Source organism: Equus caballus, chromosome 31 (genome assembly GCF_041296265.1).
Source record: "Equus caballus isolate H_3958 breed thoroughbred chromosome 31, TB-T2T, whole genome shotgun sequence".
NCBI classification, from domain to species: Eukaryota; Metazoa; Chordata; class Mammalia; order Perissodactyla; family Equidae; genus Equus; species Equus caballus.
The window spans coordinates 8,290,937-8,562,217 of record NC_091714.1 but is presented as its reverse complement, the minus strand read 5'-3'; the positions used below and the strand labels follow the sequence as shown (position 1 = coordinate 8,562,217).

Sequence of the window (271,281 nt, the reverse complement as noted above, 5' to 3'; positions counted from 1 at the left end):
GTCCTCCTGTGGATTTGGTACCTAAATCCCCTTTCTGCTTGCTCCGGGACGATGGCCATACTGAGTACCATTCTCTTCCTCTTCTTCTTCCCTCCACCTGACTCACTCCGCTCGCCTGGAATTCAGTTCACCTGGCCTCTCCTCCAGCTTCTGGATCGTCACTGCCCCCCGATGCCCCCAGCGGGGATCGGGCATCCTGCCCCTGTTAGAACACCAAGTGCTACATGGACTGGGGTTTGAATTCTTCGGTGCTGCTCACTGAGGCACCTGAAAGATGGGGCCAGTCTCATCATTTTGCGTGATTGGCGTGGTCCTGCCTCTGCAGCAGAGGGAAGGGACACGTGGCAGCTGGGAATCTCCCCACCCACGGTTCTTCCTGACCCTCTGGGTCCTGACCATCGAGAGGTGATGAGACTCCAGTCCTTGCTCTTAGAATTTTGAATGCTGCGTGTTTGTAGTTTAAACTATTTCCATGAGATTTTGAGGGTGAGAAAGAGGATGACTGGAAATAGCAATCTTAACATGGATCATCTTAAAATGAGCCGGCCTTTCCCTTGATATCCCCAACTACACTTCCTTTGCTGTACGAGAGATAAGAGTCATTCATTGGGTCTGTGAAGAGCTTTCATCTTTCTCCGTAGTCTTTATAGCACGTTAGGTAAGACAGCAATAGTAGTTTTCTTGAGCAAAATGTGGTGGAGATGATAAACTTTGAAATCCTTTCTGACAAGGGGAAAAATAAAGCCTGTTACTTTCTAACCATTAAGCATCCTTGGTGTAATTTTCCATAAGTTTGTCTGAAAATCCTGTACGATCTAATTAAAACCTCCAAGTGGTGGTGGGGGGGGGGGGTTGATGGTGATGACTCGCCAAATTAAAAAAATTCACTTGGAAAAAATAAACGGGTAATAATCCAGAAACTTCTGAGAAAGAATAATCACCAGGGTGACTTCCCCTCCCTGCCGTATTGGAGTGCGTTGATGGGAGCTGTGCCCTTTTTATCGTCTTCACGTTAAGATGGGGACACTCACAATCAATGGTGTGTCATCCTTTAACTGGCAGCGTTTTTCTTAATGTACACAAAGTGGTGCGTCTTGTAATTGCATGTCAGAGGTGATGGAACAACGGCATCGTAAAGCTATAATTCATGCGTAGCGGTACTGGCACAGTAGTAGACAGAAATTGGTACAGAGGTAGACTGAGTACACGTGGAAAACTTGCTACAATAATGGTGGCATATTAAATCTGGGGCGAAGATGAATTGGACAATTTGGGGGAGTTAGCCATTTAAAAATAAAGTCGATCCTCACTTTAGTCCTTGTATCAAAGTACGTTGAAGATATGCACTAGATTTTAAGGCTGAAAAAAGATAAACCATATAAATAATAGAAGGAAATGAAAGATATTTAGTCTGAAGATGAGGAAGGCCTTTCTAAGCATGAAACAAAAACTTAAAATTGTAAATTTAGAAGGTGATAGATTTCATGTAAGCTGTGTTTCGTGTCATCCGAAACTTGGTCTACTGGAAAATGATCAACTTTTACCAGAAACCCATCTGGAAAAATCTACATTTATGGAATATATTTTGAAGGCTGTCAGTCAGTCTGTTCTTGGATAATGTAGGTTTTATCCATGTTGCAACATAGACCTCTAAAAAGCTGCGTTCTTGTACTATAGTAGTTTTTTTTATTAAGATTATGATAGATTACAACCTTGTGAGATTTCAGTTGTACATTATTGTTAGTCATGTTGTGGGTACACCACTTCACCCTTTGTGCCCTCCTCCCAACCCCCCTTTTCCCTGGTAACCACCAATCGGTTCTCCATGTCTATATGTTAACTTCCACCTATAAGTGGGGTCATATAGAGTTCGTCTTTCTCTGTCTGGCTTATTTCGCTTAACATAATACCCTCAAGGTCCATCCATGTTGATGCAAGTGGAACAATTTGGTCCTTTTTTATGGCTGAGTAGTATTCCATTGTGTATATATACCATATCTTCTTTATCTAGTCGTCAGTTTCTGGGCATTTAGGTTGGTTCCATGTCTTGGCTATTGTAAATAATACTGCGATGAACATAGGGGTGCATGGGATTCTTGGGATTGCTGATTTCAGGTTCTTAGGATAGATACCCAGGAGTGGGATGGCTGGGTCATAGGGTATTTCTATTTTTAACTTTTTGAGAAATCTCCATACTGTTTTCCATAGTGGCCGCACCAGTTTGCATTCCCACCAACAGTGTATGAGGGTTCCTTTTTCTCCACAACCTCTCCAACATTTGTCACTTTTGGTTTTGGATATTTTTGCCAATCTAACAGGTGTAAGGTGATATCTTAGTGTAGTTTTGATTTGCATTTCCCAGATGATTAGTGATGATGAGCATCTTTTCATGTGTTTATTGGCCATACTTATATCTTCTTTGGAGAAATGTCTGTTCATGTCCTCTGCCCATTTTTTGATCGGGTTGTTTGTTTTTTTGTTGTTAAGCTGTGTGAGTTCTTTGTATATTATGGATATTAATCCTTTGTCGGATAAGTAGCTTGTAAATATGTACTATAGTATTTTTATGCTACAAAATCATTCATAACTTATTCCAAAGAAGACCGTGGGAGAAATTTTATTCAGATCCAAGTGCAAGGAGAACTAAGAAACATTACTATATTTTCTTTTGTAGAATGCAAATCATGTACCCTACCATATTTCCCTTTTTGCTTTGACCACCTGGAAGCTCAGATCAAAATATGTAAATATTAATTCATATTAATTTCTGTGGGACTACAGTCTGGATATCTACACTTTAATTTTTCCTTTCAACTAAATCTCTCATCTTACCTGAACTTATCTTTTTAAAAATTGAGATATAATTGATGTATATCATTTTATAAGTTTAAAGTGCATAAGATTGATTTCATACGCTTATATTGCACTATGATTGCCACTGTAGTGTTAGCTAACACATCTATTGCATCACATAATTATCATCTCTTCTAGTGTGAGAACAGTTCAGATCTAGTCTCTCATCAAGTTTAATGTTCACAGTACAGTTTTGTTGTTTGTAATCGGTGCCCTGTATGTTAGATCTCCAGGACTAATTTATCTCCTAGTTGCAAGCATGTCCCCTTAAACAATATGTCTCGATTCCACGCCCCCAGCCCCTGGTAACCACCATTCCACTCTCTGTTTTTTCCAGTTCAGTTTTTTTAGATTCCATATTTAAGAGATGTCACACAGTCTTTGTCTTCCTCTGTCTGGCTTATCTCACTCAGCATAATGTCCTCAGGCTCCATCCGTGTTGTTGCAAATGGCAGGATTTCATTTTTTCTCATGGCTGAATAGTATTCCATTGTATCCATATACCACATCTTCTTTATCCACTCATCCGTTGATGGACCCTTAACGTTGTCCATATGTTGGCTATCGTGAATAATGCTGCAATAAATATGGGAGTGTATATAACTCTTCAATAACCTGTTTTCATTTCCTTTGGATATATACCCAGAAGTAGAGTTGCTGGATCATAGGGTAGTTCCATTTTTAATTCTTTGGAGAACCTCCATGCTGGTTTCCATAGTGGCTGCACCAATTTACATTCCCATCAACAGTGCACAAGGGTTCCCTTTTCTCCACATCCTCGCCCACACTTGTTATCTCTTGTCTTTTTGATAATAGCCATTCTAACAGGCATGAGGTGATATCTCTTTGTGGTTTTGATTTGCATTTCCTGATGATTAGTGATATTGAGCATCTTTTCTTGTACCATTGGCCATTGTATGTCTTCTTTGGAAAAAATGTCTATTCCATTCCTCTGCCCATTTTTTAATCAATTGTTTGGGTTTTTGTTATTGAGTTATATCAGTTCTTTATATATTTTGAACATTAACCTCTTATTCGATACACAGTTTGCAAATATTTTCCCCCATTCCATAGGTTTCCTTTTCATTTTGTTGATTGTCTCTTTTGCGGTGCAGAAGCTTTTAAGATTGATATAGTCCCACTTGTTGATTTTTTTCTTTTGTTGTTTGTGCTTTCAGTGTCACATCCAAAAAATTGTTGCCAAGACCAATGTTGAGGAGCTTCTTCCCTATGTTTTTTTCTAGAAGTTTTATGGGTTCAGATCTTATGTTTAAGTCTTTGATCCATTTCAAGTTAATTTTTGTGAGTGGTATAAGATAGGGGTCCAATTTCATTGTTTTGCGTGTGTTTATCCGGTTTTCCCAGCACCATTTGTTGAAGAAACTCTCCGTTCCCCATTGGGTGTTCTTGGCTCCCTTATCAAATATTAGTTGACCACATTCTAAGATCTTAATTTCATCTACGTCATTTATTGTAAGCATTCCTTTAAGTCATCCCAAATGTCCTGTGTGATTAAGACGGATAAAAACAAGGTAGTAAACAAATATTTATGGAAGGACATTCCTTGCATGTCTTTAGGCTTGACTGGCTGCCCCTTTCTGTTGCTTGCAGTAATATAACTGTGATGGGAATGAAACTAAGATTCCTATGGGTCTGGGCCAAAGGGAGTCCCTGCGATGAGGGGGGAAGAGAAGGCAGGGGACTAATGGACATGCCCACCCAGGCCCCTGGGCTGGTTTGGCCATGTGGAGTCCTGACTGCCCCAGGCCCGAAGGCTCTGCCTCCCCACCCCTGGAAGAAACTGGGATGGTCTCCCCTTTCAGACTGCACTGTGGCTACTTTTGACCCAGATGCTCTGCTTTTGTGTTTTCTGCCTGAGAAATGCAATAAAGATAAATGTAAGAAGTTTGGTTTTTGGGTGTGAAAATTTTAATCAGGATCATTCTGAATTTTTCCGTCGCCCCGGATGTTCCAGGGACCCTGGACAGAAGCAGGCTGGGGCTTCATGGGCCACTGGACAGAACCTCCTCCTTGTTCTCTCCTCCGGGGAGAGCTGGGCCCAGCAAGGCCTGGGCTGTGCCGTACTCTGGAGGTCACCCTCGGGAGCTCTAATCACGAACCGGAACAAGAACGGAGCTCTTCTTCAGTCTTTAGAGCTTTCTCTGCGTCATGACAACTTCAGCGTGCATGCCATTTTGTCAGGTCTCTATCCATGCCGTACAACGAGCCCGCCTCTCAGTGCCCCACAAGGAGAGAGGGACGCTTGTAATTGGATGGCACTGTTGTCAGTCATCTTGGGGCATAAGAGAGGGAGACAGGTCACCTGGTGGGAGAGGAGCAGTGGCTGGGCTGGTCAGCCTTTGTCCACCCTTGTAAGCAGGGGCAGTGCACCCATCTCTACTTGGCTCTTTGGATCAGTTACAAGGAGAAACATCGATGAGAGAGGGCGAGGGAAGCAGTGTGGGTGATATCTGAATATCGTAATGTTGTCTTGAGCAGAAAATGAAGGGACTTCATTAAATCCCTTTTGAGGGCTGCCTCTTAGCAATTTGCAATATCTCCCTCACTATTTTTTTTTTTTTTTTTTTGGTGAGGATGATTGGCCCTGAGCTAACATCCATTGCCAATCTTCCTCTTTTTGCTTGAGAAGATTGTCACTGAACTAACATCTGTGCCAATCTTCCTCTATTTCGTATGTGGGGCACTGCCACAGCATGGCTTGATGAGTGGTGTGTAGGTCCGTACCTGGATCTGAACCTCTGAACCCCAGGCCACTGAAGTGGAGCACGTGAACTTAACCACTTTGCCACCAGGCCGGCCCCTCACTGACTTTTTAATAACTAATTTGGGGTCTGCTAAGGTAAAGGGATCTTCCCTTGTCCTTTGGGAAAAATGCCCCTTAAGTAACAATTCAAGAGATAAAAATCCAACTTCCTGCAGAAGCAGGGAAACAGAAGAGTAAAAGGAATCATTAGAATGATTTCCATTTTGTGAAAACCTAAATCACCACTTGATGGCACCAAAAAATAAGAAACGCAGAAGGGCTTCTCCCCGCCGTCTGGTGAAGTCATTTAAAACTCCATTTCCCCCCAAATGTGAGGGAGGGGTGTTATTTTGGAAATATGTTTTGCTGTATTTTTGTTCTCCAGAGAGCTTGTTGCCCCTGACTCCCTCTCCCGTGCCTGGGACAGACATCACTGCCCAGCCGGAGTTTAAGACCTGATTGCTGAGACAAACAAGGAGAGGTTCCCGGGGGATGTGAAGGCCAGGCTGTAAATGTCAGTGGGTCTGGCCTGGAGGACTGAAACCTGGAGCGTCTAATTTAAGACGGACCGTGGACATTCTGGGGCTGATGCCTGCCGTGAAGTCCCTCGCAGAGCTGGGTGTGGGGCCCGGGGAGGAGAGAGGCCTAGAATGTGGGACTCGACAGCAAGCTCCAACTTCTGTGGGCTTCCTGCCTGGGACCCTGGGTGGGGGGCCTGGGGCATCCTGCACGTAGCGGGGGGGGCCGTGGTGAGGAAGGCGGGTGGAGTGGCATGGCGCACAGCAGCCTGGATGACGGCCTGCCTCACTGTGGGGACTGAGAACAAGCACTTACATTAGTGCTGGGGATGGAGGTGGGATGGAGCAAGGAGATGTCCCAGAGCCAGGTGGAGGGTGCTGCACAGACTGGCAAATCAGGTGACAGCTTGGAGAGGGGGGCTGCATCAGTAGCATAGAATCCACCTCTGCCTGTGCCCCAGGCTGTGCTTCTCAGGGGCCGCTCCCAGCCAAGGCTGCCTACAGAATGCCGGAGCAAAGGGAACCCCACTGACAGCCACCTTGGGCTCCAGGGTGCCCCATCGGCCTTGCTGAACCTTCCTGCATCTCTCAGGCAGGCCGAGGCATGTCCACCAGCCATCCTTCCCTCCCCTTCCCGCATAGTCAGACTTGCACTGCAGTCTGGGAAGTCTCCTGGTCTGCTGCCCTCTTCCCATTTTCTCTCGCACAGCTGTTCCCCAAATATTGGCCTTGCACATTGCTCCCGCCTTGGGGTTTGCCTCTGGGAGGACCCGGCTCACACAACTCTTAATACCAGGAGGTCCCCTAGCTGTCCTTGCAGGCGGCTCTGCAAGCGGGAAGGGAGGGGACAACTCAGAGTGGGACTTCGAAATGACTGAATTGGAAATCTTACGGGGCCAGTCCTGTGGCCAAGTGGTTAAGTTTGCGCGCTCCGCTTCAGCGGCCTGGGGTTTCACTGGTTCAGACCCTGGGCACGGACATGGTACCACTCATCAGGCCGTGCTGAGGTGGTGTCCACCATGCCACAACTAAAAATATACTACTACGTACTGGGGGAGTTTGGGTAGAAAAAGCAGGGGAAAAAAAAAAAAGATTGGCAACAGTTGTTAGCTCAGGTGCCAATCTTAAAAAAAAAAAGAGAAACTCTTATTGCCTGCTCACCTGAAAGAAACCATTTAAACTAGAGGTGAGTAATATTGGGGTGCCAAGATTAAGGATGTTTCTAGAACAAAGTAGGTATAAGCTCAGATCTAGAAAATTAAAGATAGTGTTGTACACCATCTGAGTCAGAGTGAATCTTGCACATACACCTGTCTGGGCTGCTCTGACTTGTGGATCTGGTGCCACCTGAGCGACCTCTCACCTCTAGGGCACCAGAGCGGTGGGCTGGCTCTGTGTTGCTGGTGGAGTGGAGCGTGGGGAAGGGAATCACCTCTTGGCGTGGGTTGAATAGCATCCCCCTGCGAAGTTCACATCCACCCAGGACCTCAGAATGTGAACTTATTGGAAATAAGGTCTTTGTAGGTGTAATTGATGGTCAAGCCGAGATTGTACTGGATTAGGGATCTTAAATCCAATGAGACCGTCCCTATAAGAGACACAAAAGGACACACAGAGACATGGGGGAGGAGGCCATGAAGGCAGAGATTGGAGCGATGTGGTCACGAGCTGAGGGATGCCTGGAGCCACCAGAGGCTGGAAGAGGCAAGAAAGGATTCTCCCTTCAGAGGGAGCACAGCCCTGTTGACACCTTGGTTTCAGCCCTCTGGCCTCCAGAACTGTGGGAGAATAAACTTGGGCTATTTCAAGCCCCCCAGTTTGTAGTAATGTGTTCCCACAGCCCTAGGAAGCTTACACAGCTCTCTAACATAATGATGGTGATCAGAATGGGTCCGACCCTAGCAATTCCAGGGCTCAGAGAGGAGGCCCACATCCACTATGTCCAAATATTTAAATGTTATAAAACCAAGCTACCCTTTACACCCACTAGCATGGCTGTTATCAAACAGACACAAACAAGTGTTGGCAAGGATGTGGAGAAACTGGAACTCTCGTATGTTGCTGGCGGGAGTGTGAAATGGTGCCGTCGCTGTGGAAAACACTTCGGTGGTTCCTCAAATACTTAAACATGGGGTTACCGCTTGATCCAGCAATTCCACTGCTAGGTATACACCCAAAAGAATTGCAAGTGGGGACTCTATCCCCGTGTTCATAGCGGGGTTATTCACCCTAGCCAAAAGGGGGGATCAACAAAGTGTCTGTTAACTGATGAATGGATGAACAAAACGAGGTAGAAAAATACAGTGAATGTTATTTATTCAGCCTTAAAAAGGAAATTCAGACGCATGCTACAACATAGGTGGACCTTGAAAACATCCTGCTGAGTGAGATAAGCCGGACACAGAAGGAAAAATATTGTATGATTCCATGTACATGAGGTAGCTGAGTCGTCAGCCTCAGAGACAGAAGGCAGATGAGAGATTCCTAGAGGCCGGTGGAGGGAGGAACAGGGACTTCATGTTTAATGGGGACAGAGTTTCAGTTTGCAAAGATGACAAAGTTCTGGAAATGGATGGTGGGGATGGTTGGAATTGATGTCACTGAACTGTACATTTAAAAATGGCTAACATGGTAAATTTGATGTATGTTTTAAAAAACAAGCTACCAAACGTTAAAAATCTTCTCTCTTTCCACCTTGACAAATACACCTTTGTAACCGTTGGAAGGCCAGGTTCAAGTTTAGAAGTCCTGGACTCCTTGGAGTTCTGTGCTGGAACATCGCTGCATGGGGAGAGATGGCCCATGGCCCCTGTCCAGCCCGCTTGTGCTCCTGCATTTGGCCCTGTCCCTCACCATGGGGGGCTTCGCTCACACGTGTGGGTACCCTTCCAGCACATCCGAGTTCTGTGTACATCTGCTACAAACAGCCCAATTTGGCCACCCTTCGCCCCAGGGGAGTAGTTGACCCTCAGTGGGATGGACCCAGGGACAAGGCCTGTGCAGGCCCTGGAAGCAGGCCCAGTGCTGTTTGGCCCAGAATACCAGGGTCCAAATGTGCCATTGGCGCTGGGTCCCCGTGGTAGTGAGGGAGCGAGGGAAGCATCCGTGGCTTGGCGGGGGCAGCAGCAGCATCTTGCCGGAGCTAATTCTGCTGCACTATTTTAGCATCGTGCAATTGTTTTTGGCATCCCAGCTTAGCCTGGCTTTTTCTGTCCTCCTGGAGACTCTGTGAGCTAGCTGACATCCTTTTAATAAATTCCCTCCCTACACAAATTAGCTGGAGTCTATTTCTGTTGTCTGCGGTTAAGAACCCTGATTGATACCGGTCCCTTGGCACAAGTGGAGTTTAGAGCCAGAAGTACCTACAAAGGACCTTCTATGTAGTTTTAGGTGAAGTATACCAGACCATTGATTTCAATGGGGTTCCTGAAAACTAGATGGAAAGAAGGGCATTTGGGCATTGATCTGTGGCATGTCCCCCCAGGGCAGCATCTCAAAAAGGATGTCCTCCACCAACCCACATGTCCATCAATGGATGAAAGGATAAACAAAATGTGTTGCGTACACATCCCCTTCCATATTATTCAGCCTTCAGAGGAAGGGAGTTCTGACACGTGCTACAACATGGATGGCTCTGGAAGATATCATGCTGAGTGAAATAAGCCGGACACAGAAGGACAAATGAGGCATGATTCCACTTACACCAGGTGCCTGAGTGGTCAAAGTCATAGAGACAGAAGGCAGATGAGAGGTTCCCAGAGGCTGGTGGAGGGAGGAATGGGGAGTTAGCGTCTAATGGGGACCGAGTTCAGTTTGGAAAGATGAAAAATGTTCTGGAGATGGATGGTGGGGATGGTTGCAGAATGAATGTACTTAATACCCTGAATGGTACACTTAAAGTGGCTAAAACAGTAAAATTTTTATGTTATGTATATTTTAATATAAAAATTATTTTAAGAGATGTCCTCCAAAGAGGCTGTCTGACAGTGAGATTGAACCCTACATCAAATGAGATTTACTGGTCCTCAAGGCAGCCCCTATAAACTGGTTTCAGGAGTATGTGTGTGGGGCCATCTTTGTGGTAAGGATGGACAATGGCCCCCTCACAAAACTGCTCCCTGGGACCAAAACAGATGCCGGTGGTCTGAGGTGGGCAGCCATGTTTGCTAACCATTATTTCGGGATTCAGTGTGGATGGAGCCACAGCAATGAAGATCTGGATGCTCATTCCTGCAGGTCCCGTATGTGGGTCACTAAGTCTTCCCCGGGAAGGCTCAAGAGATTTGGCATTCCAAGATGTCAGCAGATATTCCTGTTGGAAGTCTGGCTGAGGACTCACGGCTGAGAGCCCACCTCCCAAAGCCCAGAACTCCATGGCACCTGGTAGCTCTGTGCCACTTCGGTTAGGGCAGGAAATGGAGGAGGACGCAGGCAGATGGTCCTGAGCTGAGGGAATTAGTACGTGGGAAGAGTAAAGCTTTTGTCTCCAAGGGCCTCAACGTTTTCCTGTTGAACTAGAGTGAAACTAGAGTGACCTGGGCACTTCAGAGCCGTGTCCAGCATGGTGGGTGGGAAACAGCAAGTCTTTCTTCCTGATCAATGTTCATGATTCTAGTGGCATCAAATGATGAGCATGGACTTCTGGGAAGGCACATTTTTGGTCCCAGATGGCAGGATGTGGCAACTCTATTTGAGTGCCTGGGGCCTGCTGTATCCAGAGGAGCACGATTGACCTCCAGGCTACTTGGCTGTAGACTCTTCAAAGCAACACATTATGGGCATTAATGTCCCCAAACCATTTGTCCTGGGAACTCGGGAGCGTGAGCCTGGTGTGTCTGCCAGGTCACCCATAGTGCGTGAGTGGAGGCCACCCTGGGCTGGAATTCCATCAATTCAGACAGGCATGGGCCCCCTGCTAGAATCCTCTCATGTCAGGATGATGCATACGGCATGTACCTTAGGTGGGGAAGGGCGGAAATCCAGAACTGTCCACCAGCCACTCCCAAGGAGGCCTCAGCTAGGGAGATTTAACTGAACTTGTAAAGATGTTGGACGTCAGCAGGTCCCTCATGTCTCTGGGAGGAATGCCACAGATTTCTCACATCGGGGAACATGAGGGGGAACCTAAGCTGCCCATGTCTCTCTGGGAAGAGTCGAGACACAGGAAACCTAATCCAGTGGCAGCTGCTTTCAGGCCCAAACCCAAGAACTGCCGTGAGGAGCCACTGACATGTCTTAGAGCACCTCAGACTGGAATAGGCAATGGCTGGATGCTGGAGCCAGAAGCTGCAGGACAGGGACAAAATGGCCGACTGCTGAAGCCCCTCTCCTTCTTGTCCCGAGACAGTTTAGGACCTTACTGTAATTGGCCATTGTTGTGGGCTGGACTGCGCTCCCCCAAATTCGTATGTCAAAGCCATAACCCCTAGTACCTCAGAATGTGACTGTATTTGGAGAGAGGGTCTTTAAAGAGGTGATTACGTTAAATGAGGCCATCTGGGTGGGCCCTCATCCAATATGACAGTTGTCCTTATAAGAAGAGGAGATGAGGACACAGACACACAGAGGGATGACCATGTGGACAGGGGAGAAGGTGGCCATCTACTCACCAAGGAGAGAGGGTCAGAAGGAACCAACCCTGCCAACACCTTGTGTCAGACTTCCAGCCTCCAGGACTGTGAGAAAGTAAATTTCTGTTGTTTGAGCCACCCAGTCTCTAGTATTTTGTTATGGCTGCCCTATCAAACCAATATACCCATGTGTAAAGTAGGGGAGGAGAATGAAATAAGGCAAGGTATCATAATCCACATGAAAAAGCCTATTGCCCATTAGGGAGCATCCCTAGTGCTTGCCAGTGTAGACAGGGTTGGCCAGACAGAGATCCTGACAGCTTTCCTGGGAGGTCAAGTCTTCTGCCCCTCCTTGGGGAGTCTGGATGGGAGACTGGGGGCAGTGGGGACAAAGCACGCCTAGGGGGGGTCTCACCCTTGCCTCAGGAAGTGGAGCCAGAGCCCATGCAGGCAAAGGGCAGGACTAAGAGTCCTTGGCCTCAGGGGTGGGCATGGGGCGCGGGGCACAGTTGAAGAGGTCATGCACACAGCCTGTTGCTGATTTGTGAGGGGGCCTAGAACAACACCTTGCTGGAGGAACAGGCTGGGGACAGACTCCCAGCTTCTCTCTGGTTGGGAGAAACCTGGGATAAGACGCGCAGATTTTCTGATATTCCTTCTCCCCATTGTCCCCTGAGGGCACCTCCCCAGCCTCAGGCTGCATTGCTCAGCATCGTCCTCTACTGTAGTTACAGGGGGAAAAAAAAAGAGGCTGCAGTTTGCCCAAGATGGAAAACTCAGGCACACATCTGCAGAGCAATATTCCCCCTGACATTGACAGGATAAATGTTGCCAGACTGGGAAGAAGGAGAACCCTGTGGACCAGAGAGGCGGGGGGCATGTGCTGGGGGGTGTCGGGGGCTGCTTGGGCAAGACTCCGCTCCGAGCCATCCTCTTGTCTTGTCTTGTCCCTGAGGTCAGCTTGTTGTCCATAGCACTGCGAGCCACTCATCTACCAGTGCCCAGGACACTGCCCAGCTCTGCCACCCGCTTGCTAAGTGGGTGGCTCTCTGCTCCACAGCCCTCCAGCACAGAGTGGGAAACTGGGACATCTTTGGACTAATAAAGGCAAGCAGGGAAAACTCCTAGCCCTGCTTGAGGGGGACAAAATAGTGCCTCTCTGTGACTGTTCAATTCAGATACCAATGACATGTTCGCTGTTTGCAAAGGCATCCACTGGAAATGCCCAAAGGGCAACATGAAGCCTAAGCTTTATATCTTCTCACGCTTTCTCTTTACAGCACATTTTGTTTGTGTGTTAGTTTCTTAAAAATCACTTTTATAGATATATAAATTACATACAAAAAATTAACATACTTTAAGTGTACAGGTTGATGACTATTGATAACTATACACACCTATATAACCATCACCCTCTTCAAGATACAGAAGCAGACATTTTTTACTGAGATATAATTGACATATAACATTCTATTAGTTTCAGGTGTACAACATAATGATTTGAAATATGTATACAATGTAAAATGATCACCACAATAAGTTTGGTTAACATCCATCACCTCACAAAGTTACAAACTTTTTTCTTGTGATGAGAACTTTTAAGATCTACTCTCTTAGCAACTTTCAAATATGCAATATAATATTGTTCACTATAGTCACCATGTTATATATCACATGCCCAGAACTTATTTATCTTATAACTGGAAGTTTGTACCTTTTGACAACCTTCACCCATTTCCACGACCCCCCGGCCTCTGAACCACCAATCTGTTCTCTGTATCTATGAGTTTGGGTTTTTTTTTGATTCCACAGGTAAGTGAGATCGTATGATATTTGTGTTTCTCTGATTTATTGCACTTAGATAATACCCTCAAGTTCCATCCATGTTGATGCAAATGGCATGATTTCCTTTTTTATGACTGAATAATATTCCATTGCATATATATAGACCACATTTTCTTTATCCATTCATCCATTAATGGGCACTTAGCTTGTTTCCATGGAAGCAGACAGTTTAAAAGGATGGCAGCAAAAGAAGCCTGTTTTCTTTCTTTCTTTACAAATCACTTTTCTCCCTAGTCACCACCCCTCAACAGACACATGAGATTTTTCATTAATGTTGAAATGCCTTTTTCCCCCTGAGCACATGCCAACAGAAGGCTGGGTTGGGGTTCAGAGGGCACACAGGACGCCCCACGCCACCCGTACGGGGGTGTTGCTCCCCTAGCGTTACCTGAGCAGTGGCTGAAGGACACTTTCCAGTATCATCCAGCACCTGGCAGAGCAATAAAATTCAACTTTGTAAAGCAGTTGTTATGAGCCGAGTTGCATCCCCCCAAAATACGTTAAAGTCCTAACCCCTGGAACCTCAGAATGTCACCTTATTTGGAAATAGGGTCAGTGTAGATGTAATTAGTTAAGATGAGGTCAGGTTGGACCAGAGTGAAGTCACGTTGGAGGAATGCTCTGTAACTGGCGTCTTAATAAGCAGGCGGCCACGTGAAGACAATGCCCTGTGACGGTGGAGGCGGAGACGGAGTCAGGCAGCTGCAAGCTGAGGAACGCCAAGAGTGGCCAGCCACCACCAGAGGCTAAGAGGAGGCGCAGAAGGACTCTACCCCAGAGTCTCAGAGCGCGGCCCTGCCGACACCTTGATTTTGACGTCTGGCCTCCAGAACCGTGAGAGAATCAGTCTCTGTTGTTTTAAGCCCCTCAGTTTGTGGTACTTTGTCACAGTGGCCGCGGGCAACCGATACGGTGCACACACCACGCCAGCCACCATGCTGTCCCACCCTGCTGTCTCCATCCACCAGCCAAGGAGACTTGGCTGAGACCTAGGTTTTACAGTTTGTATTTTATAAACAACGAACTGACTTATTGACAATTTAGATTGAATTTCAAATGACACGTTCCCTGGGCTACACTGGCGTACCCCACAACAGCAGCAGAAGCAACAGCAACAAAACAGGGGCGAAGATGTAGGAGCCGCTACTAAGGTCACTACGAGACCTTCCTTCGTCTCCCTCACACAGCCTCGGCAGCTCGGCGTTGGCCCCACTTCACCGAGGAAGGACCTGATGGAACTTGAGTAGCTCGCTCAAGGTCGACAGTGGGGAAATGGGATTGGTGTTGAAACCCTGGATGGTGTGAGCACATAGCCTGTGGTGTTATGTGGGCCCCTCGTCCCGCTAGCTGCCGTCTTTCCCTTACTCTGTGCAATGTTGACTGAGTCCTCACCTTGTCCACAGGAACTGATGCTGTTGAGGTCTGGTTGGAGGTGGATACAGGAAACGAGGCTTCCCTGTGCAAGTAATGGATTGTCTCTTGATGCAGGTATAAACAGCACGAACGAGTCAATTTCAGGAGTGCGGCATCTAAAGACCCACTTTCCAGTAATAGCAGGCAGTCAGGTGTCACCTGCTCCAAGGCTAATAGTGAAAACCCCTCAGATTTAGTCTGTGGCAAGGCAGCTACCGGGGAGGGGACACCTCTGCTGGGGAAGCAATGATGTGGATGACATGGTCTCTCGTGGAGACTGTGCATCCAGACGCAGGGAGAGGGCAGGGTGGGAGGATCCGTGCCTGTGGAGTTGGTCAGGAAAGGCTTCTGATCCTAGAACTTCCCTGTTCTAGAACTTTCTAGAACCTTCACCTCAGGTTATTCCTTTTGCAATTCCAGGGTATCAGAACTATTTGAGGGATTTGCATGTAACTCTGATCAATGATGACATTGCTTTAGGTTGGACTTGGCTTGACCTGTATCAATAGGTCTGCCCACTATCCCTGACCTCTCCCCATGGATTCCAGGAATTCCCTGAGGGGTGGAAGTGGACTTCCCAGGGGTCATTAATTTGTGCTTGTGTGTGGAGGCCTGCTTTCTTCATCATCCACTCCTTTCTTCTCAGCACTTAGGAACCTTCTGTACCACTCCCTCCCTCCATTCCTGCCTCAGGGCTTGGAGGACGTGTAAAGGCCAGCATCTTCTGACTCAGGGATGGTGACCTGAGGTGACCAGAACCATCCTCATCAGCAGAGCACAGGGAGAGAATGTTCCCTGGAAAATACTGAAAATCCCTTAATCTCTTTTTGGCCAATAGTACAACCTCCTTCTCTAGCACATTCTTATAAGAAGAACACGAGTGTGGAGGGCTTACCCCTATCTTGGTTCTCTGGCTCATCTTTACGTGGTGAGGGGTCTGCGGAAATGAGGAAAGAGCCAAGATTGACAGAAGGACTTGACCTTGACAGGTCACAGACTTGGAGAGCCACACCCCAAGTGGTCAAGTCTGAACCCCTGGAAGTTGACTGTACATTCCTCTTTACCCTGAGCGGTGACTAAAATTGGGACAAAATTAACAAGGTTGATTTTATTTATTTTGCCTAATTTACACTGTTGTAGGCTGGACATTTTTGCTTTTGTCTGACACAATTTTTTTTTTGAGGAAGATTAGCCCTGAGCTAACATCTGCTGCCAATCCTCGTCTTTTTGCTGAGGAAGACTGGCCCTGAGCTCACATCCGTGCCCATCTTCCTCTACTTTATATGTGGAACGCCCACCACAGCATGGCTTGCCAAGTGGTGCCGTGTCCTCACCTGGGATCTGAGCTGGTGAACCCCAGGCCGCCAAAGTGGAACGTGTGAACTTAACCGCTGTACCACCGGGTTGGCCCCTGATACAATTTTTGTATCTAAGCGTAGAGTAGGTGGGCAGCTCTAAAGGAGCTACAGTTGCCAGAAATATTTAACTATTATTTTCTTGCCTGCAGATCTGAGTGTCCCTCCTTAGGGCAACATATGGACATGGACTTACCAACAATGAGCCCCGTGAATGGTCTGGAATTTGGGTGTTGGACAAGCTGTTTTCAGACAACTGAAGCCAGCCGGGGCATACACTGTCCGCTTTGTAATCTGCCACCAAAATCGTCCAGTAAGTGCATGTGAGACCGTGATAAGGCACTCTGGTTTTACAAAAGAGAGTTAGCAAGGCCTTACCCTCTGAAACATGACAGGCAGTAACGACAGAGAGGTCCCCTAAACCAACACGAGTCACTAGTACAACGTGGTGTTACATTCAGACGAAGGGTTTTCTGGGTGCTGGTTACGATTGGTAGAGACAGGTTGGTTCAGCCGAATATCAGCCTTGGGCTCTCGCATGTTTCCTGTCAGTTACACGGAGCCACAGACTTGTCATCTATCTGTGTCCACCCCAACGTTCTCAGCACCATATGAGGCCACACAAGGAGGTGTAGGTGTGGTTCCTTCCCCAACGATTTTCAGTTTAATTGGGGAAATTAGACTTAACACTCTTGAAGCAATTATAAAACAACCAATATTTAAAACTGTGGTACCAGTTCTAAGCACAGTGGATTTATTCAACTTCCTCTTTTGCTCCTCCAGTGCTAAATGAGTAAGGCGTTTTTTTTTTTATGGGGAAAACAGACATATAAACAAGTAATTCTAATCATATGACTTAGTAGGTGCTTATCATAGAATTTCAAGACTCTTTTCCGCATGGATCCAGAGTGACTGCTATTTAAGTGAGCTATTTGAAGTAGCCCTCCTGTGTAAGTTGCTATCATTTGAAGGTGACTTATGTTTTTCAGTCTGCTTAAGGATATTGCAGGTGAAAAAATATTGTTTGCCAAAATCCACAGCTATTGGCAGAAAAAGGACAATGGATACAAGTTTAATGGTGTCCAGTTTGGACCTTTGACTAAATTAGTCCTTTCAAACATTTTTCTTTTAAGGAGCCATGCGGTCCATTTCCAAAGGCAGGTCAAGTACGTGTCTTCAGGCGTCCCAGCAGGAAAATAAAAAACCCCAGTTACACACTTTATGGTCTTCCATTGACATAGACAAATTGGCTGCCCCTCAGGAGAAACTGAGCTACTCCTGATGCAGAATTCTCCAAGAAGAGACTGTAGGTATAGTGGGAGGGTGCTAGCCATGCGACAGGAGCACAGTTTTGATATTTTTTATGTCTCTTTTTTTATAGAGCCTCTAAAGGCTAGCTGATGAATATCTCCAAAGGAAAATTTAGAAATTACAGTTTTGTGAAGGGCCAAGACAATGCTGGCCAAGTATGCAGGGCTGAGCACAGGGTAATATTTAGAACATCTAGAGGGACAGATAGACTCCATGTCCCAAGGCAACACTCCAAAAATAGTCTTTTCTCACAACTGGATTTTTTCACGATGTTTGGGCAAGGGAGAGCACATGGTTACAATCTAGGTAAAGAATCTGGAGGGCAGGGTGGCTGTAAAGCCGATCAGGTGCTTAATTGCAAGACAAGGAGACATTCTTATTAAAATTAAGGCACCTGCCCAATACTTGTGTCTATATGGACAGCCACCACACCACACGGTGAGTGTTCCCACTGCCCCTCGGGCACAGAGCTGTCTTTGCTCAAGGACTGCTCACCTTATTTTGTATCACTTCATATCCTCCTCATCACTCTACAAAGGCACTTGTGCTGGGCCGGAAAAGTCATCTTTCTGGCAGATTCCAAATGCAAGTTGGGGATGTGGGGAGGTCAGAGGAGACACGGGGCTGGGGACCTGGCCTCCCACAGCTGGGTCCAATCTGCAGCCTCATTCTGTTGGGACCCTTCCCAGGGTTTATTCAGGAGGGCTGCTTCCCTCACCCCGCTGTCGGTTTCCTTCCCCCTGTTGTACCTGCTACCGTTTCTGCCCCGCCATGTGGACCTGTCGAGCTGGAAGATAGCAAACCACAAGGGGGAGAAAATGCCGTTTCTCTTCAAGATTTAGTGTTTAAGAAATGTACCCGGCAAGTAAAGATCATTACTTGAGAGATCCTCAACCAATCCTGGGACAGGGTAGGCTGGGAGAAGCCTGAAGAAGATTCCCAGAGGCTGGCGGGATTCACATTAGCCTGGGAGAGTTCTGTTCTCAGGGTTTTATCTTGGACTTTTATCTGGCCAGTGAGATCTGAAATCCCTTTTGCAGGACTGGAGGGCAGAGGGCGGGGCCCACCCTGCTCCTAGACCCTGTCAATCAAATGGATGGGATAAAGAATCCATCATCACTCCAGTCGAGTTTGCAAGTCCAAATTTCCAGCAGACCTGAAGTCGTTCTGCTCCCAAATGATGAACCAAGACAGTTTGTACTAAATTAGTTGTCTGCCATTCTGAGGATCTGTAGCTTCCAGCCCTGACTCTGAGGCCTGTCCTCTTGCTATGAAAATGGGCACTCGGACCTGCCGCAGCCACCGCCATTCTCTGGGCATGAGCATCCCACCCCCTTGCCATTCCAGCCCTGGCATCTCTCTAATGTTGAGGGGGCTGCTGGGCTTTGGGGAAGCGCTTGATGGCTCTCTCTCCATACTCATGGGCTCAACAACTAGTAAAGCAGAATTCCTTCTAGATGAGGAATGCATTCTAGGATGCGACTGGAATTCACTGGGTGTCTCTGGGTTTAGCACTGAGCAAAGCCCCCATAGCATTCAGAAAGTTTGGAGCTTAAGAGTAAACTCCTGATAGGAGAAAGGAATTCTACCAGTTACAGGTCAACTTGTGGGATCTACCACCTGATGAGTCTCCCACTTATGGGTTCTACCACTCATAGTTTCTACCACTAATGGATCTACCACTTATGGGGTCTACCCCCTGACGGGTCTACCAGTAATGGGTCCTACCACTTATGGGGTCTACCCCCTGACGGGTCTACCACTAATGGGTCCACTCTTCGGCCTTCTGGTTTACTAAGCTTCCTCCTTCCTTGTTCCCCTCAAGCCCCTCCCCAGGCCCCCTCCACCATGCTTCCCTATTGTTTGGTGGGAGAAAGAGGATGTTGTTTCTCTGGGGAGCTTCGGAAGGTATTGACTTGACTCGTGGAGGTAAAAGCTAGCACTTCCTTCCGCACTGGACGTTGGGGACCACAGACTCTTCATCTCCCCAGCCTCCACTGACTCCGTTACCCATTCTCTCTACACCTCCCTCCCCCCAAAATCTCCCTACCTCTCAAGAGGAGGATGATTACTCACAAAGACAAGCCAGGCACCGAAATAGCCAACCTATTTGTGGCTTAAATGCAAGCAGTTTTATTTTTACAAAGAGTTGCTGTATTTTCTCTAAGTCTAAATCATTATCTACCACAAATGAAACTCCAGCTCCATCTGCAATAGTTCCTGCTTTGGTTAGTGGTGCCAATTAGTCACAAAACAATTGGCACCTTCTAGCACCCACTCAATCTGGGGGAGAGAGCGCCATCTCTTCCAGGCTCCCCCTGACTAGCCCCCAGCCCCCTGGGTCCTGTCTCCCTACCTATGTACCATCTGGCCCCTCCAGCTTCCTGGTGGCTTGCTCCTCATCCACCTTGTGACTGTTAGCAATTTCCAAATTGGGCAACCTGTTGTTCTCTGTCAGGATGGACAGACGTCTCTGTTCTGATAGGAGCCGGAAAAAGCGAACTGGTGAGGCTCTCTGTTCTGTTGACTTAAATAATGACGTTGGAGCCTTCCTTCCAGTTGGTCACTTTGCTCAGGGTTTCACAGCCCCCATAGGGACAGGGTGAAACGTTCATAAAATCTGGACAGTCCCTGAGCTTCTGGGAAGCAGCGAATGTGGAGCAGAGGAGCAGAGCAGACCCTTCCTTCCCACTGGTCCTCCTTCATTCCCCTTTTCCTTCGGGGGTCTCTTCCTGCCCGACCGTGACTCTGGATCCTTCCCGGGCAGCCTGTTACTTCTCTCCTAACTGGATTTGCTTCCGTGTGTCTGATCCCCTTGTATTCTGCCTTGCAGTTGGCCTTAGACAGTCCTGGTTTATTTTTCCGTTTCTGGTTATCATCCGGGAAATGTAAAGCTCTGCAGAAAGCTGGCCTTCTCTTCCGTTGGAACGTCAAAAACCAGGTAATGAAAACACACTTCCCACACGGCTTCTCAGGACTGAGTTCACCTCGACTCGCTGCTCAGCACCCACCCACCCGGTAGTTGCCCTGACCCTCACCTTATTTTGCCTGTGGCTTGAAGGTCTTTAGGAGAAGTCCCCTGGTCTCCCCTTTCTTCTCCCTACCGGAGGACAGAGCGCGGGTCCGGCTTCCCACAAGAGCAGCTGGGCTCGCCTTTGGTCTCGCTGCTTGTGAAAACAGTCTGAGGAAAGCTTCATATATGGTTTCCTAAGTCTGCTTTCCCACAGAATCTGCAACTGCCTTCTCGCCCCGTTTTGATCTAATCAGTCCCAGGGGTCCGTCACTGCTTTGACACAGTAACCGTGAGGGAAAACTTTCAAAAAAGAAGAAATACTGCCATGAATGGGGGGTGGGTCTTCACCGCAGGGCTTGGCTGCTCAAACCATCCAGAATTCTCCTGCGTGGCCTTGGTGCCTTTACAGTGGGTCTTTGAAAAGGGGCCCAGGGCTCAGGGGAAAAAGTAACCTGACTGCATTGGTGAGAATCTGCATGTAACAGAGACAGCTTCTCCCAGGAATGGTCTCCAAACCAGGCTGAGAAGCAATCTGAGCCTGGATGTCCTGGAACCCAGCTCCTGGGCTCTCTCTCCTCCAGTACATCGTACTCACACAGTCAAGTGGGCACGAGATTCTCTGAAGTTGGGTGGTAGGTAGGAAAGGAACGGATATATAATTGTCGAGCCATGTGGCCCGCCCTGTGCAAGTGTGTACATACGTCTCATTTAATCGTCGCAACCTTTTGTGGTAACACGATTAGCTCCATTTTACAGGTGAGAAAACTGAGTCTTAAGGAGCTTAGCGGAGATCACATGGCTAGTTACGGCTGACTCAGGAATTTGAGTTGGTCTATCTTTCACTACACTGGTGGATTTGCCCTTCCATGTAGCGTTTCTCGGGGTCGTCTTTCTCCTTAGTCCTGGCTGGCCCTAATGGTTCAAGGGGGTCAACCACCTCGCGTTATCATCAGCCTGTTCCCACTCTGGATCAGCGGGAAGATTTTCACTTGAGTGTGTCACCGAATGATGCCATTTGAAGCGCGGCTTCTGCTGATAAGCGTGGGACCATCTGCTTGGCACATCTCAAATATTCTCGGCAGTGGGAAAGCGGCTCTGATTTCTTCAGCAAAGGGAGGCTGCGGGCATCCTTGGAGGAGATGTTGGGACCGGAGACCCTGCAGGCTGGCGGGCCGGCGGTGCCGCGGGATGCGAAGGGGCTGCCTCCCCGCTGCCACCTCTGACCCTCCCTGAGCGCGTCGACCTAGTGAGTCTGCAGAGTTTTTCACTGTTCAGCCGTCCTTGACAATCAGAGTAAGATTTTCCCTCTTCAGAAAGCTATTCCCTGGGAACTCTTTCTGTGCTGGTTGTTTTCACGGTGTGTTCGATGTTTGGTGTGTGTTGGCAAAAAACTCGGTCTCCTCCTGCCTTCGTTTCGGAAAATTTGCTTCTCTGCTGGGTTAACTGTCTTCAAACACTGTTTTTCAACTTCGGGGTTGAAACTTCTGCGTTCGCTTTGTCTTTTTGACTCATGATACCGGGGCAAGAATCTTAGGATCAGTTCGTGGATCTGCTGGTGGACTCGGAGGTGTTCAAGGTTATTTAACTAGATGCTGCGAATGGTAAAGGAGTCAGGTTTGAAAAGATGTTACCATAGTTGAGTCCTCTGGGGAAGTCACTGGGCTGGAAGCAGCGGGACAGGGCCAGAGGTGAGCCGGATGGATTTTTCTGTGCCTTTTCTCAGTGGCAGCAACATTAGTACTGGCTCCTGTTGCCTATAAAGCCAGATGTGCCGCCCATGGGTGGCAAGGTGTCTGTTAAGAGGGCTCTCCTGCTCAGTCTTGATGTTTGATGTGAATATCTTGACAATATTTCCCAGGCAGGGTTGGGGGGGGGCAGTGTAAATCGGTGGGGGAAAGTATAGAATGTTGTTCGATTGCTCTGCAGACAGCAATCAGAAGGAGATAATGAGCCTGCCTCTGGAGTAGGGTTTCTCAACCTCGGGACCAGTGACATTTGGGGCCAGATAATTCTCTATAGTGGGGCTGTTTTGTGCATTATAGGCTGTTCGGCAGCATCCCTGGCCTCCACCCACTAGATGTCAATAGCCCCTTCCTTTCAGGTGTGACAACCAAAATCCCCAGACGTGCCAAATATCCCCTAGGGGCCAAAATCAGCCTCCCTTCCCCTTTTTGAGACCAGTGCTCTGAGCTGATGCTGCTGTACCCTTGGAAAGGCAGCGAGAAGTTTCCGCTTCTGCACGCAGATGACTCACATGTTAGGAAGCTGGGAACGAGGCGTGGAACACCGGGACAGGCGTCCTGGCCCTGCGCCTTCCCAGCAGGCCCCTACCTGCCGCGGAAATTCCATCTCACAGGTGGGCTTCCGTTTGTCCAGGCCACTGCACACATGCAGAGGGAAGGGTTTGTCCTTTTCTCCCGAGCTGCACACCTGGGTGGTCCAGCCCAGGGTCCGGGCTCTCTTTTGGGCAGCCTAGGAACAGGACAAGGCTTCAGATGGCCCACCCAGGAACGCTAGTTTTGTTGGCTTCTCTTCTCTTTTCTTTTCTTTCCTTTCCTCCTCCTTCCTTTCTTTCTTCCTCCTTCCTTCCTTTCTCCTTCTTTCCTTCCTTCCTCCCTCCTCCTTTCCTCTTTCCTGCTTCCTTCCTTCTTCCTCCTTTCCTCTTTCCTGCTTCCTTCCTTCCTGCTTCCTTCCTTCTTCCCTCCCTTCCTTCCTTCATTCCTTTCTTCTAAGACTGAGAACCCAGGACCGGGGGAGGACTGCGGCCAACTGAATGAGAACATGGCCGGGGCTGTCTGCTTCTTCGCTCTCCAGAGAAGACTTCAGCGAGCACAGCCTTACAGCTCTGGAAGCTCTGCCTGTACCTCAGTAAAGCTGAACACCCACAACTCTCTCTTTCTTTGATTCTCCTCGCTTTTTGGTCAGCCCCATCGTCCATCAGCTCCTCTCACTTTCATTGAGAGGTAAATACAGGGGGCAATTTCAAGTTGACCTGCCAGGACTCAGGCTCTGCAAAGCCCACCTCCTTGAACATCTGTGGAGACCCCCTGCTGGTGTTCCCCACTTGCCCACTCTTTAGCTCAGGTTGGCACTTCCAAGAGACTGGTATTGGCAAAGTGTTTTTCAATCTCTGGCTTTTCTTACACCCCAGCCTTCCTGAAATACATTAAACTGCCAACTGTGTGAAGGAGCTGAGGTTTAGAGGGGCTAAGCTGCTTTGCTGAGGACTCGCATCTCGTGGTCAGTTTGATTGAAAGCATGACTCAGAGGCAAAGCAGCCTTAGCCACAGGCCGAATAGGCAGTCACCTCTGCAATGAGATTTGAACAATGTCAAACCTCTCTTCTCAAAATCTCTCTGTCTTTTTTGTTGTTGTTGCTAAGGAAGATTTGCCCCGAGCTAACATCTGTTGCCAATCTTCCTCTTTTTTTTTTTGCTTAGGAAGATTTGCCCTGAGCTAACACCTGTGCCAATCTTCCTCTATTTTGTATGTGGGTCACCGCCACAGCATGGCTGACGAGTGGTGTAGGTCCATGCCTGGGATCCAAACTCGCAAATCCAGGCTGCCAAAGTGGTGCGTGCACAACTTAACACCATGGGGCCGGCCCCTCAAATATCTCTTTTGCATGCAGATGCCATACTGCCTACAATTCTTTTGATTTTTGTGGGAAGGTGGTGAGTGTCAAGTGTACCCTCCACTATAGTCAGCCTGGCTGGCCAGGGCTGGTGCGAGGCATTGGAGCCTGAGGAGGGAAGGAGCACCCACGTGGGGGCAGCCCAGCTGAGGGCTGGTGGTGGTGACATGGCAGGGCAAGGAGGGTGCCTGCCCTCTGCGAGGAGCGGGGCGGAGGGGACCTGGTACCTGGTTCAGAGCTTCTGCTGGGTGAGGAGTGTGTCCCAGGGCAGGGGAAAGGGGCAGTGATGGCCTCTCACAAGGCAAAAGACCCCAGCAAAGTGAGGAGGGCCTCTGTGCAGGGGCGAGGACAGGCATGGTGGACCAGAACATTGTTTATCTACAGGTGGATTGATCAAATAAGCAAATATATCACAGATAATGGGAGCCAGGTGTCTTACCATGAGAGAAGAGAATTACAAATACAGAGAGGAAGAAAACTAAACTGAACTCAGTGGTGTTGAATCAAAATTGGAAATGTTGGTGTGAATTATTGGTATTCAATATATACAGAAAGATATAGAAGTATAGATGTCAGTGTATGTATGTATGACTGTGCATGTGTATTCATACACAGATATTCCTCAGCTCTGCCCACTGAGAGGGCCTGGGAGCAGTGACACCCCAGTGGCAAGGGGTACCCCCATCACCCAGATCTTGGCTTCTAAATACCCTTCTCTACTTAAAGGAACCAGGGCTCCTTGGGGAGATGGTTGATTCTAGTGACTGGTGCAGGGAACATACAAGATGAGTAGCACCTGGGAAAATATCCAGTTGTTTGCCTGGAGAGGCTGGGAGTCCGGGAGGGAGCATGGAACAGCAGGGAAGGCCTGATTTCTGCTTCGGATCAGCTGAGGCTGCTGTGCCGCCATATGAGGCCCAGCTGGAGATATCAGGGCTGTTGGTTAGGGGTCTGATGTTCTGGGAGATGTCTGAGTTAGAGCCATGGGTCTGGATTTCATGTCCGTGTGGTGAGAGTTGAAATGAGGGGTTGGGTGAGGCCACTCAGGGAGAGTCTGTAGACTGAGAAGGGAGGAGGGCCAGGAATGGAGCCCTGAGGCCCAAAGGGCAGTGTAAGAAGAGATCCAGGAAAGGAGACAGAGAAGAAACTGCAGGAAGGCAGGGGGAGAGCCAAGGGAAGAAAGCACGTCTAGGCCATGGTGTCATCTCAGAGACCCCAGCAAGGAGACACGGAGCAGGACGCCATAGCACACCTTGTATGTGGTATGTGGGGAGATGAGAACAGGATCACATCTTACTCCCTTTCAGAGGACTTGTCCAAAAGCATGATGCTGATGAGTGGACCAACTCGCTTTAATTATGTTTCAATAGGAGTGTTTGCTGATAGTGGTGATGTCTATGGCTCACTCCATTTTACAGAAGAAAGTGGGATCAGAAGAAACTGATAAAACAATTCGTCCCTGTTGGTTTTTATTGTTGTTAGGGGTTTGGCCCTAGGTAGATGGGGCCTTCATAAGTCAAAATCCACTCTCTAATAAATAATATCCACCCTTTAATAAACAAAAAGCCCATCCTTTGAGGCTTTTAATAAAAATCATTACTGACAATCAAGTTGATTGTGGTGATCACTTCTGGTGACATTAAGGCCATTGTTAAATGTCCCAAAAGTTGTACTAGCCACATATCTGGGTGAGTGGACTTCACACGTAAATGAACTGTTAACAAAGGACTTATATGAGGGGTAGAAATAGTGCCCACTTGGACCTCATTAATCTAAGCTCTGACTCTGGCTTTGCTGCTAACTAAGTATCTTGGGCTCATCACGGATCAGCTTCCTCATTTGTAAAATAAAGGGTGGTTTGTGTTATCTGCATGATTCCTTCCACTTCTGAGCCTCAATGATCCACAGAGGACAGGCAGACTTGTGACAGTAAGGAAAGGTTTTTGAGAAAAGTCCAAGCGGCATCCCCTTACATCTTCTTTCACATACCCCAGTTTCTGGGCGAAAAGAATTTGTAGCATATATGACAAAATTGTTACATTTATGAAGAACTCTTGCAACTCAATAAAAGAAATGGGGAAAGAACGTGAAAACACAATCCATCAAAGAAGAAATACAAGTGACTGTTAATATGAAAGAATATCCAAACTCATGAGCAATCAAATAAATGCAAATTAAAACAAAGTACTTTTTAATCACCTATCAAATTTGGGAAAGTTTAAAAATGGAGTTGTCACAGGGGAAAAAAAGCATATATATGCTGTGAAAAAAAAGCATTCGTGTACTGTTGATGTCAGCATAAGTGGTACAGTTTTTTGGGAAGATTTTGTTAATATGCTTTAAAATCTTGAAAAATATTTATACCCTTTGATCCAGCAATTCCACTTATAGAAATATGTCCTAGGGAACTAATTAAAGATGCGCATAAAATTTGCATCCAAGAAAGTTCATTACAGTGCTTTATTTAAAAAAAAAATAATGGTAGAAAATCAAAAGCAACCAGTATGTCCAAGGTTGGAGGATTATTAAAAATAAATTATGGTCCGGGGCCAGCCCAGTGGCACAGTGGTTAAGTGCACACAGTGTGCTTCGGCAGCCTGGGGTTTGCTGGTTCGGATCCCGGGTGCAGACATGGCTGTGGTAGGTGTCCCACATATAAAGTAGAGGAAGATGGGCATGGATGTTAGCTCAGGGCCAGTCTTCCTCAAAAAAAAAAAAAAAATTATGGTCCATCCAAAGAGTGCTTATTAAAGTCATGTGATTTTTTACAAAACTTTTTTTTGGTGAGCTAGCATCAGGGCCCACCTTCCTCTAATTTGTATATGGGATGCTGCCACAGTGTGGCTTGATGAGCCATACATATGTCCCTGCCCAGGATCCAAACCTGTGAACCCAGGGCCACTGAAGAACAGCACACGAACTTAACCACTGTGCCACCGGGCTGGCCCCTAAAGTCACGTTTTTTTTTGTTTTTCCGCTTTTTCTCCCAAAACCCCCAGTACATAGTTGTATATTTTAGTTGTGGATCCTTCTATTTGTGGCATGTGGGACGCCACCTCAGCATGGCCTGACGAGGGGTGCCATGTCTGTGCCCAGGATTCGAACCGGTGAAACCCTGCACCACCGAAGCGAGGTGTGGGAACTTAGCCACTCAGCCATGGGGCTGGCCCCTAAAGTCATGTTTTTAAAGTGTATGCTGACAGAGAAAACATTTACAATATGATACTGAGTGAAAAAAAGCAGGATACCAAAGCAGATTATAAAACGCAATTTCAATTTTAAAAAAGAGCGTGTGTGAGACATGGAAAAAAAGGCTAAAAGGAAATATCCCCAAAATGTTAAGTCAGGTTAATTTTGAGTAGTGGTTTTTATGTGTGACTTTTTCCCACTGAATTTTCCAAATTTTCTACAATGAACACATCTTGTTCTGTAATTAGAAAAAAAGGCCTTGAAAAGGATTTAAAATCTCCCCACTTTGTGTCACGATGACACAGACTGTAAAATGAGCCAGTTGGGGTGAGCGAGCATCTTTTCGGGGGACGAGCCCTTATGCACAGCAGGGCCACTTCATCTGTATGCGGGGCGAGTTCCCATCGCAGCGGCATCTGAACGCGGAGAGCACACAGTGACCCTGGTCCTACATTGGCAAAGTCATAATTAGAAATTAAACAAGTCTTTGGGGGAAAAAACAATTCTCTATAATATCAGGGAATATGATGCCTTCAGCTCCTTACGTAGGAAGGCTTAGAGGCAGCCTAGATTGGAAACATGTTAACAGAAGGGCTATAAAAGGTAAGGTCTTAAAAATAGGATCAGGCCTCAGGGCAGAATGGGAAGCGCTCAGGAGGGCGAAACCAGAAGCTCCCAGCTGCACAGCTTCCTCAAATTAGCTATGAATGTGTGCATCTCTCAGTCGCTCCAGCTTCCATTTAGTGGGCTATAAAACGAGAGGGTTTGGTTAGACCAGTGGTTTCCAGACCTAAGTGGGAGGCTGGCTCAGCTTTGAGTTAGAAGTCAGGGCACCTGGATCCCTGCCCTGGCCGGCTCTGCCATCAGGATCCACGTGGGCATTCAGGGCCTGACGCCCTGCAGGGTCCAGGGAGCACCAGACGTGGTGAAGGGTGAGTGGTGGGGCTCTGTGTAGTGATGTGACACAGTGGCTCTGAACTTGGCCTGCTTATTAATCCTTAGTTTATCCCCCGAGAAAGTGGGGGCAATGTCTTCCTTCTCAGCCTCCCAAGGTGATGGAAGGATCCAAGGCCACTGTGAAGGGAAGGTGCTTTGGATCCTAAAGTCCCACACAGTGGCATGCACATGCTCCAACACACTGCTTTCTCCCTGGGGATTCTGGGGAAGAAGAGGGCAGACAGGGTGGGAAGATGCTTCTGCGATGCTGCCAGGAGCGCTTCCCAATAACGATGCCGGCACCCACTCGACTTTTTGTACTCCGTTCCCAACTGAGATTCCCCCTGCCGCCTGCTGTTACCAACCACAGTGGGGGCACAGAGGACTGTTAGGATGAGTTCTCCTTCCACCCTGGACAGTCACCGCCAGGTAACACGCGCATGCAATTGCTGTGTAAAAACAGAGCTGTATAAAAGAGATGGTATGCGTGTCTGGACAGAGAGCCCACAGTGCTAGAACGGGGTTGACAGGGAGACAAGTCGCTCACTGTGGTTAATCCTGCTTCCCCTTGTCTCCACTGCTTTCTGAGAACCCAACTATGTGCTGAGCCAAAACAGAATTATTCTGAGCCAGACTGTTTTGTCAGCTAGCAGCAATTACCCTTCTAGTCTCCTTACCCTCCCAACCTCATATATCATTGTCACCCACCGACCGAGAGGACTCATATACAAAATGACCAAGGAGCCTGGGTGTGGGGGTGGTGAGCGTGTAGGACCAGCTGTGTTCAAGGCTCTTCTTGCCATTGGCTCTGTCACTGGAGGAGCTGAAAGCCAGTCTGGTCTGGTAAGACTGGGAATGCGGTTTTTAGCAATGTGTTTGTTTAAATGAAACCCCACTAGAACAAAGCAGTTTGGAGAGTTGTTAATTTTTAACGAGAATTAGTCTGAATGGGAATTTTATTTACCGTATCGTGATCAAAATCTGCCTCCTATGCGATTTATGAGTTCCGCGCTAACCTTTGAGAACTATTTTCATTAACTGTGATGGCTTGAAGTAGTGGTTTTCTTTCGTGGGTAACCAGAGTGCCGTCTCAGGTCCGTTGTGACGGGCTTTGTTCTTCTAAATAATTCAATGAGTATTTATTGACTGCCTACAAGTGCTGGAGATTCAGACATGAACATGAATAAGATAAATTCCTGTCTTCGAGGAGTTTGCAGATTAGTGGGGGAGATATAATTTTAACTCTATAAGAAGGAATGTGATGGCTATGGAGATAACTAAAGAAGAACACCAGAGTGGGTGGACGGAGTATTGGAAAAGGAAGGGATGGCAGTGTGAGAGGCTGGGAAGGATGGATTGGTGCAGGGAACAAGGAGAACAGGAGATGAGGAGCCTCATCCCAAGAGTCTAGGCAACAGACATGGAAATAGAAGAGGAGCCTGCGGTCTAGGTGGCTTCTCCATTTGAAATTTACATTCAGGCAAAAGCAGAGTAATGAATAATATTCTAAAGATCTCATATGTGTGTGTTACTCTTTATTTTATGAAGTCCTGCTTATTAAAAAATGTAGGCCCTCAGGAACAGGGAATTCACAGACGAGAGCATCTGGAATCTGCCCAATGCCTGTCTCCCGATGCTTCATTCTCAATGGGCCACAAGCCGATTTCTTTGTTCTCCCACTCTCTCTATCACTGCCCCTCCTGTTCCTGATCTCAGTCATTAGTAGTTTATCTACACAGCCTCATCAGGTGGAAACCTCAGTCCACTGACTCCTCCCTCTTCCTTCTCCTTCTTGGGGCCTGAGGTCTGACCAGTCTTCTCTGAAATGCCTCTGGAATCCGTGCTCTCCTTTGGCCATTATCCTAGTTATTATTCCTCACCAGGACTATTTCAACAGCCCCCTACCAGCTTCTTTGCTCCATCCATTGTTCCCTTTCATCCAGCCTGTAGACTTCAACCAGGATAACGTTTCCAAAACACAGTTCAAGTCACATCCCAGCCCTGTGTGAAAAGCTTTAGTGGCTCCAGAGTGCAAATGGCAGTGCTTTGCAAACCGTGACCCAGGCCCCATCGGCATCAGAATCCCCTGGGCTATGAAAATTCAGATTCCAGGGCTTTCTGAAACTGTGGGGCCCTGGAATCTGCCTTTGGAATAAGCGACCCCAGGTAATGTTTAAGCACTAACGTTGGATGAGCACAGCCTGTAGAATAAGTGTGACATTTAAGGGCGTAATGTAACCTGGTGTTCATGCTGAATTCAGTCCAGCCCTTCATTTCTTTGCAAAGTCCTTCCTCCACCCAAGGTCCACCAGGCTCCTCAAACCCCACCGTGAACGTCCCGTGCCCTCCTGCCTCCATGCCTCTGTTCATCTGTTCTCTTTTCTTAAAATACTTTTCTTCCTCTCCTCAGCTAACAAACTCCTACTGACCCTTCAATGCCCAGCCCTGTAAAGCCTTCCTCGAAACCCTGAGACATCGTTTCCTGCTGTGTGCTATTCTGACTCGCGGTCAAGGTCTCCTTTATTCCATTTCCCATACTGAATTAGATTTAGTTCTCTCTTTCGCCCTGTGCAGAGAACTGGGTCTTATTTATTTCCTTAACCGTTAGCACGGTGCTGAAACCTAACGTTTGTTGGAAAATGGAAAGATGATCTATCTTCAGAAAGTGAACTTGGTTACTCGGTTTAACTTTAAAAGGAAAATACAATTTGATCTTGTGTGTTGAAACATCCCCCCCAACTGATTTTTATGAGGAGTACATGAGAGTTCTCTTGTGCACAATGAGAAGCTGAAAGCTGAAGGATGTTGTGGTTCAAGGATGTGGGCCGGGTCAGAAAGATGCTGTTGTCAATTTTCTTAAAAATTCTGATTAGGTCCTGATTTTACATTTCTGGTCTTTGATTTAGGTTTGTTATTAAAAGATGAAGACATCTGACTTCCTCGTAGAAGGGATTTTGGTTTTCTCATGGCTCTCAACCTGAGCCATCCAATATGGTGGCTGCTGCCCACATGGGGCTAGTAAGCACGGGAATGTGCTGGTCTGAAGGGAGAGGAACAGTAAGAGGAAAACTTGAGGTGAAAAAAAGAACGTAAAATAGCTCACAATATTTTTATATTGATTACATGTTGAAATGATATTTTGAACACATTGGGTTAAATAAAATATGTTATTAAAGTTCATTTCTGCTGTTTCTTTTTACTTTTCTATGTGTGGCTATTAGAAAACCTTAAATCATACCTGTGGCAAACATTATATTTCTATTGGACTGTACCAATCTAGTCGCCTCTTACCCTCTACCTTTTTGTACTCCAGATTATTCTTTTTTCTTCTTCTTTCCCTAAAACACCACCACCACCACCAGCGACAAGAAAAACCCAACTCGGAAGCACATGCCACCAAATTATGTCAACTACCACCCTCCTCGCTCTGACTATCTACAGACCCGTGGGTCGCTTTCTCTAATTCCTTGAAGATTTTGGCCCCTGGATCACAGTCAGTTTTTTCCAATGCTATTCCTCTACTCCAACACTATCTCCCAGCGATTTCAATGTCCATATAGATATTTCAATGTCCATATAGGGAACTCTTCCAGTGCCCTGGCTCCAGGTCCTTCTCCCCTCACATGACCTGTCCTTCACTCCCCCTCAGCCGCTCATTCCCATGGTCATGCTCTACACTTGTCAATACCAATAACCCCAAAACCACACCGCCACCATCCCACTTCCAAGCATCTCGTTCTCCAGCCCCAACCTCCCATTTGCCGATTCTCTACCTCTAGTACTGGGACCTCAGCAGTTCTTGGACACCACTGAGATCTACAATAGATGGCTCCTATCCCCTGCTCACTGTCCATCACCTCCCGCAAGACCTCACTTTTCTCCTAACCCCGTTGAATTCTGCAGTCCATCATCACAACCATTCCCTTCCATGTGGTCCAGTTCCTTTGCCCCCGACTCTACGTTGCACCAGGCTGGTAAAACCCCAACTCTGGTTAAATCCAGCTCTCCTCTTTCTCCTTGCTCACGTATGGACAGCTGACCCAGGGCTGGAGAAAAGCCCACATCGTGCTGGATTGTCTCTCTAAATTCATGAGCACCAGCCTAGACTTGCGCAAAGGTTGGCCTGGCCGTCCTGCTCTTTGCGTATTTCCCTAGTCCTTTCCCTCTTTCACTTGATTATTTCACAACTTGCCCTCTCTCCTTACACCCTCAACCTCTCCTCACTGCTAAGCTGATGACCTTGCTCCTTACTTTTCTGGAAAAAGAGATAGTGTATGTTCAGAAGGGAACTTCTAATTCTTTTTTTTTTTTTTTTAGGGGATTTATTTTATTTTATTTTTTAAAATTTTTTTTATTGTTTTCCTTTTTCTCCCCAAAGCCCCCCGTACATCGTTGTATGTTCTTAGTTGTGGGTCCTTCTAGTTGTGGCATGTGGGACGCTGCCTCAGCATGGCTTGATGGGCAGCGCCATGTCCACGCCCGGGATTCGAACCGACGGAACACTGGGCCACCTGCAGTGAGGCTCACAGACTTAACCACTCGGCCAAGGGGTCAGCCCCGAACTTCTAACTTCTAACACTCCTGCTATCACTCTACCCACCTGGCTGCATCTTTAACCAGATCCTCTGCTCCTACATAACACCAGCAACTCCCCTGAGCTCTAGACCCCTGCGCTTAGGGATGATCAGTTGTTTCCTCTCTACTGGATAATTCTTTTTAGCTTATCAACTCCCCTTTAGCCCCACAGCCCTCTCCAGTTACTGCTCCATTTCTGCTTGAATTTACTTTCAAGATCCTCAAGAAGGTTGTCCATACTCACTGTCTTCACCCATCCTCTCTGGAATTCACTTTGATTAATCGGGTTTTCATTTTCTCCACTCTACCAAAACTGCTCTCATCGAGGTCAGCAATGACTCTCCCGTAATGGTCAGTTTCCACGGCTCATCTGACTTGAACTGGCTGCGATGTTAGCACAGTTGATCACACTCCCTTCTCCTCGAAACACCTTCTCTGCTTCCTGGGTACCACTCTCCCTTAGTTGTCTCAGATGCTTCTTTCTCTTCATCTCCCCACCCTCGAAACTTTGAAATGCCCCAAGACTCCGTCCTTGGACCCCTTCTCCTCTTGACTACCCATATTTCATAGGTGATCTCGTTTGACCTCATGATTTTAAATTCCACCTGTTTGCATACCACATCCACATTTACACTCCCAGCCTACATCCGTCCCTTCACCTGCTGACACCCTACTAGACGTCTCCATTTGGCTGTCACTTAGGCTTCTCAAACTCCGTATATCCCTTTCTAACCTGCTCCACCTGTGCCTTGTCCATTCAGCAAATGGCTAAAAACAGATCCTCTCTTTGTACAATAGCATATGTCTCATCCATCAGCAAATCATGGGTGGACTCAGCCTCTTGAGCCCACCCTTGCCTTACTGCCTCCACCACCACAGTTGGTCCATGATGTGGTTCATGCTTTACTTTTCTCTCTGGCGCTTGTTATGGTCTGACACCTATTTCTTTGTTGTTGTTGTCATTGTCATTGGTTATTGACTGCCTCCTCCATGGCGTATAAATGCTAAGAGGTTGGTGCTTTGTCCGTTTCATCTATTGCTGTATCCCAACGCCTAGAATAGTGCCTGGTGTGGAGCTGGCTCTGATTAAATATTTGATGAGGGATTTGGGGGCACATGGCTGTCTTACCTACAAACTTACAACAAAGGCTGGTCTCTAGAGTAGATCTGTGGTCGGCCATGCCATGGTATTGTGAATTCTGGTTCTTGTGTTGGGCTCCTGGGGGTATTGGGGTCTATATCTTCTGTCTAATTGTGAAATGAAAGGAGAATTTTCCCCCGTGAAAATAATATCCAGTATCTCCTCAGAGCAGCTGAGGGAAGTATTAGTGGGAACAGTGGAGGCAAGGACCTCTGTGGGCTCCTGGATCACGCCACTGGGGAGGTAACTACCCTTTCCACCAGCCCGCCTGCTAGTCCAGGTTTCAGGCACAGCTGTACTGAGTAAAAACTCAGAGCCTGGCCGGTGCCGGCGATCTGCTGGCTCAATCCTAGAAATGTCTAACATCATCAGAGACATTCGAGCTGCACAAAATATCACATCGGCATATTGTGGTGCTTCAGATGAGCTTGTGAGGAAAAGGCAGGTATCTACTAATAAAATATTGTTTTGCGGTCGGGCCAGTGGGACAGCAGATATGTTCGCACATTCAGCTTTGGCAGCCCGGGGTTCGCTGGTTCGGATCCCGGGTGTGGACATGGCACTGCTTGGCATGCCATGCTGTAGTAGGCATCCCACATATAAAGTAGAGGAAGATGGGCATGGATGTTAGCTCAGGGCCAGTCTTCCTCAGCAAAAAGAGGAGGATTGGCAGCAGATGTTAGCTCAGGGCTAACCTTCCTCAAAAAAAAAAAAAAATACATGTATATATTGTTTTGGTCAACTTCCTAGAGGTTAATAATTTTTTGCACATGTTGGGGCCCTGGTCTGCAAGGACGAAGATCAAAAAGCAAAAAACAGGGCCAGCCCCAGTGACCTAGTGGTTAAGATCGATGTGCTCCCCTTCAGCAGCCCAGGTTCGGTTCCCAGGCACAGATCTACACCACTCTTGGCCATGCTGGGGTGGCAGCTCACATGAAAAAATAAGAAGATTGGCAGGGTGAATCTTCCTCAGCAAAACAAAAACAAAAACAATCAACAAACCTCCCACCCCGAAAAGTAAAAAACAGTATTTTACCACCACACATAAACACAACGTCTGAAAAAAAAGTGAAGGACAATTTAGCGTTCAGACGAGGGCGATGACCTCTGCCAGCTGCCTCCTTTTTCCTTTCTGCAGAGGCGGATGTGGCATATATATATTTGCTACATAACAGGAAGAGGGTGGGAGCTGGGCATGTATTTATTTTGCAGTTTGTAATGTGTAAGAGTTTCTGAGAATCTTTGCTTTGCAGTCTCAAACGTTTAGCACTTTTTTTGGGTTTCAGGTTAGCGCTTTGCTCAGTGTCTGTCAATAGTGTTTTCCTGCCTAGTCTGGTCTACGGTATGTGGATGTATAAACACATCTTATGGAGACTCACCATCTGGTACGGAGTCCTGGTTTGCACGGCACAGCTAGTCTGAGTAGGTGCCCAGCTTTGTCACAGATATTGAGACGACGTGAAACAAAGGTCTTCTAATTGTTCACACTTTCAAAAATATTGGTACACTATTGAACATAATTTTGCTAGCTACTCTCTCTCATTTACCCATCGCTTATGGCACTTTATGCATTGAAAAATGAGGGGCCGGCCCGGTGGCGTAGCAGTTAAGTTTGCGTGTTCTTCTTTGGCGGCCTGGGGTTCACAAGTTCGGATCCTGGGCATGGGACATGCACACTGCTCATCAAGCCATGCTGTGGCAGGCGTCCCACATATAAAGCAGAGGAAGATGGGCACTGATGTTAGCTCAGGGACAATCTTCTTTTTCTTCAAAAAAATGACAACATTGCCCAAACATCTATTTTGTCATCACATTTTAATGCGATTAACCTGGTTTTCAGGCCAGGAGATGAAGGCACAGAAGATGAAATGATTTTCAAAACCCCATTCTGAAAGCTTGGGCCACACCAGTAACGGACACCAGGAATTCAGACCCACTTACTTTTCCGGATCCCTTTTGGCGCTGAAACATAAGCAAATAATAATACAGAATTAGGGGCACTAAGGGATGTGCAAGTTATTAAGTCAGTTCTCTTTTCTGCTGAAATGTCTAATTTTATCATCATTAAAAAGAGAATTGTACAGTCTATTTAACATTTTTTTGTATAACATGAAGGTTATGATCCATCATGGACATGCTCCCTTTTCTTCCAATTCATCCATTTTCATGTTTTTTTTTAAACTTATTTACAGAAAATTCCCTGAAGAACCCCAGCTTGAGGCCTCCTCATGGATCAGTCAAACGCGACATCATTTGTGGAGGAGTCTACGAACACCTCAACTAGTAGGAACACCTCCGTCGGGGACCTGCGTCGGGAGATTCCCATCGTGCACTGGGTGATTATGAGCATCTCCCCAGTGGGCTTCGTTGAAAATGGAATTCTCCTCTGGTTCCTCTGCTTCCGGATGAGAAGAAACCCCTTCACAGTCTACATCACCCATTTGTCTATCGCGGACATCTCATTACTCTTCTGTATTTTTATTCTGTCTGTCGACTATGCTTTAGATTATGAGCTCTCTTCCGGCTATTACTACACGATTGTCACATTATCAGTGACATTTCTGTTTGGCTACAACACGGGTCTCTATCTGCTGACGGCCATTAGTGTGGAGAGGTGCCTGTCCGTCCTGTACCCCATCTGGTACCGATGTCATCGCCCCAAGCACCAGTCGGCCTTCGTCTGTGCCCTCCTGTGGGCGCTTTCTTGCTTAGTGACCACCATGGAATATGTCATGTGCATTGACAGTGAAGGCCAGAGACACTCCCGAAGTGACTGCAGGGCGGTGATTATCTTTATAGCCATTCTGAGCTTCTTGGTCTTCACTCCGCTCATGGTGGTTTCCAGCACCATCCTCGTAGTTAAGATCCGAAAGAACACGTGGACGTCCCATTCCTCGAAGCTGTTCATGGTCATCATGGTCACCATCATCATCTTCCTCATTTTCGCCATGCCCATGAGACTGCTTTACCTGCTGTACTATGAGTATTGGTCCACGTTCGGGAACTTGCACAACATTTCTCTCCTCTTCTCCACAATCAACAGCAGTGCCAACCCTTTTATTTACTTCTTTGTGGGCAGCAGTAAGAAGAAGCGATTCAAGGAGTCCTTAAAAGTGGTTCTGACCAGGGCTTTCAAAGACGAAATGCAACCCAGGCGCCAGGAGGACAATGGTAATACCGCCACAGTTGAGACTGTGATCTGAGGACGGTGGGGCGACATGGTGGACAAAAATTGTGGGACGCAGATAGTTTGTGGTTTGTGCTTGAAAGACAACTTAAGTATCCCCTAAACACGATTCAGAAGGACACCCACCCTATATGCATGAGACACTAATCAATGACGAGGTTGTATTGTATCTTTTGGAAACGCCTGAATACGTGTCGGACCTCCTTCATTTCCGTACCTATCAAAAAAATTCTTTCTTTTCCTCCTCTGATTTTCCGGCAGCATTTTCCCATGAACTATAAAAATTACCCCGGCAGGAAGGTTTAAGGCTGTGTACAGGAAAGGGTAACAAAAGTATTTACTGGGACTTGAGCAGGCAGAGAAACGTAGCGGGAAGAACATGGGTTTGGGAATCAGGCTGACTGTCGTTTGCTGCCCTTGTGACCTCAGGCAAATGGTTTACCCTCTTGGAGCCTCATTTCCTCACTTATAATATGGTGACAGTCCCAGTCCATCCCTCCTGGGTTTGTTGTGAAGATGAAATGGGAAGTTAAGAGATGCAAAGCGCCTGGCGCATGTCAGTGTTCAATAAACGTCGGTCTCTCTTCACTCCTTTAAGCAGAAGAAGAAATACATATTTTTGTTTTATAAAGCATACACACACACACACACACACACACACAGCTCTGTCACGTACAAAGAGTGTCATATGCTTTTAAGGGTGGAATGTAAATTTATGAAGGTCTTCTTTCTACCCGCAGCATGAAAGCTTTTCATGGCACGTCACCTCTATGGAAAACATCTGCAGGTGTTATGGCGTCCACCCAGCTGTGTGTAGAGCATTATTTCAGGTTGTGAAGAGAGACCACCAGTAAGCAGGTTCCCCCGGCTTCCTTCCCTCTGTGGGAATGCTTGATGCAATGAAAGTCTCTTTTGAAATCCTTTGCTTGATATACATTTTCATGAATGGAATTTAATTTGCAAGTTCATGAGAGTGATCGTGCTTCTGGAACCTCTTCCCCCGCCCCCATGATGTGATGGGTTATTTATAGCCACCAAGTTCTCACCTGCAGCCAGGGGAGTTTCTGGACCTCTGGGCCTCCTCTCCTCCTGAGCATTTCTTTGTGTCATTCCTGGAAGGAGGCTCAGCGGCATGGCTAGTGAGAGCGTGACCACATCTCAGAGGCAATCTGGATGTTTCTCCCCAGACAGACCTTTGCAGGACTTTCTGAGCATCTTAGCGCTCTGCTGCTCACCTGCCGTGACTTGTGTCCACATCTTTGAACAGCACGTCCTGGGTTTTAGCTGGGAAACCCATCATGGCCCACAGACTACATTACTATGTTTAGTTTCCCTCTGCCCCTTCTGGACACCCATAAAAATGGCAATGCTTCCTGTGGCACTATGGGGAGTAAAATGTTCTCACCCACAAATGAGCCCATTAGTGTTTATTTTAAGTGTCTCTGAAGGGTCAGAGGAACCGTGATGAAATGGTTCTCTGTTGTCGCCTGTTTCCTCTCCATCCTCCTCCTTTCAAAAGAAACAATCGCCTGCAGCCCGGAGGGCAGCTTCGCTGGGGGAGTGAGCGAGTGTCTCCCGCCCAGCCAAACTCGGATGCAGGCGGCTTTTTGGTGGGTGATGACATCTGATTCAGAAACAAGGCAGCTTGCTTTCAGGAGCCCAGATGGGTGTGGAGCAATGACATTTAGAACGATCTTGTTTTTGCTTGAAAACAGAGCATCATCATTGGGAAAGAACAGAATACGGAGATCAGAACGTCTCTCCTCTGTTTACCGTCAACTCCCCCGGTGCCTCGCTGGCCTCCGGGTTAGTGAAAGAGGGATCAACCTCATCTCGTCTCAAAGGGATCTTGGTCTTGAAGAGGTTCTGAAAGACTCTTAGACTCCTTCACCCAAGGAAAATATGGTGAACTAATGGGAAGGCCCCAGTTATTACCTTTCTGCAGATAAAGTGGGGAAATCGAATGTGGTAATGAATAGAGAAATTCTCCTGACCTCGTAAAGAGTCATGCCTTGCAGCGAGGTAGCATTCAACGTGACAGTATTGTCGGGACAAATTCTTCTCTTTATTCACCTAATCCCATCCCCCAAAGTGAAATATAAGGTTAAAACGAAAATAGGAAGATTTAAGTAAATAGGCAAATAGGCAGAGTAGACTTGATGATTGATACCCACTGGGCATTTCGACAATTTGCCTAAGTCATTCCAGGTTAGGAGGTGCCATTTCTGAGAATTCCCTGGGCATGGGGACGAGTTTGTTCCAGTATAAGACCTGTCCTTGACGAAGGGGGAGGATTTGTAGTATTCATGCCACAAATGTTCATGGGTGGCCTTTTCTGCCAAACTCCGTGATGTGAACAAGGCCCAGATGAGCGAGTGGAAGCCCCTGTGGTCTAGAGTGGGAGAGGGAGACGTACACAGCCATCTACGGCTCCAAGCTGCACACACATCAATGTCACTAGAGTGTTCTAAACAAAGTGGTGTGGGAGCCAACAGAAAGGCGAAATCTCATCTTTTGTAGTAAAAAAGGATGTTTCATGCAGGTGCCCTTTGGGTTGCCTGAAGGCAGGTAGAATTTCAAAAGACTAAGGAGGGAGGGGACTCAGGCAGAGGGCAGGCACCAGTGAAGGCAAGGACACACAGTGCAGGAGAAGCAAGTCCAGTTTCTCTCACGTCTGCAGATTGGCTGGCGAAGTGGTCCCTGGAGACTCGTGTGGTCCAGCTCGTCAACCCCCTCCTCTCTCTTGTTGCTGTTATCTTTGGCTTTCTGGCACCACACTCTTCAAGTTTCTTGGAATATGGCCCTCAGGCCTCCTCTCCGCAACCACTCTCACCATCATCCAGCCATGCCACGTGTGGCCATTCTAATTTCTTATCTCCACAAGTCCCCCACTGCCCTCCATCTCTGTATCATCTCAAGTGACCCTCAGCTCCTCTCCGCTCTGAACCTTATTGCAACTCAACCCAATCTACTTCTGAAGACTGAAATCCCGCAGTCCAACCCTCGGACCAGGCTGTCCTGTCCTTTACATCACGCGCTTTCTTACTCCCACTGGCCCTGGGTTTCTACGCCACTGAGACCTCTTGCCTGACCATTGAGTTTGTAGGGTGTCAAGTCCCCTCAGCGTCTTCTCTGTCCCTGTGCAAGCAGAGCCCTAGTGTCCCTGGTCTGGTCACCTGCTCTGTGCTGTCCTTACTCTCTCATCTAGCTCTTTGGCCCCTGTTGCCTCCTCCCCCAACCAGGCTGCTGAGCAGCGCAGAGAACTCCCACGGTGGTCAGATCAGGGCTTCTGCACAGTCGTGGTCCTGACAGACTGGTGCCCCCTCATGGCCCAGTGAACCTCATCCTCCATCCTATGGACAGTTCTTCCAAACTGCCTCTGTCTCCTCCAACTCCCTCCCTGGTACCTTTTCCCTCACTGTTCCTCTGTCCTCACTACCTTGCTTCTTAGACCCCTGAACAAAACTAAACCATTAGGAACAGCTCTGAGATCCCCCCGCCATCTCGGATGACCTCATCCACACCGCTCCTTTCCTGCTTTTCTCCTGCCTGAGGATTTTCCTCCTCTTCCAAATTTCCTGTCCACTGGCTTCCCAGACAATAATCTTACTCCTGTATTAGCAACCAAAGTCGCGGGGTTTTATAAAGTGAAAAACTAAGTCCTTACAGCGATCTACAAGGTTCTCCGTGATCGGGCCCCTGTCTGCCTCTCGGCCCCTCTGACTCTCCAGGCTTAGCACGGCTCCCTCCTCCAGCCACAACCTCTGCCTCACAATTCTGTGAAAATGCCAAATACACACCTACTCCTGACGTTTCTTCTACCTGGACGGCCTCCCTCCAGGACTCTGCTCACCTCCCCTCTTCCCTCAGGCTTCTGGGCAGATGTCACTGCAATGGGAAGCTCTCTCTGTCCCCCCAACACACTCAGTCACCACCCTCCTCTCCTCCCCTCCCTGCTTGGCTCAGTTTCTCTGCAGCGCTCGTCGCCATTACCATGTTGCATATCCATCTGCTTGTTGGTCCCTTCTGGAGGATGGCTCCTGGAGGCTGGGGCCTCTCCTGTGTCACGGCTGCGGCCCCAGCACCTGGAAGAGCAGGGGCTCCTTGTTTGCTGTGGTGGTGGAACTACCACTCCCGTCTCTGGGAGATTTCTCTTCCACACGTACACAGGCTCAGATGTTCCCATCTTAATACAGTCGAAAAGTGAAAGACACAGGCTGGCCCAGTGGCTGAGTGGTTAAGTTTGAGCACTCTGCTTCAGTGGCCCAGGATTTCACCAGTTCAAATCCTGGGTGTGAACATGGCACCGTTCATCAAGCCATGCTGAGGCGGCGTCCCACATACCAGAACTAGAAGGACCCATAACTAAAAATACACAACTATGTACCAGGGGGCGTTGGGAGAAAAAGGAAAAATAAAAAATCTTAAAAAAAAGTGAAAGACCTTCCCCACAGTACTGTTCAGCTCCGAGCCCTTCTCTCCCTCCCGTCACAGACAACCTTCTGGAAAGGCTCTCCCACACTCACTGTCCACTATGATTCACCCTCCACACCTGGCTGGCTGTCTTGCGACCTTATCACCACTTTGAGGTTGGCCCAGCTAGGAACATGAGTGACTTCCACATTGCCATGTCTGATGGGCTTTCCACCTATATCTTTTGGGGTATTTGACATGGCTGACCATACTCTTCTTGAAAATATCTCTTTTCTTGACTTCTAGTTAGTCACTTTTCCCTCTGGATTTCATTTTTAATCCCATTCTACCTATTAGGAGTCTTTTCATCTCTTCCAGCGCTCTTCCCTGCTCTTCCATTAAATGACCGTGTTTTCCATGATGCAGTGCCTGGGCCTCTGCTCTCTCCTGCACACTCTCCCTGGGCATCCTGATCCATAATCGCTTACAAATTAACGACCCTCAAATCTACATTGACTGACAGAACTCTCTGCTCGGCTCCAGCCCTGTATATCCAACCACCTAAAAGGCATTTGGACCTGATGCCCCGCCAACACTTCAAATGCAGCCTGTCCAGTTCCCCACCATTCCTCCTATAGTCCTTTCTCAGTGGATGACACTATTAGTCACCTGTCACCCAAGGGATGCTGTTCCCTTGACATAGATTGCCTTTCTTTCTTTTTCATCTAGCAAACTCCATTTATCCATCTACATCCAGCTCAGGCATCAGCCACTCAAGAGCATCTTCCTGGACCCTGCGTTCCTGGAGGACCGTTTCACACCTTCTCTTTCCCAGTCTTTCAATATCTCTTTCCCACCCTCACTCTCAGCTGATGGCTTGCTTCCCTTTTCACAAGAATAGAGGCAACCAGAAGAATCTTCCACACCTTACATCATCGTGTGTACTGATCTAGCTGCATCTCTCTGCACGTGGGCTTCTCCCCTCCTCCTTCTGGGGGAGCCCGCTGTGCTCCTGGCTAAGGTGAACCCCACGTCCACGCACAGCTCCCTCCTCCTACTGCCTGCTCAAGGCCATGGCTCCAGCAATTCTGCCCGCTTTGTCCTACATCATCAGTTTCAGTCCAGGCCAACAGAGGACAGATTTTCAGGAAGCAGGATGGGGGACGGTTGGTGAACTGCCTCACTGGCCTGAGGGGGACCTCATGGCCCCTACCACACGTGCCAGTTGTTTCTCTGTAGACGACACTGCGCGCTGATAACAAGAGGAGAGCCCAGCAGTCTACCTGACCCCTCCCCTTCCCTGGGCCCCATGTGGACTGACTCGAACTAGTTAGTTTCCTTTATGAGGTTCTGTAAAGAACATCTGTCAGATGCATTATGGGATTCCTACAATTTCACCACTAGTGAAATAATTCCTTTAGGTTAAATTTTGACTTTTCACTTAACCCCTTGTTCAATTACCAACCACCTCTGGGGATAGTTTACCGAGGGATAACATACCAAGTTGTACATAACCCGTCCTGTGCTTTTCCTCACAGAGAGGAGCATTCCAAGACTGGACACCCAGGCACGAAGGCTGCTGAATCAAGGGATGGGGAGCGGGTGGCTGGGGTGTGGAAAGGAGGAGGCAGGGCCACAAAGTACTAGATCACTTGGTGCCACACACAAGAAGCTTCCTTTCTTTTTCTTCCACGTTTGACTCCCTAACATTGCAAGGTTGTATGGGGGATAAAAATCCCCCAAACAAGAAAACATTAATTACCAAATAGATCACTTATAAAACTGGTCCCACCACGTCTCCCTCTCTGCTTAGCACTAAGTTCTCTTTTCCTGTCTCACCAACATTTTTGTGGGTCACTCTTGCAACGTTTGAAAGTCAGTGCAAACACAATGCAAACTGACAGCAAATTTCAACTGGCAACCTTGCAAAATATTCTAGGTTCCGTGAAGTTGGTAAGAGAGGTGTTGAACTACTGAAATAACACTCCAAACTATTGACAAAAGAGCACTGGGCAGAGTTAGGCCAGTTAGTGGTTGAATCAGAGGAAAATCAACAAGGATGGCGATGAGACAAGAGCTTCCAAGAAAAGGAGTTTTCATGTCAAATGTGTGAGGAACGCTCTTGAGAAAACTGATGAAGTCTACAGGCATTTTCCCCAAAATTATCTATTTTTTGATATCCAAAAAGTTAATGGTGAAATAAAGGATATCATGTCATGGTATTGTACAATTTTGACAAAAAAATTATGCCAAAAATTAACTCATTTCTGTGACTTAAAACAACAAGGTATTGTCACTTCTCAAGGTTCTGTGGGATGATTGAGCTCAGCTGGGGGTTTCTCATTTGGGGTCTTTTGCAATCACAGTCAGATGTTGGCTGACACCACAATGATCTGAAGGCTGGACTGGGCGGGGCACCAAGATGGCGGACTCACGTGGTTGATTGACCAGCAACTGTGGGCTCAGCTGGAGAGGTGTCCAGAGCGCCTCCTCACGGCCTCTTGATGTGGCTAGAGTTTCTTACAACATGGCAGCTGTGCCCTGAGAGGAACCCTCCTGACAATGAGCTTTTCTGAGAGGCCCAAAACCAACTCTTGATTTCCTATTGTTTAAAAGAGTTAGCATGCTGTCAAAATTGCAATAAGTTTTGATAAAGGCAAAATAAAAGAATTTTTTCATAATTTTAATTTCACCTTTCAAAATAATATACTAAGCTTTTTTTTTCAAGATTTACTATGAAATTTTGGTCCTCATTTTAAGATTCCCTTTTAATGAACTTTTACTAAAACTAGTCATCCTTGGACAACGAGTTTCTCTTGCACTAATTATTATTTTTAAATGTGTACATAGTGTTAACACAAAGGATTAAGCTGCCAAAGCAGATTCAACGTGAATCATAGATCTTACCCAACAGAAAACCAATGATTCAAGTAATATAGGCAAGTACAGGCACCAATGGAACATTCTTTTCTGGAGGATCCCAAAACTGAGATGCAGTTCCCAAAATGCCCCCTTCTCCTCAATGAGAACATATTTTAGTTTCAGATCAACCGACGAATTTTGAGCAACGTCGACAGGGTCTCGATGTAGACATTGCCCTTGAAGGAAGGTATTTAGTTTTGGGGCCCTTACATTTTGTATTCTGTTAGTTACACAGATCGAAATTGTGTACATGACTATTCCTGCTTCTCCAATCTTCTGTGCCCCATAAGTCTAAAAATTCCAAATTTAGTTACATTACCAATCTTGACAGATCAGGTATATCCCGCTGAAAATAGGACTAGTTCCCTGAGTGGAACATTTTTACAAGGCAGTCTGATTGACGTTAGCATCTTTGCAAGGAGTTCTGGTTGAGGTCATTCACTCCCCAGGGTGCTCCCTGTAGAGAAGGAGTGAGTTACAGGCAAACACTCCCTTTCGAAAACCTCCGCCCATGCCTGACTGTACGTGCTTGAGGCAGAGACCTCATCTTTCCAGAAGGAGAGCAGTGGGAAGGATACTGCACTTAGGACTAAAAGCCTGACTCTCTACTTACTAGCTGTGCAAGAGTCAAGTGTTAATCTCTCTGACCCTTATTTGTCTACGTAAATGATGACTTAGTTGGAGTTCCCCCCAAAGCAGATCTTGAGGCAAGGATTTGGTGCAAGTAATTTATATAGGAGGAGGGGGGAATTCAGATAGGAAAGGGAAGATGCCAAAATAGGACGAACATAGGGGCCCAGGGCAGTGGGGATCCTCTGAGAGACTCATGTAACCCGCCTCTGAACTGCCCTCCTGGAGGAACGAAGGCGGCACTGAGCCACCACCTCCTGGCTCATAGGTGAAGGTCACTCTTAGAGTGACGCCCTCCAGCTCTTCTGGGTGTGCCCTGTGCTCAGGTGCAGCACAGCCCATGGTGAGCACACCTTGAGGCAGAGTGGGTCAGGGAGCTGTGGGCAGGTGCAGGGCGTGCCTGCAGGTGACCTCAAGGTGGCCTCGGGGCTGACTGACAGCATCCACTCTCTGGGAATAAAAATAACCTGCCTCCCAAAGTAGCTGTGCCAAGTAAGTGAGATCAAGGATGTGAAACTCTGTAAACTAGGAGACACCAATCAAAAGTTAGCTATTCCTTGAGGCCATCATGCTAAGCGAAATAAGCCAGGCACAAAAGGACAAATACTGTATGATTCTGCTTACATGACGTTCCTAGAGTGGTCAAGTTCATAGAGACAGAAAGTGGAAGGGTGGTTGCCAAGGGCTGAAGGGAGGGGGAAATTGGGAGCTAGTGCTTCGCAGGTACAGAGTTTCAGTTTGGGAAGATGAAAAATTTCTGGCGGTAGATGGTGGTGAGGGGTGCACAGCAATGTGAATGTGCTTAATGCCACTGAACCGTACACTTAAAAATGGTTAAAGTGGGGGGGCTGGCCCCGTGGCCGAGTGGTTAAGTTCACGCGCTCCGCTGCAGGCGGCCCAGTGTTTCGTTGGTTCGAATCCTGGGCGCGGACATGGCACTGCTCATCAGACCACACTGAGGCAGCGTCCCACATGCCACAACTAGAAGGACCCACAACAAAGAATATACAACTATGTACTGGGGGGGCTTTGGGGAGAAAAAGGAAAAAAATAAAATCTTAAAAAAAACAAATGGTTAAAGTGGTAAATTTTATGTTATATATATATTTAACCACAATAAAAACAATTAGTTCTGGGGCTGGCCCTGTGGTCGAGTGGTTAAGTCCACACGCTCCACTTTGGCGGCCCAGGGTTTCACTGGTTTGGATCCTGGGCACAGACCTAGCACCGCTCATCAGGCTATGCTGAGGCCGCATCCCACATAGCAGAACTAGAAGGACCTACAACTAGAATATACAACTATGTACTGGGGGACTTTGGGGAGAAGAAGAAGAAAAAAAAAGATTGGCAACAGATGTTAGCTCAGGGCCAATCTTAAGGAAAAAAACATTAGTTCTTAGTCTTTCAAGACCCTAGCCATGCTTCTCAGCATGCTTGACAGCATCTGGCCCAGTGATGGGCACCAAGCCAACAGTGTTGATGACAAAGAATGAAGACAAACTTCCTCTGTCGCTCTGGGGGATGTGGAGCTGACACTCTCTCCAGGGAGAGCCCAAAGACAGGAGGGCAATGAAATAACACATCCCAGAATCTGTATTTTCGAATGAGTGTAATCTCCTCGAAAGCTGCCCCACACAGTCTCAATGAAGCCACTGCAGGGGGCCAGAAGGTAACCATTTTCAGCTTTTCGGGCCATCTAGTCTGTATTGCAATGACTCGACTCTGCTGTTTCTGTGTGAAAGCAGCTGTAGAAATATGTAAATGAACGAGCACGGGTGTGTTCCAATAAAGCTTTATTTACAGACACTAAAAATTAAATCTCATGTAATTTTCACGTTGTAAAAATTGTCCATTGTTTTTCCTCAAACGTTAAAAAATGTGAAAAGTTATTCTTAGCTTGTAGCTGCACAAAAACAAGCAGGGGCTAGCTTTGGTGGCAGCTACTTTGCCACCCCTGGCCTAGAGTATTTTGGGAATCCTTCTTCTGGAATTGCCTTCCATGTGGCCACAACACATCCACTTACAGTCCTGACCTCTGCAGTGACAAATCTTCATTGTTTCCTAGGGATCTGACTTTGCAAAAGGAGCAGCAGACGTCCTAACTCAAATCTGATGGAGGAGACTTGTGGAAAGCTGAGGAATTCTGTTTTTGGCAAATCCTAAGGTGACACTAGAAAAAGAGAGAGAGATTTTCTGTGGTAGCTAACTTGTCTATAAATATAATTCCAGTTCTATGCTCTCGGGGACCGTTTTATTCAATCATACCAAACTATATTCTGTGCATTCAGAGGGAATTATTGGAGTTGCTCAGAGACCGGGAACGAAATGTTCATGCATAAGAATTCTTGTTGGGGGGCTGGCCCCATGACTGAGTGGTTAAGTTCAAGCGCTCCGCTGCAGGCGGCCCAGTGTTTCGTTGGTTTGAATCCTGGGTGTGGACAGGGCACTGCTCATCAGGCCGCGCTGAGGCAGCGTCCCACATGCCACAACTAGAAGGACCCACAACGAAGAATATACAATTATGTGCTGGGGGGCTTTGGGGAGAAAAAGGAAAAAATAAAATCTTAAAAAAAAAAATAAGAGAGAATACATAAAAAAAAAAGAATTCTTCTTGGGTTTTTAGAAGGATAAAGATCTCACATATGGCTTTTGGGTACAGCACAAATAAACTCTAATTGCTAACACATTAAAAACCAGAACATTCCTAATATTGGATCGATTAGCACTTGCAAGCTTTGTACCATCACCATCCTAAATAACGAACATAACCCTTGTTCCGAGTTGTGGGATAAATATTTCAGGATGCTATTAACGCAAATGTCATTATCACACTGACTTACTGATGTATGCTTTTGAGCAAAGCGTACCCTTCAGAATGGTTTACTCTTAGGCAAACGTCGAAAGCCAAAAACGTTCCTTAAAACACATAAAACAAAATAACGGCACAACGAAACATCGTTAAAAATCCTTCGGCCTCATCAGCTTTGGTTGAGTACGCTTGAATGTTTATGGGAAATCAAAGTGAGCTGGAGTGCTTCCTACTTTTGTTCTTCCAAGGAGCGGGGGAAATAGATGAGGCCCGAGGGGCAGAGGGGCCATTTCCCTTCCTGCAAACCACTAACCTAGCGAGTGTGTGACAGCACTGATTGTATTTTTGGAGGGCTCAGCACCCAAAATCTTGCCTTTTATCTCTGCAGACCAAGAACAAGGGCAGTTCCCCGTTGAGTTTCAAGTTTGAAGCATCGTCTGTTAGACACATGAAGTAGGAAAAGTGATGTTAGCTTTACATGGGTAGAGCTTGGCCGTCAGCCTGGTGGCCCGGCTCCGTCCTCCACGTCCAGCCACTTTCTCTGGGCCTGTCCTCGAGAAAGGGGAGAACAACTGGGCAGCACCCTCTCTACAATGACCCTTGAAGGACTGTCACTCTTAGACAGTTCCTACTTGCTTTGACTTTTCTTTACAGACCTTATTCCCAACTTTCAATCATTTGCTTTGTTCTTCTTAAAGTTGGGTGAACTGAAATGAGAGAAGACAATGCCACTGACAGCAAAGCATTGCTGAGAGCTACAGACACAATAGAGAATCTTGGGTCCTCGTGCATCCCCTCCCCACACAGACTGTAGCACCGTGGAGAAAGGAATGAAATTACAACACTGGGGAAGTGGCCTGGGAGACGCGATGAACCTGCGTCCTCTCTCTCGAGTTACAAGAGATGATGACCCGGAGTAATGGGAGATACTCATCAAAACTGGTCGGAGTTCAGCAAAGGAACCCTCGGGGAAGACGAGGTAGGACACTGATGTCTTGGGAGTTGCACAGTGTTTGTTGGATGACTGAGAGCTGTACAGATTTCTCAGGAGGGGTCCCCAGAGGGGTGCCAGCTCCCGGCTCAGTTCACAGCCTGGGATAAGAACAGTGCTTGACTCCGAACGAGACTCCCCACTCTAAGCTGGAGGAGATCCTGGACTCACGCTGGTCCACAAGGAGACCAGACTGAGAGGCAGCTTGGAGGATATTTTCTAGTCATTTGACAGAATAATTTCATGTCTATTGAATTTAATGATTGAAATATTAGACTTGTATTTTATAGGACTTTGTTTTCTGCTTCACTTTTCAAGTGATTTATTTTTATTACATTTTGCAGAAGAAATGGTCTGCTATGGATTATAAAAACAAAAGGAAAACGTCCCTTGTTATAGATGGTTGCAAAGCACTGCTCTAGGCTCTGTGAACTTAGATAGTCTCTATGTCTCCTTTCTCTTTCTGGGGAGTTGTAGAGGTATGTTGGTGTGTTGGGTTGTGTTGTGTTGTGCTATGCTAGGTCTAAAGAAAAGCAGTGCTCAATGACCTAAAGAACAGAAAGATCCTGGATATTTATCAAGGAGGCTGGGTTGCCGCATGAGGCAGAGTGTAGCCAGGTTGCTGTTGTCGACCCTGCCCTTCCCACCACCCCCTGGACCCCACCCAGAGCCTGAGCTGTTGTGACCTGCTGCCTCTGCGTGCCACCACAATGGCATTCAAATCATTTTGTGTCTTTGCAAAGTCCTGGGTGAGAGTGCAGTTGGAAATGCCAAGTTCACACACTGCACGCATGTCCTGGCTCCCGTGGGACGGGAAAAGGGAGCAGTTGCGCCCATCCTGTCCCTTGTGAGACCTGGGTCCCTACATTCCACAAATGTTACACGTAATGGGACACTAAAATGACAAGTGCCCGTTATGGTCCATGGCTTTGGCTGCCCACATTCCACATACAGCCCTTTCCCCGTTCGTAAGTGTTCCACACCCTCCACGCCTGTCTCCGCCTCCCTCTCCAGCTCCAAGCCTTTCCAGTTATCACATCCAGCTTGAGTCCGGGATGTCTGGGTGACACCCTTTTCTCTTCCTTTTTCTTGCCCTGGAATCCTTCCTCTGGGTTTAACGAGAAGCAACGAAATAGAAAACCCTAAGAAGAAGGTAATCCCAGAGTAGCAAATATTCACCAACTGGGTAATTCACTTCTGAAAAATTAAGATATTTTTCATTCAATTTACATTCTGCCAAACATCTATCTTTACCTCTAAGATGGTGCATTCTACGGTACAGTTTTTGCATGATCTACATGTGAACAAGTCAATCATAATAAAAAATTGTCTATGACAGGCTGTCTGCATTTTTTTTTCAATTCCGTGATTTTTCACAAGAAAATAAGAGGACAAACTTCCCAATTGTTTCTAAAACCTTGGGCAGCTTTAAGGTCAGGTGTGTGTGGCACTCCATGTGTTTTAAACAGAAGGGAAAGAGTTGCTTTTGTGCAGTGAATTTTCCACATCTCTTATAGAAGTGTTCTTTTCTGGAATGTACATGAGTTCAGAAGTGACTGGCTTTAGTGGTGAGACTTTATTTGCATAAATAATGGTACCGACCTCGTAAGAAGAACAGAGTAATACTACTAACTCAAATAGCTACTGACTATCTGCCAGGCATTTTTTTTAGGGTTTTGTGTGTATACCACATTTAATACTTACAACCTTATAAGCCCATGCTATTATCTCTATTTTACAGACCAGGGTCCTTAAACTAGACATAAATATACCCCTAACTAATGGTAGAACCAGAATCCAAACTGTGGCATCTAATTCCGGGGTTTCTACTGTTCATCTAACTCAAAAATGAGATTCTTTCCCATGTTGACCAAAGATCCTCTTTCACTGTTCATCCTGAAAAGGAAGGTGAGAAATTTACATGTCATGTGGATGACGTGAGAAATCACTGGGGAAAGATTAAGACGTTCCTTCAAGCTGAATCTCTTTTCACATCATTAATTTCTTAACATCTTTCATGGAGATAAGTAGTGCAGAGTTTGGCTATTAAGAAAACTAAATCTTGGTGTTCTGGCTCCTTGATTGCTCCCCGGTCTTCCTCCTCCAGCCCAGCTGCTGTGACTTGGCATGTTATGGTTCAACTCCATGGAAGAAATGGACCTGGAGTGGCTCCAGTGTTCTCATTTCAGGTTTTACTGGAAGGTTCTGCAGGAAGCTGCGCTACCACTGCCTACAAACAAGACAAGAGGAACCCAAGTGCCAGAGAACTCAGCTCTGGGGCCTGGATCCTGTTTCTAAGGGAGTATCTGGAAATTCCTGCTTTGCGCCTGGGTCGTTATCACCTTGTGGTTGTTCCTCCTGAAAACGGATCCTGCAGACCTGTGCCTTAAGGGAAGCCACCGATATAAATGTTCCAGACAGAACCTGGCAAGTTGGAGGCTACAGGATCGAAGACAGATGGGGCTGGAAACATGAAGGGCAGTTCTAAAGCATCTTGAGAAGAATAGGAAAGAAATTTGACGAGGAGACATAAGGTGAAAGGACACAACAAAATATTCTAGCAATGAAATAGGAAGAATGAAATTGGTTTGAGCGAGATAAGAATTAACAGTACACAAAATTATGAATAAAAAGTGGATTCCGTAATAATTAGCAGGAATCTATATCTTCTTTCATCAAAGAACTTAAATGTTTTAAAATAGATCTCAATAGCTGTTGAACGAATGAACAAAGCAAGCTTTCTGATACAAAACGAATAACCTCGGGGCAGGCTGTTGGTGTAGTGGTTAGGTTCGAGTGCTCCGCTTCAGCGGCCCAGGGTCTCTGGTTCAGAGCCTGGGTACAGACTTATGCACTGCTCATCAGGCCATGCTGTGGCAGCATCCCACATACAAAAATAGAGAAAGATGGGCACAGATGTTAGCTCAAGGCTAATCTTCCTCAGGAAAAAGATGAAGATTAGCAATGGATGTTAGCTCAGGGGCCAATCTTCCTCACCAAAAAACAAAAGAAAAACAAAAAACCAAAAAAGCAAATAACCCCTTTCTCCTTCTGTGTGCCACACCCAGATTCTGCTTTTTGAAAATTCTTCCAAGGCAGCCATGATGTGCACGTTTAGTCTACTTATGCCTGCAACAACCACTATCCTACATTTTGTCTTTGTCACTCTCTTGCAATTACCATTTTGCCACACGTGTAGGCTACATAATGTATCATTTATTTTTGTGTTTTTGTACAATAATTGTATCATATTCAATGAGGTATATCTGCCAATTTTTTTTCACGCAGCATTCTGTCACACGATTCTCTTATGCTGTTGTGTGTAGTATAGTCATTTATTTTGACTGCTGAAATAAATTCCTCTTGTAAATATACCACCCTCTATTTGTTCTCTTTTTTTTTTTTTTGCAGGAAAAGATTTGCCCTGAGCTAGTATCTGTTGCCGATCTTCCTCTTTTTTTTCTTTGCTTCCCAAAGCCCCAGTGCATAGTTGTACATTCTAGTGGTAGGTCCTTCTAGTTCTTCTGTGTGAGCCACTGCCACAGTATGGCAACTGACAGACCGGTGGGGTGGTTCCAGAATGGGGAAACAAACCCAGGCTGCTGAAGGGGTGAGAGCGCCAAACTTTAACCACTAGGCCATCAGGACTAGCTCTATTTATTCTCTTGTCTGTGGACTGTTTCTAGTTTTCGTTTTTTTCAAACTGGAAACATTGCTGTTTAGAAGCTTTTCTACACGTCTCCTTATACATTTATGCAAGAATTTCTCTTGGGGATATACCCAGGTATGCTTTCCATACCTAGAAGTAGGATTGTCGGGTCAGATTTACAAAACAATAGCAAGTGTTTTCTGGAGTGGGGCAGAGCAGATGGAGTGAACCAATTCGTACTCCTGCTATGATATACGAGACCAGATGACCCACTCAGTTGGTCCAGAGGATGAAGCTGATCCTTGCTACACTTCTCAACGTTCACCAGTCTAGAGGATGTAAAATGGTATATCGTTGTAGACTTAATTTGCATTTACCAGATTACTAAAGCTGCTGCACATCTTTTTATGGTTATTGGTTGTTTATGGTTACTGGAATAGTCTCTTCTCCTCCCAAATTCATGTTCACTCAGAATCTCAGAATGTGACCTTCTTTGGAAATAGGGTCTTTGTAGAAGTAATTAGTTAAGTTATGATGAGGTCATACTGGATTAGGGGAAAACCTGACTCATGTAAGTAGTGCCCTTATTAGAGGGCCATGTGAAGACAGAGACATCCAGAGGGAAGATGGCCGTGTGAGAACCGAAGCAAAAGTTGGAGATATGTCTAGAAGCCAAGGAACACCAAAGATGGCCAGCAACCATCAGAAGCTGGAAGAGACAATCAAGGATTCTTCTTTAGAACCTTCAGAGGGAGCACGGCCCTGCTGGCACCATGAATTTTTTCTACTGGTCAAATATGTAAAAATCTCTCTGGCAAGTCTTAATTTGCCTTAATTACTTAAATTGCCATACTCGCTATAGCCTTAAGTCTTGATATCTGGTAGGGAAATGCTCTCACCCTCTTCATTTTATTTGGGCGTGGCACAGCAAATTCGGCCAGTGTTCTGCCCACATCCCTTTGGATTTCTTTATATTCTCCATTTCACTACCAGCTTTACCTGAGAACACTTCCTAATAAATCACTTTCACATGTACCCCTGTATATCTCTGTCTCAGGGTCTTCTGGGGAACTAACTATTTTAAAACTTTGATATCCCACATGCATTTTAGAATGTCTTTTCAGGTTACTGGAAAATCCTGTGGAAGTTTTGTTTGGAACTGTATAAAATATCAGATCAGTTTTTGGGGAGAATTTTGTCCTTATGATAGTAAATATTTTTCACACATGAATATAAAATATTTTCCACTTATGGGTCTTCTTTAATAACTTCCAACAAGGTTTTTGTAGTTTTCTGAGTAACGGTCTCACACATATTTTATTAGATTTATTTCTTGGCCTCTTTCTTGGCCTTTATAGTTTTTGTTGCTATTGTAAATAGTGGGAGTTATGTTTTGCTTTGTTTTAATTTTGCTTCCTAACTGTTGCTTGTGTGTAGAAATGCAATAGATTTTTACTCTTGGTCCTATTGTTTGGTACGCCTCATAATTTTGGCTTGAATTCTGGACATTGTGCATGAGAAATGTGTGTCAGGAGTCCTTTGTCAGTCTATTGAAGATTACAGACTCCTTAGAAGAATATTTTTAAATGCAGATAATAAAATGCACGGGATTACAAAGAAGCCAATTATACTGAATTGCAATGCAAAGGATTTGGGGGTCCATTGGCCCCAGGTTAGGAATGGTGTAGAAATTCTGGATGATATTCTCTCTCCCCGGAGAGTTTGCATAAGTGCAAATTGCAAAATTGGAGCGGCAGCTAGAGTGGAGTTTGATCGTCTTCATCCCACCATGAACTGAGCTGATTTGAGACTGAACTGCAGTTCTGGAAGGTTCCGTCTATCTCTGGTTAGTGCTCCCCTGCAGGGTGCCCTGCCCTCCAGGAGTCCCAAGTAGGGCCTTATTTTAGTTAGATAATTTCCAACAAAAAGAAAATGCAGCACCCAGCGTCTTAGGGAGTAAGATACTTGGCAAAAGCAAATACTTCTCCGCAGATAATAGCATCCAACAGATTGTGGATATCAAGACATTTAATCACAAGGTTCTGACATTTCAGAACTCAGAGTTTGGAGCTGTTTTGGATTTCAGAGATAGGCAGAGCTTAATAAGCCAAATAAATTATTCTTTCATTTTCTGCTGAAAACGCTGTAAATAGCATTTGACAAGTTCTGTCTGTCATCTTTTTAGGAGGAACATTAACGATTCCTCTAGCATAATAATTTTGTGAAGGAGAGAGTATTTCTCAATATATTTATTAATTACCAAATAACAAGGCAAACGAAAGACCAGAGACCAGTTGCCTCTGTCCTTTCTTTCAGTGAGCCAACAAATTGTTTAAGATATTTTTAATGTAGAGTTCTGACCTTTTAGTTAATTCACATTGGATTTTGGCAACAGAAAGGGTTACATAACAGTGCAGCTTCCTTCCACCAAATAGAGATTTGAGTTTTTAAAAAATCCAGCTATTTAAATTTAGAAATATTGAATGTTTGGTTAAGAAGGAATTTTTTTAAGACTATTTTTTTAGAGTAGTTTTAAGTTCACAACAAAACCGAGGGGAAGGTACAGAGATTGCCCATAAGCCACCTGCCCCCCACACGTGCACAGCCTGCCCGTTACCCACATCCCCACCAGAGGGTACACTGGTTACAAATGGTGAACGTTGATTAACACAGCATCATCACCCGATGTCCATAGTTTACATTACAGCTCAGTCTTGGTGTTGTCCATTCTATGGGTTTGGACAAATGTATAAGGAAGTGCATCCATCATTATAGAATCATTCAGAATATTTCACTGCTCTAAAATTTATCTATGCCCCACCTATTCATTCCTCCCTGCCTCCCAACCCCTGGCCACCACTGATCTCTTTACTGTCTCCATAGTGTTGTCTTTTCCAGGATGTCACATAGTTGGAATCATACAGTAGGTGGCCTTTTCAGATTGGCTTCTTTCACTTAGTGATATGCATTTGAGGTTCCTCCATGCCTTTTCATGGCTTGACAGCTCATTTCTTTCTAGTGCTGAGCTATATTCCATTGTCGGGATCTACCACAGTTTATTTATCCACTCACCTACTGAAGGACATCTTGTTTGCTTCCAAGTTTTGGCAATTATGCATAAAGCTGCTATAAACATCCTAACAACCTAAAACATGTGTAGGTTTTTGTGTGGATGTAAGTTTTCAACTCCTTTGGTTAAATACCAAGGAACACAATTGCTGGATCATATGGTAAGAGTATGTTTAGTTCTGTAAGAAACTGCCAAGCTGTCTTCCACAGTGGCTGCACCATTTTGCATTCCCACCAGCAATGAACGGGAGTTCTCATTTGGTGTTGTCAGTGTTCTAGATTTTGGCCATTCTAATAGGTGTGTAGCAGCATCTTATTGTTTTAATTTACATTGCCCTGACGACATATGATGTTGAGCACCTTTTCATGTGCTTCATATGCTTATTTGCCATCTGTTTCTTTTCTTTTTTTTTAAGATTGGCACCTGGGCTAACATCTGTTGCCAATCTTTTTTTTCTCTTCTTTTTCCCCAAAGCCCCCAGTACAAAGTTGTATATTCTAGTTGTAGGTCCTTCCAGCTCTGCTATGTGGGACACTGCCTCAGCATGGCCTGATGAACAGTGTCATGTCCATGCCCAGGATCTGAACCAGTGAAACCCTGGGCTGCTGAAGTAGAGCAGGGAAACGTAACCACTCGGCCATGGCACTGGCCCCATCTGTATATTTTCTTTGGTGACGTGCTTGTAAGGACTTTGGCCCATTTTTTAACCAGGTTATTTGCTTTCTCGCTGTTGTATATTTTGGATAACAGTCCCTTTACCAGGTGTGTCTTGTGCAAACATTTTCTCCCAGTCTGTGGCTTGTCTTCTCATTCTCTTGACATTGTCTTTCACAGAGCTGAAGTCTTTAGTTTTTTTGTGTTTTTTTTTTTTTTTTTAAAGATTTTATTTTTTCCTTTTTCTCTCCAAAGCCCCCCCGGTACATAGTTGTATATTCTTTGTTGTGGGTCCTTCTGGTTGTGACATGTGGGATGCCGCCTCAGCGTGGTTTGATGAGCAGTGCCATGTCCGCGCCCAGGATTCAAACCAACGAAACACTGGGCCGCCTGCAGCGGAGCGCGTGAACTTAATCACTCGGCCACGGGGCCAGCCCCCGAAGTCTTTAGTTTTAATGAAGTCCAGTTTATCAACTATTTCTTTCAAAGATTATGCAAGAAGAACTTTTTCCTTTTTGCCTTTTTTTGGAAAACTTTTCTTGTTAAAAAAGCAAGAACAATAACCGTAGTATAACACTCGCCATATCACACGACTTCAATTGCTTGAGGTCAGCTAGAAGGAAAGGACAGTCCTCCATGGTATGTGGACTCTACCTTATCTATTCAAATAGGTTCAAACATTTACTCAGCATCTTCCACATGCCATGCACGACACTAAGCATAAATCATGTGGTCCTGGCTCAGAGATTCTGTATTTTGTCTCATGCTTGAGTGTAAGCAGTACAGGGTTGCTCCAAAGGCTAAATGTACCAAGTCAGGGATCAAAAACAAAGCAAAACAGAACAATTTTTAAATGAAACATTCATTTCCATGAACTTATCTAGCATTTGCCTACAGAAAAATCTAGAAATTGTTTTTAATTTCAGCACCTGCGTAAGTTTTGAGGTTTATGGTTTAGACTGTTCTTATTTTGAAGTTCATAAGGGCAGATGGTGGGCGTCATAAGCATTTCAGGGCTGGGGACCACTAAGGAGCTCAGCGTCGTTTAAGTTCTGACAGGGCAAGCTTGGTTGAGAGAAGCTTAGAAGATGGAAACAGGATACTTTACTCATACTGCCTGCTTTCCCTCCGCAGCATACTCTCTTGCCCAGAATTCCTTGGGTTAGGGACAAGAAATTCAAGGACTGTGGGGACAGATTTGATGCGGAGAACATGGCGATATGGAGGTGCTCACGTTCTTCCCAAGAGTTTGGATGCGGGCAGGAAGGGTGGTGAGAAAGTTCTTCCACGATACGATGAGGATTATTGTCGTCAGGTCAAGGGTTTCAAGGCTGATCAAGGAAGAGACAGGACCAGGAGGTGGCAGTGTTGCACAACAAGCGTTACTGTGTGGCACCTGGATCGGTTGCATTGCGGGGAGAGGCCCCTCACAGCAGGAAACCCACCAGAGACAGCAGGCACTGGGTCACCATCCAGAAGGGGAAGCGGGTACAGGAACTCCCAGAGGAGAGGGGAATCTGAGAGGGGGTCTCTGTGTCCAGGTGACGTCACTCCGTAGCAGGATGAGGAGTCTGTGTTTGGGGTCTGTGATGGTTAGTTTTATGTGTCAACTGGACTGGGCCATGGGGCGCCCAGATATCTAGTTAAACATGATTCTGGATGTGTCCGTGAGGATGTTTCTGGATGAGATGAGTACGTGCACTCAGACTGAGTAGAGCAGACTGACCTCCGCAGTGTGGGTGGGCCTCATCCAATCTACTGGAGGCCTGAATAGAAGAAAAAGGCCAAGTAAGGGAGAATTTGCTGTCTCTGCCTGCCTGTCTTCAAGCCGGGACATTGGTCTTCTCCTTTGGGCTTGGACTCTAACTGGAACTTACACCATCTGCTCTGCGGGGTCTCCAGCTTGCCAGCTGCAAATCTTCAGACCGAGCCTCCGTAACTGCAGGAGCCAATTCCTTATAATAAACAAACATACAAACAAACAAATAAATAAATAAATAAATAAATAAATATCTCCTTCTGGTTTTGTTTCTCTGGAGAACCTGACTAGTACATGGTCTTTTTTTTTTTTTCTTAAAGATTGGCACCTGAGCTAACATCTGTTGCCAATCTTCTTTTTTTTTCTTCTTCTTCTTCTCCCCAGAGCCCCCTGGTACATAGTTGTATATCCTAGTTGTGAGTCCTTCTAGTTGTGACATGTGGGATGCCGCCTCAACATGGCCTGATGAGCGGTGCCATGTCCATGCCAAGGATCCGAACCAGCGAAACCCTGGGCCGCTGAAGCAGAGTGTGCGAACGTAACCACTCAGGCAAGGGGCCGGCCCAGTACACGGTCTTTTACAGCTACAGGGCTTGCTTATCCACAGCTAGCGATGTTCGGTGCTATTTTGTGGGGTAAAATGGGTAAGCTCTAAAATGGCTAAAAAATTTGTGCATTTTGGCTATATGTAAAGCAACTGAATGTGTGAGAATTTGAGTTTTGTGCCAGTGAGCTTATGAGCTAACAGTCCTAGCCTGCTGTGCAAAAGGAAACAATATGGGGACCATTGTAGGCCAACGCACAGGAGCCATGTCTGGCCCATTTGTGTAACGACTATGGAGGGAAAAGAGGAACATCTCAAATTAGTAAACGTCTTGATAGCTAACGGTGCTTTCCCTAATTCTGGAGTGGTCTCTATTCAGGGATGGCAATGAGCTGGGGGTCTTACATGTCATGTGAACTCTCTATCACTCTCGCTTGTCCACACCACACCAGCCTGGACAGGGAAGCCAGGCTCAGGTAACCATAGCAACAGGAACAAAAATAGTCGCATCTTCTCAGCCACTGTCTATGTCCTTACTTTTCCTGGCAGAGTTCCAGGCAGCCCCATGTGCTCTTCTTGGCTGGCAGCCACGTAAGCACGTCTACTGCAGCCACTGGTGTGTTTGCTTAATAATGTTTTTTTTCTAATTAAAAGATATTCAATGTTTATTATAGAGGATCTAGGAAGTAGAAAAATATAAAGAGAGGATTAAAAGTGATCCATACCAGAGATAACTACTAACACTTTTATATATTTCCTCTTAATCTTTTTAAGGGCATATTTATAAATATTTAACATTGTTACTGTTTTGTATTCAGCTTTGTGCACCTTAAATGAAATCACATGACTTTCCTGCATCATTAAATGTTTTAGAAGCATAATTTTTAATGCCAGCATAAAATTGCGCTCTATGGTTGTAGCATAATTTGTCCAGTGGTTGGACACTCAGATTGGTTCCCAGTTTGCCCCTTGATAACCAGTCTTCCATCACGGCGAGGGCCCTGGCTGCCCCCACTGACGCTGCTCCAGATGACGTCCGGAAGGACTCTCTCCCTGTCGGTGTTCATGCTTTTAAGCATCAAAGAAGATGAAAGTCCTTTCTCGCTGTCTTTCTTCATCTCTGATCTTACAACGTTTCATTTATCTCATTCTACCACGAGGGTACAAGGTCTCTTCTGAGAAATGATGAAGCTGCCAAAGCGAATAAACCCAACTGGTTGGGAAAGAAGAGAAGAGCGGACCTGGAAGCTGGCAGATGTGACGATTGAGGAACATTCCAACAGGAACACGGTACAAACACATGGTTCGTGTTCCATTCTGAGATGTGGTATGAATCCTTGAAAGTTATTCTTGATCTATTTCTTTGTCTGAGAAGACCATGCCCCTCAATCGAGAAGATATCTTTGCAGAAGATATTCACATGGCCCTGGAGGAGAAAGCTATGCCCCTGGGCTGGCCATACTGGAAACCAATCAGTGACTACGCAGTTCAGTTCAGCGGCAGCTCTTCCAGCCAGTTGGTCCAGGCAGCTAAGGCAGGGGTCCAAGGACCTCCATCCTCCATCATTTAGGGGGCTGAGTAGCTGCTTTACTTGCTAAGGTGGATCACACTCATCTTCTCTTGCTGCTCTGGCCCCGCTTCATCAGACACAACCCAAACTCAAGGTCACCCACAGCATCTCAGTGGTTAGTTGGTTAGAAGTGATAAGAGTCTGCACGGCCAGCCCAGGAGGCCTCGTCCTGATCAGCATCTCCGGGTTGGACAGCACTGAATGCTACTGCTGCTCCAACATAAGATGTGCTTTTCCCAGCATCACTACAAGGAAGAGAGATTTCCATTTGTAAAATGTACTGAACAGCAATCCGGAACTGCACCAAACCTCTCAGATTGAAAACCATGGGTAAAAGAGAGATTGTCATGAACTTAAAAGACCTTTTTGACACAATGAAAAGAAATTGTTTGCATATGTTTGACTTGGAGGGGGTGCCTTGTGGCTCTCCGAAGTGGCCCACAGCTCTGCCTGATGCCAAAGATCCTGGTTTCATGGATGCTGTAAGGGAGATGCTCAGTTCCCCAGCTCCTCCTCGTGGTCTCGTGAGAACGTTTGACAAAACCTGTGTCGCAGTGTATCAGAACTCCAGCGTGATCTCTTTTCCTGGTGCAGTGTCCCTTTTTTCTTCTGGGACTTGCCTGAAAAGAAACTCGGCACTAGGGTCTCAGATCTATGGGTAAGCTTCGTCCCAGGACCGGCTAGCATCATTGCTACATTGGCAGGATGCTCAGGTGTTTTATGCCTGACAGGTCTACGTTGGTTTCAGCGGGCCACCAAGAAGCCACCTTTGCCAAACGATCAACAATGGCAATCTTCCTCCCTCCCCGTGTAGCCAGGCCTGGACCAGATGGGATACGTGCAGGCTGCAGGGCAGGAGCTGGGGGAGATCTGGAGGAAGCTGCAGGTACTCAGTGGACACCAAAGAGGCAGGGGACTCAACAGAAGTGGTGACGCAAAGGGGACCGGGGAAGGGTGGGAATCCGGGAATCTGGGAGTTACACAGACGAGTCCCAGACCTAAAGATGTTCAGGGTGCCAGGGATGGAGAGTGCGAGGAAGAAGGAATGAGAAGGGCAGGTCCGTGGGCTGTCCGGTCCCATTCTTTGGGGACACACTGCCTTTATCTGGGAGGCATCGGAATGTGGTGAGGTTGGGGAAGCCAACAGTGGAGGCTTTGCCCGAGTCGGTGTCCCGGCTGCGCCAGACACTAGCCAGTTCCTCCAAACAGTGTGTCACCCTCCGTGACTCAGCTCCCTTATCTAACAGGCGGGATGACGAGAATAATGTCATCTCTATGCAGTGGTGAGGAGTCAGTGTTGCTCCTTATGAAGCACTTGGAACGTGCGCCCAGCCAGCTCTGCCTAGCCTCGTTATCATCACTTCCACGCCCGAGGGGCCTCAGCTGTGGGTGAGGAGAAGTTGTTACGGATGCAGAAATGGCCCGGAACTGGCAGCCAAGCATTTATTACACACCTTGGACACAGCTCTCATCTGTGTCATTTCGCTTGCTCACCGCGGTGAGGTTGCAGGCAGCAATTATTACTTCTATTCTGTACGGGACGAACTGAGGCTCAGAGACAGTAACTTGAGTCACACAGCACGACTTGGCTTTGCACTTTCTTTCTTCTATCTACAACCTCCCTCCTCCCTGGCCCCCTTGGCCTCATAGAACTGTGGCCACACTCATCCCTAAGAGCATGCCTGCTGAAATAAAGAGTAGAAGGCAATTGAGGAGGCGAATGCCAGAAGCTGTTTTCCGAGGGCTGGACCAGCAATGTGCTACTTACTCTCAGGGCCTCGCTCCATGACGCAGCCCCTCTGAGGGCTTCAGGACCAGCATCTGTGGGGCCAAGAAGCAGCTGTGTTCTGACCTCAGGAAGCCACTGTCACATCTACTGCTGCCCTCGGAAGCTCCCGGTGCTCCCAGACCACAGGTGGGCTTGACAGAAATCAAGTGAGGAAGCAAGGAAGCCTGCGGGGGACCTCGGCCTGACTTACAGGCGCCGCGCCCAGCATGGCGCCCAGCACGACTCTGATCCTTCCTGCTCCTCGTTTATTTATGTGTCAAACAGCGCATTTGATTATAGAAGCTCGAGGCTTTCTCCCAGTGGGAGCCTCCATTTCCATCCCTTTGTATGAAAAGACTCCCCAGAGTTTCTAAGAGTAAGGAAAAAAAGAGAGAGAGGAGGGAAATAAAGGGCTCAAACTTAGTTCTCCTTTTTCTTTAACAGGTTCATGTCTGCTCTTCTGTTGTTCCTCATCGTGGGAGTAATTCAAAGTCCCAAGTAGGCAAAAACCAGTTGGACATGTTTTTTAAAAGGGCAGCCAAACAGGCATTTCTCTTCCAAATAACAAGTTTGATTCCACTGTTGGGTTTTTTTTTTAACTTTTGTTTATCTCCACTAATTATTTCACTTCAGTTTTGATGCTTTCTCAGTGAATAAATATTCCTAAATAGGTTAAAAGAACAGAGAAATAGCATCCTTCAAAAACATTCATCGTACAACATTCTCTTGTGATGAGTCCTGGGTTGAGGACGGAGAAACTTTATCTTGCTTTTGACCCTGCCATGGAGTGGTGATTTTGGAAGCCATTTACATCTTTGGGCCTATTTCTTTTCCTTTTTCTTTTTTTTGAGGAAGATTAGCCCTGATCTAACACATGCCACCAATCCCCCTCTTTTTGGTGAGGAAGACTGGCCCTGAGCTAATATCTGTGCCCATCTTCCTCTACTTTATATGTGGGACCTACCACAGCATGGCTTGCCAAGCGGTGCCATGTCCACACCCGGGCTCCAAACCGGTGAACCCTGGGCCACTGAAATGGAATGTGTGAACTTAACCACTGTGCAGCCGGGCTGGCCCTGGGCCTATTTCTTCCTCTGTCAGATTGAGTGGGTTGGACTCTCAGGTGGGCAATTATTATTTTTTGGACATTCACTTTCTTTTTTCTTTTCTTTTTTGGTAAGGAAGATTGGCCCTGAGCTAACATCTGTTGCCAATCTTCCTCATTTTCTTTTCTCCCCAAAGCCCCAGTACATGGTTGTATATCCTAGTTGTAAATTGTTCTGGTTCTGTTATGTGGGATGCCACCACAGCATGGCTTGATAAGTGGTGTGAAGGTCCACGCCCAGGATCTGAACTGGTGAACCCCAGGCCGCCAAAGCAGGGTGCATGAACTTCACCGCTCAGCCGTGTGGCTGGACCCCACTTTCTGTTTCTTTTTTCGTATAGTCATGGGACCTTGGGTTTCCTGTGGACAACCACGCTCTTCCACCATCATGGGCTCCACTGTATGTGAAATTTTTTGAGACTTTCAGTATCTGTTCTTCTTATTGCCGAGCAAACCAGGAAAAATGACACAACCAGGGTTGGGGAGAACGAGGAACAGATGGAAGGGTTTTTGCACCCAGAAGGGTGGGAAGAAACCAAAACACTCCCTTTTACTTCATGGAGCATCTAAGAACCACCCCAAAGCTTGACGAAATCAACAAATACCCAATCAAATAGGAGCGTCTGGAAGGTTGAGGCCATTTTTTGGTTGGCAAGATAATAAACAAAGAGGATGGTTACATCTCAGAACTTCAGTGTCATTTTTCAGCAGTTTTAGTACAACTGGCCTTTCCCTAACTTTTCTTTCAAATGGCTCCTTTGACTTTTTAAAAATAGCGTTTTAATTTTAGAATAGTTCTTTGTTTACAATTTGTGAAGATGGGACAGAGAGATTCCTTATCCACTACTTCCCTAACTTTTTGTTCAACATTTCCCAGTGCCCGGTTGCCAGGCTCACAGACACCATGACGGGGTTTGGAGGAGGCTGCTCCAAGATGCACCACAGTGTTTCCAGCTGAGGACAATAAAGGCTCAGAAGGCTCAGGAAGAACATTTGACCTTCCCTAAACTGCCTAAAAGAGTTTAACACAGAAAGCCTGTTCCAGGAAGGAGCCGATATCATAAGATAGCTATAGTGTGATGTAAAATAGGTGTGCTAGAAAGGCCCCACAAGCCCGTTTTTGGCCCAGCAAAACTTGTTTAACAATCATTTGCATTTCCATCTCCATGTGAGTTGTCTTCCTCCCCTCAGAAATCCCAAACCACTGCCCCCAACATGCTCCTTTGTCTTCAGCTGAAGATGATATCTAAGGTGGCAGCTTTGGCCATGTGGCCGAGTTACTCAGTTTCCTGGGTCTCTCCCATGTATATATCTTATAAAGCTTTGTTTGATTTTCTCCTGTTATTCTGTCTCATGTGAATTTAATTCGTAGCCCGGCCAGAAGGACCCAGAGGGTAGAGGGTTTGTCTTTCTCTCCCACATCATCAATCCCATGACCCTCGTGTGTGAGAAGACCAGTGACAGCCTCTTTTTCTACTTCCTGTATGGTGTATAACTGGCTCACAGTTTTCAAAGCAGATGGATTGGGAGTGATGTTGGAAGGGAAGGGGAAGGAAAAGGAGGAGGGCAATGAACTCTTTAACATGCTCAAATTTTATTTGAAGAGTTAGTTTCAGTCTCCCTGTCTGCAAATCTTTGCAGAAACTGCTAGCAAGAATCCAACCGGATAGCCCAGCGCTAGGAATACCAACAGTCCTCGTTCCTACAGGAGATCACTTCTTGCGGCTGCAAGTTTTGCTCTCAGCTTGGTTCAGGGGCTGGTTTGGGGAGTGAGGTGCAAATGCTGGATAAGTTTTCTGCAGAGTTTTCGTCATTTGTATTCCCCACGCCTGGAATATTCTCTGTGGCAACCTGTATGGCAGCTGTGCTAAAGCCATTTGAGCAAAACGGGGCCATGCTGACCTCTGGGAAGAGAAAGAGGCTTTTCCTTTGTCCTGGGAAGGGAAGAGGATATGCAGACTCTCCAGGATGGAAAGGACCTTGGCGCCATTTTTTAAGCTTCTCATTGCACCTTCAGTTCCTCTACTGCAATCGAGACAATGTGACATTGGGGCTGGCCCGGTGGCATAGTGGTTGAGTTCAGCACACTCTGCTTCAGTGGCCCAGAGTTTGTGGGTTCGGATCCCAGGCACAGACCTACACACCACTCATGTGGCGGTGACCCACACACAAAATAGAGGAAGATGGGCACAGATGTTAGCTCAGGGCCAATCTTCCTCACGATAAACCCCTAAAACAAAGCAGCATGGTATTGGCATAAAGATAGATGAATAGATCTGTGGATCAGAAGAGAAAGTCTACAAAAAACCCATGCATATACGGACAACTGATCTTTGATAAAGGTGCGAAAGGAAGGTAGTGGAGAAATGATAGTCTTTTCAAAAAACTGTGCCAGGACCGTTGCATATCCATAGGCAAAAACATGAACTTGGATTCATAACTTGGACCGTATACAAAAATTAGCTCAAATTAGATCACAGATCTACATGTAAAATGTAAAACTATAAAACTTCTAGAAGAAAGCATAGGAGAAAATCTGTTACCTTGGTTTAGGCAAAGATGTCTTACCTACAACACCAAAAGCAAAATTCATAAAATAACAAATTGATAAATTGTACTTCATCAAAATTAAAAACTCTGCACTTCAAAAGATTCTGTAAAGAGAATGAAAAGATAAGCCACAGACAGGGAGGAAATCTTTGCAAAGCATTTATCCAAAAAGAACTTGCATCCAGAATATAGAAAGAACTCTCTAAACTCAGCAATAAACAAACAACTCAGGTTTTTTTTGTATCTGCTTCTTCCTTTTTTTTTTTTTTTTTTGGTGAGGAAGATTGGCCCTGAGCTAACATCTGTTGTCAGTTTTCCTCTTTATCTCTTTATTTTTTTTCTCCCCAAAGCCCCAGTGCATAGTTGTGTATCCTAGATGTAAGCCATTCTAGTTCTTCTATGTGGGCCACCACCACAGCATGGCTTGATGAGCAGTGTGTAGATCCGTGCCCAGGATCTGAACCGGTGAACCCCAGGCCACCAAAGTGGACAGCGTGAACTGAACCATTTGTCCTAGGGCCAGCCCCACAACCCAGTTTTAAAATGGGCAAAAGTTTGAACAGACACTTCATCAAAGAACACATGGTGAATAAGCACATGAAAAGATGCTCAACACCATTAGACATTAGGAAAATGCCAATTAAAACCGTGAGGCAACACTACACACTGCTTAGAATGGCTAAAATTAAAAAGACTAACCCTACTGAGTGTTTGTGACGATGCGGAAAAAGCAGAAGTCTGAGCCACCGCTGGTGGAAATGTAAAATGGTGGGACCGTTTTTGAAAACACTTTAGTAGTATCTTAAAAAGTTAGACATATACTTACCATGTGACCCATCCCTCCCACTCCCAGGTATTTTCTTAAGAAAAAAGAAGATATATGTCCAAAGACGGGTACACAAATTGTTCAAGGCAGATAGTCCAAAGGTCCACCAACAGGTGAATGAATAAACAAATAGTGGTACGTGGAATATTACTCAGCAAGAAAAAGGAATGAACTATTGATGAATGTAACAACATCGATGAATCTCTAAATGATTATCCTGAAAGAATCTAGACAGAAAGGAGTACATACTGTATGATTCCATTTATATTAAAATCTAGAAAATGCGAACTAATCTCTAGAGACTGAGGGCAGAGAGTGGTTGCTTGCACTCTCGGGATTACAAAGGAGAGGCAAAAGAAACTTTTGCAGGAGATGGATCTCTTCATACCTCAAAAGGGCTGGTGGTTTCATGGGTCGATACATATATCAAAACGAATCAATTTGTCCGCTTTAAATGGGCATATTGGATGTCAATATGCAATTGATTGCGTGCCAATGATAGCTCAATAAAGCTATTTCGATTTTAAAACATTCCTCTACTGAACAACTGCCAAGTGCTTTTCAGCAAAGCTCTCTTTATCAAAATCAGAGATAAGGCGGTGCCAAAAGCTGCAAACTAAATAGAGTCCTTTGTCCAAATGAGGAGATTCTCAAGCCACGTGAGCCTTCTGCAGTGGGAGCAGTCAGAGGCATGGGGCGACAGGATAGAGAAGAGCTGGGCGGGTTGGCACGTCAAGAGAATTCACTTCATGTCCGAGCTGAGTGGCCTCATCTGGAGGACTGTAGCCTTGGACAGGTTGATCTCTAATATCCAAGGCTTCATGGTACGGTGGAGATACCCTGCCATTTTCCATTGGACAATCTGGATTTGAATTCTGGCTCCACCATGCACCAGTCTTGGCGTTGTGACCCTTGACCTCTTTGACCCTGGGCATCCTCAGTCAACACGGGGTGGGGTGGTGGTTATCCTCCGGCGGGCTGTGGGGAGGGTTGGTGTATTGATGATGAAGAGCGCCTGGGCTGGAGCAGATATACGACCTGTGCTTGTTTCCTTCCTTGCCCTTATTCCACTGGATGTGAACACTCCCCACCAGGTCAGAGATACAAGACTTCAGACTTTTTCTCTACTATTCTGGGACTAAATTTAATTTCTACTTGGAACCATCAATCCACTGGAGGGTAGAAGTCAATCCATTTGGTTGGTGCCTTCTAAGTCGCGGAGGGTTTATGTGGGGCTGTGGCAGGGTGAGCGGTCTGGGTCTCCCCTTGCTGGGGTCTCCTCAGATGTCTTGACTGGCCTTTGGGGGACGATCCACGTAGCTCAGAGTTGAGTCGTCCCTCGTGCAACCTAGCCCTCTGCAGGCCCAGCTCTGCTTGTCTTCCTCCACGCCCCATTCAGGGAGGCAAAAGGCCAGAGAGTTGGAGGTGTGGGCCTGGAGATGGCTAGGATCCGAAGCCCGGCCCCACCATTTCTTAGAAAGGGCAGAAACTTTGTTTTCACATCTGAAGACAACGGGGATTAAAAATCACTGAGCTCATAGGATGGTTGTGAAAAGCAGATGAGTCAGAACTCAAAAACAGTGCCTGGAACTTGGTGAGTTTTTGATAAATGACATTTATTTTGTCATGCTGAAGTGCGGGGGCCTGTCTGTCCTTTGGCCTGGCCTCTTGCTCTCTCCAGGCTCCACCAGGAAAGGTGGCAGTGGGCCCCTCTGATCTGATCTCCCCCAAACGATCTGGGGGATCCAGGGGATGGAGAGGGCGGGGCCCAGGGCCCATCGCAGTCTCCTCACTCAAGGCTCCCTTCTCCAGAGAGGGTCCTCATGGGAAACTTACCAGTCTTGGTGGGGAGAGGGTAAGGGCAGAATGCCTTGCACCCCCTCCTCATGCTTTCTTCTAAAAAATACATTCCAAAAAACACCTCCACCCGGCCCTCAAATCTCAAAGCCACGTACAAACTCCTTTGCTGTCTCCATTCTGCTTGATGTAGAGCGTCAATGATGAGCCACACGTGTGGGTACCCTACGACTGAATGCGGGAGGCTCACGGGTGCAGGGACACGCAGGGGGCACCCTTTGTTAGCATCTCCAGATGTCAGCCTCTGCCTGGTTGTCTGGGGTCTAAGGGGCGGTGCCTGGTGCACAGGGGAAGTGACTAATAGAAGCCACCCAGGCACCCTGACCCCCCAGGAGGACCCAAGCGGGGATGGCTGCATTAGACTTCTCCATGCAGGAGATGGGCATCCCCTGTGACCTAAGGCCCTTTGCAAAGCTCAGGGCTCAGCAGACAGGGGTGAGATGACCCAGGAGTGGAATCAGCTCCCACTCCATTTTCTTCTGGGGACATGCAGTGTGCTCCCAGGTAGCTGACCGGCCAGGCTAATGACGGTTTGGAAGATAATGCCAGCTGAGAAATATGTATTGAGGAGCGATGTCATCCTGCCACCTTGTGGTAATAGCATTCTGTGGATGCTCTTTGTTACTGAGGCCTAAAGACTTGGGGAGCACTCGTTTTCCTGAAAAGGCGGAGTGTATGATCCTTCACAGTGTCTTATTAACTACCATTACACTCTCTATGAAAAACAGATTATTTAAATATAAAATGTATCATTGAGATCAATCTTTGGGAAATAGGATACTTAAAGTATTCATTCAACAAACGTTCATGTTTTTCTATATGTGAGGAACAGTGCAAGGCTCTGGGGAAAAATATAAATAGAGTCTCTGTCTTCAATGAGTTTAAAATGTGCCAGAGGATAAGGATATTTTACACAAATGTCTATATTATGAGGCATAAAAAACGTATGTGTCATAGGAGCTCTGGATAAATGGGGAAAAAGTTGATGACAGCGTGGGAAACTGGGAATGGTCTAACGAGAGAGGTGGCATTTGAGCCCAGGGAGTCACCAAATATCTTTCAGTAAAGGAGGGACGCAGAGGGTCTGTGCGGTAGAAAGATCATTTGACTGGTAGTGGCAAGCAGTGACCTGGAAACTTTTTTGATCAGGGACCACTAAAAATCAAACAAACAAAAAAGCGGGCATGCATTCCACTAAAAGTATTTTATCTATAAATTATAAGCATTTACGGATATAGTATGTACATTATGAGGCATATATTAAAAGAAATAGACTAGAATGATAAAGTAGCCCTAGGACGTTCTTCTTGCTTCCCATTGGCCTGTCAGGCCCCACTTTGGATGTCGCTGGTGTAGACTGGTATGGGCAGGAAGATGGAGCAAAGAGAACAGAGAGACTCTTGTAGGCAAGAGGTAAGACGGACCTACGTGAGGTGGAGGTGGAATGTGGGGAGAGGGACAGATCTTCAGAGACAGAACTAGAGAATTGCCAGGAGTTTAGGGAGAAAGAACTGTTCAATGTCATTCTGAGTTATTTTGTTTTCAAATCATATGCTGTTGGAAAGATGGTGGATCCTTTACTGAAAGAGAGAATACAGAAGCAAAGGCAGGTTTCAGAAGAAGAGAATGAGCTTGTTTTATATATGTTGAGTTCTAAGTACCAGCGAAATCTACTGAGCTGCCCACAGGACTCTGGAAGTTTCTTTTCTCAAGTCCAGAGTGGAGAAATGTCGTTTGATTCAGAGGTGATGGCCAACTGTGAGAGGATATGAAGTTGCCCAGGGACAGACTACAGCGTTAAAAGAAAACAGAGCCAAGGACAGACTCCCAAGGATGCCAGCTCCAAGGGACAACTGCAACACGGTTTCCTCCGGCAAGACTCGGAGACAGAGAATTGCCAGCAGGTGAGTTGGGAGGCGTTGTCGGATCGTCACCTGTAAGGGAGCAAGGAAGCAGGATTGGGTGGAGGGAGAAGCTGCACAGAGATGTGGTTTCAGCCAATCCCACGGGAGCTCTGAATCCAGACAGCCCTTCGAGAGGTGCGTAGTGGTTTGCTGGCTTGGTTCCTACTGGCTCATGGGAACGGCTCAGTGCATCTCCTCCCAGCTCTGCATTCGGTGAGGTCAGGTTTATCTTGAAATTGGCCACGGTGGAAGAATTTACACCATGGAAATTGCCCAACATTACAAACCAGGGCTTTTTTTCCCCCAGAGAACTGGCTGTTAAGGATTTAGCTGGATACACACACCTGTCTCGAATGAGGTAAGGGGGCAGGGCCTTTGTAACTGCATCGACTAATCGTTGGCTGTGGGCTACCCCCCTGAGCAGGGAGGCATCTCATGGTCAGGGAGCTCGCTTCAGCTGAGGACTGCCCCTGGCAAAGAACACATCCCCTGCATCTGGGGAACCAGTGCCTTGACTGTGAAGAGGGAATATGGACCGTGTACCATCATCCACTCCAGCCCACCTCGGCTGTGCAAAATCAGTAAATTCACCTCACCTGAAAATAGCCACTCCGGGATTTTGGTTAGTGTCTTCTCCTGGGGAAAATCACAAGAGTAAGATTGGTCTCCTCTGCTGGAGACAGTCTTGACTCCACAGGCTATTCATCGTCTTCCTCCCTTTATGTTCATTCTAGATTCCCCTCTCCCTCGGCCAGCACCTCTGCTGGTCTAGGCAGCTTATGGGGTAGGATGAGCCAGATGCTCATCTCCAGGGGTTGGAAATCCTGGTCATCAAGCTCCTCTCAGGCTGTGGCTGTTGCATGGCATCTAGCTACCATCAGAATTGGCAGGGGAATAACAAGAGACACCCTTGTGGGTCACCAGTGCAAATCTTTTCTTCCAGGCCCCACTGTGGAAGGGCAGACTGTCCTAGTGACCAGGGTCAAATACACCTGCTCACCGTATGATGAGTCCTTTTCTTGCTAGCTCATCTCTTGGCACAGGGAGACCTGGTGGCCACTGTGGCCCCAAGTGAAAGCCTTCCTTCTCTGGGAACCAGGGCTTCTCACTCCACACATCCAAGATCCTTCTGGGGTCCATTCATTCAACTTTTACCAAGTGTGTTCTGCGAGCAACGTTCTTCAGGTTTCAGGAAAATGAGTCTCATTTTCTGTTTGGTGGGAGTTGAACCATTAGCCCATAGTTTGGACTCAGAATAGGGACACAGCTGGCCCCCTTTAAAGAGTTGCGTGCTCCCTGTGGTGAGTGGAGATTCTCCTCTCTCACCAACAAGGTGAGAAGCAGGAAGAAATGTGATTCCCTCTGTCCTGAAGCGCCCTTCGGGGAGTAATTGGGACACCTCCAGAACAAACATCATATGCTTGTCAACATTAGGGATGTGGCTTTCTAGCCTGTCTATTGTAGAATGCTTTCTTTTCCATTAGTTAGCAAAGCATATTCCCTTAAGTAAACTGTGTCACAATATGGCATTTTCGTCATGGACCTACACTTCCACCCTGTTTTAGTGTTTCTAGCCCTGATTTTCAGATAATTCAACGTGTCTCTATCTCAGGGGTGTGAAATTCTCAAAATGAAATTAATTTTAATTCACTTAAAATGGCACGCCACACAATTGTTAAGGGCAGAGAAGTGTGGGGAGGGAAGAGGAAAATTATTTGAACAAACAAGAGAAAGACGTCATGAACGATTGTAATAGGCTGGGTCTTACTCTTTAATTGCTCAGGGGGTGTTATTTTTTGCCTCTCTAACTAGGTTGTCAATTCTTCGATGCTTCTGACTTCCCACGGTGTTTACCCCAGTTGAGGAAAGGTGATAGTAAATGGTGGATTGAATCACTTGATTCTTGCCAGGGAGAAGTTCACTGAGCCCTTCTTGGATTGACTTGATTTTCAACTTCATGATGCGTAGACTGTAAAAGATTATTCTACTGTATGGCCCAACCCTCTATGTTAGGCCATTTTGCCAAGTGCCTAATCTAAAAGCTTCCACCTGGCATTTATTCCTCTTTTTTCACTCTGTGCTCAGGAAAAATAAGCACACTACACTCATTGGAACGTTACTTTCCCGTTCATTTATTTATCAACTATTTTATTGAATTCTTCTTATTGCACGGCATTGCATTAGTCATTCAGAGGCCATGGTGAGGGATATGTTCCTAGCTTAAAGGGGCTATGACTCCAACTGGTACAATACAAGGGTGCCTTGCTTTATCCAGAATAGGTATGTTGGAAAACCTCTCCATTCTGTAGATGCCTGGTCTTTATTATTATTATTTAAACAGGTTTATTGAGACACTATTTACATACCATACAATTCATCTATTTAAAGTGCACAATTCAATGGTTTTTTAGTATATTCACATATATGCAACCATTATCACAGTCAATTTTAGAACATTTTCATCATGTCAAAAAGAAACCCCATACCCCTTAGCTACCATCCCCCTGTCCCTAAACCTTTCCGCTCCCCATTTCGTAAGCAACCACTAATCTACTTTCTCTATAGATTTCCCTTTTCTGGACATTTCGTATACATGGAATTGTACAATATGTGGTCTTTTGTGTCTGGCTTCTTTCCCTTAGCATGATGCTGTCAGGGTTCATCCATGTTGTAGCACATATCTGTACTTCCTTTTTTTCTATGGCTGAACAATATTCCATTGCATGAATGTACCACATCTTATTTATCCATTTGTTAGGTGATGGACATTTGGGTTCTTGCTCTTAGGAGTAACGCTGATATGACACAAATTTTTGTGGGGACATCTGTTTTCTTTTCTCTTGAGTATACACCTATGAGTGAAATTGCTGGGTCATGTGGTAATCATTTGAGAAACTGCTGGCCTGTTTTCCAAAGTGGCTGCACCCGTTTGTATTTCCATCAGGAAGCGTGTGAGGGTTCCAATTCCACCACATCCTTTCAATGCTTCTTATTTTCTCCCTTTTTGATTTTAGCCCTCTTTGTGAGTGTGAATCGGTGTCTTGTGGTTTTGATTTGCATTTCCATAATGACTAATGATATTGAGCATCTTTGCATGAGCTCATTGGCTCTTTGCGTATCTTCTTTGGAGAAATGTCTATTCAGATCCTTTGCCCGTTTTTGAATTGGGTAGTCTTTTTATAATCGAGTTGTCACAAGGTGCCTGGTCTTTCAGGGGAGCTAATATTTAAAGCATCATGTACCAGTCTGGGGTCACATGATCCTTAGGAGTTTCACATATGTATCATGTTATTTTTAAACATTTCCAAAAAAGTGTACATATACCAACCATGAGGTCTCAAAGGGTAATTAAACTCTCAGTTTCCTTTGCTTCCGTCAAGAATTATAACAACTCAGAGTGGTCACATGAGTTAAGTCATGCTCATTAGGAGCTGATGGCATGGAGTGTCCGGAGTGAGACTGATGGCCCCAACACAGTGGACAAAGCCGTGTCTCAGGCAGCCACGGTATTCCTGAACTGGGCATATCCAACATGCATTCAGGCTCACATAAGAATCTTAAGTGGCATGACAAATCTCAGCAGCGTTTACCATCATTTATTCATTCAAGAAGTGGTAAACATTTTGTTGGTGGTGAATTATGAGAATAATTTGTCAGGGAAATAATTGACTTCATTTATCTCTTCTGTAAATATGCACTTTCTTATTTGAAAAGAGATCAATTGTGTTATTATTACTCTTTAGCATTTTTCTTTTCCTTTCTTTATTTTTTAAAAATTGGCATCTGAGCTAACAACTGTTGCCAATCTTTTTTTTTTCCTGCTTTTTCTCCCCAAATCCCCCCAGTACATAGTTGTATATTTTAGCTGTGGGTCCTTCTAGTTGTGGCATGTGGGACGCCACCTCAGCGTGGCCTGATGAGTGGTGCCAAGTCCGTGCCCAGGATCTGAACCAGCAAAACCCTGGGCCGCCGAAGCATAGTGCACAAACTTAACCACTTGGCCACAGGGCCAGCCCCACTTTAGCATTTTTCAAGATTCCATTTTCTCCTACCATGGTGTCATTCATCCTGCTGTCTCCAGGGTCTTCTTTAGCAAATCTACAACTTGCGTAAAGTATGAGGTTATAATTTGGACACTTTGTTCTATTTGGAACCTGACCAATGGGGGAGCAGATGGCTAGGGTTATCGAAGCTTTGTGATGCCCTCTTCCCATTGATATACTCCTGTATCCTGCTTACCCCCAAACCTCTCTGCCCCGCAAATCATGGATACGACTTCCTCTTCTAATATGAAAGAATTTTAAAGCTGTAACATCCTCTCTGGACTGTGTTTGCTAGCATACGTGTGCCTTACCCACTCCCCTCTCTTGACCACAGCGTTGGTTTTCTCTCCTGTCGTGTCACGGTTTGCTGCTTCTGCAAAGCCTTCTCTAAATTCACTAAGCAGAGTGAGTCATTCCTAGCCTTGAACTTCCAGTGCACTTTCTGGAGTCCTTATTTCTGCTGTTTGGTTTGTTTGTTTACTTCCCTATCCATTTGTTCAACAAATATCTGGCAGATGCCTACTATAGGCACATGGACCTAGAGGTACCACCGTGAACACAACAGGCAAAATCCCCACCCACATGGAGCTTAAAATCTAGTGGGGACAACTCATCATAAACAAACAAGTGACTCTCAGGCGTGAAATGCTCTGAAGTGACCGAGAAAAGAAAAGCGTGCTGACATGGAGAATAAGATGTAGAGAGAACAACTATTTCGATCAGCTGCAGCTGGCCACACCAAATTTGAGAAGGCGCCAGCTTCCTCTGCTGGTGTGGGAAAGAGAGCTCCTGGCAGAAAAAACTGTATACACATAAGCCTTGAGTCAGGAAAGAACTTGGCAAGCGAGCCATTCACAAAGGAGACCAGTGGGACAAAAGCTTAGAGAGTGGGAGGAGAAAGGACAGGTTCGTGGTCTCGTGAGCCAGAGGCCAGAGTGTGGATTAATTTCCAAGTGCAATGGGAAACCATTAGAATATTTTAGCAGGAGATTGCCATGACCCCATAAAAGGCATAAACTTCTCCATCCACAAACTTGGGTGTGCAGAAATGTGATTTGTCTAAAACTGAATTCAACTTAGCTGACAACTCATTGTTTCTTCTTTTGGAGGAGAACTTTGTCTTCCCATAATTGATTCACTTGCCTCCGCTTTACACCAGTCTCTTCCAGGAAACCTCTCGATGAACTGGATTTTTTTCCAACGCCTCTCCCTTCTCCTTTCTCCCCAGGTGGTGTCTGGGTTCAGGGCAGGCTCCCACATGGTCCTGGTGTGAGGTGGTGCTTTGTGGTCCTTGGCCATCTTGTTCCAACTGGCCTCTAAGGAGGTGACCCGTCCTGCAAAGACACCCACATTGGGCTGACTTTGTTGGTGTCTGTCCCAATCGCGAACCCCTTTGGGACCCACCCTAAGATATTTTGGCCATTTCTTTGCTGCCCCGCCCACCCCCTGTGGATCTCCTCTCAGCCCAGTGGCCGGAGCACCTCAGCCTTGCCACTCACCACTCAGGGGCCCTGTGGGCACAGAAATTCTCTTCGGGGTTTGCAGCCTAGAGGTCTACACCCCAAGAGCCAGGCATTCCTCAATGTGCCTGGGGTTTCTATCTCACTTTCTGTGCTCTCCCATTCCAGTAGCCAGCCCAGGGTTGGGGGCTGGGAGGTGGGGTGCTGGACCCCTTCTCAGGGACCTCCCCCAACATCTAAACTATCAATGACTCTCAATTTCCTTTTTTCGCCTGCAGGTTGAATTCTGCCTTTTGAGTGGGAAACGGCTTTTGTGTGTGTCCACATGTTTCCCACTATTAGAAAACAAAATTCAACTGATTAAATTTTAAAGATCTGACTGGCTTTATTCAACCATTCGTAAATTGGGCAGCCTCCCATCTAGCAGATGGAAAAGAGCTCCAAGGAGCTGGACAAAAGGAAAGACTTTTACAGGCAGAGGGGGAGACAGACAAGGAAGTCCTATTAGTAAAAAGGAGATTGGCTGTGGCAAGGTCACCTTCCTTCAGGGGATGGCAGGGGTCTGTCCGTCAGGCAGACGACCTCACCAGTGTAGACCAGATGATTGACTGGTTTAAGACTCTGTTCCTGGGAGAGGCTGAAACAGTAATTGAGTTAGGTATTAAGCCTCAGTTTGGTAACATGGGGCTTAGCATAAGTGACTCCATTTTGGGCCCATGTCCCAGCCCTGCCCTCGGGATGCTCACCCCATAAGTACCTCTGTCCTCTGTACCTGCTGGGCCCTCTGATAAGGGGTTGGGAAATCTGGAGACACCGGTGTGAGTCAACTAAAACCAGCTAATCAGCAACCAGCAGGCTGGTGGTCCTCACCAAAGGGCAGCCAGAGGCCGTCCCTCCTCCACCCTCAGACTCCAGGCTGCCTGAAGCCCACTCTCAGCTTTCACGTCTCTCTCCATCCCCGGCTCCCTTCTCTGAGCCAATCTCCCCTTCTTCTCCGCTTCCTCAGCTCCCAGCAGATTTTATCTCAGCTCTGGGGGCCGGAAACCCGCTCTGTAGGTCTGCTCCTGGATCCTCACGTCCGGCCCTGAGGCCAGTGGCTCCTGGGCCTTGCAGCCAAGTGTTTGCAAACTTTGTTCCTGGTCTGAAGTGGGTGACTCAGGCCCGCGGGGTAGGGAGGAGAGGCCCTGAGGGACACGAGAAGGATTTTCAGGTGGGGGTGGGGTTGCAGAGCTGAGAGGGAAGTTCACTGGCGAGTACTTTGAAATCTGATTCTAGAGCATTCTAAACATTCTCAAACTTCCCAATGGCTGCTGCAGAGAAGCAGAGGACAGACCAAGGCCATCCTGGAGGGTAGCGCTGATGGTGGCCAGGCCTGGAGGCGGCCCTGGAGACAGGGAAGAACATAAATATAATGATTTGTTTTGTATTTATGGACCCCGCTATATGGTGTGTGCCTCTAAGTCAGGGACCTTATTTCATTATTACGACAACCCTTGGGGACGAGTTCTGCATATTTGTGGAATTTATAAATTCTATCTCAGTCCATTGACCTTTTTTCAATCTTCCAGGGTCATCTGGATTATATCCTTGTTCTGCCAAGGACTAGGCATTCCATATAAATTTTGATTAATGGCAATAACTAGGCAAAGAAAGCAGCTGTCTTTTGTAAACACACTCAGGATCTATTTTGTCTCCTGAATAGTCATCCCCTGAGGGAATACCTCCAGGAAGGGGCCTGTTTGTAAGTGATTAGAGGGTTAACGAAGCCTGCATAATTCAAGGGGATGTGCATTTGCTGTTAATTCTTCAAAGTGTCTAATTTCTGTCTTAAGCCTAAAGCAACAAGTTCCAGCGTTTGTCGGGAAAATCAGAGCCCGATCAGCCTTGGCAGAGCCCCCTCAAGCTGCCTCCCTCATTTACCAAAAAGAAGAGATTTGCTGGAGGGGCGCCAAGGTCCATGGGAGACACACCCCTCACGCTTCTGTGCCTCCTGCCCAGATTTCCTGTCCCTTTGGTCGCAAACCTGCCCCTGCCGTGTGAACAATGGCACCATCTGCATTGAGTCTGCGGGACAGGAAAACGTGAAGCAATAATCCAGATATAATTAGCCCATCCCACTCAGCCTTTGCTAACTTCTGCAACCACGACCCCTATAGCGTCGTCTTGGGAAACAGAAAATCCTTGTAAGAATTGCGCCACGGAGCGATTTCACAAACTCTAGAATAGAATTGCTTAAAGCTAAGTGCGCTGTTCAAGGTGGAGCAGCGAATGCGGAGCAAGGGGACAGTTAGAACAGCTGGTTTGCAGGGACCATTTTCTGGAGGAGCAGCCTGTAACTGTGGACGTTTTTCTCAACCTAAAAGGAGGATGGGTTCTTCCATGAGAGAGTTTGCAGGCCTGGAGCCCGGGTGTGGGGGATGTTGGTCTGGTTGTTGCAAAGTGTGGTGTTAAACAGGAACGCTGGCAGGACTTAAACAGACCCATCCAAAAAAGTCAAAGGGCATCCTTGCCTCTGCTTGTGTGGCTTCATAACAAAGATGGTGCAGCCTGTGAGGCGACCTATGAAAGAATGCGAGCGAGGTGAGGTCACACAGGCCACTTGAAAAGGAAATGCAGAAGCATCTAGTTACAGCTACTGATATGTACCATACTCAAAATTAAAAGAGAAATTTTAAAAACGCAGGAATACTGAAATCCTCACACCATCAGCTGAGACAGGTGACATCATCATGCCTCCGGCAGCCTCTGGAAAACCCCGAGGTGCTGGGGGGAATGAGTGAAAATGGCGAAGCACATCTTATTATTATAAAAATAGGTTTGACCTCACAGACACCTTGAAAAGGTTGCAGGGCCCATCAGGGGTCCCCAGGCCACACTTGGAGAAACGCTGACATAGAGAAATGTAAATGGCTCCTGGATCCCTGCTGAGCCTCTGAAGAAGTGAATTCTGTTCACAGAGGGCCACTCGGTTAGCGCTGTTTAGTTTTCAATCTATAGCCCAAAGAAAGGCTTGTAGCACAATGTGGAAAAGAAGAGGATCCCATTTTACAGGGATTAAAAACATGTCCCCCTTGGGCCGGGACTACGGTGTAGTAGCTAAGTTTGGCACTTTCCACTTCGGTGGCCCGGATTCACAGTTTCAGATCCTGGGCACAGATCTACACCACTCGCCAGCCATGCTTGGTGCCAACCCACGTATATAAAGTAGAGGAAGATTGACACAGATCTTAGCTCAGGGCTAATCTTCCTCAGCAAAAAAAAAAAAAAAGTCCTTCAGAGCAGATTTCCAGCAAGATAGCAGCAAAGTTGAATGTCAAGTTTACTTCCACTAATTCTTAGTCTACTTTTTTATGTGCATTCAACAAATGATTTGGTCGTTCATACTTAAAAACCATTACCACACCTATACCATTTATTGAGCACTTAGTGTGTACAGAGCACGTGGAAGTTCTTTATCAAGGGTTCTGTGTGTTCCAGACAGTGCCAGGCACTTGACACCATTCATTATTATTCATATTTTACAAATTAGGAAATTACAGTTGAGGCAGGTTAAGTAAATCATTCAGAGGGCCCAGCTGGAATGTAGGAGAGCAGGGTTTCAAACCCAGGATGCCTTTTTGAAAGCCCAGGTGCTTAACCACAAAACCACAGTGTAAGGGCCAGTCTGGTGGCATACTGGTTAATTTCATTCTGGTGGCCCAGGGTTCACTGGTTTGGATCCCAGGTCCGGACCCACACGCTGCTTATCAAGCCATGCTGTGGCAGCATCCCACATATAATATAGAGAAAGATGGGCACGGATGTTAGCTCAGGGCCAATCTTCCTCAAACAAAAACAAACCATAGTGTATCCTATAAACACTTCTGTGCATTTAAGGCCCTGTAGGAAAAGGCTCACACATCTAGACCCATGTCACGAGTCAATCTCTACCGCCATATCAATTCAACATCCAATAAGTGAGGGTTGTTCCATGCTTGGTGTTCTACCAGACCCTGTGGAGGACACAAAAATCATATACAATATATTGAGCCAGCCCTGATGGCCTAGTGCTTAAAGTTTGGCGCTCTCCACTTCGGTGGCCTGGGTTCGGTTCCCAGTTGGCGAACCACACCATCCGTGTGTCAGTCGCCATGCTGTGGCAGTGGCTCACATAGGAGATCTAGAAGGACCTACAACGAGAATATCTGACTATGGACTGAGGCTTTGGGGAGAAAAAAAAAAAAGAGGAGGAAGATTGGCAACAGATGTCAGCTTAGGGTGAATCTTTCCCAGAAAAAAAAAAATCATAAAAAATATAGCCCCTGCCTTTGAGTTTCCCAAAACAAATGCCCCATAATGGAAAGTTAGCTAACAATACAACTTAGTTAATATATGGCAAATGACAGATGAGAGGAGTGTCCTTGGCCTCCAGAACAGGGAGGCCACTGGGGCCCAAGGGGTCAACCGAGGCATCGTGGAGAAGGAAGGTTTTGTGCTGTGCTTAGCAGAAAGATAGTTGGCTTATAGGAAAAAAGAATGGAATTGGAATCAGAAACTGGACTTAGTTGGAGTCCCAGTTCTGTCATCAATCAGATGTGTGAACTCGAGCCAGTACAGAACTTCCAGGGTACGAGGGCGGCAGTCCAGTAGTGACATCTCCAGGCACGCTGATGCCAACTCTAGGTCACCAGTCTTACCACTGGGTCGCTGGTTGTCCCCTTCCTCGGTCACGCCCAACGTGCACATCCCTAGAGCCTGGCCACCCCAACGTGGCACATCCCTCCCTCGGAGTCGTCTCTCGGCCAGCAGCACTGCATAAGCATGAGCTTCTGGCAGGCTCACACTTTTCATAGTTTCCAAACTGAGTTGTTCTCCCCAAATCTCCTGTGAAATCTCACAGATCTGTACCCTGCTCCAGGTCCCCCCCCCCCCCCCCCCACTTCCTTGTCCTACAACCCTGGGCGTGTTGCTTTAACCTCTTGTGAACCTCAGTTTGCTCCCGTGTAAAATGAAGATAACAACGCCTCACAGGGTTTTCATGAAGGTTAATGATTGTCCGTCCCCCAGAACAATACTTGGCACATGGCAGGAACCTGACAAATTAGAATGGCTCTTTATTATCCATCTCTGGTATACCGTATATACAACGTAGTTGCAAGCAGCCCAAGTTGTGAAATGTTGTATTGGCTTAATTTATTTCTTTGTTTCAAACTTCAAATCTTCAAGGACCTGGGTCATCATGGAAAGATAGAAAAGAAATGGATAAAAAAATACTGCTAGTTGTGCTAAACCTCCCCCGAGGGAGTCGGGGTTGGGGGGGAAAGAGAAGACTGTGAGCGTTTCAACTTTATGAGGTACTCAGCACTTTTTGTTTTTAATAAATAACCAGAAATCCCTCTTTATACATTTTTGATAGTAGAGAATAATACTTATGAGGACTAGTAGTTTCTAGTATGTAATGATTTACTCAGGGGCAAAAGGTGAATAGTCAAAGAAGACCAATTTTTGAGTCTAGTCTCACATTCCTCAAATTCGATTTCCCCATTGCTATGTCCCAGAAAAGGAAGGAAGGAAAGGAGGAAGGAAGAAAGGCAGGCAGGGAGTGAGGGAGAGACAGAAGGCAGGGAGAAAGGAAAGGAGGAAGGGAAGAAGGAAAGGAAGGACAAGAAACTGCCTTGTAAGAACTGTGCTCCTGTGGTGGTTGTTAGGATGTTCTACTTCATCACTGTGACATGCTAGTAATTACTGTTGGTTTCTTTCCACCAAGTTCTTTCTTATGTTGGTCTGCAATCTCAAGGTAAGAGAAGTGATAGTTAGCTTTTTAAAAAAAATTATTGAAGAGAGATGAAGGATTTTCATTTTCAATGGAATACGGGTGTCAAAGGCACGTGCATACTGTCAGTATAACTGAGACCCAGGGATGATCTGGGAAAGGGGTTTGGGGTTTTCCCTTTATTATGCCTTTAATACCCACTCCCCACATTTCCTTTTTCAGCCCCTCACCTTCTCCCTGACTTTCTGTGGTAGCCAGTGTACGGGAGGAAGACATTTCCTCTACTCACTCTGGGTCCTTCTGGCTGGATAACGAATTAAATTCACATGAGACAGAATAACAGGAGAAAATTAAGCAAAGCTTTATAACATGTATACATGGGAGAGACCCAGAAAAACTGAGTAACTCTTCCAAATGGTGGAAGCTCTCACCTTAAATACCATCCTCAGCTAAAGACAAAGGAGGATGTTGGGGGTGGGGGAGTCAGTGATGGGAAAAGCACAGTAAACAAGAGTAAGGTTATTAGGCAGACTTAAGTCCTCACCTTCTGCACTGATAAGAGTTTCTAGAGATAAGGTCATCCTCCTTTCTTCCTGGTACAGAGAGGGAGACACCCTTACAGATGGAGATTTCCTTTAGAAATGTAAATGTCTCTTAACAAAGGGTAAGTAAATTCTATTTTTCAGAGTTTCTCTCACATCTGCAGTTTTTAAAAGTAACCAGCCCAAAGTAATCCTCATGCCAAAGAGACGTATCTTGGGGTGACCAATTCCAGTCCCCCACACCAGTCTCCAAGATGCCCCCCAGTCACCCTCACCTTCTGGCATCGATGTTTTTGTGTAGTTCCCTCCCACATTATGTTAAGGGTTGGTCTGTGTGACCAACAGAATATGGCCAAAGAGAGGGTGTGCAACTCCAAAGTTTTGTCCTAGAAGGCATTGCAACTTCTACCTTGGTTTGCTGGATTCCTTGCTCTGGGGGAAATCCAGTCACCATGCTGTGTGGATGCTAAAGCAGCCCTGTGGAGAGGCCCCCATGGAGATGAGCTGAGGCCTCCCACCAACAGTTGCACCAACTTGCTAGCCACGTGAGTGAGCACCTTGGAAGTATGTCCATCCTCGGTCAAACCTTCAGATGATGGCAACCTTGGCTCACATCTAACTGCAGCCTAGGAGAGACCCTGAGCCAAAACTGCCCTGCTGACCCACAGAAAGTGTGAGATAATAAATGCTTATTGCTACTTTAGGTTGTCAAGTTTTGGGGTAATTTGTTAAGCTGCAATAGATAAGTAACATACATTTCTTTCATATTAGGTAAAAATAATGGTGATAGAGTAGGCAGGCAGGTCAGAAGAAAAGGATAGCGATGAGTAAAGGACAAAGAAGGAGGCCAAGTAAGAAGTCAAATGAAGGGGGGGAAAAAGGTACATCCAGGTTTGTCAGAGTAGTGCAAGTTCACTATTCTGATAACAACAACAATAGGTAGCTTTTATATGTGCCAGGCACTGTGGTGGTATCTATAAGTACACTTTTTTTAAGGGACCATGGGTTCTCATTTCTTTGTTTAGAAAAATATGCACCTTAGGGCCAGCCCCCTGGCCTAGTGATTAAGTTCTGTGCACTCTGCTTTGGCAGCTGAGGTTCAGTCCCTGGGTGTGGACCTACACCACTCATTGGCAGCCATGCTGTGGCAGCACCCCACATACAAAATAGAGCAAGACTGGCATGGATGATAGCTCAGGGCAAATCTTCCTCAGCAAAAAAAAAGAAAAGGAAAAGAAAAAGGAAATAGACACTTTAGAACAAGGGAAGAGGGAAACAGACGGAATAGTAGATATGAGGGATAAAAAAAAGCTGCATAGGGGCCGGCCCTGTGGCCGAGTGGTTAAATTTGCACGCTCAACTTTGGCAGCCCAGCGTTTCGCCAGTTCGGATCCTGGGTGTGGACATGGCACCGTTCATCAGGCCATGTTGAGGCAGCATCCCACATACCACAACTATAGGACCTACAACTAACATATACAGCTATGTACTGGGGGGATTTGGTGAGAAAAAGCAGAAAAAAAAAAAGAAGATTGGCAACAGTTGTTAGCTCAGGTGCCGATCTTTAAAAAAAAAAAGCTGTATAACAGAGAACACTGAAAACAAGTCTATACAAAAAACACACATTTATAATAGAACTCTTAAAATTTGATGGGATAAGGGGAAAATGCTGAAAATCTGTGTGTGTGTGTTATAGGCATAAAAGAGATACTCTTCCTCTTTCCCCTATTTCATTTAGTTTTTCTACTCATTCAATAAATATCTGTTCTTGGCACTGAGCTGTCACTGATCTAGGCATTAGGATCCAGCATGAGCAAAATACAGCTAACGAGCTGGTGTTCTAGGGGGATTTTCTCTTTTTCAGTGGATGGCATCACCGAATACCTGGTCATCCTCCCAGAAACCTGGGAGTGGTCCTCATCCTCCTCTGTCCCTGGAACGCTGATGAGAACTTCTTGCTGTCTGTTCCCACTGCTGCAGCTGTCTATCGAACGTCCATCATTGTTACCTGGTGGGTCAGTTTCCCGGGGCTGTTGTAACCAAGGACTGCGAACTGGGTGGCTCAGAGCATCTGAAACTGATCGTCTCACAATTCTGGAGCCCAGAAGCCTGAGATCAAGATATTGGCAGGGCCACGCTCCCGCTGAAGCCTCCAGGAAGAGTCTGTTCCAGTGTCTCTCCTGGCTTCTGCTGGTTCCTTGGCTTGTGGCAGCATCACGCCCATCTTTATATGGCATTCTCCCTGTGTGCATGTCTGCCTCCTCACATGAGGTTCTTTTTATAAGGTATTAAAAAAGAGGTAACAGGGGCCGGCCGGGTGGTGCCGTGGTTAAGTGCGCACGTTCCGCTTCGGTGGCCCAGGGTTCCCCGTTCGGATCCCGGGTGCAGACATGGCACCGCTTGTCAAGCCATGCTGTGGTAGGCGTCCCACATATAAAGTAGAGGAAGATGGGCGTGGATGTTAGCACAGGGCTAGTCTTCCTCAGCTAAAAGAGGAGGATTGGTGGCAGATGTTAGCTCAGGGCTAATCTTCCTCAAAAAAAAAAAAAGAGAGATAGACCCCCCCAAATGGAGTCGCTTGTGCCAAGCCCCACACCACCAAACTGAGACTTAGTACTTAACTTGATTACAGTTTCAGCCTCTCCCAGGAACAGAATCTCAAACTAGCCAATCTGGAATTACCTGGTCAGCACTGGTGTGGTCATCTGCCCCATAGACCCCTGCCATCCCCTAAAAGAAGGTGACCTTGCCGCAGCCAATCTGCTTTTTACTAGTGGGACTTCCTTGTCCCGCTCCCCTCTGCCTGTAGGAGTCTTTCATTTTGTGCAGCTCTTCAGAGCTGCTTTCCGTCTGCTAGATGGGATGCTATCCCATTCAGGAATGGTTGAATCAAGCCAATAAGATCTTTAGACTTTGCTCAGTTGAATTTTGTTTTATAACAAAGGACACCTGTCAGGTTAGGGGTCCACCCTACTCCAGAATGACCTCCTCTTAACTAGTTACAACTGTAACAACTCTATTTCCAAATTAGGTCACCTTCTGAAGGACTGAGGGTTGGGACTTTAACATCTTTTTGGGGGTTAACACCTGGGTTATGCCACAGGCTTTCAACCAGCCTGCCTACCTCAGGTGACCCCCCACACCTGTCCTTCATAGGGTGGTCAGTGTGATCCGCCTAAAAGACAAGTCAGATTAGGTGGCTACTCAGCTAAAGCTCCTCCTGAGTTTCCCTTCTCTTTGGCAAAGCACCAAGTTCCCCTCACTAGCCCCACCCACCACGCCTACACCCTCACGAGTGTTCTGGCTACATCAGCTTAAATCGTCTCCTTTGGGAATCCCTCCGATCGCTCCAGATTGAGTTAGACTTAGAGGAAATTCTGCGTCTCCCTTAGTTCCCTACAGGTGATTACCTATCTACCTATCATGGAATAGTAAGTCGTTTGTTTACTAAATCGTTGTTACTTGCCTCTCTTCTTAAATCTGTGAGTCCCTTGAGGCAGGGACTGTGTCTTCTCTGTACTCCTAGTGCTGAGGATAGTATCAATTAAAAAATAGGGGCTCCATCTCCTTCAGTGCTGGTGGGAATGCAAACAGGTACAGCTGCTATGGAAAACGGTATGGAGATTTCTCAAAAAACTAAAAACAGAAATACCGTATGACCCAGCTATCCCACTACTGGGTATCTACCCAAAGAACATGAAATCAACAATCCAAAAACGACTCATGCACCCCTATGTTCATTGCAGCATTATTCACAATCGCCAAGATGTGGCAGCAACCCAAGTGCCCATTGACTGATGAATGGATAAAGATGTGGTATACAGAGACAATGGAATACTACTCAGCCATAAAAAAAACCCAAAATTGTCCCCCATTTGCAACAACATGGATGGACCTGGAGAGTAGTATGTTAAGTGAAATGAGCCAGACAGAGAAGGACAAACACCAGATGATGTCACTCATATGTGGAAGATAAACACTCGGACAAAGAGAACAGTTCAGTGGTTACCAGGGGAAGGGGACTTGGGGGTGGGCACGGGGGTGAAGGGGAGCACATATATGGTGACAGACAAGTAACAATGTACAACTGAAATTTCACAATGTTGTAAACTATTATGAACTAAAAAAAAATGAAAAAAATATAAGGGTTCCATATGTATTTGTTGAATTAACTTTACTGTCATCTCTTGGAATTATGCCTTTTATAGAGAGTAAGTAGAGAAGAGCGAGATGGTGGTCCCATGGGTCACCTTGCTCCTGTTACAATTGTGTGAGAGAACTCACTCATACGAAGTCTTGCTAATATAGATCTAAGGGTTTGTATTTACTCATGAGCTCCTTGACTCTCCTTGTAGAGGACATTAAAACTAAGGAAACCACAGCACATACCTTGAGTCAGATAATGGTTTGTTTAAAAGGACACTGTCTATTTTCCCATCTTCTTGCTTTTATGAGGTTGTCTTGCTTCTTAGCGGAACTCAAAGAATAGAGGTCTCTAATCTGAGGACTTTTCTTTCCAACCACCAACCTGGAAGTGATATTCTTGCTGGAGTTGCTCAGAACACAGTCGCCACTATTATTTTCATATGTGCTTCTCATAACTGAGCTCCACACAGTTCTCAAGTGGAACTTCACAGGAACTTTCTCTTCCCTCTTGGCTCCCATGAATCCCGTCAGTTCTCTTTCTATGTCTCTGCTCCTTTTCTGGCTTATTTTCTCTTCCCCATGAATATGGTACTCCCCAAGGGTGGCAAATTGCATTTTTCAAAGATGGCCACACTTTGATATTTATCCCATTCCACATTCTTGTCTTATGGTGTGACTGACACTCTCCCATTGAGAGCTGGGGTCCAGGGTTCCTCCCCTTGAATCTGGGCAGAGGCTGGTGACTGCTGTTATAGATGGTGCACAACAAAACTGGAGTTATGTGACTTTCAAGCAGAGTCAACCTCCCTCTCTCCTTTCTCTCTCTCTCTGCTTGACGTGGAGACCATCACCATGTTTGAAGGAGCTCAGGCTGCGTGTGGAGGCCACATGCAGGCATTCTGGCTCAGGTCTCAGCTGGCAGCCAGCACCAACTATAGACATGGGAGTGAGTGAGTGTTTAGATGACTCCAGCCATAAACCCTTGAATCTTCTAGCTGAGGGCCAGAAGTCAAGGAGTAGAAAGCAGCCATCCCTACTGGACCCTGTCTGAATTCCTGACCCACAGAAACGTGTGAGAATTAATGAGTGGCGATTGTTATTTTAAGTCACTAAATTTGAGGGTAATTGATTACACTCCACTAGATCACTAATGCACCAAAAATCTCTTTCTTCTTTTGTTCTCTTCTTGGGCAATTTTATCCACTTCGCTGAGGTCCAGTTATCTGTCTCATCACGAACTCTCCTGTCTTTGCAAGTGTCTCCCCCATAATTACGTCCAGTTCCGACTTCTCGTCCGTGTTCAGTGTTGTACAACCAGTTGCCTACCAGGCACCTCCTCCTGGATAGTCCCCAGACTTGCTATTGCGCAGAAAGACACTGAGCATCTTTCTCTCCAAATCCCTTCCTCTTCTTCTGTTCCCTCTCTCTGTTCTTGGCAGCACCAGCCTTCCCATCTAAAAACTTCAATCATCATCGATGCCTTCTTTTCTCTCTGTCCTATCCAACCAGTTGCTAAGTGTTGCATTGAATCAGTAGGTAGAATTTTGGCTGTAAGTAATGCAAAAGCCAAGTAAACATGGTGTAGCAGCCTGCTTCCAATCAGGAGATAGAAACAGGGGATGCTTAATGTAAAGAATTATTGACTACGAAAAAGAGCAACTAGAAGATGTAAGGAAACTCTATATGGTCCCCTAGGGCTAGGAGAGAGGACCCAAGGAAAGACAGGTTTGGAAGGGGTCCAGATCTCATTCGAGAAGGTGTGGTTCAAGTCATTGGAGAGCAGCAAAGTTCTCTGGAGTGGCCAGGCCAGAACTGGTCTGCAGTTGCAGTAGGTCACCCACCAGCATGCAGGTGGGGGGAGCAGGTGATCAGCAAGCAGTGGTGTGGATGTGCTGGCCACAGCCGGAGAAGCTCTGCTTCCGCGATGTCCCTCCAGAGTGTGGTCTACCCAGAAAGCTTACTTACCATCATGCTCACTTTAAAGGAGAACCATGCAAAAGAATTCCGTTATCACAGAGCATATATTGAAGGGTGCGTTTGGAGGTGAGAGGCAACAAATTATTCACTAAGACACTTGGCTTAGGCAAATTTATTTATTGTGTCACAAAGCAAATGGTCAGATACTGGCCAGTTCTGGAGTTTTGGTGAAGTGCTAACAATATCATCAAGAATCCTGATGTTTTCCATCTTTCTCCCACTGTGTTGGCCATATCTTCCTTCAGAGCTACAAAGGGCTATAGCAGCTACAAGTGCCTTACACAGACAGTACTATATCCGCCCAAAAAAGGGGGGAATTTCCTCATTTGTGTCACTTTTTATTGGAGAAGAAAACGTTTTGCAGAAGGTCCAAGGGTTTCGCCAGTTCCGATCCTGGGTGCAGACATGGCACCGCTCATCAGGCCACACTGAGGTGGCATCCCACATAGCACAACCAGAGGCCCTACAATTAGAATATGCAACTACATACTGAGGGGCTTTGAGGAGAAGAAGGAAGAACAAAAGAAGAAGATTGGCAACAGATGTCAGCTCAGGTGCCAATCTTTGAAGAAAAAAAAAATCTAAATTTCTCAGGTGACCATTTAAGATCCTGTAGGAGCTGACCCCATAGAATTTTTCCAAACTTACATCAAAATGGACTATCTCCCCTACTAAGCCATGAACTAATTGAACAGAAGATTATATTTTATAAGGCCAGGATTTAGCATAATCTTTGGCCAAAGTAATTTCTATTTCCATGTAGTTTTTCCTAAAGCAAAAGGCCTTGTTCATGACACAGCTCCTGTCTTTTTCTACCTGTGACTTGCTCACACTGTTCTCCTGTCTGCAATGTCCTTGCTCTATATACCCCATCCCCTCACCATGCCCTCCATCCTTCTAGGCTCAACTCAAAAGCGATTTCTTCCATAAAGGGGTCTCTTTTCCAACTCTCATTTAAAAACTATCGACCCTCCAGAAAAGTTGAAAGCTAGCACAGAAGCGCTGATATGCTCCTCACCTATGTTTAGCAGTTCCTATTTTTTACATCTGCTTTCTATCTCTGCACGTATCCTTTTCTTTTCTCAACCACTTAAAAGCTGCCAACATCCTCTCACTTTACAGCCAACACGTATCATCTAAGAACAAGGACATTCTCCTACAAAATCACAACATCATGATCTCACCCAAGAACTTTAACTCTGATTTGATAATCCTATTGACTAGACAGGTTTTTTTCTGGGCAAACAGATAATTTATTTATCACTGTAGGAATCAGGAAATGCCCAAAAGGAATGACAATGTGCCTTGAGGGTCTTTGAGTAGAATTATGTTCTTCCCTGGGGGTTCAGAAAAGTTTCTGGAATTTTGCTGCATGCTTCTGTCTGAGTTTCAGAGAGATATCTGAGCACCATCAGTTTGGGACCTTGTGGACTGCGTTCCAAAGTGGCACCCAGTAGCTTTACTGGCAGCTACTATTGCTCCAGACACCAAGCAGGGGCATCCATGGCAGCTGCATATGTCTGTCCCCTGAGCTTGTGTTTCCGAAGCTAGGCCAAGTGTCAGGGCCAATAAGACTGAGCCTTCACGATGGGGGAGTGGTTGCAGCACCTGGATTCTGAGCCTGGATCTGTCCTATTAGTTGTCCTGTTAGTGTGTGTTTGCGTTCTAGGACTGCTGGAACAAAGTGCTACTTTTAAGTGGGTTTTTTTTTTTTCTGAGGAAGATTAGCCCTGAGCTAACATCTGCTGCCAATCCTCCTCTTTTTGCTGAGGAAGACTGGCCCTGAGCTAACATCCATGCCCATCTTCCTCTACTTTATATGTGGGATGCTTACCACAGCATGGCTTGCCAAGCAGTACCATGTCCCCAACCGGGATCCGAACCGGTGAACCCCGGCTGCCAAAGTGGAACGTGCGGACTTAACTGCTGCGCCACCGGGCCGGCCCTAAGTGGTGTTTTAAGGGTCTTGAAATAACAGAAATTTACTGTCTCAGTTTTGGTGCCTGGAAGTCCAAAATCAAGGAGTCAGGAGGGCCATGCTCTCTCTGAAGGCTCAGGGGAGAGCTCGTTCCTTGCCTCGCAGATGCATCACTCCCTCTGTCCTCGTATGGCCGTCTTCTCCGTGTGTGTCTCTGTGTCTCTAGTCCACTTTATATAAGGACACTGGCCATACTGCATTGAGCCACCTGTGCTCTAGTATGATCTAACGTTAACTAATTATATCTGCAACAACTGTATTTTCAAATAAGGTCACATTCTGAAGGCATGGGGGTCAGGATTTCAACATATCTTTTTAGGGACACAATTCAACCCATAACATGGGGTTTTGGCTAACATCTCGGAGTCTCTGTTTTCTCAAAGGTTTGTTGCAAATTGTAAATGAAATACAGAGGAGTTATACCCTATTCCATTTGAATTTAGAATTTCTAATATATAATTTACATTAAATTTTTTCCAATTATCCCCAAATGTCCCTTCTACCTTCCTTTTTTGGGGTCCAGGCTCCATTAAGGGTCATGCATTACGTTTTGGTGTCTTGCCTCTTTGTTCTCCTTTAGTTCAGGACAGTGGTTCTTAAAGCTTCATGTGAACGAGAATCTCCTAGAGAGCTTGTTAAAACAATTTTCTGGGGACCACCTCCAAAGATTTGGTCAATAGGTCAGAGCAGAGCACATGAATCGCCATTGCCAACAAGCTGGCAGGTAATGCCAAAGCTGCTGGCCCAAGGACCACAGTTTTGAGAACCACTCATCTTGGACAGGGACTGGTAAACTTTTTCTGTAGAAGGTTAGATGGTAAAACACTTTAGGCTTTACCAGCTGTGTTGCAACTACTCAATTCTGCCACGGTAGGCAAAAGCAGCCACAGACAATACACAAACAAATGGGCGTGGCTATATTCCAATACAACTTTGTTTACAAAACAGCTCCCTGGTCAGGGTTGGCGCTCAGCCTGCTGTTTGCTACCCTAATCTAGAATAGCTCTCCTGCTTTTTTAGGGGGCGGTGGGTGTCTTCCAGAGCATTCACACTTTTGAATTTTCCAGTTCAGTTTTCTCGTAGAATGTTTCATAATACAGATAGGATTGTTTTATTCTGATTAGATTTAGGTTGACATCTTGGCAAGAATACCACATAAGTAACATTGTGTCCTTTAGGGGAAAATTGTGGAAGACTTTGAAATGGACCAAAAATATTACTGGGTAGCTTCAGTGGAAAGCTGGGCATGGTTTAGCACACCCTTCTGAGTTATCCGATTCTATGGGTTTGTGCCTTTCATGTCTTTGAGCTATTTTACAACTCTGTAAATTGCAGAATACTGACGGTAATGCCTATGATTCTCGTCTTTAGAAACACAAATTGTGTCCAACAGGCATGCAGTTGATTTTCGACCTATGGATATTGAGCAATCTTGCATCTATTAGGCAACTGACCTTCAGCATTCCTGACTGCCTATATAAGTGTCAGATACCCTTTGGATTCTCTTTTGAACCAGCTGTAACATGTTACTGGTACTCTCATTAATTAATGAATTAAATTATATCTTTGACACATACTCATTTTACATCTGCATCTGAGTCATGACTATATTCTCTTTTAAATATTATCCTTTTTCAGGATTTTTCATTGCATCACTTCAGGAAGCAGAAAATGCTCTTTTTCCAAATAATGGTGATACTAATTTTAATGACTTAAGGTGGTTCTATCAGACCTTTCTATTGCAAAGATATTATTTTCTCTTTATTAGGGAAATATACTTTGAGACAAAGTGAATATTCCAGTTTGCAATAATTTCTCACCTGATGGTTTTAGCATCCACTGAAGATCTTTGCCATTATCTATGAGACAATTGAAGCTGCAAAATATGAACTCTGTCTTGATGCCCACAGTTGGACATCTGAGCAATCCCTTTGAACCACTACAACATTTTCTTTTCTTGCATTGTATTACTCTTTGGCTGTACAGCAAAGTGGCTAAGCCACTATGGGACTGTCTAGCTTGGGCTCAAAACCTGGCTTTTTCACTTACTAGCTGCGTGACTGGCCAGTCATTTAATTTCTCTGTGCCTGAGTTTCCTTATCTGTAAAATGGGTGCCATAAAGATACCTCTTTTAAAGGATTGTGTTAGGATTCAATGAGCTAAATCAAAGCACCAGAACATTCCTCAGCACATAATTACCCGCTCAATAAGTATTAGCTATTATTGAATCATGATTATTTGTATGCGTTTGAATCCCAGCTTTGCCACATCTCAAAGCGTCTCTGGGCAAGTCACTTAACATCTCTGTGATCTCCTTCCTAATCTATAACAAGATTTCTGCCTCAGAGGTTTCTGGATTCAGGCTTGTTAAGTGGTAGCAGCGTCTGGTACGGAGTTGTTACCATCGTGATTATTCTGTATCTTTTTATTTGCTTTAAGAGACGGTCAATTTTTTGATAAATCTGAAAAGATTTACCTTTTTACTTTCACGGTGCCTAGCTCAGAGCCATTCATTCATAGCATGGCTTCAACAAAATACTCGAATAGAGGAATTAATAAAGATTTGTTGAGTGCCACTCGCTGGATAGTTACACTTTCGCCTCCTTTATATTTCACGTTTCTGTATTTGTGCCTCCCTCCTTATTGCGGGAAGCCCAGGCTAGGGAAAGAACATTCCCACAGAAGGTCATGAGAGGCCCTGCTGGGCAAAGGTTGGAAACCCCCGCGCAGGGCTCGGCGATTTGACTTCGCAGGGCAAGAAAAGTGTGTCCCCATTCGTCACGGATCCAAAGCCACACAGCTGTGCGGTAGCCCTGACAGCTGGGCACTTGGTCGCAGTCATTTTATCTTCCCCTACCTGCGAGTCAAGGCTGGGAAGCAGTTACTCCAAGTTGGGAAGCACCCGTGTCGCGAGCCGGAGCGCGCCCTGCGGGGGGAAACTGAGGCCGGGGCCGGGGGTCGCGCACCTGCGCCCGCGTGCCCCGCCCCGCCTGCCGCGCCGCTTGCCGGCCCGCGCATGCCGCGCTCACGTGACCCGGTGGGCGGAGCCGGCGGGCGGGGATCACCTGAACAAGGGAGTCATGTGAGCGGGGCGGGGCGGGGGCGGTGCCGGGCGCGGTCACGTGACGCGGTTCCGGAGCCGCTGCCGCCGCCGCCGCCGAGCCCAGCCGAGCCGCGCGCCCCTGGGCTCCCACTCCGCTCGCGCTCCGCTCGCGCTCCTCGCCGCCTCGCGTCGCCTCCGCCCTGGCGGCGCGACCAGGTCCCGGGCGCGGTCCCCGGTGGTCCAGGGCCGCTCGTCCCGCGCCAGCCGTGCAGCCCGGGCCCGGCGCGATGGGGGCCGCCGCCGGCCGGAGCGCCCACCTGGGGCCCGCGCTCGCCGGCCGCCCGCCGCGCGCCCTGCTCCTGCTGCAGCTGCTGCTGCTCGTCTGGGCCCCGGGGGCCGCGCGGGCCGAGGGCGCCGACTTCCCCGAGCTGTGCAGGTGGGTGGCCGCCCGGGCGCAGGCTTCGCTTGCCGTGCCCCGGGCGCGCGGCGGGACTGGGTGGGGGTCGGGGGCGCTCGGGGGTGGGGCTGGGGTCCCTGAGTCGCCTCTTGTCCGGGCTGGGGTCCCTCTGCCCCGAGGGAAAGTTGCTGGCGTGGTGGCCACGGCAGAGAGACCGAGAGGTGGTGCGCGCGGGCGGGGGGCGCGGGGGACGCGGCGCCCTGGCGCTGGCCCGGGGGGCGGCTGCCTGGCCACTTGTGGCTGTCACTAAGTCCGGGGCGGCTTTGTGTCCGAGCGGCCGGCCGCCCCGAGCCGTCCGGGTGACACGCTGCGGGCACCCTCGCGCCCGGCGTCTGCCCTCTCGCAGCGGTGCGCCTGCGAAAGTTGGAGGACGCAGGAACTACAGCTCCGCTTTGTTCCCGCTCCACGTTGTCCTCGAAGTTCCACCGGCGGGGCTTTGGAGAGGCCCCTGAGTGCAAAGACTCTCCCTCACGAAGGGCCCTGGAGTTGGGCGCGGGGGGGGCGGGTTTCAGTTGCTGATTGATTTCCTCCGTGCGGGTTTTCCATTTTCCCTTGAAAGTAGTTTTTCTGCAGAAGGTGACTTTTTTTTTTTTTTTTTGATCAGGGGAGCGGGGAGTGGTCCTCCTGTATCGGCTTTCGCGACTTTACCCTTCGCTTCTCCGAACCTAACTTCCTGTCTAGTTGCTCACATGATGTCATTGTCTCCGGAGTGGATCATTCTCGTGGAGTCCTGCTCTGGGAACCATGATTGTATAATCTCTGGTCCCATCGAGGGCTGTTCGTGTCTGGCCATGGCCAGGAGTCCCGGGGCTGGGGAACTGCCAATTCCGAGAATTATCTGACCAACCTTCTCTGGACTGTTTCGGATGATGGGAAATCCAACTTTTATTTATTTTTTAAACTTTGGTAGAAAGCGAGCAGGAGGAAAAGTTCTGAAAGACGAGGGAGCAACCCGCGGTTCTCCCTGGTGCTAGCGAGTTCCTTCTCAGAATGAAGTGAATTTGAGCCCACTTTGAGCTGAACTTTGAGTTTGTGGTGGGTTTATGGGGTTCTTATTCTTCCCTTCTATCAGAGATGGTCTTCTTAGCACCCTTGAGTTCAGAATTTGCAGAAATTAGCATTCTCCGTTTTTGGAAGGGCGAGGGAGAATTGACTGCACTTTAGTTTGTAGGCCAGTTGCTCCCCTAAGATACATAGTTACTCAAGTAACGAGCATGATGCCGGAGACCGCCGGCCACTGATACAAGGTCAGGTTGCAACAGACATTTAAAGGAGGGAGTTTTGGAATAATGGCTACTGTGACCAGACACACCCATAAAAAGTTAACTTAGCTGGGAAGTCGAAGTCTTGGTCTTGTTAGCAAGCTGGAGTTTATTTCTTAAGAGTTAAGGTTGAAGTTGGCCTCAAGGGCAGACCCAGATTCCGTGGCTGATGCAGGAGGCCCTTACCTTCCGGTTAGGTGACTCTTCCCAATGTGTTGAACCTGCATTCACTGACCTCATCTCCAAGTGGAACACGGCCTCTTGGTCCAGTAGGAAATGGCCTTTATATCTTCAAATACTTCTGGCACAGTCCCATGTGGGCATAACTTAGTGAATACTTGAGTGGTCTGAAGGGTGATAGGCATTGTTAGTGTGATAAATGTGTCCTCTGCCACCTTAGACTATCTTTAATGTTGATTTGTTTGGTTTTTCTGCCAGATTTCCTTCGCATGGCAAACCTCCCATTCCATTCGGAGATGGGCTTGCTCACATTTCTTTCCCCTGTTACTGCTGTGTGGTTTCCTGTTGAGACTTCTCCAGAGCCGTGTTGAATCTGCTTCAAACCCAATACCTGCAAAGTGAAGTTTTTGCTGTTTGTTCCTGTTTTCGGTGGATACCTTGGCTTAAATACTTCTTAAGATTTTTTGGGGGGAGGAGGGGGTCAAAAGTTTGTGTAGTACTTTTATGGCACTGGCTACAAGTTCCTCACCTCTAGCGCGTATTTGAAGAATGGCAATGTGAGCTGTTTTTTTAAGCCAGTGTGAAAAGTTGTCCCAAGTATCACCAAAGCAGGATGTGTTAAGCTGCCGTTTTATTCCATCCCCTGGAGTCCATTTTGACTGAAATGTACATAACTCATTTGGCTGAAATGTACATAACTCAGCCCGTTATCCACTATGAGAAGGGAAAGTAGACTTCTGCAAGTGTTGTTACCGTGTGTGTTTGTGCAGCTCAGTCACACGGCAGCCGTCCTCACAGGGATCACAATTCGGAATGTTTGTAAATTCCCTGTTTGTACCATGGAACACATTTTCCCATTGAAAACTGTCTTGTCCATTGTGGCTTGGTGCCTAGGGCAGAACCCAGATCCCCATCATCCACGCCTTGGGTTCGGAGTGCCCAGACACCGTCCAGTTTCAACTAGACCCTTGTCTGGCTTCAGCCAGACCCTCGTAGTTAGTTCTCTTTGTCTCGAAAAAATGAAGTTGGTTTTCCAGGGAAACATCTTCTCTTCCCCAAGCCCAGGTCTCTAAAACCCCAGAGGGTACTTTTCATCTGTAGTCCCTTTGGACCAACAGGAGGGAACTCCTGGCCAGCTTCAGGGCTGCCTGCAGGGCACCTTCTGGGCCCTGGGGTGGGGGCAAAGCTTCGAGGCCAGCTGTGGCCCTGACCACTCCTGGGGTCAGGGTGCTGGGCAGGGGCACAGTTATGGGGAGAGTGGCGAACCCTCGGCAGCAGCTCACACTACATCCGAGCACACGAGAGATGGGGTCTCTGCGCGTCATGCCCTGAAAAGCAGGGATGAGGGCAAGCTTCCCCAAGTGCATGTGGCTCTGTAAGTGTTCTGTGGAGAGAGTCATGCATGGGTGTTTTAAGCAAGAGGATTGCTGCCCAGGTGTCTCGTGTGGTGGAAGAAGTTGGTGAGTCTTTGTCACTCTGCTGTTTCTTGGGAGGTGGTGTGCCAGCAGAAAGAACTGGAGGCCAGTGTGACCAGCTGTGGGACTGGCATGTCCAGAGGTCCAAAGGGGTGTTGTGTTGATGAGGGATGTCTGCAGGTCACTGGGGCAGGACCAGAGAGAGCAAGAGGAGAAGGGGCCCAGGGGCACGGGGGGCAGAGGTCAGGCCATGCAAAGTCACCAAAAGTGACCCAGATGCTCTCCGCTTGTCGATAGCTTACTCGTTACTGTGATTTACGCTTGTGTAACATGCCACCTCACATATATAAGAGGTGAGTTTCCACCCCTGTATTTAGGTGTTAGCATCCTTAATGAGTGAGGTCTTAACAGTTTGTACTAGTTATAAAACAATGCATTGGGCTGGCTTGATTTAAGTAGTTAAGTACTTTAAAAGTTATTCGGAACAAGTTTTCCCCCAGTTGTTTGGATATAAATGTTGGAAAGGTTTTATTATAGTGTGGACAAGAGAATAATGAAGCCAGCTGGGAGCCGGGGTTGGTTTAGTTGCTGTCTCTAAGGAGATTTTTTTCCTGCAGGAATGATGCTTATATGCTTAATTTGGGCCACATGTTAAACCTGGACCACATCCATTTGTGCGTGTACATTTCTTGCAACAATACGTGTGTGTAGACGCCCTAGATTCTTGATTATGGGTACATGAGATCTCACACATTATTTCTTCGAGTAGCATCCTGACAAATTGCCAGGAAATGAATCTTTTATCAGTGTTTCATAGAGGGGTTTTTAAAAGAGGGCATTGAGAAAAATAATTTAGATCTTGTCTTTGTTTTGATCTCGGCATATAAAACTGTATGGTTACTAGGCAGAGAGAATTCAACAGGGTCTTAGAATGGGGGCTAGTGGCGCAAAGTAGCTGATTGCTTTGCAGATACTGTTGTTTCTCTTCTTTTTCTGTTCTTTTTCCTTTGAATTGTCTCAGCCACAGAGACCTCTTGGTAATGCCTCCCCTGGTCGGGGATGGTGTTTGAGGAGGGGAAGTAGCTGAGATCTGGTATACTTAGGAGTCCTTGTGTTTTCCTCAGCACTGACTCATGACCAGGGAGGGACAGAGGCCTGAATTTATGCTTTACTCCTGGCAAGGTGACACAGGACTCATTTATTCTCCAAGTATTTCTTAAGCATTTCTTAAGCAGAGGAAAAAACTGGGAGGGATCAGAGCTGGAATGGAGACACCATAAACAGAACACCACACTGGGATCCTGGAAGGCTGCTGGCCTCGACTGCTCTGCGTGGGGAGGCAGCAACTTTGAACACCCTCCACTTATTTTTGTTAATTTTAACAAGCATGTAATCTCAGTTTTGATTTTCTCTTTGATCCAAGACTAATCTAGATGTTACTAGTTTTTGTCTATTATGAATAAAGCTCTTGTGAATATTTATGTACAAGATGTTGTGTGGACCGGTGCCATCCTTTTGTTCTTGGGTAGATAGATACCTAGGATTGGGATTGCTCAATGGATGGTGAATGTTTACCTGGATGGGAGCTGTCAGACTGAATTCCACAGTGGTTATCTATTTTGCATTCCCACCAGCAATATGTGAGAGTTCAAGTTATCCTACATCCTTGTCAACACTGGATCTTATCAGTCTTTTAAATTTTAGCCACCCTAGTGGGTTTGTAATGGTATCTCGGTGTGGTTTTAATTTTCCTATCTCTGCTGACTTACGATGTTGAATATCTTTTCTTGTATTTATTGGGATGCCTAAGATGTTGAACATCTTTCGTGTGCTTATTGACCATTTGGATAATCTTTGTTGTGTCTCTGAAAAACAGGCCTTTGCCCCTTGTCCCTTAAAAAAATTTTTTTAAAGAGTTTTGAGAATTCTTTATTTATTCTGGATACAAGTCCTGTCTTTGGTATGTGTAATGTGTCTTTCGAATATTTTTCCCAGTCTTTGGCTTGCCTTTTCGTTTTCTTACTAAATCCTTTGAAGAACAGATATTTTTTGATTTTGAGGAAGTTTTAATTTATCTTTTTTTTTTTTTTTTTTGTGGTTTGTGCTTTTTAGAGACTAAGAAATCTTTGCCTTCCCCACGGTTTCTCAACCTCAGCCCTGTTCACGTTTGGGCTAAATAATTCTTGGTTGTGAGGACTGTTCCTGTGCCTTGTAGGGTATTCAGCAGCATCCCTTGCCTCTCCCCATTAGATGCTAGGAGAAACCCTTCCCTCCCCCACAGTTGTGACAAACAAAAACGTTTCCAGGCATCTTAAATGACCCCAGGTGGGCAAAGTTACCTCCAGTAATTAAGAACCACTGATCTACTCTAAGGGCAAACAAATTTTCTCCTATGATTGTTTTCTAGAAGTTTTGTAGTTTTAACTTTTATATTTAGCCCTATGATCAACTTTTTGAGTTAATTTTTATATAGGATGTGAGGAAAGGTGAAAGTTTGCTTTTTTCCATGACTCTGTGTGGTTCTGTTTACTAATATTTTATGTAGGATGCTCACAACCATGTTGAAGTGAGACGGGGCTGTGATTTTCTTTGCTCTGCTGTTCCTGGCTGAGTTTAGTATCAAGAATGTGTTTGTTTGCTGGGAAGAGCTGGTTGGCTTTTAGTATTTTACATGCCCTGGAACAGTTTCGTGTGAGATGGACATTTTCTCTTCCTTAAATTCTGGTGGAACTCACCAGTAAAACTATCTGGGCCTGACGCCTTTGAGAGGATGGACTGTAGAGGAAGAATAGTTTAAGTCTTTTCAAAAGAACTAGCGTTTTGTCTTGTTTACCATCTCTATTACCATTTATTTTCGATTTTATTAATTTCTGCCCTATTGCTAACTTCTACCTCATTTTTCTTGTTCTAGTTTGAGTTGAAAGCTTCGATCTTTTATTTTAAATCATTTTATATAATTAAGAGATGAATTTAAAGCTGTATATTTGTCCCGAAGCACATACCATTCGTTGGTTTTGTTTTTATCCTTTAATTCTAAATATTTCCTTCTTGGACCCAGAAGTTCTAAATGTTCAAACTTCCTGGACCCACTAACTTTTTAAAAAAATTTTTAAAGATTGGCACCTGAGCTAACAACTGTTGCCAATCCTCTTTTTTTTCTTTCTGCTTTTTCTCCCCAAATCCCCCCAGTACGTAGTTGTATATTTTAGTTGTGGGTCCTTCTAGTTATAGTACGTGGGATGCCACCTCAGCGTGGCCTGATGAGCGGTGCCATGTCTGTGCCCAGGATCCGAACCAGAGAAACCCTGGGCCGCCGTAGCGGAGCGTGCAAACTTAACCACTCGGCCATGGGGCCGGCCCCCCACTAACTTTTTAAAATCATTTTTTCCCCCAGGTAAATGGATTTTTCCCCCATTGTGGCCAGTAATTGTGGTAGAATTGTTGACACTTGCCTTGTGGCCTAGCACCCTGTCAAGTAGGCAGTGTTCTGTATGTTTGGAAAAAATGTTCTCTTTTTGGGTCAGAGTTTCATTAATTGTGCTGTTCAGTTTTTCTGTATTGTGACGTTCTTTGTCCTGCTTCATTTGTCTTTTAGACTTTGTATCTAGTTACCACTTTGGACAGGGTTCCAGAAGAATGTCTTGTCTCCTGTCTCCTAGCTTAGCAACTGTCCTGTTGTTCTAAGTTCTTGAAGTCTTCTGTTGATTTTTTTATTTCAACAAGGTCTCTGATTGATGTATACAGTAGTTCCCCCTTATTCGTGGAGGATACGTTCCAAGACCCAGTGGATGCGTGGAACCGTGGATAGTATTAAACCTTCTGTATACTGTGTTTTTTCCTATACGTGCATACCTGTGATAAAGTTTAATTTATAAGTTGGGCACAGTAAAAGATTAACAACAATAATAATAAAATAGAACAATTATAATAATATAGTGTAATAAAAGTTACCATAGATCTAAGCAATCTCAGCATATGATTGTTTTTCTTATTACGTCGAGAACTTTGACTTTTTCACTTAAAGGCAGCACTTTACGGCTTCTCTTTGGCATATCCGAATTGCCAGGATCACTGCTCTTGCGCTTTGGGGCCCTTATTCAGTAAAATAAGGGTGACCTGAACACAAGCCCTGTGATAGCTCGACAGTCGATCTGATAACTGAGATGGCTACTAAGTGACAGATGGGTGAGTGGTGTATACAGTGTGCATCCACTGGACAAAGGCATTTCTCATGTCCTAGGTGGGATGGAGCCGGCTGGTGTGGGATTTCATCATGCTGCCCAGAATGGTGCACAGTTTAAAACTTAGGAATTGTTTATTTCTGAAGTTTCCCACTTAATATTTTTGGACCGTGGTTGACGGCGGGAAACTGAAATTGCAGAAAGTGAAACCGTGGATAAGGGGGGGACTGCCATATTCGCAGCTGCCTGTTCGTTCTTCGTGGATGCCACCGCTTTCGTCATCCCTCCGGAGATGTATTGTAAGGTTCTGCTCTGATTGCTCTGTTAATGCTCTTTCCTGGGGCCCAATTCCTCTATTGGAGTTTGTCGTCTTGTTTTCATGGTGTTGGTGCCCTGGTGACAACTGGCGATTCCGGACTGTACTCTTTGCAGCAAGGACATTTGTGGCCTCTCCTTGTGCAGCTGTGCAGGGTAGGGCTGGAAGCCGTTGTTGGCATGTGGCTCTATATTGTTTCTGAGGAGATGAGGGATGGGCTGGGCGTTCCTCTGGCTGCTGTGTCTCTGTGGCTGGTCTTGAGCCTTAGGTCGTTTTCGGCCCTCCCGAGTATCCCCCAGCCCTGTTCCCACCCGGAGACAGCTGCTAAACCCATGTTGCTGTCGATGGGCGCAGTGCAGTGTGTTCCCTCTGCAGCTGCAGACAGGAGAGCTGCATTATTGAGTTGGCGGTGGCAAGTCCTGTCTTTTGTCTGGATCTCAGCTTCCTCCTCAAGAGAGCTGGGAGTTGAGTTTGCAAGTTCCTGTCCTGCGTTTGAATCTGGGCCCCTCCTTTACTAGCTCTGAGGCCTTGGGCCAGTTACGGATCCTGCGAGGTCTTACTTTCCTTGGGTGTCACATCAGGGTGCTGATCCTGCTGTGAGGGTTGCTGTGGGGATCAGAATGCCATTAAGTGCCTGGCCCGTCCTCTTGTTCCTGGATGGTGGTGGCGGCAGTGACTGCTTTTATCTATAAGTTAGAGTTGCTACATTGGATCAGTGATATTTTTAGCCTGTTGCTCTGCACCCCCATTAGCTCTCCATTGGTGCCTTGGCGTTTCTTCTTTACCCCTTGTGTACATTGGCACTCCACCTAAGAGTCTTTTTGAGAAAGAAGCCTTTCCGTCATTTAAAAAAGTTTTAAAAGCACTGGACTCTGATTCTCGGAGTCCATTTTGTCTCCACCATTCTGTGGTTCTGAGGAATGTGTCCTTCAGGATCCCGTCAGTGCGAGCAGCAGAGAGCCCCACTCAAATTCCCTTAAACAGGGAGGAGCTGGGCGATAGGAGGTGTGGGATGTGGGCGCGTGCCAGGTGCCATATGTTGGGGCGGGCCCCGGGCCCTTCGTGCAGTTTCTTGGCTTCCCCCTCCTTCCTGTGGTGGCTGTAGCACCGCCACCGTCCATGGAAGGAAAGAGAGCCTCCTTGTTCATCTCCTGGAGGAGTCGAGAAGTCCCAGCTGACTTCTGCCTGGGGGTCAGTGGTCAGAGGGGGCTCCTGTCCTCACTTAGACCCCGCCAGGCTTCCCTGGAAGGAGGGAGCGGCTGCTGGACCGGATTCCAGGGATCTGTTAGAGGGGGGAACGGGGAACAAGAAGGCAAGCCCGTGGGATGGATGGCAACGCACATCGTAAACTCCACTTTGCTGTGCAACTTACAAAACAGCTGCTGCTGGCTGGGTTTTTGAGGTGCCCGAAGCAGCGTATCATCTGCCTATTTTTGTCTCTGTGTTAACCAGTGCAGAGGGCAGTTCGGTGTAAACCCTCCCCGGCCGGGGAAAATCCCAGTCCCTCTAGCTCCTGGAACATGAAACTTGCCCTTCACATCACTAGAGATGTGGGGTAGGGCTTTTCTTTTTCCTTTTGTGGGCTGTAGATCGCCGCTCGGCCGGGGCTGGTGGGCGGGGGTGGGGGGGGGGGTCGTGCTTCAATAAACATATGGAGGGCAGCTTCCTCTGGGCCTGCGAGCAGATTCCTATAAGTGTTACTGTTCATAGGGGCCAGGAGAGTTGTAGGAAATCAGGGAGATTGCGAAAGTATTAATTGCAGCTTTGTTTTAGGATATGGAGGAAAAGATGAAGGAACAGGGATCAGTGAGAAGTGGCCTTTGAAATGTGGTTGCCAGTGAGCGGCCTGGGGGGAAAGTTGAGGAGCTGTCTTTTCAACTGGAACCTTTTTGGTTTCGTGCCGCTATTCTTCTTCACACTGACGTGTGTGTTGTGGTCAAAGGTGTGAGTGCACAGGGAAGGCTCGTTCAGGGGTAGACCGACCCTTGGGTTTTGCTTGTATGTAAAATTATTTTGTTGCGATCTGTAGGAATCCCTCTGTTCTAAAAACCAGTTCTACATTTTAAAACACTGCTTTTGTACCGCAAACAAAAAACTCCCCCAACGCTCCCTGCTCCTCGCCCCCGGCCTGCAAATAGAAACCCAAACCACCAGAATGGAAGCGCTGAAGGAGTGGGTTCCTAGAAATGACAAGCGTGTGTCTCCAGTGAGTCAGCCTCCGGGTTCCTGTGAGGCTCCTCCACCTGCTGTCCCTGCAGAAGTGTCACCACAAACAGACGGAGCGGCAGCCCCAGCTCGCTCCTGTATTTTTAGAGTTGACCCTTGAGAGGAGGCAGCGTGAGTTAATCGCTTTGGTTCATGTACTGAGGCAGGAAGAGGAGCGGGGGGCCGGGGCTGTTTTCTAGAGGCTGCACTATGCCAGGGTCTTCCTGTAAGGTGACATTGAAGGTGACCATGAAGGAGGTGAGGGAGTGAACTGTGCATCTGACCAGGCGAAGAGCAGTCTGGGCTGAGGGACCCATGTAACAGCTGCTCTGGCAGGGAGCATGGCTGATGTACTTGGCAAATGGCGAAGGGGCCATTGTGGCTGGAGCAGCAGGAGCGACCAAGAGAATGGAAGGAGAGGACTGGAGAGAAGGCAGAGAATTAGCTGGGGGCCATTTCCTCTAGGCCATTGTAGTGACTCTGACCCTTTTTTTTTTGGGGGGGGGGTGAGGAAGATTGGCCCTGAGCTAACATCTGTTACCAGTCTTCTGCTTTTTGCTTGAGGAACATTGTCCCTGAGCTAACAGCTGTGCCAATCTTCCTCTATTTTATGTGGGACGCACCACAGCATGGCTTGATGAGTGGTGCTAGGTCTGCTCCTGGGATCTATACCCACGAACCCTGGGCCACTGAAGCAGAGTGCATGAACTTAACCACTACACCACCGGGCCAGCCCCATGACTCTGACTTTTATTCTGAGGGAGGTGGGAGCCTTGGGAGGATTTTGAACAGAGGTGTGATGTGGAGGGGGTGGCCAAAGGGGGAAGCTGGGATTTTTGGTAGACCAGATAAGAAATGATAATAGATTGGACCGGGTTGAAGCAGTGGGTATGGTGAAAAGTGGTCCGGTTCTGGATATTTTGAAGTGGAGCTGATAGGATCTGCTGATGATTGAATGTAGGATGTGAGGAGAAGGAGAAGAGAAAGGATGACTCTTAGGTTTTCGGTCTGAGCAATTGAAAGGATGGAGTTGAGCTTGTCAGAGGTGGAAAGGGCTGTGGGAAACGCAGGTGTCGGGGGAAGCAGGTTTGGCCTGGTCATGTTGATGTTGAGATGCTTACTGGACATCCGAATGGGGAGGTTGGGCAGTTATAGCTGTGCCTTTGGGTTTAGGGCAGTGCTTTGGGCTGGGGAAGTCAGTTTGGGAGCTGCCATCGTATAGATGGAAGACCACTGGATGAGATTGCCTGGGGAGTGATGGAGGCAAAGTCTGAGGTACAGTCATGCATCGCTTCACGGCAGGGATATGATCTGAGAAATGCATCATTAGGCGATTTTCTTGTTTTGCGAACATCGTAGAGTATATTTACACAAATCTCGATGGTACAGCCTGCTACACACCTAGGCTCTATGGTACTAATCTTATGGGACCGCCGTGGTATATGTGGTCCATCACTGACGGAAAGGTTGTTACGTGGCGTGCGACTGTGCTGAGTTCTTAAAGGTGTGCTACATGACAGGGAACAGCAGAGGAGGCTGACGAGGAGCTGCTGGGGAGCTGGAACAAGCACCACGAGAGAGTGATGTCCCAGAAGCCCAGCGAAGAGCGTGTTGTGAGAAGAGAGTGGTCAGGTGTGTCAGGGGCTAAGCATCCGGCAACGTGATGCCCGAGAAGGGACTGGTGGGTTTGGCAGTGCCGAGGTCTTTGGTGACTGCGACACAGGTTTCGGTGAAGACTCGGTGGGTCAAAGCCCCGTTGGAGTTGAGGGAGGATGGGAGGACAGGACGCAGAGACAGCCGGTTTGGACCACCTGGAGTTCGGAGTTTGCTGCAAAAGGGATCAGAGAAATGAGAGGGGCTGCACTGGGATGTGGCATCAAGGGAGTCTTGTAAAAAGTGGGATATATCGTGAAAGGTTTGTATGCTGAGGGGAATGATCCAGCACAGGGAGAAAAATGGGTGATCCAGGGGAAGGGAGAGAAGGAGGGAGAAGAGAGAGAGGAGACAAAAGCGATAGAGGGGAGGGCTGGGGGTCAGGGCGCAGGGTGGGGGTGGAAGGCAGGCTGTGTGAGGACGATGCAGGAGGTTCGTAGGTTTGATGGGAACGTGGAAGTTTCTAGTTCAGCGTCCTTAGTCAACTAGGATCCAAGATGTCCGCTAAGTGTAGCAACTTCGTAAACAGCTGCTTTTTCTCATCAAGTTACATTTCAGTTGGTGAGGCTTTTCCTGTGGCCATGTGGGGGAGGTGACACAGGCTCTGGGGCAGAGCAGGCCTCTTCAAATGCTGGCTTTGCCGCTCGCTGCATTTTTGACGGGAGACAAGCTCACCGACCACAGTAGGCCATCTTTCTGTGTCTGTAAAGTGGGGGGGCAACACCTGCCTGGAAAGGTTGGGCGGAAGTCAAGTGCCGGTGTCCACGGATCATTCAGCGAAAGTGTGGGGCATGTAGTTGCTCAACAGATGTTCCCCTTATTCTTCTTAAAAGCTTTTAAAGATTAGGTGAGATAATGCTGCTCTCCTTAAAGGAAGGCGTGAAGGTGATACCTGACTTGGCACTAAAGGGGCGTGCTGTGTGTTTCCTTTTCCCAGCTGGGTGTCGGGTTTTGCTGAGCTGTACGTGCCAACCTGACATTTGACGCCAGCATCTTCAAAGCAGAACCTTTTGTCCTGTGTGAGCCACGTTGGCCCCGTGAAGAACCAGCCCAGATAGTGGCTTCATGAGCATCATGAACTAGCCAGCGAGTGACTGCCCAGCCCTTAGGAGGGCAGACTTTCCCCTGTAGTTGGGGCGCTGACGGACGGGCACTGGGTCCGGGAGGGTTTTCCGGGACGTTGGTGCTAGCCGACTAGGAGACTGAGCATTCAGGTTTCAACTCTAGGCTGTGGGCTGGGTCAACTTTAAATGCAGTTGAATTCACACATCCGTATAATTACTCCAACCCTTCTTTATGCGTATGGGGAATGAAGGATGGGAACATTCAGATAATTACTCTGATTTAAAAAAATCCTCCCAGGGCAGGGTTGAGGGTTGAAATACCGGCCTGCGTCCCGATACCCTAGAGTTGATCTGAGCGAAAATGCAGGAGGCGCAGCCCAGGGAGGACAGCGCGGGCCTTTGTGGTAGCTTTATGTCGTGGAGGGTCACTTGCCGATTTACTAAGAATTCCACACATGGCGTTTCAGTGAAACCTCTTTGGGAAGAGTATGTCCTGCCCTCTTCCCCCTGCTCCTCTGCCAGAAGTTTCTGATTAATCGGGCCTCTGTTCTGGTGGCAGCTGGTGGCTACATGGTGCGGGCTTGGGTAGGCCTGAAGTGGCCGGCCTGTCCTGAGAGATCCCAGGAGGCAGCTGGGGTGTGTGTGTGTGTGTGTCTCCATGTGTCCTGAGCCCCTGGTCTCTGTCTTGAGCTCTGTCAGCCCCCTGGAGATAGCCCAAGACAAGGGCTTGCCCCTCCCTCCCTCTCTCCTCTCCAGTTCCTTGCCAGTGTCATGTGACATTCCTTTAGGCGGCCCCAAGCCAACTTACGTTTTTTTGTAAACTTAATTTTTAAGCAGTCTGAATCCTTCTATTGATCCAGATGAAAGCCTTAGATCATAGTCTCTCAAAAGCTCGACTTTCTGGTCTCGATTTTCCTCCCGGTGACCTTGCGGAGGACTCAGGTTCATAGACGAGGAAGCTGGGCCTCAAGAGAGATTAAGCACGTCCCGCGCAGCTGGTCCGGCCGGTATGGGGTTCAGGGCCGGGGCTGGGGCTCTCTGCACCGTTGCCATGGCACCTTCCTGAGGGAGGCTCACCTCTCTCCTGCATTGCCTCTGTCTGCCCATCCCCATGCTGGTTTTGAAAGCATGATTGGGCCCCAACACCCACACCCTGGTGCCCTGGGTTCTGGTGCTGACTGGAGCCTTGCTTCCAGCCGGATCCCTCTCCAGCCAGCTGGCTTCCTGGCCCCAGACCCTGCTTTACTACCAAGGAAAACCAGAGACTAATGTTTGGCACATCCTTGCCGCCTTTGTTTTTTGCAGGCCCCATATCTTTATCCACAGCTTTGTGGGTTTGTTAGAATAGGAAGTGAAGTACTTCCTATATATGCTCTGGCCGCGCCACGTCAGGCTCATGTGTTGCCCAGTCTTCATATCAGGGTGGGGATTTATCCCTCCAAATCAGATTTTTCTCTTTTAGTGTCAACAGCGGCAAGTTGTCGACCACCGTGGTTACGTTTTGCTCTTGACATTCTGCTGCAAATGTCCATTTGGGAAACCGTGTCTCTTTCCATGTCCTCCTTTCTCCCTTCCCCTCTCCCCGCTTCTTAGTTTAGGAGACTGTTCCAGACTTTTGAAGATTAGTGGGCTGGGTGTATGAGCTGAGAAACTATCTGCAGTAGTGAGCCAAATGATTTCCAGAATATTCTGCTGGAGGACTTGGATGCAGGCCAAACGCAGGAAAATCTTTTTGGATGTTCGTGCTGGAAAGACTTTGCATTCCCCTCGTCCCCAAAGTTTCAGATTTGCTGCTTGCTCTAGAGTCAGAAAAACATCCCTCTAGCCAGTGACCATGTTATGTGAATTTAGCTCATATATCACCAACTGGGCTATTTTTTTTTTTTAAAGAAACCAAATTATAGATTCGCACATGCTCATTAATTTTATTACTGATTCTATTCTACCTCTCTCCTGCTTTATATACCGATAATTGGAGGCCAGTAATAAAACGTTTAATAGCCACATGACCATTCCTATAAACCCGAAGACTCACAGGGAGTGAGGGAACTAAGGTCTATTTCAAAAGACCGTGGCCCTGTGACAGTCCACGAGGAGAGGGCAGATTGAGAGGTCATGGAGCTGTTTTGTGTGGGAGGGAAGGAACTCGGTTTTTCTAAGATATTTTTCCTTAAGGGGTTGGGCATGCCATACATTGTATAATTGAATTTTGTAGACTTTATTTTAGATGTTAGCTGTTTTAACAATGAAAGAACCCCAAATTATATTTTACAAGGTATTGTAGTTTTGCAGGTATTCAGTGATGACGTCCGAAACTTGAGAGGTGTCACAGTAAGACACCAGTGTCCAAGAGTTTACAAATATTGTCCTGTTGTGCCTCTGTGCCTTTTTCTTCTGACTTCTCTCTTTCTTCCGGACAGACATTTCTACCTCGGTCAGGGGAGGTGGCTCTGCGTTTCTCTTCACTAAGCTTTCTGAACTCCAGGCAGTTGTGCCAGCCGGTTAGATTTGCTACCCCGAGATTGTTCAGTCCTGACCAGTTGGGTTCTGAATGTGGCGTTTGCTCGAGCGGTGTTGGGCAAGGAGAAACGCCTTCCTGTCTCTGCATTAGTTGACAGTATGCCACTTGTGTGCTTCCTTCTCCCTGGTAATCTGCCAGCACCTTTCAGGATATTATGAAACTTAAACCAAATGAGGTTAAAATGGGACCTCTGTGCCGCTGAACGGCCGCAGACTGACTGCGGGAGTCCAGGATGGTTTCGGTAGAGGCGGTGGGGTTACAGTCGGGGGCAGACGGTCTTAAGCTTTCTTGAACTACGGGAACCACCCAGCCTGTGTGCTCAGCTTCCACGGTGAAGTTAATTGCCCGCGTCCAGGGCATATTTCAGCCACAGAATTCGCTTTAAAACCAGAGATCTCTGCAAGTTGTTTGCCTGGGGTGTGACTTCTCCCCTGCCCGGTTCCCTGCTGGCTCTGATGGTTTGATTGTGGCGTGTTCCCGAGTTCCTGATGACACTCACTGTGGGACTCTCGGTGGGGTTTTTTTGGAGGGCAGCTAACTAGTGAGCTAAGTGGTCATTTCAAAGGAGAGTGAAGCTGAGATGAGGAGAACGGTATAGATGTGTACCTTTGTAGTGGACTCCTCACCCAGCTTGGGTAAAAAAGTGAGGCGAGTGCAGCCGGGGGGAAGGAGGCGCTGAGGGCCCTGATACTCCTTGTGTGGAAACCAGTTGAGTGAGGGAAGAGAGGTTGCAGAAGGCCGTGCCGCTGGTGTTTGGCAATTCGCACTGTGCAGAAGAGAAAGCAGAACTGGACGGAGGGTAAAGAGCAGCCGAAGTTGAAAACTTGGGGAAGAAGTTGAGCTAGGAAAAGTAGGGGATCTGTTGATCAGCGTGACGTGGGGCGGCCCGGCTCTTCAGAGCTCACCGCTTCTCATCAGGGGCCATCGTCGGAGGGACTCATTCACTCTGGAAATCTTTGTGCCGTTCAGAATCTGTCATTCTAGTGGCAATAATTGTGACAAGATTTCAACTCAGGTTTTGTGGAATTATTTGCCAGTTTCAGTGTTGTAACTGAAGCTAAGTATTTTCTGAAAAGGTAAAAAAACTTTAAAAAATTGATAACACACGAGGCAGTTGCCCTTTGTGTAATCACTTGTCCTTGGGGCGTATTCCTGGCCTTGTCATCTCATGATCAGGAGATGCTGGGCAGGGGCTTGACCTTTCTGAGCCTTAGAATCCTTGCCTCTCCGGCTGAGGACCTTGGGAGAGTTGAATGATGGCGCCCAGTGCCTGGGCGGCTTTGCTCAGCGGGTGTTAGCGCCCGTGCTGAGAGCTGTGCTCTGATGCGTTCCTGGTCCACCGGCCCGGTTTCCTCCTCCACCCGTCAGTAAATATTGATTCTGTGCCTGCCAGTTACTGTTCTGGGAGGGAAAGCGTTCATGTCCAGAGTAGTTGTTGTTGGAGATGCCCGACACCTAAGATCGTGCCCTGACTGGTGGGGAATGCCAGTAGGGCTGGCGTCAGGGTTATGGACGCGGGGGGACGAGCCCACGAGGTCCAGGGGGCTTACTTTCCGTACATGTCGATTCAGAATTGTCAGGTTGGCTTTGAAATGCGTTTGGATCTTTTGAGAGTGGGAGGGGGACATCTTACACCCTGGACAGTGAGGTAAAATGGCAAGAATTTTGCTTGCTCTTGCTGATTTTCAAAGCCAGGATTCTTGCACAGATGGTTTTGCGTCCAGAAGAGCAACTGGGATTAAGCTGCCTCCTTCGAGGATGTGAACTGAATTTCGCAAGTGGGCAGGGCTTCTGGGTGATGTTTTCCAACGACCAGCTGCTGCTTCGGACCTTTGTGGTTTTCCCTGCCCCTCATCCCTGCATCCTGTTGTTTCCCTCGTGAGATGGAATATGGCATAGCGCCAAAGTGACTTTAGAGGACTTGACAGTGACAAGTGTTAGGATTTCAAGAAAATGCCCACTGGGCGTACGTACCTCTCCTGCTGCAGGACATGCTGGGGGCGCAAATATGTTTAAAACATTTTTATGTGTGTCTTTGAGTGAAGACCACATTTCCACAAAGCTTGCAAATATTTTCTTCCAGAGGTTTGGTTCTTGCTAAAATTTCAAATTTTAATATTACAGCTTAGTTTTCTCTTTGATCTAATATCTTGGTCTCCTTTTTTCCTATCAGTTTTTTTTCCTCAAGTCTTTACTTGTATACGCTCAAATAGCTTGGTCTAGAATGTTGAGTGTTTTGTGAATCTCAGCCGAATGGTCTCCCTTCGCTGTGAAATAGTCATACTGCTGGGTTTCCGAGTTTTGGCTGTACATGTTCACTTCCGGTAGGGAATTTTCTAGTCGACAATCTTTTGGACAAAAGTTTATTATTCCTCAAAGATATCATTAAATTTTATTTAGTCTGCAATACTTTTATTGCTTCTGAAACTATTCTCTGGTTCTGGAATATGACCACGGCGCTTTTAAACTTCAGCATAAATTTAAAGAATGATTTCAGCCTGGGACATTCTGGTGGTTTGGCCTTTCATGTGGCAAAGAGTCTAGAATCATCTAGTTTCAGACACGTGATGTTTTTTAGAAAGTGCTTTCGGATAGTTATATATGACTTTCAAGTTGATTATGAACTAGTCTTTAAAAAATATTTCCTACTCGGGGAAGCATATCTAAATGATCGTTTGACTAGGGTGCATCCCAGAGTACATAATGGTTTTTGAAGTGTGATTCAGGAGTTTTCAGAGAGATTGTTGCAACTGAATGGCTATTTCTGAGCTCCTAGTGATGCAAGTTACCAGGTACGTTCATTTGTTTTAAAGCAGACCTGTGTCCGTTGGAATCAGAACATTTCAAGTGCTGACGGCCTGTAGATGCCTGCAGGGTATAGTTTAGAGTCATGCTGTGGCCATTCCTTCATTTTTAGGTGATGTGACTAAGGGCTCTTCACCCAGGTGCTGTGGGTTGGGTATGTGACTGGCACGGAAGGTGCCAGCATAGAGGGGGCTGCCCTGTGGAATGTGGTTGGATCAGCCCCCTGAAAAAAACTAGCACTCAGGTCCTTTCATAGGATCCCCCCATTCCCCTAAACACTGATCATTTCGAGAAATCTTGACAAAGCAAGTATGAAATGCAAATCGAGAAAAGGAATAACACCAAAGGAAGCGAGACTTTTTTTAGGGACTCTGATTTCCAGATAATCAGGACAACATCCCCCATTTTACACTTTTTTAAATGTGTTTTCTGCCCTCCAAACACACACTCTTTTCATTTACCTTATTGAAATATCATCTTTGCAAAAACAGTGGTGTATTTCTGTTTTTAAGACAGGCATAGCATTTTAGGTACTGCATGGATTTCTTTGGTTCTTCGGAGTTGATTCCTACCAGCTGACTCATTCTAAAATGATACCTTTATGTACCTCTCTCATATACTCGGGGTTGTGAAACACTTTGATGACGCCGCTGCCAAGGTTTTAAATTTGATGTCTACTATCTTGGAAAACCTCAGTCATGGCCCCTGGGTAAGAGATTAGCATTATTCCTTAAGTAACTGTAATCAGTAGAAAAATTTGTACAAATTCTTTGTGAATAAAAACACTAGCTTGAAATTTTAAGGAAAAATCCATAGTGTCTTCGAATGGCCTTCCTTGGCTTCAAGTACAAAATCAAACTGCTTCCTTTGATCTGCAAGGTCCCTGTGTGGCCAGGTGTCCCCAGCGCCTCGCCGTCACCTGCTGCTGCCCTCCTGGTCCTCCTCGCTCCAGCCACATCGCCCTCCTTTCCTTCCCACCAACGTGCTGAGTTCTTGCCCGCCTCAGGATCTCGCAGTGGCTAGTCCGGCTGCTGGAATATCCCTCCCACCGTATCTCCCCCTGGGTTGCCCCTTTTTGTCCTTCAAGTCCCGGGGCAAATATCATCTCAGAAGACTTCCCAGTCTAAAGTAGCTCTTCGCTCATTTCCTGTCTTATTACGCGATTGTGTTTTTGTCTGCGCTCACAGGTATGATAGGTGGAATTATCTTGGGAAATTGTTTACTTGTTTCTTTTCTGTCCCCTCCTGGGTTAGACACTCCAGGAGGGCAGGGACTCTGACTCTCTTGATCATCGCTGTACTCCTCGGTGCCTCTTTGATGACTTTCGTGCCTGGCAATTCTTGGGTTATTTTCTCGTGCCTGCCTCGAGTTAGGAGACAGCTCTGAGGTGTTACTGGTGCAGAAGCTGAGCTCAGTGGTAACTGCTTTCCATCCTGGCGACACCCCAAGGCTGGGCACTTACCAAGCACACCAGCCTGTTTTTCAGGTTTCCAGCCGATGGCTGTCAGAACTTCAGGGGAGCGCCACCCTGCCTGAATGCTGACGTGTGTTTATGTCCCTCGGCTTCTTGGCAGATGGATCTGATCCGTCCCAGACCTGGGCTCAGGAGGAGGCTCCGCTCCTTGCCTGCCGACATTCCCGCTATTGGGGTTGCTCCATTGCTGTACGGGGCTATGGGGAGACTGCTTCTGGGGGGGGTGGTGCATTGCCTGGGTTTTGTGCCGAGTCATTGCCCTGCTGCCTGGTGCATGGGGAGCTCTGGGGAGTGAATTGCTACTTCTGTGATGGAGTGCTTTCTCTCATCAGGGCGGTGCTGCTCTGGGTAGATAAACTCCTGACGCACACAGTGGTCTCAGGGCCCCTCGGGCTCAAGGTCTCAACCCCAGCCCCCCACACAACGCCTGGGTAGGCCGAGCCTGAGCAATTCTGATTTAATCTGTCTCCCTTCCTTTCAGCCGTGCTGTGGCATTAATACAGTATCTTTGCATCTTGCAGGGAACTTTGTAGTCAGTTTCCTCTTTCTTTGTCTCTATCTGGGCTGAGGACATTATCCCTCTTTTACAAAATGGGCAAAAGATTGTCCCCCGGGAAGAGTGGAGAATTGAGAATAATTGTTTTGACAAAACTGACAAACTATTATTTTGTCCCAAGGATGCAGATTGGTTCATTAACAATTACTCAGTGTCTGCTTTGCCAGAGGTTTGAACAATGAGTTTTTAATGCATGTAAAATGCTCAATGTAGTGGATCCACCTAAAGTTGATTTTGTCTGTTTTTTGAATCAGGTCGTTGACTCATTGTACAACTTCACCTTGTCAGCTCAGATCTGAACTCTAGCTGTAAAAAGTAAAACCCGCAGTAGAGCTGTCTTTCATGCCGTAACTAGTTTTAAAGTTAAAAACAGTCCTGTGACTTTTCAGCATTCCAGCGTGATTAAAAAGGTTACTATCTTACATTCATCATGATTCTTGAGCAGTTACTTATCTGAGTTGATAGTCTTAAATTAATGGCAGACTTTTAAGTGTTTTGATGATCCTAGAGTCCTGAGGCGGCTTCGGGGTGGGTTGAACTAGAATGAGGTGGTATTTAGTGGTTTCTGCCCTGGCTTCTGTCCAGCTTCACATAGTTTGACTTTAGTATTTTTGGCTAATGAAAGTGTGTCTTCTAGGCTGTGCTTGTCTGCAGCAAATGTGGCTCGAATGTAAAACTAGAGAAGTTTAATTATTGGCAGATCAGTGACAGTGACAAATTGTTTTTCTTTCTTTCTAGTTATACATGGGAAGCTGTTGACATCAAAAATAACGTGCTTTATAAAATCAACTTCTGTGGAAATATGAATATTGCCCAGTGTGGGTCATCAAGTGCTGTTTGTATGCACGACTTGAAGACAAACAGCTATCGTTCCGTGGGTAAGTAAAACCGCCCTTAAATTACTGGATGGACAGCATGATCCCAAGTTTGCAAAAAGAATACTACGTATCTAGCTATCGACACAGCTATATGTGCTTATCACCTGTAATATATATTTTATGTTTTATGATAGTTAAAAGTGGTAACAATTTGAATGTCCCTGTGAAGTTAAATTAGGTTACTTCCATCTAGTGGATACACTGTGTCAATCATTATGAAGAATTATGCACCTGTGTATTTCTTGATGGAGAAGGATGTTTCTTCTATGGCTCTGCCTTCTCATGTTTGTCTTAAACCCTGTTTGTGCTCTTCTCCCGCCCTCACCCCATTTCCTCTAGTGCCCAGCCCGCTTCCCCTCCTCGTACCTTTCTGCTGCTTCCGTGGTGGTTTGATTCTCATCAGGCACTCAGTATTTACGTCGGCTCAAAGATGGTCATTGGTGTTAGGCTTTCATTCAAAATTAAATAGCCCTAAATACCCAGTCGCAGAGAAAAAAGTGCCAACTTGACTCTCCTAGGGCTGATTTCGTTTCCCCGAGTGCCCTCCCTTTGGGTCAGGATCCCACTCCTCTGGTGAGGATGCTGAGTCCAGGTGGACTGACAGCTCTGCCAAGTCACGTGGAGCCGGAAAGGGGCAGAGGCCCAGAGCGGGAGACCTAGGGCAGACATCAAAGTGGCCGGCGTCATCCTTGGATTTGGGGGCGTGAATATCTGTGGTGACCTTTGAGCAAGGCAGTTTGAATGGTGAAGCCTGATGGTGAGGGACAGTCATGAAACAGAGACAGCGGATGACTGGGGGTGAGGAGAGCGTGCTAGGTAGGTTTTTGGAGTTGGGAGGGGCAGCTTACTGTGGTGGCTCCATCCTGTCATTTCCAATGGAAATTCCTAAACCTAGTGAAAGGGCTTTTTAGAAAGTAATGTTTGGAGTCAGAAGAGTAAGGTTTGTGAGGTCTGCTCGTTGAGGCCCAACTCTGTTTGGTTTACCTCTCTCCCAGCAAGGAGACTGTCCAGACCGCAAACACAGGTAAGAGGGAATTGAGGCCCAGGATAGAGATGTGAGAAGCCGCCAGAACTCTTGTTCTGAACTCTTGGGTCAGACAAGTTTTATCATTTTGTGATATCCTCAAAAAACTTTCAAATGTGATTGCTACCTTCCTGGTTGCGATCTTTCAACGATTCGTGGAGAGAGGCCACACATGGGCCTGTTGGCCAATGTTACTCAGGTTTTCAGAAAGAGGAAAAGTAGTCTCCTCTTGACTTTATGATAATCCTTGACTGTAGTAGTTCTGGCTAGTGGAAGCGTGTCTTCTGGTTTGTGGTAGTATAGTGTAATGTAACAGACAGATGCCAGGTGCAGACAAGGAACATGATTTGTGAGGTTGGCATGGCTGGACAGAATTTGAGGATGACCAAGTTTAGGTCGACTTTGAAAGCTAGGCAGGAGAGTTGATGTTTTCTGGGGTAGGTAGTAGATCCATTGTAGATCCTTTGTGAGGGTCATGGGGGAGGTGATGTGGTAAAATGTGTTTTAGAAAGCTGGGCCTGATGAAATAGGAGAGGTTGGTTAAAGGGGAGAGGCCAAAGGTAACTGCTGAGTTAAAAGCTGAGTTATAAGTTGAGTTGATGAGGACAGAAGCCAGCCGTTTCCAATCTCATTTTACTCCCAGACTCACATGACATACTTTTCCCAGTGCTTCAAACTCCCCAAGGGAGAGAATGGTACCAGAGGGGGTGTGAACTTTCAGCACTGGCAGGTACTGCCCTGTCCTTCAACTCAAGAAAGCAAACTAGTATGGGTGAAGAAGAGTGACGACATTTGCACAGAGATAATCTAGACTCAGATTTAATCTGGCTAATTTGTGTTATCCAATATTTCTATTGTATAATTTATTATTAAAATTTAGTTTTATAACTAGATAGTAACTAAATTTGTCAGGCACATAGGTGCCAGGCATTATGTTTTTAAGGGAAATGTCTCATTGAATTCATTCAACAACTTTTTGAGGTCGGTGATGTCATTCCCCTCATTTTATAAACGGAGACACTGGAGCACAGCATGGATAAGCGGCTTGCCAGAGGCTGCACGGTTGTAGGTTTGGATGCTCAGCGGCCGGCTCCTGAGCCTGCAGGCTGATTCAAGGCTGTGTTGTTTTGTGAGTCATAAGGTCACATCAGACGGGTGTCGAGCTAAAAGAGGAACCATGATGGGAATTCCGAACGCCTGGCTGAGAGGACAACTGAGAAACTAACTTCTTACAAACTTGCTAGAAAGGAAAAATGTGAATTTTGAAAGCAGCCGCAAAAACTGGAGCTCCCAGTAGATCAGAGGAACAGAAGGGCTGGTATAGCAATAGATCCAGTGTGTATGAGATCTTAACGTATAACCAAAAATTTGGGTGTAAAAATTATATATCTGTGAGGAAACAGCATTAGACTTCTCCCGCATATCTACCAGAAATGAATTTGAGTTAAAAGTAAAAAGAGAGTAGGACATGGGGAAAAAACCTAGTAAAATAGAAATGTAATCTGGAGGAGGTAAGAACTTCTCTTGATAAAGGATAAGAAGGACAACCCGGGAAAAAAGTGGCAAGGTCTAACAACAGGCAATTCACAAAAGAAGAAATCCAGATGGTCGGCACAACTTCATTAGTAAGCCAGGTGTGAATGCAAATCAAAGCAGTGATGAAATCTCATTTTTCTTCAAATTGTCAGAAGTTTAAATGGTTGAATCATAGGGTGCTGGCAAGGAGCCTAGAAACGGCACATTCCCACATTGCGATGGGAAGATGGTTGTCTGTAGCCCTTCTGGGAAGATAATTGTTCATTTGAGTTTTATAGTGCCCACAAGGGCAGTTTTAATACTTAGAAACAGATATTAAGACCTCAACTTTAGTTTAAACAGTGTTATATTATTTTTGATTAAGAATATCCATTAGTTCTTTCTTAGGCAGATGATATTGTTACACACAAAAGTCTAGCAGGTCATTTTTATGGGCCCCGTGAACAACGTTGGTTTCATTTACAACCTAGTTGAATCATCTATACCACATTTTAAAGTGATTTATACATTTTAGAAGTTTGATTTCCTTTTAAAGTACTTTAGATGTCTGGTCTGACAATGAAAACTTAAATAGTTATAATAATCCTTATAAATCTAATGGTTTAAACTTAGAAATATGATAAACCTGAAGTTGTCTTAGATGGGTTAATGCTGTGTCCCAGGTGTAAATCATTTGCTCAGTTATAACCTTTGAATTGGAGTTATAACGTTAAACATTGCAAGGATGTAAAAATTCCGAATGTATTCACATTCCTCCTAACATCCCAAATGCTAATACTGTGCTTTTAAGTTAAGTAACCTTTCTGAGGGTTAAAGCTACATATGCACTTCAGGAAGCCTGTTACCAGCCCATTGAACTGATGGAATGTACCCACCAGGGAAGAGTGTTAATTGAGGTTACTTACCGCCAATGCCTGGGATTCTGATTGCTGCTTCTTGGTGACCTGGGTAGGACGCATTGAATCCGATCATAGTTGCCGTGTCAAGTGACTTCATTTACTTTGAGGAGCCTGGCCCCTGGCTCCAGGCGATATTCATATTGTCTGATTCTTGTGTGCACTCATGGAAATCTACAGCAGCCGTCCACGTTGCCCACTGGCTTGAATTCTGCATCTCCGACTATTATGATGTGAAAGTATCTTTTCCTCTTAAACCCTAGATTCTTTCATTTTCTTAAAACCATATTGTTCTATTGGATATTTAAGATGATATCTGGTTGAGTTTTAGATACAACTCATGTTTTTATCTCATTTATGGTCTCTCCTGATAGTCTGGCAATATCTGTGAAATTTTAAGACATATATTCCCATAACCTACTTTTGTAAATCTTGCCAATAGAGGACTTAGTACGGTACATAGATTTTTGTACACATTTTTTTTTTGGTAGCATTGTTAGTTGTGGCAGATATGCCAGAATAGCCTAAGTGTATGGGGATGGTTCAATAAATTCTAGTATATTTTATTCTGATTTACTTGGTTAGATCACATCTTAAAAGATAGCTGTATAAATTCTATTTTTAAAGCAGTCAACATTTAATATTCATTTATTTCTTTATAACAAATATTTGAATGACTCAGTCACTAAAACAGACAAAAAGCCCTTTTCTCCTGGAGCTTGCATCTTAGGGAGTGGGAAACAGACAAAAACAAACACTGGCTAAATAGTATGTTACAATGTGATGGATGCTGTAAAAAAGAGAAGGAAGGAAAAGTCCAGAGTGCTGGGGGAGTGGGGTAGTCTCAGGAGAGTACGTGTTCAGGAATATTCAGCGGGGTAAGTGTCGCTGAGAAGTTGACATTTAAGCAAAGACACGGAGTCCAGGGAGGGAGTCACGTAGTTCTCTGGGGGAACAGCCAGCACAGGGGACAAGGGGCAGTATCTGAGGGGGTAGTCGGTGGTAGCAAGAATAGAAATTTCTTTTAAAGAGTGTTAATATAAAGAGGAGCAGAAATACGAGGCAGCAGCTGGAGGGAAAAATCGGGTAGAGAGAGAGGATTCTCTTTGAGTTGGGTGAAATAACATGAGCACAGTACGCGTTGAAGGACACGATACAATAAAGAAGGGAAGGTGGGGAGCGAGGGAAGCCTTGCTGGAGCGCGCCTGCGACTAGCACGGAGAAGGCTGCCTGCCTGCGTGGCAGGCTCTGAGCGAGGTGTTGGCGAGGCCCGGCGGCCGCGGGGGAGGCCCGGCGGCCGCTGCTGACGTTGGCAGCGCCAGGCCGTGCAGCCTCAGCGAGGTCGAGTTGCGAGCTCGGCTGGGCTCGGCCGCGGCCGCCGCGGGTTGCAGGCGAGGCCGGGCAGGCCCGGCGCGCGGCCTGCTCTGGCGGGCTCTGGCGAGCGCGGCCTGGCGCGCAGGGTCTGGAGGACCCTGCGCGGCCGGGCCTGGAGAGCGTGGCTGGGCCTGGCGGGTACGGGCGAGCGCGGCCTGGCGCGCAGGGTCTGGAGGACCCGACGCGGCCTGGCCTGTAGAGCGTGGCCGGGTCTGGCGGGCCCGGGCGAGCGGGGCCTGGTGGGCCCCCGGGCGCGCAGGGTCGGGAGGACCGGGCGTGGCCTGGCTTGTGGAGCGTGGCCGGATCTGGCGGGTCCCGGTGAGCGCGGCCTGGTCTGGCGGGCCCGGGCGAGCGCGGCCTGGAGGGCCCGGCCTGGTGAGCGCTGTCTGGCGGGCCCAGCGCGTGGTCTGGCGGACCCGGCGCGGTCTGGTGGGCCCGGCCTGGAGGCCGCCATCTGGCGCACCCGCCACGGCCTGGCGGGCCCGGCCAAGGCCATTTGGTCTGGCGGGCCTAGGCGAGCGCGGCCCGGTCTGGCGGGCCCGGCCGGGAGCGCGCGGTCCGGGGGGCCTGGCGTGCGCAGCCTGGCCTGGAGGACCGGGCCTGGAGAGCGCGGCCTGGAGGAGCCGGCGCGGTCTAGTCTCGTGGGGCCTCGCCAGCGCGGTCTGGTCGGGTAGGCCCGGGCGAGCTCGGCCTGGTCTAGCGGAGCCGGCCTGGAGAGCGCGGTCTGGAGGACCCGGCGCGGTCCGGCGGGCCCTGGAGAGCTGGGCCGGGCGGGCCTGGTACGCAGGGTCTGAAGGACCCGGCGCGGCCTGGCCTGGAGAGCGCGGCCCGGTCGGGCGGACCCGGCTTGGAGAGCGCCGTCTGGTGGGCCCGGCGCGCGGGGTCTGGTTGGGAGGACCCGGCCTGGAGAGCGCGGTCTGGAGGACCTGGCGCGTGCGGCCCGGCGCGGGTCGGAGGACCCGGCGCGATCTGGCGGGCCCGGCGAGCGCGGCCTGGTCTGGCGGGCCCAGCGAGCGCGGCCTGGTCTGGCCGAGCTGGCCTGGAGGTTGCGGTCTGGAGGCCCTGGCACGCGCGGTCGGGTGGGCCTGGCGCGGTCCGGCGGGCCCAGCGCGCGGTCTGGAGGACCCGGCGCGCGGTCTGGCGGGCCCAGCGCGCGGTCTGGCGGACCCAGTGCGGTCTGGCGGACCCGGCCTGGAGAGCGCGGTCTGGAGGACCCGGCGTGGCCGGGCGGGCCTGGGCGAGCGCGGCCTGGTCTGGCGGGCCCGGCCTGGAGACCGCGGTCTGGCGGGCCTGGCGCGCGCAGCCTGGTCTGGAGGACCCGGCCTGGAGAGCGCGGCCTGGAGGACCCGGCGCGGTCTGGTCTGGTGGGGCCCTGCCAGGGCGGTCTGGTCTGGCGGACCTGGCCTGGAGAGCGTGGTCTGGCGGGCCCGGCGCGCGGTCTGGAGGACCCGGCGCGGTCTGGCGGGCCCGGCGAGCGCGGCCCAGCCCATTTGGCGCCGTCCTCGGGAGCTGGCCGTGGGCCTGGCGTGCTGGCCGCCGCCCCGCAGTCCTCGCCCTGCTCTCGTCTGGGGAGGACGGCCAGGCTGGCCGGTTGCCGCGGGTGTCTGCCGCGGTTCGCTGCGGCCTCTCCCCGAATGCTCGGGTCGGCAGCCGCTCCCGACTGCGGGGCGGATCGGGCAGAGGAAGAAGGAGAGGCGGACGGGCGGGCGCGATGCCGATGTGGCTGGCGCGGAGGGATGCCACTGCCCCGCGCCGCGGCAGCCAGGGCCTCCTCGTTTTCTTGGCGGGGCGGGCCTAGCAGTTACGAGGAGCCCCCGGGAGCTCTGGGCACTGGGCCGGAAGGGGCCGCCGTGTGGGGGGACAGGAGACGCGGGGGAGGGTCTTCAAGGTGGGGGGCCGCGGCCCCTGAGCGCCCCCTCCTGGCCGCAGCGCGCGCCGCTTCCCGCCAGCCTCGCCCGCCCTCCGCGGCTCCTGGAGCGCCGCGCTGCGGGGGCGCGCTGAGGCCCCGCCCCGTCTCCCGGCCTCAGACACGCCCACCGTGGGCGGGGCCAGGGCGCTGTCCACGGTCCCGGAGCCTCGGTAGGGCTTCTGCACCCTTTTTGCCGAGAAAACGATTTTCGAACGGACCCCGGGAGTTCCGGGCAGAGAAGGACGATTCTGGCAGACCCGTGCACATAGGCAGGCAGGGGAAAGAACGGCCATACTGTCAGCCCCGGGGCTGTGGGGTCAGCTCTGAAACCTGTCACCACCTCTCCATTGGCATCTTAATTTTCAGCCTGCTCTGTTTTTTCTTTTCTTTTCAAAAAAGATCTCCAGTGTTTGTATGGAATTGGACCAGTTATAATCCTGAGTTCATGATGTGTACTCATCATTAATCCGTGGACTAACCTTTTTCTTTCCGTTTTTTAATTAGTCGTTTTGGATAATGTAAAGAACCCCATCTGTAACAAAATCTAGGAACCTGACAATAACTACTGTCTATGTGTTCTCTCTTTATTGGAAGTAATCATTAGCCTACATCCTGTATTTAAAAGTTTCCTTCCTTTCTTCTTCCCACTCACCCTGTCTTCCTCCCTCTGTCTTTCTCGAAAGTCTGTGTGTGATTTTTTTTTAGTAGAAAGTGTATATCATGGTATGTGTAACTTTTTGGGACATAAGTGGTAGCAACAATATTATACTGCTAAAAACTAACCGTATTGTTATCTTTGTGGTTTATTCCTTCCAACTCCTATGTAATATTGTCTGGATCTACCAAAGTTAATTTATCCACTTTTCTGTTGATGGGTCTTTGGGTTGTTTCCAGGTTTTTACTAGTGTGAAGAACACAAGATGTTCTTTCACATGTTTCTTGTTAAGTATATATGCATGGTTCTCTCTCTTTTTTTCCTTCTGCTATTTCTCCCCAAGTCCCCCCAGTATATAGTTGTACATTTTTTAGTTGTGGGTCCTTCCAGTCGTGGCATTTGAGATGCTGCCCCAGCATGGCCTAATGAGTGGTGCCACGTCTGCACCCAGGTTCCGAACCGGTGAACCCAGCCACTGAAGCTGAGCATGTGAAGCCAACCACTCGGTCACCGGGCCGGCCCCAGTTTCCTCTTGTGTATATACATGAGTTGAGTAGCTAGGTCATAGGGTATGTGAATGTTCAATTTTAGGAGATATGCCATGCTGAGTTTTTTAGTAGTCATACCAGTTTACACTCCACCAGCAACACGGGAGAGCGCTGGACCATCTCTCTTGCAACACGTGGTATTTAATTTTTGTCAGTGGAGTGGCTGTAGTGGGTGTGTCATGTGGTCTGGATTTGCAATTCTTTGGTCACCAGTGATGTTTAACATCTTTTCATATCCTTATTGACATATATTTTTCTTTGTCAGATCATGTCTTGTCCCATGTGACTATTCTTTCTCTCTAGAGGCTTTGGAATTTTCTCTTTGCCTTTGATATTAAAATTCACCACAAGGTGACTAGGTATGGGTTTTTCCCTCTCTCTCTTTGTGTGATTTCTCAGTCAGAGGTCATTTATTTTCATCTATTTCCTAGAATTATAAAAAAAATTTGTGTGTGTTCTTTTGTGCGTGAGTGTGTATGTTCTTGATGCCAGGTCTTTGCCAGCTCTGTGTGTCTCCAGGTTATAACTCGTTTCTGTTTTCCTGAAGCTATTTTTTGATGAATATCAACTTTTAAATTTAGTAAGTGAAGTTTATTGATTTTTTTTGTAGTTAATTCTTTTGAGGTTTAAGAAATATTTTCCTACATTAAGATCTAAAAGATAACTATATTTTCTACTGAGAGTTTTAAAGTTTGGTTTTTGATGTTTATATCTTTGATCCGTTTAGAGTTGATTTTTGTATACTGTGGTGGGTAGGGATCCAGTTTTATCTTTTTTTCCATATAGATTGCCATTTTGTTTCCAGTTCCATTTATTGGACAGTCTCTTGTTTGCCCACTGACCTGATACATTACCTCTGTCATACCAAGTTTGATGCACGCGAATGTCTCTGTGCTCGCTGTTTTGGCCCTTTGGTCTGTATCCTAGTCCGTTTGTCAGTTTATCTGTTTCTATGCCAACTACCATCGTATTGATATTATGTAGACTTTTTTTCTGGATTATTACAGTAATATCCCAGGCAAGCTGAGACATGATCACCCTACTTTGGGGCCATTCTAAAGAATTTTGATTTTATAGCATGTATGAGGGGAAGTTATTGAAGAATTTCAGCAGCTGAGTTGTGTATTCTGATTTATGTTTTTGTGGATTGCACTGGTGTAAGATGCGTAGAGGAGGGTGAAGGACCAGACAGGAGTGGAGGCAAGGGTACCTACCAATCAGGAGGCTATTTATTGCCAGAGTACGGGTGAGAGATGATAGAGGTTTTAGCATTAACAGAGATGGAGAGATGTGGACAGATTCGAGATGGAGGTGAAACCAGTAGAACTTTCTGATGTATTGAATGTGGTAGATGAGAGAAAGATAGGACTCAGTGTCATGTGTTTGAGGCTTGACCAGCTAGGTGGATGGGGATGCCATTCCTGAGATGGAGAATTCTGGGGAAGGGACAGTTTGTAAGTTTATAAGCTTTCAGATGAATTATAGCACCACTTTTAGTTTGCTTACGCTTGGAAATAACTTTACGATTATGAGTGTTTTATAGCTTATTTATGCTTTTTCCTCTCCAAATAGGTGACTCTCTTTTGAAAAGTGCAACCAGATCTCTTCTGGAATTCAACACAACATCGAGCTGTGAGCAGCCAGGCAAGAATCACAAAGTCCAGAGTAGCATCGCCTTCCTGTGTGGGAAGACCTTGGTGAGTCCACGGAGAGTCACTTTATCATCTTTTCTTTTGTTAAAAATGTTTGTCCCTTGGACATTCTTGCTCTAAGCGGTATTCCAGGAAGAATAAGTGAGCGGAGTTAAAAATGCGAACAAACAAACGGAAACCCCAGCCAAAGCACCATCACCATTAAGGACCAATAAGTGAACAAATCTTGAGCCGATAGTTAAAACACTAAGTGAAACTTGACCCACATCCTGTGTAAAACTATAATTCAAAGTGATTAGTGTGTTCTGACTCCAAACACTGTTGAATGTTTGTTGCAGGCATAATTTTTTTCTTTCTAAAACCTCTTCTCTCAGCATTTTATTTTGATAATTTGTAGGGCAATGTGTTTTGTTTTGTTTTGTTTTTAACATTTTTCTTTCCTCATTTGCGTTAAATGGGAGAGAGCAACATCTATCTAGGAGAAGCTGTGGTCAGTGGGCAGTGAGGTTCCCAACCTTTTTGGGTATCACTAATGTTGAAAGGGGCCTAATTATTTTAAAGTATGATGTTTGTTCTTACTCTCTGCATGTTGTATGTGACTTTTTGCTTTTAATCGTTAGTATTTAAAAAGGGACTTCCAGTAAATAATTGCTCGCTTTTAGGAAAAGCAATTTGTGTACAAATCCTGTGAATGTTCTCTAATCAGAGTAAGAGCTGAAGTGTTTAGAAAAATCAAGTTGAGGGAAACTCACGTGGCTACCAGGCTGCTCTGAAATGTCGTTTTAAAATTTGGTGCTGTGACTGCTGCGTCTTCAGGCCCATAACGTCTCATCTGAAGAACTTTAAAAATAGAACTTATATTGTTAATTTTGGACCAGCCCATCAGTTGCACTGTCGTCCATGTTGAAACCTTGGGAAAAAAAAGTCTGTTTGCAGCAGTATGAAATATGGAGGCCTGTGTTACAGAATAAGCTGGCTGCTGTTTTAATTTTAATGAATTTCCTCCAAGAATTCTGTGTCCACACAAGAACCAGAATTTCGAGGAACTCCTTAGATTTGCCCATAGGCGTGGAGAGGTAAATTCCTGCCGTGTCATGTGTCACCCAGCAATGCTGTGGTGACCAGTTTGGAGTCAACCCTAGTCGCAGTCTGTCGGTGGTGGGGGGGGGGGGGCTACCCTTGAGTGTGGGGGCGTCTGGAGCAAGGCTGGTGTACAGACTCGGCCGGCTCCAGATGGGCCTCCTCCCTCGGCTTACAGGAAGCATGAGGTCACATTTTCTGGCTTCGGTTTTGTTGGCATTGGTTAGAGAACATTTGGAGTTTGACAGTGTGAGGACACCAAGGATTACTTCCCATGAATTTACTGTACTTGCATAGTTGGGGCAGTGGGACAATTTGGGACCCATTATACCAGAATTCCAACATGATTTCATGAAGCTTTTGTCTCAGAATTTTCGGGTTTGGGAACTTCCCAATGACCTCGTTTAACTAAAGCAGTTGTGTTGTCCTCCCCACCCTCTTTCCTACTTTAAGATTTTTCATTAGCCTTTACTGTTTCTAACTTTCAAAAAGCAGATTTTACAATATGCGGTATGGTAACTTATTTTTATTTTTTTGAACAGGGAACTCCTGAATTTGTAACTGCAACAGAATGCGTGCATTACTTTGAGTGGCGGACTTCTGCAGCCTGCAAGAAAGACATATTCAAAGCTAATAAAGAGGTAACAAGGGGCCTTCAAGCTTACAGGCTTGTGAAGTACGTTCTGGGACCTTCAACATTTGAAATACTGACATAAATCTTCTGGGGTGGAAATCTTTTTTCATTTTCAAACTCCGTTTGAGCAGAGGTACCGTGTGATTTAATTGTTAAAATTCTGCTGGGTGGTTCTTGTTTTTAGGACAGGGCATTTAAAATATCACAGGACGTGACTGGAAATAGCATGGCTCACCCATCCAAGGCAAGTCAGTTTTTGGTTTCTGGGCAACTCGGTAACTAAGTAGTTGAGCTTGGGTTTAGATTATTAACTATCTGCAGGCTCCATCTCCTCAACCTTGGGGTGGCTTCTGGATGTATGTGGATCCAGGCCAGCTGTCCCCAAGCCCTTCAATTCTTTGCCAGTGGCCTCAGAGACTAGTTGACTGTTATTACTTGCATTCGTTCTCTGGTGGCTGGTCAAGTCATTCTTGGTGATTAATGCGGCATCCTCTTCCCTTGCCTCGAGCCTCTTAGGCTGGCTCTGCCACGTGGCTTTTCCTGGCAACAGAGGGGAGCAGATGGCATTTCTTCCTTCCCACCACCCCGGGTCTGAAAGGTGGTTTCCTATGCTTACCTAGACTACAGTCTTTGTGGACTGGTTAGTCTCACTTTTCTCCAGGAGATTTCTCTTCTGAAGGGTCGAGTTCAAAGACTCTTAGGCTCAAGAAACCGACAAATGGAAGTAATCCGTCATATTCACTGATGGCCTAATACCATGTCATTTAAGAAGGGCAAAAAGAGAAGTTGTTTTTAAAAAATAAAACCAAATCAAGTTATGAATCATTGTCCCTGATTTTTCAAATATGGCAGTGTGTAAAAGAAGGCAGTTGGATATTGAAGTGGAAGTGGCAAAATGCATGGAGAAGAGCATAAGGAATGTTCAGGGAGAAAAAAGGTTCAAGTATGGAAGGAATTAGGCCTAATACAAAGATGCTGGCGTTTAGGAGATGGTGTCAAATTTAAACTTTAAGACTTAGGTTAAACTGTTTGCTGGATCCAGCGAGTGGCAGGAAAAAGCATCTCGGAACGGCAGGGCGGCTGGGCCGTCTGCTCTCCAGGGAGACCTCAGGCCTCTGCAGGCCTCACGCATGTTCCCAGGGCCCCAATTCTTCAACCCGAGGCTGATACCCACTTTTCCTGTTTGAACCGAGCGTCCTCTTATCTCGGTTTGCTGACCTGACAATTACGTCTCCCACCACCTACGGAAAGATCGTTTTCCAAAATAAACAAATAAATAGCAACTCATTTCTATTTTCTTTGTGTTTTACGTCAGAAGTCACCCACGACAGCTCGAGGTCAAATCCTGCCCCTGGCTCGTGTTCGTGCAGCCTCGCAACTAAGAACGGTTTTTACATTTTTACGGCATTGACAAAAAGCAAAGAATACACAGCAGAGACCCACGTAACTCAGAAATCTGAAACTCTTTGCTCCGCGGCCCTTTACAGACCAAGTGTGCTGTACCCTGGTCTAAATCGTTTTTGGGGGCGGGGGTGAGGAGTGTGCTTTTCCTCCAAACAGTGACGTTTAATTTCTCGTAGAAGCTGATCTGCAGGTGAAGGAGAGACACTGCAGTGTGTTCTCAGTGCTCATTTCTGTAGGTCTGGTTAACAGCTGGGCTTCACTCATTCAGTTTTCATTTACTGAGGGCCTGTTGTGGGCTACGCAGTAGGAATGTCATTAAATTTTGAAAAGGTTCTTGCTTTCAGTGAGCCCATAGATGACGAACGATGTGGAGGGCATATCCATATTCAGGACCTGAATTTCTTTCTGCTTTAGGTACAGATAAGCTAGACAGGAAGAACCGAAGAGCGTGATGGCTGCTGAAAAACAGTGCTGTCACCGTTGGCAGATCAGAATAAGGCATATTCCCTTTTCTCTGTTTTCAGTAGGGTTTGATCGCACCTTTCAGGCTAGGGTATAACTTTAAAAATCGTATTAGATGCCTTCTGTACTTGCAGACACTCATCACTTCTTAAAAAAAAAATCCAGATTTGGTTTAGTGTTCGTGTAATTTTGATTTCCAGCTTTCTTGATGTTTCCTCCTTTCCTTTGTTGGTTTTGCTTTGTCAGGTTTAGAATGATTTGATGGGCAAAGATCACGGTAGTTCCCAACAGTGCCTTTTAAAACTACTGGCATAATGCTTGTTCAGTGGATTCTGGCAGGGTTTTTTAGATAATAATTTTTTTTAAGACTTTGTGGGCATACATCCCCTGCCATGGCACTCTTGGAAGCACAGAAAATCCGGAACTGGCATGCTCGTGGTCTTAGCAAAGTGACATAGATGTGGGTAATCTGCATACAGTGTTAACGAGGTCGACTCAGTGTGCGGTGTGTGAGGTTGCAGGGACCTCCCTCCCCAGCTGCTGCATCCCCGCTTTTGGGAAGTCTCCATCGCTTGGCTCAGTGGAGCAGGAAGCGGGAGACTTTCCCCAGGAGCCCTGACAGTTTTTCCGATGGACTCTCCAATTCTGTGGGGCGCCGGGTTGGGCGTGTCTTCTGTTCCTTCCCAGAGTAGAGAGGCCAGAAGTCGCTCACTGCCTCGAGCTGGGGGTCTGCGGGCCTTGCTGCCTGGAGTCTCTCGAGGCTTTTGGTGAAGCTGAGCTCGGTTCAGAATTCCAGTTCTTTCCACCGTGGCCCCATCCCTTCCTGCCCGGGGCCAGCTTGCTCCCTTTCCTTCACAGGCTTTCACCTTGTAGCTGGAGAGTGGCTGCTCGTCTCCCACTCTAACCTGTCTGCCAGATCACCCCCACCATGAGTTAATGTTTCCATACTATCTTGCTGGGGGATGGCAAGCTCCAGATTTGCAGGGTTGTGGACCCTGTGGTACCTTTTCACTGGGTCCTAAGCACGGTCTGCAGTAACACCTCTCTTTCGTTTTAGTTGCTTTTCTGCGGGATGTAGCGTCAGCCTTGGCCTCTCCTCTGGCCTTCCGCCCTGGCCGACTGGAGGCGCTAGCCCCCTTGGTTAGCAGGACCTCTGATCCCCACTGGAGGTGATTGGTGACTTTGCTTTAAATGAGTTCATGCGTCCCCTGAGGCTAAGAGGAGGTGCAAGTCGTTTGATTTAATCCACTGACGCTCCGGGAAGTCTCTGAAAACGGGACTGGGGAAAAGGGTTAGTGGGTCAGAGCATTCCAGGAGATTTGATAGTGGCTTTCTGAGAAAAATTTGAAAGCTAAATATTAAGGAGTTAACTTTTGTAGATAGACCTGCCTGTGAATAACTTCAGTCTAAAAGACAAAATTTTAGGAAAGCCATCCATAGAAAGTGATGCAAGAAACTACTTTTAAATGATCGCAGAGAACACGAATTTTTGGAATATCCTTTGACAGGGGCGATTAAAACGATACCAGTGTATTATTTTGGAAAGAAGACGTATGGGAGTATTTCAGATGAAGACGTAGCAAGAGACGGTGTTAGCTAGGTGACCAGGGCCTTTTTTACTCTTGGGCACATCTCTGGGCTTGAATGCTTTGCCTTCTGAAGTTGGTGGAACTTTTAAAGCACGGGGTCTTGTCAACTGTAATGGGCTCCTTGACGTTTTAAAAATAAGAGGCCATTAGTTCATAGAGATGAGAGGGTGGGCGTAAATTGGAATCCAGTCGGGGAGGATTAGACAGATGCCCAGAGGAGGGGCTTGTCTTCATACGTTACTGAGCAGGTGTTTCATGGGCCCCTGTTAGGTGTGAGCATTGTTCTAAGCCTTGCATAGGGCCACAGTGGTGACAGAGCCCCTGTCCTCAGTCACCGTACACTCAAGTCAGCGGGTGGCGGTTCCTGGTAAAACACGTCAGTGTATGAAGTAAAAGAAGGCAGGGGAAGGCACAGACAGAGGTGGAGAGCACTGTAGTAGATGAAGATGTCAGAAAAGGCCTCACCGAGCAGGTGACGTTTCATCCGAGACCTAGATGAGGTGAGAGGGCGCCACGCAGATACCGGGAAACATTCCAAGTGGAGGCAGCGTCGTGTTCCACAGGGCTGAGCTGCACCCAGAGGTGGTGTGGCTGTGTGGAGTGGTCCATGAGGTCGGAGACTGTGGGGGAGCTGGGATTTCCTTCTTTTTATGGGAGGCCGTGGGTGGATTTGGCCTGGGAGTCATGTTGACCCGATGTAATTTTAAAAGGATTGATCTGGTGGTTGTGGAGAGGGGATGGAGGTAGGGGCCATGAAAGCTGGAAGCAGGGGACCACTTAAAAGAGACTGTTTCAGGCAAAGATTATGGCAGTTTGGACCAGGGGTGGTGAGAAGTGATGGATTTGGTTTGAAGGTAGACCCAACAAGACTTCTAATGCTTTGGGTGTGGAGTGTGCGCAGTCCAGGATGACCTTAAGGTTTTGGCCTGAGCCACTGGCAGAATGATTGCTCCATAGTGAGATGAGAAACACGGGGGGTTAAGAGCAGGTTTTGGGGCAGAAATGAAAGACCTGTTTTAAATATGTTAAACTTGAGATGCTTTTATGTATCTAAGTGACAATGGTAAATAGCAACAACAAAAACTTATATTGACTTGCCAGGACCTGTACCAAGAGTTTTATATATATTAATTCATTCAGTCCTCATAGCAACAGTATGACGTAATTACTAATATTATTCCCACTAGACATATGGGGAAGCTGAGGCACAGAGGTTAGGATGGCTCATAGTCATATTAAGTGTCATCACCAGAGTTTGGACCCAAGCCTCCTGTCTCCAGAGTCTGTTCACAGACACAGTTCTTCTGTGGTTGGAGAAAAAGATCATGGCTAGGGACATGCATTTGGGAATCATTGGCAGATATTTAAGGCCACGCACCAGATCACCAAGGAAATGAGTGTAGACAGGGAAGACTAAGCACTTGTTGACCTTTGCTTTTTGTCATTGGAGCCATCATGGCCTGATGGACACCATAAGGAATGGAGACCAGTGTTATATGGCGTTGGTCATAGGGTTTGCTCTGAGCTACAAGCCCCAAGAAGATGAGTGTTGAAGACTCACTTTTTCTCTTCCTCTCTTCCAGGTGCCTTGCTACGCATTTGATGGAGAGTTGAAGAAACATGATTTAAACCCACTGATCAAGATTAGTGGTGCTTACTTGGTGGATGACTCTGACCCCAACATTTCTCTATTCATCAACGTTTGTAGAGACATAGGTGTGAATCCTTGTGGGTGTGGGTGTGGTGAAGGATTTCTTAGGAGACTTCAGTATCTTTGCCCTCCCACCCCTACTCCTATCTGAAGATCCGTGTCCCTGAGAGGCCCTCAGAGAAAGCTTTCATCATGAAAGATGTTCTCTCTGCACATCCCCATCCCTTGGCCCCCGGTGAATTCTAATTCCATCGCAAATTCCATGCAAACTATTGATCCATCCGAGTGTGTTCTCTCTGCCAGACACTTTGGGTTTCAAGATTCTCAAGTAAATCTGACTTCCTGTGAGGTGGAAGGGAGAATGGGTTGATTAGGTGTGTTGGGATTGCTGAGATTTGCTGGAGCAGAAGGGAGCCAGAGTTCCCGGGATGGGCCATGGTGAGCAAGGTCCATTTTGCTCACTGTGCACACCTACGTCTCTTGGCTTTGAGTGGCAGGCTGGGTGGAAGCGAGAGAGGGATGACCAAAGGCCTCGGGCACTTACTCATGATATATGTTTCAGCCCCGACCGACTTCTTGCCTGGCTTTCCCTGTGGATGCCAGGACTGTTGTGAGAAGCTTGGGCGTCTTTGCTAAATTAACTGAAAGCTGTGAATGGTCTTTATCTAAAAAGGGCCACAAGAAGTTTTCCTAAGCCTTTTGCATGTTCTATCGGTGATTTCTAAAACCTGGCTTGATGTTTCCTTCAAGGGCTATGAGTTATTAATCCCAGAGGCCAGGACTTGTCTTTCTGCCATGATAGCAGTGAAAATCATGAGTAAATTTTGCCTGGAGTTAACTAGTAAAAAGTTCTTTTTAGTGTTTTCCTACATTCCTTTTTCTCATGTAGTACAGAGGACTTTGGCCTTAGAAAAGTTTAGAAAAAATTTTAAATATAAAATCAATACATGGGCAGTAGGCACACGAATACTAATTTATAATTTATAAATTATTTAAATTGCACATATATATTATGTACCATTTTTGTTTATTGTTTCTAAACAGTTTTAACAAGTGAATATACCACCATACATGGCTTGCCAAAAGCGACCAGTGATCCTTTGATTTTTTTGTGTCAGTTCGTTATGTCATTCGTTTGTTCTCCAAGGACAGCTTTTCATGTTCTATTGGAAGAAGGCACGTAGACAACGTCTTTGTCTTAAGTGGGTCTGTAACTCAAATTTGAGTAGAAAGTTGAAGAGTCCTGTCAATTATTGAATTCTGAAATAATATGCCGTTTTAGTTTGGAAAACATTTAGATTTCCTGATCTTTTTATCATTTCGAGGATTGTCCCAATTCACTGATACGTTCTTAGAAAAGTTTTTTTCTATCCAGTTTAATGTCACTTTGAGTTGAACTTCAGTGTCTTGGAGTCACACCAAAGGTGCCCCAATTTTTGACAGATGCTCTCCATCCCCAGGACATTGCCCCGAGCCTCAACCCATGTTTGAAAGTGACCCATAAACCCTCAGAATAGTTGTAGATTCGCTGTTGAATGCTTAGCTCCTTGCACAGCCAGGGGCACTGGCCTCACTTTTTTCCCCAGAAAACTGAGTGTCTAATGTTGTGTCACTGTGAGAGCAAGGAGCCCACAGCACCGCAGATTTTCCATGGGGACTAAAACTGCCCAGTAGGGAAATTGCACTGTACAGACCTGAGATCTAGAGGTCTGCTTTCCTCTTCCTCAGCTCTGCCTCCTCTCTGCAGCCTGGAGAAGATACGGTAATCCTGTATTAAAGCCCAAGCTGGGTGATATTTACTCATTCATGGGGGAGCTGTTTTTTGAACCCCTGTTATATGGTGGGCACTGAGTGGCAGCAGTGACCACATGGAAGCTCTCCTCTCCTGGAGCTTATAGTCAAGTGGAAGGCGATGTGTGGTAAATAAGTAAACCTTGTAACGTGTAAGATAGCAGATGATGATAAAAGGGATGCAGCGTAAGGGAAACTGAGCTGTAATCGTCATGGCAGTTGCTGCTGGCAGTCCCGAAGGTCTGGGCATTCTTTTTTTCTTTAATCCTCCCCAAACCCTGTGAGGTGGGGCACTGGCAGTTGGATAGTTCTGTGGTTGGGCCAAAGTTATCGAGATAGTAAGTGGTGAGTCTAAGCTTTGAACCCAGATCTGTCTGTGGGTTCTTTCCACCAATCTACTCATCTTCCCACTAATTCATGGAGAGCCTGCATTTCTAGTCTATGGCTTGAGAGGGGATAACGCTAACGATAGTGTATCTCTGGAACAGGGAGGGACATTCCTTAACTATGAATAACACAATGGTCCCTGTTTCTTGGGGCCCCTCTTGTGTACCATATGTTCCTTCTCCCTGCTCTTCCTGGCAGCCCTGCAGGACTAGTGGGGCTGTACTCATTCCACATGTTGAGAGAGGTCACTGGCTTGCCCAAGGTCTCGGAATGGGATGTGATCCTAGCTCTTTTTTCTTTCCAAACTTCTACTACTTTATGTTACTTATGGAGACTTTCTAAAACTTGATAATTTTTTTTTTTTGCTGGGAACTAATTGCCCTGAGCTAACATCTGTTGCCAATCTTCCTCTCTCTCTCTTTCCTTTGTTTTATTCCTCCCCAAAGCCCCAGTGCATAGTTGTATGTCCTAGTTGTACGTCCTTCTGGTTCTTCTATGTGGGACGCTGCCACAGCTTGGCTACTCACAGATGAGAGGATCTTTCTATTAGTTAATTCTGGGCAAAATTTACTCGTGGTTTTCACTGCTATCATAGCAGGAAGACAAGTCCTGGTCTCTCGGAACCGAACCTAGGCCGCCAAAGTGGAGCACACCGAACTTTAACCACTAGGCCATCAGGACTGGCTCTCAGAAATTTTTTTAAAGGGCCCTGAGCCTGAGGTTAAGTGTGATCACTGATTCAGTGTCACATGTGATGTTTTACAGGCTCACTACGGGAGTTGAATCCATACCTGCGCGCCTGTCCCCCTGGCACCGCTGCCTGCCTGGTGAGAGGCGAGCAGAGCTTTGACGTCGGCCGGCCCAAGGAGGGACCGAAGCTCGTGAGCAAGGACAGGTCGGTCTGCTGTTGGCGTTTGTCATCCTCAGTAAGAACTTGGCTTTCTAGGAGGTTGCAAGAACATCCCTTTTCCACGGGGCTGGAGGTGGTCCTTGTAAGATTGCCACTTCACGTGTGCTCGTAAAACAATTACTCACCTCTGTGAGTCACGTGGGCTGGTTGGCTCGTTGACTTTCCCATCACGTCGTGAAGTCATGCCCACCCCAAGGTGTGCTCTGACATTTTCTGTGCCACGTCACCCCTGACGTTGATTTTGTGTCCGTAGTTATCTGATCTTTGAAAACACCGTCCCGGAGGGCGAGAGGCGGAGGGGCAGTTTGCTGGTGTCCCTCCAGGGTGTTGAATTTGCTTCCTGCCTGGGGCAGGATGGGCACCCTAGTTCCCAGGGGTGGGGGGGTCCGTTTCTCATAATAAGCTGTGCTGTTACGCACGCTCTTCTCCTGCCTTTGTACCCTCTCTTGGCACAGAGATATTTTTCTCCCTTGTGTCATGCACGACCCCATCCTGAACTTGCATCAAAAATTTTGATTTTCTCCCCATTCCAAGGGACTTTGGCAGACCCCTGTTGTGGCTTGCTCTAGTCTGGAACTAGTGGCTTGTCAGCGTGTGCAGTTATACAAGACCAGCGCTCTAACCACTGGGCTACGGAGCCCATTTAGGGCGTGTCATTGTAGATCACACTTCTGTCCACAGGAAACACTGGAGCCTCACTTCAGTGTGAAAAGGTGTGGGAAGTTTCCATCTGTGTGTCTGTGTTAGTTTGCCAGGCCCGCTGTAACAAAGTACCACAGACCAAGTGGCTTCAACCACAGAAATGTATTTCCTCTCAGTTCTGGAGGCCAGAAGTCCAAGGTGTCGGCAGGGTTGGTTCCTTCTAAGCCGCTCTCCTTGGCGTGTAGATGGCCGTCATCTCCCTGTGTCCTCACATGGTCACCCCTCTGTGTCTGTGTCCGTGTCCTCATCTCCTCTTCTTATAAGGGCAACAGGCATTGCGGATGAGGGCCCACCCTCATGGCCTCATTTAACTTAACCTGCTTTTTAAAGGCCCTCTTTCTGAATGCAGTCGCATGCTAAGGTGCTGGGGGTTGGGCCTTCAACCTAGGAATTTTGGGGGGACACAGTTCAGCCCGTAATATTGTCTTAAGTGACAAATGAGTGATTCTTCATCTGGGGAGGGCTAGAGAGGACTTGGTCAAACGTGGGCATGGAGCGAAAGCCCCAGCTTGTCTTCAGAGAGAAGGAAGGTCTGTTTTTGGCCGTTCTGGGCCGGCTCCAGGAGTGGAGGGGCACGTCCCGCAGTGACACCGCACACCCTGCAGTGGCTCCGGGCTCCTCCTGACGAGGGAAGGCCATGGCGGCCGCGCACTGAGCCATCTTCAGGTTGGAAACAAAACGTCTTTGACTTGCACTTCTGGGGTGTTGATTAGAGAGGAAGTGGTCGTGCAGCCCGTGGGCAGAGATGCGCTTGGCCTGCGCGGCTGTGTGTGTTTTGTTTTGTTAGATCATTTATCATTTTTGTTTGTTTTACTCCAACAGTGTTTCTTAGTATTTCAGTTTACTTGTTGGTCATTTTATTTATTGCCTTGAAAAAGAAAATCACGCTCATCGAAGTCTACTTTAAATTTTGTTTTCAAATGGAAATGAGAGTTACCTTGTACTCTGACTTCTTTTCTGTTTCAATATTTCTTCTCTTCTCTTCCCCTTTTCCTGCAAATGAGTGTGCCAAATGCTCAGGGTGCAGATTAATTTGAATGTGCTTTTGTATACCATCCAGGCTCGTCCTGAGTTACGTGAAAGAAGAGGCGGCCACGCCAGACTTTTGTGATGGTCACAGCCCGGCCGTCACTATTACATTTGTCTGCCCTTCCAAGCGCAGAGAGGTGAGTGGCCTGTCTTAGGATCACTTCCCAGTGGCCCACGTGAGTTTGGGCTGCCTAAGTGAGCACGAGTCTGGGGTTGGGGCTGGGCAGTGGGTTTGGCTGCAGGAACGGGCAAGCAATAAAAAGATGTGTTGGTGGAATATCTGGAAACACATGCTTCCTGGGGCATACTCTGCTGCCCACACGGGCAGGGCTCTCCAGGGAGAGCCTCTTGGCGATTGCTTTTTCTCAACCACCCAGAGGGGCCTCCACCTCTGTTAACACAGGATGGGGTTTCGTTCTAGTTTTCTGTGTGATGATTTTAAGTGGTTCATGGACAGATTTTTAAATTTTTTGTAGTTAGGCTGATTTGAAGGGATATCGGAAAAATTGTACGCATAATCCCCAACCTGTGATTTCATGACTTTTATCGCTTAGGATGAGGCAAGGTAAAAATAGCTAGTTGGTTTACAGAAACATAGTGAGAAATGAGTAGCACAGATGGTATGCAGACCTGGCAGAAATTGTGCAGGCCAGCGGCTGAAGTTTGGGGGGTACCGATATGGGAGGACAATGTCCAGAAGGAAGGTTCCTGCAGTCTCACCGTGGCGCTTCTCCCCTCCCTGCCTGCCTGACCCCCTCCTGACCCTCGCAGGCAGATTCATCATTCTGTTCTCTGGCTGTTTACTGGGTTCTAGTACAGTTGTAAATTCCTTATGGGCGGCTCGTCCTTGGGCCCTGTGCCCGGCAGCGGTACACGTGTCCCTTGATGTCCAAGTGTTTTAGCAGATGTGGGGTGCTGATGGAAGGGGGCATCCCCCAGACAGGAAGGGCAAGGCTTTCCTCTAATTTACTTCTGCCTTCTCTTAATAGAATGAAGTGGGAGGAGCGGAATTCTTTTGCCAGGGGAACCATCCTCCCCCTCCCCACAAACAAACGTGGAATTTCCTCTGGCTCCGGGCTGGCAGCCGGCCTGGTTTCTGTGTGGGGGATGTAGAGTGAAAACTGCAGGCCAGGCCTGCTTTCCGTCTTAGGTTCCCAGACTTCAGGGCCACGTGGTGGCAGCTTAATGAAGACCGGACTGTCTGACCAGTAGTCGACATTCGTTCGGAGCATGATGTCGAGGAATATTTATGTGTACTTTCCATTGGTACCTACAGATGGGACTCGAATCTTTGAAACCTGATGAGACGTTCTGAGCCGGCTGTGGTCTCAGTGTTTTTCTTTCTTGTTTGTTCTACATTCAGTGAGATCCATTTTATATTATCACAGTGAAGAGGAGCAGGGGTTTTCCTCCTTTCTTCTCCGTGGGATGCAGGGCGTTGAGTGGTGTTAGAAGAGGAGGCTGATTTGTTATTGGCAGAGCTGGAGGTACCTTTCCAGCTCAGCTGTCGCTGGGCAGGTCTTGGGTTACGCGCGATACCTTCATACTCGAAGGTTTATGTAAGTGTTCACGCTGGCTCACTGAATGCTTTTAGGAGCTGAGATTTTTAGTAAACATTCACCTTGTCATATAGACTTTTTTAAAAAAGCTTTATTGAACTTACGTACTATAAAGTTCACCTGTTTTAAGTACAATTTGATGGTTATTAGTATAGTAACAGAATCATGCAACCATTGCCACAATCTAAATGTTGGGACATTTCCAACCCCTCCCCCTGCCCCCCACCCAGGAAACTTTGTGCCCAGTTGTAGTCACTCCCGTTTCTACCCCCAGCCATGGCCACCACTAGTCTAGTTTCTGTCTCTGTGGACTTGCCTTTCCTGGACATCTCATAAACGTGAATCGTACACCGTGTGGCCCTTTGTGTCTGACTTCTCACTGAGTGCTTGTCACCACGTCACTATACATCAGACTTCCCTGAGCCAAGTGGTTAAAGCATCAGTTTTGAGTCAGACCGATGGGGCTCCGCTTGTAACTCTGCAGCTTCCTGATCGTGTGACCTGTTTTTACGCCCGGCCCTTAGTACTGTGCCTGGCACGTCGCAGGCGCTCAGAAAGCCGTTGTGGAGTGGTGATCTAGAAGCCGCACAGCCATTCCTGATACTAAGACTGGGAAGGTGTTTCTCCCAGGGACGATTAAAAAGATGATCTTGCCCTCCAGTGAACAGTCACTTCAGCATCCTTCCTAGTTTGTGTCAGAGAGTAGTGTGGGAGCTCACCTTTGTCAAAGCAGTTCTCTGGTGGCAAAGTGGGGGAATCCAGGTTTGTGGTGGGTGGTGCCTCAGCTTCACCTAGCGGCAGGAGCAGATTTGAGTCCAGCTGAGGGGGTGCCCGAGACCCCGACCCCTTTGACGATCTTAGGAGAGGGGTTGGAGACCGTCTCCCCAGATGCACACACGCATGGTGATTTCCACTCAGCTTTGGGGGTTCCTCTGGCCCAGGCTCAGCAGCATCTCTGAATGAAAGGAGGGACGGACCACATGCGCATCACGACTGCTCGCCAAGGTCATGGTTGTCAGATGATGTTGAGTTCGGGGCAGGCTCACTGGCTGAAGCTTGAATGTGACTCTGACGGTGACTGGAAAGGTTGCAAGTGAATGGAGTTGTGGTAGGTCAAGTCATTGGAATATGTTAGGGGCAATTACGCTTCAAAAATAGGAACAGAAAAATGTAGAAACCCGACAAAATATCTTTGAGCTTTTCAGAAGCATGGAAAATCTACGTTTAAGCTGCATTTCAGAAAGTTAATGTTGCTCCTTTCACACCGTTCCTCTTAGGGCACCATTCCCAAGCTCACAGCTAAATCCAACTGCCGCTATGAAATCGAGTGGATCACTGAGTATGCCTGCCACAGAGACTATCTGGAAAGCAAAACGTGCTCTCTGAGCAGCGAGCAGCATGACATCGCCATTGACCTCCAGCCGCTCAGCCAGAACGGAGGTGAGGGAGGGGGTGCCTTAGAAATAAGGCAGTGGGGGCGGGAATGCTAGCAGAGGGACCGAGTTAACCCCTTCCACTGGGGTGGGTGTTTCAGAAATACGGACTGAGCTTCCACTAACACAGTGCTGTAGCTTTGTAACACCTGTGGACGTAACAAAGCCTCTTCTTATTTACTCTCCTTTCTTTAGCTTCATACACTTCAGATGGAAAGGAATATGATTTTCATTTGAGTATCTGTGGAGAACCTGAATCCCAGTTCTGTAAGAAGAAAGGAGCTGCAGTTTGCCAGGAGAAAAAATCAGATACCACTCAAGTCAAAGTGGCGGGAAGATACCAGAATCAGAACCTCCGGTGTGTAAACAGCCTTCGTGTAATTTTCGAGTGCATTGTTATATATTCTTGGGAAACCTAACTGACTCCTCTCGTCGTCCTCCTCCTTCCGTTTTCCACACAGCACAGGAAAGTCACTAAGTCAGCATTCCTTATTATTTGACTTAGGCAAGTTGCCATTTATCACTAAACAGCTGGATGTTTTCCGTGGCTTTACGATAAGAGTGCTTCTGTTAAAGCGGCTCACTTTATACTCTATTGTTTTGTCAGGAACTGTACTATGGGAAAGTTAATTAGTTTACAGTGGATATGGCTTTTGTCTTTTAAAATTAATGTTTCTGAGGAGTTTTGATTTTTCTCTGGCGGTTTGAGAATCTGAAACGCCATCAGAATTACATAAAAGTTCCAAGCGGCTAAAAAAACGCATTCAGTGCAATTCTTGTGACCTCTAGCTTGGTAGTAACCTTCACAAAAGTGTTATGAAAATGTAGTTCTCTGAAAATAAGTATTGTCCAGGATTGCTTGGGTAAAATTGTGTGTATGGCAGTTGCTCACAGCAAAGCCTTCAGTGCTTGCTTTCAGCCAGTTATTACTTTAAAGTAAGAGGACGACAAGCCCGTCCATTTGGAACTCATTTCCTTTAGACACTTTCCCCAGCTGGCGCGAGAGCTTGCTGTTTTATGTCAGTCCTGATTTGTTGATGGTATACAAAAGGTTTAATATAGAAAAATTTAAAAATTCAGGTTTCTTTCTTAGTTCTACCAAACCTGTCTATGTATGTTACAAAAAAAAAAATCTAGATACTCTGACGGAGACCTCACCTTGATCTACTTCGGAGGCGATGAATGCAGCTCCGGCTTTCAGCGGATGAGCGTCATAAACTTTGAGTGCAATAAAACTGCAGGTGAGTGTTCCCTGGGGTTCAATCCACGCTCTTCGCATCAATGGGCGCGTGTGCTGAATGGAGCAATCAGACGTCCTCCTTCAGACGTGACCACTTCCAGTCCCCAGACTAGGTTTTTCTGTTAAGCGAGTAGGAGTACCCTCCCCCCGGCCCCCGCCAACGACACACGCATCCTGTTTCCATTTTCTTCTGCTCCCTGTGTTTGTTTTGGGAAGGGCCCAGCCCAGGGCTTGCTGGGAAAGGGTTTCTGTCTTGAGTTCTGGCTCACACCGGAGCGTGTACAGATCCAGCAAGGTGGGTTCGCTCGCCAGTTTCGGATGGGTCACTCAACAGCTCTTCTTTCCTGAAGTAAATTTCAAGATGACCCTTTTTGCAAATGGTCGTTCTGCAGGAGAGGCTGGATTTTGGGATCGCAAGAGGTCACAGGGCGAGTTTAAGTGGAACGATTGGGTTTTCTGAGGGATTAGGAGAAGCTTCCTTGAAGTCGTGATGGCACTGGCATTTCAAAAAGCCGTGCTGCTATTCGTATCTTGACGATCCTAGACACGGTTTGCGTCTGTAGAGAGGCGATGAGATCTCATCATCAACAGAGAGCTGTCCTGTCAATTGACCCCCAAGCTGTGACCCCAGGTGCTGCACAGGCCAGCCAAGCCTCAGCACAGAGCTCTGGTCCTGGAGCCGGCTGGTTCCAGCCCCATCTGTGTGCAGCCAGCACAAGCACACACAGCTGCCCCACCCCTGAGGGTCCTCCTGGCCCTTCCTTCTGTTTGTTTTGTGTGTTTCTATGGCAGAGCTTTTGACCAGTCGGTTATGGGGCAGGTTCCTACGTGGTTCACCGCGGGGTCTGGGAGAGAGGCAGCTGCGCATGATGTGAACCGGGCTCCAGAAGCTCGTGTCTGTGCCACTGAAAGAGGTCAGGAGGGCTTGTGATCAGTACCGAGCTCTATAAGCTGCCTAGAGAGCAAGCAGAGAAGGAGCCTGGGGTCAAGCAGTTGCAAGCCTTTCAATCAACACACCCACCTTACTCCTCTTGTCCTGCCCTCGCTCTCCATTGTCCACGGGCTCCGTGGTTGCCCATCTGCCCTCCACACTCCTCCACCCGCTCTAGACTTACACTGGAATCTGTTTGCTGGCCCGTTTGATAACTTTCATGTTTTCAGTTGATTCTTCCAACACACGTTTTATTAGTACCTATTCACTCAGACCCTGCGAGGCCTCAGCATGCTATGATGACTGAGAGCTCTCAAAGCTGGAAGCAGAGAGAGAGAGAAAAAAGGAAAATGATGATGGTAGAGCTGGGTAGTGCCGGCTGGATGAGATGAGAGCTGCCGGTCCGTACTGTCGGCCGGTACTTCATCAGGAGGGAGGCACCCAGGTCAGTGGTCTGGGGTCTGGGTAGCCATGAGGATCAAGGCACTTCAGAAAGAAGGAGATGGTGTTTGAGTGAACCCTGCGGGGTGATAGGAGGAAGCCAGGCGCAGAAGTAGGGTGGCTGTGGGGACTGCTCTGTGTGGCAGAGGGAGCAGCTTATGCAAAGGCAGGAATTTGGGTAGCTATGAGCAGGTCAGAGCTGCGTATTCAGAACGTGGCTAAAGGTGACCCTAGAAAGGAGAGTGGAGCAGTATCACGAAGACTTTGTATGTCCTGCAGAGGAGTTGGACTTTATCTAGAAATTAGTGTGAAGTCCCAAGGACTCAAAGCTGGGGGGTGACATGAATCTGATTCGGGTGTGGCCTCTGGATGCATCTCCCATCGGGCTCGAATGCCTCACTGCCTGCCCCAGATTCTGCATCTTTCTTCCCATCAGGCTCATCTCTTCCAAGCTTTTAGGAGACTTTCTCTCAATTAGACTCTCTGTCCCTGGGAAATGCAGCCTCCTTCTTCTTCCACGTCCCCAGACCTCCAGGCACGTGGGACTGCCCGCCCCGTCCCCAGCTGGGTCTCCTGGGCTCCCCTGCTGGCTGGGCTGCTCTGCTGTCCGGCGACTTCTGTCGGCCAAGTCTCCCGGTGACCTTGTCATTACCTCTTTGGCCCTGTTCTGCTCTGGGCTTTTTATAAATGACTTGGCCGAGATCTTTGAGAGCGCACTGATCTCATTTGGGCTCGCTGGGAAGATAGAATAATGATCCAGAAAGATCCCAGCAGACGAGGAGGAGGTGGAGAAGGGCGTGTAGTCAGGGACTTGGGGAAGAGGTGTGGGCATCCGAGAGCTGTGGCGGAAAGCTGAAGCCCAAGTGAGCTGAGGCTTGAAGAATACTACAGGCTGTTGTTTTTCCTCTTTTACTGTTTATTATAAAAATTTTTCGAGCATGTAAGTAGAAAGAATATTATAATGAAAATTCGTATGCCTGCCACTCAACGTTTAACAGTCATCAGTGTTTTGCCAAAGTCATTCCGTATAAACCACATGTCACTGATGGATCATAATGCTCCATCCCAACTCTGAGAGAGGGCATTCCTTCACATGACCTCAGAGTCGTTATCAGACCTAACAAAATTAACAAGCATGCCCTCATACCGAAAACTCATTGGCTTACTAGGCAGATTTCACCATGATTGTGACGAGGAGACCAGACAGAGAGGTGTTAGATGTTTTGTGGGAGATTTTGAGCCTGCTCTAGGGCTGGAATTGGGTTATAAAATATTTAAGACTCCTTCCAGCTCTGTGATTCAGAGCAACCTGTATGTCCTAGACCCTATATCCTGTATGTACTATAAAATTGTTTCATTATTACTTTGTTCGAGTTTAAATTTAGAGTCTTTAGAGAAAAACCCCTTGGTGGACTGTGTTTATTGGATAAATGTAATAATGTATTTTTGCATGTGAATGGGTGTTAATTGGCTGTGTACTATAATGAAATGTGGTTTATAGTTTAACTTGGATCTCCAGGAATTATTTATGCTTATGAATCTAGAATTCATGCATTTTCAAGACACTAAGATGCATAAATTTATTCTTTTAGCTATAATACTTTTTTTTACCACTTGTTTCAATAATTTACATCTAGTTTGCAGTAATGTGATACCTTATTAATGGTGATCCTGTCAAATAAGGATCATTTTGGGGGAAGAGTAATATATCAGGATAGGCTAATACAAAACTATCCTCAAATTTAAGTGGCTCGTTACGTTAAAGTTTGATTTCCTTTAGTTCAGTGTAGGTCACTAAAGGGGCTGGAGGTGGGGGCTCTGCCCCAAGTGGTCATTTGGGGAGCTTTTGCACTTTCCATCTTGTGTTGCTGCCACTTGTAGACTTGGGCTCCAAGGATGCTGCAGAATGGGAACTGCAGTTTTTTGTTAATGAGCCAGGACGAAGTGGTACGGCCCACCCCTCAAAGGCAGGGAAGAGAGGGAAGATTAAACCAGTTTGGTGAGTCTGTAGCCTTATCTTTGCCGCGGAGCAGTAGAGGAGCCCCGGTGCTGCTGCCTGCTACTTAGGCAGAGAGCTCCTTAGTTCCAGTGGAAAACTCCACTTGCCCTTCAGCTGGTCATGGGATCCAAATACCGTGAGGCCCCGTAAAGGGGCGTGCTGGGGAGTGAACCGTGGAGGCTGGGGAGCCAGGACGGAGCTTTCAGGCTTGTGTGATTAATGGGGAGGTTGCGGAAGGCTCCCACTAATCATTCTGATGGATGGAAACTCTAAGAGGCCCCAGGCATAGTAGTCCGGAAGGCAGAGCCCATTGTGCCTAAAAACAAATAAACAAATGTGGTTTGCTAGGGGGGCCATAGCTTACTGAGCTCCTGCAATTCTTTGAGGAATTAAATAAGAATACAGGTAAGATGCATGCCAATGGTTATTTAAAACGGACTCTCCCTGCAGGTCATTTGTAAGTTTCAGATGCAAACCAGCTCCGAAGTAGTGATGGGTGCTAGAAACCATTCATAGTATTATTTAATCTTTTGTAAGCTTATCTGGTAAAAGAAAATGCAGTGAATGCTTCAAGTTTGCGGAAACACGGATCTTACAAGTTCGTGGAAAAAGACACTTTTTCCAAATACTCAAGTAGGAATCCAGTAGGAGTAAACTTCATGTAAATCATGTGGGTGGAGTGAGAAGAGGCAAGTGAGTGTCGCTGCTCAGCCAGGAGTCCATGGGGAGGACGCAGGGGTCCCAGCTAGAGGGGGTAGGCATTTGGGGGCACTGCTTCCTGAAGAGAACGGCTTAAAGAACGTACTTAAAAAAAAAAAACGAAAAAGAAAGAAGGAAAAACCCACAGTAGTGTAGAGAAGTATTGCCTTGTGGTTTTGAGCCTGGCTCTGGGGCCAGACTGTCTGAGTTTGATTCTTGGCTCCTCTGCTTTCTAGCTATGGAACCGTAGGCGATGTATTTGGTCCCCCTACACCTGCAAAATGGGGCTAAAATTGTGCCTGTGCCGTAGGGTTGTTAGGATTCAACACACCCTCGTATATCAAGTCCTTAACCCAGAGCCTGTTTTCTGCAGCCAGCCCCCGTGTGGCACTTAAGATGCTTGTATAGTGCCGGGCTCAGACTGTGCTCAGCATAGACTAGCCGCTGTTGCTCGTATTATAATTATAATGTTTATAATATTAACAATTTAATAGAAATTGCAATTGAAACATCATTTGCCCTTGGTACAAAATATTATTTCCGTTTGCTTGAGAACATTGCGCACTCCAGGGCATCAAACATCAAGAAAGGCAGATCGTGTAGGAAGTCCAGAGGAGAATTATTAAACCATCACGGGGTGGAAAACAGAGCTTTGTGCCAGCGGTCCACCAGCTTGGAACGGCAAGGGGATAGTATTTCTAGTAAGGGAAAAATCAACAGTTTGCTGAATCTGAGGCTACATGGACTGGGGAAGTGGCCCATGAGGAGCTGGCTCCCAGACTAGAGCTGAACTGTCAGCGCTCACAATCGGGAAACCTGTGGGGCTCCCGTGAGGCAGTGGGCGAGGAGACTTGGTTTGAGTAGGGTGTTAGAGACACGCACCGATGAAGTCCCGAGGAGCAAGGAGGCTGGCACTTTCTAGACATAGGCCTCTAACTTTGTGAGGTTGTCTAGACCTCAGCCGGCGTCCAGTGGAGCAGGGCGGAGTCTCAGGGTCTGATGTTGCGCACAGTGACAGCATCAAGCCGACGGCACTCCTGGACCTGGAGCTCTGGTCTTTGCCCTCCTTTTGCTGAATCCCTGGTCTGACCCAGAGAATGTTCTTGAGCCTGTTGGAGGCTGACCACAGCCCGTGAGCAGCAGAGCCCTGCCTGGTGACTCACACATTCCTCGTTAGCACTCCTTTCGTGTCCCCTGGAACCTGTTGTAAACAGCCCTATGGCTTATGGAGACTGTCCTCCTAGGATGAAAGGGACGCAGGCCTGCCATCAAGGGGTTTACGATTGCCTGAAACTCAACAGCAGCCGCTGTAACCTCTGACCCCTCTGATCTCTGGGGTTTGGGACTTGAGTTTGCACAGTTAGCATGGGTGTCCTATTTGCTATTTCTTCTCTTGCTCCTTTGACATTCCTGGGTTTCGCTCACACAAGGGAGTGTTATTTTCCTTTTCGAATTGCACAGGTAACGATGGGAAAGGAGCTCCTGTGTTCACGGGCGAGGTCGATTGCACCTACTTCTTCACGTGGGACACGGAGTATGCCTGTGTGAAAGAGAAGGAAGACCTCCTCTGCAGCGTCAGTGACGGGGAGAAGCGGTACGACCTGTCCGCTCTGGCCCGGCACTCAGGTGGGTCTCAGTCAGCGGGACGTTCTCTTGCCTCTTTCCCGGTGAATGCGTTTGGAGATGCTGTTGCGATTTTTTTTTTAATTGTCAACTGATTGTATGGCAGCCTTTTCCCCCCTTCTCATGTGTCAACATGAATTATTAGAAATGACACTGAATTAGGAGGCAAAATATCTGACTTTCAGGTTGGCATTACCGTTTTCTGTTTGGGATACATGGCTAATCTTATCATAATTTAGTAAAAACTGCCAAGTGCCAGGCCTGTGCTTTGTGATTAGAAACTTTTTTTAAAATTTAAACTCTTGCTGCCAAGAGAGTAGGTCTTAAAAGTTCTCGTCTCACACACAAATTTGTCACTGTGTGGCGACGGATGTTTACTAAACTAATTCTGGTAATCATTTTGTAGTGTAGCCATATGTCAAATCATTATAGTACACATAAAACTCATACAATGTATGTGTCACTTATATCTCAATAAAAAATATTTAAACTCTTACAATAGTGTTCAAGTAGGCAGTGTTCCTGCTTAAGCCGTGGGCTGCCAGGCCCAGAGGATTGAATACTTGCTGTGGAGGTTGGTGGGCTCAGTGCGTGCATTTGATCCCCTGCTTTCTCCTTTTGTCTCACGGCCTCTTCTCCCATCTCTAAAATGAGATCGGCATTCCCTGTTCAGCCTCCGATTCTTTTGTGAGGCTGAGAGGGGAGGATGGAAGTGGGAGCCCTTGGGACGTGCGTCGCAGTGTCGGTGTGAGGTGGGGCTGTCGCTGAGGTCTGGCTCACGGTGAGGACCTGCCCAGGGGAATGTGTTCCTTACCAATAAGTGCTGGTTGAGCCTTTGTTATGTGGAGGAGCCTGGCTAGGTGCTGAGGATACTGGCGCAAACCCGAGGGAGCCCACCTCTGCCCCGTGGGCCTCAGAACTCAGCGGGGGGCAGAGAAGACTGAATAATGAGAATGGGGCTTCCAGCAGGGATAACCCAACCTAGTAGGGAAGTTTCTAGTTTCACCCTTTTAGCAGTCCTGGAATTAAGTATATATAGAAGCGCATTGTATCCATCAGTGGAGATAATGCCTAAGGCGGGGAGAATGACTTCCCTGAAGTCACAGAATTACCGCAGCCCTAGGAACGGTTGTGCCTGTGTTCTGAGTCCCGTCTGGTTGGGAAAATACAGTATTAGGAAGAGGAATTCCTCTCTGGAGCGTTGAGCGCTTTCCTCTGAACCCGGGCCCTCCGTTATAAATCCCGGATGAGTGAATGGCCTTGGAAGGCAGTTTGTGCTTCGGTCGTCTGGCCCCTTGGGGCTGTTGGGAATGACCCATGGTTCAGTTCCGGTGGCTGTGTTTCCGCAGAGCGCAGAGAGCTCTCATCTCTGAGCAGAGGCTGGTTTGAGGACTGGGGTTGCCGCGGCACTGCGTTTACCTGAGCCAAGTGCCTCCCTTCTCAGGCCCCAGTTTTCCTACAGTAAACCAAGTGGTGGTATTAGATCCTTTTATTCGGCGGTTTTTTTTTAAGCATCACTATGTACACCATACAACCTAGGGTCCTGTGGCAGCGAGCAGCGTGCCCCACACTCGGTCTGCTTGGCTGGGAGGGTGGTAGGATTCCCTTCACTGCACACGCCTTCTCCGTGGTCTGAGGAGGGTGCATTCCCGATGGTGTGATGTTCTGCCGGGCTGACCTCCTGATTTGCCGTTCGGTTTCTGAGTGTGTGCCTTGGGGCTTGGGAGAATGCTGCTGTTTAATTTTCTGCACCCCCTCCATTAAGCCTGCTCTTCTGAGGACGTGCTGGAAGTCACATAAATGCGAAGCCTCAGAATGTCGCTGGGCTTCTGTGCCTGCAGCCTGCCTGGGTCCAGAAACGTGAGTGCCTGAGGTCCAGTGGCCGCATGCTTATGAGTGTGACCTTTGGGCTTTTACACCTTCGGCTTAATCACCGTTTATGGTGTGACTCACGGAGAAATAATCACTGCCTTTTGGCTAAAAGAAGCTTTTTTTTTTTTTTTTTTTTTTGTTACAGAACCGGAACAGAATTGGGAAGCCGTGGACGGCAGCCAGAGGGAAACCCAAAAGAGGCATTTCTTCCTTAATGTCTGCCACAGAGTGCTCCAGGAAGGCAAGGCCAGAGGCTGTCCCCAGGACGCGGCTGTGTGCTCCGTGGGTGAGTCTGAGCGTCCGGGGGTGGCGAGGGGGGGGGGGGGGGGCGTCTTCCTGAAGGCATGCGGACCTTATGCCGTGCCCACTTGGGAGGGAATGAGAAAATCTTCCTGTGGTTCATCTAAGCCTCTCTCTGGGTTCAGCACAGAACGGATGTTCAAGAAAGAAATCTGAGGATGCAAAGGCAGGGAACTGCGTGGTGCTCTCTGGACACTGTAGGACCTCCGGTCTCCTGCAGTGGCCAGAGCCTCTGACACCGGCTAACGCTGTGACTGGGAACAGAAGGAGCCGTGCTGGAAAATCCTCGATTACTCTTTTACTTTGTAACTTGAGGAATAACATTGCCAGTACTTGTATAAAACGGATTCTGATTTTTTTTTTTTAAAGTTTACTGCCTGGAATTGTCCAGAAGTTATGGCTTAGGGCGTGGACTCTCGTCCTGTAGCCTGCGTTGCACGGGGTTTGTACGTCTCAGTTTCCTTTTGTGGTGACTGCGCTGGTCCGGTGGCTGTCCTGCAGACTCCTCAGGTTGATAGCGATATTTAGCATGTTGGTTGTTGGTTGTCGCTTAAGATTCGCCTCAGAAACACAGGCTGTGAGAGTCGTTAGAATCTGTGACAAACATTAGGTCAGGTCTTGTGAACCCAGGTTGGATATTAGGAATGTTCTCAGCCTTCAGAATGGGTGCTGTGTCCACGCATGTCCTTGGCTTTATTGAAGAAGGACTTGGGACAAAATTCCAGGATTTTATAGTAAAAAGCCACTGAACCAAGACTTAAGTGGTCACCTGCTTGACTTGTTGGCTAGGTTTAGTTAGTTTCTGCTTTGGTCACGGGACAAACTCTGGCCCCCGGCTGTGCTTTCAAAAGACCTTACATCTCAGGGAGCTGAGGCCCCCCAAATGGGGGAGCAGTATTACCTTATGGGATGGCGTGACGGATGTGCTTATCTTTCTGCCTCTCGTGCCCATGGAGGACGTTGTTTATTGTTCTTGCACTTTCCTACCAAGCCTGGAGGTGACCTGGGGGTCCTCCGTATAGCTGCCACCACCTGGTCAAACGTGTCACTCAAGGAAAACCCATTGACCAATCCAGGGCAGGCTGGGCAGGCCGTAGAAGGGGCCACGGTGCACCTGCCGGGTTTCAGCTGATCTTTGTACCTCTTTGCCTGCATCATTATTATTTTTAGTCACGTTTCTTCTGTTTTTCCCCTTTCTTTCTCTCTTCCAGATAAGAATGGAAGTAAAAATCTGGGCAAATTCATTTCTTCTCCCACAAAAGAGAAAGGAAATATTCAGCTCTCTTACTCAGATGGTGATGATTGTGGTCCTGACGAGAAAATAAAAACAAACATAACACTTGTGTGCAAGCCAGGTAAAAATTTTTAAAAAAGGAAAAAGATGAAATGTGTTCGTGGCTTTTGCCAGGGGTCATCATTTTCTCTGTTTCTCACGGCCACTGCCAAGATGATGAAGTAGAAGGGGGTGGTGCCAAGCATTTCAGGTTCCAGATGTTTTTAGTGGTGGTCAGTTGGATTTGGTCCCCGGTCCCCCACCCAAAATCAAACCAGAAATGGAGAAACCACATGGTGTCCAAGGGAGTCATATAATTTTCCAGATGAGTTACAGGGCTCCACGGGCTTCCTCTTCCTCGGGACTGATAGCGAGTGATTGTGTGGGCTGCTGAATTTCCTCCGAAGGGGGAAAGTCATAAAGGGTTTAAAAATGTTGTCCTTGATCTCACCATTGAACACAATGCTCCTCTTCACTGACCCTTATTTATAGGTTTACATTGTTTTCACAGGGTCAACATCTATTTGAGTTCACGTATTTTATGTTCCTCAAAACATATTTTGTAAATACTTGTCGACATTTCAGTCATATTTATAAATTTTAGGGACTTCCTGGTTGATAATGGCTTGGTTTTACTATTTTAAAACATTTCCCCCATTGTTGGATTGATTGCATGTTTCCAGTCGGTAATTGTGCTGTTACCTATACTCTCTCCACCTTCTGCTGAAATATTTCCTTTGGATAAATTCCCAGCTAGGGGATAAGGTCAAGGGTTAGGACTATTACTTTTTTTTTTTTTGAGGAAGATTAGCCCTGAGATAACATCCGCTGCCAGTCTTCCTCTTTTTGCTGAGGAAGACTGGCCCTGAACCAACATCCGTGCCCGTCTTCCTCTACTTTATATGTGGGACGCCTGCCACAGCATGGCTTGATGAGCGGTGTGTAGGTCCGCACCCAGGATCTGAACTGGCGAATCCTGGGCCGCCGAAGCAGAACATGTGAACTTAACCACTGTGCCACCGGGCCAGCCCCAGGACTCTTTTTTTTTTTTAATTGTGGTAAAATAGAATATAAAATTTACCACTTTTAAGAAACTGTAGTAAGATACGTAGAACATGAAATTCACCATTTTAACTCTTTTTCAGTGTACAGCTCGGTGGCATTAAGTACATTTATATTGTTGTGCAACCGTCACCACCATCTGTCTCCAGGACTTTTTCATCATCCCGGATTGAAACGCTGTGCCCACGGCACACTCCCCCTTCTCTCCCCCAGCCCCTGGAACCACCCTTCTTTCTGCCTCTGAGTCTGACCACTGCAGGAACCTCGAATAAGTGGAATCACGCAGTATTTGTAGGACTATTTTTAGAATAAGGGAAGATTTCCAGGAACGATTAGCGATAACTCTTTCTTCCCCCTTGACAGGTGATCTGGAAAGTGCTCCGGTGCTGAGATCTTCTGCCGAGAATGGCTGCCTCTATGAGTTTGAGTGGCACACAGCTGCTGCGTGCGTGCTGTCTAAGACGGAGGGAGACAACTGCACCGTCTTTGACTCCCAGGCAGGTGTGTGTCCCAGCAGCAAATTGCTGGTTTTGTGTCCCCTGGAACTGCTTAGGTTTTTGGTTTTCTTCTTCAATATTTTTTATGAGTCTTTTAGAGAGAACCTGCTTTAGAATTATATTGATACTGTTTGACCAAAATTCTGAAAATCTGATGTTTGGGGCTTAGTTGAGATAATGAACAGCCTGTCTTCAATTTATGGTTGGGGTAGGTCTGCTGGATGCAAAAACCTGAGGGTCACAAGAAAGTAAATCATGTTGGGAAAAAAGGCTTTTTGCCTGAGTTTCTGGCCAAGAAACCCACCCGAGAGAGACTTTTCAAGAAGTCATTGTATTGTGGTCATCCTGCTTGGAACTCGCTGGTTGTTTATCCAGCCAGCGATTATGGGCTTTGAATGGGTTTTTAAGTAAACGCAGTAAAATGGGAATGGTGGTGGTGAGTCTGTCTCTGAGGGAAGCGTGAGTAATTGTGGTTCTGGGGCCAACGGGAAAGGCGTCTTTTCTGCCTTTTTGTGTCTCCCTGCCTTTGGGCACTTTCTGGAAGAATCTTCACTGGTGTCACCCCCTTTTCCTTGTGGTCTGACTGACCTTCCATCCTTGGACTGTTTCCACTCTTCCTTAGGGTTTTCTTTTGATTTGTCACCTCTCACAAAGAAAAACGGCGACTACAAAGTCGAAACAGAGAAGTACGACTTTTACATAAATGTTTGTGGTGCGGTGTCCACGGCCTCCTGTCAGCCGACCGCGGGAGCATGCCAGGTGGCCAAAAGGCAAGTCACGGTTTTCAGTTGTGGGTTTGTCCTTTGTATCTTGTGCTGACAGATACTTCATTCAGGAATAAGCGTGTTCCCTTTTAACATCATTGTTTTGCAAGGAGCATTTAAACGCCAAGAGACCTGGCTTAAAAACCGGAGGATGCTGGGAGGTTAATTCCCAGAGAAGGAGCAGGCCACGCCCTTGGAAAAGAAGAGTGGATTTACCTAATGCCCTACGTCTGCGTCCTTTGCACTTCTGAGTTGTTAGCTATTTGTGTAAATGTTTCTCTGTTCGGTGCAGTGTTAGTTCAAAGGAAGTCAGTTGCACCTTAAACCCACTGTTCTGAGAATGGATTTGGGACCGGTGTGGAGTAGGGCTGTTCCCTTACCCCCACTGCAGTTGGGAATCCTAACTCAGGAGCAAGGTGATCTGCAGCCCTGGGTCCTGGTCATTGTCCCTCCCCCACCCCTCCTTGGCCCGTCCCTGAATGTCACAGCATTGCAGCGCGTCTGGTCTTGGCATCTTTTCTGAGAGACATTTGTTTGTTTATTCCAGTGATAAGAAGTCTTGGAACTTGGGACTGAGTAACGCTAAGCTTTCCTATTACGATGGAATGATCCAGTTGAACTACAGGGATGGGACGCCTTATAACAATGAAAAGCACACACCAAGAGCTACACTGATCACCTTTCTGTGTGACCGAGATGCAGGAATCGGCGTCCCTGAGTATCAGGTGGGAATGGCCATGTGCACACGTGTGCGCCTTGCACTGACCAGGGCAAAGAGGGAGGGAACATCAGCTTCGTAAAGGCAGGGAAAAGAAAAAGGGGTTATGGCTCGGCTCATGGCTTTGCTAAGTGAGACAAGGTTCTAACCACTGGGTGTTGGCTGGGGGTGCACCGTTGGTCAGGTCCTCTGGCTCCCCAAGGCTTATCCAGGAGCCATCGTGGGCCCTTGATTTAGAAGCAGATCTTTGATTAGTGTGGTTCCCCAGCCACATCAGCATCTCCTGTGATTTGAAGTACTCCTTTCTGATTGGCCAGGGTCCACAGGCGGTATTCATCTTCTGAGCTGACTATTCAAGGGGCCATACACCTCAGTGATAGCCCACAGCCCTGTTGGTTTGTGGTAGAAAACACACAAAAGCAGCAGAAATCATCCCTCATTCCCACTTAACAGAGGGATTGATATCCGTCTAGATTTCCATCTTGAATTATTACAGCACGGTCTTCCTTTTAATAAAACGAAAGGAGGTGGACAAAGTCAACTTCCTTTCATAGCGTTTTTATTTACAAAAAGTGCCCCTGTCGTCCTTCTAACGCTGGCTTTGCCTATCGTTTCCCTTGGTCTTTGCCATCCCTCCCATTTCTCACCACACCGTGTGATCAGGAAGAGGATAACTCGACCTACAACTTCCGGTGGTATACCAGTTACGCCTGCCCCGAGGAACCGCTGGAGTGCGTGGTGACCGACCCGTCCACGCTGGAGCAGTACGATCTCTCCAGGTGAGGCGGGGGTCCTCTCGTGCTGAGGTTGTTCAGGTTTTGCTGGTGAGCATGTAACTGAGCCAGTGATAGGGAGTCATGCTAGTTCTGGGGTGCAGGACCGAGACGGGGAGTCTTAAGCAGAATGGATTCAAATAATGGTCTGCTGGCCTTTGCGATGTCAACCAGCCTTTGCCACAGCAAAGGTTCAGTCTTTAGCTGCATCGTCTGAAATGATGCTTGTCATTACCGTGGTGGGGGAGCCATTGACGCCTGTCAATATAGAGGTGGGGGAGCCGTTCGAGGTCTGCTGAACACCGAGTTTAGTGAAGGTTAAGTGCACTCGTGGGCGTCATGAGTCATGGTGAGCTGGCTGCTGCAGTTTGGTTGGTAGGGTGTGTTTCATTGTACGTTTCTCTGCTTAGAAATGAACTGTCAGACTGAAATCTGTGAGCATGAAAGGCATCCCTTTTGCTTTGAAATTTTAGTCTAGCAAAGTCGGAAGGCAGTCTCGGAGGGAACTGGTATGCCATGGACAATGCAGGCGAACGCAGCACGTGGAGGAAATATTACATAAACGTGTGTCGGCCCCTGAAGCCGGTGCCTGGCTGCGATCGATACGCGTCGGCTTGCCAGATGAGATATGACAACCGTCAAGTGAGTCTGTCTCCCCCGGTCGTCTCCTCCTCCTTCCTGAGCACGTGACTCAGTGGGTGGAGGGGGTTATTTTGGGGCTCCGAGATTGAAGTAGGCCTGGCTGCTGCAGAGAAGCCCTCAGTGTAAGCTCATCTGCCCCAATAGATGAAATCGTACTTGATTCAGTGTTCTGATTTAAAACTTAAAAAAATGCCTTGGTGCTGATGACCTTTAGTCACAGGATGGGGCAGAGGAAGCTCCCAGCGGTGTGTCTAGCCTGAATTCAGAAGCTTCTTTGAGTGGTCAGCAGACACCTGTAAAGAATAGTTTTTGCTTCCGAAAGCTCTTGCTTCTGGCTAATTAGGGGGGGAACTGGCTTGGGAGAGTTGCTGTGGGTGAGCTAGAGCCACGAGTTGGCTTTCAGTTGGGCACCAAGCTGCGTTTCATCATCCCATCGCGTGCACTTATGCCAGAACCTTGGTGTGTTTGCTTGTGCTCGATGTACGTGGTGAATCCTAAAATAAAGATGTATGTGTGTGTCTTTAAAAATAACGCATCAGTGCCACAACTTAGAAGGACCCACAACTAAAAATACACAACTATGTACCTGGGGGTTTTGGGGAGGAAAAAAAAAAAAAGTAGCATGTCAGGAATGTGCTTTTCCTGGCATATGTAACGGGGTGGCTTGGGGTGTTTTAAAGGAAGCTGGTGAGTGAACCTGAGTGGTTAAGAGTTAGGTTCCCTGTTTTGTGTATGGGTGCATGTGTGTGTGTGTTGTTTGTTGTAGCAGATGCCTCAAAATACAGTCAATCCTCATTTTTCATGGGTTCTGCATTTACGAATTCACCTACTCTTTGGCGTTTATTTGTAGCCCCAAATCAGTACTCGCAGTGCTTTCAGTCATTTGTGGACCTGCGCAGAGCCGCCTGACACGGATGTTCCCCGTTGAGGTGGAAAGAGGCGATGCTCTGCATTCTTGACTCAGCTCCGCTTACTGAGATGACCAGAGGATGGGCACTGGAGGGGGCAGAGCCGTGCTCCTGGCTCCAGGCCCGGTGGACAGGGTTGGAGTCCCATCTTTGGCGCCTGTTGTTAACGAGGTGGCCTTGGACAAGTCGCTTAGCGCATCTGAACCTCGTTTTCCATTTTGTTAAATAGAGAAAGTAGAATCTACCAGCATGAGTTGTCTTTAGGATTTAAGATCATAAGCTGTGTGAAATATGCGTATATATGGGTACATATTTCCCTGAGGAATGAGGTTCATTGTTTCCTAACGGAGTGTTCGGGGCAACATTGTAGACCGCAGCTGCCACGAGTAAATGAGAATCCACAGTATCTGTGAAGAAGTCAGTTGGTTTCTCTTGAGAAGGAAAGCCTGATGGACATGTTCGTTGGCAGGGTATGTTTTCTGAGGCCGTCTCCATCAGTAACTTGGGAGTTGCAAAGACGGGCCCCACGGTGGAGGACAGCGGCAGCCTCCTTTTGGAGTATGTGAACGGCTCCGTTTGCACCACCAGTGACGGGAGACGGACCAACTACACCACCAGGATCCATCTCGTCTGTTCCCGGGGCAGCCTGGTAAGGCGCTGGGGGGGTGGGGTGGAGGAGTTAGCTTGCTCTTCATCCTGCTTCAGGTCAGCCTGTGAGAGAACGTGGGGAGGCAGGGAGGGAGCCTGGCAGTGGTGCTTTGATGGCTGTGGTTTCTGAAGTGTGAGCCTCATCTCGCTGCTGGAAGGCGACACATGCTGTGTGGTGTTCTGAAGACTTGAGTTTTCGCTCTGAGTTGTACATACACCCACCTGCCTGTTAGTTCTTGCGAGCTGGTGATCTGAGGATCATGGCGGCAGAACTAGTCTTAGAGATGGTTTGTTTCAAACCCCGAAGTTCCCAGATGAGGAAACGGAGGCTTCGTGCAGCTCAGGCCCGGGGACGAACAGTGAGGGACATGTGCGTGATTCAGTGGCAAAGCAGGAATGCCGAATTAACGCTGGGAAATGGAGAAGGTGCTGGAGGTTTCTTTTGACCCTGAGTCCTTAGCCAGGGCAGAATAGAAGAGAAAACTGCAAATAAAAGTACTTTGGGGTCATTCTGTATGATCCCAATTGCTTTTTAAAAAAATGGGTAAAAAAAAAAGTTTTACCATTTTAATCACTTTTTGGTACAGTTTAGCCGCAGCATTAAGTACATCCACAATGTTGTGCACCCGTCACTGGTATGCATTTCCAGGACTTTGTCATCCCAAACCCAATCCCTTTTTTCCCTGGAATTTTATGTTTATACCTAAGTCATGTGTTTTTTGAATAATTGCTAAAGTGGTAGATAAGTGCAGAGTGGAGATAACTGGAATCTGTGTTTATTATCCAATTATTTAAAAGTACACTTTTTAAGAGTCTGTTACAGCTTCCTCTAGCTTCATTGAAATGACCTAGCAAAATGCATTCACTCGTCTCAGCGGTCTGGTGGCCTTTGTCACGTACATGCTGGTCGTCTTGCAGACCCTAAATTCTCTTTGTTGTTTGCCAAGACAGAATTTTTTCCAAGAGATAATTTCTTTACAGTTCAAGAAGGTCTCTCTGATAAGAAAAAGAAATTACCAGCTGGCTGAGCCTGGGTGGGTCTGTGTTGTGCAAGGAAGGGTTTATAAGGCTGTAAACACGCACTTCTGGATTAGTCTGAGCTTGGGTTCCCGTTTTCTTCCCACAGTCTCAGGAAGGAATCCTAGTTGCCCAGCCCGGCCCTCGCCGCCTCCTGGGTGCGTCTGGGTGCGTCTGGGCACGTCTGGGCACGTCTGGGCACGTCTGGACACGTCTGTGTGTCCCCTCCTTGGAGCCTGGCCCCTGGGCCTCCCCTTCCCCTCTCTGGTTCTTGTTGCTGTGGAGATCCTGGACAATTCCAGGAAGTTCGCCTGGAGCCTTAGTTTTTCAGCTTTCCTGTAACACCTCGTTTGGACAGTGTTTTTCAGTTTTCAGGGCATTTTCACAGTGCCTCTGTGTCTCTCGGCGCTTGTGCAGGGGCTGCTCCGTTACCGTGGGCCCAGCAGATACTCATTGAATAAAGAAGGTCACGTCCATGGAGGGTTCTGCACGTCACAGAACTCTTCACGGTTAGAGCTGTTACTCTGAACATCCGTGTTGTGAAGCAGAAGGGTCAGATGTGTTGATTTTGCTGTTGCAGATGCTGAGGCTGAGAGGGTGGGGGACCTCCAGGTCAGAGGGCGCCTGATGGGTAAGGTGTGGTCTTGGGGTCAGATGAGGGGTCGGTCACCTGTGAGCCTGGACAGACGGCTTCACTTCTCTGTCCCTCAGTTTCCTCATCTGGTTCCGGATGGTGGGTAATTATGGCACCTGGCTCGGGTCAATGTGAGGTTCAGTTGAGAACGCTAATAAAACTCTCAGTGCAGGGCCTGGTGTGTGATAAACACCCCTGACACAGAGCTGCCCATACTGCTTGAGGTGGTGCTCTCACAGGAGGGAGGGTGGCTCATGTTGTGGGCACTTTTTATAGAAACACACCCGGAAAATCACACAGATGATGAATCACTGACAGCTGGATGGATTTTCACAAATTGAACAGACCCGTGTAACCAGACCCCACATCCAGAAACAGAACACTAGCGGCACCCAGAAGCGCCTCTCTGCCCCCTGCTGGTCATTTCTCAACCCCTGTCCTGATCTCTGATCACACAGATCAATTTTGCCTACTTTTGCTGCTGTAGCCTTTTGTGTTTGGCTTCTGGCATGCTGCACTCGGGGTGTAGAGCGTTTTTAAAAGCGTGGGCGTGGACTCCAACCTAGGTTTGCCTAAGTCTGCCATTTAATGCTGGTGTGATCTCAGGTACATTTGTTAGCATCTGAGCACGAGAGGTAATGTCTCCTTAATAGGAATAATGAGGACGTGAAGTTGTAATTAGATCATGCACATTAAGTCCCCAGCCTACCCCTGGCACAGAGTAAATGTTGAGTAGGTTTTAGCTGTTTTTATGTATCAGGTTAGAATTCTTCTATTTAGAGCGTTTCATTTTCTTACATTGACGGTTACCCTGGATTTCACCTTTCAGAATACCCATCCCATATTTTCTCTCAATTGGGAGTGTGTGGTCAGTTTCCTGTGGAATACGGAGGCTGCCTGTCCCATCCGGATGATGACAGACTCAGACCAGGTACGTCTGCTGTCCCGGGCCTCTCGCCCAGCGGCCCCTGGACAGTCCCACCCAGGCGTCTGGCTCTGTACTCAGCCCCTTCCTCCTGCTTCTAAATCTGTCACCAGTGTCCCCATTTCCTCCTGCATTCCTGGCTCCTGGATCCTGGGATAAGAACCTAGACTCTCAATTTTACACTTGTTAGCTGCAGATTCCTTCCTTTTTCTCCACGCCACTGTTCTTTTGATGCAGCTGTGGCACCCCAGTGGGCTCTGGGCTTCTCTGTCACCCCAGAGAACTGGTTGGTTACTATGGCACTCCAGCACCTAAAACATTTCAGTGCCCTGTCCTCTGTAGGGTATAGTTCACCTGCTGTAATGTGTCATCATCTATAGGATACAGCCCATCTGTTTTAATGTACCATCATCTATAGGGTCCAGCCCGTCTGTTGTGTATGTCATTATCTACAGGATACAGCCTGGATGATTTAATGTGATGTTGTCTGTAGGATACACCCTATATGTTTTAAGGTGGTAGTCAAGGTTTTACTGCTCTGGTTGCAGCCACATTCCTCCCGTCTGTCCTCCCTCAGCCATGTGCCCACCACAGCTTGGGCTCACCCCGCTCTCTCCCTTGGTGCATGCTCTTGCCCTTGGGAGCACCGTCTCCTGCAGAGCCCAGCAGCAGGCGGCTTGCTGTTTTCATAGCACTGGGTATTTTTTTTACAATGGGACGTAGTTCCCTCCCTGCCTTTATTGAGTCTCCGTTAGGCGTCAGACCCTTTGACAGCAGACCAGGCTCACCCACAGGGTTCTGGGCGCGTGGGTGGCCGAGGAGGGTGGGGATGCTGCACCCCGTCCACGGTCAGTGCTTTCTGGGGCTGTGGCTGCTGCTCCATTCCCTGCACGTGGTGGACGAGGAAGAAAAAAGACCCAGGGAGGAGAGGGTTCATTACTCGCAGAAGAGGAGCCGAGACAGAGAGGTACTTTGTCCTTCCTCCTGTTGTTGCCTTTAGGTGAAAAATTGAGACAGAGAACAGAACACTTCAACTTCAAGTTGATTTTTTTTAAAAAAATTATTTTTTGAGTCTCTTGTGGTTCTTGTGTGCCCTTGGGGTGGGCAGTGGTCTTCTTAAGTAAGTAGAGTGGCCTCAAGAGCTTTCTGATGAGTTTAATACCGCTGAGCCAGTGTCACACTTGGGCACGCTTCAGATTGCATGTCCGAAGGGGCTGGGGAGTACACGGCGCTGCTTTTCTGATAGGGTGTAACGTCTGTGGGGGAGCTCACGGTTTTGTCAAGTCCACACGTGCGGGTTTTGGAGGCGCCCTGCGTGTGCTGTGTTCTCGTGGAGTTGTGTGAATGTGTCTCTGTTCCCTCTTGTTCCTCCAGGCCTGCTCCATAAGGGATCCCAACAGTGGGTTTGTGTTTGATCTTAACCCCCTGAATAGTTCCCAAGGATACATCCTGCACTCTGGCATTGGGAAGACTTTTATGGTAAGAGTTACACGATGGATTCCAATTTGCTTTGAAACGAGGATAGAGTGCATTCAAGTTGCCTGCAGCTGGTGACTGGGGAGGCAGGTGTCCTCAGGAATTGCCCAGGGTGCTGTGATGGCGGCTCTCACCCGGGAGGAGACAAGAGAATCCAGATTTAAGGGGAAAGTGAGGTAAAACCATCACTCCCGTCCTGGTACAGTGCAGAAACGGGGGAGTCATTCTTCAGAAAATAAACTCTTCCTAGGCTGTTGCTGTGTTTCTAGAGTGGTGGTCCCAGGTCAGCATCCCCAGCATCACCTGAGCACTCCATAGGGAACATGCTGGAAGCAATAAACCTCTTAGAGAGCATACTAGAAGGGATGGAACCTGTAGAGAACGTGGTGGACACAGGCCAGAGGGGCTCTGCCTTGTGCAGTGGGAGGGGTGTTAGGAGGTGGTAGGTGCACGTCATGGCTCTCACTTGCAGACCACAGGGACAGACTGGATAACAAATGTAGAAGTGGAGCTGGTTAAAGGGGTGTCTAGGCTCGTGGGAGACAGGGCACAGCCACTGTGCTGCCAGGAGAGCTGTCTGCTTAGGACATCGCCACCCGCCAGCCAACTATAGTCATGCACAGCAGAAACCGCCTTCCCATCAGCAGCGGACCACATACATGATGGTGGTCCCTTAAGATAAGTACTACACAGCCTAGGTGTGTAGTAGGCTCTATCATCTAGGTTTGTGTAAGTGCGCACTTTGATGTTCACACAATGAAATCAGCTAACCACACATTTCTCAGAGTTTATCCCTGGTGTTAAGTGATGCGTGATTGTGCTTGGCATCGCGCTAGCTGGCCATCTCTTAAGTAGGAAGCTTCGGTCTTTAAGAAAAACACTTTCTATACGTAGTCCTTAGTTTTGTATACATTGTCCATGAACACTTAACAGGTACAGAGAGGTCTTTTTTTCTGTGCCTTCATACCAAAGAGCGTATTCTACTTAATTCTCACAACCACAGTGTACTAACTGAATTTAAATTGAATGGTATCAACATCTTTAAGAACTGTAGGGGTATCACATTATATTTACCTTTTTTTTTTGCTGAGGAAGATTCTCCCTGAGCTAACATCTGTACCGGTTTTCCTCTATTTTGTATGTGGATCGCTGCCACAGCATGGCTAATGAGCGGTATAGGTCCGCGCCGCGGATCCGAACCCGTGAACCCTGCACTGCTGAAGTGGAGCACGCTGAACTTAACCACTAGGCCATGGGGCAGGCCCCATATTATATTTACTTTTGAATAACATGACTTTGACTATATATATGCTTTCTCTAATGTAATTGAAAACACTATAAAATTCTGGCTTACGTATATTTCCTCCGTTGTATATGGTGCATCATTATACGCAATACATGTCCTGCATTTAGAGATACAAGGCTGTATCAATAAACACGGGTGATGAGCCTTGCAGGCAATTTATAGGCATTGCCATTTGGGCTTTAGTTTTTGCGTTTAGGATTTAACTGCCCAAACATGGAAAGTTGATAACTTGAATAATAAATAAGAATTGTCTGACCCGGCAGGGTTTGAGTCGCTAGGCCCCTTGGTGGTGGTAGGTCCTGTAGCCCAGGTTGGTTTGTCTAATTCTTCCTCTCTGGCTTACAGTTTAATGTGTGTGGCACAATGTCGGACTGTGGGACCTTCGATGGAAAACCAGCTTCCGGCTGTGAGGCGGAAACCCAGACAGAAGACTTCAAGAACCTGAAGCCAGAAAGGCTGGTTGGATTTGAGAAAACCCTCCAGCTGTCCACCGAGGGCTTAATAACTCTCACCTACAAAGGGGCTCCTTCCTCCGGTGAGCTCAGAACCGTGTTGTTTTTGTAGCTAACAAGTGTGCTGGTGGTTGTCCGGCTGTCTGTAGACCTTTGAATATGTAACGTAAGTGCTACTGTAGCACTCTCGAAGGCTTGTTGCTACCCTCCCGCTGGGCCGCAGGTGCACCACTTACGTGTCCTCTTCTTGGGTTCTCCCAGGTCCCTGAAACGTGATCCTGCAGGATCCCCGACTCCCATTTTCTCTGCTGCCTGCCCCCTCCCCCGGGCGTCCTTCCATCAGGGCCCCTCCACTCGTGCCTCTGACATGGAATGTGTTCACTCTTTTATCGCATTTCAGAAACTGAAGAAGTGATGGGTGAAGATAATAAAACTTTGTTTTTTTCTAAATTTCTTCCTTTCCTCCTATTCTTCCACTTAATCTTTATTGTATCTTTAAATACAGTTTTGCTGTCTTAGTTTTGTTAACATTTCTACTCTTTCCTGCAACCGTGTTGTACAGCAGAAACTTAGTCGCCGTTTTTGGTATCATCAAACATGAGGCCGAGTCTGAGACCTTTGGGACGACAGTGGCACGGGGCGGGGGTACAGTGATGTTTCCTGTGTATTGAGCCCTTCCTGTGCCAGTCCTGTGGTGACATGCTGTGTGTGCGTGAGCTGACTAGAATCCTGGCTGTGCCACTTAATGCGTTTCTGTTTTGCAGGTGAGGAACCCGAGGCCCACAGAGGCGCTGTGATTTGCCCGGGGTTGCACAGCTAGTCATCGGCAGGGCTGCAATTTGATTCCACGCCTTCCTGACTTCTAAACCTCTCTGTCCCCCACCACACCGTGGTCAGCTCAGGAGGGGGCGGTGGTGTGATGTGCTTGCCCAGAGTACCAGTGCCATCATAGACAATGTCAGGAGAGTTAGTGCGTGGAGGGGACAGGGTGACGGCTCTGCCCTCCTGGATTTGTGACAGTCTGTGGTCATCTGTTACGGTTGTGCTTCACAAAATCTGTTAGTCTCAAGCCAACAGAAACTAAAACTCATAGTACACCAGGAAGAGGACTATGGGGACAATAAAGAAAACACGCCACAACTAGAAGGACCTGCAGCTAAGATATACAACTATGTTCTGGGGGGATTGGGAGAGATAAAGCAGAAAAAAAAAATAACTTCAGGATTCCTAGAAAGGGTGATTTAACTTTTGGGAATCTTTTTAACTTTGAGGAGATAAAATGTGGGTCTCGGGGCTGCTGTCAGATCTGGGATGGGTTGTCCTTTAGAAAAGGAGTTAGGCTTGTTCTGCATCATTTGTTGGTGAGGGTTTGGACCAAAGACGGAGGTTACGGGGAGGAATTTCAGTTGGTTAAAGGAGGACTTTTCCCTAGAGCTGGGTGATGGTGGTCTTTTGCTTTACAGAGAGACAGTTCTTCAACTCTTGGTCGTAGAGTGAGCGCTCATTCAGTATCCAAAAAGCAGCATGCTTCATTTTAATAATTCTTTTGCTCTCTAGTTTCAGAGCACTGTTTTAAAATGAGGTAGATTAGGCATTTATATATGATTTCTTTTTCTCGTTCTAATTTGGAAAATAATCCTCCATCTCTTACAGGGTTACCGCTGTGGCCGGGGGGCTAACGACTGCTAACATTTATCCACTGCTGGGTTAGAACCCAGGCCCCAGTGCTCTGGGGGGCTCAGCACATTTATATAACCACCTCTTAAAGCTGTGTTGCCCTAGGCTTGTTATTTAACTTTTCTCTGCTTCAGTTTTCTCCTGAATTAAACGGGGACGGTGCCGTGACCTGCCGCCTCCATGGACTATTGTGGGAGTAAATGCGTTGATGACCACAGGGTTCTTCACTCAGTGCAGCCTCTGGCCCCGCACACCACCGTGGTCCCCTTTGCTGAAGGAGCCTCCTCGTTGGTTGTCCCGCTTTTGCCCTCGCCTCCCACCCCGGAGCCCCCCCAAGTGGTCTGTGTTCAGCACAGCAGTCAGTGATGTTTTCAGTGTTAGGTCACATTACTCCCAGCTCAGACCCTCTAGGGCGCCACGTGCCACCAGAGTAGAAGCCAGTGCCCCTCACGGTGGCTGCGGGACACCTGCCACTTCTCTCTGATGGCATTACCCACCACTCTCTCGTTCAGTCCCGCTGACCTCCTGTTTCTGAAACCATTGAGGCGCATTCTTCTCTTTTGTCAGGTATTGGCGCAAGTGTCCCCTTCTTAGTGAGCCCGGCCACCGCATTTAAACTCATCACAACTCATCCCCACCTTGGGGTTCTCAGGCCCTGTCGCTGCTGCATTTTCTTTCATTAGCTTTGTGCCACTTGGCATGCCACAGACTGTGCCTTTAATTTGCTTACTGTCGGGGCAGCTGGACTGGAACGTCAGCTCTCAGGAGGGCGAGGGTTTTCTTCTGTTTCTTTCACTCCTGTGTGTAGCAGGACTTTAGCAAATACGGTTGAATAAACCTAAAAGGAGAGTTACATTGTTTTCTAATATTGGAGCTGATACACAGATGTTGCATTTGCATGTTTTCTGCATGTAAGAATGCTGAGACCTTAGGTTCACGGTGTAAACCCATCATTGTGTGCGGGCCACTGTTGCAACGAACGTGGCCACTTTGTAGCTCCAATCAGATACCTTGAAGCAGACTCAGCTCTGGACGTCGCTGGTTTAGAGGGTGGCGTGAGGCTTCTCTGCGGGGGGGTGGGGAGCACGTGGTTACGTGGGGAGCTGAGCTGTGCTATAGGGTGCACTGTGCTGTGATTGCTGCGTTTGTTAAGAGCTGGCCTTGTTCCCCAGGGAGTGTTGATGCATTCATCATCCGCTTCATTTGCAATGATGATATTTACCCGGGATTCCCCAAATTCCTGCATCAAGACATTGACTCTGGCCTGAGGATCCGGAACACTTTCTTTGAGTTTGAAACTGCATTGGCCTGCGTACCTTCTCCGGTGGATTGCCAAGTCACGGGTAAGGCCAAGAGGAAAAGGAGTTAAGAGGCTAGTGTGTGTGCGTGAGTGTCTATGTACGTGTGTGTGAGTGTATGGGTGGGGTGTGTATGTTTTATTTTACAGACAGCATGACCTTTGTGTTACGTATTTTCTTTGAATGATGCCCTAGAGTTGTTATGTTTCTCTTGAATCTGGGTATATAATTAACAGTTTAAAGCTATATTTGGGAATCAGAAGCTGCTTAAGAAGAAGAGAAGAAAACCTGGGGGGGAAAATCAAATACACACTGTTAGAGCTGCTTCTTTGAGGATAGAAAAGAGAAAAAGATGTTAAAGCTCTAAGGTGTATCCCAGATGCTGAACAGTGCCCCAGGACCACTCATCCTCTGTGGGTTGATCCTGGACGTCCACATCAATGGTACATCATTGTGAAGGGCTGTTTCGAGGATCAGAGCGAGTGTATGTTTCTATAGGAAAAGGCTGTCAGCTTCCTGTGAATCTCCTTATTTCTTCATTATGAGGGTCAACTTTGTGCATCATCAGCGTTCCAATCAGGGTTGAAAGGTGGTGCCCCAAAGCTAACAAGAAAGCAGGGGTATCCAGCATGTTTCTGTTGTTTTTCAGACCTCGCTGGAAACGAGTATGATCTGAGTGGCTTAAGCAAAGTCAGGAAGCCCTGGACTGCTGTTGATACCTCGGCTGATGGCAAAAAGAGAACTTTCTATTTGAGTGTCTGCAATCCTCTCCCTTATATTCCTGGGTGCCATGGTGAGTTGAGAGCATTCAACTCAAGTTCTGTCTGCCTTCCCTTCCACCCCCACCTCAAAGAATTTCCTGCCTCTTTCAGGCCCTGCAGTGGGCTCTTGCTTACTGTCAGAAGACAAGAACTTGAACCTGGGTGTGGTGCAGATCAGTCCTCAGGCCGCAGCTAATGGGTCCCTGAGCATCGTCTACGTCAACGGTGACCAGTGTGGAAACCAGCGCTTCTCCACCAGGATAACGCTCGAGTGTGCTCAGATATCGGTGTGTGTTCCTGTGCACCCCGAGTGTCTTGTCTGTCAGTCCTTCTGTCTCCCATGTCCCTTTAGTCTCTGCATCTTCTAATTTAAAACTTGCCTGTGTTTTCATGGGGGTTTGGCCTTCACTAGAATTTGACTGGAATGTGCTATTTCCCCAGGGTCTTACACGTTTAATAAGATTTATAACTTCTCATGGAGGTTAAAAGTTGACCATTAATTGTGGCTATCTTTTGACCAATTTTTTTTTTTTTTTAATAAATGACAACATAAGCTATTGATTTCTGTTATAGGGATCACCAACATTTCAGCTTCAGGATGACTGCGAGTATGTGTTTGTCTGGAGAACGGTGGAAGCCTGCCCCGTTGTCAGAGCGGAAGGTGAGGGCCCAGCTCATGAATGGATGTAAACGGGTGAAGTGGCAGCCATCCTAAACCACATCTTAGATGCGAAATCCTGTAATAATGGCCACATGTGAGATCAGGAACTGCCTGTTAGTGGGTGGATGACTTCTTATCCTTGAGTTTTGATACTCCACTACATTGCCAACTCTACCCATAACATTTTCCTCATGTGCCTGGATTGCTAGATTATTGGCTTCTCACACTTGAAAACGTTCACATGGGATTTTGTTTTGTTTGATTAAGCAGCTCTTTATCCTGTGACCTAGCTTTTCTAGAAACCTGTTTCCCAGGCAATTTGTGTTACGTATATAAGCATACCGCAGAGATATTGAGGGCTTGGTTCCAGGCCAACTCACTAAAGCGAGTCACGTGAATCTTTTTGGTTTCCCAGTACGTATAAAAGTTAGGTTTGTACTTTAGTCTCTTATAAAGTGTGCAATAACATTTTGTCTAAAAAACGACATACATACCTGAATTAAAAAATATTGCTAAAAAATGCTAACTATCGTCTGAGCCTTCAGCAAGTTGTAATCTTTTTGCTGGGGGAGGGTCCTGCCTTGATGTTGATGGCTGCTGACTGAGCAGGGTGGTGGGTGCTGAAGGTGGGGTGGCTGTGGAAATTGCTAAAAATAAGCCAACAGTGAAGTTTGCCGCGTGGGTTGACTCTTCCTTTCACGAGCGATTTCTCTGTAGCCTGTGATGCTGTTTGATAGCGTTTTATCCACAGGAGAACGTCCTTCGAAACTGGAGTCCGTCCTTCAGGTTTGCTGCCGATGCTTTATCAGCTAAGTTTATGTGACAGTCTAAATCCTTTGCTGTCATTTCAATAGTCTTCACAGCATCTTCCTCAGGAGTAGATTCCAGCTCAAGAAACCACTTTCTTTGCTTGTCTATAAGAAGCAACTCCTCACCTGTTAAAGTTTTATCATGAGATTGGAGCAATTCAGTCACATCTTCGGGCCCTACCTCTAATCTAGTTCTCTTACCATTTCCACCACATCTGCAATGATTTCCTCCTTAAAATCTTGGACCCCTTAAAATCATTCATGAACGTTGGAATCAACTTCTTCCAAAGTTGCTATTTTGACCTCTTCCCATGAATCTTGAATGTTCTTAATGGCATCTAGAATGCTGAATCCTTTCCAGGTTTTCAGTTGACTTTGCCCAGATCCATGAGAGGAATCACTGTCTATGGCGACTATATATAGCCTTATGAAATGTATTTCTTTTTTTTTTTTTAAAGATTTTATTTTTCCTTTTTCTCCCAAAGCCCCCTGGTACACAGTTGTGTATTTTTAGTTGTGGGTCCTTCTAGTTGTGGCATGTGGGACGCCGCCTCAGTGTGACCTGATGAGCGGTGCGATGTCCATGCCCAGGATCTGAACTGGAGAAACCCTGGGCCACCGAAGGCGGAACATGTGAACTTAACCACTCGGCCACGGGGCCGGCCCCTGAAATATATTTCTTAAATAATAAGACTTGAAAGTCAAAATTACTCTTTGATCCATGGACTGCAGAATGGATGTTGTGTTAGCTGGCACGAGAACAATGTTCATCTCATTGTACCTCTCTATCAGAACTCTTGGGTGATCGGGTGCGTTGTCAGTGAGCGGTAATATTTCGAAAGGCATCTTTTCTCCTGAGTGGTAGGTCTCGACAGCGGGCTTAAAATAGTCAGCAAACTGTGTTGTAGACGGATGTGCCGTCATCCAGGCTTTGTTGTTCCATTTGTAGGGCTCAGGCAGAGTAGATTGAGCATAATTCTTAAGGGCCCTAGGATGTTTGGAATGGTAAATGGGCATTGGCTTCGTCTTAAAGTCATCAGCTGCGTTAGCCCCTAACAAGAGAGTCAGCTTGTCCTTTGAAGCTGGGCATTGACTTCTCTCTAGTATGGAAGTCCTAGGCGGCTTCTTCTTCTAAAATAAGGCTGTTTCATCTCCATTGAAAATCTGTTGTTTAGTGTCATTAATGATTGTCGTTAGCCTTCATTAATGATCTTAGCTGGATCTTCTGGATAATTTGCTGCAGCTTCTCCATCAGCACTTGGTGCTTCAGCTTGCATTTTTATGTAATGAAGACAGCTTCTTTCCTTAAACCTCATGAACCAACCTCTGCCAGCTTCAGGCTTTTCTTCTGTAGCTTCCTCCCCTCTCTCAGCCTTCACAGCATGGAAGAGAGTTAGGGCCTGGCTCTGGGATAGGCTTTGGTTTAAGGGAGTGTTGTGGCTGGTTTGGTCTTCTATCCAGACACTAAAACTTTCTCCACATCAGCAATAAGGCTGTTTTTCCCTATCTTATCATTCCTTTGTTCACTGGAGTAGCTCTTTTAATTTCCTTCAAGCACTTCTCCTTTGCATTCGCAACTTGGCTAACTATTTGGCACAAGAGGCCTAGCTTTTGGCTTATCTTGGCTTTCAGTATACCTTCCTCACGAGGCTGAATCATTTCCAGCTTTGGATTTAAAGTGAGAGATGTGCGACTCTTCCTCTCACGTGAACACTTAGATGCCATTTTAAGGGTATTAACTGGCCTCATTTCAATACTGTTGTGTCTCAGGGCCTACAGAGGCCCGAGGAGAGGGAGAGAGACAGGGTCAGTGGAGCAGTCAGAACTCACACAACATTTATTGATTAAGTTTGCTGTCTGATAATGGGCATGCTTTGTGGCACTGTAAAACAATTGCCATAGTAACATCAAAGATCTCGGGTCACAGGTCACCATAACAATTATTATAATAATGAAAATGTTTGAAATATTGCAGGAATTACCCAAATGTGACGCAGAGCGCAAAGTAAGCAAATGCTGTTGTGAAAATGGCGCCAATAGACTTGCTCAACATGGAGTTGCCCCAGACCTTCAATATGTTAAAAAAAAATAGTATCTGCAAAGCACAATGAAACAAAGTGTGCCTGTGTAAACAAAACGAGATAACGTGGAAATGATGCTTAATGCCTATTTTAGGACAGGACTTACCTGATTAAAAATTGGAAAACTTGTCGCCTGCAGACATGAATGAGTATGCAGTGGTACTTGCCCTTCACTTCTCGTGTGTTCTTGCAGGAGACAACTGTGAGGTGAAGGACCCGAGGCACGGCCACTTATTTGACCTGAAGCCTCTTGCCCTTAATGACACCATCGTGAGTGCCGGTGAATACACCTATTATTTCCGGGTCTGTGGAAGGCTGTCCTCAGATGTCTGCTCAACCGGTGACAGGTCCAAGGTGATCTCATCGTGTCAGGAAAAGCGGGGACCCCAGGGATTTCAGAAAGTGGCAGGTACCATAGTTTTTCCTTCTACTCTTGTTGCAAAGGAATGGGATTACGTATTTAAGATGTTACGCTAAAGGTGACATCTTCTTTGAATAGAGAGAGTGACCGCTGTGTTCTGGTGAAGCTGCGTGTTCATGCTGATTCTGATTTTGATTTTTAAATAGAACACATACTGACAAATGTTGTTTGAGTTTATGTCATTCTTATTTAGCAATACCGCTGAATGATTCTAAGATCGTTTTTCTTTTCTTTATGATGACATTGGGACACACTGAATTAGCCCGTAATGGGTGTTCTGAGATAGTACTTTCTAGAATTGAGTCAAAGGGGATGGATTTAGTGTTGGGTTAGCCAGGAAAGCATATAAAGGGCAGGCTGTTGGTCATCATGCTGTCTCAACAGCTGGGCGAGGTAGTAAGTTGAAGGACATTTCAATAAGAAGGTGAAGGAACTGTCATGGTGAGTCCATGGGCAGCCCAAGGGCCATGTCGAGAAGGTGACATCCTCTTAGCTGATCAGGCTGAGGACCGTCTGCGTGTCATCATGCCTGTGGTTAGTCTGTAACATCACCACCTTGGGCAAGAGGAGGCCGGGTGTTATTCTTCTGTAGTGTAATGTGACAGGCAGTGGGTGGCACAGTACTGGTAGGCGAGCCATATTGATCTTCTAACTGTTTATCCAGGGTGCGGGATGTGACACGTCTCTTATGATGAGCGTGGCGACCTGGGGACTTCTTGATCCGACCCTTGTTTGATTAGCGTCTTCTTGAACAGGTCTTCTTACTCAGAAGGTGACTTACGAGAACGGGCTGTTGAAAATGAACTACACGGGGGGGGACACCTGCCATAAGGTGTACCAGCGCTCCACAACCATCTACTTCTCCTGCGACCGCAGCACACAGAACGTGAGTGTGCTCAGAGCCCGAGGGATGTCTGTGTGGCTCTCGGGGGAGCTCCCCCTCCCTGCTGCTGCCTTTGTCTTTCTAAGATGCATGTGCTCTTGCGTCTCTTAAAATCTCCTGGTGAACTTAGTTTAAATACCTTATTTACAGAAAATATGTTGAGACTTTATTAATCTGTGTAGATTTTAATGAACATAACCATCCTTTACTATTTTCATCCTTAAAACTCAAAGTATAAACTAATGGAAGTTTCCCATTTTATACGTACGTCTCTTCTAGCCGGTGTTTCTCAAGGAGACTTCTGATTGCTCCTACTTGTTTGAGTGGCGGACCCAGTATGCCTGCCCGCCTTTCGACCTCACCGAATGTTCATTCAAGTAAGTCGATGCCTGTGTTGACGCTTGTGGACATAAGATTGTAGACATGCGATTTTGCCTTAATGGTTCCTGGTCTGGGGGACCCGGGATTTGATTAGCCAGGTGATTTCTCTAAGCCTTAGTTCCTTAAAATCGAGGAGTCGGATTAGGTTAACTCCCAAAGCCTTCACAACTGAGACACTGTGATTATTTGGCGGTAAGATACATGCGGGAAAGTGATCGGAGTCAAGACAAAACCTTGCATGATTCACAGCTGTAAGTGGACTAGAGTGTCCAGGGTGTCACCTGACTTCTGCCCCTCCCTCGGACACTGCTTGTCTGGGGACACCACGATGAAGAAGGCAGAGAGAGGGCGATGGCAGAGATGCACGGGCTGGGGAGTCAGAGCGTGAGGGGCTGACACCCAACCTGCAGCTTCTCAGTGGCTGTCGCTGGCTCTTTTGATCTCTGTCCCCTGCCGCTCACATAGCTCCTGAGGTCAGGTGGCGGGCCACTCCTGCGATGACGTGGTGGTTTCTGTTGTGTGTGAATGTCAACAGTCGGAACTATTAGAAAATAGACGTCTTGGGTCCCGTCCCTGGAGATTGTGGGTCTGTGGGTCTGCGGTTCTCAATACTTAAGGGACATGCTGACACTTCTGCTGTGTGAGGACCCATCTTGAAAAGAATCTCTGAGCTACAGCATCCTGCCCTGGGGCGAAATTTAGTCATTTCCGTGTTTCCTTCCGGTCTCTAGCCTGTTGTGTTATCTCCTTTTATTTAGGTCAAGTAATTTTTGCAGTTGTAATATATGGAAATGCATCCATTTTAGTCATCCATGTTTAGCCAGTTTAAATCAGAACTTAAGTTTAGTGATGTTCCCTTTTCCAGTTAACATTTCAGAAGCATTTTCATATGAAACAAATTCGCTTCTCATTTCTAATGCGTTTGAACTATTCTTCCGAGTAGATAGCCCTAGTTTACCAAGCCATTGTGTTACTGTCGTTTGAGACCGTCTTGAGCTTTCTGATATGTGTGTGCAAGGAGTAGTATTATTGTTTTCTCTGCACCCTCCAAAGAGTATTATTTTGATCTTTTTTGTATGTAAAGCTTTTTTCCCAAAAATATTTTTATGCTGTTTTAAAAGTAGAATTAATTAAGTCAAAGGAAAATTGAATAATTGATTAAAATTGATTAAAAGCTTATACATGTGCATTGTAATAAGTTCATGAGAGTACAAAGATGTATCAGATGAAGTAAGCTTCCCCCACCCCTGTCCTCACCTCAGCCTCATTCCACTTTTTACCATATCTTCTTGTGGTTCTTTCTGGACCCTTCTGGGACTCTAAATGATATGTATACTCCTGTTGTCCTGTTTGTCAAGCTCCAATCATAGCTGTTGATCTGTGTCTTAAAAGGTGAGAAGTGTAATTCATGTCTGCTCTTCTCCTCTCTATCTTGCTTTACTTTTTTTTTTTTTTTTTTTTGGTGGGGAAGATTGGCCCTGAGCTAAAATCTGTTGCCATTCTTCCTCTTTTTGCCTGAGGAAGATTGTCACTGAGCTAACATGTGTGCCAATCTTCCTCCATTTTATGTGGGACACCGCCACAGCATGGCTTGATGAGCGGTGTATAGGTCTGTGTCTGGATCTGAACTGTGAACCCTGGGCCACCTAAGGGGAGTGCACAAACTTAACCACTACACCACCAGGCCGTCCCCTACCCTGCCCCACTTTTGTTAGTTTCATTTTTATTCTTTCTAATGGCTACCTGTAGGATGTTAGATACTATACTCCAAGATCTATTTCCTTTTCCATCAGCTTTAGACAATGTCTCTTTACTTCTGCAGTGTAAGCTGGAGGCCTCAGATGCTGCCTTCCCTCCCCATATCCTCCCCTTCCCGTCTGCCCCCCATCTTTCCCTGGCTCCACTCCTCCTCTCCCTCCTCTCCCTCTCCTCCCTTTTCTCCTCCCCCTCCGCTTCTCATCCTCCTCCTCCTCCTTGCCCCTGCCACCTTAATGTCAGCAGACTGGTGCCTGCACATTGTCAAGGTTTAGAACATTTATATTCTGTTTGGTAGCTCTAACGGTCTACCTAACTTTATTCGTAGGGTGATCCTAAAGAATTAAAGACTAATAATTAGCAGCATTTACAATATTGCCTAAATATCGTTTACTGAAAAATCATGTGGTGTGATTGGCCCTGCAGAGAAATGGCATGATCCTGTGTCACTTAGCCTGGTCTTCTGGTTATCTTTGAATTATAATTCATCTTCTTTTAATGGATGCCTTAAACACGCATTCTTTTTTTTCTTCCTCTTCTCCCTGAAGCCCTCAGTCCATAGTTGTATATTCTAGTTGTAGATCCTTCTAGTTGTGCTACCTGGGACGCTGCCTCAGCATCGCCTGACAAGTGGTGCCATGTCCATGCCTGGGATCCGAACTGGCTGCCAAAGCGGAGCACGTGAACTTAACCACTCGGGCCCCGGGCTGGCCCCTAAACATGCATTCTTGATTTAACAAAAAGCCAAAGTTACTCAGTAACTCTGTCCATCTCTCCAACAATAAAGTAAGGTAGCATGTGGTATTACTGGACACCCTCTCCCCATCTCCGTGGGATTGTTGTCCAGTGTTTCAGTTCTGACTTGTTTTCTTAGCTCTCAAAGAAGTCATAATGGTAGTTTTTTAAAACCATGATTGGTTACTTGACTATGTAAATTTCGTTTTGTGAAAAGAAAAAATAAATCTACTAATTTCCTTGACTTACTCTTCCTTTTTGCATCTTACTCCTTCTTTCTGACTTAATTTTCCTCCTTCTTTAAGTACTTTGTTTAGTCCAGTGCTATGCATAGTGCTGGTTTGCAGAGTGCTTGCAACGGTCCCTGATGGAATAATCCGGAGCTTGTACCAGAATGTAAACCAGTGACGTCACCTTGCACACACTTGTCACCGAAGGAACCAGGATCTCAATTCGTTGATTTATCGTCTGGCTCCTTATGTCATTTCTCACTGGTCCTGGGGTACAAACCACACTTTGAGTAACACTGCTTGGTAATTCTAACAGAGAGTCTGTAGAATAAGATCTTGGTCTTTATTTGGAAAGGTTTAGTTTTATCCTCACTACCTGAGTACAGAATTCTAGATTAATATTTTTTTAGTCACCACTTTGGAGGTAATCCATCATCTCCCAGGGCATAGTGTTGCTGTTCGAGAGTCTGCCCTCTGCCAGCCTTATTTTCATTCCTTCGTAGATAAGCTCCCTTTTCTCTCTCTCTGTTTTTTTCTTGTGTTTGTTCTGCAGTCTCATATGATTTCTTTAGGTGTGGTTTTATTATTATTTATGTTGTTTGGAAGTTCGTGCTTTCTGAAACTAAAGATGTGTGTCTGTTAAGAATTTTGGAATATTTGCGGTTATTGTATCTTTGAATGTTGCCTCTAACCTGTTGTCTCTTTTTTTGGAGGAACTTCTGTTAGTCATGTCTTACACCTCCTCATTCTTTCCACCATGTCTTTTCCTATCTTTTTCATCTGTTTCTGTACTGTATTCTCTTTAATTTCCTTAGATCTATTCTCCAGTTTGCTGATTCTCCTATCAGCTGATTTCACTTTGCTTTTTGACTATTTGTTGCCTTTTTAATTTTCATGACTGTATTTTTCATTCTAGGAGTTCTATTTGGTACTTTTTTGTCTTCGGTATATTGCCAACTTTATTGAGGTTAATTGGCAAAAAACTGTACATATAAGGTGTACTACTTGATATTTTACTCTATACATTGTGAAATGATCACCACAATCAAGCTAGTTATTAACCTGTCCATCACCTCGTATAGTTACCATATTTTTGTGTGTAGTGAGAACATTTACGATTTACCCTCTTAGCCAATTTCTTTTTTCAAACAATTATTTTGTTAAGGTCATATTAGTTTATAACATTGTGTAATTTCAGATGTACATTATTATGTATCAGTCTCTGTGTAAAGTGCATTATGCTCACCCCCAATAGTCTAGTTTCTATCCGTCATCATACACGTGCCCCTCTACCCCTTATGCTCACCACCCAACTCCCTTCCCCTCTGGTAACCACTAATCCCTTCTCTTTATCCATGTGTTTGCTTATCTTCCACATATGAGTGAAATCATGCAGTGTTTGTCTTTCTCAGTCTGGCTTATTTCACTTAACATAATACCCCCCAGGTCCATCCATGTTGTAGCAAATAGGATGATTTTGTCTTTTTTTTTTTTTAATGGCTGAGTAGTATTCCATTGTATATATATATACCACATCTGTATCCATTCATCAGTCAATGGGCACTTGGGTTGCTTCCTCCTCTTGGCTATTGTGAATAATGCTGCAATGAACATAGGGGTGCAAAGATGTCTTTGTATTGTTGATTTCCTATTCTTTGGATAAACACCCAGTGGTGGGGATAGCTGGGTTGTATGGTATTTCTGTTTTTAATTTTTTGAGATATCTCCACATTGTTTTCCATAGTGGAGGCACCTGTTTGCATTCCCACCAGCAGTGTATGAGGGTTCCCTTTTCTCCACATTCTTTCGAACACTTATTGTTTCTCATCTTGCGGATTATAGCCATTCTGACAGGTGTAAGGTAATATCTCATTGTAGTTTTGATTTGCATTTCCCTAATAATTAGTGATGTTGAGCATCTTTTCATGTTCCTGTTGGCCATCTGTATATCTTCTTTGGAAAAATGTCTGTTCATATCCTCTGCCCACTGTTTGATCAGGTTTGTTTTTTTGTTGTTGAGTTGTATGAGTTCTCTATATTACTTTGGAAATTAGCTTCTTGTCAGATATATGATTTCCTTTGCCTTGCAGAAGCTGTTTAGTTTGATGAAGTCCCATTTGTTTATTTTTTCTTTTGTTTTTCTTGCTGAGTAGACATAGTATTCAAAAAGATTCTGTTAAGACCAGTGTCAAACAGTGTATGCCTACATTTTCTTCTAGGAGTTTTATGGTTTCAGGTTTTAGATTCAAGTCTTTAATCCATTTTGAATTAATTTTTGTGTGTGATGTAAGATAATGGTCTACCTTGATGCTTTTGCATGTGGCTGTCCAGTTTTCCCAACAGCATTTATTGAAGAGACTTTCCTTTCTCCATTTTATTTTCTTGGCTCTTTTGTCGAAGATTGGCTGTCCATGGATGTGTGGTTTTATTTCTGGGCCTTCAATTCAGTTCCATTGATCTGTGTGTCTGTTTTTCTGCCAGTACCATGCTGTTTTGATTACTATAGCTTTGTAGTTAGTATATTTTGAAGTCAGGGATTGTGATGCCTCCAGCTTTTTTTTCTTTTTCTTGGGATTGCTTTGGCTATTCAGAATCTTTTCTTGTTCCATATACATTTTAGAATTCTTTGTTCTGTTTCTGTGAAGAATGTCTTTGGGATTCTGATTCGGATTGCATTGAATCCGTAGATTGCTTTAGGTAATAGGGACATCTTAACTATGTTTGTTCTTGCAATCCATGAGTGTGGAATATCTTTCCATTTCTTTATAACTTCTTCGATTTCTTTCAGTAGTGTCTTATAATTTTCAGTGTACAGGTCTTTCACCTGCTTGGTTAAATTTATTCCTAGATATTTTATTCTTTTGCAATTGTAAATGGGATTGTATTCTTGAGTTCTCTTTCTATTGGTTTGTTATTAAAGTATAGAAATGCAACTCATTTTTATGAGTTGATTTTGTACCCTGCAACTTTGCTGTAGTTGTTGATTATTTCTAATAGCTTTCTGGCGGATTCTTTAGGATTTACTATATATAGAATCATGTTGTCCACAAACAGCAAGAGTTTTACCTCTTCCTTTCCAATCTGGATACCTTTTATTTCATTTTCTTGCCTAATTGCTCTGGCCAAAACCTCCAGTACTATGTTGAATAAGAGTGGTGAGAGTGGGCACCCTTATCTTCTTCCTGTTCTCGGAGGGATGGCTTTTAGTTTTTCACTGTTAAGTATGATGTTGGCTGTGGGTTTGTCATATATGGCCTTTATTATATTGAGGTACTTTTGTTCTATACCCATTTTATTGAGAGTTTTTATCATAAATGGATGTTGGATCTTGTCAAATGCTTTCTCTTCATCTATTGAGATGATTATGTGATTTTTTTAACCTTTTTTTTTTTGTTTGTGTGAGGCAGATTAGCCCTGTGCTAACATCTCTTGCCAATCTTCCTCTTTTTGCTTGGGAAAGATTGTTACTGAGCTAATATCTGTGCCAGTCTCCCTCTATTTTATGTGGGATGCTGCCACAATGTGGCTTGATGAGCGGTGCTAGGTCCACAGCCAGGATCCGAACCTGTGAACCCTGGGCCGCAAAAGTGGAGCACCACCCGGCTGGCCCCAATCATGTGATTTTTCTTCCTCATTTTGTTAGTGTAGTGTATCACATTGATTGATTTGTGGATGTTGAACCATCCCTGTGTCCCTGGTATAAATCCAGCTTGATCATTGTGTATGATCCTTTTAATGTATTGCTGTATTCGATTTGCCAATATTTATTGAGGATTTTTGCATCTGTTCATCAGCAATATTGGTCTGTAATTTTCCTTCTTTGTGTTGTCCTTGTCTCGTTTTCATATTCTGGTAATGTTGGCCTCATAGAGTGAGTTAAGAAGCATTTCATCTTCTTCAATTTTTTGAAATAGTTTGACAAGGATAGGTATTAAATCTTCTTTGAACGTTTGGTAAAATTCTCCAGAGAAGCTGTCTGGTCCTGGACTTTTGTGTTCTGGGAGGTTTTTGATGACTGTTTCAGTCTCTTTACTTGTCATTGGTCTGTTCAGATCCTCTATTTCTTCTTGATTCAGTTTCCCTAGGTTGTATGAGTCTAAGAATTCATCTGTTTTTCTAGGTTGTCCAATTTGTTGGCATATAGTTTTTCATAGTATTCCCTTATAATTCTTTGTATTTCTGGGGTATCTGTTGTAATCTCTTCTCTTTCATTTCTAATTTTATTTAATTGAGGCTTCTCTCTTTTTTTCTTAGTGTGTTTGGCTAAGGGTTAGTCAGTTTTATCTTCTCAAAGATCCAGCTCTTAGTTTCATTGATCCTTTCTATTGTTTTTTCAGTCTCTATTTCATTTATTTCTGCTCTAATTTTTATTATTTCTCTCCTGCTGACTGTGGGCTTTGTTTGTTCTTCTCTTTCTAGTTCTGTTCGGTGTAGTTGAAGGTTGCTTATTTGAGATTTTTCTTGTTTGTTGAGGTAGGCCTCTGTTGCTATAAATTTCCCTCTTAGCACTGCTTTTTCTGCATCCTGTAAGACTTGGCATGTTGTGTTTTCATTTTCATTTGTCTCCAGGTATTTTTTGATTTCTCTTTTGATTTCTTCATTGATCCAATGGTGGTTCAGTGGCATGTTGTTTAGTCTCCACATATTTGTGACTTTCCCAGCCTTTTTCTTGTAGTTGATTTCTAGTTTTATTGAGGCTTGCCTTGCTTCCCTACATATGGGCTATCTTTGAGAATGTTCCATGTGCTCTTGAGAAAAATGTGTATTCTGCTGGTTTTGGATGGAATGTTCGATATGTATCTGTTAAGTCCATCTGGTCTAGTATTTTGTTTCCTGCTACTGTTTCCTCCTTGACTTTCTGTCCGCTTGATCTGTGCATTGATGTAAGTGGGGTGTTGAGGTCCTCTACTACTATTGTCTTGCTGGCAATTTCTCCCTTTAGGTATGTTAGTAGTTGCTTTATATACATTGTTGCTCCTGTGTTAAGTGCAATGCATTCACAAATGTTATGTATGTCCTCTTGGTGGAATGTCCCTTTTATCCTTATATACTGCTCCTCTTTGTTTCTCATTTTGTTTTTCATCTTGAAGTCTACTTTGTCTGATATAAGTATGGCAACACCTTCTTTCTTTTGCTTGGAGTATTGTCTTCCACCCCTTCACTCTGAGCCTGTGTTTGTCTTTAGAGCTGAGATGTGTTTCCTGGAGGCAGCCTGTTGTTCAGTTTTGTTTTTTAATCCATCCAACCACTCTGTGTCTTTTGATTGGAGAGTTCAGTCCATTTACATTTAGAGTGATTAGTGATATATGAGTGCTTAATACTGCCATTTTATCACTTGTTTTCCAGTTCTTCTGTATTTTCCTTGTTTCTCATCCCATGTATTTTAGACAGCCAGTTCATTTTGGTGGTTCTCTATAATGATTTTCTCAGTTTTCTCTTTATCATTTGTCTCTGTTCTGATTTTTTGTTTAGTGGTTACCATGAGGTTTGTATAAAAGATCTCGTAGATGAGATAGTCCGTTTTCTGATAGCCTCTTCTCTCCATTAGCCTAAGCAGGTTCCATCCCTTTCCACTTCCCCTTTTGAGTCATTGTTGTCACAAATTGTTCTTTTCTGTGTTGTGAGTTTGTGACTAAATTGAAGTGTTTATAGTTATTTTTAATGCTTTCCTTCCCTTTGTCTTGTATGTTATAATTAAGTGTTTACTAACCTATTCTGATACAAACCTGCAATTTTCTGATCCTGGCTGTGTCTTTATCTCCTTGCTCAAGGTTTTGTAAACTTTCGCTTTTTAGTTTCAGGTGAGAGGGCTCCATTCAACGCTTCTTGGAAGGCAGGCCTAGTGGCGATGAACTCCCTCAGCTTTTCTTTATCTGGGAAAGCTTTTATTTCTCTATCATCCCTGAAGGATAGTTTTGCTGGATAGAGTATTCTTGGTGAAAGTTTTTGTCTTTCAGTATTTTGAGTATATCATTCCATCTTCCCTCGCCTCTAAGATTTCTGCTGAGAAATCTGCTGAAAGCCTCGTGGGGGTTTCTTTGTAACTTAGGGGTGAGAGACTAAGGGAACACCTCACTCTGCCATGATGCTGAGGTCATTGGTACTCTTTCTTAATTTATCATTTCTTCCTTCCACCCTATCCCCCATAGTGTCATATACTATTATTATAGTTTCAGTTCCTTCTTTTAGGTCTTTTATCACTTTAAATAAGTCTCTCAGATATTCATTATCTGAAGTTCTTGAAGATCTGGTTCTGCAAACACCTGCATCTCCCACAGATTCCTGTATTAGTTAATGCCAACCCTGTCCTTTGCTCCTTTCTCTCTCGCATCCAATTTATGGTCCATCAACCCTTAAAATGTCTAGACTCTTCTATTCTGGAAGCAGTGCTCCATGCTCGTTTGAGCTGTCTTCATCTCACACCTGCATCACGCAGCAGCCCATCAGTTGGTCTCCCTGTGTCTGTCCCTGCCACACACTGGACTAGCCCAGCACAGTGATTAGAAAACCCTGTAAAATACGTCAGGTCTGGCCACTCTTCTGCTGAAGGCCCTCGGTGTAATGATTCCCCTGGCTCATTTGGAACTATAAGCTAAAGTTCTTACTATGAGCTAAAAGACGCCATGTGAAGTTATGCCTGTATCATCTCTAACCTCATCCCTGCTGTTTCACTCCCTCACATTTGCTCTCCTCCAGCCACATGGGGCTCTTTGCGCCAGGCTCACTGTGCCTCAGGCCCTTTGCTCTTGCTGCTCTCTCTGCCTGTGCTGTTCCTTACTGGGTGTCTGGATGGCCAGCTGTTCCCTGTCTTTCAGAGTTTCTTCAGAGTTCACCTCAATTATGTCTTCTCTGACTACTCTGTCTAAAATCTCGACACTTCTCCTCCCCAAACTTCATACCTCCTTTCCTGCCTTTTGTCTTTTCAGCTCTAATTGGTGTCTGATAAACTGTACATTTTTAAACATTTATCCTGATTATGATCTTTTTCTTTTACTAGTAACTTCTGTAAACTTTGTAAGCTGGATGATTTTTCTCTCTTTTGTTCATACCATACCCCCAGCTCACCCTGTATCATTTTGAATGAATGAATGGTTCTCTTCCTCCTCTGACATGCTAAGACCTCCTAATGAAGTGGCATCTGTGACTGTTCCTCTGTCATCACCTGGGCCTGGCGCTCCGTGGGGGCACAGTGGTTTGCTCACCTTGGACACTGCACCCAGTGCAGGGTTGGTCCTCAGTAACTGTCTGTATTTGGGGTTTGGGCAGTAAGTGAACCTTTAGCCTGAGCAGAAGGGTCAGTTCCAGCCCATTTCGATTTCAGTGGCCGCTGGTGGCCCCAGGTTTCTACAGTAGGCGGGGGTCTGTGCTGTGGGTGCTGCGAGTGTCTTAGCTGTTTATTCTTGTCTCCTCGCTGGCCTGAGATTGCAGAGCACTTCCTTTTCGGACTTGATGTTTCCTTTTTTTGTTAGTATATAATTTTGTTGAACTGAGTCTTGAAGTTTCCTGAGCTCAGGTGGTTGCTGATTCTGGCTGGATATGGCAAAGGGCTCATCTGAATTCTGTCCCTGGGGGAGATCCGATTCCCAGGATGTCAGGGACACACAGCACCTTAAATCCTTGCACCCTTCCCCATAGGGTCCCACATATTCAGTTAGAATGCAATTGAACCTGACTTCGTGTTCTGTTCCCTGCAGAGATGAGGCTGGCAACACCATCGACCTCTCATCCCTGTCAAGATACAGTGACAACTGGGAAGCAGTCACGAGGACAGGGGCCACTGAGCACTACCTCATCAACGTTTGCAAGTCTCTGTCTCCACAGCCTGGCTCGGGTGAGAGAGGGCTCTTGGTAGGCTGATGGCTTGTAGTGAATTTATGGGGGAAGATCGAGTAGGAATGGGATTCTTGGAAGGCGCACATCTCTCTGACACGTGAGCGGTTTGGCCAAGATGCGGCAGGAGGAATTACTTAAGGGTCTTAGTGACCGATCCCCGGTGTGGTCCAGGGTAAATCAGCGCTGAAGGCTCTGTTGGGAACAGTATAAACTCTTTTGGATGAGAGGAATTGGAGGTAGATGGAGATAATCATGGTGGCAGGTAATTCTCAGCAGGGTGGGAGATACAGGGCATGAAATGGAGATCTGGGGACGTGCCCTCTGTGATTAGCGAGAGTAAGTGGGTGGGTGGTCCTCTGATGAGGCGGGGGCCAACTCGCCCAAACCCTGAGTGCCAGTGAGACTAGAATTCACTTGTACTTGTGGGACCAGGAGCAGTTTGCAGAGATCTTGGTGCCACCTGCAGCCTCTTGGAATCCTATAGATGAAACAGGTCCTGTTTTCTTGTAGTTTTCTGTGGCGCCACCCACAGCTTGTATGGCTTGGCTCAAAGTGAGTGGGGTTTTTTTTTTAACCTCCAGAGAGTGGTTTTCATCCTCTGTGTGGTTTGAGACCATGGGCCCACTTCCCCTTGCTTCATGTGCCAGGCAGATTAGGTGGCTCTGTGGTTCTTAATCCGTGAAGTGGGGCTAGCTCGTGATCTAGGGCAGATGGCACAGACATCTCAGACTAGGAAATCAGTGGACTGCTTGGTGACTTCTTGAATAAAGATAGCACATGACTGTAGCATTTAAAATGTTCTGTTGGCTTAATCTAGGAATTTCAGCTTCATCATATTCAGGGTTCAGGATTAATTCAGACTTTTACACTTTGGAATTCTCTCCATACCCTGTGCCTCCCCCAAATCCATCTGTGGTGAAACAGCATTTAATTGAGCGAGAACTCATGTGGTATCATTGTCATCTGACTTATGTGAGAGAAATAGCCGATATTTTGGAGTGATGGTTAGAATCAAATATGTAGCGTGTCTGGCATTACTGCCAGACACATTCTAGACTGGAAAATCCCTGACGGTAACTCTTCACTGTATCCTGGTGTCGCAGAGCCGTGCCCTCTGGAAGCGGCCGTGTGTCTGCTGGATGGCTCCAAGCCCGTGAACCTTGGCAGGGTGAGGGATAGTCCTCAGTGGAAAGAGGGCGCGACTGTCCTGAAGTACGTCGATGGCGACATGTGTCCAGACCAGATTCGGAGAAAGTCAACCACCATCCGCTTCACCTGCAGTGAGAACCAAGTTGTAAGTGACGCACTTTCTCAGCCTCTGATGCTGCAGCTTTGGGGACAGTATGAATCCAAGAGATAGTGAGACTGACGTTTTATTCCCCTTGGGATGTGAGTTGAAGACCTCAGCATGGCCCAGCTTAGCAAAGGGCGAGAGAGCAGCATCCCCTTTGCCCTGTGGGCCATGGAGCACCTTTCTTCTCTGGCTCCTGGGGATGCGGACCTGGCAACTCTAGTTTCAGAATTAGTTGGTTCTCTTTAAAGTTTGACTCCGATCCCCCAAAGGCTGCAGAGAAAACTAATATTTGACAGCAAGCCTTTGTCTTCCTGGAGGCAGCTTGGGCCAAGCAGAAGGTTGGACAGACCTGGTTCCAAGGCAGCTTTTCCACCTTTGGTGTGTAACTTGGTTGAATACTTAACCACTCTACACCGTTCACTCATTGATAGCATGAGATGTACGCATCCTGCTGAGTTCCTGTGGGGTTGAGAGAGAAGAGGTGTCATTTCTGGGGTATGGTGGGTAGGAGTAAATGGGGGCTGGTCCCACCTCTGTGACCTGTGATGCGATTCCTTCTCCTAACAGGTTGGTAGGTACAGTTGAGCAGGTGTGGACTGAGTTAATGGTTCCTCTGGACTGTTTTTCACCACAGGAGCATCTCCACATGTGGGATTAAGGTGTCAGGTTAGGGTTGTAGCTAAGTTTGGGAATAAGGTCAAGCTGGACCAGCCCACTCCATGGTAGAATGAATTGTCCACTCTCTCAAGCTGTCTTGGGCCCTGGTGGTAGGAGGAGCCCAGGACGAGGAAAGTTTGGGCGCCTGAGGCCTGCCCTCTTGACAGGAGTGGAGCCGAGGTTTCCTCTCGGGAAGACTGTGTAGACGCTTAGCCTAGACCCATGAGCTTCTGGGGTCTGGAAACCTGGGGCCCGATAAGACTTTCTCAAATCTGTAACGAAGCAGAGAGGCTCACGACAGAGCAGGCAAGAGCTGACTGACACGTGGGAGGGAAAATGAGGGTGGTGTGTGAGGGGCTGGCACGTGGTGCCAGGAGGCTGACGACGGTGTGAGCTTGTTGTGGCCGGGCAGCGAGGCCGTCGGGGGACTTCTCTGGGACGGAGTGTATGGCTGGAGCGATCCAGCCAGTTCCCTGGGGGACGAGAAGCATTTGAGATGGACGGAGCAGGCCGTGGCCAGTGCAGGGGAAGGGTTGGTAGAATTTGTGACTAGTTCCCTTGATGGGTCTCATTGTTTTGTCCTTAACAACAGATTTCAGTTCGTTTGATTTTCAGAGTGTCATTAGTTGTATTTACTCCTTCCTCTCACAGTGGCCCTTTGAGCATCCTTTGCCCACCCTCTCCCCAAGCCCGTCTTATGCCACAGCTGTAGGAAACCCTCCTGGGCTCCCAAGCGGATTCTGGCTCTCACCTCTATGTGCTCAGCCCCCAGTGCCATCTCAGGAACAAGTCCTGGCCCTTTTCTTTTCCTCCGTCTCCCCTCATCCCGAGCCCGGGGAGCTGGAAGTATCGTGTGCTTGTGGCGTGCAGCCTAAGCTCCTGCTTGATGCAGGTTACGTGATTATGCACGTTGAACGCCTGCCCCGTCAGCAGCTGTCTGTGCTCCGCTTGCAGAACTCCAGGCCCATGTTCATCAGTGCCGTGGAGGAATGCGAGTACACCTTTGCCTGGCCCACGGTAGCCGCCTGTCCCGTGAGGGAGAATGTGCACGACAACTGCCAGGTCACCAACCCTGCCACAGGTGAGACGCTGCCGATCCACCCCACCCCCACAGCGAGGGACACTGCCAGTCACCCCGCTCCCCCTGCCCTGCACAGTGAGGGACCCAGGGTGACGCTGGGGCTGCAGGGCACCCCTGGGCAGCAGCATTCTGTCCTGCGTGTGTGCTTTTGACCTCCTCTCTGGCGTCCGCCCGATTGTGGCTGGGAGCTCTCCTTCCTGGAGAAGGGACTACCGCTCTCCCTGGTGGCCCTGCTCCGCGGGCTCCTGGTTCTGAGGGTGCCAGTCACGCTCACACTGGGCCCGCCGGGCTGGTTCGAGTCAGTGTGCTTGTTACCTTCCGGGTTCACGTGGGGGCCGCTGGGAGACTTGAATCTCTGCACTGGGGAATGGGTCCTCCCGCTTCCCTCTGGAGTCCTGGTGGCCGCTGTGGCCCAGCCCCTGGAGGAGGAGGACGCTACGAGCCACTGTCTTCTGGGGAGAGGGCGGCCATCTCATAAATTTGGGGACTGATGGGCTCATGATATGGACAAGCTGGGTCTGGTCAGGAGCGTTTTTAGGGCCGCGTCAGTGACTCGTGGTGAGACGTCAGAAGTCCCGGCAGCAGCGGGCTCTGTGTGCGAGTGCGTTGGCGCTGGGCCTCCTGAGTCTGCGTTCCTGGAGTCACCGTGTCCCCGTGCCCTCTCCCCTTTCAGGACACCTGTTTGACCTGACCTCTTTAAGTGGCAGAGCTGGGTTCACGGCGGCCTACAGCGAGAAGGGTCTCGTCTACATCAGCGTCTGCGGGGAGAATGAAAACTGCTCGCCCGGCGTGGGTAAGGGCTGCCCCTCCTCCCTGCCGTCTGCCTGTCTGTCCCTGGGGTTGCCCCTCAGCCTCCGCCTTCCTGTGGCGGGAGAGATGAGCAGAAGGGAAGACCAGACAGCTTTATCTCCTGCAGCAGCCAGCTAACGGCGTAGGGGGGCGATACTTGGCCGCGTGCTGAGATATTAGATGTGTGACCTTTGCTCAAACCACGTGGGATGCTCAAAATTATGTGTTAGCTCTGAATCTGAAAGTCTGGATTTATAGAAAGTTCTCATCGGAAAATTGGTCATTTGAATCCATAATCGTGTTTTTTCCTCCCTGCTTCCCGTTTGGTGCAGGGGCCTGCTTCGGGCAGACCAGGATCAGTGTGGGCAAGGCAAACAAGAGGCTGACCTACGTGGATCAGGTCCTGCAGCTGATGTATGAGGACGGATCCCCCTGTCCTTCCAAATCCAGTCTGACCTACAAGAGTGTGATCAGCTTTGTGTGTAGGCCTGAGGCCAGGCCCACCAACAGGCCCATGCTCATCTCCCTCGATAAGCAGACATGCACGCTCTTCTTTTCCTGGCACACGCCTCTGGCCTGCGAGCAGGTGGTGAGTCTGGGGCTGGGCGCGTGTGGCATTTGAAAAACCCAAAGCCCAGGTGCACCCAGGTTCCATCACCCGTTTTATTGACATTCACCTGGCCCCCAGCGAATACCCAGCATATCTCACCCCCTCCTGATGGTGCCAGCAATCAAAGTGCCCAATGTTATGTGACCGAACATTTGGGGACATTAATCCACCCTTAGTGCTTTTTTATTTGCTCAGCTTTTAAATTCTTGTGCGTGACTGAATGGTGATTAATGGTAGACTCCAATGACGTCTTTCCTATTGAATAGACGGAGTGTTCCGTGAGGAATGGAAGCTCCATTATTGACTTGTCTCCCCTCATCCACCGCACTGGGGGTTACGAAGCCTATGACGAGAGTGAGGATGACGACTCTGACACCAACCCGGACTTCTACATCAATATCTGCCAGCCGCTAAATCCTATGCATGGGGTGGCTTGTCCTGCCGGAGCCGCTGTGTGCAAAGTTCCCGTCGACGGTTCCCCCATCGTAAGTGTGGGAAATCCAAGGGCAGTTTTTGCAAGATTTTTAATAACTTTCCTATTGTTGCTTTCAACGGAGAGTCACTCAAGCCGAGAGAATGGAGAAATGAGCAGACTGCGTGTTCTGGGTTCAGTAGGGGGAGATCCATGTAAGGATCTGTGCATTGAGCCATTGGCTGATAATAGTGGCCAGACAGTCTTTGAGCTGTGGGAGAAAATGTGAACACGTGTGCAGATATGCTGTTGTATCGTTTTGGAAGTCTCGAGGTCAAGATATTTTTCTGTAAAGTGGCAAGAAAGGACACTGGAAGAGCTTGGTGCCTTCGTTTGAAACACATGTCTTGTGGAATTAAAATGCTCGTGAGGTGTAAGCACTTTCTTTGGTGAATGAGTTATAATTCAGGGTAGTAGCTCAATATTCTGCCTTGAAAGTTTGGTTTTATTCAAGTATTTTTTTAGCCTAGATTTGGATCTTTAAAAAATTGTTTTCCCGGGGCTGGCCTGGTGGTGTAGCCGTTAAGTTCACATGTTCCGCTTCAATGACCTGGGGTGGGCAGGTTTGGATCCCTGGGCGTGGACCTGCACACCACTCATCAAGCCATGCTGTGGCAGCGTCCACATAGAAAATAGAGGAAGACTGGCACAGGTGTTAGCTCAGGGCCAGTCTTCCTCAAAAAAAAAAAAAAATTGTTTTCATGAGTTATCTTCATGTTTTGTCAAATCATTGATATGTTTTATTATTTGAAATGCATCTCAGAAGTGGTCTGTTTTTATATTTCTATCTGTATGTTTTAAATAGTGGTATCTAAGTATCTAGATGTCCTTTTAAAAGATGGACAGTATATGTGGCATTGAGAAACGGTGGGAGTGGGTGGGTAAATTGGCCATGGTATGAATTTGACAAAGGCATGGCCACATGAGAAATGGGGGGCCCCCGCATAAACCAAGTCCTTGTCGGAAGCATTTCGTATCATCCTTTCCAACAGTGCAGGTTGGGATCCTGGATGTGAGTCACTTGCTGGGAGGTCTGAGCTGCTGTATTTTCCTGCCTGGCTACCCATCTTCAGATTTTAGAAATTGTAGTAAGTTCTCTCATTGGGCAGGGTGTTGTGTCATCGCAGCCTGAAGATGCCCCACTGTGGTGAACGAAGAGCATTGCAGCTTCATTCCCCACACACATTCATCACATGTATATATACCATCCCTGACCGTTCGTCTGTCAGTCATGTGTTGATTTACTCAAAAGGTTTTGATTGAGTAGCCAGAGCGTGTGAGGGGCTGTGCTAAGCAATAAAGGTGATGGTGAGAGACAGAGCCCTGTGCCCACCCCGAGGACGTACTGCGGGGCACTGCTGTGTAAACGGGCCGTGTCAGGACTTCTCTTAACCCAGTTTCTAACTTAGAGGCTCCTCATTTTCAAAATGGACAAGATCATTTGTGCACTTCTGCGTTAGCTCTTACTCCACTAACCCGGGAGCAGTTAACTTCCTGACCTACTGTTTGCTTTTTTCTTTGTCTAGGATATTGGCCGAGTCACAGGACCTCCAATCCTCAATCCCATAGCTAATGAAGTTTACTTGAACTTTGAAAGTAGTACTCCTTGCTTAGCGGACAAGCATTTCAACTACACCTCGCTCATCGCGTTTCACTGTAAGAGAGGTGTGAGCATGGTAAGTGTGCCGTCTGTTTACAGTCTAGGGACTGCATTATGGATTAGGGAGCCGGGCGGCTGGAACCCCATAAAGAGTGTTTCAGGTCTAAGGATGCCGCGTGCAAAATGTCCACGTTGGCTCATACGGTTTGTCAGTGGTGCATCTGAATAGCTTAAAACCAGTGACTTCTCAATGAATAAGCCCATCGTGAGCTAACGGCAGATTTGCACATTAGAGGCTTGCTGTGATTTAAAAACAGGAAAACTTGAGTTCAGCTTTGTCTACCAACGTATAAAAGTGTCATAACTTTCTTTCTTTTTAACTGTAACATTGCTGATTTTAATCTTATTGGGAAGTCAGACTTTTGCAGCTATAATCATTCAAGACATAAGCAAACTTCAGAAGTTAGCAAACACAGGAAGACCTCTGAAATCAAAATAGCCACAACAAATCATCTGTTTTATGTCTGAGGAGGTTCTTGACTTCTGTTTTATGAGCATTTTAAAAATAATACTGGCTTCCGTTGTAATGAGTACTGTTTTGTCCTAAAGAGTTTTTGCATGCTTTTTCTCTTGACCCCTCTCTGTGAACTGGAGATAAATTGGTAGATTATGGCCCCCATTTCGCAGTGACTCAGAACGGCTGGATGACATGCCTGACGTCACACAGCTCTGCCCCTGTCTGCTGCTCAGATGGAGGGTTCTGTGCTCCAGGCAGCCTGGCTCCACAACCCCTTATTTATGCTTCTGAAATCCATAAAGCTCTGAAAATTTACAGTCCTTTGACGTGAATGCACTGAGGTTATTTATGGTCTGTGTTTGTCCCGCCTAATGGGAATATTCATACATCTTGCTGCAGAAATATTAATGTGCTTGATTACAGGACTGTGTGTGCGTGTGTGTGTGTGTGTGTGTTTTAGTAGAAGTATATACCCCAAATTGCCTCTTAAAATCCTGACGATGATGAATTCTAAGACTCATCTGGCCCTGTGAGTTCAGATAATGGATTATGGTTCTGTAATGTGTCTTGTAATTTCAGTAAGATGACTTTCTCATGTCTTGTCCTGTAGCAGGTTTGTGAGGGAAAGGAAGCCGTGGCTGCCAGGTGTGGGTGTGTTGACAGCGGCAGGATGTGGCCTGGGAGCAGCCTGACAAGGAGGGGCAGTACAGATTGAGAGCGGGGGAGAATACCAAACCATTGCCTTCTCGGGTCCCCTCCATAAAGAGGCCCACAGCACATCGATGTCCTTGGGCTTGTCCCTGTTCACGAATTGTTGGGCTAGAGATAATTCTGAGTTATCAAGGCAAGGCGGAGCTGTGGTCAGTCAGCTCCTGTATCTCTTTTTCTGTGTGTCTGCACGTTGGTGTGGGTGTGTCGATACCTGCATCTGCAGGCACCCACGCTATACAGCAGCATGGCTTAATCTGTACACAGCCTTCCATTTTCACTAGTGTTCCATTCTTGAAAGGGGATTGATCTTTTAAAGGTCCAACTCCTAAGAGCAACACTTGGTTATTTCACACCACCAGGTAAAGAGCGTGTGGCTGCTTATCTATAAAACTGCTAGGGGTTTTCAGCCGGGGTGTCCGCCGGACTCGCCAGTTCTCAGAGAGTTGCCCCATGAGAGTGATTGGCATTTATTTGTTTTCAGAAACGAGGGCTCTCACGCTGCATGTGGATTCCAGTTTTGGAAAAATCTTAAAGAGATTTTCTTCCCCTGTGGTTTTTATCTTTAGTGGAAATAGTTTTTCCACTTGAGTTCTAGAAAAAAAAGATTCTCAGCAGCCACTAAAAATGAAATTCCCGACCAGCTGCCTCATCTGTTTATGTGGCCGTTCTTGGGTGAGGGAGGGAATAAATGCATTGATGCCGGATACTTGGCCTGTGGAATGTCTGGCTGTGTGGTGTCTCGCTCTTCTCGTAAATACCCTCAGTTTCTAGAGATGGTGGAGTGGAGACGCTACCTGTGAGCGTACTGGAGCACTTGCCTCCCTCCTTTGCAATGACGGGGTCTGATTTTCACACACTTCTCTGTCCTGACATTTACAAACTCTCGCTTTCTTCCTTTGAGCTGGTAGCACGGAGCATTGAGACTGTCTCTCTCTTTCAGTACGGGTGACGGCCTGGAGTCAGCGCGGGGTCCAGGGGTGTGGGCAGTGCTGTGAGGGCAATATTGGCCCCTTGCAGCTGGTGATGACCCTCTTTTGGAGAGAGGCCACTATGGGTCCCCCAGAGCACTTGGCAGTCCACACGGCTGTGGCCGCAGACCCCCTTCCCGGGTGCAGCGACGGTGCTCGCAGCCCCAGTGGCAGATGTCTCTGGTGCTTGCCGGGGTTGAGGAGCAGGGCGAGGATGCCGTACCCAACCCACATGGGTTTTCAAGACCTGTGCTCTTCTTCCAAACAGGGGACACCTAAGCTGCTGAGGACCAGTGACTGTGACTTTGTGTTTGAGTGGGAGACCCCGCTTGTCTGTCCTGACGAGGTGAAAACAGAGGGCTGCTCCCTGACGGATGAGCAGTTGTACTACAGCTTCAACTTGTCCAGCCTTTCCAAGAGCACCTTCAAGGTAATGCCACTCGCCGGGAGCCCGGCTGCGGTGGCCTGGATTCTCATAGCCACTTGTGTTTTAGGGAACATGACACTGGAGGATGTGTGGTCACTGACAGTGCATGAAGGGGTGGCGTTCTTAGCGCCTGTCCTGGGTACACAGGGTCAGCGTCTTGGAGACGGGTTCTGGACACAGTTGATACTCGAGTTGTCCCTCATGGTTCAGAGTGTTTCGTCCCTTAGGTCTTTGTGAGGCTTAAATGACCCGCTGAGGTCAGCAGGGGGACCCTTCATATTGCCAATGGAGAATAGGCGGTGGCTTGGGGACGTGTATGTGACCATGTACCCATAAAGGACAAGGCCACGTCTAATGTGGCTGGCAGAGACCACGTGGAATTCCCCTTTGTCTCTAGCCTGGCTTTAGGATAAAGAGGCAGCTATTTTGCTGACCACAGAGGCAGTGGGTGGAGGGAGCTAAGCATTCCCCCTGACTTGAGACGCATTTGGTCCTATCTTGCTCTCCCGGCCTGCATCTCATGGACTGTTCGCTGTGTCAGTGAGGCTGTGGCCAGCTTGAGTCACTGGTGGTTGGGGAACCCTAGACCTCTAAGCCTGTGATCTAGATGTTACTGAGTCATGTGGCTATGGACCATGCCCACACAATCCCAGCCCCTCCCTGGGACAGCAGCCGGTGAGTGGTGAGCTCTGAATCATGTGCCCGGATGCCAGCGCCCTGGATCCTGTAACAGAGACCTTGCCCGGGCACAGGCCCTCCTGACGGGTCACAGCAGGTGTGAGCCTGCAGAGGGTGGGGCAGGCAAGGAGGGACGGTGCACGTTCGATTATGGAGCATCCACTCTGTGCTCATTCACTTGGTCCTGACCTCTCCTCAGAAGGGGACAAGCCCTCTGAGGTCTCCCAGCTGGCTCCCTACCCCAGGCCCGGCTGCAGGGGAAGGCCAGCGCTGCATGCTGCCGCTGAGAGGGGGCAGGAGGAGGAAGGAGGTTGGGCCTGGGGGTGGAGGGAGGTGCCCAGAGGGCAGGCCAGGGCAGTGCCCTCCTGAGGAGCACCAGGCCTGGAGGGAAGGGAGGTGAGTGCCCAGGCTCCACACACAGCATGCAGGCACAGCCCCCCTTTCCTGCTGGAGCCCCCTTCCCTACCCCCATGGCTCTCTCCACCTGGAGCCCCATTCACAGCCATGCGCGGTGCTGTCTGTCCAGGTGACTCGAGACTCACGCACCTACAGCGTGGGGGTGTGCACCGCGGCGGCGGGCCTGGACGAAGGAGGCTGCAAGGATGGAGGTGTCTGTCTGCTCTCCGGGAGCAAGGGAGCGTCTTTTGGACGGCTGGCGTCCATGAGGCTGGATTACAGGCACCAGGATGAAGCTGTCATTTTAAGTTACGCCAACGGAGATAATTGCCCTCCAGGTAAGTGTTTGCGCGGGTTGAGTTTTGCATTCCTAGTAAATATGAAATTAGATGTGACAGTGGGAGGAAACTGAGGAATGAAGCTCCAAATCCTGTGAGTGCTGAGACCCTGGATCGGACCACGGGACATTACGTGCTGACAGCCCCAAGCGTGCGTGTTCAGGCCTTGAAACACACACTGGCCTGTAAACTGCTTGTCACATTGTGGCTGGGAGGCCTGGTGGTCCCAAAGGTGGTTTAGGGTGACCACTTCCATAGGGGATCCTCGTTGGGCGATCCTAAGTGATCACGCCCAGCAAGCGCAGCCAAGGTGGTGCTGGCAATCTGGGTTACTCAGATCATCTTCTTTCCAGAAACTGATGAAGGTGACCCCTGTGTGTTCCCCTTCATATTCAACGGGAAGAGCTATGAGGAATGTGTCGTGGAGAGCAGGGCGAAGCTTTGGTGCTCTACAACTGCCAACTATGACAGGGATCACGAATGGGGATTTTGCAGACACTGTAAGTAGGAGAGCACTGTGTCCGGGCACAGACCGGTGCAGCAGACCAGCATACTCTCGAGGCTTGTTTCACATCAAGCTTAGATCTTAGTGGTGCTCCACATTAATGGCAATAATTCTGTTGCATGTAGTTTTTTATTTTCAGGGCTATTTTCCACTAAGAAATTATGTTTTTTAATTGCTCGGGGGGCTGTATCACGTAATTACATATACAGACTGCAGCGGAGCTGGGTTGAGACGCAGATGCTGGGTAGTCCCCTGGGTCCACTCACTAGCTCGAGGGGCTTGTGTCCGCATACCAGTTTTTGGCACCGGTGATCAGATTCATGCCTCAGCAAAATTGCTCCCTGTCCTGGGTCTGCAGGGTGGCAAGTGAGTCATCAGGAGTAGCAGAGGGCTCACTCGTTGACTTCCTGCTCTGGGGCTGGCACGGGGCAGGGGCTGGGGATCTCATGGTGAGCCAGACTTAGCGCCCTTGCTCCTGCGGTGCTTAGAGACCAGTGCCATGAGCAGATCCTACTAAAGTGTGTCGCACGGACTGTTGTGAGCTCCCAAGGAGGGAGAGATGAGATAAATGCATGAAACGTTACTTAATTCTTGCAAGCAATCGGGGAACAAAATGATGTATATTAAGGAACTACAGATGCTGAATTTACAAGGGACTACTGTAGTTTTGTTTTGAGGCTTATTGTGACTGGACCTTTCTCCTGGTCTGTTGGATGACACATGTGTTTTTAGGTAATTGTAGGTATCTTATTGCTACTCTCTTTATTTTTTGTTATCATTGGTGCATTAATCAGATAGTGAATATCTGTCTATGAGGATTGAGCTGGTGCCACGGGGTTAAGAAGTGCAGTGAGAGACACTGCGCACTGAGGGAACTTGGTCTATTTAGGGTTAACATTTGTGTGAATGAAACCAAACGCACGCTCCAGCAGGGGAGTGGCCAGTGATGGGCAGAGTCAGGAAGAGCTAAGCGTAGGGAGTGGAGAGAGGAGTTTAAGAAAACTGTGAGATGCATGCTGTGGTCTGACAAATTTTCTATGTGTTGCGCCCAGCAAACAGCCACCGGACGTCCACTATCATCTTTAAGTGCGATGAAGATGCTGGTATCGGCAGGCCGCAGGTCTTCACTGAAGTTCGTGGCTGCGAGGTGACATTTGAGTGGAAAACAAAAGTTGTCTGCCCTCCGAAGAAGATGGAGTGCAAGTTCATCCAGAAGCACAAAACCTACGACCTCCGGCTGCTGTCCTCCCTCACCGGGTCCTGGCTCTTCGTCCACGAGGGAGCCTCGTGAGTACCCTTCGCCACTCGCTTACGCTGTCTTACCCTGAGTGCGTGGGAACTCGACGTTCTGGATGGTAGCGGCCCATCGCAGTCCACCTCTGATTCTAAGGGCCGGACTGCCATGTGAATCTGATGCTCATGCTGGCTTGAATGCCTCTGTGCTCTTGGGGGCAGCCCAGAGGGGTCACCCTGGGGCACGGTAGGCAGTTTGGAGGCAGAAGTGAGCAGAAATGGAGCTTCAGAACCAAAAGAAGCTGGTGATCAGCTGTTGGCCTATCGAATGAGTCTTGTTTTGATTTATATTGGTGAGGGGCAGCCGTCCATTGCTGGGTTTATGGGAGGGATGTTAATTTTCTCAGTTCTTCGGTATGAGCTCCTTAGGCGATACTGGCCCGAGGTTCGTTAATTGTACCAACTGCTCTGGGGGTAGAGTGCGCGCTGCCTGCCAGCTGCGTGTCATCCTTCAGTCCTCACTGCAGAGGAAGCGTGAACTTGGGGCATATAAGTAACCTTGAGTAAGATGAATGGCTCGCCAGGATTTGAGCCATTGCCTGGCCCAATCAGAAGCCCTCTTCTAAACCACATGGCGTCTCAGGATTTACCCCGAGTGCCCAGTTGACACTCTTCTTCCACAATTATCCACTCTTTGGCCTTTCTTTCTGTGCAAATCTGTCCCTTGCTGCGTCCAGAGGTGCTGTGGATTCCTCGGTCCTCAGAACGATTACTTCTTCTGAGAGTAACGAAAAGAGCTGCCCCTGAGTGTGTGAGGCTAGAGACTGACCTGGCCGCCCTCTCCCCCATCCCTTTGTGTCTTTCACAGGTACTATATCAATCTGTGTCAGAAAATATACAAGGGGCCCCTCGAGTGCTCCGACAGAGCCAGCGTTTGCAAAAAGAGCGCATCTGGTGAGGTCCAGGTGTTGGGGCTCGTCCACACGCAGAGGCTGGACGTCATAGGTAAGGTTTGGGTCCCTGTCATGGGGTTGCAGGTGCCGCGTCTGGGTTGGGACGGTGAGGGTATCCTTGTGTGACCGGGAGGGGTCAGCACAGGCTGGTTGAACTTCCACATACTGTTCCCGTGACTGTTTCTCAGGCGTTTGGGCAACTCCTGGAACGTTAGAATGGCACTACTTCATGTTCTCTGGGATGATAGGTCCTGGCGTGTGCGCAGAGGGTTCCTCTCTTGGGAATGTGCTTCCACCCAGGAGGCAGGCAGAGTGTCGAGGCTTCCTCTGAGTCCTTGCTCGAGCTGTGGGTTGAGTGCCTGAGTCTGCATGTGCATATGCAAGCTTTTATTCGGGAAAGCCGAACCCTCACAGGAGGACTTGGTGGAGATAATTCGGGAGTCCCTTTATGTAATGTCTTAACAGTTTGGAAAATAATAATGAAACTTTTTTAATAGTGTTAATAGGAAATTCATCTTGCAGTTGCTCGTTGAGTGAAAGAGTCTACCTTTCATTATTTAAAGGAGGAAGACAGGGCTTTCTAATTTGGGGAACAATTGGGGAAAAACGTCCACCTTTGCCTGTTAGACTAGAGTGGGGTCCCCGAGTGGTCCTGATTCAACCACAAGGCAACTTAACCTGTTGAAGTGGAGAAGGGGGATCCTGAGGGAACCACAGTCCCCCTTGACAAAAATCAAACCAGATTCTGCACGTGGGTCATGGGGGAGAGTCGCCCCACAGGCAGGAGTGGCCGGACCTCCCAGCCCACGGTTCGCCCTCCTTCGGTGATTGAGTTGCTGCCTTCTCCATGTGGCGCACAAAGGGCTGGAGGGTTGGGTAGCTTTCTCCCCTGCAGTCTCGTGGGTGTATGTGGATATTTGATCAGTCTTTCCCTCAGTTTCTCACAGCCAACTGAGAAGGACTAGGATGTCTGAGCCATCACTGGAAATTTGGCAGTAATCTCCCCGTCCCCAGCACCCCAGGTGGGATCTTACTCTTGGGCCCCAACGGGACAGCCATCTAAGGCCAGCCTCAGTGGGCCCACGTTCATCTGGGGGATGCAGCTGTATAGGAGTTGAGAGATGGGTTTTTTCCCCCAGGAACGACCATTTACTAGCAGCTGTGCTCTATAGATGTGTAATCCTCAGCAGCTTCGTGGGTGGGTGTTAGAGTCCATTTCACAGATGGAGCAACTGAGGTGTGGAGGGTTGTGTATTACTCGGCGAGTCTGGGGTGTCCATGTTCTTGAGACCTACACTTGTTTGGTTGCATACCCCAGCAGTTTAAGAATTTCTCTTGAAAGCTGTGGAACTCTTCCAGAATTTTACACAGAAGGACAATGTTTAAAACAGATTCCCCCGGCGCAGCTTTGCATTGGGGGGAGCAGGGGCCTGGGCCTCACTTCTCACCTGTGCTGAGCCGTCCCCCTCCGTTGGCTGCGTCCCGTGGAGAACATTTGGGAAGCACCTGCCACAGGCACACGTGTGTGAGAGTCGGGCTAGAGAGTGCGTGCTCCTCCCCAGGACCTGCCCTGTGTCCCTAGTGCCGTCACCTGTCCGCCGAGTCAGGCTGTCTCAGGCCACCCCTAGGACAGCTCCGGGCAGCCCCTCTCAGTAGCTTGGCCCTGGCACGAGAGTTGACCTGGTTGCCACGCTGGCCCCCGTGAGACTTGCCACTGAAAGCGTGTGCTCGCTTTTCTCCTAGGTCGTGCAGGTTGGGGGTCTCTTCTGTTCCTTTTACCACATCATTTTCGGAAGCAGGAAGAGCTTGACGTGGAGCCAGAAGACCCCAGAAAACCAGAGTTGTTCTGGCTCCGGGCTTTCGCTTTGCAGGGTGGAGGTCTAGCACCTGTTACTACTGGGAGGCTCTGATGGGGGGACGTGACAGGAAAGCACCTAAAGTGACACAGAAATTGTACGAAAGCGGAGTAGGGGTGGTGGCTGCCGGGAACCAAGGTCCTGCTGTGGGCACACGTTATGCGGGCACCATCCGTACACCGTCCCCCTCTGGCGCCTGCACACTTCGGGTGGGATGCCTGTGGCCCACGTGAGGAGGCCGAGCCTCCGAGGTCAGCAGCGCAGAGTCATGAGCGCAGGGCTGGCGTTGGAACTCAGGTCTTGCTCTTGCACTGTAGGTAGCCGTGCGGGCCGGGAGGTGGCCGCTGAGCTCGGCGGTGCTGATCACCCTGGTGGGACGTCTTCACAGAGCCAAACATTTGTTCTGGCCTGGTCTTTAAAGAGATTTTGACTTCCAACCTTGAAGCTTTTTATCGTGCACCAGGAATAACATCAGTTCACTCATTTGTGTGTTTCAGATGACAGAGTTATCGTAACTTACTCAAAAGGCCATCGGTGTGGTGAGAATAAGACTGCATCCGCCGTCATAGAGTTGACCTGCGCGAAGACGGTGGGCAGACCTTCGTTCAAGGGGTGAGAGCACCGGGGTCTCGGGGGCACTGTGGAGAGAGTGCTGGGGACTCTTCAGAATTCCCCCCCGTGGTTTGCAGTTGTGGGTTTGGGACTGTGTGTGCAGGGAGAGGATGTTTGGGTTGTCGGAATAGGCAGGGGACTGGCTGCTGAGATAGGGCCTGGGATGGGGTTGGGGCTGCCACTTGTCCTAAAGTGTACAGGGCTGTTCTGCACAAGGAGGGGTTCCCTGGATAAAGGGCTGGGGCACGAAACTCTGTCGAGCTGTCTGTCACTGGCCTCTCTCTTCGAATGACATGTAGAACCGCAGGGACATTGATGGTGCCAGTCAAGGCCAGCTGTGGAAGCGGCCTGTCTGGGAGCCACCAGCACGATGCTCTTGGATTATACTAGAACTCTCTGGACACCGCCACATCCAGGGGTGCTCGGGGCAGTTGGGCCAACAGAGGGAGGGTGCGAGCTGTTGTGAACAGACTGAGTCCTTCCAGAAGCCGGGCTTGGAAAAGGGGAGACCCAGGAATTGTCTCCAAAGGATTTTAATCAATTTGTGAATCTAAAAATTCAATTGTAAAGTAAAAGTTCATAGATCTAGGAGCAAATTTTTCCAGCTCTTAGGTGTTGCACAGTTTCTAAATTTTAAGAAAACCTGTATTAGATGCGTGCCTACTTTGTTGCATTGCGAATGTGCTAGATGGTCACCTTCTCTGTTAGGCTGCTGAGAAAACTAAAATAGCCACCCTAGCCCAGAGCTGCCTGCCCATCATGAGGGGTGGGGAGGGCTCGGCGGTGGGGACTCCTGTGGGGACGGAGGGCTCTCGGGGAGGCCTCGGAACCAGAACCGGCTGGAGCCCTGAACCGGTGAGCATCTTCGGGGCGCCTAAGGCTTCCTGTTGCAGTCCCGAGTCTGGTGGGCGTGACCACCGTCCCAGCGTGACTGCCACCCCATCTGGCCTCCTTATAGGTTCGACATCGACAGCTGCACCTACTCCTTCCGCTGGGACTCGCGGGCTGCGTGCGCCGTGAAGCCCCAGGAGGTACAGGTGGTGAACGGGACCATCACCAACCCTGTAAACGGCAAGAGCTTTAGCCTCGGAGATATTTATTTTAAGTAAGTGCAAAATTTTCCTTTGAGAACTGAAACATATTCAGAATTAAGCCGGCACTTCAGACCTTTCCCTGGCAGGGAGCGATGCAAGATAAATAGGCCCGTGTGTCTTAGTTACTGTTTCTAGGGAGCTGGCATATTTTCCTTAAACGGAGGGAAAGCATGACTCAACTATTAAGTTTTAACACCAAAGATGGTGAATTCTCTTGAGTGTAAAAATAAAGTTGCCCCCCCCCCCCCCCCCCGCCCACCCACTTCATGATAAGCCCAGGGATCGAAGCTGAAACCTTCTGAAACACTTTTTGATCAGGAATCTTCTGGGCTTACCAGTTTGTGGGGGAAAAAGTCAGTTTCTCAGCAGTGTCACCGGGGCAGTTCTTGGGGTCCAGTGGCTGTGCTGGGGCAGGCTGAGGTGGGCCCGGTGCTGGACACCGAGGTTGAGAAAGGCGCCCTGCAGCTCAACATGTAGAGTGGCGGGGGTAGGAGAATGATGGGGGCGGAAGTCGGTTCTCCTAGAATCTCTGTGGGGTTGTGGAAGCGCCACGCGGGCTGGGAAGGCAGGAGGGAGGTGGTGTCCGGCGGCCCTGCAGGTGTCCCCAGGACTCTGGGTCTGGAATAAATGGCTCTCTTGAAGACCTGCCAGAGTCCCTCAATCTTTTCTGTCTCTTCAGGCTCTTCAGTGCCTCTGGGGACATGAGAACAAATGGGGACAAGTACCTGTATGAAATCCAGCTTTCCTCCATCACAAGCTCCGCGAATCCGGCGTGCTCCGGCGCCAACATATGCCAGGTTAAACCGAACGACCAGCACTTCAGTAGGAAAGTCGGCACTTCTGATAAAACCAAATACTACGTTCAAGGTAATTGCTCTCCGTTAATGTTCCATGTTTCACTTCCTCAGAGAAAGAGCTTTAAAATTTTTGTGGACAGCCCCCTTCCGTTGAAATCTCAGATAAATTTTAGAACAAAAGCCCTCATCGGGCTCTGTGTCCTGAATGGACTGGACCGTGTGTGTAAGACCTGAGCATTTCACTGCAGGTGAATTTTACCTCAGTTAACAAATGAGACGCCAATCCTGGTCTAAACCAGAGGTGGTGAGGTGGGGCAGGAGCTAGAAACTTCCTTTGATCTGCTTTCAGTCATGATGCATCTTTAATTTGAAACTTCAGGTATCACTATAGAAGGGTGAGAGATCTCATATTTGTCAGAATGATGAAAAGAAGAGAGAGAGAGTGACCTGGCCTCAGCGTTAGACATGGCTGTGGGCGAAGCACCATACTGCACTGATGGAGGCCGTGTCCTTTACTCCGCCGTGTTGACCTTGAAAGATATTTCCAGGAGGCAGCTCATGTGTTTTGGTTTCAACAACTAGCCTTTCATTGTATACCTTTTCATGATTTGATTTTTTTATTTTTATGGTGGTTATGCTAGTTTGCAGCATTGTGCAATTTCACTTGTACAGCATTATTTGTCAGTCACCTTACAGGTGTGCCCCTTCACCCTTTGTGCCCACCCTCCACCCCCCGTCCCCCTGGTAACCACTAAATAGTTCTCTTTGTGCACGTGTTTGTTTCTCTTCCACATATGAGTGGAATCACACAGAGTTTGTCTTTCTCTGTCTGGTTTATTTCACTTAACATAATTCCCTCGAGGTCCATCCATGTTCTTGTGAAAGGGACGATTTTGTCATGTTTTTTTTATGGCTGAGCAGTGTTCCATTGTATATATATACCACATCTTCTCTATCCAGTCGTCACTCGATGGGCACTCAGGTTGCTTCCACATCTTGGCTATTGTGAATAATGCTGCAGTGAACACAGGGTGCATAAGTCTCTTTGAATTGCTGATTTCAAGTTCTTTGGACAGATACCCAGTAGTGGGATAGCTGGATCATATGGTATTTCTATTTTTAATTTTTTGAGAAATCTCCATACTGTTTTCCATAGTGGCTGCACCAGTTTGCATTCCCACCAGCAGTGTATGAGGGTTCCTTTTTCTCCACAACCTCTCCAACATTTGCTATTTTTTGTTTTGGTTATTTTAGCCATTCTGACGGGTGTAAGGTGATATCTGATTGTAGTTTTCATTTGCATTTCCCTGATGATCAGTGATAATGAGCGTCTTTTCATGTGCCTATTGGCCAGCCACATAGCTTCTTTGGAGAAATGTCTGTTCATATCCCCTGCCCATTTTTTGATGGGATTGTTTGATTTTTTGTTGAGTTGTGTGAGTTCTTTATATATTATGGAGAGTAACGTTTTGTCAGATATACGATTTGCAAATATTTTTTCCCAGTTGGTGGGTTGTCTTTTTGTTTCAATCCTGTTTTCCCTTGCCTTGTAGAAGCTCTTTAATCTGATGAAGTCCCACTTGTTTATTCTTTCTATTGTTCCCCTTGTCTGAGAAGAAAAAGATGCTTTTAAAAAAGACCAACGTCAAAGAGTGTACTGACTATATTTTCTTCTGGAAGTCTTATGGTTTCAGGTCTTACTTTCAAGTCTTTGATTCATTTTGAGTTTATTTTTGTGAATGGTCTAAGAGAATGGTCTGCTTTCATTCTTTTGCATGTGTCTGTCCAGTTTTCCCAACACCATTTGTTGAAGAGACTTTCCTTTCTCCATTGTATGTTCTCAGCTCCTTTGTCGAAGATTAGCTGTCCATAGATGTGTGGTTTTATTTCTGGGCTTTCAATTCTATTCTGTTGATCTGTATGTCTTTTTTTTTGTGCCAGTACCATGCTGTTTTGATTACTGTAGCTCTGTAGTATATTTTGAAGTCAGGGATTGTGATGCCTCCAGCTTTGTTCTTTTTTCTCAGGATTGCTTTAGCAATTCAGAGTCTTTTGTTGCCCCATATAAATTTTAGGATTCTTTGTGCTATTTCTGTGAAGAATGTCATTGGGATTCTGATTGGGATTGCATTGAATCTGTAGATTGCTTTAGGTAGTATGGACATTTTAACTATGTTTATTCTTCCAGTTCATGTGCATGGAATGTCTTTATGTTGTCATCAGTTTCTTTCAGGAAAGTCTTGTAGTTTTAATTGGATAGATCTTTTACCTCTTTGGTTAAATTTATTCCTAGATGTTTTATTCTTTTTGTTGCACTTGTGAATGGGATTGTGTTCTTGAGTTCTCTGTTAGTGTGATATTAGAGTATAGACATGCAACTGATTTATGTAAGTTGGTTTTCTACCCTGCAACTTTGCTGTAATTGTTGATTATTTTGAGTAGCTTTCTGATGGGTTTTTTTAGGGTTTTCTATATATATATGATCATGTCGCCTGCAAACCGGGAGTTTCACGTCTTCATTGCTTGTTGGAATTCCTTTTCTTTCTTTTTCTTGCCTAATTGCTCTGGCTGAAACCTCCAGTACTATGTTGAATAAGAGTGGTGAGAGTGGGCACCCTTGTTTTGTCCCTGTTCTCAGAGGGATGGCTTTCAGTTTTTCCCCATTGAGTATGATGTTGGCTGTGAGTTTGTTATATATGGCCTTTACTATGTTGAGGTACTTTCCTTCTACACCCATTTTCTTGGGTACAGCATCTTTATCATAAATGGATGTTGGATCTTGCCTGATTTGATTTTTGAATCAGGTGAACAGATTAACTTTTTAAAAAGTTAAATACATTTTAAAAACCAGCTAACTCTGATGTGAAGGGCTGCTGAGAGATTCCAGAGGAGGAGAAACCGCTGCTGCCCACGTTGTGGTGGCTGGAGAAGTGTGTTTCCGTGCTCACGTGCTGACCAGTCGCTGCAGTTAGCAGTGCCTAACAGCCGGCAGGGAGACCCGCCAGGCCAGCCTGACTCACTGTCGTGATTCCACGTCGTGGACTAGGGTCCCCGTGGTTCTTCATTCTTTGCCAGTAATTCTCAGTTGGCTGCTGGAATCTTGTATTGGTTGGCTTGTGCCCTCTCTTGCTGTGCTGTCTTCGGAGCCTGGCCCTGTAGTAAGTGGTTGGTAAATGCTTGTCGACTGATTGTAAGACGGCTCTAAAAGCCTTCAAGCCTCCCTGTTATGCAGAGAAGGAAAGTCTGAGCTCTTTTGAACTCAGCCTGGAAGATTTCAACAGATCCCATGTACCAATACAGTCTCAGGAGCGACTGGCCCTACAAACGCACCAGGATCCGGCCATCACGTTATCACACCAGCTTTCCCTATGCGTTCCTTGTGCTGGAATGCCGTGGCCAGCCCTGCCTTCCCCATCCCTCAAACCCGAGCCCCAGTGTCCCCTTCTTGGCAAAGGCCACCTCTCCTCATCCCCAGGGTCACTGCCCTCTCATGTGGCTGCTGCGGTGATCAGGTCATCTAGTTACTAAAGGAAGACCCCTCACATTCATAAGGTCCTTGTCTAGCAGGCCTCCTGTGCCCCCGAGTGTCAGAGTGTGTGTGTGCGTGTGCACATTCATGTGCATTTATTTATTCACAGTTAATAAAATCCCTTTCAGACGTTTTCACTTTTTTCGTTCACCAGTGCTAGAAAGTGGGTTTAATTTTCACATTTCATGAGGAAATGCAGTTTAAATTTCTTCGTGTCTTTTCACTCATTTGAGAAGATAGGAAGAGGAAACTGCAGAGCCCTGTCTCTAGCTGAGACAGGGAGCAGCCGTCTCGGCTCTCTCACCAGCGCGTCGCTTTGCAGCCACACACCAGCCTTGTGGGACAGTCCGTTCAGGTCATGCCTCTGCCAGTTCCACGTGAGGACACTGAGGCCTTCCCGAGCCCAGCCTGCATCTCAGGGCTCCCCTCTTTGTGGATGCGTCCACCTCACTCACTGAACTCCCTGGCGCTCCAGTAGTGGCTGACTGTGGGGAGCTTGAGCCATCTACCAAGTTTAGAGGAGGCAGCGTCCACACCAGGCTCCCTCACTTCTGAAACCAGCTGCAGGTTTGGGGGCTCCCATCACCACCCTCAGGTTCAGTAATTCACTAGAAGAATCTATTACAGTCATGTTACAGTTTATCACAGTGAAAGGATGTAGACTACAATCAGCCAAGGGAGGAAGCACATAGGACGGAGTCCAGGAGGGTCCCAGATGCTTCTGTTGTTCTCTCCCCATGGAATCAGGATGCGTTAGGTTCCCAGCATCGATGTGTGACAACATGAATGGAGTATCACCAGCCAGGGCAGCTCACCTGCACCTCAGCGTCCAGGGGTTTTGTTAGGGTTCCATTGTGTAGGCATGGTTGGTTGGTTTGTTGATCAGTTGGCTGGTTGGTTGGTCAATCAATTGGCTCGTTGATTGGGTGGTTGATTGGCTGGTTGATCAGTTTGCTAGTTGATTGGTTGATCAATTGGCTGGTTGATTGGCTGGTTGGTTGGTTGGTTGATCACTTGGCTGGTTGGTTGAGTGGTTGATTGGCTGGTTGGTTGGTTGATCAGTTGGTTGGTTAGTTGCCCACAAGGTTGATCTCAATTTCCAGGTGGGTTGATACCGTGTGGCCAGCCCCCACTCCAAATCATATTGTTGGCTTTGGGCAGGGTTCAAGTCTTTCTCACATGCTGAATTAGGGCAGGGGCTCCACAACGTGTGTCCAGCGGGCTGTGAAGAAGAGCACACATGGATGTTTGATGAAGCACTGTTACACCTGATTTTAAGTCTGTGTGGACTTTTCACAGACTATGAAAAGTTTAGCTCCGCCTGTTACTGAAACATTAATGGTAATGGTGCTCTGGTTGTGTGCACGCCTTCCATTTGACAGATGGCGATCTAGATGTGGTGTTTGCCTCATCCTCTAAGTGCGGGAAAGATAAGACAAAGTCTGTCTCTTCCACCATCTTCTTCCACTGCGACCCTCTGGTGAAGGACGGGATCCCTGAATTCAGTCACGAGACTGCCGACTGCCAGTACCTCTTCTCCTGGTACACCTCTGCCGTGTGTCCTCTGAGGTAAGTGCGGTAGCCTGGCTTTGGCACGAGCTTGCTGTCGGTCACTTTCCTCTTTGGATGAGCACTTACCAACTGTACCCCCACCTCCTCTCTCAAAGCTTAAGTCAAGTATAAGTTTGTGTATGTGCTTTTCCCCCAGTGTTTTATTGTGGTGTATTCACATGTGCACAAAAAATAGAGAAAGAGATGGAGGTAAACCCCACACAGCCAGCACCTGGCTTCAGTGATTGTTGACATCCTGCCTTTCTTGGTCCACACCAGCATCAGCAACACCAACACCCGCCACTCCCAATAGCATCGGCCGTCTGCCCTCGTATGCACCCTGGGCCCTGAATGCCTCTCACACTTTCCTTCCACATCTGTCCCCAGCCAATGTTCCCCCTCGTTGGCTCCTGCAGGCAGGGGCTGTGTCTCATCTTTGTATTCCCAGCACATCTTTTCTTTGTTTTCTAGTACAAATTATTACATGGTAAACTTCACTTTAACTTGAGTAAAGTATTTTCTGCGTTGGGATAAATGAAAACCTTGTTCTTCAGATCTTGGAAATCACTGTCGGCCAGGTTTTCATGGGAAATGGGGAATACACTTCTGCTCGGAGGCTCCCTGGCAAGGGAAGGGCGACAGCAGCCTCCCTGTGGCCTCAGAGAACCTGTCTCTTCTCGTGTCCCACAGCCTTTGTTCTTGGCCCGGCTATGCTTTCAGGTTGAGAGAACCTCGTCCAGAACAGAATGTTATAAATTGCTTTCCTCTTGGATTTATTTTCTTCCTGTTTCATCCGGGCCATCATCTTAAGAAGTTTCGCATTGTCTGTCCTGAGACTTGAAGATCATGAGAAACATGAGTTCTTGCCATGTACTTGTTTCCTGCGTCTCCTAAAAAAGGGATCCCGTAGTCAGCAGAAAACAGTGGTAGAGACAATGGGGTAGATTCCAGATCGCGTCTTTTAGATCTTAAATCAGTTTTCTCTTTGACTTTCTATGGGTGCTAGACCAGCCGAAAAAAAAAAAAGAAAGAGTCAGCTTTGTCCTAAATTTTCCAGGAACATGGGCGTAAGGCAATTCTCAACAAATTTCTAAACATTGGTGCCATGTAGATGACATACGTGATGCAATTAAGAACCAGTAGAAGAAATTAGCTGAAAAATAGAAAAACCTTTGGCAACTAAAACGTACTTAATTCTTGGTTTCTAGAAGAAACCAAAAGTAGAAATCAGAACACACTTAGAACTGGATGATGGTGTGAACATCTCTCACGTCAACACTGGGGTGCGTCTGACGTGTTCCTGAGGGGCCTGACTTTGAGGACAGAGTCTTCGGGCAGAGTCTGTCTTGTGGTGATGTCCCCACCTGAACAGATAGTGACAAATGCATCCAGGCTGAAACTGAATGCTGAGTTCTTCCTGACGTTTTGGAGCCAGATTATTTGGCTTAAGCTGAATTTTGACCACAGCAGTTACCCCTATGTGGTCAAGCCATTGGGTGCCCTCTGACCCAATTATTTGAATTAAGTACTTCTCTGAATTGATAGCCAGTATCCTCGGCGTCCTCCTGCATTACGTGTGTGGCTGTTGACTTTCCCTGTCACACCCTGAGCAATCCAGACGTTTCCACCCGCTGCCTTGTCAGGGTGTGGGAAATTTCTGCTACGTGCGTCTGTCACTGTCGATGCGGGGGCCCAGACTGACTGAGGGGCAGAGTAAGTGTGGTCATTACACAAACATCTAATTCTCTGAGCAGAAAGGGAAGTCAGTCTAGGTGTTACTAATTTGTATTAGTTATTTTCATTACTTTCCTTGAGTGTTTAATGTCATGGAAATTTAGCTGCTTTTTCCCGTACATGAATGGGAATTGTGGCGTCTTACTGATTGAATAGCTGCTGTGTTTGTCACTTGCCCTGCTTCCTGGGACCTCACAGGCCTGGATAGACACTGGCTTGACAGGGTGTCCTTTGGGTGTCCCCTCAACCCCGGGAAGCATTGAGGCCATGGCCCAAGGTGGCGTGTTGGGAAGGAGGAGCTGTATCCGGGCTGTGGTCACTGTTTCTTCCAGAGAAGAGAGCTCTGGGCCTGGGAAATGACTGCGGCCAGCTTGTCCCTTGGGGTCTTTGCTGCACGAGCCCCTCTGTGCCCGGAGAGCCCTTATGTGGGATAAGCAAGGACAGGGGAGGCTGTGTTGCTTGAAGCTCAGCTTTTCTCCTTTCCTTACTAACAGTCCTTGTAGCCTAGGGCAGCGTCTTCTGGTCCGTTTTCCAACCCTCCTGCCTCAACTCGTTATAGAAGAGCTTGTCCAGTGCTCTTCCCCACGTCCAATGGATCTCGTGTTATCATGGGGAGTTTGCAGAGTCAAGAGCCACCCTGAGTTGGGACTTATTGGGGCCGTCGCTGGGGTGGCGTGGTGCTGAGTGATGTGTCTTCTTTCCAGGGTGGGCTTCGACAGCGAGAGTGCCGGAGTGGACGAGCCGGAGCACAAGGGGCTGTCGGAGAGGAGCCAGGCCGTCGGTGCGGTGCTGAGCCTGCTGCTGGTGGCACTCACCGGCTGTCTGCTGACCCTGCTGCTCTATAAAAAAGAAAGACGGTGAGGACGGATGTGAGCGCCGCGCGGCCCGTGGTTCAAAATCGAAACCTGGGCTTGTTTTTCTTTTTTAGTTTTTGAGCCCAACAGCAGCCAAAATCCTGAAGTTCTAAGTTAAAACTCTTGGGAGATGTCCCCAAGTTGTGTTTTGTAAATGTCTGCGTTTCTGTGAAAAGATGTCCTGACCGGCTGGAGCCATGGAACTGTCCCCGGGGCGTGAGTCAGGTCTGACACTCATGTCACACGGCAGATGCTCTGCGGGCTCTCCGCCTGGCCCGCCCACTTCCAGGACATTGGTCTCTGGATAAGTCCAAAGATGGACAGAAGGTTAAACCCCCCCTCCCCTGGGCAGACTTCCTCTGATGAGCTGAAGATCAGATCTTTCTGATCTGTCCTTTCCCCCTCCCCCCTCCTCCCATCATAAAAGTGAGCATTGCTTAGGCACCTACTGTGTGCCAGGGATGACACCATCCCCTTGGCTCCCCTTTGCTGGGTGAAAAGGCTTGTCACTCATCATGTGTGGCTGTCCAGTGGATTTGCATGTCATGCATGAATGAGACCCAGAGCCTGAGAGCCCTGTGAGTGGTGGCCCGGGGGCAGAGGAGCAGGCCAGCTGTGGCGCTCCCTGCAGCCTGTCTTGTCTACCAGGAGAGCCATAACCGAGCAAGAGAGAGAGGGGTTGAGAAGTACTGAGTGCAACCGTCCCCCATGTGGGGAGGCCATCAGTGGGATGCAGAAATGGGGCAGGTCCGGGTGTGCGCCAACCTTGAGTTAGTCACACAGCACATGTAATCTCAGCACAGCCTTGGGGCAGTGGGAACACACATCACGTCCACACCAGAAAAAGCAGATGCACGAATGTTCAATGACTTGCTCTAGCCTTTGCTAAACCACTCAGAGGCGGAGCAGGATTTGAATCCGCTTCTGTCTGATTCCAAGGTGTCCTTCCCGCTGCACTGGTTCATAACCGTGCTGTGGCGGGTTGAGTGTGCCCATGCCCTGGGGGGCTGTTCTGGTCGGGGCTGCGGCCTTCTCGGTTGGCCGCTCGAGGTGCCGGAGCTGGGGAGCGGCTGGCCTGGTGGGACCCCGGCCCTGCTGGTTCCACCGAGGAATAACTGTGCTGTCCTTCCAGGGAGACGGTCCTGAGCAAGCTCACCAATTGCTGTCGGCGAGGAGCGGACGTGTCCTACAAGTACTCGAAGGTAATTCTGGCCTCCCCCGCCCAGCGTGGAGCTCCTGCGTGCTGCAGCGTCTGTCGGTGATGGCGAGGAGGACGCCATCGCGGGCGATGTGAAACAGAAAAGGGACAGACGTCGCCCACTGCTTTAACGTCAACGCACTTTTTGTCCTTTTTTCCTTCATGTTTTTCTCATTGTGGTAGCGGCTGATTTCCTTAGAGTGTTTAATATTTAGGTTGCTTTGACTATTTTGGCTGTTCTAAAAAAAATAGGATCACGAAAATTTTTGTGCATCTGGCATTTGGATGTTTTCCTTCAGACAAATTTCCAAAGAGGCATTATCTGGGCCAAAGGGCGTAAATATGCTCATGGCTTTTTGTACGTAGTGTCGAATGACTTTCTAGAAGGTTTGCCTCAGACTCATCCACCCATCCTTCGTGTGGCTCCTCTTACGCACCCCACGTCCCCTTCCCGCCACCCGAGGGCACCTGGCTCTTGATGAGAAGCCAGAGGAGCCCCATCTCTGAGCACTCTGACTCATCGCTGGCCTGCTTTCCTGTCACCTGTGACACTGTCTGCCTTGCTTGGGTCTTAGCAGGAGCCAGCAGTTGCCAGCCCTGCCGTCCTCTCCCTGGTTAGGGACTTGGGAATGTGGTGGCTGTGATGGGCAGGGAAGGCAGCCCCCGATGGGGTGGGTCTTGGAAGGAAGGTCACAGAGGAGCAGAACGGGGTCTCTGATGGGCTCCACGGCCTCTTCTCTGTCCCTGGCAGGTGAACAAGGAGGAGGAGGCGGATGAGCACGAAACCGAGTGGCTGATGGAAGAGATCCAGGTGCCGCCCCCGAGGCCCGGCAAGGAAGGGCAGGAGAATGGCCACATCACCACCAAGTCCGTGAAAGCCGAAGCCCTCAGCCCCCTGCACGGGGACGACCAGGACAGCGAGGATGAGGTCATGACCATCCCGGAGGTGAAAGTCCACTCGAGCAGAGGGCCTGGGGCAGAGAGCGCGCAGCCGCTGAGAAGCCCTCCGAGGAAGGCGCTCTGGGAAAGAGCGGAGGACAGGGTGGGGCTGGTGAGCGGGGAGAAGGCCAGGCGAGGGAGGCCCAGGAATGCACCGCAGAAGGCCGGGACCCCCGGCGGCCTGGTGTCCTTCCATGACGACAGCGATGAGGACCTCCTACACATCTGACTCCCGGTGCCTACAGGGGGCCGCGGGTCGTGCACAACCGGGCACCTCCAACCAAATAAGACTTCAGCTCAATGATGCTTCTATCGTTTTTGCCTTTAACAAAAACTGTTTCAAAAGGGAAGAGTTTTTGTGACGGGGGAGAGGGGGAGGTCAGGGGCCGCTCGTCCATGATTGTTCATGTCATTGGGATGAGGCTTTGCTCCAGTGGCCAAAGGCGGCGCGGGGGCCCCCGTGTCGTCCCCAGTCCTCATTTCAAAGCACGGCTGCCGCGCGCTTCATAACACGCGCCGGGGCCAGACGCATCTCCGAACAGGGGGCTGTATTTGAGAAAAACCCTTGCTGCTTTAGGCCCTGTAGGGTGTTTGACCATTATATTTTAGCATTTAATTCTCTCCTCCTATTTATTGACTTTGACAATTACTCAGGTTTGCGAAAAAGGAAAAAACAGAACCCCAACAGTCTCTTCCTGCCGGCGGGGGTTTGTGTCCTGGTTCAGCCCTTGTCAGAAGGGGAAGCCGTCCGTGGCGGCTGGTTTCACGTGAGATCTTGAACTGGTCCATGACGCAGCCTCTCACTTACAGTGCTCCATTCTCTTCTCCGCTCTGCTTCCTGTTTTTTAAGGGAACACGCATGTGCACACACACACGTGCAGGGTCCCCGAGTGCCTAGGCTTGGAGGCATCGCCTGTTTTATGCCTTTAGTCAGTAAACGGCTGCAGCTTCTTGCATGACGTCGTCCATCCTAGGCGCACAGAGCACACTTATCAGTATTTCTTTCGCCAGCTGGTGAATTCAGCCAACTCACCCAAAGATTGATTTTTGTGCGTGTGTATGAGAATGGAGTTGAGATGTCAGAGAAAATAACTTTTTTCCAGATTTGGGGTATAGGTCTCACCTCTTCAGGTTCTCATGATACCACCTTTACTGTGCTTATTTTTTTAAGAAAAAAAGTGTTTATCAACCATTTGACCTATAAGAAGCCTTAATTTGCACAGTGCGTAACTCACGGAGATGGGCCAGAATCTCGCCCCTAAAGTTGCACTTGGATTCCCGCCCTGGGGGCACCGAGGTCAGCCTCTCAGTGCTGCGGGACCGGGGGCGGCACCACTGGCCTTCCCCGGCTGCTGGCTCCTTCCTTGAAGTGTTTGCTGAATGACTTTTCTCATATTATGTAATTGTACATAGACTCAGTGGTATTCAGATACTGAAAAGCAAACCGCCCTACAGAATTCCTTGGTTTGTACTCGGTTTGGCTGGCTTATATGATTTCAACATGAGTGTATTTTTTAAAATTGATTTCTTTCCTCATTTTTTCAATCAAATTTACTGTAATATAAAGTATTCAACAATTTCAATAAAAGATAAATTATTAACTGAGTGTTCCTGCTTTTTCCACTCGATGGTGAAGAGCCACCGAGTGGATTGCCAGTCTGCCCGTGGTCTGTCCTTCCTGTGAAGTCACAGAGATGTTTGGATTCCAGCTGCCGTGTCTCAGCTGACGCCTCACGAGCAGCCCTTGCCTTTCCTCTCTGAGTCTGTCCCGTACGTACGTATAAGTCCAGGCCCCCTTGCCTTCTCTCGGCTTCATCTCCATCTGATTTCTTCCCTCTTTCCCAGAAAGCAGACCTCGGGGTGTTCTGTTTACCAGAACGGCCACCATGGAGTGCAGATTCCGAGGACTCCAGAAAGCGTGATGGTAGGCAGCCCAGCCTAACGTGGGGGTGTTCCCTCTTGCACAAATTGTCTGCCTTCTGAAATTACTGATGGAGACGAGAGCATCCTAGATGTTAACGTGGAAGCAGATGAAGCAGAAAGGGATGCACCGTCAGAACCAGACTCTGGGAGTCAGCATCCTTCCCTTCTCTCGTTCTCTAATTACCAACCGGATTGATTTTTTTAGGACTTTACGACATTTTTCCTGAGACACTCCCTCTGGGGTCTTACAAAGGTCTGCGTTATGACCCTAGAGCCTCTGGTCCTTGGGTGTTGTGTCCGTGGGCTGTTCTCCAAGCTGCCCCCTTCCCGCCCAGCCCTTCCCCCTCGATCAGGAAGGGCCCTTAAACAGGGACTCGCTGGCCCTGTTGGTGAACTGATGGCACGAAATTCTCCGTCTGCCCCGGGCTGCCTGCCTGTGTGCACAGCGCATGGCCGGCCGCAGAGGGCAGGGAAGTGACCCTGGCGTGTGCGAGGGCATTAGTCTTGACTCTTGAGAGTAATGGATTATCTAGATAATCTGGATAATCTCCACCCCTGAACCACTGAAAATGGAGTAGCCATCCTTGTCAGCTGAGGCTCTAGGTAGTTGTAGGAAAACTCGCCCTGACAGCAAATAGGAGTTAGAATCTTTTCAGAGAAATGATTTTATCAGTAAGAGTACAACCCTGATGTTTTGTTTCCTTTTAACCAAATTTTCTGTGCCCTTTTTGGGAGACTGTCCATTGAATGGTGGAGAAGTGGAGCAGGTGGGGGGCCTGAGGATGACGTGGGTAAACCTGTGCCAAGGAAATCCGTGATAAAGAGGAAACCTGGCTCTCCCAAAAGCATTTAAAACCAGTTCTTCACCAACTGCTAAAATAATGTGTTGCACATAACAAGTCCTTCAGGAAGGTTGACAGCCACCTGGGCATTTAAAAAAATACTTTGTAATAGTTGGATCCTTCGTACGAGTCAAAGACTAATGGGCATGTAGGTCTTACATCTCTTCTTGGGGATCAGGTCACATGGGGTTAGCGTTTTGGGGGCAGGTGGTATGGACGAGGTTAGATTTAAATAAACCCGCTAGCTTCTGAAGGATGCCTGTGACTTGGCGATGTGTGCGCAGCGTGATTTCTTGCTTCTCCAGCCGTCCTCCGCTGACGGGGGCTTAGCCTCACGCCTCAAGCTAAACCTACTGTGTGCTGGGAGGATGCAGTAAATGGCATCTCTGCAGGAAGTGTGAGCCGGGCTGCTGTGGGCGCTGGGCCGGGGGGTCTGCAGCACCTGTCCGAGCTCGGGTAGGCCAAAGGGTCTGCGTTCTGGGCTGAGAGGTGGTGCTGTGCAGGCCCAGAGGCAAGATAGCCATGTCGAGTTTGGGAACAGAGTGGCCAGGGGGATGGGAGACAGAGGCTGAAGCAGGCCTGGAGTTTGAAGCATCTCATGAGAGTCCCGGGAAGAAGTGTGCACTTGCACTGATGGCATCCGAGAGCCGTGGAAGGGCTGGGTTTGCTCTGAGCACCATGACGTGGAAGAAAGAAATGTAGACCCTTGAACACGCAGAGAGCCGGGCAGGGCTGGGCAGTGGCCTTGCCGTGCAGACCCTGGAAGCCCCAGCCTCTCAGCCCAGAAGGAAGTTCTGTCCTGGAGGAAATACAAGGTGTTCTCCCTAAAGATAGAGGGAAAGGCCAAAGTTGGGCTCTGGATTGTTAGTTCCTCATATTTCTTTAGCTCTGATTCTATTTTGTTTTGACCAGTTTGCAAATCAAATTCAATCAAAAATAATTTATAATGTTATTTTGATACAGTGTTCAAGGAAAACAGGATTGAATGAATGGTCCCCTCGGTTGTCACCCCTGGACCCGGTGAAATGTGGAGCCGCCACCGGTGCCCATAGCCACGTTGGGGGTCAGCTGGTGTCTTCCCTCAGCCCTGTCCTGGAGCAAATGGTCTTGGAGCTGGCCTTGCGTTGACAGACTAAGGAAGTGATGGTGGATAGGTGGGGACGCACTCAGAGTCGGTGCAGGCCCCCGAAAGCCCTGGAGGGCTGGGTCCCAGACAAACCTTGTGACCCTTGGCTTCAGGTTTTTTCTTTTTGTTAAATTTTGAGGTGATCAGAATATGCAAAAAATTTGATCAAACAGGACAAAGAACTTTTCTCCCCTGGACCATTTGAGGCTGATTTGCCCTTGATGCCTGACCATTCCTGGACACTGTATGACGTCATCCCACATGAGCACAGTGCAGCCACCCAAACCAGAGCACGAACGTGGGTCCATTACTGCCAGCTGAGTCTCCCCAGGTCCCGTTCAGGTGTTGCCAATTGTCATAGCAATGCCCCTTTCAGTAAAAGGACCCCATTCAGAATCATATATTGCATTCGGTTGCCATGTCTCTGTAGTTCCTTCAATCTGGAAAGTTCCTCAGTCTTTCTTCGACTTTCACGACCTTGACATGTGAGGTCACACTCCTCACCCTGCTTAGTCTCTGACACCCCTAACAGGCCACCCTCTCTGTATGGGGATGCCCCCTTACCCACCCCACCACTGACCAGCCTCTCTGCCCATCATGATCCATTCCAGTTGCCTTTCCCAGGATTTGCTGAAAATGATGCAGAAAATCAATTTGCTTTCTGGTCTATTCGTCCATTCAAAAAGGTGGTCCTGAATGTCTGTTTTAGGCCAGGTGCCATGAGAGACACTGGCAACAGGAAGAGAAATACCACCATCCTTAGGTGGAGCTCTGGCTCAAGGAGTCATGATACAGGGTGGCGTGCTCACCCCAGAGGTGTGGGGCCTCAGGGTGACAGCTTACATTCCTATGCCTACTATCCCTACTGTGCCAGGCATTTAATAGATATTAACTCATCTGGTCCTCATGGCAACCCTCTGGGCTGGATACTACTGTTACCCTATTTTACAGATTGGGAAAGTGAGGCCCTGAGGGTTAAGTAGTCAGTCTGCCGTCACGCAGCTGGTAAGCGACAGAGCTGGAATTGGAACCAGGATATTCTGGCTCAGGGTTCTGAGCTCTTAACCGCCCCTCTGTACTAGCCCCTCAGAAGCAGAGGGTCATCGTGGGCCAGTTCAGCAGAAGGTCATAGTGGGAAGAGTGGTGGGAAATGAGGCTGGAGGGGGTGGGCGGGTTAGGCTATGAAGTGAGCACTCAGGTTCTGGGTTCAGGCCTGAGTGCTGGCTGTGCAGCCGTGTAACTTCTGCAGGCAGGTTACCTGCCTCGGATTTGTGAAGGAGGCGGGCGGTTGGGGGTGGGGGGCAGGTCCTTGCTCCACTGGGTCATTGTGAAGATGAAGAGGTGACAGCTGGCACCTGGTACCAGCTCAGTGTGTGTCAGCCATTGTTCTCGGCAGGGGAGGAGGGGCAGAGCAGGCAGCTGGAGGGGAATGTCTTAGTCCACTGGGGCTGCCGTCCAGATTCCGCAGACTGGGGGCTTAAACTCCAGACATTTATTTTCTCATGGTCCTGGAGGCTGGTGGTCTGAGAGCAAGCTGCCGGCAGGTGTGGTTTCTCCTGAGGCCTCTCTCCTTGGCTTGCAGACGGCTGCCTTCTCTCTGTATCTTCACGGGCTCACCCCTCAGTGCGTGTCTTGTCGTAATCGCCTCCATATAAGGACACCAGTTGGCTGGGTTTATCCCTACCCTACTGACATCATTTTAACTTAATGACCTCTTTAAAGATGCTATCTCCAAATGAGATCCCATTCTGAGGTATTGGGGTTAGGGCTTCAGCATCTGAATTTGAGGAGGGGGGGGACACGGTTCAGCCCAGAACAGGGGTAGAAACGCTGTCCCCAGGCACTGCTATGCGCCCAGGAGGTGGAGGACAGAGATGCTTTTAGGCTGAGCTCCTAGGGACCCCTGATCATCCCTAGGGACACCCCCTGCATGCATTGTGCACATGCACACGCACACACACAGTGCTTGCACGTATGTAAAAATGGATTCATTCATAAATTGAAGGATTGTTTATTGAATGCCTTCTATCTGCTGGGCACAGTGGAGCTTGGGGGTCGTGAGCAAGATAGAGCATTTCTAAGGCCCGTGGTCCTGAGTCTCTTCTCTTAACTGTCCTTTCCATTTTGGATTTTCATCCTTGACCAGCCCGGGAAATGCATTTAATCCGAGATGGGGAATTAGTGCCCACCCAGGAGGACAGTGGTCATCTCTTCCCCTGTGGTGGTCACAGGAGCTGCTGATTTGCTTTGAACTCTCACCCAGAGCTAGAGCCTGAGCTCTCAGTCCTTCATCGGCCCAGGAGGTCCACCCATCACCTGCTTTGGTATGGCCCACGAGCTAAGACCAGGCTTTGCATTTTTAAACGGCTGAAAAAAATTAAAAGAAGAATAACATTACACAACACATGAAAATCAGATGGAATTAAAATTTCGGGGTCCCTAAATGAAGCTGTATTGGACGCTCATTCGCTTATATCTCAGCTAGTGCTGCTTTCGCACCAGGGTGCAGAGTAGAGCAGTTGGGACAGAGGCCATGTGGCCCACAAAGACAGCAAAGCCTGAAACACTTACCACCTGGCCCTTTGCAGGAAAGCTCACTACCCGAGCTCTTACCTAATTCCCACAAGCACGCCACGAGGGAGGAGCTGTTGCTGACCCATTTTGCAGTCGAGAGCGATGCGTACAGCTCAGTACTGAGGGAGGCAGGATTTGAAAGGGTTCGCCGACCCCAAAGTCCCTCACGCGTGTGTCTTCCCCTTGCTTTTTGGGCATTGCCGGGATCACAGCAGCTTCCAGACCCGTCCCCTGTCCGTTAAGGGCAAGCCCATCCTTGCAGACGCTCAGGCCAAAAGCCCCAGAGTCTCTGGACCCCTCTCTGGCCTTCACACCCCATCCAGCCTGCCAGCAAATCTCTTCATCTCTACCTTCAAATGACATCCAGAGTTTGCTTCTTTCCACCCCCGCTGCCGCCACCTAGCCCCAGCCACCTGCACCCCGTCCACCTGTGCCCTGGCCACCTGTGCCCGGCCTGTGCTGCCCCAGCCTCCTGGTAGCCCTGTGCCTTTGCTGCCTGTGCCAGTTCTCAACAGCGGCTCAGTCCTTTCAAATCCAAGCCACATCACACTGCTCCCGGCTGACTGTCCCCAGTGGCTCCCCGGCCTTCAGAGCAAAGCCCCATCCTGGCAGGGCCTGCAGGGCCTTGTGACCAGGCCCATTGTCCCTCTGATCTCTATCCTTTTGTCCCCTTCGCTGGCTCTCTGGCAGCCACACTGGCCACCTTGCTGGTCCTATGCCATTCACAGCAGGCCCCGCTCTTGCTGTTCCCACCATCCAGAACACTCTTCCTCCAGTTAACTGCAGGACTGCCCCCCTGCCTCCTTCAGGGCTCAAGGTCACCTCCAAGAGGCCCTCCCTGACCACTCACTTTAAGATCCCAGCCCCCACCTTCCTATCTCCCTTCCCTGCTTAATAATTTCTCCATGGCACCTGCCGCCGGTTAACATCCAGGCTATGTATCTATGTTCTGATTATAGATCTCCCCTCTGAGATGCTTGTTTCTTTGCCCACAGCTGCATTCTCAATGCCAGGAGCAGAGCCTGGCAGACAGTAGGCTCTACATATTTGTGCAATGAATGAGGGAGTGGGTTGGGTTCTTTATGGGGACAGGATGGATGGGTAGTTGAGAGCCAGGCAGGTTTGTTTTTTTTGGGCGAGGCATCGACATGGGCATCTTGAGGACATGAGCCCAGGCTGCCCAGATCCTAGAACGTTCCCACCCAAATGGGATTAGAACTGAGAACTGGAGACCCGGGTGATGACTCCGGGTTCTCCCTGCCCTCTGTGGCATGCTGAGTGAGCCCGTGCTCCCGGGGACCTTCAGCCGCAGCGGCGCCCTCTGTGAGCACGGGGCCCTCGGAGCTCTGGCGGTGGGAGGGGAAGTAGGAATTAATGCATCACTTCCTTTCACATGTGTGCTGGGACCGACGGGGACGAGAAGATTGCCATGGGCAAGCGAAGCAGACTCATGCCAACGTCTGGACAGGGAAGAAAGAGGGAGGGGCCCCTCTGCCTGGTCCTCTGTCGGAGGCCTGGGAGGGAGCATCCTGCCCATCCACCTTCTGTGTCATTGCAGTTTGGATGTGGGGAAAGCAGAACCATCAGAGCAGGTTCTTGAAATCGAGGAGGAGCCTGGGGCATGGGGCCCCTAAGAAAGGCCGCGCCTTGATGACCCTCGCCGTGGGCTCCCACGCACTCTCCACACTTCTAGGGGCTTCCACGCTCCTCAGTGTCGTAGTTCATCACTTGTCCTCTGACGGCCTTAACAGAAAGGTCCCGTCTTGGGGAAGGTGCTGGTGGTTAGGGGCTGTGGGGAGAGGTCTACCCCACCACAGCGGTCCCCTCCTGATGGCACAGAGAGGGAAATAGCACACCTTCAGGCCTGGCGAGGAGGCCAGCAGCCCAGGACAGCCACGGGGCCTGAGCCCAGCCTGGGGAGGAGGGACACCCAGCAGCAGGAGCAACTGCCACCTCGGACCCGGGATGGCTGGGTGGGTGGCAGGCAAGTCTCTTGGCCCACAGCCCTTCTGGCAGGGAGTGGGTGGCCCTGACGTGCTGAACGTCACTTTGCCTGAGGTTGACCTGGACCCTCCTGCAGCACCCGGAGAGCACCAGTGGCCAAGGTTTCACATGCAAATCTGGGGTTGCCCCTGAAGCCGTCTCTTCCTTCTCTATTTTCCTAGAAGGGAGCCCAGCGCCTGCTCCTGCTCCCATGGCTGGTTCGACCCCCACATCTCCTCGCTGGCCTCAAGAGGTACCAAGGCCTGGGATGGACCATCCTAGAGCAAATGAAACATATCTGCGTGAAATCTGTGTGCAACCGGCCACTGGGGGAGTTGAACTGCTACACAGGGAGTTCTGGAAAATGGGTCACTAGCAATGGGGCTTTCAGGGAAGTAATTTCTTGAGAAGCGGAGAGAGCTGCATGACAGTGGACGAGGGGCTGAGCTCTCCGGGCTTGGCTTCTCATCTCTAACACAAGGGTAACTCACGCATTCTTGCAAGGATCACGTTAGACAATGAATAGAGTGCTCAGCGAGGCGCCTGACCCTTCATCCTAGATGCTCGGCAGGACGGTGGCACTGGGCCTTTCCCAGCTGTCCTCTGTCACAGTCCTCAGTCGCTTCTCTCCTTTGCAACTTTGGTCACCTAGGATGTCCCCACTGCCCCTACGTGGAACCAGGGGCTGGGAGATGGGGGAAGGGAGTGACACTGGGTGAGGTTAGGGCCTGCCTGATCTCTGGTCTGAGCAAAAGGAAGAGTGCTTAGCCCACTGAGGATTGAGGAAGCGCAGCTCCTGCCCAGAGCTGGGGTGGCTGCTTTTTCCATGGAAAGAGTGAGCGGTGGGTGCCAGGCCTGGCCTGGCCTGGAATGACTGCTTTGGGGGGGTGGGGATGGGGAGGGCCCTGCTCTCTCCCCAGGATGTGTTGAAAGCATGACCTTCGAACCCTGGCTGCTTCCCAAGCAGAGGACTCATGTCACGGGATCCAGAACGTTTGGGGCCGCCCGTGCTGGAAAAACTCAGTGGCCTCCCTCCTGTGAGTCTCCCTTCTTCGCTCCTGGTCACCAAATGTGTGGGCTTTTCCCCCACACCAAGTGATTCTCTGTGACACCTGCTGGATGTCATCCAGTTTAGCTCAGCTCTGACACTATCCACCTGGAGATAGCGCCAGATCCCCCAGGTTAAGAGCTCGGGCCCACGAGACTGCCCCCCACTGCAAATGTCAATCACAAGTGGTAGGTCCCTAGGTTATCCCAATTCTGTCTGACTTGGCTACAAACTGGGGGTTCCCAGGACCTCTCCCCATTGGATTCTATCATTTGCTAGAACAGCTCACAGAACTCAGGGAAACACTTACTTACGTTGACCAGTATGTTAAAGGATGTAATGAAGGACACATCAACAGTCAGATGAAGGGATATACAGGGCGAGGTCTGGGAGGGTCCCCAGTGCAGGGGATTCTGTCCATGTGGAGCTGGGATGTGTTACCCTCCCAGCACATGGTGTCTTCACCACCTGAAGCTCCCTGAACCCCATACTATTGGGATGTTTAGGCGGGCTTCGTCACGTGGGCATCGTTGGTCATTAACTCCATTTCCAGCCCCTCCCCCTTCTCAAGAGAAGGGAGGTCAGAGCTGAAAATCCCAAGCTTCTCATCACGGCTCGGTCTTTCCCATGACCAGCCCTCACCCAGGAGCCACCGAGGAGCCCACCCGGAGTCGCCTCATTAGAACAAAAGACACTCCTATCACCCAGGACATTACGAGGGTCTCAGGAGCTCCGTGCCAGAAACCAGGGGCAACCACGGGTGCTGAGGGTGCTGAGGACCTACTTTTGGGGTGGTTTGCCCCTGGCCCTCTTCCTTCCTTCCCTCCCTCGCAACCCGAGTCCCCACACTTTCCGAAAAGAGGATGCGTCGAGGGGGGCTTGCCGAGCTGCAGTCTCCCTAGGCAGGCAGGCCGTGCTTCCCCCCAACCAGCAGGTGCTCCCCTGGGCTTGTGGCTGGCTCCCAGTGCCCATGGAGCAGAGATGAGAGTCCCAGCATCAAAAGGGCCGCCTTGGCACCCTGTGCGTCTGTTTATCTCCTGTGTGCACCTGGAAGAACTGCCCTTAGTGTCACGAGTTCTCCCAGGGCTGACGTGGGGTGGGGGTGGTGCGGGCAGAGTGTTTCTGCCCGCTGGCACTTTGATGTCATCTATCAGTGACTCTGGCCAGCGCCCCTGGGGTCCCACCCCTGTGCCGAGGCGGCCCCCTTGGCCCAGATTCCCGGGGATTCAGTTTGCTCCACAAGCAGCTAGGAGCCTGTCCGGGGAGGTAATGACGCCGGGTGACGTCCCACATGGGTCCTGGAAATCCTAGCCGTCGTACGCTGGGGTGAGGATGTAGAGAAATGGGACATCTGAGAGAGCTCGGGTCTCTCAGCAGCCCAGTAAGACCCACGCACCCCAGGCCGAGGGGACTGGTTAACTGGAAAACCAGAGGTGTTTTTCCAGTTCAGTCCTTGACTCCGGGCCGCTGACTGCAAAGCGGGGCTGTTAGTACTTAGGTCCTGGCTCTGCTGCCTACTTTTTGGGTGGCTTTGGGCAAGTGGTCTCATTCTCAGTTCGATTTCCTCATGGTGAGATGTGGGAACAAGATGGGAGAGTCGGTCTGTGTTTCTGGGGTGGAGGCCAGAGGACCCGATTGCCAGCTCCCAGCTCTGTCTCATGGGAGCAGGCTTTGGCCTCCGTATTTCCCTGGAGAGGGCAGGGTGACCCAGGATGGAGGTCTGGAGCCTGGAGGGACCCAGCTGCCACAGGCCGCCCATCCCCCACCCCCAGGACAGCCATGGGGCGGGCATGTGGGCTGAGAGGCCTCAGAGGTCACATTGGCACAGAGGTCCCAGAGAGAGTGTAGAGAGAAGTCACAGGTCTTGTGACAGGGCTGCCCCCAGGCCCACGCATGGGAGGGCTGCGCTGGCCCCTTCAGGCCTTTCATGGCCCTGCTGCTCCCAGGAGACTGTGCTGTTGCTCCTGTCTATTGCCGTGTGGCCACATCATCACTAACTCAGCTGTGTAAAGCTGGACACACTTGTCTCCCAGCTTCAGAGGGGCGGGAGGGCGGCCGCAGAGGAGCTGGATCCTATGCAGTGGAGGCTTGTCTGGGGACAGGTCCGCTTTGAACTTGCGTGGTCCCTGCCGTTGTAGGACTGAGGGTCTCAGCCTCTTGCTGGCTGCCAGTCAGGGGTGCCCTCAGTCCCTTGCCATGTGGGCCTCCCCCACAGGGCCACTTGCTTCATCAAATCCAGCAAGGGGGAGAGGGAGTCCCAGCAGCCGGCCATTGCAGCCTAATGTGATGGAATCACGTGAGTGGCATTGCCACATCGGCTGTAATCCACTGGGGACAAGCCAGTCTCAGGTCCCCTGTGTGCTCAAGGGTGCCAACACCAGGAGGCAGTGGGACACGGGGCCGACTAGTGAAAGGACTGTGAGTTCCAGGATTTCAGCAACCCTGCAGCTGTGCCTAGGAATCGGTTTGCTGTCTTTTCTTTATCTGGATTATGAAAAGAAGTTTTAAATAGATAATCTCTTAGGAAGTACCTTAAAGAGACCGCTAGGAGGTTTCATGGTGCCCGCTTGCTCTTTCCTCTCGCTCTGATTCCAGAGAATTAGGACCTCAGCCGAGTTGATTTCCTTCCCAGCCAAGCAAACAATTAGCTGGTCATCTTCCTGCCCTGAAACCGGCACGGAGGGTAAAAGATTATTTCTGCTTGGTCAGCTTCCAGGTAATCGTGGTTGGACAGTAACTTGATTTCAAACCATCCCATTGCAGAGAAGCCACATGAAACACTGACCCAGGCCACTGCAGCCCGGAGCGGTCTGCTCAGAGTGATGAGTGTGCTGACCCAGCCATGCCCACCATGGACGACGTGCTGGAGAAGGTCGGGGAGTTTGGCTGGTTTCAGAAGCAGGCCTTCCTAACCCTGTGCCTGCTCTCGGCTGCCTTTGCCCCCATCTACGTGGGCATCGTCTTCCTGGCCTTCACCCCGGACCACCGCTGCCTGAGCCCTGGGGTGGTTGAGCTGAGCAGGCGATGCGGCTGGAGCTTGGCCGAGGAGCTGAACTACACGGTGCCAGGCCCGGGGCCGGCGGGCGAGCCCTTCCCTGGCCAGTGCCGCCTCTACGAGGTGGACTGGAACCAGAGCGCCCTCAGTTGCGAGGACCCGCTGGCTGGCCTGGCCGCCAACAGGAGCCACCTGCCTCTGGGCCCCTGTCGGCATGGCTGGCTGTATGACACGCCGGGCTCCTCCATCGTGACCGAGGTAAGTGAGCACGGCCCTGTGTTTGGGGGAACATGTGGGTTTCAAGGGCTGGGAGGAAATTTACAACAAATCCTCTGAGATTCAGTGTCATATTAGGAAAAAAGGCTGGGGGAGTTATATTTCCTGAGCACTTAGCACGCGTCCTGGACATTCTGCATTCTTCCCTTGTTCAATCCTCCACAAACTCTGGGTGTTGGAGGAGGAAGCTGAGAGTCAGAGACACCATCGCAAGCCAGGCTGAGCCAGGTTGGCTCATGGGTCTATGGGGCTGGGTCTTCTTCCTGACCCACTAGCTTCTCCAAGAGCCTACAGAATTCGCTTAGGGTCCAGCTTCCCCACCGTTAGAATTGTGGGTCTCCCTCCCTTCACTCAAGAGCCATGGACATGTGACAGCTCAACAGTGGCCGCTGAGGAGGGGAGGGCAGCCTGGCTTTGAAGTCAGACTGTTTGAATCCTAGCTATGTCCTGGATGAGCTAAGCATCCCTGAGTACTTTACTCAGTCTCTCTGAGCCTTAGTTTCCTCATCAGTAAACCAGCGAGGATGAAGACCTGCCTCATAGGATTGTGAAATTCAGTGCAGAACCGTGAAAGCCGCTGACCACACATGAGCTGAGTTACATGGGGCGGTCCTGTTGGTGGCTTTGGGGTAGGGTGGTGGTGTCAAAGTGCCTTGCTTGCATAGATCAATGGTTTATTTGAGCATTTTGCTTTGAGAATATTGTAGTAACAAGACACCAGATTTTCTTCCTTCATGGACCCTTTTGAAAGTGTCACACTGTGATGGGGTGGGTGCTTGGAAATCGGTATTGAGGTCAACTGGGAAAGCCACGGGCCCCAACCTGTGCAGAGGCCCTCTGTTAGCAAAGCTTGGTTTTGCTGAGGGCACTGAAACGAGAGACAACTTAGTGGTTTCAGTGTCCACACGTGTGGGGCTGTTACAGGAGGAAAGCCCTGGGTCCTCTCCTTCTGCCCCATCAGCACGCTCTCTGGGGGAGAGGGGACAGAGCAGCGAGTTGGGTGTGACTTGCTTTATGTGCCATTGCACGGACATCTGTTCTCCAAGGGGTCCTCCAATGACAGATAATCAATCAGAGGACTCGCCTCCCAGGGGTACTGATCTGATGGGAATCGGCAAGCTGACCAAGACGGAGAATTGTTTGTTCTCTGTGACTGAGACATACCCAGCTTGTAAAGGATCCGAAGCAATCATTCATCCATTTGCTCTTCCATCCGTTCATTCAGTAAACATGTTCTGACCTCTTGCTCTGTTCTAGAACTGGGCTTGCTGCCAGGAGAGAGACAGAGAAGGAAGCTACAAGGTTCCTTCAAGGGGTTTGCGGTCTCCAGGGAGTGAGAGGGGAAAGGGGCGTGAGAATAAGACTAGCACCCAAAACCACATGTGGGCAAATGCAGAGGGGCCAGTGGACTCTCAGGAGGGGATCTGAGCTGTTGAGCTGAGCAGGGCCTCTTCTGGAGGGAGATGGCATTGGAAAGGAGCATGGGGTGGTATTTTGAGCCACAAAGACGGGGAACAGGATGAGGAGGGGACGCTGGAACCAAAGCGCGGGGAGAGGGGGTGTGTGCTAGCTCAGGGAGCAATGAGTTGTTAAACTGATTCAAATTCGGGGTCCTATAGAGAAGTCATGGGCGAGAAGAGTGGTCATGTCTCACCTTTGGGCCAGAGCACAGAGTCCTTATGGAAGGTTGCCACATAAGAAGCAGGACACCCAGTCAAATTTGAATTTCAGATAAATGACGAACAATTTTTTAGGATAATTATGTCCCAGCTAGTGCACCATATTTGATACTGCTAGCTGAGGCTGAGAATACAAATATTGCACAGGACAGCATTATACTAAAAAAAAAAAATGTCGTTGCTCTGAAAATCAATTCAACTGGACATCCTGTAGTTTGTTTGTTTTTTGCTAAATCTGGCAACCTTACCTTTGTTCCAAACGAGGGAGTTTGGTCTTGTTTAGACAGAAGAGTAGGATGGTCCTAGCTGGGCCCTGGGGATGGTCGGATTCCGGGTGGTGGTGGTGGGCTGGGGGCTTCCCCAGAGTCAGGGAGAGCTTGAGGAGGCTGAGAAATGAGCCCCAGTGAGAAATGTCAACCACCATGGTTGTCACAGGAGCAAAAGGAAGAACGGATTTAAGAGACACAGCCCTAGCGCCGGTTGAGGAGAAGGAGGGACCCAGTTTGCCTGAGGGTCCTGGCTTGGGGGGATGGGGGAACAGAGCTGCTGAAAACTGAGGCTGGAACACAGGAGAAGTAGCTGTTGGGGCTGGTGGAGGAGCTGGCAAGGTGGCGGCCTGGGAGGGGGCAGCAGACATTGAGGGGAGGGGACAGACGCAAGAGACTGGCTCGCTGGGTAATAAGGAGTGACTTCCAGGTGACCCAAGATCTAAGCATGGATGAGTTGAAAGACTCCTGGAACCATGATTCACAGAGAGAGCGAGGAAGAGGTGGTTGTAGGAGAAGGGGTTCATTTGGGGCCATGCTGAGTTCAAAGGGCGGTGGGATTCAGTGGCCATGTTGAAGGTGGTCAGACACATGGGGCCTCTGGCGCAGGAGAAATTGGCTCCTGGAAGGCGTGGGCTCCATTTTATTTCTCCCTTCCGATTGCTTCATAACCACCTTTGCCTCCACTCCGCATCCCACACCGAAGCTTCTTTGGGGGGAATTCACCTTAGTTAGCCATTTCTGCAGACGTAATCTTTAACTTCGCCTTGCCTTGGACATTGGAACTTGCTAAAGGGAGGCTGATAAGCCAACGTGTTTGGACACCCAGCTTCACTCCCCTCTGAGCCAGGGGCTGGGGTCGGGGGTCCGCTGGGGGAGGAATGTGCGTGTCCCCTGACTTTTGACTCCCCCTGTTAGGACGCCTTGTCTTCTCAGCAGCTGCTTTGGCCACAGCCCTGGACTGGGCCAGGGGGCCACTGTCTTCCCCTGACTGTGAGCATGAAAGTTCTCAGATGGAGGTGAGGGAGAGGTGCTTATGTTCCCGAACTGGCCCGATCCTGGCGTCACCCAGACTCTGATCCGTGACCTGCCGAGACGGCATCCACAGGAATCTGTGTGCTCATGAGGACTCCGGGTGATTCTGGTGACCAGGCGAGCTTGGTGAACACGGCCTGAGACACAAACCGTGGCCCCGGGGAAATCCCGGAAGGGTCAGTGAATACGCCTGGGAGACCCCTTCCATGGGGTGGGCTGGGGGCAGGGATCGGGCGTGAGTTTGGGGAGCGCAGCGGCCATGGCAGTTTCCAAGCCTAGGCCACCCTAGACAGAGATCCTCAGCGTGGCTCTGTGGGCAGAGATCTCAGAGGGAGGCCGTGTCAGCGGGTGAGGCCAGATGCCCCTCCCTCTAGCTCTGGCTTCACACAGCCTTAGGGCGAGAGGGCACCCAGGGTGTCCCAGGAAGGGTGGCAGGGACATCCCCAGGGATGCTGATTGCAAAGGTTAGAACAAAAGTCAGAAAAACAGTGCCCTGTGGCTTTAGGGAAACCTAATATCACCGAACATCATCTTTGGCTACGTGGGCGGCGGCTGCAGAGAGACAGTTGGGCAGTTGGACACTTAGACCCTGGGACAGCCAGATAACACCAGGAGGGTCTGTCCCACGTGTCCTCAGAGCAGGCAGGGGTAATCAAACAGCCACAGGAGAAGCTCCAGGGGGAGCTTTCAGCTGCATTTTAAAGGGAACAAACCTTGGATTGGTAGAGAGAGTGGGAGGGATCCTGAGTGGCAGCTTGTCGTGCCTCCCAGAGCTGAGCTGCTCGCTGGGGCAGACAGCAGGGTCCAGGCACAAGACATAATAGGACAGGTCACTCTTAGTTTCTAAACGTCAGGTGGTACCATGCAGTTTCACCATAGTTTATTTTGAAGTGTGCTCATGTCACGAAAGGAACAGTCAGTCAGATGGAACAGCAGGCTGGCCGAGCGCAGAAACCCTGGGCTCTTAATGACTGACCCCCTAGGGCAGGGACAAGGTCAGGGCTCAGACTGGCAGCTTTAGAGATTTGAGGGTGGTGGGTAATAAAGCTTCCATTTTAAAAGTTAGATGATTTCTTGTTTACTCAAACCGTTTTCACACAATCTCTCCCCTTTGTTGCTCATGGTCTGTTTCAGACTGGGAAACCGAGGCCCACAGTTGCTAAGTGACTTCCCTGCTGTCACAGCCCACAGTGTCATCTGGTAGGGTGGGGCATGAATCCAAAGGAAAGAGGGCGGTGCAGGGGGACGGGGGAAGGGAGGAAGGGATGAAGTGACCCAGGACACCACCCAGAAGGGGCTGTGCCAGGCCTGGGGAGGGGTAAGGGTCCAGCCATGGCCCTCCAGACCCGCTTGTCTCTCTGGCGCTCCATCCTTCCCTCTGTCCTCTCTGAGCCCTGAAGAGGAAGGGGCAATACTCCTGCCTTCGGGCCTCCTGCCAGCATCACCTGTGTTTGTGCCGGGTACCGGGGACTTCCCCTAAACCCCAAACCTAACAAAGCCCGTCTCCAGACAGACAGCTCCTGCCTTCACCTCTGTCTCTCTCCTGCTCCATCCTCCCCTCTCCTGGCTCTCGGCACATCAGATCCTCTGAGTCCCCCGCTGTCCCCGGGTCCCACCCGCACACGGTCCTAGAGTTCCTGCGGCTCCCAAGAAGCCCCATCTTCTCTCCTCTGTGTCTTTGCTCAGCTCTTCTCGCATTGGCCACACGCAGCTCCATCAGTAGAGACGGAATTTATAGGATTAAATATAGAATTAATGTGGACGTAATTAAAGGCTTTGGACCCATTCTGGAAAACATCTTCTATTTATTTGGCTCCATTTCTGTTTTTAGAAAATTACTTTGCTGTGTTTCTTCTTAGTAAACTTATCCTTTGACCCCGTTGTCTTTGATAACCCACTATCCATGGCAAAGCACGTGACACAGCCTCTTCGGTGAATGTGCAGTGAGGGGAGAGCAAAGATTCTAGGCATATCATGACGTTCACTGAGATTCACCAGAAACTGTGAATTTGTCTCATGGGAATGTGGTGAGAGAGAATGATGTGAGACACCCAGGATGCCACATTTCATGTGATGCATTCACTTAGTCCAAAGAGAGGATGGAAGGTGCTGTTGGACTGACAAATGCTCTTGTGTTTCTGGCCCCTCCAACCACGATGTGACCACAGTTTAACCTGGTGTGCGATGACTCCTGGAAGGTGGACCTCTTTCAGTCCTGTGTGAACGTGGGCTTCTTCCTGGGCTCCCTGGGTGTCGGCTACATTGCAGACAGGTACGTAAAGGCCAATCCAATGAACAGAGTGTCAACTGCATGAGGAGAATGAATTTTAGGGGACAGTGGTGGACGAACATGGCCTGTTGGAAGCTCTTGCAGAAGTTGATGGGGCCAGGACATGCAGCCAGTGCTCTGGACAACTGTGGGGCAGCAAGACTGGGAAAGGTGGGGATTTAAGAGAGATTTCAGAGGTTGAAACTGCATGCAGACTGTAGGGTTGGAGTAGGGGGCTGAGGAAAAGGGGGAGAAAGCCAAGATTTGTGCTTGGAGCAGATGGGTGGGGGCAGGGCCATTTTTGAGATGGGACAGAGTGGGTTAGGAACAGGCTTTGCTACGGCTCTTTGTTGGAGGAAGGAAGTGGGAAGCAATCAAGAGTTCTATCTCAGAGGTGTTACGATCAGAGATGTGTTCAGAGCAGCCTGTGACACACAGAAGAGACGTCAAGTAGACAGTCAATATTTGAGTTGTGCTCAGAAGAGAGCTTTGGGATCCGTCCCCAGTAAGGTACTTACAGCTGTAAACCATGTTTGAGAGAAGCTGGATGAAGTCTATAGAGAGAACTTCCACGTGTAGAGGGCGGGAGGGAAGGGGTTGCTGGTAGGGGAGGTGATTTAGAAGAAATAGCCGTGAGACAGAAGGACAGTTACTCTACTGGGACAGTGTGATGCTATAGAAAAAGAGAGAGGAGACTGGCCCAAGCAGGAGGAGTGGTCAAAATCTGTGGACATGGTGGCCATGAATGCCCATGCCAAGGAAGGTGTCAATAGAAGGTTAAAGAAAAACGAGAGATGAGGAATTGGAGTTTGCGTGTGTGGACAACTCTTTAAAATGAGTTGGGGGTGAAGGACAGCTGGAAATGGGAACATACTGGAGAGATGGAGGGTCAGGATGAGGACTACCTCAGCGTGGAAGGAGTGAGGGACCATGAGGGCATCGGTGGGGGGCTGGCCCGAGCACAGAGGGTGGAGGGCCTTTGGTAGGAGTCACAAGGGAAAGAGGGAGGAGATGGATGCTGATGCTGTTAGATCTGAGCATTCTGGGGTAAGATGTGGGTTTCTGACAAGAAGTTTCTATATTGAGTAAAGGATGAGTAAGTTTGTTGGCTGGTGTGGGGTGGTTCTGGGAAAGGGGTGGAAGTTTGAGGCCAGAAGACATGGAGTAGAGAAATGACATGTTGGACAGGCAGACATGTTGGAGTCTAGAAAGGAGGATGGCAGCAAAGCAGAGGGCTTGCTGGACCAGGGAGAGATCCTGTGTGTGGGGCGAGGTCACTAGGACTGAATATGAGGGTGGTCCCTTGCTTCCTTGCCTTCCTACCAGAGAAGGTGGGATAAGATTTAAAATCTGGAGTCTATAAAACACAATAGTGGGATGAAGTTTTAGCAAATAATTTGCCCATTTCATTCATGAAAAAAGGAAAGGAAAAACAATTCTCAATAGTTATACTATTAGAACTGAATATTTTGCCAGAAAAGTTTTTATGACCACTGATAAGACTAACTATGTGCAGGAAGAAGCCCGGTTTCTGGGGCATCCTGTTAAATCCTGTTAATAATACAGTCTGTTAAATACAAAGATAACGAGAGGAGGCGAATGCGAGAACTGGGAGGGTCGTTGAGGGAGGCCACTCCTCCCTGGCTGAGCTGCCATGTTGCTGAGAGCGATCAGGATTCCTCCTTGGAGTGACTTAATCAACCTCACGAGACTGGACCTCGAGGAGAGGCAGTGATGTCCCACAGACACCCTGGTCCCTCAGGAAAGCAGTGACTTGTCCCCCGTTCGGGACCCTTGCTAATCCTTAACCCCCCCACCTCACGTGCTGTCTCCTTGCCTCTGAAGGTTTGGCCGTAAACTGTGTCTCTTGGCCACCACCCTCATCAGTGCCATCTCGGGCGTCCTCACGGCGGTCGCACCAGACTACATATCTCTCCTGCTCTTCCGCCTGCTGCAGGGGCTGGTCAGCAAGGGCAGCTGGATCACTGGCTACACCTTGAGTAAGCATCCACTGACCTGAGGGTTTCATGGTTCTAAGGAGCCTCGGCCTCAGGTAGTGGGGTAGAATAGGATGGAGCCAAACGTGGAGGTGGAGTTTTTGAGAGAGATATGTTTGTGGGGTCTTGAGAAATTCTCATAATTCGAATTGTATCTGTTGTCTGTGGTGTCAGGATGGCTTCCTTTTCTTTCTTTGTCCTTTTTTGTCTGAGAGATGCTTAACCACTTAAATAGATCAATGTTTTCATATCAACTCATATATTTGGGAACCAACATCACACGTCCGTGTGTTCACAGCAGTGGGGGGAAGGAAGGCGGGAGTATTCTAACACTCTAAGTGTGAAAGAATGAGCATCTCCCCAGAGAAACACAACCAACTCAACTGGTTTGAACCACACTCCAGTTAGGAGAAAAGACATGAGAGGAAATAAATGAAGAGATAAACACCATGATTAAAAAAAAAGTGAGGTGTAAACCAATGTGAGTAATTCTACATATCAACTCATTTTTTCTTTCAAATTTTGTATGAAAGGTAAGAATAGGAAATGAAAAATACTTTCTTGGAGGAAAGTAAAATAAAAGAGTTGTCTGTGCTTTCAGCACACCCAGCCCGTGGGTGGGGCATGTCAGGCAGGAGCGAGGATAATCCACATTTATGCTTACTTGTGGAGAACAGAAAAGAAACAGCCTTGTCTTGGCATCTCTGAAACCTGTGTCATATGACTTGGCATTCTGTGAAATATCTGGCTAGGGTCAAGCGAAATCATTTCCTCCCTGAACCTTGAACACGTTGGTTAAGTTTAGTGAGTTCAACACATATTTATTGATAGCCTCACCATCTGTAGGGTAAATACGTGTTATTTGGCACAGAGTTAAAAGGATTAGCTTGGGGTCAAGTCCATGCCCCACACTGACAAACTGTGTGATCTTGGGCAAGTTCATAATCTCTCTGTGCCTCCGTATCCTCAAAGTGGGGATGACAGTGCCGTGAGGAGTAAATGAACTGTGCTCAGCATAGCTTAGAGCAATGTCAGCCCCCAAACCGCCCCTGCAGTGTTGCTGCTGCTGTGTGGCGGGCACCGGGGCAGGGCTGTAGGCACCACGATAGAAAGGCACTCTTCCTCCCTTCAAGGAGCTCAAAGGCTAGAAAGAAGGGGAGACAGACGCCAATGGGGGGATTATGTGTTGCAGTGACAGCTACGGTGACTTCCGTTCCCCGCACGGCTTCCCCACTTGCTTACATGTCATGCCTTCCCCAGTCCTCTGCTGGCGACTCCTTCTCAATCTCCTTTATAGGCTCCTCCTCTTTTCCCTGACCCCTCAACGTGGCAGGACCCACGACTTTGCCCTCCCCCATCCCAGAACCTGTTCCACCTTCGGCCTGCCCCCCCACCCCCTAGGCTGCAAAGTGTGCTCAGTCTAGTTGCCCGGGCCAGTGTCTTGCAGTCAGCGTGGCCTCCACTTTCCCTTGGGCCCCATCTCCATCCATCAGGGAGTCCACTGTCGGCTTGACTTTCAAAATACATCACAACCCCACCCATCTCATGCCTCTGCTGCATCCACTGTGGTCCAAGCCACCACCATCACTTCATCTCCATGTTGGTCTCCCTCCAGCACCCGCCGTCAGCAGCAGAGCAAGCCTTGAAACAGACACGGGCACAACTAGAAGGACCAGCAACTAGAATATACAGCGATGTACTGGGGGGCTTTGGGGAGAAAAGGGAGAGAGGAAAAAAAAAGAGATTGGCAACAGATGTCAGAAAAAAAACCCAGACACATGCTCAGGCCACTCCTGGGGGCAGGGGCTGTTCGTTTCAGGCAGTGAGGGTCAACGTGCTCCTCACGCCCTAGAAGGGGGGCCTTGCCCATTGTCCCACTGAACTCCGCTCCCAGGCACCTTCTTTCTCACAAGACCCCTCTAGCCACATGATCCATCTCCTTACAGTTCCTCAACCACTCCTCAGGGCTACCACATGGCTGTTCCCTCTGCCTGGAACTCTTGTCCCCCATTACTTGCAGCTAACTCTTTCACCTCCCTTAGGTCTTTCTCTTATTTCATCTATGAAGCCCACCCCACTGCTCTCTGAAAAACTGCAACCCCTCCACCCCCGACTCTCCTGATTCCGCTTATGCCGTTTAACTTTTGTTCCCGCCCAATGTGAATCCCTTTCTGACCTGGCATATAACCTGCTTCTTTGTTGTGTGTGTCATCTGCCATCTCCTACGAGAACATGAGGTCACAAGGGCAGGACTCTGCTGACTGAGTTCACGATGCTCCCAAACACCCAGAACCGTGCCAGGTCCCCGGCAGGCCCTTAAAGGCACCTGTGAAGTTTATGGGCACTCCTGGGGTCCTGGAGAATATTCTAGCCCAGTCTGAGCTTACTGGAGGAAGGCTCTGGAGGAGAGAGCACCATAGGCTGAGTCCTAAAGCATGAAAAGGAGAACTATAGACAGCAAGGGACGGGACTAACGAAAAGGATGTCTAGAGAAAAGCCGGGACAAGACAGCAGGGTGGATGTGGGGGAGCCTTGAGTCGAGGGGTATCAGCCCAACCCGGGGAAGAAGGTAGGACTGAGCCTGCTTGTTCAGAGAAGGAGAAATAGAGGCCACACAGAGGGGAGGCTGGGGCACAGATGGTGGGCGCAAGGCTCAGGGGCTCATGAGGAGGAAAGAAAGGGAGCGGGAATGTGGCAGCTGGCTTCATCCTCCGAATTGTGACGTGTCTTCTGTTTCAGTCACAGAATTTGTGGGCCCGGGCTACAGAAGAACGGTGGGGGTCCTCTACCAGACGGCCTTCACGGTGGGGCTGGTGCTGCTTTCCGGGTTGGCCTACGTCATTCCCCAGTGGCGGTGGCTCCAGATGACTGTCTCCCTGCCCACCTTCCTCTTCATTCTCTACTACTGGTACTGCATTCGCCCCTCCCTGCTCTCCCGGAACCACTCGCAGTTAACCCAGGACTGCGTGCTGACCTTGGCCCATCTTCCAAATGGCCATGGTGACCACGTGCACAGGCACAGGGCTGCTCCCAGCACCCAGGGTGCCATTTGGGTTCTTCTCATGTTACAGGGTGGCTCATCACACGGGGAGCTACGCTCCCACAGAGGCTCTGTAAATTTGCATCCCCCTGGAGAGAGGCACGCGATGCTACAAGTCGGACAAAACTCCATCCAGCCACAGAGTGGGCAATTGCTCTTTGTGGAATGAATGAATGAATGAATGAATGAGTGAGTGGATGAAATGTTCTTGGGGAATGTGCACAGTAAGCTATTGTGAAACAAAACCAGGCCAGATGAGGTGTTAATCTTATCAGCTGTCAGTACTTGGCAGGCCCCGAAGGATAAGCCACTGGACACATGAGTTTTTATTGTGAGAGAGAGAAGAGGCGGCGGCCAAGGGGGCTGTGGAGAGGAATGTCTCGTCCACGCACCTTTTGTCACCATTTGGCTGGTGGCAGATCTTATCTGTGGGTGGCACTGAAGCAGACCCGGTCTCTAATCGAAGGCCTCTGAGCAATGTACATTCACCGGCAGGAAGAGCTTGCTGTCTCCAGGCTAGGGTGAAACAAGGGGCTCTCCAGCGTGAAAGGACCCCTGGCTTAGTCTCGATGGTTGGGCGGGGCGGCGAGGGGACTACACCTGTGTGTTTTCAGAAGACTTTATGTCAGAGATTCCCAACCTTTGAGTTGTTACCTCCTTGCCCCATTTGAAATCGACAGCCTGGTGTCTCTCTGACGTTAAAGGAAAGTGAATACAGTTTATTTTGTGTGGAAATATTTTGAGACTTGTTCAACAGCCCTTGTATGGAGTGGTGACATCCTGCTGCAACCCAAGGTTGGGGGCCACGTGGAGCATCTTTTGTGTGTGAGAAATTTCCCAGGGGGACAAGTCTGCCAGCTTTCGGGAGGGAAGGAGACCCCCGCTCTGCAGAGTGGAGGACACCTAGGAAGTGATAGTTCCCTCTTGGTCTGTAAGTCTTAGCAGGTGGCACTGAGAGTCTGGGTGACCCACAGGGCTCCTTTGTGGGCTGCCCGGGCCAGTACCCGGTGACCCCAGATCCTGGTCCACTAGCTGCTTGAGGATCGCAGTTTCAGCGTGAGGAAGGTGGGCGGCCCTGAGCAACAGCATCACTCCCATCAGGGCTTAACATCAGACGAGCTCCGGGGAGATGCCAAGTAGAGATGCTCTGTGTCCGCAGGTTGGTGCCCGAGTCTCCTCGCTGGCTGTTATCGCAAAAGAGAAACACTCAAGCAATAAAGATAATGGACCACATTGCCCAGAAGAATGGGAAACCGGCTCCTGCTGATCTAAAGGTGACAGGCTAGCGAGCAGTTTCTAGTGTCACTGAACTTTGGGTTGGGTTTATGACGTAGAAATTGCCTCTGGGGCTGCCTTAAGAGGCAGAATAGGGGGTGATGGGTGCAGAGCGCAGCCATGGCGATGGCCGACCTCAGTGTCGGGGGGCGGGGGTCGCTCTGTTTACGGCGGCTTGAAGGCTGCGGATGCTCTGATCCCTCTCAGATGCTGTCTCTCGAAGAAGATGTCACCGAAAAGCTGAGCCCTTCATTCGCAGACCTGTTCCGCACGCCGCATCTGAGGACGCACACCTTCATCCTCATGTACCTGTGGTAAGGGGCCTCCCCAGACGGAGCCGGCGTGCTGGCTCGCGCGCTGGGGGCCAGACAGGGGGACAGTGCAGGCGGACAAAGAGAAGTGCGAAAAGGAATTTTCAGACGGTTTTCGAGCGGTCAAAGAGCTCCCAGAAAGACATCCTTATTTCTCCCCAGAGGACTGGGTAATGGAGAAAAGGCCTCATTTTAGGGAGAAGAGTTTGCTACACATGACAGGTCAACAGTAAGAGGATCGAAATATGATGAAGGGTTTCCAAGGCAGCGTCAAGCCCCATGCGTCTCGTCTTTTGGGAATGGCCACGTCTTGACTTCACGTCGGAAGGTAGATGAGGTCTCAGTGGCTCCTGGTGATTCCAGAGGAGGATCTCCTCCTCGCATATTAGAATTTTCTAGAGCCCGCCCAAGAGTGTTTGTGCTTTCATCAACCACAGATTAGAAACTCATGTATGCACATGGATTCACCAGGTACCCCTTGGCTACCCCAGGGGTCTGCCTCCCCTTCCCAGGTCGCTATCTTGAGAAGGCGTCCCTCACCCTATTTCCTCCGAAGACACTGAGTCAGCTGCCCAACATCAGGGCTTTCTCCTTGACATCGAGAGGGCTCTTCAGCTTCTCCCTGAGCTCTGGGCTCCCCCTTCCACTGCAGCCGCACTGCACCGGTATTGTTTGCACCTCCGCGTAAGGTTTTCTTGGAATTAAGTGTTCGAATGAGTACGGCGGCACCTGGCACATGGCAGCTCCTCAATAAATATTTGCTGAAGGTTGAATGAATAACCACTGTTTCTCAGAATCCATCCCACATTCTTCAGATGCCAGCCAGGCTCGCCACGCCCTCTCCTTGCCTCACCAATCACCCCACCAGCCCATGTTTTGGAGCTTGCCCCTGGGGTCCTGCACCCAGCCATGCGAGGGGGGCCAGAGCCTTTGCAAATGCCCAGTGCCTGGTACAGTTCTATCAATACTCACTACTGAATTCAGCAACATCTCTTCTGAGTAGACGCCCACGACCGCTGCAGATGGAGAGAACTCCTCCCTCTCCATCCTCTAACGCACTTCTCCCAGTGGTGTTCGTTTTGTTTGGTGAGGAAGATTGGCCCTGAGCTAACATCTGTTGCTAATCTTCCTTTTTGTTTTTTCCTCCCCAAAGCCCTAGCACATAATTGTATATCCTAGTTGTAAGTCCTCGTAGTTCTTCTGTGTGGGACTCCACCACAGCATGGCTGACCAGTAGTGTGTAGGTCCACACCCAGGATCCGAACCGGCGAACACTAGGCCACCAAGGCGGAGTACACAAACTTATCTGCTATGCCACCAGGCTGGCCCAAGGTGGTGTTCTTGACTCCCTGTTCTCTTCCACCCCTCCACCCAATCCTCTGGCAAATTCTGCTCTATCTCGAAGCTACATTCAGAAGCCACCATTTCTCATCACTTGCTCTCTTGGCTCCCTGTCTGAACATCAGAATCTCCAGCTCGTGCTATTGCAACAGCCTCCTTGCTGGTCTGTCTGCTCCCCTCCTGACCCCTCTTAGGCTCTGCTCGTGAAGCACGCAAAGGATCCATTTAAAGCTTGGCAGACCAGGTGACTCCCCTGTTCACAGCCTCCACTGGCCTCCTAATCCAGTCGGCAGAAAACCAAATCCCTTTCTGTGGTGTACAAACTCCTCACCCCATCTGGCCCCTGGACACCTTCTCCCACCTGCTTCCTTCTTCCTGTAACACAGGAGGTGAGCCCGACACTTCCTGGCCGTGTGACTTGCATAAACCTTCGTGATCTCTCTGTGACTCAGTTTCCTCATCAGCAAATGAGGGTAATGAGACTCCCTATCTCCTAGGTGTGCTGGGAGAATTAACGAGATCATATGTGTAAAGAGCCTGGAGCCACAGGTCTTAGACACAGGAAACCATCAGCTCCCACCAGTTATTTTAACATGCACATGCAGTTCATAGGTCCTGCCAGAAGATGGCAGCCCTGCATCCTTGTTAAGTGTTTGACAGGAAAAGCAAGGTTCTGCATTCCTTTCTCTTAAACCCACATCTTTATCAGTAATACGTGACTGTTCTCATTCCAACTGGCTCAACGGCATGGAGGGGGCACCCGGCTTATCTAGACCCGCTGAGCTGCAGCCCACGCCTGCCTTTCTGTGCCCTGGATCCTTTTGTCTGGTGGGGAATAATTTGGGACTAGAAACACAAGCATCCCGTTGCTTCCCCGGGGGGAAGCTTTGTCAAACGAGGGGGTATTTTAATGAGAAACCTAAGCTGCAGCCTCCATTTTGGCACTGATGGGAAATGCTGGGATAAAACGGTGATTTCCTATCAACCCAAATCTCTTCTCCCGGTGTAAAGACCAGTATAATTGCAAAATGTCTCTAGTCTCCAAAATTATATAGTTTGGCCAAAAATGACACATGGGGGACTCTCTAAATTCGCCTTTGGGTGAGAGCGACTTAGCTGGTCCCCATCGGTCTGGGTGGCATCTTCCGTAAGGTTGCTGCTCTTTTCTTGAGACGGTGGATGTGGGGGTCGTGCAGGATACGGGGTGGAAGAGAGGAAACGAGCAGTGTTGTTGACAACAGCACGAGGGGGCGCAGGGAGCACCATGGGGAGCTGGAAAGACTTGACCTGTGTCTCTGCTCTGCTGAGCTCGGGATTCTTGACCTTGGAAAGATGACAGTGATGATGACAATAAAAACCCATGTTTACTGAGTGCTTACATGGAGGCAGGAATCACACTGAGCACTTGTGGGAGAGGGAAGAGGGCGGCAGAGGGGGCTGTGGAGAGAAATATCTCATCCGCACGCCTTTCGTCACCATTTCGCTGACGGCAAATATCTGTGGGTGGCACTGAAGCAGACCCGGTCTCTAATCACAGGCCTCTGAGTGATGCACATTCACCGGCAGGAAGAGCCTGCTGTCTCCAGGCCAGGGTGAAACAAGGGCTCTCCAGTGCGAAGGACCCCTGGCTGAGTCTTGATGGTCAGATAGGGTGGGACTATGCCTGCGCATTTTCAGAAGACCTTATCCCATTTACTGATGAGGGAATTGAGGCACAGAGGGGTTAGTTAAGTTGCTTAAGGTCACCCAGCTCATACAGCAGTCTGATTCCTGAACCTGCTCACTGCCTTCTCCTGCCCATCCCCTTGTGGGCCCGCTGAAGCATCAGATGAGGTAGGGCACGTGTGGGGCTCGGTGCAGGGCCGGGTACCTAGGTCTGCAGTGAACAGCGGCAGCCATCATTTGGGATCTCTAGGAATTGTGGGTATATCCTGGAAGTTGCACTCTCACATAAACCGTGAAAGAAATTTCTTACCGAGTCTCTCTAGGGCACTCTTCCCGATTTTTATCCCCCCTTCTGCTGTTGCCCCAGGACATTCTGGATCAAGTGGCACCCATTTCTCTCTAGCTTGCGGGGCCCTTTGTCCTCCCCGCCTGAACCCTCACTCTCTCCTCCTCGGCGGAGCTGGCCTGTGACCCGGCTTCTCCTCGCATAGGTTCAGCAGCTCCGTCATCTACCAGGGCCTCATTATGCACGTGGGCGCCACCAGCGGGAACCTCCACCTGGATTTCTTGTACTCTGCGCTGATGGAGTTCCCGGCCGCCTTCATCATCCTCATCACCATCGACCGCGTCGGCCGCGTCTACCCGCTGGCCGTGTTCAATCTGATGGCGGGGACGGCCTGCTTCGTCATGGTTTTCATCTCACATGGTGAGTGGTGCATTTTCGTCATCTTCCAGGTAATCAGTCGTGGGAAGAGTGTTTTGACTTGTTAATATGCCCCTGGAATGAGAAAAATGACACAGCCAGGGTGTTCCCTTTGTCTACAGCTGTTTTCTCTCTTTAAATTTTAAATTCAGGTCTAACATACATACAGTGAGCAAATTGTAAGTGTAGGAGCCAATGGATTTTTACATATGCATGTACCTGGGTACCAAGACTTAGATGAAGATATAGAACATTTCCAACATCTCAGAAGGTTCCCCATGGCCCCCTGACAATCCATTCTCAACCCCACCCCCCCCACCAAGGTTACCACTGCTCTGGTCTCTGTCACCACGGATTAATTTCGACTATGCTTGAACTTTGTACAAATGGAACCACACAAATGCACTCTTTGTATGGCCTCCCTTCATCCACTCATCATTACGTCTCTGAGATTCATCCATGTTGCCACATGAGAGGGTAGTTCACACTTTTTCGTTGTTGTGTAGCATTCCCTTGTACGAATTCCACACTCTTGATCCATTCTACTGTTGGTTGACACTTGCGTGGTTTCCAGTGTCTGCCTTTTGGGATTAAAGCTGCAGAAAACATTCTGAGCAGTTCTTTTTGTGGACACTCATTTCCCTGGGGTACAAGTCTGAGAGCGCATTTACTGGGCCTGAGGGGCGGCATATCTTTAGGTTTAGTAGATTCAGCCAAACAGCTTTCCAAAATGGTTGGACCAATTTACACTCCTGCCTGTGATGCGTGAGTGTTCCGATGGTTCCCATCCCCACCAACATGTGGTATTGCCAGTCTTTTTAATACCAGCCATTTAGGTGGATGTGTCCTTCGGTCCCTAATTCTTACAAGCCGAGATGAGCCAAAGCAGAATAATTTTAATCAGTTTTAATTTGAGTCCATAAATAGCCCTTCATGTTTGTTACTTTTGGAAATGTCGTTAAATAAATACTGAGGCGGATTTGCTATTTTCTCAGTTTTTACTGCTTGTGCTCTGCACTTGCTGGTTTAATAAGTCATGTTGGCTTTGGTGCAGGGCATTGTGGGAAATGTCTCATAAAATCTGTGTTCTCAAGAACCAGGCTGCATAGATCAGGCTGGAAATAGAAACAGGTGGAAAAAGAAAGCTCAGTTTTCTTCTCTCTCTTTGTGTGGGGAGAGAACAAACAGATAGGAAAAGGGGCAGAGTGTATCTGAAATTGATTTTACCCATTTTCTTACCCATCTCCCTATTTCTGGAATCTTGGTAAGGTGTAATGAATGGGCGGATTTTTTTTTTTTTTTGCAGGGGAAGATTTGCCCTAAGCTAATCTCTGTTGCCAATCTTCCTCCTTTTTTCTCCCCCCACCCTCCGCCAAAACCCCAATACATAGTTATGTATAGTTGTAAGTTCTTCTGGTTCTTCTATGTGAACCGCTGCCACAGCATGGCTACTGACAGACGAGTGACGTGGTCCCCTGCCTGGGAACTGAACCTGGGCACTGAAGTGGAGTGCACAGAATTTTAAGTGCAAGGCCATCAGGGCTGGCTCTGGGCAGACTTATTGTTTTTACAGTAACAACACTGAGTGCTGGGAAGGAGCCTGAGATCTGATACTGGTCAATTATCACCCGAGCAGGGCTCAGGCATCATGCCCTCTGGTCACCCCCCCCATCACGTGGGCAGAGCTCAGGCATCATCATGCCCTCTGGTCCCCCACCCATCACATGGGCAGAGCTCAGGCATCATGTCCTCTGGTCCCACCTCCACCTTCACCTGGGCAGAGCTCAGGCATCATGCCCTCTGGTCCCGCCCCAGGACCCTCCTCCCAGCTCCCACCCTCTCCACCTGCCTCTACTTGGCCCTTATCACATTAGGTGACAAGCATTCATTCCTTCCTCCAGGAAATCTTTCAAGTACCTTCTTTGTGGCCAGCATGTGTCCAGGCCCTAGGATCTCAGCAGTGAGCAAAGCTGAGACATTTCCTGCCTCATGGAGCTTACATTCTAGAGGGAGAAGAGAAGGGTGAAGGGGGATGGAGCGTTCATCCTCTGTGTGGTGGTCAGGGTGGCCTTAGGAGACCTGAATGACGGGGGAAGGAGGTCTGTAGACACCTGGGGAGGGAGCTTTCCAGGCAGGGAAGAGCAGTGTGAGGACCCTGAGGAGGATAGAGCTGGGCATTCGAGGAGCAGCAGGAATCCTAGTGACTGGCGTTGGGGGAGCAGGAGTGAGAACAGTGAGGTCAGGAGTCGGCAGGGGACAACCTCAGATTTTATCCCGACTGTGGTGGGAAACCCCGGTGGCTTTGAGCAGGGAAGTGACACAAGCTGAGTGCTGTTCTAACGGTCCCTCTGGCTGCCTGAGGGGAGCCAGGGCATTTTTCTGAGGGAGATGCTCTTCAGGTCCAGTGGAGCATCTCTCCAGTTTAAAGACCCCAGAACTTGTGAGCAAGGCTCTCTGTCTAGGTATCTGAGTGAACTCTTCGTCTGTTATCTTTTGGAAGCTGGTGGGAATGTCATCCTTATCTAAAGGCTCGGCTTGGGTTCCCACCAGGTAGAGAGCAGCACGAGGCTGGAGAGACTGTGTTGAACCTGGCAGGCGAGTTTGTCCCTGAGGCCACCGCGTCCCCTCTCCTTCAAACCTCACTCTGGCAGAGTGAAATGGAGCATGTCCTTCATGAATAGCCAGGATCTGAGGACAAGCGTCAGGATGACATGTCTGTGACCCCAGAGGCTTTATTAGTGAGCTGGCATGTCCCAGGAGCCACCGCATTTTAGTGTCTGGGGTAATCCAGGTGGAGGGGATGACGGTGCCCCATTCTTCGATCAGTCCCAGTAGGGAGAGGGCTTTCTGGAGCTTCGTGTAATCAAGACCTCACAGCCGTCTGCTAGGATGAGACAAGGGTTTGCTCCCCTCATGCTCATTGTCTAAGACTGTAGTGAAAGATGTTCGGTTAAAAAAGTGTTTGGAAATGAACACTAGATCGATGATGAGAAATCTGGTCCCTCGTTCCAGGACACGGCCTGAGGGAACTACCTTGATTGAGGACCTACTGTGTTTCAGGCGCTGTGTGGGCAAGACCACTACTGCACGATAATTAAGAAGCCCACATTTATGGAGTGGTCATGGTCGACATTTGACATACATTATCTCAAAACCTCACAAGGACCCATAAGCTGGGTATAATCATTCCCATTTTACAGTTGGGGAAACTGAGGCACAAAGAAAGAAACAGCTTGCCTAAGTCATGCGGCGGACAGGAGGCAGAGCCAAGATTCAGAAAGCATACTCTTTCCTCTGCCCAAAGGAGCCTGCCCACCTGTGTCACCCTCAAGTCCCCAAATCTTTCAGGACTCAGCTTACTTATCCCTGAAATGAAAGGCTTAGCTAAGACAATCCTCCTGGCCCTTCCAGATCTAAAGTCCGAGCTTCCTAATGTGGATGCTCGTGGGCGGTAACTCCAAGGGCACCGTCCCCACTTGCGTTCCACACGCTCTGTGTGTTTCCCTGCAGATCAGCACTGGCTGAACATCGGGGTAGCGTGCGTTGGCCGGATGGGTATCACCATTGTGTTCCAGATGGTGTGTCTGGTGAATGCAGAGCTGTACCCAACGTTCATCAGGTGAGTACCACTGAGCCGGCTGTGCGTGGGCCAGGCTCACCGAGGACCAGCATTTCCACGACCGTCCCTCAAGGCGCCCCCAGGGCTGACCGGTTTGGTCATTGAGATGGGGGTTGAGCATCCAAGAGAGGGTCAGTGCCTAATTATAGTAGAGAAGGTGAAACGGGAAGGTCACACTGTGCTCTGTACAGAGCATGCGGGAGAGAACGTGGGACAGGGGAGGGAGGCTGATGAGTTGTGTGGACTTCAGCAGCTCCACTGACAGCCTGGGACACAACTTGCTTAAACAGCAGTTCGTACTTGTCTAGTGATAGACAAAGCATTTCCAGACACACCTGCAGTTTAGCCCTTAAAATCATTATCCCTATTTGATATGTGAAGAAGCTGATGCTGAGAAAGAGAGAGATCTTCCAGGAGTGACACAGCTAGAAAGTGGCAGGGCGTCTTTCTGACCTTGAAGCAGGTGCTTTTCCCATGACGACACAATGCTTAGCAACAGGCCTATAAGACTTAGTGTTTAAAGTCAGGTTTTTTTGAGGTAGCATTTTCCTAGAGCACAATTCACTCGAAAACGCAGTTTGATGAGTTTTGATTATCTATGCATCCAATTAGCCACACCCACATTCAATACGGAGGCGTTTCCATCGCCTCCTGACATTTCCTCATCTCCCTTTGCAGGTCAATCTCTTCCCCTCCCCACCTCTAGCACCTGGCAGCCACTGATCTGATTTCTGTCCCTATGGTTTTACTTTTCCAGAATGTTCTGTAAATGCAATAACATGGCCGGTAGCTTTCTGCGTTTGGCCCCTTTCACTTAGCATAATGGAATCCATCCACGTTTCTGTGCGTATGAATGCTTCATTCCTTCTAACGGCCGAACGTTATTCCAGAGTGTGGATGATGTACCACAATTTTCTTATCCTTTTCCCAGTTCATGGACATTTCGACTATTTCCGGTTTGGGGTGATTATGATACAGCTGCTGATAAATATTCACTTACGGGTCTTTCATTTTTCTCAGGTAAAAAGTTAGGGGTGGGTCATATGGTAAGTGTGTGTTTAAGTTTATGAAAACTGTCAAAATGTTTTTCAAAGTGGCTGCACCATGTTATATTCCACCAGCCACGTGTGAGGGATCTGGTCGCTCTGCATCCTGTCAGCACTTGGTATTGTCAGTTGAAAAAAACGTTTGAAGTCATTCTTGGAGGCCATGGTCTTGTTCTGGCTTTAATTTACATTTTCCAAATTACTAATAAGGTTGAGTGTCTTTGCGTGTACTCATTGCCATCTGTTTCTTAGAAGACTTAGTTTAAATGAAGATTATTTTTATTATAAAAGTAATTAACTACTTTCCTTAAAGTTTTAATTCTGCCCTTTGTTAGAATTTGGCATATTTCCTTAAACTCCTCTTTTCCTCTGTATAAATTGTTTCTTCTCCCCATGTCATGAGACCAATGGTTTCTGAGAAATACTCCAGCTCCCCGGTCCCCTCTTACACCTGCACAGCTCTCTGAGACTCTCTGTAAGCCAGAAGACAAAAGGACAGCTCTGATTCTCTCTTTTCTCTTTCCCACCTGTCCTTTATTAAAAGGCCTCGTCTTACACTCTCCTTTGTAAAAGGTTGTTGGACTGAGGACAAAGAGATGAAGGCAAATTAAAGAGAAAGTCTACCGTTGGTAGTCCTGAGCCCAGAGTCTGAACTAGCCAGGCCAAACAATTCCATTGTTACGGCCACCAGACACCAGGCCACTATGGGACTGATTCCAAATGTTAACTGTCAAAGGTCTGGAGTGCCTGGTCCTATGTGGAGGAAGGACAAGTAACCCATCCCCAAGGATCCCTTGCCATTTGTGCCAGAAGGCTGCTTGATAAGGATTCTCAGGAACTAGGAAGGGAAGCCAGATGTTCAGAAATAACTTTAAATTTGATCCCCACGCACACAAAAGTAAGACAGTCATGAAAATTCTGGTATTTTCAATCTATGGAATCAAATCTAAATTGCCAAAAATAAAAAAAAGAGGATTATTCTGTTACTTTATAAGCACTTCAAATTCAAACAGTTACTATTTAAACCATTTTTACCCTGCTTCTTCTTCTTTTTTTTTTGGTGAGGAAGATTGGCCCTGAGCTAACATCTGTGGCCAATCTTTCTCTTTTTGTTTGAGGGAAATGGCCCCTGAGCTAACATCTGTGCCTATCTTCCTCTATTTTGTATGTGGGATGCCTCCACAGCATGGCTTGATGAGTGATGTCTAGGTTCATGCTCGGGATCCAAACCTGCAAACCCTGGGCCGCCAAAGTGGAACATGTGAACTTAACCACTATGCCACCTGGCCGGCCCCTGACCCTGCTTCTTATTCACGGGATCCTTCTTCTATCTGTCTGCAGCACATATTGTGAGAAACATTCTTTTGGCATCAATATGCACTGCCTCGTATGGAACAGTGTCTTTCCATTTTTACCTCCTCACTGTATTACGAGCTCCTTCAAAGCAGGAACTACGTACTCTCCTCCTCTCCACCTCCTGCAGCTGTTCTGTTGGTGTGCTATCCAGGCACCGAGTGATTGTAGAATGACTGAACGAAGTACCGCGGATCTGTGAGTTTAAAATAAAGGACCCAGTTCCCTACTTCTTCTAGCTTCTGTGTGCTTATCAAAATTTTTTCTTTTTTGACTTATTTTCGTAAAATAGTGAAAAATAGTGGTGTCTTTTCTTTCTCTTCTTGGAAATCACACCAAAGCTAGTAGAAAAATGAGAAGGAAAAAGAAAAAAACCTGCAAGTGCCATCTTTGAAACTAGGATGACTCTGGGTGACAATATGTAAGAAGAAGCGTTGTTGAATGTAATGAGGTCCAAGAGGGTCTAGAAGATTCCAGGGAAGCACCCCTGTGAGAGCACATTTTAGATAAGGGCAACAGTTTTCCAAAGTAGGAAGCGTATCTTGAAGGGTCTTACCACGCTCTCTCGTCTGGAGTAAACAAGACAGATGCAGGGGCTGGAGGTGGCAGCTTCCTTCCCTGATATTGCATCATTGGAGGTGAAGCAGGGAGGGTGAGGCTGCGAGAGAACATTCTGGAAACTTTGAGATAGCAGTGTGCTGTGTGGCAGGGTAGAGGAAAGCGACCCTACATAGCAAGGAGTTCTGCACAGCCAAGCCCTGGAGACTGGGAATAAGAGAGATCACAGCATCTGGTCACATGCAACCCTGGTCAAAAAGAGAATTCTTACTAGCCTGGAACACGGTCTGGTCCCCCGCACCAATCCTTCTGAAATGGCTGATACAGGAAGAAACCACACTGTTAAATGGTGAATAATAAATAAAGAAGTAACCGGCCCAGGGGCTATGCAAATATATCAGGAAATGAAAGGGGAAAAGGAACAGGAAAATAGATTGGCAAATGAAGAATTCTCACCAGAAAACTACTGTCACAAAGCAGATGAAAAGCATAACCAAATATACTACAGGTAGCTGCAAAATATTAATGAAAATATAATGAATATTAATGAATTTATAGAGTCATCTCTATAAAATAAGAGTTTAAAGCAGAGATATAAGTTCTTAGGAGACTATGTGACAAGACAATAGAAGAAGTCAAAGCCAGCAAAGGAAAGAAGTGATGAAGAAAAATGAAAACATTTGAGAAAGGAAAACAAATTTGAAAGCGATACACAAGAGGATTGACACAGTAAAGGCAGTCAAGACAGGACTAAGAATTGCAAAATAAAATTGAAATAAGCAAATACTTTAAAAGACTTTGGGGCTGGCCCCACGGCCAAGTGGCTAAGTTCGCATGCTCCAGTTTGGTGGCCCAGGGTTTCACTGGTTCAGATCCCGGGCATGGGCCTAGGACCACTCCTCAAGCCATGCTGAGGCAGCGTCCCACATAACAGAACTAGAATGACCTACAACTAGAATATACAGCTACGCACTGGGGGTGCTTTGAGGAGAAGAAAAAAGAAAAACAGGAAGATTGGCAACAGATGTTAGCTCAGGGCTAATCTTTAAGGGAAAAAAAAGTGTAAAAGGCTTAGAGGTTATGTGTGTGTGTGTGTATCCCAAAGAAGATAATTGAAATAACAAAACAAAAAGACTTTAAGAAACCTCTGGAAATAACACACTGCTTGAATCTATGCTTTGAAGTGGCACACTGTGTAACAGGAAAAGCTGACCCCGAATGAACAATATTAAAGAATATTCTAGTTAAGTGACTGTACTTCAGAGATAAAGACTCATCAGGCACCCGGGCTGAAAGTGTAAGTCACACGTCTAAGGAGAAACTCAAATTGATGTCATTCAATGAAGACAGTGAAACAGCACCTGAGATGAGCTCAAGCGGAGAAAGCATAACCCAATGAATTTTATCCAGTCGAACCCTCACTCCTATGTAAAAACAGCAGCCAATCATTTAGACATATCTCAAAGAATGTGGTTCCTATGAACCTTTTCCAAAAATGCTCTTAGAGAAAAACCTTTCAGTAAACCCAGTAATAAATGGAGAAACGTGTCAGAATTGTTGATGATGATCACTGAAGGTGACACTAAAATGAATGTGATTTTGGCTACCGAACAGAATGTAAATATCATAAATCTGAATATAAAGAAATGCTATAACTAATGAAAACTGGAAAGGGAAGGGGGAGAGAATGTTGGAAGAAGTGTAATACAGTGATTTCCTCAATACGCTGTCTCCAGCTTGGAAAAAAAAAGTATCATTAAAACCTGATAAATTAAGTAGTGTTGTAGGTATATTTTAAGATATAAAGGCAAACACTAAAAATAATGATATAAGTAACTAAAATCAATGCATGGAGAGGAATGGTTTGAGTAGGAAGTATAAATATATTAATTTTATAATTGTTCATAATAGGAAGTTAGTACTGTCTAATAAGATAGAGTAAGTGTATAATATAAAGTTATAAAGGTAATCATTTGAATGAAAATACAAACCTTCCAAATTATTAGAAAAAAATACACATAACCAACACATATTGAAAGATAAAAGACAGTAGAAACAATAAGAAGTATGACATGAAAGCTAATGACAGAATTAAGTCCAAACATTTCTGACATTTAAATAAATGTAAAGAGGCTTGACCCCCACAGTAAATGTTTTATGCTTTGTGGACCACATACTGTCTCTGTTGCATATTCTTTTCTTTTTTTTTTTAACTCTTTAAATATGTAAAAACCATTCTTAACTCAAAGGCAATAACAATGCTGGGTTTGGCCCATCAGCTATAGTTTGCTGACCCCTGACTGAAAACAAAAACAACATTGTGTTGTGGGATTTATAACTTATGTGGAAGTAAAATTGTGCAAAGTCTACGAGGAGAGAAAAGCAAGTGTACTATGGTCAGGTTCATATACAATCCATGAAGTGGTATAATACCATGTGAAAGTAGACTGTGCTGAGCTAAAGATGTGTACTGTACCTAAAGCAAACACTAAAAAATGAAACAAAGAGTTTTAGGTATTAAACCAACAAAGAAGATAAAACAGAATCATTTAAAACGCTCAACTCATAAGCAGGCAGAAAAAGAGGGAAAGGGTAACAAAGAACAGATGGAACAAAAAGAAAACAAATAGCAAGATGATAGATTCCAACCCAACCATATCAGTAATCACAAGAAATATAAATGGTCTAAACACCCAGTTAAAGGGCAGAGATTGTCAGACTGGACAAAAAAGTGAGACCCAACTGTATGCTGTCTATAAGAAACTTACTTTAAATTTAAGGGCAGAGATAATTCAAAAGTAAAAGGATGGAAAAAGATGTTGTAAACAGAGATGGTATAAGACTGAAAGAATGGAAAAGGATATTCTGTGCGAACACTAATCAAAAGAAAGCTGGAGTGGCCTTATTCATATAAGACAGAGTAGATTTCAGAGCAAAGACTATTATTAGGGGTGAAAAGGGTCATTTCAAGTAGTTTCTCTATGTTTCCTATCTAACTTTTTTCGTCCTCCATTCCTTAATACCCTCTCTCTACCATTCCCTTCTCTCCATGTAAAAGAAAAAACTCTATTCAGATCAACTAATTCTTCAATTCTCCAAACACCAACTAGGTGTCCTGTAATTGAATTCTGGCATTAACTACCTGGAATTAGTGCAGACCCCATAGGTCAAGGGTGCATTCCCACAAGACTGCCCCCACTTCAGAGACCAAGCGTAAGCCCCAAATTGTCCACCTGTACTTCTGACCAACTGGCTATAAATCAAGATTCCCATGACCTCCTCCTTGAGTTCAGTAATTTGCTATAATGGCTCACAGATCTCAAGGAAACACTTACTTACATTTACTGGTTTATTATAAAGGGTATAATAAAGGATATAAATGAATAGCCAGATGAAGACGTACATAGGATGAGGTCTGAAAGGGTCTGGAACACAGGAGTTTCTGTCCCTGTGGAGTTAAGGTGCGCCACCCTCCTGGCACGTAGGTGCGTTCACCAACTTGGAAGCTCTCTGAATCCCATAGTTTGGAATTTTTGTGGAGGCACCATTATGTAGGCATTATTGATTAAATCATCGGCCACTGGTGATTAACTCCATCTCCAGCCCTCTCCCCTCCCTTGAAGTTGGGGTGCACATTGTGTTTGCTCTGGGATCAGTTTGGAAAATTGAAGCATAAAATGTTGTCTTTTTTGTTCTCCACATTTTATCAGGAACCTTGGAGTGATGGTGTGTTCCTCCCTGTGTGATTTGGGTGGGATCATCACCCCTTTCCTGGTCTTCAGGCTGATGGAGGTTTGGCAAGGCTTGCCACTCATGTTGTTCGGTAAGACTCATGGGGCATTTATTGTTCCTTCTTTCCAGCCTGGCAGGAATACTCAGGAACTATTTGATGAGTGGATGATATCCCCCAGTGAGTTTACAGAAGGCGAGGATGGTGTCTGCTCTTCTGTTGTCTCTTTGCTCGCTCCATCACACTTCAAGGGAAAGATGAGATGCTATTCCTAGAAGGCGAGCCAGAGGTTTATGTCCTGTGGCTCCGGAGTCCAATAATTCATCCTACAGGACAGAATCTGAGAGACCTTTTGACCTGGCCTCCTGCTTTCTCATAAATTTGACTCCCAATTTTTGTGCATTTAATATGTAATTGCTAGAGGTTTGAAGATGCTAAATTATCATCCCTTGTCCGCTTCTGGATCTTAAGAATCCAGAACAGATGAGGCAGGAGACAAATGGGAATCAAAGTTTAGTATCAGCTTTGTTATTGATAAAGTTGGATTAGAGAAGGAGGATGCGACTCTGCCTTCTCTCCCCAAAGCTAGACCTTGGACCTCGAAGACCCTGCTTACCCACTTGGTGGAGGGAAAAACAGCTGCCCATGTGCAGAGAGCTGCCATGTCTGAGCCCAGGTGACTCCACCAGAGAGAGGGAGGAAGAGAGGGGGAGAAGGAGCGAGGAGAGAGGGAGAGGGAGGAAGAGAGGAAAATAGGGGGAGAGAAAAAAGGAGAGAGAGAGAGGGAGAGAGAGAGTGGGAGAGTAATGAGTGGCATACACTACCCACACATGTTATCTATGCTCCGTATCATATATATAGTAATATAATATTGATATGTAGTACCTATAACATATATTATATATAAAATGATATATATGTTGTTATATATTATAATAATATAATATCATATACAATAGTATATATAATATAAAAATTATACTATATAATATACTATATATGCTAAATAATATATGTGTAACATAGCAATAAACAGTATATATAATATATACTATATATAGTGTATATATATACTATATATACTATACTAAATAATATTAATATAATATTAATATATAGCAACAATATATATGATAATTTGTATATAGTAATTATAAAAGATATAAAATAATATAGTATATAATATAATCACATATATTATTTTGTTATATATTATACATTATAGTTTATACAGTAACTACAATATATATCATATATAAATTTGTTACTATATATGAATACTATATTAGATTCTGATAGTAATATAGTAGCGTGGTAATAGTCACAATCGAGTTTCGCATTGTCGTCGAGATGCCTGAACCAGTAAACCCACTAACACTCCAGCAGCAGTTGCCTAGAACCGTATCCTCACACAGACGTACAAGGAAGGCAAGAGCCCCTTTCTTACTCTGGCATTTCCCGGGTGGTCCTTTGCTTTACTTTCCGGGGTGTCCCTGATCATTTCACCGTCCCGCCCGCGTGCATCTGGGCATCTCCTGGTTAGCCGCCGTCACCCCTGTAACCGTATTACTGGCTGTGCTCTAACGCCTCCCTGTGAACTCTGTCTCGTTTGAAGCGGCCTTGGGCCTGATTGCCGGGGGAATGGCGCTGCTTCTTCCTGAGACCAAGGGGGTGGCGTTGCCAGAGACCATCGAGGATGCGGAGAACCTCCGGAGGTGAGCTCCGTGGTGCTCAGGACCCAGGGAGCCCACGTTAGACCCGTCCTCTGGCATCATTAACATGCTCCATTTCCTTTATCTTAGCGGTTTAGGAGAGCTTTTCAGACATGGTGTGTCTCTTGTATTACTCCCGGAGCCTCTATAGAGAGAACACAGTGTACTAGCCACTAACTTCACAGGGAAAGAATGGGAGCAGGAACACGCATTTTGGTTGACAGTCACTGTCCTTTTTCTTTTTTTTAAGATTTTATTTTTTTCCTTTTTCTCCCCAAAGCCCCCAGGTACATAGTTGTATATTCTTCATTGTGGGTCCTTCTAGTTGTGACATGTGGGATGCTGCCTCAGCGTGGTTTGATGAGCAGTGCCATGTCCGCGCCCAGGATTCGAACCAACGATACACTGGGCCGCCTGTAGCGGAGCGCGCAAACTTAACCACTCGGCCACAGGGCCAGCCCCCACAGTCACTGTTGTAAACCGCGGACAGAGAACCATTTGTCTGTGATGCTGACTATACAGCACCAAGACCCCCTGCTCAGCCCAAGAGTTAAAAGCTCTGAGTTGGGAACTATTTTTAAATCAATCTCTGTCCTTTTAGTAATTGTTGGCTCAGGTTCCTTAGTGACCTTCTTCACAAAGAAGAATGACTTCAAACTTTCATTCTCGTGACAGGGACCAGGGCTTTAATGGAGTCTCAGGTTCTACTCCTTTTTTTTTTCCCCCTGAGGAAGATTTGCCCTGAGCTAACGTCTTGTGCCAATCTTTCTCTGTTTTGCATGTGGGTTGCCACCACAGCATGGCCACTGATGAATGGTGTAGGTCTGTGCCCAGGAACTGAACCTGGGCGGCCAAAGCAGAGTGCACCAAACTTAACCACTAGCCACAGGGCCAGCCCCTCAGATTCTATGGTTAAAGCTATAGTAAAGGAAAAGAAGAAACAGTGCTTGCCGAGGTAATCGCTCAGGCCCCTGCATGGGCATGGGTCTATGGATTCCATGGTGAGGGCACATGTGTCCCTGAGAAGTAGAGAGAATGGTCTGTAGAGCCACAAAGACCTGGGTTCAAATACAGACATTGCCACCTCCTCAGCCACGTGACTTTGGGCATGTCATTGAACCCTACAGAAACTTAATTTCCTTGCCTGAAATATAGCCGCAAATAACACTTAATTTAGAGGATTGCTGTGAAAATTCAAGGAACTAAAGTAGGTGACAGTGACTAATCTATTGGTCAGCACATAGTGGATATTCAATAAATCACAGATTTTCCCCAGTCTTCTTGCCTGTTGTGTGATTTCCTCAGTGCTTCTCAAACTTACTCTCAAAGTTTGCAGAAGAATCACAATGGGAGCTTAATAAATGCAGATTCCCGGGCCTTCTAGGCTTTTGACTTAGTAAATGAATAGCTGAACCCAGAAATCTGGGCTTTTATAAGCTCCGCTGACAATGTCCATTCAGGCACTCTATAAGCCTCACTTCGGGAAATTCTGCATTTCTCAGGACTGATAAGGGACAAACACTCTATTTTAACTGTTAACACATTTTGTAGTTGCTGACAATATGCTTCTTTTCAGTCTCCAGTGGTAGAAATATACAGCTAATGTCAATTCCCTGATTTTCAAATGTTTCATTATCATTTGTTAATAGGCACCGTGTCATCTTTTACAACGTTTGGTTTGTCCCTTCACTCCATCATCATGACCTTTCTGCCCTGCCAGGGGAGGCCGACTGCTCCTGCTCTGAGCCCCACGCCTCCCAGTACATCCTCTGTGCTCCATAATACTCCTCACAATTTGTAATAATCACTTATTTCAGTACCTCTTTCTCCACTATACTAAGTCCATATGCAGTAGCCACAGTCTATTGCCAGAAGAGTCATTTCAATGACTTCTTCTCCCCTACTTTCCAGGGGAAAATGTGAGGGAATGGAAGTGATAGTAACACTAGCTAACATTTAAGGAGCGCTCACTGCGTGTCAACTTACCCAATCTTCTCAAAACCTCGTGAGGCAGCTACTACTGCTATCGTACCCATTCCACAGATGAAGGAAAAAATTACAGGTACCCCAGATTCAAAATGGAGCATTGGATACAAAGTGATGGAGTTAGGCAACACCACCACAGATGGTCTACTTCGAAAGTTGGCAGACTCTTTACTACAAGTAGTAAATATTTCAGACTTTGGGGCCATACTGTCTTTTACCACTGCTCAACTCAACAGCGTGACAACAGCCGTAGATAACACCTCAATCAATAGGTGTGGCTGGGTGCCAGTAGAACTTTATTTATGGACATTGAAGTTTGAATTTTATCTCATTTTCAAGTGTCAAGAAATAATATTTGGGGGCCAGCCCAGGAGCGCAGTGGTTAAGTTCAGTGGCCTGGGGTTCGCTGGTTCGGATCCCAGGTGTGGACCTACACACCACTTGTCAAGTTGTGCAGTGGCAGGCATCCCACATATAAAATAGAGGAAGATGGGCACTGATGTTAGGTCAGGGCCAATTTTCCTCAGCAAAGAGAGGAGGATTGGCAACAGATGTTAGCTCAGGGCTAATCTTCCTCAAAAAAAAAGAAGACGAAATAATATTTTCATTTTGAGTTTTAAAACTATTTAAAAATGTAAGAAACCGTTCTTATCTCACAGACCATAGGAAAACAGGCTGTGAGCCAGAACTGGCCGAGCGGCATGGTTTCCTGACTCCTTTTCTTCTTTGTCACTTGCCATCCTTGTTCTCTTTTTACTTCGAGACTTATTCCTGCGGACAACTTTGCAACGGTTTCTTCATTGAGACGTTGATGGTTTGTTTTGGTTAACTTGAATTTTTATTTCTGGTTGCTACAGGAAAGCAAAGCCCAAAGAAAAAACGATTTACCTTCAGGTCCAAACATCGGAACTGCCGGGCACCTGAGAGAGATGGTTCGCTGGGGACAGAGCGCGAGAGATGAAGATGGAGTTGTCATCTGGAGAAATGTTCAGAAGCCCTTATTTCTCTGTCTTCTTCCTCACACTGGCCCCCAAATCAATATCAATCTTAAAGAACATTAAATGTAATTTGTTTTATTTTATTTTCTTTCTTTTAAGCCCTGGCTATCTTTTATCTACTTACCCTTTCTGATGAGAGCCGTTGGTAGTTTCCGGGTACTTAATTATCTAAAGTATGTTGAAGAGCCAATAGAATTTAAATATTGCAATAAAAGAGGCCTCCGTAATTGGTTTTCTAGAATAAGTATTGTTTTATTCACTCTCTGGAAAAAAAGGTCTTTGTATCTGTAGGTATCTACGTTGGCAAAAAGTATTTCAACATGTAGATTTTGGGTAGGACTCTTGGTTTTTAAATATGGTGACTCTTCCAGCAAACTATAGCCTAATTGCATTTACATACGCATCATGGAGTAAAGCATGATCTTCATTTGAAGGCCAGAACCACCAAGACCCTGTTAGGGCACAAGATTCTGACACTTATGTTCCAGGAATATTTTATTCCATTTCACTCTTGGTTGTGGTTCTCGCTGGTGATTCTAGAAGGTGGACTCACATGCCAACAATGAAATATATCCAAATTATCCGGTAAGTATATCCAAAAGAGTTCCGTTTACTACTAGTTATGTGCTTTTTGAACCCCTTTGTTACTGGAGTATGCAAAAAACTTTGTTTTAAAATTTCTTTATCTATGAGACAAAACCACAGACAACATATTAGCCAGCCTTCAGAGGACCTTGGAAAAAATGTTTCTAATGTGCAGCGGAGGCGTGATGAAAACATGTGGTTGTGTTATGTACGCTTCTAGCCTCATCTGGCTGAGCTAAACGATGGCCTCGGGGACTTGAGATCATGGTGTTCAGTCCTGAGCAGTCCTTTGGTCTCTCTTTGAGAATGGACACAGGCTACTGGGAAACCTGAAGCTTCACCCTTGGCAAAAAAAGGCCTTGTTTTCCTAATTCTATTTTTTTTTTCATTTCTCTTGAAGATTGGCCCTGAGTTAACCTCTGTTGCCAATCTTCCTCTTTTTTTTCCCTCCCCAAAGCCCCAGCACATAGTTGTATATCCCAGTTGTAGGTCCTTCTAGTTCTTCTATGTGGGACGCCACCACAGCATGGCCTGATGAGCAGTGTGTAGGTCTGCGCCCAGGATCCAAACCAGCAAACGCCAGGCCGCTGAAGCAGGGTGTGCAAACTTAACCACTCGGCCATGGGGCTGGCCCCCCAATTCTATTTTAAAACACATCCAGCTACATGGAGGGGACCAGTGTTTCATTTCAGCATCTGCAGAGCAAAGCTTTTACCTTGGTCTCGTGTACCTTCTGACCAAGACAATTGTACTCTTTACTGGTAACAAATATGTCAATTTCAGGCTCTGAATCATTTCTTTCAAATGTGTATTACAACTGTTCTCTCTCATCTTCATTAGACTCTTTTGGCAAAACTTCTGAGAAAGGCTTTAAGCAAAGAGGGGTCATCATTAAGAAGAAGAACAACAAACTGCCTAGTGTTCTTGATGCTCTGTAGACAAGTCTGAACAAACTGGACATGTGCTGTTCCTGGAGGAGAAAGCACAGCCAAGGTTTACTTAAAAAGCACAACCATTTGACTCAGGACAGTTTGTCAGTGAAGTACATGCATCTGCGGATCGAGGGTGACTGTTTGCCTGCTCCAGTTTTCAAGCGGAGCCTGCCTGAAGCAAGCGTATTTGAATGTTGCCTGATGTGTCAGGGCTCCTTTCCTTCCTGCCTTCCTTGCTGTGGCTACAATGAAGTCACAGTCAATCCAGATATCGTTGGGGTGGAGGGGAGTCCATCCGGCAGTGCGAAGGCAGAAATAAGTTGGTCACAGAGACAGATGGTGTTTAAACACTTGGAAACCCAGGGTGGTGTGGCGCAGGCATCCACAGGGAAGGAGATCCTTAGGAGGGTGTGGCAGCAAGGAGCCCTATGGCTTGAAAATAGTTGCAATTTCACTCAATAGCTGAGGCTGCCTCTGATGTCGCTCTGCCCGGAGCCCATGGACCACCTCGTGTGTACTCCAGGCAGCTGGATTTTACTCTCTCATACATGATTTGTGAAAAAAAAATTTTAAGATTCCAAGAAGGTTGCTGTGGCTAGAACTAAGCACAAGAAAAGTTCAAATTTCAAGAAGAGTGGGGAAATGTTTTTGCCAAAGAGCTAGGACTCTCAGAGATGTCTAACAGGGCATTAAAAAGATGAAGATGCCTAAATATGGAGGGTTCACAATGGCAAGCAGGGACAATTTCAACATCATAAAAACAGTACTTATAGTCAATTGGAACAGGCTGATACTATAAAAAGAGTCATAATTCCGTGCTAATACTCAAAAGGAACAAATAATAGGAACTGTGCCCAAAAAAGCACATGAGTCTCTCTCTCTCTCTCTCTCTTTTTGCTGAGGAAGATTAGCCCTGATCTAACATCTGTTGCCAATCTTCCTCCTTTTGCTTGAGGAAGATTCACCTTGAGCTAACATCTGTGCCAATATTCCTCTATTTTGTATATGGGTGGCATCAAATCAAGGTGGCCGATGAGCATTGTGGGTCTGTGCCCAGGAACTGAACCCGGGCTGCTGAAGTGGAGCACACCAAACTTAACCACTAGGCCACTGGGCCGGCCCCCAGCACATGAATTTCTAATGAAGTTTATAAGACATTCTGTTAATTGTTCAATGCAACTAATGTGAGTTCTCTACTCAAGGTTAGATTAACACTCAGGTTAACAATCAGAAATAAGAAGCAGATGTAGACAGGGAATAAAGCATGTTTAAAATATATAATGTCTATGGTTTGATCATTTTAAATTAAAATGTTTTTGGTCATCCAGAATTGAAGTGACCTAGAAACCAAGGTCAAATCTTTCAGAAGCTCAATCCAAGCTGAAGATGATGGGTGAAGAATAGCGTGTAGACCCACTCGGTCCACAGGGGAAAGGTGACCTGTGCCGGGGTGGGAGGGCTGGCAGATAGAGGGGCAAGGTGGCCCATGGGCATTGCCCGAACTTTGACTCCCAATGCCAACATGTGGCTGCTACTGTGGGCTTGACATTGTGCCTCGGGAAGAAATAGTCACAGAATTATTTATCCCCTTGAAGGATTTTTTTAAAAAATGATATTTCAAAATGATACAACTTTTTAATTCATCCTGAAAAATTGGAAATTATGAGAGAGTTCCTTCCTACCTTATCTATCACACTCCTAACAGTAATTGTGGTCAGACCTTCAAATGGCACTGTAAATAGCAAGCCGGAACCTTGCAAAACTCTGAAAGTCTTATAGGCGCAGGCTCTCCCCACATCCTCCTGCTATTGTGGAGAGACTCAGGGAGGGGGAGCACAGGTGCTGGTCCACGTTGGGGCCCAGGGCAGGACACCCCAAAATATCCCACAACGGCACACTGATTATTTTGAATTAAAGTTGCTTCAGAAACAAAAAGGGCATTCTGACCCTCCTGGCTCTGTTCCCCCTGAAAGCAGGAAATACATCTCCCACATGGAAGATGCTCGTCCTGTATCCTTATCACCAGAGCTGGGAATTCAGGGCCAAGATGTCTGTATAAACAAAGCTTGCTAATTTACTACCTCAAGTGTAAACTCTGCTTAAATCTCTAATTACACACTTGGCATCTAAGTTTCTTTGTCCTATCATTCCTCACAAATTTGTTGTTTCTTTGCATAAAAGATGTATATACTGTCTGCTTTGTTTCCTCTCCAAGCATCATTTCTCTATGATTTCCAGTACATACATATTAAGTGGGGTTTTTCTCCTGTTAATCTGGTCCTTTGTCAATTTTATTATTAGTCTGGCTGTAAGAACACCAGATGGGTAGAAAGGGGATTTTCCCCTATGCTGACATCAGTGCAGGGTATGGGCCCCAGCCCAGAGACACCTGGTGAAGCCCATTGTCCTGTGACTATACAGCACGCCACTGAGGAAGTCCAAATAGTTGCCTGATCGTTGAATTGGAAGATAACAGACAGGTGCATGTAAAACAATATTTCTTCTTCTTTTTTTTTTTTAACAAAATTTGAGGGAATCATTTGATGATTATCCACAGATTATAATTAGCCAAAAGGCTAATGAAAAAGCACAAACCCTCTAAACATCTGTGACTGGTCAGGGAGGGGAAAAATAAGGTGAAGAACCTATGACCCAAAACAAGGACATGGAGAAATATTATCTAGGGACTTGGGAAATAACACTCCGGACCCATTGTCACATGGACATCTGGAATTGGGGGGTTCTAGAAGATTTTTCCTTTTCCAGTGTGGTCCCCGTGGACCCCCTGCTCCTGACATGGTTCCTGTTGTTCAAAGCTGGAGACACAACCCACTGTGTCTGGACCAGACCATTGGTGTTCCAGGGCCCAAACTAAAGGCTGGTCTCTTGGGATGAGACAGACAGATTTCCAGGACAAATGAGACTCAGGCTGACTCATCCACCCCAAAGGCTGATGTGAAATCTTGTTCTATGTTGGGGTTTTTTTTTTTGAGGAAGATTAGCCCTGAGCTAACATCTGCTGCCAATCCTCCTCTTTTTGCTGAGGAAGACTGGCCCTGCGCTAACATCCATGCCCATCTTCCTCTACTTTATATGTGGAAAGCCTATCACAGCAGGGCTTGCCAAGTGGTGCCATGTCCACACCTGGAATCTGAACCAGCGAACCCTGGGCCGCTGAGAAGCAGAACGTGAAAACTTAACTGCTGCGCCACCGGGCCGGCCCCTATGTCGATTTTGTTCTAAAGGACAGTCGTGCAATATTAGACCACCCTATCCATGGGAAAAAACTAGGCAATTCTAAGTTTTGGTGCAGGAATCTGGTTAATTTAGTTAAAGTAGCATATTTTCTGCCAGTACCTCTGTACCTACATTAATGGTGGGTTAAAGGAAAATGGTGCACCTGGTAACAACAAAAAATCAATGCCACAGAAATACAGTGAAGGAATTATTGGCCCATCTGATGGGGACAGTGAAAAATGTTCTTGCCTGGATTTTGTTGGGTCATTACAGGATTAATCATCATTTTGGGGCTGCACAACCAGACCCTCCCCCACATACTTTTATTTTGGGGCTGCACAGCCAGACCCTCACCCGCATACTTTTATTTTGTCTTGGGTAGATGAAGGCCAAAATCAAGGGATACTGTGCCTCGAGAAATCTCTTACCTGCTTCCATCCATTGATCCATCCATCAACCCAATCATCTACCATTAATTCATTTAGCAGTCATTACTTGACCATCTGTTACGTGCCAGACACAGTTTTAGGTACTGGGGATTCAGTTAGTGAAGAAGATAGGAAGACCTTTTGTTCTTAGAAAACTTAAATTCTAGTTGGGGGAGACAGACTAGAAACAAATAAATGAACGATTGAAGGAATTTCAGAAGGAAATAGTCACACAGGGTGATGGGGTACAGAAAAACGCCATGCATCCCCCCAGGGCTAATTTAGCTTAAGTAATTGTGTAATAATCTTTCCTTTTTTCCTCAAATAAAGCATATTAATACATTTATACCATGGTTCCTGAATGAGTGTATAATCCCTTCTTTTTTTCCTGTAGAGGAAGGATTAATAATATGCGTAAATTCTTTTAGTTGATGTTCTTCTCTTAGGAACTTTTCTGGCTCCTAGTTACCATGCTCCTTCCCCAATCTATTTACGGAGAGATTTGTGTCTTAGTTTCAGGCTCTGATCTTGTCCGTTAAGATTTATTGACATTAAACTCCAAGGAGGCTGTTAGTGAATTTCTTGATCAGGCTACAACTTCTGTCTCCTTAACTTTCAATTGCTGGAGTGGAGTGGCCCCCAAATTTTCAAATTCCCACTAAGCAGTGGGCACACTCTTCTATTTGTCTGCCTCTAGTGGGAGCAACAGCTCAGGGCCCCACACCTGTTGTCAGTCTTGTAATTTCCCAATCCCCATGCAGAAGGCTGAAGCAATGCAAATAATATTGAGATACTGTTTGAGCATCGCCTTTAGTCAGGAAAAACGAGTAGGTGAAGTCCTTTAACCCACCTCAGAGTCTCCATGTCAGGACATTTCCATCCCACTGGGAGCAAAAGAATCAAGGAGCAGTCTGGGCAGAGATGAGTGGGAAACCCAATTTGCAGCAAATCTAAACTGTTCTAATATCCACTTATCTGTACCCCAAAAACTTTGAGGAGTGACTCACATATTCTCCGTGTGTGTGTGTGTGTGTGACTATGTGGTGGCCTTTCCACACAATAGCAAGAAACACACTCCAGGAAACATCTCATCTACTAATTCTGGAAAAAATGCAGATTTCATCTTTGAAAAAGAAATGAGCTTAGAAAATATAACCACACATTAAAAAGATTTCCAAATTCAAGACCAAGTGAGAAACCTGAGATATCATAGCAAACGTTTCCTTTTAACAGAGTTCCCCCCACCAAAGGGGAGAAAACTTAAGACAATCTCTAATTCATGTTCTCTCCAAGTTTCTAGAAGACAATGAAGTCATGAAAAGGGAAAACATTTGTTAATAGATATGTTACTTTTAGAAGAAAAATATCTGGAAAAGCCACAGAGACAACAAAGAGCAGATTGAGTGTTAGAGACCCAAATTAGTGAATTTGAAGATGAGCTTGAGAAATTCTGCTAGAATGCAAAGATGAATATGGTGAGTGAAAAGATAAAAGACAAGGGAAGCAGATAACAGTAGATGCAATAAGCAAACATAGAAGGGTAATATTTGATATTAAATTTCCTTGTGTTTTACCCTATGCTTCACGCCCCACCTGAGTTCCCCAGAAAGCAGAGTAGTTGGTCCAGGAATAGAATCTGGGGAAGCTGGGAGGATGGGGAGAGGGAAGTGAGCAGAGCCAGATAAGGACGCATTATTTCCGTGATATCCGGAGATAGCTGGTCAAGATTCAAGCACTGAACACCCCCTAGAAGGTGGGGCGTTCCATCAATACCCTCCAATTTAGATCAAATACATTCTGGTTGAATTATCTAACTGTGGAAAACAAGACCACTTGAAATACTAGAAGATGAGATAGGTCAACATTTATGTAATTTTGGTTTGGGCAAGACCCTCTAAACATAACACCAATTAAGAAACCATAAAGGAAAACACATAGATTTGCCCACTTACATTTCAAAAAATTTTCTATATATGAAAAACACCAGATAAAAAACTAAAAGGTCATGATCAACTCCAAGAAACAATTAGAGGTTTCCATGCCAGTCAAAAAGTTAATATTCTTGGGACCAGCCTGGTGGCACAGCGGTTAAGTTCACATGTTCTGCTTCAGTGTCCTGGGGTTCGCCGGTTCGGATCCCAGGTGTGGACCTATGCACCACAAGTCAAGCTGTGCTGTGGCAGCGTCCTGCATATAAAGTAGAGGAAGATGGGCATGGATGTTAGCTCAGGGCCAGCCTTCTTCAGCAAAAAAAAAGAGAGGAAGATTGGTGGCAGATGTTAGCTCAGGGCTAATCTTCCTCAAAAAAAAAAAGTTAATATTCTTAATATATAAAAGGCTCTTATCTATTCATAAGGAAAAATGGGATATCCCAAAAGGAAAATGGGCAGAGGTTAAAAATAATCACTTCATAATAAAAAGAAAATTGCCAACGAACATGAAAACATGTTCAACCTCATTACTCAAAGAAATGCAGATAAAATAGCCATAAGATAATGTCTTTTGCTGATCAACTTTGTAAAACCGTGTGTGTGAGTGATGCTGGTGTGTGTGTTGGTGTGTGTGTGCAAGAGAGAGAGAGAAAGAAAGAGAGGGAATTGTGTGTGGCAATGAAGATATGCAAAAGTGACACTCTCCAGTAGTATGTTGGTGAAATCAATTTGTAATACATTCTGAAGGACAATTTGATGTATATAGCAGAAGTCTTAAAATTTGCATCACATAGCTATTTAATGGAAAAATCTGTTAATCTCCACACCATCCACGGTCTTAACCACTTCTCTCTCCTGCCTCAGAAATTGACTGGAGTTGCAGACACAGAGGAACAGCAGTAAGGGCAATTTCTAGTGTCTGTCTCAGGCCTTCCTAACTTCTGACACTGTCTTTCTCTGCATCTTCTACTCTCTTATTAACCACAGCACAGCGATTTACCTAGTTGGTTCCTTTAAGAACCCTGTTTAATGGGTCTAATGGGACTTCATTTCATCAGAGACACTTGGCCTTTGTCAATCCCCCATTCTCTGGGATGCTTTAGAAAGAACCACTCCGCTGGTCGAAGCTGGCCGAGATCCAGAGCCAAATTTAAAAGAAGGGAGGAGAATCTCTTTAGAGTTTCCCTCCGTTGTCTCATTAAGTTAATTACTGCCCCTGCTGCGCCTCCCGCTGACCATCATCCTCTTGTTGAGCTGAGATAATGATGTGTCCGTGTCTGACCTTGGGTGGTCATTTCCTACTTAGGAAAATTAGAGGCAGCCAGGCTTGGCTTCCGAGGCGGCCGCTGAAAGCGCCGGTAGCAGGTTTCCTTTGAAGACCCAGGCGTGGACGTTTTCCTGGCCTCCCAACTTACTCCGACTGAAAGAAAAGCGACCTACATTGAGGGCTGTGAGAAAACATTTTTGTGCATTTTGTACCAACTCTTGATGATGAGGACCCTAAACTGAGAAGCCGTGGGAGCAGGTGGAAACTTGGAACTCTGTCTCCTGGTTGTGAGGTGCTGAGTGCGAGGATCCCAGCCAGGGGACAGGGGACAAGGGACATGGGATTATGGGGACCATTTCCCAGGGGGGGAACAGCCTCTGAGACAAGAGCTGGCCGACATCCTAGTTATGTCTGATGGAAGGTGTTCAGAGTCTAAATGGTTTTTGTACAAGGATCATTGTAAACACACATTTACACAAGCAAATACTGTAAAATAAAATTAGAATGAGCATGTTTGTGGCTTCTACAGGTATGATAGTGTGGGGACCTGAAATTGGCCACCCCAAGATATGTCTCTTTGGCATCAGGATTATTTGAGGCTGATTGCTTTTGATAAACTGGGACAGGGAAGGAGGCTCTGAGGAATGGAACTTGCCCTTCGTTAGGACACATTTACATTTGTAAGGTAAATCTCTGTCTGTAAAAGGTGCCTCCCTCTCTGTACCAGGAATAAGAAAGGCGATGACCTTCTCTCTAGAAACTCTTCATCAATATCAAAGGCAAGGACCTAAATCTGCATTTTATTGTGCTTGTCTGGTAACCTCCTGTAACTGACTTCCCTCCCCCTCCCAACTTTGGTATTTCTTTAAGGATTAAGCATCTTTCCTTAGGCTAGGAACTGATTGCTGAGCTCACCTGTGACCGCCCAGCTCAAGACAATCGACTTGCCTCCTGCTACGCCCACCGAGATAGCAGACTACTACCTGCTGTGTCCATCAAGCACTGTGCTGACAAGGCAATCTTGTGACTATTGTGGGAGGGACGTTTCAATCACATGTGAAACATCCTGTTTGGGGGTATACAACCACTATGTGCACCCCACTTCTTCGGTGCCCTTTCTTCCTTTGGGAAGAAAGGCCCCGGGCCATGGTTCCTCATAAAGCTTTGTTTAATTTTCTCTTGCTATTCTGTCTCATGTGAATTTAATTCGTTCTCCGGCCAGACGAACCCCCATTTGGGAAGAGGAAATGTCTTCCTCCCCTACAATAGGAAACTAAAGAAAAATATGATTTATTAAAACTTTTAAAAATAAAAAAGTCTCTGCCTTTTCTGGAGTGTGTTTTTTAAGGATACAAAATGATTCTTTACAAGGACTATGGTATTAAATGGAAAGGCCATCATCTCAGTCACACACACAAAAATGTGCCCATCTAGAAACTGGAACCCTTGTGCACTGTTGGTGGGAATGTAAAATGGTGCAGTTGCTGTGGAAAAGAGTATGGTGGGTCCTCAAAAAATTAAAAACAGAATTACCATATGATCCAGCAATTCCACTTCTGGGTATATGCACAAAAGAGTTGAAAACAAGGTCTTGAAGAGATATGTGTATGTCCATGTTCATAGCACCATTATTCACAACAGCTAAAAGAGGACGCAACCCAAGTGTCCAGTGATGGGTGAGTGATAAACTAAATGTGGTAAATACATACAATGGAATATTACTCAGCCTTAAAAAGAAAGGAAATTCTGACATTTGGATCACAATGTGGATGACCCCTGAAGACATCATGCTAAGCAAAATAAGCCAGTCTCAAAAAGACAAATACTGTGTGATTCTGCTTATGTGAGGTACCTAGAGTAGACAAACTCATAGACAGAAAGTAGAAGGGTGGATACCAGGGGCTGGGGGAGGGGAAATGGGGAGTTCGAGTTTAACGGGTAGAGTTTCAGTTTGGGAAGGTGAAAAAGTCCTGGAGATGGATGGTGGTGATGATTGCACAACAGTGTGAATGTACTTGGGGCCCCTGAACTTAAAAATGGTTAAGATGGTAAATTATGTGTATTTTACCACAATTAAAAAAATGTGTGCAGTAAATACACCACAGCGCTCAGGCGAGTTTTCTCCATGCATAGTAAGACAGTCTCAAGGAACAGAGTTAGGTTATCTCCCACACATTGGCCTCCCATCTGGTGGGATGTCCTCCTTGGCTGCCAGACTGGGCCAGGCCTCCCCTGACACTTGAAGGCTTCTCCTTCTGGGCTGCCGTTCATCAAGCACGTTCTCTGTGTCAGTCAATGGGCTGGGTGAGTGTATTCCATTCGCCGTTATTACCCTGGAACTCTAACTCCTTGTTTAATGTTTTCTCTTCTGCTACAATACGAACTCCATACTCCAGGAATAGCATCTCCTTGTTCCATGCTGAATCTCTATGCCCAGTACAGAACTTGCACATAGTAGACACTTAATAAATATTGGTCGGGGGCCGGCCCCGTGGCCCAGTGGTTAAGTTCGTGTGCTCTGCTTCAGCGGCCCAGGGTTTCGTGAGTTCAGATCCTGGACGCAGAAATGGCACCGCTCATCAGGCCATGCTGAGGTGGCATCCCACAGGCCACAACTAGAAGGACCCACAACTGAAAAGTACACAACTATGTACTGGGGGGCTTTGGGAGAAAAAGGAAAAAAATAAAATAAAAAAAATAAGTATTGGTCAAATGAACACTACTGTGAATGTCAATAAAATGTTTATTTTTGCTTCTACCCCATACATTTTAATACTTTTTTTCTTGCACATGGATGATTGGCAGAGCCTTTTCAGTAAGACTTATGGACAACATTGAGATTAGCGGTTCTAAAAGCAGAAACTCTTCAGATTATTCATGGCAAATCCCATTTAGCCACTCTTGGTACTGTCAGAATCCCCAACCTGCATCTCTAGTAGGTTCTGCTATTTTGTTTTTTTTTTTTTTTGAGGAAGATTAGCCCTGAGCTAACATCTGCTGCCAGTCCTCCTCTTTTTGCTGAGGAAGACTGGCCCTGAGCTAATATCCGTGCCCATCTTCCTCTACTTTATATGTGGGACGCCTACCACAGCATGGCTTGCCAGGTGGTGCCATGTCCACACCCAGGATCCAAACCGATGAACCCCGGGCTGCTGAAGCGGAACGTGTGCACTTAACCACTGCGCCACCGGGCTGGCCCCAGTTCTGATGTTTTTAAACACTGACTCTGCTGTTTCTTCAGGCTTCCCAGGACCTTAACAAATAGGAAATGACCATCAATGTCCTGCCAGATGTTTTCCTTCTCCCAAAAGAGAAAAGGCTCAAACCTTGTATTGCGTGATGGCCAAAGGTAGGGTGTCTTGATTTAGATTGATTCCCAGAGGGTGCCACGAAGTCGGGTTCAGCAAGGGTCTGTGGGTCAAGCAGAATTTCTTTCTTCCTGTGCATTTCTTTTACTTTACTTTTGGAGCTGCTCCATTTGATCTCATTCTGGAGACAGCTGACTCTCATAGCCACGGACTAGCCCTGCCATACATCAAACATTCAAGGGGGTTTATCTTATTGTGGCTTTAACCCCAGAATCAGCTGTCAGAATATTTGTTAGTTTACTTAATCAAAGCTGGCCACTTAAAACTTTGCTAGCTAACGCTTGCTCTTTTAGTTTCTGAGCTTAGCGAGAAATATTCTTGCCTTCTTTTTTAATCTCATTGACATGGCCAGGTTGCAACATGTGAGTGTTCCTTTCTGTTCCAAATACTAGAACTTTTGTTTTTTAAAAGTATGTCAGAGAAAGACGATATGCTATTCTAAGTCACACTTTCAAGTAATCATTACCAGATTTTTATTATCATCATCTAGTTTCAAAGAATAAAAACAAACAGTCCATTTAATCCAATTTTTAAGGATTATTGGGTCAACTGAATTAACGTTGTTTTCTAACGTGTCAAAAGAGGTTGAATTTTCAACAACCAAAGAAACTTCAAGTACATTCATGTGTTTCTTTTTCAGGATAAACATTTATTAAGTGACTATAGTTTGTTTGCTTTCATAGAATAGGAGCTGGCAAGATGTTTTCTTGGCTACTAACTGGCTTGATTAGTAATTAAAGTATATTTTATCCTGATTAGGAAAGTACATTTTCCTTTAACAAAATGCAATGGAATGGTAGCTACTTGTTACAATTACTGGCTCAATCATGGTCAAAAAAGACTCAGAATTATGTATAAAATGATTAAATATAAGCTACAAAGCTTATAACCTGAAAAATAGAGCTTCAGGGATTCCAAACCCCAAATGATGAATTATTACAGAAAAATAAACTTCGTAAGTAACAGTGAATTAAAAACGAAGTCTTTTTCTTCTGCTTTAAATGTGTTATATTTTTCTGAGCATAAATAAATGCGATACAGGAAGATTTCCACTTCTGGCTGTTTGGAATAGAGAATTAGAAAAAGAACCACAGAATAAACTCAAAGTAAGAAAAATGGAGCGAAAGATAAGAGCAGAAAATAACGAACTATAAAACAGAGATGTAAAGAAAGTCGAGATGTGTACACACGTGTGTGTATGTCTGTGTGTGTCTCCTTGTATGTGTCTGTGATAAACACTAAAAGGAAGGAAATGAGATAGACACAATCTGGAATAGTTGTTACCCTTGGTGTGATGGAGTGCGGGCCAGGGATGGGTTAAGGAAGGAAATCTTTATTGGCGACCCACGTCTCACATATGTGCTTTTATATACATCAAATATTGTTGAACAGATATATATATAAGATATATATATATTTTAAAGATTTGCACCTGAGCTAACATCTGTTGCCAATCTTCTTTTTTTTTTTTCATTCTTCCCCCAAAGCCCCCCAGAACATAGTTGTATATTCTAGTTGTAGCTCCTTTTGTCTCTGCTATGTGGGATGCTGCCTCAGCATGGCTTGATGAACGGTGCTAGGTCCACACCCAGGATCCAAACTGGTGAAGCTCTGGGCTGCCAAAGTGGAACACACGAACTGAACCACTCGGCCATGGGACGGGCCCCTGAACAAATATTTAAAAAAAAAATACATGCATTATATAAAATGAGGGAAATGACAAAACTATGAAAAAGAAAATTAGGGGCCGGCCCAGTGGCGCAGTGGTTAAGTTCGCACATTCCGATTTGGCGGCCCGGGGTTTGCCGGTTCAGATCTCGGGTTTGGACATGGCACCGCTTGGCAAGCCATGCTGTGGTAGGCGTCCCACATATAAAGTAGAGGAAGATGGGCACAGATGTTAGCTCAGGGCCAGTCTTCCTCAGCAAAAAGAGGAGGAATGGCTGCAGTTAGCTCAGGACTAATCTTCCTCAAAAAAAAAAAAAAAAATTAAAAATTACCTACCCCTACTTTCAATCTTTATTCCTCTTTTAACCAATTTAGATGAAACTGTTTCCAAAAATCTCATATTTTTTCTTGCTTTCTGAAAGAGTGCTTTTAAGGTACTTGAAGCTGTTTTAATGATTTCTGGTTATTTTGCGTACAAAAATTACTGTATCATGCTCTAAGATGCTGATAGCCCGACAGAGTTGCCCCTGGATATTTGCTGCCATATGAAATGTCCCCAGGCCGCTGAGCATTTGGGATTAGTTTCTAGTTTGTTTTCTGTTAGATTCTTACGGGATAATTCTCATTGCTATACTCTTCTTAAATTCCTCATTTAACCGCTGGCTCCATATCTAATCAGCCGTCACATTTTTTTTCCTCCTAAACCTCTGTCTCATCTAGCCCTTCTCCCAACCCCCTTCAGGCCCAACGCTTGGCTGCTCCGTGCCTCCTCTCTCTCCCTTCCCGACTCTCTTCCCACAATGTCAAGGGCAAGGTCGTGCAGGCCTGGCTGCTCTCTCTGCCTTTCCCCCTCCCGCAGGCACTGAACCTCAACCACACAGGGCATTGCTCCCCAGACCTGCTGCTGTCTCTGCGTAGAACACACTTTCTCCTCCATGTGCCTGCCAAATCCTGCTGATTCCTAGGATTATAGCTAAGTGTCAGCTCTCCAGGGACACCTGTCCCCACTCAGCAAGCAGGACCCAGCTCTGACTTTGTGAGCCCGTGCGTTTCCCTCCTGTTTGTTCCACACTGTGCTGTCATTACTAGGTTACTTCCTTTATCCGTCACCGTGCCCCGCCTCAACAAAACCCATATGCATCTTGTTCATCTTGTCCCAGTGCCTAGTGTGATGCTGGCTTTAGTATTCAATAGGCAATCCCACTGACTAGAGAGGGTCCTGCCCACTTTGGACACCATGGTTTGTAGTCTGAGGTTAGCACTGATGTTAAGGGACGTCACACGCACACACAGCTCCAGTCACAGCACCGTAGTCTGTTGTGTTCAGATAGTGATCCTCGCTAAGTTGCGAGCTCCAGGGGTTCAAGGACATGGCTTCACTCCTCCTGGTATCCCCGACCTAGTGGTTTGGGCTGACATGAAAAAAGTCGCTGAACATTGGTTTTTTGGGGAAATACTTGGTGACAGTCCACAAGTTTTCCTGGGGAGGAGAGACGACTTAGAAAATATGCAAGCACCATGCAAATATGGTTTTTTCAGAATTCTTCTCCTGATCAAGATCTAAAGATAATAAACATTTTAGTCCTTGGCAGTAAGATCCCACTGAGAAACGCTGTCTATAGGAACCCCCTGGAAGTCTACATGGACATCTAAATATCTGGACCTGGGAAGAGAGTTCTGGGCTGGAGGGATTGACTTAGGAATCCTACCCCGGCATCTGGTGTTTGGAGGCACTTCTTTTTAGGAGCCTCTGGGCACACAAGTGCTTAATGATTGAAGGCCAATGTGCTGGGATGGAGACCACTAGTTCCCATAACACAGACAGACTGGGCTCCAGGATTAATGTCCCCTGCCCCCACATGGTGCTCCACAGTCCTAAGATTCAGGGTCATGGAGCACATATCTTTCAATTAGGGCCCAGAAGGGAGATTGCTTGGCATCAAAGGGCCCTGGATTAGCCAAGCCGGGTAGGTGTGGGGAGCGAGGGGAGGCAGCCTAGGGACAAGGGAACCCGGAAGTTGCAGGCCTCAGTTTTGCCAGGACCAGTCCTGATAGCGGTGGTGTCCTTGTGTGCTCTATGCTTGAGGACAAACATTCGTGGCACAAGATTTGTTATACCCTAGTCTAGGCAAGGGAGACGGAGAGTGAGGGAACGTTGACGTCACACAAACCTGAAAATGACAGCAGCTGGAGAGGTGAGGGGTGAGTACATCTCTTCCTCCGCATCTTCCTGCCTTGAAGAAATTGTTGCCAGAGACATCTAAATGTAAACTTGAGCTCAAGACCCATTTGTCTGATAACATAAAGTGGAATCAGACTGTTTTGGAAAGGACGTCTTTGCCAAGTCACTTTTACTTTTTTTTTAAAGATTGGCACCTGAGCTAACATCTGTTGCCAATCTTTTTGTTTTTTCCTTCTTCTTCTTCCTCTCCTCAAAGCCCCCATAGTTGTATATTATAGTTGTATATTCCAGCTGTAGGTCCTTCTGGCTGTGGCATGTGGGACGCCGCCTCAGTGTGGCCTGATGAGTGGTGCCATGTCTGCGCCCAGGATCCAAACCGGTGAAACTCTGGGCCACCGAAGCAGAGCACACAAACTTAGCCACTGGGCCACGGGGTCAGCCCGAACCCAAGTCACTTCTGATTCCAGAACTTAATAGGGCTCACTCAGGTTCAAAGTTTCAGCGTCCTTGTTAATCATGGATCTTGTGCTAGGATCTGCCAAACAAGGAAACGGGAAGAGAATTCAAATTCTTGGGGCAAAGTCAAGGTGGTGTTTTATACACACAGTCCTATTCATTGAGGCTTGCATGAGAGAAATAAAGAAAAGTCCATTTTTTGTTGAAAACATCAGCATCGGGTTCAGGAGAGGCTCACAAAATCAGCCTCTCCCTAACTTGACGCGCAGGATTCCCTCTCTGCAACGGTTAATTTCACGTGTCAACTTCTCTGGGCCCCCGGGTGCCCAGATTCAACATAATTTCTGGACACGTCTTGAGGGTGTTTCCGGATGCGATTAGCATTTGAATTGATGGTCTCGGTAAAGTAGATGCCCCGCTCCCCAGTGTAGGTGGGCATCATCCAATCCGTTGAGGACCCTAATGGAACAAGAAACAGAGGAAGGGAGGATTCATTCCACGGCTGCCACCCTCCCTTCCTGTCTTCCTGTTGAGCTGGGACATCTGTATTCTGCTCTTGGATTAGGAGTCACAGCATCAGTGCCCCTGATTCTCAGGACTTCAGACTTGGACTGAAGGACACCACTGGCTTTCCCGGGTCTCTAGCTTGCAGACAGCAGACTGTGGGACTTCTCAGCTGTCATAACCGTGTAAGCCAAAATTTCCTTTCGTGTGTATTTATCTCCTATTGCTTCTGTTTTTCTGGAGAACCCTGACCAGTACACCTTCCTTCTGTAAAACCAGCTGACGGACCCTCAGCTCCTGCTAGGTGGCCACATTCTAGTGTGCTCGCCATCTGCATCTACTAGTTGAGTTACAGGCAGACCAAGAGTCAGTCAGCTTTGTTCCCAAATCTGTTTCTTCTCCTTGAACTTGGTACTGTAATTACCTAATTTGATGACACTATGTAACTCGATGAAATATGAATGTAAAAATGAGTTGCATTTGTATTGTAATTTAATTAATGTAAATTAAATGCTTTCTTGATATCCAATAAAAATCAGTCACGAAGAACGTTGTCTAAATGAGGGCAAGTCAAATGTAAAATAAAAACTTCTGTAAAAGTCTGAGATTTTGGATTCAGGTTGTTTCCAAGTATTTTGAGTTCTGGCTCTGCTTTAAAGAAACCATAATTACAAAATAAACAATGCATTAGGAACGTGGTTGATGCAGCAAAGAGCACAAAGAATTCCTCCCAGGAGACCCATATTTGAAGAAAAGATCTTTGTTCCTCATTAAAGACAAATAAACACATTTTTTTTTTGTTTTGGATTAAATTAACATTCTTTTTGAGAAATGGGGCCCTAGGGAACAGGCATTCTACTGGGCATGTTTTGAACAATACCAAGAGAGTGGTCTGCGGCCCTTCCAGTCACAAGTCACCTCTCAGAGTCTGCGTGGCCAGCCCCTTTCTTTTTCTTGAGAGGGTTGGGGCCTGCTGGGATCACCACACCCTGAACACATCCTGAGGCCTCTGGCTCCCAGGAGATGGGCAGCCCAGCCACCTTGGGGCTGTAGGGAGGGATCCACAAGGAGGCCACGTCCACAGAGCACTGAGCATGGCCCACGCACAAACGTGCTCCATAAATGTTCACTGTCTTCTTTCCAGATTGCCACCTTTTAATCTGACTACTTGCTTGTTGCCTGCCTACAAAAAATGGTGTTTAATTCCAGGCACACAGAAAAAGAAATGCAGCTTTTAGAAGGTTAATAGTATTGCCTTCTCTGTGCTCTTAATAATTATTTTATTCCTACGTTCCTTCAGGCTTACAGAGATGGAATTTTACTTCTCCCCTCGAGCTGTGCTGGAATCTACTCTAGGCATATCTGGGGTCAATAATGGGGGGGGGGGGGAGGTGTACTGGTATCACCTCTTAAGGTTGCTATGTAAGATGAGGTTATTAAAAGTGTTTGTAGGGGAGGAAGACATTTCCTCTACCCTCTAGGTCCTTCTGGCTGGACTACGAATTAAATTGACATGAGACAGAATAATAGGAGAAAATTAAACAAAGCTTTATAACCTATATACGTGGGAGAGACTCAGGAAAACGGAGCAACTCACCAAAATGGTGGAGGTTCTCATCTTAATTACCACCTTCAGCTACAAAGGAGGATGTTGGGGGTGGGGGGAGTCAGTTATGGGGGATAACCAGAAAAGCACAGTAAACAAGAGTAAGGTTGTTATGCAGATTTAAGTCCTTGCCTTCCACATTGATGAGTTTCTAGAGATAAGGTCATCCCCCTCTTCCTGGTACAGAGAGGGAGACACCTTTACAGATGGAGATTTCCCTTACAAGTGTAAATGTCTGTTACAAAAGGTAACTTCTACCTACCAGATTTTCTCTCACTTCTGCAGTTTTTAAAAGCAATCAGACCAAAATAATCCTCATGCCAAAGAGACATATCTTGGGATGGCCAATTCCAATCCCCCACATGTTCAAGCAAGGGAGGATTATTTTTTTCACAAAGGAAGAGAGAAGCTGCTTCTTTTGGCCAAGGAGTTTCAGGGGACTTGAAGGGTCAAGATTTTCAGATTCATTTGATTTCACCCAGTGTCTCCATTCTAGTTCTCAGGAATCCACTGCTTCCCACTTACTGTGTAACTTTCATTTGAGAGAAATGGCTAGGCTGTGAATTCAACCTATGATGTAATTCTGGAACTTGTAGGATCAAATTTTGGGTCTGCTTTTCAGTGGTATCAGCCTTGCCTCCATCAAGCTCAAGAATTTCTTTTAACACCATTAGAGGGAGCTCTCAACTTTTCCAACAAAGCCACAACTTGATATTTTAAAGCCCTAAATTTTGTGTGTATGTGTAATTTCTCCCGTGGAGTCAGAAGCAGCCAGCCCTGCCCCAGAACTTTCCTGGTCACAATTGCCACTGTAGTGATCGAAGTCAACCATCCCTTGGCCTTCCAAAGTCTTGCTTTGACTAGGTACTTCGTTTCAGATAATGACAGCCCTAATTTAAGTAACTTGTTTTGCCACTGGACAGATAGATACTATCCGTATCCCACTTTCCCCTGACAATAATGCCATCGATGTGTTCAACCCCAATCATATCATTTAACAAACCACAGATTCCCATATTTGGGCATCTATTTCCTGGGTGTCATCTACTCACGGTCCAACTAGAATATCAATCTGTGTTTAATCAGCAAAACAGAAGCCACTGTAGATATTTCAAGCAGAGGCAATTTAATATGGACACTTGTTTACAAAACTGTTGGCAGAGAAAAAGGGAGAAAGGTGTGCTGGAGAGACAGTATGGTATTTACACAAAGACCGGGAAGCGGCGATTGCTCCTGGCTGGAGCCACAGGCCTCTTCTAGCCATGAAGTCGAGGAGGTGCTTTCGCTGCCTTTGTCATTGTTAGAACTGCGACAGCACCACCGACCAGGGTCCGGGGGCCTCCATCCCTCTGGTTCAGGTGGCCAGACTTCTTCATGAGATGGGGGAAAATGGCTTCTGTCTTGCTCCTCCCTCCCATCTGGCCAGTGCTACCCATTGGGAGAGCCTTACAGGAAGCCAGGTGGCACAGGGCCAGGGACACATAGTTTGCAGGTTTCTACTCCTGTTGTTACCGAAGGGAATATAGAGGGGCAAACATGCACTCTTTCTCAGGACGATATTGGAAGATACGCTTCTTCAAAATGAGGGAGAAAACCAAGAATGAGGATGACCCAGGATGTGGGAGACAGGGTGTCCAACACAAGAGAGAGGGACTGGGGCATTTCAGGAGGTGAAGAAAGGAGAGCCCAGGGCAACAGCATCAAGCCTAGAGATTAGCCAGCCTGCCCCAGAGCAGGAGGGCTGCCAGCTCCAGCAGGGAAGTCTGTCAGGAAGAAGGAACAGGAGCCACCGTGTGATGCGTTTGAAGACATTGAGAAATGGATGGGGGCCGGCCCGGTGGAGCAGCCGTTAAATGCGCACGTTTCCCTTCTCGGCAGCCCAGGGTTGGCCGGTTCGGATGCCGGGTGTGGACATTGCACCGTTTGTCAAGCCATGCTGTGGTAGGCATCCCATATATAAAGTAGAGGAAGATGGGCATAGATGTTAGCTCAGGGCCAGTCTTCCTCAGCAAAAAAGAGGAGGACTGGCAGTAGTTAGCTCGGGGCTAATCTTCCTCAAAAAAAAAAAAAAAAAAAAGAAAGAAATGTATTGTTCTTTCAGAGAGCTGGAAGAAAATTAATGATGAATATATAGAAAGCAGAGCAACGAGAACCACAGTTCAGGAAAAATGGAATGTGAAAGGAATCATG

The 271,281-nt window shown here is 47.4% G+C and overlaps 3 protein-coding genes across 9 annotated transcripts; all 3 read left to right on the top strand.

Annotated features, from left to right (window-relative positions):
• Positions 1-21,709: 21,709 nt before the first annotated feature.
• On the top strand, positions 21,710-46,341 carry MAS1 (MAS1 proto-oncogene, G protein-coupled receptor). 3 transcript variants are annotated; one of them, XM_023633074.2, is made up of 2 exons: positions 21,710-21,935; positions 36,310-37,901. In XM_023633074.2, exon 2 carries the CDS (start codon positions 36,346-36,348, stop codon positions 37,318-37,320), a length of 975 nt encoding a protein of 324 aa, XP_023488842.1. In that variant the 5' UTR covers positions 21,710-21,935; positions 36,310-36,345; the 3' UTR covers positions 37,321-37,901. The 3 variants fall into 3 exon arrangements, with proteins under 3 accessions (XP_023488842.1, XP_070112665.1, XP_070112666.1); XM_070256564.1 differs by having other exon boundaries at positions 21,740-21,888; positions 36,310-46,341; XM_070256565.1 differs by lacking the exon at positions 21,710-21,935 and adding an exon at positions 28,247-28,397 and having other exon boundaries at positions 36,310-37,914.
• A 47,024-nt stretch (positions 46,342-93,365) lies between these two features.
• On the top strand, positions 93,366-209,178 carry IGF2R (insulin like growth factor 2 receptor). Of its 2 annotated transcripts, none has more exons than XM_023632974.2 (48): positions 93,366-93,703; positions 114,095-114,234; positions 123,749-123,873; positions 125,451-125,549; positions 130,581-130,713; positions 133,592-133,721; positions 135,499-135,604; positions 138,304-138,466; positions 138,655-138,817; positions 139,597-139,700; positions 145,231-145,395; positions 147,410-147,550; positions 148,776-148,919; positions 150,263-150,400; positions 151,019-151,166; positions 151,708-151,885; positions 152,542-152,657; positions 153,125-153,293; positions 154,671-154,850; positions 157,330-157,431; positions 158,800-158,904; positions 160,553-160,742; positions 163,509-163,679; positions 164,284-164,427; positions 164,507-164,682; positions 164,969-165,056; positions 168,140-168,355; positions 169,123-169,253; positions 169,530-169,627; positions 180,046-180,182; positions 181,288-181,478; positions 183,090-183,216; positions 183,890-184,009; positions 184,338-184,594; positions 184,882-185,100; positions 186,614-186,763; positions 189,152-189,313; positions 190,515-190,722; positions 191,076-191,222; positions 192,280-192,514; positions 193,329-193,465; positions 195,767-195,881; positions 196,840-196,986; positions 197,655-197,842; positions 202,684-202,870; positions 205,291-205,443; positions 206,573-206,642; positions 207,390-209,178. In XM_023632974.2, the coding sequence occupies exons 1-48, from the start codon at positions 93,555-93,557 to the stop codon at positions 207,804-207,806; spliced, it is 7,479 nt and encodes a 2,492-aa protein (XP_023488742.1). In that variant the 5' UTR covers positions 93,366-93,554; the 3' UTR covers positions 207,807-209,178. The 2 variants fall into 2 exon arrangements, with proteins under 2 accessions (XP_023488742.1, XP_005608176.1); XM_005608119.4 differs by lacking the exon at positions 93,366-93,703 and adding an exon at positions 112,805-112,989.
• Positions 209,179-218,137: 8,959 nt separating this feature from the next.
• Positions 218,138-251,154, top strand: SLC22A1 (solute carrier family 22 member 1). Of its 4 annotated transcripts, none has more exons than XM_014738144.3 (12): positions 218,138-218,399; positions 219,837-220,326; positions 225,493-225,596; positions 227,439-227,593; positions 230,330-230,498; positions 231,790-231,904; positions 232,113-232,219; positions 235,714-235,928; positions 239,436-239,544; positions 246,212-246,324; positions 247,847-247,946; positions 250,787-251,154. In XM_014738144.3, the coding sequence occupies exons 2-12, from the start codon at positions 219,916-219,918 to the stop codon at positions 250,851-250,853; spliced, it is 1,665 nt and encodes a 554-aa protein (XP_014593630.3). In that variant the 5' UTR covers positions 218,138-218,399; positions 219,837-219,915; the 3' UTR covers positions 250,854-251,154. The 4 variants fall into 4 exon arrangements, with proteins under 4 accessions (XP_014593630.3, XP_014593631.3, XP_001491464.6 ...); XM_014738145.3 differs by having other exon boundaries at positions 218,162-218,339; XM_001491414.7 differs by lacking the exon at positions 218,138-218,399 and adding an exon at positions 219,410-219,756.
• Positions 251,155-271,281: the final 20,127 nt, after the last annotated feature.

Coding starts and splice junctions, on each gene's coding strand:
- MAS1 (XM_070256564.1), top strand. CDS start 36,346: ATGGATCAGTCAAACGCGACATCATTTGTGGAGGAGTCTACGAACACC.
- IGF2R (XM_023632974.2), top strand. CDS start 93,555: ATGGGGGCCGCCGCCGGCCGGAGCGCCCACCTGGGGCCCGCGCTCGCC. Junction 195,882..196,839: donor GGCAGACCTTCGTTCAAGGG/GTGAGAGCACCG, acceptor GCCTCCTTATAG/GTTCGACATCGACAGCTGCA. Junction 205,444..206,572: donor CTCTATAAAAAAGAAAGACG/GTGAGGACGGAT, acceptor CTGTCCTTCCAG/GGAGACGGTCCTGAGCAAGC.
- SLC22A1 (XM_014738144.3), top strand. CDS start 219,916: ATGCCCACCATGGACGACGTGCTGGAGAAGGTCGGGGAGTTTGGCTGG. Junction 225,597..227,438: donor GTCGGCTACATTGCAGACAG/GTACGTAAAGGC, acceptor TTGCCTCTGAAG/GTTTGGCCGTAAACTGTGTC. Junction 230,499..231,789: donor CTCTTCATTCTCTACTACTG/GTACTGCATTCG, acceptor CTGTGTCCGCAG/GTTGGTGCCCGAGTCTCCTC.